The sequence below is a fragment of the Chiloscyllium punctatum genome, chromosome 5, assembly GCF_047496795.1.
Source record: "Chiloscyllium punctatum isolate Juve2018m chromosome 5, sChiPun1.3, whole genome shotgun sequence".
In the NCBI taxonomy this organism is placed as follows: domain Eukaryota; kingdom Metazoa; phylum Chordata; class Chondrichthyes; order Orectolobiformes; family Hemiscylliidae; genus Chiloscyllium; species Chiloscyllium punctatum.
The window spans coordinates 56540566-56826236 of NC_092743.1; the positions used below are offsets into that span (position 1 = coordinate 56540566).

Consider the following 285671-nt stretch of genomic DNA (forward strand, 5'->3'; position numbering starts at 1 on the left):
AAGTAAATTAATTAGGAACTGTCAGCAATGACATCCTTTTAGTATGTCTTTTCTGTCCATTATTACCTGGTCCATAATTTCCTGCTTTTTTAATGTAATCTTCACGTCCGTTTTAATATAGGCTCTTCTATTTTTCATACAAGCTCATGCCAGATTTCTAGGTTTCTTTTATACAATATTTATAAACATGATGATAGGTCTATTTTGCATTAGTTCCAACCTTCAAGCAAAGTTCTATCACCTGCCTACTGATGTCACAGTTACATGATAGCATACCTAATCTACATATTTGTTAAACCCTACCTCTACATTTCCTCCAAGGGCATTCTAAGTTTCCAACATTATTAACCGCAATTATTTCCTTAACATTGTTGCCTGAATTATTTAACTAAACATATTCCCTTTAAATGGAATGCATTTCCTGCTCCATTGTCTCCACCAAAGTCTGTTGATCACAGATTCGTGTACTGTGAGGGCCTCACAGTTCTCTTAGATCTCATGACTGAGAATGATGTTGGAGTGTGAAGACCTACAGGTTCTCAATAATGTACTCTTAGCAGATTTAGATAATAGATTCAGATTAGTAACGTCATCCTGAAATTTATGATACTGAAAGGACTGTTTGACAGTGGGCTTTGACATCAGTATAAAGATCAGTGGGTTCTCATTGAGAAAGTATAATTTCTTCCTGACTGTATGTAGAATCATAGAGTCATAGTGCTGTACAGAATGGAAACAGACCCTTCGGTCCAACACATCCATGCCAAACAAATATCCTAAATTAATCTAGTCCCATTTGCCAGTATTTGGCCCATATCGCTCCAAACCCTTCCTATTTGTGTACCCATCCAGATGCCTTTTAAATGTTGTAATTGTACCAGCCTCCACCACTTCTTCTGGCAGCTCATTCCACACACACATCTTCAGGTCCCTGTTAAATCTTTCCCCTCTCACCTTAAACCAACAACCTTTGGTTTTGGACTCCCCCAACTTGGGGAAAAGATATTGGCTACTCACCTTATCCATCCTCCTCATAAGGTCACCCCTCAGCCTCCGATGCTCCAGGAAAAATAGTCCCAGCCTATTCAGCCTCTCCCTTTGTCTCAAACCCTCCAATGCTGGCAACATCCTTGTAAATCTTTTTTGAACCTTTTCAGGTTTCACAACACCCTTCCTATATGAGGGAGACCAGAATTGAATGTAAAAGTGGCCTAACAAATGTCCTAAGCATCATACTGAATGTTATAATCTGTTTAGTCATCTCAGTCAGGGCAGTTTTGATGGTTATTGTTCCTATAAGGTAGTTCCTTACAAAACTACCTTATTTTTTTGTAGTAAGGTACAAAAAATACTTTACTGGTATTCCCCTTCACCTATGTGGTTACTATTTGATTTACTTTTAAGAGGTGACCTATCACTGCAAAATTGCTAGAAGTGATCACATTTGCCATAACATTGGATGGCCCTTGGTGGATAATCTTGTTGCTTGTATTGCTTTTATTACCATAAGACCGCAGTTCAAAATGAAAATGAAAAAAATACGAACAAAATGAAAAGAAATGAGACTTCAGGAGAGGTTATCAAAGGTTATCAAAGTCTCCAACACACAAAATAGGATAGAGTGTTTGGAAAAGGTTAGGAATCAAAATTTAAACATACTGGATAAATAAATGACAATGAGAAGAGGAAAGGTCAATACAGGAGTAAAGGTGTTGTATCTGAATGCGCGAGTATACAAAATAAGCTAAATGAGCTTGTGACACAGTTTGCAATTGACAGGTATGATGTGGTAAGCACCATGGATATGTGGCTGCAAGGGGATCAGGACTGGAGCTAAATATCCAAGGATATACATCCTATAGAAAAAACAGGCAAGTGGGCAGGGGGTGGGGTTGCCTTGTTAGTAAGAAATGAAATTAAATCAATTGCAATAAATGAAGTAGAGTCAGATGATATAGAATCTGTCTGGGTAGAGTTGAGGGACCATAAAGGTGGAAAAAAAACATAATGGGAGTTATCTACAGGCCTCTAAACAATAGTCAAGATTTGGAGCACAAGATATATCAAGAGGTAGAAGAGGCACAAAAAGAAAGACAAAGTTACAGTGATCATGGGGGATTTCAATATGCAGGTAGACTGGGAAAATCAAGTTGGTAGTGAATCACAGGAAAAGGAATTTGTGGAAAGTCTACGTGATGGCTTTTTGGAGCAGCTTGTGGTGGAGCCCACTCGGGAACAGGCAATACTGGATTTAATATTGTGCAATGAGGCAGACTTGATAAGACAGCACAAGGTGAAGGAACCCTTAGGAGGTAGTGACCATAATATGGTAGAATTTATTCTGCAATTTGAGAGGGAGAAGGTGGAATCAGCTGTAATGGTATGATAGTTGAATAAAGTAAATTACAGAAGCAGGAGGGAGGAGCTGACCAGAATTGAGTGGGAGAGGAGCCTAGCAGGAAAGACAATGGAACAGCAAGGCAGGAGTTTCTGGGAGTAATTCAAGAGATACAGCAAAAATTAATCCCTAGGAAAAAGAAGCATAATAAAAGGAAAATGAGGCAACCATGGCTGACAAGCAAAATCAGGAATAACAAACAAGAAAAAGAAAAAGCATATAATGTGGTGAAGGGCAGTGGGAAGCCAGAGGATTGGGAAGCCTGCAAAGATCATCAAAGGACAATGAAGAAAGAAATAAGGAGGGAAAGCTAGCTAGTAATATTAGAAAAGATTGCTAGAGTTTCTTTAGTTATATAAGGGGCAAAAGAGAGGCAAAAATGGACAGTGGGCCACTGGAAAAATAGTAATGGTGAAAAGAAAAAAAAAGAAATGGCTGAGGAACTGAATAAATACTTGGCATCAGTCTTCATGGTGAAAAAGACGAGTAACATCCTAAAAATTCAAGACAGTCTGGGGGTGGGGATGAACATGGTGGCCAACATCAAGGAGAAGGTGCTAGAAAAACTGAAAGGTCTGGATAAATCACCAGAACGAGATGGGCTATACGCCAGAGTTCTGAAGGAGATACTTGAAGAGTTAATGGAGGCGTTAGTAGTGATCTTTCAGGCATCACAGGAGTCAGGGAGGGTCCCAGAGGACCTCAAAATCACTAATGCAACCCCCTGTTTAAGAAGGAGCAAGGCAAAGGATGGGAAATTATAGGCCTGGCCTCAGTCATTGATATGATTTTGGAGTCCATTGTGAAGGATGAGATTTCTGAATACTTGGAAGTGCATGGTAAAACAGGGCAAAGTCAGCATAGTTCATCAAGGGGAGGTCATGCCTGACAAATCTATCAGAATGTTTGAAGAGATAATGAGCAGGTTAGACCAAGAGGAGCCAATGGATGTTATCTATCTGGACTTCCAGAAGGCCTTTGACAAGGTGTCGCACAGGAGGCTGCTATGTAAGATAAGGGCCCATTGTAATAGAAGCAAGGTGCTAGCATGGATAAAACATTAGCTGTCTGGCAGAAAGCAAAGAGTGGAGTTGAAAGGGTCCTTCTTAGGATGGAAGCTGTTGACTAGTGATGTTCCACAAGAGTCAGTTTTGGCACCACAACTTCTCACTTTATATATTATTGATCTGGATGAAGGAACTGAGGGCATTCTGGCTAAGTTTGCAGATGATACAAAGATTGCTGGAGGGCCAGACCATATTCAGGAGGTGGGGAGGCTGCAGAAAGACTTAGACAGGTTAGGAGAGTGGGCAAAGAAGTGACAGATGAAACACAATATGGGAAAGTGTGAGGTCATGCACTTTGGTAGGAAGAATAGAGGCATGGACTATTTTCTAAATGGGAAGAAAATTCAGAAATCTCAAGCACAAAGGGACCTGGGAGTCTTAGTCCAGGTTTCTCTTCAGTAAACTTGCAGGTTGAGTCAGTAGTTAGGAAGGCAAATGCAATGTTGTCATTCACCTTGAGAGGACTAGAGTAGAAAAGGAGGGATGTACTTCTGAGGCATTATAAGGCTCTGGTCAGACTACTTTTAGACGACTGTGAATAACTTTGGGCCCCATACCTCAGGAAGGATGTATTGGCCCTGGAGCAGGTCCAGAGGAGGTTCATAAGAATGATCGCAGGAATGAAAGGCTTAACATATGAGGAATGTTTGAGGACTCTGGAACCATGTTTGATTAAGTTTAGAAGGATGAGGGGAGATCTAATTAAAACTTACAGAGTACTGAATGGCCGAGACAAAGTGGATGTCGGGAAGATGTTTCCATTGGCAGGAGAAATGAGAACCCAAGGGTACTGCTTTAGGGTAAAGGGAACACCCTCTAGAACAGAGATAAGGAAAACTTTCTTTAGCCAGAGATTGGTGAATCTGTGGAATTCATTACCAAAGAAGGCTGTGGAGGGCATGTCATTGAGTATATTTAAAACAGGGGTGCACGGGTGTCCGGCTAGGGACATGGACAGGAGGGCAGATGGTGTGGTGTTGGACAGAGTTTGGGGGGATGGACGGGGGTGGGCTTGGACAGGATTGGGGAGGTGGATGGGGGCGGGTGTGGGGGTGGATGTGGGGTGGTGTTGGACGGGGTAGGGGGCATGGGAGTGGGAGTGGATAGGATGTGGATGAGGGTGGTGGTGGGGACGGATAGGGCAGGGGCTCGCACACTGTGTGCTGCCGCCTAGTCTCCTGAACAGTGAGTGGACTTAGCAATTGCTCGCTATGTCAATCCCATTGAACTGATGGGGTGGGGTGAGGCGAGAGGTTTCAGCTATGCTGCAGGCCCCTTACACACACGTGTGTGTCTGATCAGAAGCAAATCCCGAGACAGAGGGAGCAAGGCAGGAAAGCGAGAAAAAATGAAACTTCAGAAAACTCCAAGTCCCAGAGGAGAGGCATTGAATCAATTAACTGAATATTCAATCATCCAAAAGAAACAGTGCCCGCCCAACTCGTTCGGATAATTGAGGTTCCTCTGCGGATGTGGATAAAACAGCAGAGCTCTATATATTGAACTGGACTATTTTCAACCCTATCCTCTCACGGCGTGGTGGCTCAACAGTTAGCACTGCTGCCTCACAGCACCAGCGTCCGAGTATCGATTCCAGCCTTGGGTCTGTGTGGAGTTCATGTGTTCTCCCCATGTCTGTGTAGGTTTTCTCTGGTTTCCTCCCACAGCCCAAAGATGTGCAGGTCAGGTGAGTTGGCCATGCTGAATTGCCCATAGTGTTAGGTGCGTTGGTCAGAGAGAAATGGGTCTGGGTGGGTTACTCTTCAGAGGGTCGGTGTGGACTTGTTGAGCTGAAGGGCCTGTTTCCACACTGTAGGTAATCTAATCTAATTTATATATACTGAAGTCACAGCAATATCACAGTATGGCTCATGTTTCCATAATTATTTTAAAATCAAAACATAGAGCAGCCACTGTTAGCTAGATGATTTCCCATGTGATGTACTTTGTTTGTCTTATTTCAGTATGAAATCCAAATTTAAAACTTCTTTCTTCCTAGCTGGATGTGCTTTATCATGAAAGTTCCCTTACATGTCAGAAATTCTTCATATTTTCAACATTTATCGTTACTTTTTCCTAATAATCAAACCATTAACTAATTTTTCTCTCTCTCCACAGATACTGCCAAACCTGCTGAGATTCTCCAAGATTCTCTCTCAGTGTTTGTTTCAGATTTCCGGCATCCAAAGTATTTTGCTGTGATCTATTATGTTCCTACCTCTTTACCTGCCCTATCATAGAGTCATACAGCATGAAAACGGACCCTTCGTCCAATCGTCCATGCTGAACAGAATTTCAAACTAAACCAGTCCCACCTGCCTGCTCCTGCCCCATATCCTTCAAACATTTCTATTTTCATGTACTTATCTAAGTGTCTTTTAAATGTTGTAACTGTGCCCACATCCACCAATTCCTCAGGAAGTTCATTCCACACATGAACCACCCTGTATGCAAAAGAATTTCCCCTCATGTTTTTTTTAAATTTCTCTTCTCTCACCTTAAAAATATGCCCCTAGTTTTGAAATTCCCCACCCGCGGGAAAAGACACCTAGCATTAACACTATCTATACTACTCGTGACTTTATAAACTTCGATAAGGTCACCTGTCAACCTCCTTTGCTGCAGTGAAAAAAGTCCCAGTCTATCCGGCCTTTCTTTATAACTCAAACCTTTTATAACTGGCAACATCCTGGGAAATCTCTTCTGAATCCTCTCTAGCTTAATAATGTCCTTCCTATAACTGGGTAACCAGAACTGGACATGATACTCTGGAAGAAGTCTCACCAATGTCTTACTCAACCTCAACAAGACTTCCCAACTCCAACACTCAAAGCAATGAGCAATGAAGGCTAAATACTATTTTAACCACCCTGTCCAACTATGACTCATAATTCAAAGAATTATGTACCTGAACCCCTAGGTGCCTCTATTCTCCAAACACTACCCAAGGCCCTACCATTAATTGTATAAGTCCTCTCCTGTTTGTTGTACCAAAATGCAATACTTCGCACTTATACAGATTTAACTCTCTCTGCCATTTTCAGTCCATTGATCTTTTGATCAAGATTCTTTTGTAATCTTAGAAAACCTTCTTCACTGTCTAATATGCCACTAATTTTTGTGTCGTCCTCAAACATACTAACCATACCTTCTATATTCTCATCTAAATCATTTATATAAATGACAAACAAAAGTGAACTCAGAACAAGTCCCTGTGGACCACCGCTGTGACAGGCCTCCAGTCCAAAAATAAACCCTCCATCAAATTTACCAAAAATCCACCAAAGATCAACAGACAGCACCTTCTAAACCAATGACAACTTCCACCTCATAGGACAAGGGCAGCAGATATATGGGAACACCACGACCTTTGAGTTCCCCTTCAATCCACTGACCATCCTGACTTGGAAACATATTGCTGTTCTTTCACTGTCACTGGGTCAAAATCCTGGAATTCCCTCCCTAATGGCATTGTGGGTCAACCCACAGCAGGTGGACTGCAGCGGTTCAAGAAGGGAGCTCAACACCACCTTCTCAAGGGCAACTAGAGATGGGCAATAAATGCTGGCCAGCAAGCAATGCCCACATCCCACAAATGAATAAAAAAAATACACTCTGTCTCCTGCCATTCAGCCAATTATACATCCAATTGGCAAGCTCACCCTGAGTCCTATGAGACCTAATTTTACTAATTTATATACCATAGAACCTTGTCAAAGGTTTACTAAATTCCAAGTAAATAACTGTTCTGCGTATCATTCCATAATAAATGGCAACATGAATGTTAAGGCCCCAATCCTGGTTTTAATTGAGCCATGGTGGCTCAGTGGTTAGTATTGCTATCTTATGGTGTTTGGGACATGAGTTCAATTCCAGCCTTGAGTGACTATCTGTGCGGAGTTTGCAATTCTTGCCATGTCTGTATATATTTCCTCCGGGTGCTCCAGTTTCCTCCCACAGTTTAAAGATATGCAAGTTCCATGGATTGGCCATGCTGAAATATCTGGGGATGTAAAGGGTAGGTGGATTAGCCATGGGAAATGCAAGGTTACAGGGATAGAGTAGGGAAGTCGATTTAGGTGGGACGCTCTTTAAGAGTCAATGTAACTTGATGGGCTGAATGGCCTCCTTCCACACTGTAGGTATTTTAAGATTCTATATGTCTGTTAATTCAACTACATCATAATAAAGGCAATAATTTGTACCCAGAGCATAACTTTGACGAAACGCTTACACTCTTGGGCAAAATTCAGTCACTCTGGCACAAGCTTAGCAACTAGTGTAACTTCTATCATTCATGCATAGCCACAACACAAGGTATCTGAAAATTTCCAACTAGAATGGGATTCTATACAATGGGTCCCTGCTGGTAATCAATCATAATTCTGACTAGCCAAACACTTGACTCTGAGTTCTTAAAAATCTCACAACTAAGAAACACATTTCTACGATCTAATCTGTGACATTCTAATGACTCATGAAAGACTGAAATAGTAAAACAAAAGGAATCAGAAATTCTATTGATCTAAATTACAATGGTAAATAGTGTTACAATCTACCCCAGGGTGAGGTTCCCCAATTTCTGATGTTTCCAGACAGGATATTCCAAATCGGTATGCTCCCAGGTAGAACAGATGGACAAGTTCCACTTCTTGATTGATGCGGTTCCTCAGATGGTCGCAACAAGGTTACTTAAAAAGGATTCCTTACCTTTACCCGTTTTCTAATGCAGAGCAGTGTAAGAATTGGCTTTTAATCTTGTTCCTGTATGTTATTGAAAGGAGAATACACAAACATATTTTTCACCCAGACCTCTCTGATTTCTTTCATCATGGTCACAGTCTAAGATGACTCTTAAGAAATTATTTTCCAATTCACTGTGAATTTATCTCTCTCATTTCCTTCTTTTTGAAGCTTCCTTGACATTTGACTGGTGTGGTGTTCCAAGATATTCTTGAGGCTAAAGATAGCCTACACAGGCTTTGAAGACATGCACTGAATTGCGTTGCTCGGAATTTATATTCACAGTCTTTTTTTTGGCTGTAGAAGCAAATTACTGCAGATGCAGGGATCTGTACCGAAAACAAAAATTGTTGAAATCACAGTGGGTCAGGCAGCGTTCATGGACAGAGAGCATGCTAATGTTTCAAGTCTAGATGACTCTTCATTTTTTTTGGTTGTTCATCCTCCTTTTAAAAACACATTTTGTAATTAGGAATTCATTTGGGGTTGGTATCCATTGCCATGACACTACCACCAAGTGCATCTCAGTAGTGGAACTGAGCAATACAATAAAAGAAATGAATAATTTGTAAAGGAAGTGAATGTTTATGGAGATGGTAGGCGGATCAGGATTTAGGTGAGTAGTAAGGAGGATAGTCCATTCAGGAGTGGTAAACATGTTCTTGAGAGGTATGGTCAGATTAGATTGGAGTCAAAATGGCAAGAGAAGAGTCAGACATGTCATGGGCAGTGTCCAGTGAGTATTCAAGAAGGTCTGTTATATTGGTTACTCAGAGTTAGACATGATTTTTAGTTTTATAACAAATCCTGGGTAACTATCAAGGCAATTACTTAGAAGCCCCAAAGTTTTAAACTCTAATTTAGAGTTGGATACTTCATTGGAGGCTTCTGGACTTAGTGTGGTGACCAATTAGTAGATTCTGGACAATTTCAGCGCAGTCACTGCTTCTGGACATTCTGATTTGCATCTTTGAGGTGCATCTAGTATCTGATCATCTGAATCCAGAAGATCTGGGCCAATATTTGCAGTGATAGTTTAACAATAAGCTGTACAGTAAATTAGATTTTGAGGTATAATGGCAACTTCTTGTGCATTCAGCAGTTGGGTGAATAATATTTTTGCTACCCTCTGCACTTATACCCTCTGTTGTACTCCATCTCCCATGGAGTTTAGTTTTTCTTTAAATTCTTCTAGTTAATTTACCAAATTGTTGACACTGTCTGTTATCACTGTATGCCAGAATGTTGAGGCAGATAAAGCTGAAAGCAACAGCCGTGCGCACTACGTCCTTGAATACTCGATTGTGCGCTTCACTTTCCAGCTCTGCCAGCTGCCCGGATATTTCTGTTAGTATTCACCATTTTAATATTTAATCACTTTAATTTCAAGCACTGTATAAAATGTACACCTTGTAATTGATTTATACTACTCAAGCAATAGTATTATAATGGATCAGATTATAGGAGCACTGCACGTATATTAACGTATGTAGTTTGCAGTACACACAAATATGCAACACTGTGAGCGTGACTTACAATCTTAAATTGATGGTCAACATAATTTCTCACATATTCAGGATTATTCAGTTAATGCTGTCCAATTGCAGAATCACATCTAACATTAAGCATCGTCTTGCATGTTTTGGCAAGTGCAGGCTGTTTGGATATGTTAAGTATGTTGCTTGTTGTGATTCTGAATGTGCAAGAAAATATGTTGTCAACAAAGTTAGGATCATCAGTCGAGCTTGCAGCGTGGAATGCCTGTGCTTACTGGGTTCGGGTTAGGGTCTGTCTGCATGATTTAAAATTTAACAAAGTCTGGCTATTAATTTATCGTGCACACCCTCTACCCATCGGAGCCTGCTTGCTGACCAATCAGCACTCTCCTCATGCAATGTAAAAATTATTTTTTCTCTAGAATTTGTATTCTTGCAAAATATTGTGATGATTGCAAGATGAAAAGCTACAATTAAGAAGAACTAGTAACTCAAAGGATGATTCTGCTTACAATGATGGATTTCATTGAACTAGAAATGTGTTTAATGTCTAAATTTACAGTAGATAGGTTAAAAGGAGAGTTAGGTTGAAGTGGCCAAAAGATATATAGACTTTAATATTACAGTGACATGATAGATACAACTGTGAATGTGTATATCAGTTTGTCAGAGGTATAATCTGTGGATTATGAAACTGTTAAAAGAGCAATACTCAATGCTAATGAGCTTGTCCTTGAAGATTATCAGACACAATTTATGACTATAACAATGGAACCTAATCATACATTTGTGAAATTCACAAGAGAAAAAGAAAAACTGTGACACCAGTAATTGTGTGCTGAAGTTAGGAAAAAATGAGAATGTGAAGAAAATCAAGATTGTGGAAGTTTTCCAAAATACAACTCCAGTAACGCTTAATACATATTTTAGATGAGCATCAAGATGCAGCAGTTCTGGCAGACATCTATGATATCTTACACAGATGGTTACATGCAGTGAAATAATTAAATTGGAGCCAACAAGGAAACTGGAGGAATGGAGAATCTATCAATAGAAAATATATTAGTCTTAAGAGTCAGAAGAAAGCCCAGAATTTATTAGCCATGATGTGGAGGTGCCAGTGTTGGACTGCAGTGGACAAGTTAAAAATCACACAACAGCAGGTTATAGTCCAATGGGTTTATTTGAAAGTACTAGCTTTTGGAGCACTGCTCCTTCACCAGGTAGCAACACTCCAAAAGCTAATACTTCCAAATAAACCCATTGAACTATAACCTGGTGTTGTGTGAATTTAACTAGAACATAATAGTTAGCCTAAAAAATGTTTCCGTTGTCATAAAAATGAATGAACTAAGGCTAATGGCTGGATGGTAAATGGGAAACCTACTGCAGTGGTAAGAAAGACTAAGGAATCATCAGAAAATGGGATATGTGGTAAGGAAAAGGGATTAAAACTGCAACAGTGAGAAAGTGGAGTGTGTTCCCTCGGAAAGCAGAGTTGGTTGAGGACAGTCAAGCAAATTCTGACTTGATTGTTAACAAAATTAGAGTTGATAAAGTGTGAAGCTGGAAAAAGCACAGCATCAGAGCAGCAGGGGATTCATCATTTCAGATCGGAACCTTTAATAAACTAAGTGCTGAATAGATTATTTCAAAGGAAGAAGACAAATCAATAATGATATTGAGATGTAATGGAGTACATCAGTCACTGATGTTGGTTGATGATACAATTTGTTTTTCAGAGAGGCTGATATTAAAGTAATATTAATTTGAAGTATACACGGAGTTTTCAAACTGGTCCTATTATAGAGATAAATACTGATGCTGGAGTTTTGAAACAAAAAAACCAGAAATTTCTAGAAAAACTCAACAGATCTGGCAGAGAAAACAGAGAAGTGAAAAAAGAGTTCACATCTTGAGTCTGGTGACTCTTCATCAAAACTTCCAGTGAAGGCAGTTAAATGTATACTCTGTGGTTAGTGTCTGATGCAATGGTTCCCACACCAACTGGAAGATCTGGACCAATATAGGTTCTGAAACTTCAGTAGCTTTTAGGAATTTTATGGAGCCCTGTTAGTCCTTATTTAGTTGCACAGCCAAAGTGAGAAATTACAACAAGATGTGAACTCTGATGAAAGTTCACGTTGAATTATTAATTTTGCTTCTCTTTTCACTGAAGTTGCCTAACCGCTCAATGTTTTCTGTTCTTATTAATGTCATGAGCTGGGTAATCAGTTCAGTTGAGAGGTAATTGGAGGGTGTTGGGGTTGAGGGTAGTAAGGTTGTCAACCCCCACAGAATGCCAAAAAGTCTAGAAGATTCAACGTCAAGAAGAACATAAGAAATGAGTGGAGTACACGATTTAGCCACCTCATGACTACCTTCTAGTTCATAAGATCATGGCTGACTTGCCCCAGAACCCAATTCCTCTTTTTTTTTTACCAGATCCACTGACTTCTCAACTCCAAGACATTTTGAAAATCTGTCTAGTACCTCTTTAAATACTTTCAGTGATCTAGCCTCCAGAACTTTCTGGGATAGAGATTTTTCAGGCATTCACTACCTTCGGAGAAGAAATTCCTTTGCTTCTCAGTTTTAAATAGGTGTACCCTTATTCAGCAATTATGTTCACTAGTTTGAGATTCCTCCCCCATTAATGGAAAGATTTCTCAGTGCCTACATTGTCAAGTCCCCTCAGAATCTTATATATTTCGAGAAGCTCATCCTCATTCTTCTAAACTCAAACAAATAAATGCCAAACCTGTGCAGCCATGCTTGATAAGTCAACCCCTTCAAGCCAGGAAAGAGCGTCCTCAATTTCTTTTGAACTGCTCCCAAAGCCAATATATTCTTTCTTAATCACGGGGACCAGATCTGTATACAGTTCTCCTGGTGCAACATCACTAACATTTTCTACTGTGTAGGAATACTTCCCCATTAGAAAACATCAATGTCCTAGCAACAAAGATAATTCTATTTTTTAAAATTATTCATGTGTGTATTGCTGGATTTAACATTTATTTCCTATCTCTAAATGCCCTTAAAAACATGGTAGCGACCTGCTATCTTGAACCATTGTCGTCCATGTTCTGTCTGTTAATCTTTAATGCCCTTTAATAGGGAGGGAATTTCAGGAGTTTGATCCATCACAATGAAGACATATACTGTATTTCCAAGTTATGATGGTGAGTGGCTTGGAGATGAACTTGCAGGTGATGGTATCCCAATGTATGTGCTGCATTTGTCATTCCAGATAGGAGTTTGGAATATGCTGTTGAAGGAGCTGTGGTGAAATGCTGCAGTGCATTCTAAGGTGGTCACACTGCTGCCATAAGAGAGTGGATGTTTGTGAAGTGATGACAAGCAAGCAGACTGCTTTGTTCGGTGTGGTGTCAAGCTTCTTCAGTGTTGTTGGAACTGCACTCATCCAGGCAAATGAAGACCATGCCATCACCCTCCTGACTTGAGCTTTGTTGAGACTGTGGACAGTAGGCAAGTTACTCACTATTGGATTCCTAGCCTCTGATCTGCTCTTGGAGACACTGTCTTGCAATTTATGGTTAATGGTTATCCCCAGGATGTTAATAGCAGGGGATTCAGTGGTAGTAATGTCATTGAATATCATGGTGTGATGGTTAGTTTCTCTCTTGTTACATATTATTACTGCCTGATATTTGTGTGGCTTGCATGTTACTTGCCACTTATTCATCCAAAGTTGGATATTTTCCAGCTGTTGCTGCATTTGGACATGGACTGCTTCAGTATCCAAGGAATCACAACTAGTGAAGGTTTTGCAATCATCAATGAATACCCAAATTCAGATGTTTTGATGGAAGATGGCTTTGGAAATTACCCTGAGAAACTTCTGCAGAGTTATCCTAGTGCAGAGATGAATGACCTCCAACTATCACAGCCATTTTCCTTTGTGCCATGTTTGACTCCAACAAAGAGAGAGATTTTCCTTTCATTCCCATTGACTCTAGTTTTACTGCAGCTTCTTGATGCCATACCTAGTTGAATGTGGCTTTGGTGGATATATTTTTACCGAAGTATACTCTTGCTGTTTGATTTTTTTTATCATTTCTTGCCAATTTATTTTCATAATCAATTTTCTCTCCTTTTTAACTTTTTGGTCATCTGCTGCTGGTTCCTAAAAAAATCTCAATTCTCTGGCCTACACCTGCTTTTGCTACTTTGTATGCCATAACTTTTGATTTAATACTCATCATTGAGTACCTTTGTTAACTCATTATTCCCATTTAGTGCTTCTTTTTGGCTGGAATAAATTTTTGATGAGTATTATAAAACATTTGCTTAAATATCTACTACTCATCTACCAGCCTTCTCATTAGTCTACTTTCCCCACCGGCTTGAGCCAACTTGTTCTTTGTTCCAAATGTAATTGCCTTTATTTAAATGAGGTCACCAGTTGGAGATCAGAGTTGCTCTCCCTCAAACTGAATTTGAAATTTCACCATAATGTGATTGCTAATGTCTCAGTGATTCTTAATTGAGATCTTTTCTTACTGCTGCCTCACAATGCCAGGGATCTGGGTTTGATTCCAGCCTTGGGTAACTCTGTGGAGTTTGCATATTCTTCCTGTGTCTCTGTGGGTTTCCTCCCACAATCCAAAGATGTGTAGGTTAGGAGAATTGGCCATAGTAAATGGCCAATAGTGTTCAGGGATGTATAGGTTAGGTGCATTAGTTTGGGGTAAATATAGAGTACTAGCATAGGAGCATTGGCCTAAGTGGGTTACTGTTCGGAGGGTCGGTGTGCACTTGGCCAAATGACCTGTTTCCACACTGTAGGGATTCTATATCATTACACATTGCTTGATCTAAAATATCCTGCTTCCAGGTAGGTTGAGAAAGATACAATTTTGATGGATTTTACAAATTTGTCTTCTACCCCCATCAGTCCAGTTAATGTGCAGTTTAAAATCGCCTATGGCAATTGTAGTGTTCTTTTTACATGTCTCTACAATGTCACTATGCTTCGTCCTACACTGAGGCAACTATAGATTACTCTCACCCATGAATTCTTTCCTTTGCTGTTCCTTGTTTCCATTCAAAGTGATTCCACATCCAAATCTTTGTCACTACTCACTACCACACTGAATTTTGTTAACAATTCTATCTTTTCCCTTTTTTATCTGGAACATTGAATAACCTTGAACTCCCAATCCTAATCACCTTGCTACTATGCCTCTATAACAGCTATCACGACATATTTATTTCTGTTTGTGTCCACTACTCATCTACGCTGTTAGAAATACTGTGTGCATTCAGATAGAGTGCCCTAAGCTTTGACTTTTATGGTTATTACTTATTCCAGTTCAAATTTCCAATGCACTCCTTTCTTAGTCTTTCTGCCCCTTTTTCCACCGTCAGAAATCAGTTTATATCTAGAACTCATTGCAAAACAGTGTGATGAACACAGGAACCCGAATGACTTTAAAGAACTATTTAGATGAAAGCTTTCGATCTGGTATTTCAAGTTAAGGCCAAGTGCTCACAATGAGATTAGGACAGATTGATGGGCCAAAAGGCCTATTCCCAAGCAGTTAAAAAAAACTCGACTATTCAAAGTATCCTCCTGTAGCTGGGAGTAGGGGGAGGGTCTTGTCCAGAGGGAATAAAAACTAAAAGTACTGGATAAATTCAACAGCTCTGGCAGAGAGAAAAACAAAGTTGAAGTTTCGAGTTCAACATGAGTGAGGAGTTCCGCAGACGAGTCATATTAGAATCGAAACGTTAGCTCTGTTTCTCTCTCCACATGCGGGCTGAGTCTCTCCAGCAGCTTGTTTTCCTTCAGATTTTCCGGGTTGTTTTTCAGAAGGTGCCAGAAATTGCTCGAAAAGCTCAGCAGGCGGGAATTAAAGTTAACGTTTCGGGTGGAGTGACCCTTCCCCAGAACTACACGCGCAGTTTTTTCGGGACTTAAAATAAAATTATTTCAGAAGATCCCGAGGGAGGGAGGAGTTTAAACTTCCCGGGCAATTCCCAACTGGCGAGAGCTCGCGGCCACAATCCCAGCGCGGGGACTGAGACGATCAACGGCCGATCGGCCACGCTCGTGATCACACGCGGCATCACGCGTGCGTGGCCCGCTCGGGCTCGCGCGTCTGGGGGGGGGGGGCGGAGAAAGAGGAGAGCGGGGTCACGTGCGCCGATAGAGTCGGCAAACGAACAGGAGTCGCCGGCATCCGGCCGGAGATGGCTATCTTCACTTTCACTGCGGAGGAGTGAAGACTTCGGGCTGTGAGCGAGGAGAACGGGGTAGCTGCGGGAGGCAGGGTTCAGCCCCTCGGAGAAGGTTAGAGACAGACCGCCCCCTTCCCCCTCGAGCGCCAGCCGGGCTAACGGTCCTCCCCTCCCCTCCCATTCGCATCCGTTCACCACTTTCGATTTGTCTTTTTTTGGTCGTTCACCTGGACTTGGTTTTCAATTCACTTCAGTGATTATTTTTAGTGAGGTGAAGGTTTCATTTTAAAAATACGTGTTCTGACAGTAGGTTATCTCCGTCTCGGGGTGCCAGCTCAGCTGATCCCGAATCAGTCTCAAGGAGGAACCCAGGGTACACCTACTGCTGGGCACTCCTACAGCTGCCAGTTAGTAGTTTTGTGTCATTAAGGTGGCATCGTCTCAATTTGTTATTCAGAAAATCCAATTTGTTTTATTTAAGTTTGTTCTACTGGTAAACGCGTTTTTTTTGGTAAAAGAAACATTTTCATTGGTGTGTTTGGATGATCGCAGCTGTATAATTAAGCATTATTTAAATGACACAGATCTTGCGGTCGTAGGTTTACCTTGATTTCAGATTTAGCTGATCGCTTCAGTGTCAATCATTGAATATTTTAGGGTTGTGATTCTCACAAACAAGCAGAATCCTTGCCGTGTCACGAGTACATCATTTATAGCATTCTTTCGTTTTGTAATACTTCAATATGGCATAAAACCCTTTACCTTGCTGTCTAAAAAGGGACCTTTTGTTCCTGCTGTAAGTGATTTCAGTTGGAGCTACAGAGGGCCGTGAGAGTTGTTCCTGTGCGTGTGTATCTTGACACAGTGGGATGAAAGCAGCAGGATGCCTAGTATTGATTGTTATTCAGCAGTCCCAGGTGTAATAACTTGATTGCAGAGATACGTAGGGCAGTTTCAGTAAAAGCTCTCAATTAAAAGACTTGCTGCCACGTTAGGAAATACCATTAGTTTGAGGTAACAGAGGCTTGCAGTGGCAATGTGGTGCATTGATGCCTGGGCAGTTCAAGGACTTCTGGCCAAATACTCGTGTTCCTAAATCAGTGACAGAAAATTGAGTCCGAGTCCCACCCATCTTGGAGATTCATCTTAATATATCTGAACAGGTTGATTGAAAATAATTACCTGATTACCTCAGGAAGAGAGGATAAACAAAGATAATCAGAGGAACAAAATGTGTAGACAAGAACTACTTCCATTGTTGAACAAAGCAACCTCTGAGTGCAGGTTCATAGATCCCTGAAAGTGGAGTCGTTGAGTCATAAAGATGTACAGCACGGAAACAGAGCCTTTGGTCCAACTTGTCCATGCTGACCAGATATCCTAATCTAATCTAATCTAGTCCCATTTGCCAGCACTTGGCCTATATCCCTCTAAACCCATCCTACTGATATACCTATCCAGCTGTCTTTTAAATGCTGCAATTGTGCCAGCCGCCACCTTTTCCTCTGGCAGCTCATTCAATACACACACCACATTCTGTGTGGAAAAAGTTGACTCTTATGTCCCTTTTAAATCTTTTCCCTCTTGCCCTAAACCTATACCCTCTAGTTCTGGACTCCAGGGGAAAAAGAATTGTCTATTTATCCTATCCATGCCCCTCATGATTTTATAAACCTCTATAAGGTCACCCCATACCCTCTGACGCTCCCAGGAAAACAGCCCCAGACTATTCAGTGTCTCCGTATAGTTTAACTATTCCAACCCTGGCGACATCCTTGTAACTCCTTTCAAGTTTCACAACATCCTTCCAATAGGAGAGAGTCCAGAATTGCACGCAGTATTCCAAATGTGATTTAACCAATGTCCTGTACAGCCACAATGTGACTTCCCAGCTCCTGTTCTCAATACTCTGACCAATAAAGGAAAGCATACACAATGTCGTCTTCACTATCCTATCCACCTGCAACTCTATTTTCAAGGAGCTATGAAGCTGCACTCCAAGATCTCTTTGTTCAGCAACACTCCCTAGGACCTTACCATTAAGTGTTTGCGCCCTACTCTGATTTGCTTTTCCAAAATGCAGCACCTTGCATTTATCTGAATTAAACTCCATCTGCAGTCCTCAGCCCATTGGTCCATCTGATCAAGATCCCATTGTACTTGGAGAACCTTCTTCGCTGTCCACTACCCCTCCAATTTTGGTGTTATCTGCAAACTTACTAACTATACCTCTTATGCTCACATCCAAATCATTTTTATAAACGATGAAAATTAGTGAACCCAGCACTGCACGGGTCACAGGCCTCCAGTCTGAAAAGCAACCCTCCACCACCACCACCACCCTCTGTTTTCTACCTTCGAGCCAATTCTGTATCCAAATGACTAGTTCTCCCTGTATTCCATGAGATGTAACCTTGCTAACCAGTCTCCCAATGGAAACCTTGTCATACTCCTTACTAAAGTCCATCACTCTGCCCTCATCAATCCTCTGTTACTTCTTCAGAAACTCAATCAAATTCGTGAGACATGATTTCCCTTGCACAGAGCCATGCTGACTATGCCTAATCAGTCGTAGCCTTTCCAAATGCATGTAAATTCTGACTCTCAGGATTCCCTCCAACAACGTGCCCACCACTGATGTAAGGCTTACCAGTCTGTAGTTTCCTGACTTTCCCTTAGCACCTTTCTTAAATAGCGGTACCATACTAGCCAACCTCGAGTCTTCTGGTACCTTATCTATGACTATCGATGATGCAAATAACTCAGCAAAGGGTCCAGCAATCACTCACCTGCTTCCCATGGAGTTCTACTGTACACCTGATCAGGTCCTAGGGATTTATCCACTTTTATGTCTGTAAAGACATCCAGTACCACCACCTCTGCAATGTGGACATTTTTCAAGATGTCACCATTTATTTCCCCACATTCTATATCGTCCATGTACGTCTCCGCAGTAAACACTGATGCAAAATACTCGCTTAGTATTCAACACCCCGCTCCCCCCACCCCTTCTCCTGCAACTCCACATGTCAGCTGCCTTGCTGATCTTTGAGGGGCCCTACTCTCTCCCTAGTTACCCTTTTGTCCTTAATGTATTTATAAAACCCTTTGGATTCTCCTTAATTCTGTTTGCCAAAGCTATCTCATGTCCCTTTTTTGCCGTCCTAATTTCCCTCTTAAATATACTCCTACTGCCTTTATACTCTTCTAAGGATTCATTTGTTCTGTCTGTTGATACCTGACATATACATAGGATATTGGAGAAAGTGTTTGGTATGTTTTCTTTCATTGGTCAGAGCATTGAGTGTAGAGGGTTGAGAAACCGTGTTGTGGCCGTACAGGACATTCATTATTCCACTTCTGGAATATTGTGGTCTCCCTGGTATAGGAAGGATGTTGTGAAACTTGAAAGGGTTCAGGAAAGATTTGCAAGGATGTTGCTAGGGTTGGAATGTTTGAGCTATGAGGGGAAGCTGAAGAGGCTTGGGCTGTTTTTTCTGGAGCGTTGGAGGCTGAGGGGTGACCTTTATAGACATTTATATAACCATGAGGGGTATGGATAGGGTAAATAGACTAATTTCCTTGGGTGGGGGAGTCCAGAACGAGAGGGCATAGGTTTAGGGTGAGAGGGGAAACATTTAAAAGGGACCTATGGGGCAACTTTTCACACAGAAGGTGGTGCATGTAAGGAATGAGCTGCCAAAGGAAAAGGTGAAGGCTAGTACGATTACAATATTTAGAAGACATCTAGATGGTACATGAATAGGAAGGGTTCAGAGGGAAATAGGCCAAGTGCTGATAGATGGGACTAGATTAATTTAGGATATTTGGTCAGTATAGATGAGTTGGACCCAAAGGTCTGTTTTTGTGCTGTACATCTCTATATGTCTAGGAGAAAGTGACAAATGGAGATGGAGATCAGAGTCTAGAGTGGGATGCTGAAAAAGCACAGCGGGTCAGGCAGCATCCGAGGAGCAGGAGAATCGATGTTTCAGGCATCAGGATCTCTATCCGTCACTATGACTCTATATTGTATTAGTCAAAATTATTGTTGGGAGTTTGTAAGCAAAGATAAACAAGCTAGACTTTTGTTTTCTTTGTGAGGGTCTCCCAACACATGCACAATATTGTTTGAATTGTCATCTGATCCATTTTATGACTTTGTTTTAGTATCACCTAAACTTCTGATTGTAGTTGTGATAGCATTTCAATTGTAATTTTGGAGAAGATTTGTAGCTCAGGTAGTGGATCAGGTTGTATGTTTCTTGCTGAGCGGGTAGCTTTGTTCTCAGATGTTTTGTCACCATGCTAAGTAACATCATCAGTGAGCCTCTGATGAAGCTCTGGTATTCTGTCCCACTTGCTATTTATCTGGCTTGATCTGTTGTGGTGATACCACTTCCAGTTCTTTTTCTGAGAGGTTGGTAAATGGGGTCTAAATTGATATATTTGTTAATGGAGTTCCAGTTTGAAGGCCAGGCCTCTAGGAATTCCCACGCGTGTCTTTGTTTGGTTTGTTCCAGAATGGATGTATTGTCTTAGTCGAACTGGTGTCCCCCTTCATCTGTGTGTACGGATACTAGTGATAGTTGGTCCTGTCTTTAGTGGCTAGTTAGTACTCATGTATCTTGGTGGCTAGTTTCCTGCCAGTCCGTCCGATGTAATGTTTGTTGCAGTCCTTGCAGGATATTTTGTATATGACGTTTGTTCTGCTGGCTGTTGGTACGGGGGTCCTTTAAATTCATCAGGAGCTGTTTCAGTGTGGTTTGTCGTTTTGTCATTTTGTTTAGGTCTGTTGTGCAGGCATTGGTGGACTGTGCTTATTGGATACCCGTTGTTCCTGAATACGTTGTACAGGTGTTTTGTGAATTCTATTTGAAATGGTGAGGCTGGGAAAATATTTCTTGCCATTTTGGAACCTGAAATGACAGTAGTTTAGCAATTTGTCTGATTTTTCCTGGTTATTTTGTGTAATTTTTTGTTTGCTTATTACATAGCTAGGAAGTCTACCTTTTTATATTATCCACCACACAATAGCTCTTTCGGTTAAATGTCATGGCATAAGAGCCCTCCTAAATCAAAATCTTAAATTTCCAGAGTTCTGTTTTACAAGTTTTTATGCAACAAAGAAGTATCTGGTTGATTTGTATGCCTTCAATGCTTGCCTCATAGAAGCAGAGTTTTTCTTTTGCCTCAGGTTTGTTTTGTGCTTGTTGGATTTGCACTTTAATTGACCATGAAGTGTAATTTACCATTTGAAAGTTAGAACTCATAATTAATAAACTTTCCCTTAAGGACAGTCATCTTTAATAATTGTCCAATAACTCCTCTCTGCGACTGTAAACTTGGGACTCATTCCTGCATGCAATAAATTCTGTTTGTAGAATCAAAAATCTCCAAGTTTTGTTTGAAGTTCTTTATTTTTCTTTTTCTTTCTTTCAGTCCTTCCTTTACTCCGCTCTCTCCCACTTTCTCCCCTCACCTGAATTCAGCATGTTGTTATTGGCCTAGACTTCAAGTAATACTACAAATTAGATTTGAGCTGAAGAGTGCAAGAAAACTTCTCGTAGTGTACATTACAAAGTGTGTTTCTTGAGCAAGGTAGGATCCACACAATTGGCTTCGCACAATTCTTAAGCTTTTGGTGTTCTGGTTAATGCATTTTTTCTTATTTTTTGAGTTAATCTGTTCAGAGATGTTATTACACACATATCGTCATCAGCTGGGATTGTGCACTTTACTTAAATCCTGTCCTTTAAAATGATTTGAATGCATTGCTTAGAACGTAAGAGATCTGAGTTTGCGGTAGTCATTAAACTTTTAGTGCTTGTACTTCTTTCCCCACCCTTCCTCTTTCCATGATAATGTACATTTAGAAACTCTTCCATGTTATCAACATCAATATTCAGTTGAAAATAGCACCAATCTCAATGGGTATAATCTTGAAACATTTTTAATAAATTGTAAGGGAATTCCTTGCATTACACTTCCCTTTTGAATCTGTAGTATATTTAGGTTAGGTATAACTTTTAAGTTGCTGAAGTGAATGCAGACTATGACTAGTGTGTACAATGATTATTCGAATGTTAACATTCTAATATTGCTAGATCATTGGATTTACTTCCCTGGAATAAGGCATTGCATATATATTTTAGGCAAAAGCTGTAGTGCAGTGCAAGTAGAATACGTGTGGTAGCTTCATGGATGAGTGACAATCGCTTTGTTCCAGGAGTAGTGGGAATTGAGACATTTCTTGTTGCTTGATTGTGATATTGAAAAATAGCTTTCTTGGGAATTCAGAATATTATTCATCTACCTTCATTGAAATAATCTGCGTTTAAACAGAAATGTAACTTTCATTCCTGTTCTGTTGCAGTGCTGTACAGGAATTCACTGTGACTGCCTTTTTAAATCTACTTGGTGTGCTGCAAACACAAAAGGTTTCAGCTTTTGAAAGCTAGATAGTAGGCATGCTGGTGAGGCTGTGAAGAGAGATTGTATTGTAACAAATATTGATGACGATACAAAGAGGTAGGATAAGTAAGCAGTAAGAATTTGATAGATGGAGTATAATGGGAAAATAAAATTGTTCATTTAGTCATGAAGAAAGGAAAATAGAATATTATTTAAATAGATGAAGATTGCTGCAGTGGAGTGATTTGGGTGTCATTGTACATGAATTGCACACATGCCAGTATATGTAGTAAGTAGTTAAGGGAAAGGGAGTATTGGTCGTGATTATAAGTGGGATGGAATATAAAATTGGGCAGGTGTGGATTTAGTTAGCATTGATGAGGCCACCTGGAATACTGTGCACTTTAGGCTCTTTAAGCCAGGGTGTACTCCTTTGTAAACAGTTCGAAGAAAGTTCAGCAAGTTGCTTCCTGGAGTGAAAACGTTGTGTCATGGAAGTTCAAAATATATTACTTCGAAATTAAGGAGAAAGTAATATTAATTTTAGTTTTTCAGTTATGTTAGCTCTGATCATACCTCAGGTCACCTACTCATTTTGAGCATTGAGTTCATTTGCAAGAAGTCATGTGATTTTAGTTAAATGACCACACAGCCACCTGGGGAGATAATTGAGAGGGTATTTATTGAGTTGAGACCACCACCAGAGAGAAGAGAAGCAAAAGATTCATGCAGGAAAGAGTCCCATGTTGGCACAATCAAAGCAAGGCCTGTGGAGAAATCCTGAGATGCTTTAATCTCTGTGCAGAAGCAGAAGGCTGTAGGGGTGTCAGAGGAACATATCTGACAGGACATGAGTTTATGGAAACTTAATGTCCGAATATTTTGACTCTTGAGTGTGAGCTTTTTCTTTTGTCCACACGTGCTGCCAGACTGGAGTTCGTCCAGCACATTTTTTTTTAAACAGTTTAGGGAACTTATATTAAATAATTGTGTGGAGTTAGCAGCTTGTATTAAGGGTCTCTGGAGAGACATTGATTAAAGAAAACATCTTGTGTAGGTGCAGAAGTTAATTGAAATGAAACTGATTATAAGCATGCTAGCTGAACAAGAAGCTTTCATGTGGAGGTAGAAGTGACTCTTCTCTATGGTTTGAGTCTATGTAAGGGTATTGCTGAGATAAAAGAATGAATCTGACTTATGTTTGTAAAGTAATAGTTTTTTTAGTGTTGTAATCTTTGAATATGCTCAGGGACTGATCTCTTTTGTAAACCATAAGAAATAATCTGTCAAGCCTGGTTTTGCTCTTGTGTATGATATTGCTATCAACTGGGGTCATAACAGTTGCCTTAGAATTGTTGCAAGATTGGGTCTATACTGACGATTTAGAAGAATGAGACGTGATCGAAGGGTGTTTGCCTTGCGTGAGGGCAGTGGAAGCTGGGTCTTTGAAGATATTCAGAGCTGGTGAGTCAGATGTTTGAGGGAGTTTAGGATTATAAGGTTCGGGCTAAAATCCGCTGTTACAGTTGCAATTAGATCAGCTTTGAAATGACCTTATTGAATTGTGCGGCAGGTTTGATTGACAGGTTTAAATTGTCATTAAATTTGTTTGGAGAATTTTATGCTGGCAAAATTGGCATGGCCAATAGTACTCGTGATAAATTGAAATTACTGAAAGTTTCCTGTGTAATCTCTTAAATTGAATTTATTCAAAATTTGCATTTTAATTCTTTTGTCAAGGCCTAGTATTGATGCCCCTAAATTATGGCTTATAGTTTGGGAGTAAGAATAATATTAGGAAGGCTGAAACTCAAGACTGCCTGTTTTGTCAGAGAGTTTTCCCAAATTTAAATGGTAAAGAATCATGTTCTTCATAGTTAGCACTGTCTCTCTGGAGTAGATTAGAGGAGGAAAAGAATCTTGTAGATTTGTAACTTAATGGGACCACCAACATTGTTTGTATTGTCTGATATTTAATCCTGTTTATGTAGGGATCACTGGAGAGCAATCAAGAACTGACATCGTCCTTCATTTGCCAAGCGTATCTTTGGGATTAAAAAGAGAGCAAGTTTCGATAGTCAAATCTGTAGATTTCTATTCTGCACTGCTTGGATGGATAAACTGAAGTTTTGGAAGTCCAAATGTATTTAGCTCAAATTTGCTGATCTTCATTTGGAGCAGTGCTGAACAAGATATGTTCAGTGAAGACAAGAAGTATATTTGTCTTTGCTCATTTAGTCTGCCAAAACTTGTAAGCTGGTGTATAATGGTGTAGATGTTAGGAAGGTTACCAGAATTTGACAAGTAAGAAGATACTATGTATTGTTTGTTTCAGTCATAAATTGTAATGACTACATTATCATATTTTGAGTTAATATGTAGTTATTGCTAAGTCCTGGTTGTGAAGCTCTTCTGGAGATCCTGAGTTTGTGAAAGCTTCTATATTCAAACATGTTATTTTATAGTGTACTGTAAAAGCAAAATGTAATGTCATAATTTGCTATCTGACTGGTTTAATGCAGACATTTAATTAGAGGTTTCAGTTTATTTTAAATGGGAAGTATTATACATTTTAGTTTAAAATACACATTCTGGCCATAGTAAGTTTTGTACTTTTTGATTCTTGAGTATACAGGCATATAGTGAATTTCCCGGTTGGATGTTAAAATAATTGTTTAAGCAAGGTGTACTATTCTTTGCATTTGAAAGTACATAATTTTATCATGCTCAAAAATGATGCCAACTGTGCATGATGCCAACGATTGTACCTCAACAATATGTAGCCAAGTTCCCATACATCACAATACTGAGTAATAAGCCATTTTTTTTGTTGCATCTAAAGATCTACACCAGGTTGCATATCTACACACAACATCAGTTTATTCTAGTAAAATATCACTTTTTATAGTTAATGATTTGTATCCTTGGTGACAATTGGTTATTGTTTTCACTTTGTATTAAGTCAGGCAATGGCAATTTAAAGCTTTGCAGTTTAAATTGCTGCTGATGAACATACCATAAACAATGAGTAACTTTTCTTGGTAAGTACCATGGCTAGTAGCATTCAGATTTTGTCAACTATGCACTGTACAACTGGTTACCAATTTTAATTTAACTCAGACTTATTATCAATGGTCAGTTACCTGGCATGGTTGCCAAAATATTACAGTAAAGTACAATTAAAGGAATCAAAATGGGAAACTAAGTCCACCATAATTTTTTTTCTGTTTTTAAATGACTTTTACTAATTGCTAATACTTTTTTGGAGGTTATAGAATATTTAAATTTGGGCAGCAGCCACAACTGAACTCTATTGTATTATCCAATTTTCAGTATGCTTTCATTTTCTGAAAGACCATCATTGGTGAAGGACAGCAAGCAGTTTTGAGAGTCACAGCTAAAGTTAAGTGCAAGTGATTCTGTCTCATAATTTTCATTCTGCTTGATTTATGATTTCACACCATTCCATAGATATAGACTGTCGGGAAATAGATGGTGACACTTTGCAGAATGTCCATATAACAGAGGAGGAAGTGCTGAATGTCTTGAAACGCTGAAGAGTGGATAAATCCCCAGGACCTGATCAGGTGTGCCCTAGAACTCTGTGGGAAGCTAGAGACGTGATTGCTGGGCCTCCTGCTGAGATATTTGTATCATTGATTGTCACAGGTGAGGTGCTGGAAGAATGGAGGTTGGCTAACGCGGTGCCACTGTTTAAGAAGGGTGGTAAGGACAAGGCAGGGAACTATAGACCAGTGGGCAAGTTGTTGGAGGAAATCCTGAGGGTCAGGATGTATGTGTATTTGGAAAGGCAAGGACTGATTCGCGATAGTCAACATGACTTTGTGCATGGGAAATCATGTCTCTCAAACTTGATTGAGTTATTTGAAGAAGTAACGAAGAAGATTGATGAGGGCAGAGCAGTAGATGTGATCTATATGGACTTCAGCGAGGCGTTCGACAAGGTTCCCCTTGGGAGACTGATGAGTAAGGTTAGATCTCATGGAATACAGGGAGAACTAGCCATTTGGATACAGAACTGGCTCAAAGGTAGAAGACAGAAGGTGTTGGTGGAGGGTTGTTTTTCAGACTGGAGGCCTGTGACCAGTGGAGTGCCACAAGGATCGGTGCTGGGTCCTCTACTTTTTGTCATTTACATAAATGATTTGGATGCAAGCATAAGAGGTACAGTTAGTACGTTTGATGATGACATTGAAATTGGAGGTGTAGTGGACAGCGAAGAGGGTTACCTCCGATTACAACAGGATCTTGGCCAGATGGGCCAATGGGCTGAGATGTGGCAGATGGAGTTGAATTCAAATCAATGTGAGGTGCTGCATTTTGGGAAAGCAAATCTCAGCAGGACTTATAAACTTAATGGTAAGGTCCTAGGGAGTGTTGTTGAACAGAGACCTTGGAGTGCAGGTTCATAGCTCCTTGAAAGTGGAGTCGCAGGTAGATAGGATAGTGAGGAAGGTGTTTGGTATGCTTTCGTTTATTGGTCAGAGCATTGAGTACAGGAGTTGGGAGGTCATGTTGCGGCTGTACAGGACATTGGTTAGGCCACTGGTGGAATATTACATGCAATTCTGGTCTCCTTCCTATCGGAAAGAAATTGTGAAACTTGAAAGGGTTCAGAAAAGATTTACAAGAATGTTGCCAGGGTTGGAGGATTTGAGCTATAGGAAGTGGCTGAACAAGCTGGGGCATTTTTCCCTGGAGCGTCGGAGGCTGAGGGGTGACCTTATAGAGGTTTACAAAATTGAGGGGTATGGATAGGATAAATAGACCAAGTCTTTTCCCTGGGGTCAGGGAGTCCAGAACTAGAGGGCATAGGTTTAAGGTGAGAGGGAAAAGATATGAAAGAGACCTATGGGGCAGCGTTTTCATGCAAAGTGTGGTATGTGTATGGAATGAGCTGCCAGAGGAAGTGGTGGAGGCTGGTACGATTGCAACGTTTAAAAGGCATTTGGATGGGTGTATGAATAGGAAGGATTTGGAGGGATATGGGCCGTTTGCTGGCAGGTGGGACTAAATTGGGTTGGGCTATCTGGTCGGCGTGGACGGGTTGGACCGAAGGGTCTGTTTCCATGCTGTACATCTCTTTGACTATGACTCTGACTCTATAGGGATCCCAGTGTTCTAATTTATTTTCCAATATAAGTCTTAAATGCTCTTATATTTTAAAATTGTTATGTGTGAGTTAGTTAACATATTGTAACACTACATGGACTGCAGTAGTTTAAGAAGGCAGCTCATGGCCTCTTTCTTAATTCGAGCTAGGATCAGGCAATTAATGCTGGCCCAGTCAGTGATGCCCATATCGCCATAATAATGAGGAGAGTAGTTGGGATGCCATGTTGCGGCTGTACAGGATGTTGGTTGGGATATTGTTCAATTCTGGTCTCACTCTGCTATGAGAAAGATGTTGTTAAACTTGAAAGGGTGCAGAAAAGATGTACAAGGATGTTGCCAGGGTTTGAATGTTTGAGCTATAGCGAGAGGCCGGATAGGCTGGGGCCATTTTCCCTGGAGCATCGGAGGCTGAGGAGCAACTTCATACAGGTTTATAGATCATAAGGTGAATAGATAAGATCTTTTTCCCTGGGTAGGTGAGTACAAAATGAGAGGGCATTGGTTTAAGAAGAAAGAGGAAGCATTTAAAAGGGACCTGAGGGACAACCTTTTCAAGCAGAGGTGGTGGTGTGTGTAAAGAATGAACTGCGAGAGGATGTTGTGGCGGTTAGCGTGATTAAAACGTTAAAAAGCATCTTGATGGGTACATGATTAGGAAGGATTAAAAGGACAAATCCTGGCAAAAGGGACTAGATTTATTTATGACTTGAATCCGGGATCAGAAAAAAAATAAAGTGCTGGAAAAAAAAACTCAGCTGGTCTGGCAGCACATGTGGAGAGAGAAACAAGTTTAACATTTTGAGCCCAAAGTGACTTTCTCTGGAACTCTTAAGTTCTGTTTGCTGTCTCTGAAGTCCAGCGGTTTCTGTTTTATCAATGTTCATTAGTTTTTGTCTTATAATGGCCCAGGTATTCTGATGGCCAAGAAGTCAAGGAGCTGTACATTGGGACTATGGGGGATTCCTGATACAACTGGGAGACTTGCCTGGGAAATGTAATTTTCTGGTGCAGAATTCCTCTGTATCTGGAATCCTCTGAAAGAGTCCATAAAAGACCTGAGAATTTGGAGGGCTCCAACTCGCTTATGAAGCTCAACACTTAAAAGGAAGACAGTTTAGAAATCTGTTCTAAAATGCTGGGCTGCTATTATACTGAATCCCTCAATCACCACTAACACCACCACCACCAGCAAGTACTGCTACTGGCCCCGCATCCACCCCTACCTCCACCTCTAAGCCCTTCTTGCCAAATTGCAGCCATGACCCAGCTGGAATCTGGTCATGTGTTCACTAATCCTGCATAATGAATGTTACATATTACAAAAGAATTATTATTTAACAGAATTAGACCTTTGTGCTGTTTCTAACATTCATAAAATTGTCATAATTTGACACTCCTGCAGCTTTCTGAAATTAACATTTACAATTCTTCACTGAAAGTAAATAAGAACAGAAAGTTTGTTGTACAATCCGAGTCTGTGCATGCATCTGGATTTTATTTTCTGACATGTGTTGCTCATTAAGTCGCAGTGTGTAGCTTCAATTACTAGATTCTCCTTTTTGTTTTTTGTTTTCTATGTTGTCTTTTTCCCAGTATCTGTTTCTCTTACTTTGTGGATCCTTGTATTCCCCTTTCAGACAGTAGGTAACATAAGCAAAAAGGGTGCAATGACCTAACAGTGGTCACATTTTTGGTGATGGCTGAACTGTAAGCCGACAGGCATTGATTTTGTTTTGAGATCCAGGTTGATGTGAACTAATGGATTGAAGCTCAGGAAAACGTAATTCTGGCAAAGACCACATTTTTCCTAAACACCGTTGCAAAAACTTTAGGAGCTAGACTGCAATCTGAAGGATTTATCAAGAGTTTTTAGTTAGCTCTTTGATACATGTGTTGAATTTATAATTTTTGGAAGAAACAGGAAAAAATGTTGGTGAATATTCAGCTAAGTGGAGCAAAATAAATTCCTAGTTTTCCTAAATAATAAAGTAGTGGCTTATATCTCCCTAGTCAAAGGAACATAGAGTGAACCTGCTGTGGACAATAAAAGAATAGAGAAAGGTTAAGTAAGTTCTTGAAGTTACCAGTAAAAAGTAGTGAAAATGTTAATTTTCTTAAGGAATTCTGTAGCTCTTAGGTTACCTGTGCATCAGTTGAAATGAAGTTGAGGTATGATGGAGGTTAGACCTTATAGCAGCTCCATCTATAATTGCTTTGCTTTCCCCTTTTTTTAAAAAAAGTAGTCTGTATATGAGCAGTGGTTTTTGGTTTATTGTATTTCCCTTGGCCATTTTTAGCCTGTGCTTCCACAATCAACTTCAGAATGACAGCTGTAAGTAATTTATAAAGCCTGTGACTCACAACTTTAACTGTTTCAAATAAGTTTGACATGTTGTTGACCGGATACATTTATTATATATTTTGTGACATCCATTTAGATCAACTTAATCAATGACTTAAATAGTCAATGTTTTGCAGGAAATCTTGCCATCTAATTTCTTCTGCATAACAAATGGATATATGTATTGAAGATGTGCTAAACTTTTTTCAAATGATTCTGCGGACTTTGACTTTCAAAGTTTAGGAGAAGATTTGCAGCTCGGGTGCCCGTTGTTGTGGTTCTGTTTGCCGAGCTGGGAATTTATGTTGCAGACGTTTCTTCCCCTGTCTAGGTGACATCTTCAGTGCTTGGGAGCCTCCTGTGAAGCGCTTCTGTGATGTTTCCATCCACTCATCCACAGATTCAATCAATAAGCACATTGACCTGGACCCAATATACTGGCCACTGCAGCGGATAGCTGGAACTGACAACTGGAAGTGGCAGGTACAAATCACTATAAATGCCGGAGGAAACATCATGGTAGCGCTTCACAGGAGGCTCCCAAGCACTGCAGATGTCACCTAGACAGGGGACGAAACGTCTGCAACACAAATTCCCAGTTTGTAGGCAACTGGATTCTGTTTATTGATTTATGCAAAAAGAACCAGTGGGCTAAACTTTGCATTAATGATGATGGCAGATCTGTGTTTAATGTCATTGTTTAATGTCAATCCAGTTAGTAGGCAACTGGATTCTGTTTATTGATTCATGCAAAAAGAACCAGTGGGCTAAACTTTGCATTAATGATGATGGCAGATCTGTGTTTAATGTCATTGTTTTATGTAAAACAATGACTACGACCAGTGAATGTGATGTTGAGGTTCACAGTATATTATTCCTAAGCAGTCAGTAAATTTGTAAATGCCTTAACTTTAGCACTTAGTCTTGCTGTTTTATAAAAAACCTTTTGATTCACTTGTTGAATGAGGTGTAACTAATTTTTAAGTATATTAAATTACTTCTAAATGCCCTCACTGCCCCTGAAGTTTTATGCTTGTAAGTATTGAATTTTTTCTTGTGATAAATGACTTTAAAGACCTGATTTTAAAAAAAATGGTTTTGGCTTGTGTCTAACTCATTTTAATGGGATATTTTTGTTACATTATCTGAAAATGTGAAGGTGCAGCAATTTAGTTGTTTTGCTTTTTGAATTGCAGTCTGAGAACACACGTGTGTGGCCATTTACCTGCACGGTGACATCACTGTTGGGTGCCTCGAGGTTCTTTTGACTTTGTGTCAAATTTAAACTGCCGTTGAAAAAGGAAATCTACACCCCAGAGCTGGCTAAATCTTTGTGGGCATGTGTCTGAAGTCATTGGTGCATGCTGTCACGTCACCACTGACTATAAAATCCAACCCATCAACTGCACAGATGTAGCAATCCCTCAGTAAAATGTCCATTTAGAATAGCTGCAGAGTTTCAGCTTTCATTTCTGACCATGCGAGCACTCAACTAAATTCAGAAGTAATTCATTCAGTTAAGACTATCCAATCCCAACATTCAGTCGTAATCTTTTCAACAGTGTCAAGGTGATTATGCAACTTGGAGTACAGAATTATGAGTTATTCACTTAGTTTTAAGAATGTTTATGCTAATGCTTTAGACACACTTCGTCTGAAACTTCTGTTTATCTTTTCCTTTATTGGTTTTTGTTTTTCTAATCTCATTGTTCCAATCAAAGAAAACAATGTTTGCAAAGACTTACTAAATTCTTACAGTACACAACAAAGTAGAGTTTCCTAACAGTACGGAAACAAATCATTCAGTCTGGTTCTGAGAGGAACTCCACTACACTTTCAATCCCTCTGCCCTTTACTGTGGTGTTGGATGATTTCATAAGTGTGTTTACATGAGGAAGAAAGCAAACACATTCGAAGTAAACAAGTTCAAAACTTATCAGTAACATCAACAATGGATTTGTTCTTTTGATTTGTGAAAGACATGTGACTTGATCTAATTATTAACGAGTCCTGTGAATTTCCGACATCATCCTATGTTTTTGCTAATGGAGAGATGTTTGTTATCAGTTGAAACTTTGAGCAGCCTTTGACCATATAGCTTTATCTTTCTGATGAGAGGTTGGGGCAGATTTTCAGTTGCTATTGGTTGGTGAATATTTTACTTTTGTTTTGCTTTTCAAGCTGCCAATTAAACAAATGTTTATTAGTAGGTGTACGCTGTAATCGTGTGTTTGCTATACTTGGATTCCTTGAATTCATTCGATCATCCGATGAGCACAAACTATTGAAAAACTTATATGATAAACAAGGATTTTTGAAGTTTAAGAGGGAACTACTTTTTCATAATGTATTTGTATAAAGAGGAATTTGATTGTTCTGGAGAAAGTAGCAGTGAAAGTGAAGATAACATCTTTGGAAGATCCTGGCTCTGGGTGAGTTTGTGAAGCTAATAACTAGAACAAACACACTTCAGTTAGGTTAGGATGTGGAGAAGGATCTGTGAACTTGCTTAACTTTCAAAATCTCTGGAGGTTTTATTGGCATACACTGGAGTGCAGAATGACACTGTATTAATAAACCCTGAGAATTTTAACTTTGTTTTAAAACGTTGTTACATCATTGTGTAACTTTTTATAGCACCAGTAAAAGGTTATTCAGCCCCTCAGGCAAGTTCTACCTTTAAATCAGATCACAGCTGATCAGGAGTTCCACTCCAACTTCTTGCATTTGTTCCATATCCCTTGATGCTCTTTTGCATCAGAAGTCTGAATCTGAGCATTATCAATTTTATTTGACCTAGCATGCACAATCCCTGTGGGGCAAGAGTTTTACATTTTGCTACTATTGGTATTAAAAAAAGTGCTTCCTGATATTATTTCTGAATGGCTTAATTCTAATTTTAGGATTGCGTTCATTTGCTTTGCATTCTGTCATTGGATGAGCTACTTTTTTCTGTATCGTCCTAAATTCCTTATTATTTTAAACACTGCAAATAGCTCACCCCTCAAATTGCGATATTCAGAAGAATTTGCACTAAATGTCTGCAACCCAATCTCAATATTCAGCCCTTTAATCCCTGATCTAATGCTGGTGACACTCTCTGCTCTGCCGATTATATCTGATTTATCTCAACTCTGCATTCCTACCTTCTCCCCATATCCCTTGAATTGAGACCAAAAATCTAACTGATTTGCCTTTGAAAATCATCAACCCTCTTGGGAATTTCAAAGATACTCAAAACTGAGTGGAAAAATATTCTCATCCTATTAGCCCTGCGTAATAATCCCTTTTGTCCTGGTGATCTGCCCCGTGTCTAGATTTCTAGATATTTGACTCGAACTGTGCTTTTTAAACATTTGAACTTTTTCTGTGTGGAAATTTCTCACTATATACATAAACAAAAATTGTTGAAGCTATGGTGTTTAACCCTACATGAAGAGCTACTGTAGTCTACAATGTATGGATTTGCTGTTGCCTCCCATTTTATAATGGTACTGTTTTAATGTAAGTGTCTGTACACCAATGTAAGCTACATTCTGTTATTTCTACAGCAAGGTTGGGCTCCACTATTCTTGCAATGATTTCACAGGCCAACCAGTTGCAATCCAGGTACTAGATGTAGGGTCGGGTACGTTTTGGCGCCGATCATTTGACACTGCCATTTTGGCTCTAAATTGTTTTGGCATCTTTTGTCATACTTTGAATAAGTTGATAAGATTGTAATGAATAGGTTAAAAATAATGAATAAAAATAATTAGATTTATTTCTTACAATGCAATAAAAACTAATTTCTTACAATGTTTCTAAAATAATTCAACAAATAAAATGATTATAAATTAATGCAGCTCTTTCTACTAAAAATTAAAATTCTCTCATCTTCTTGACCGCTATCGCCAATTTAAAAAGTCTTCACATTGACCATTGCTCGGCACATAAAATTTGTACTCGTCACAAATCGCTAACTCTTTTGAACTAATAGGATTTGGAGGAGCAGAATTGATTTGATTTTGTTTTCTTCGTATGATTTTTTTCATAGCATCTGAAGTTGGAAGCGCTGTCTGAGCGGGGTACAAAATGAGCGGGTCGTTAGTCATCCTCTCTTTAACCAAATAAGACTTTTTTAAAAATTCTGAATTGGTGCCAAAACAGCTCCGCGCCAAAGTAATGAGCACCAAAACAGTTTAGAGCCAAAACGGCGGGGCCAAATAGTCCCATTCCGCTAGATGTATAGGGTAATTGTGGGTACCCATCTCTGATGGTTGGGATTGAAGGAACTGCACCATTTATTTATTAAAGCAACTAAAACTTTTTAACCTGTTCTAAGCAAATTTTTATATCTGCAGTATCATTTTTTGTATCCTCTCACTCTTCTCTGCTGCACCTAGTTGCTGATGACAAGTCTAGATGGGCTTGAGTTATGAGAAGGTTTAAAATACACTTAAGGGCGATGTAGACAAGTGAGTGGGGAAGATGCATGGCTGATGCAGTATAATGTAAGTAAGTGTGAAGTTGTCCACTTCAGTAGGAAAAATAGAATGGCAGTGTATTATTTAAATGGTCATGTATTGTGGAATGTTGCTGTTAAAAGGGACGTGGGAGAGAAATCAAACATGCAAATGTATCGACAGGATGCACGTGGTAGGTTGGTCATCCATTACAAAAGGATCAGCAATGATATGTGGAATGCCATAGTAGGCGGAGTGGGCCAAATGGCCTACTCTTGTTCTTCATTTCAGTTTTTGTGATCCTTTTTGACAAGAGCCAAGTGGTCTAAAGTTTTTTTCTAAGATATCTGCATTGCACATTTTTTCACTTTTTTTGTCCCCCCCCCCCCCCCCCCCCGTTCAAACTATGAATTGCATTGTAAGTTTCATCTTTCAAATTCAGTTCTTTTCCAGAGCAAAATTTCTGATTGACCTGTACATCAAGAAATTTCTTTGGACATCTGTACATAGTATCTGTCTTCAAATTGTGGATGAATTTAAAGATTTGGTGTTTTTATTAACTGTCAGTAGCAGGCTTTCCATTATCAGGATCTGAACTCTGAATTCACCAATGTTCGCCTTGACTGTTTGATGTAAAACATCACATGACCGAATAGAGATGTCTCTTATTGGTGCGTAAGCACAACCCTGCTGACCCAAGTAAAGAGAAGGAATGAAATGTACATTAAAGCGAGGTGTAGTTAAAAAGGGCAAGGCAAATAGTGTAGTCAAAATCAGTGACTGCAGCTGGATTTTGTTTTTGGAATATAATTGATTATGATTAATAGCCCTAAGAACTAGAATTTCATTATGGTTTTACTGTATAATCTTGTGGCAATTTAAATTGGATAGCTAGCAGTTTTGGAGGTGAATTTAAATTAAATAGTGTTGACCTACTTTCAAAAATTGATCCAGGCAGTTCAAGTAAAAATTATAGTGTCTAATGATGAGATTGCTGTAGAATAATAGGTTTGGTGTCATGAGCATTAATGAACTTTCATTTTTTGGACAAATTGAGCATTGCAGTAGTCAATTGTGTCTAACAGTGGACTAGATTTTGCTGTAGAAATGAGGCTATTGGCATTTTATTATTGAGTGGTGAAGTGTTAACTCCTGGTGACAGCACGTAAGTCATCACATGACCAAATCAGAATGTTGATGCTTAAGCTGTCTTGCTTTTTCAGAAGCTGTACAACAATGGCATCTTAGACTCTGTATATTGAAACGCGTGAACGGTATGAAGATGCAGTACTTGTGTTAGACACCCACTAAATGGCCAGAAAAAGTTCATTTGTACAAAAGGGCGCAGTTAGATGGGAGAGTGAACTGTGAGGGGAATGGAGAGATGATTGTGTGATTTGAACAAGTTGTGTGAATGGGCAGATACATGACAGACAAAGTATGATCTAAGATTATCCATGTTAGTAGCAAAAACAGGAAGGGAGATTGAGAAAGGGCAAGGTGCAATAAGACCCGGATGTGCTCATACACCAGTCACTGAAAATAAGCATACAAGTGCAACAACAAAGAAGGTAAATGGTATGTCATCCTTCATGACGAGAGGATTCCAATACAGGAGTGGCAACGTCTTGTTTTAATTATACAGGACCTTGGTGAGACCACATCTGGAATTTTGTGTAGTATTGGTCTTAGCTGAGGAAGAATGTTCTGGCTATGAAGGTAGTGCAACAAAGGTTAACCAGACTGAATCCTGGGATGGCAGAACTGATGTGGTGAGGAGAGACTGAATCAGTTAGGACTATATTCACTTGAGTTTAGAAAAATGAAGTGGGGAGGAATCTCATCAAACTTATACAATTCAAACTGGACTAGACTGGGTAAATGCAGAAAGGATGTTAGCAATCAGTGGGAAGTCCGGAGTCAGGTTGAGTCTAAGGATGTGGGGTAGGCTATTTAGAACTGAGATGGGAAGTTTTGTCAACCAGTGAGTCGTGAACCTGTGGAATTCTCTGCTACCGAAAGCAGTTGAGGCCAAAAGCATTGAATGTTTTGAAGAAGGGTTTAAGTATAGTTCTTGGGGCTAAACAATTCAAAGCATTTTGGGGAGCAAGAAGGAACAGGAGAGAGTTGGATGATCAGACATTATCATATTGAATGATGGAGCAGTCTCAAAGGGCTGAATGGCCTACTCCTATTTTCTATGCTTCTACCTATGTTTGCTTTCCCATTACTACTCATCAACCTCTTTGGTACTGAAGGTTTGCTTCTACCAGTATTGTCTCATTCTTTCAGATCATCATTGTTGAGAGAGATTTAGAAATATGAATTATCACTTTCCTATTTTTTTCTCTTGCTTCAGCCTCAATCCCAGATTTGACAATAAGTAAATTTTCCACCAGCTAAGTCCAAGTTTAGACTCTGATTAATTGTTGATAGTTCTTCAATCTGAAGATATGAACATTTTCTTGTTTCTGTTTAAACCGGTTCCAGAGCCCCTACTGAGGGTGCTTCATTGGAAAGGCATTCTAGTCATATTAAGTGCCAATCAAAATCCTGTCAAATTTATGGACAAATGTGATGACCAATTCTAGCTATTTGCTCTCAGTGGAAAGTAAACAAAATCCGTCCTAATTCTACACTGTTTTCAACTTGAATTTAACTTGTGTAGCTTGAAGACAAAAACATAGAATAACATTGCACCATAATTAAACCTAAACTTTTAAAACTAAACTACAAACTTTAGTTGAATCCTTTATAAACTGACTCCCTTTTGTTTTTGGGAAAAAAGCACAATCACTTCATGTTAACACTCCTTTACAGTTGCTGAAATGCATACTTTGGTACTGTAAGGATTGTGAAAATGAAACTAAACACATTGATCAACACTCTTTTTTTATGTTCTCCTTTCTTTGAACTTCATATGGTTTTGCTTCACAATGTCATTTATCCATACTATTCTGTGATATTGCAGAATAAATATTTAAAATGTTAATGGGATCTGTGCATCAGTGGGTTGGCCATGCTTATTGCCATTCCATAACTGATCTTGGAAAAAAGTGGTAGGTGTGATGCTGCCTTGAATCCGTTGAATCCTTTTGAGGTCTATGCACAGTGCTGCTTTGGAGGGATTCCAGGACTTTGACCAAATGACGATGGAGGAATGGTGATATAGTTCCAGTTAAGTTTGGGTAATGAGTTCAAGGTATGCTGTTCTTGAGCATCTGCTCCTTTTGTCTTTTGTAGGCAGCAAATGTGAGAGAGCACCATAATGTGATTGGAGGAGCAACTTCTCACAATTTCCTTCCATTTATCTCTGTATATGTAATGACCTTTCCCCAACAGTCATTTCTGTGACAAAATTTTCCAGGGTAATTTAGGGATTTTAGGGTCAGATCTGTTCAGAACCCCCATGTACTTCAAACATGACTGGAGAGTCTGTAATTCATTTTTGGCGCCTCCACAGCAATCTGTCAGCCAATTAGCATTTTTTTTTGTCTTGTAGTACAAATCGTGATCGTTTTAAATTTGGCATTCTTGTACTTGTCCCGATCTGTGTAAGACGAGTTTCAGCAATATGTCTCTCTTTGGTATTATCTATTTATCTTGTTTAAAATTATGTGCAGAAGTCTGAATCTTTGATTCTCTCTTACAAGATAGTTTCACCTGTTTGTGTGTGCATTTACACATATGTACTTTTGATTTTTCAGAGAAATTGGAATTTAAGCCAACCAGTAGTTTCATTTAACCAGGTTGTTTCTAATAATGCAAGTGTTATAATACAGCAGTGTTCATTCAATTTTGTAAAGAGCTGCAGTGTATTTTTCATGTAATTCAAAAGCTTCTGCTTCTTAAAATTTCTTGGTTATGGTGCTGACATGCCTTTTTAAGAGTCAGTGCTGAATTCTCCTGATGCCATCAGTCTGAATGTGTGCTGCATTTAGTTATGATACGAATTGTCTGATTTTAAAATGCTTGGCTTGTCTTTTTGTGTTGAGCTATGAGTAGAATGGGATGTATGTTGATCAAAAATTACAGGGAATTATACAGCTGAGAATTTGTCTCTGTCTTAAACAGAAGAAAATTGTTTAGGCTATTATGTTGACAACTGGCTCATTACTCCAGATTAGTGAGATGTTAATGATTATTTCCTAGTGCCTTTTATCAATGATTCTTCAGTTCCATTGTTGAATTTGGCTGTTTCTCAAGGAAACATATCTCTATGAAGTTTGCAATGTATCATTATTTCTAAACAATTTGTTTCTATACCTTAGGTATGTGATTATTACACTGAACTGTAACAAAATCTTCATGAAAAGCAAAAGCTAATTTGTTTTCTCATTGCATCTAATTATTTTATTTCCATGCTCTTAGCCAAGCAATGACAGCATTTCTAAATGTTTCTTGACAATTTTTATTGATATCGCAGCTTAAAGAGGAATTTTAATAAAGTAAGTCAAAATTGTGGGTGAGTGTAGTTTTGGGACTGCAAGTCTTATTTAAATTATTATTAATTTTTCTAAAATAGCAATTGTTTTCTTTTGAATATTACAACAAATACAGAACCAAACAATCCAAACTTTTATTAAAAAAACAAACCTGCTAATTACATAAATAACTAAGGCAATAAAACCAAATTAGTAGTAGTAGTAGTAGTAGTAGTAGTAGTAGTAGTAGTAATAATAATAATGATAACCACCATAACACATGAGCAAAACAAAGTCGTTTCCCTGGGATCGGGAGTCCAGAACTAGAAGGCATAGGTTTAGGGTGAGAGGGGAAAGATATAAAAGAGACCTAAGTGGCAACTTTTTCACGCAGAGGGTGGTACATGTATGGAATGAGCTGCCAGAGGATGTGGTGAAGGCTGGTCCAATTGCAACATTTAAGAGGCATTTGGATGGGTATATGAATAGGAAGGGTTTGGAGGGATATGGGCCGGGTGCTGGCAGGTGGGACTAGATTGGGTTGGGATATTTGGGCGGGTTGGACCGAAGGGTCTGTTTCCGTGCTGTACATCTCTGACTCTATTAGCCCTCGATCATCAAGCACATAAGTTCATACATATTCATATGTTCATAGTTCCTCTCCTCTGAATGCCAGATTCATTACATAGAATTGCCATGGCTATATAAAGGCTTTTATTAGTATGGTGGAAAAATCTGTACCCAGGTAGTCCCAAAAGGGCCGCCACATCTTCTAAAAGTTCAGTTTTATGATGCACCATACATGTAAGAAAGTCCAAGGGGATGTGCTCCATGACTAGCTTATGCCAGCCTGGAGGGATTTTCCGCCAGCCACCCTAATAGAATATTCTTTCTAGCACAAAAAGGATACTGAGAAGCCTTTTTTTTGTGTGTGCATCTAATGAAAGTGAATTACCAAAGCCAAGAAGAGCAGATACCAGTCTATGTCCACCTCCTTCCTCAAGGCCTTCTCTATTTCACTGACCAAGGTGCTTCAGTATGACCGCAGTCTATGGCAGGACCAAAGGCAATGAGTAACCGTGCCCATGCTCACTTTACATTAAGACACATTGGAGATGCTGTCCCTTTTAAATTCAGCAAGGTGGTCTGGGACCAGATGGACCCTGTGGAGAATATTCAGTGGCAAGGCATGGGTCCTGTTGCAAATCGAGACCCTCTTGCATTTTCCCAGATATCCTCCCATATTTAAGAAGAGATCCCAGTGTCCAACTCCCTCTCCTACACCTTACGGAGCCGTTATGTCTAGTCCAAAGGACCCTCTCCCAATAGGTGATAAGTATTGCTAACAGATAATGTATCCTCAGCACTCAACACCTTCCTCTTCATGCCAGACCTATAAGGCTCTGTTAGAAGTGTGATCTGTTTTTGTGAAGTTTCTGATTTGAAAGAAACAAGAATTCCCCACTGGTCAATTCATATTTCTGAGCCAACTGGTTAGAGGACATCAATATGCCTGCTTTGAATATATCACACAGGCAACACATGCCGTTAGCTGCTCATAGTTTGAATCCAGAGTCCATTATCCTTGGCTGAAATTATGGGTGTCAAAAATGATCTTTTGGCAAAATTGCCATCATTCTGATGCATTGCCCTCTGCCTTGGCAGTATTGATGACTATTGGGCTATGGCAATATTCCTTAACTGTTCTCATTTTGTCCAGGAACAGCAGGCTAATAAGGGGACATCCTTGGCTGAAATGCTTCGATGTCCAACGAAAGTGAGTGAGGATCCCCCTGGGTCCAATCGTTCACATAAGATGGCAACGAGCTTAACTGATAGTTTTTGATATCTGGGAGGCCCACTCTTCCCAGTCTGTAAGGTAACTGCAATTTAGTCAATTTTAATTAGGGGGCTGCTTGTGATACCAGGTAAAAGAACTAAACCAGCTGTTCAGTGTTCTAAATATTTGCTTAGTGAAAAGCAGAGGAAGCATTCGCATTGAATACAACCGGCAGGGCAGAATCTGACCTAACCAAGAAATCGGAAACATCTCCCATCTATGAAGGTCCTACCGAATAAATGGATAAGATAGGCTTGAAATAGCTAATCAAAAATGGGAGTAATAAATATATTTAAGTGTGAGAAAGCCCTCCTGCGACCATCTAAAAGGAAACCGAGATCCGCCATCAGGATCAGGCACTCCACGAGACCATTCATGGGAATGGACTCTGAATTCACAAAATTGATCTTATAAGCTGAGAAGCCACCAAATAGATTGATGCAATTTATCAGGTGAGACTGTTGGGTTTGTTAAGAAGACAAGAATGTCATCCACATACAGTGCAATCTTGTATGACTTCAACCCCACTTCTGGAGCGGCTATATGGGATCCCTGCATATTGTCTCTGCTAGCGGTTTGGTCACCAATGTGAAAAGCCATGGTGACAAGGGACAGCCCTGTTGACCGCCCCTACAAATATTAAAATTGCTTGATGGAACACCATTGGTGAGGACTGCGGCAAGAGAATCACTATACAAAACCTCCACCCACTTGCTGAAGGTCTCTCCCAGGCCAAACCACTTCAGAGTATGAAAAAGATATGGCCACTCAACCCTGTCAAATTTCTTTTCTGCATCTAAGGAGATCACCAATCCCTGTACCGATCGCTGTCGACATACTTGGAACGTGAAAAGTAATCTGCTGACCTAAAATGTCGCAGATTGATGGATAATGAACCCCGACTGGTCCTCCTCCTTAATGATGGAAGGCGGTACAGGTTCTAACCTTAATGCCAGTGTCTGATTTTTGATGTCAATATGTAATAGTGACATGGGTCTATAGGAAGCACAGTCCCTGGGGCCTTCCCTTTTTTTATGAGAGAGATATTCTCCACTCTTTGAGATGGTGGGTGGAGGCCACAACTGTGAGTCATTAAACATAAAAAACATTGGCCTTGACAATATACTTGAATTCCTTATAGAACTCACTGGGGAGCCCTTCAGGGTTCTGCGTCTTTCTATTCCAGGGTTGCCTCACGGCCTCCTGCATCTCTTGCTCTGACAGTGGGGCATTGAGGAGAGACTTTTGTTCAGACTCGGGTCACTCCTGGAAGATCGAAATTTTTAAGACTCCATCCTAACCCGCCCACTCTCTCAGCTTTCAGATTGGTATAATTCAGAGTAAAATTTCTAGAATGCTGCGTTAATCCTATTAGACTCATAGGTCAAATTTCCATTGTGAAATTTGAAGGGGAAGGGGCATTTTTTTTTTCCCCGAGCAAAATATGCTAAGTACTTGCCCCACTTATCCCCATGCTCAAACAGCCTTTGACTTGCAGATGTAAGCTACCTCTTGGCTGTCCGCATGAGCATGGAGTTCAGCGTAGAGAAGCGCCATGATCCTCTGCAGTTTAACCAGTGACAGCCTGTCAAAATATGTCTTTTCAGTTACTTTCAGATGCAACTTGAGCAAGCATTGCTGATCACCCGTCCGTTGCATCTTACTGGCTGAATAGGAAATAACCAACCCTCTTGCATAGGCTTTAGCTGTTTCCCAAAAGATGGATGGGCTACTGGCTGAGCTTTATATCTAAAAAAGCCTTGAACGCAGCAAAAAAGAATTTAATAAACTTGCTATCCTTGAGGATGAAGTGATCCAGTTACCAGTGCCTCTAGTCAACCACTGTATCCTTACTCTTAATCATTAAACACACTGGGGCATGATCGGAAATAGTGATTTTTGCCAATTGTATATGACGCCACTGAGCCCAGATTAGATTACTTAGTGTGGAAACCGGTCCTTCGGCCCAACAAGTCCACACTGACCTGCCGAAGCGCAACCCACCCAGACCCATTCCCCTACATTTACCCCTTCACCTAACACTACAGGCAATTTAACTTTGCCAATTCACCTAACCTGCACATTTTTGGACTGTGGGAGGAAACCGGAGCACTCTGAGGAAAGCCACGCAGACACTGGGAGAATGTGCAAACTCCACACAGTCAGTCACCTGAGGCGGGAATTGAACCCGGGTCTCTGGCGCTGTGAGGCAGCAGTGCTAACCACTGTGCCACCGTGCCGCCCAGAAGAGCTGTAGGGGTCAGGAAAAGATCAATGCTAGTATAGCATTTATGTGGGTTCAAAAAGAATGTGAAGTTCTTGCCAGTAGGGTGAAGGTGCCTCCAAACATCTACCAACCCCAATTAAGCATTCAGATCCCTTTAATTGTTTAGATTGCAAAGAAGATATCGGCAGGCATTTGGGCAATCTGTCGACTGTGGGGTCTATGAGACAATTGAAATCCCCTCCTACGATGATATATTGAGATGCAAGGTTAACTAGTCTAGAAAGTCTGTCTGACAAGAATATAAGGGGGTGAGCTGGGGGACAATAAACATTGAAGATTGTATATTCTTTCCCCATGTATCAAAGCTTTAAGGATTATAAATCTCCCGTGTGTGTCTTTAATGCACTCTAATAACCTAAATGGGAGATATTTTTTTTCTTACTAAAAATGGCCACCCCTCTACTCCTGTTGAAAGCTGAAAAATAAACCTGGTCATATCCCCCAGCTTCAAATGCTCTATATCATCCACGTGCCTTTTTTTTTGTAAAAAGGCAACATCCACCCCCTCAACCTTTTTTAAAGCCGGAAAGTACCTTCTTTCTCTTGATAGGTGAATGACCCCTCTTAACATTCCAAGTGCATTTTAAATGTATCCTGAACCATAAATCTTCTATAGTACAATTTGGACTCCATAGAGGAAGAACCTGAGCTATATATCACCGAGCTTTAATGCAAAATAATCCACAAAACCCAAAAGCTACATAGACTAAAATAACTAACTACAGCCAACAAATCTGCAAAAGTTGCAAAAACTATGTACAGCAAAAACAGAAAAACAAAAATTGCCAAAGGTACTGATTGGAGGGTAAATTCCTCCATTCAAAGGGAGTACCTACACCCCTACAACCCTGTTAACAATCCCAACTGCCCTCTCAACTCTTACCATCTCGGGTCGCATTATGTACGCTGACCACTTTGTAGAGAAAAAAAAACCCAAAAGCAAAGTTAGTGCTATCAGCAAGTAAGCTAAAAATAAACATGTCACCCATCCTTTAACATAGAGATTAAAGATAAATACTCTATCCAACCTGGACATAGTTTCATGCAAGTTATTACTGGAAAGGAGACTCCTCTAAGTCCTTTCTAAAGTAGAGCAAACTTGAACAGCTTTGTCCTCTTCACCTGTTCGGCCGTTCGACTTTAGTCAACGTGTCCACAAAGTTCTTTTGCTTTCTCTGGCGAGTCGAACAAATGTATGGATCCATTATGATTGATCCAAAGCACCGCTGGATATCTTTAAAGGATACTGGATCCCAAGCGCGCTCAATCTCACGACGCCATCGTAGTACTTCCTTTTCCGGACCACCTGCCATCGCGAAGTCTTTAAAAAAAACATGACCCTGGACCCGCTACATACCAACTCCCTTGAATCCTTCTGCTGGGCTCTAGAGGCTTCCATGACTCTCTGCTTGTCTTTATAATGATGAAACCTCACCAGTGCAGGGCATGGGCGCTGATCCTCACATGACTTTGTGCTGCAATCCAGTGGGCTCTTTCAATTGTTAGCCTTCCATTCTCAACCTTCAAACCAAGGAACCTGGGAACCACTTCTCTAAGAACTGCACTGGTGCTCACCTTTCTTGCCCTCTGGTATGCCAACAATGCACATTCCAACAAATGACAAGAAAGTAAACAATAAACCAATTACAGGAGGGAATTGAACTAGCGTAGCAAGTAGGATATTATTAGTTATAAATCAAAAACAATATCAAGGTCTCCCTAATCCCAATTGCAGCTACTCCTATTCTACTATTGTCTTTTTGCTGAGAGATCCTGTGGTAGCATGTTAATAGGGTAGCTAAGGCAACGTTTGGGACGCTTGTCTTTATTAGTCGAGGCATAAGTTAAAGGGATCAGATGTTACATTGGAACTGTATAATAAGCTGGAGTACTGTGCACACTTTGGTCTCTGCACTGTACAAAGGATGAGATTGTGCCGGGGAGGGGTGTGTCTGTATGCAAACAGAGATTGAGTCAAGGAAGTTGCCTGGGATGGAGCACCTTGTTTACTAAGAGAGGCTAGATCAGCTCAGGTTGTTTTCTATGGAGAGAGAGGTTGAGGACAGACCTGATAGAATGTGTGTAAGATTTTGAGGGGCATGGACAAGCTGAACAGAAAGCAGTGTAGCTGAAGGGTCAATAACAAAGGAGGCATAATATTAAAAAGGTCAAAGACAGGAGGTTTAGATGGGATTTGAGGGTAAACCTTTTCATCCAGAGGGTGGTGGAGATCTGAAATGTAGTTGAGCAAAGTAACCTCTCAACATTTAAAACCAACTTGGATGAGCACTTGAAGTGTCATAATACTCAAGACTATGGGGCTAGGGTTAGTAGGTGGGACTAGTTTAAACTTGGTGTAGCTTTGACAGAACAGACTTGATAAGAGGAAAGACTTTTTCTGTACTGTACGATTCTATGACCCTATGACAAAGAACAACCATTCCCAGTGCTTGGGGGAAATCAAAGAACACCTGCAGAGCACAGTGTTCTTTGGGCGGCACGGTGGCACAGTGGTTAGCACTGCTGCCTCACAGCGCTAGAGACCCGGGTTCAATTCCCGCCTCAGGCGACTGACTGTGTGGAGTTTGCACGTTCTCCCCGTGTCTGCGTGGGTTTCCTCCCACAGTCAGGTGAATTGGCTATGCTAAATTGCCTGTAGTGTTAGGTAAGGGGTAGATGTAGGGGTATGGGTGGGTTGCGCTTCGGCGGGGCGGTGTGGACTTGTTGGGCCGAAGGGCCTGTTTCCACACTGTAAGTAATCTAATCTAAGCATGGACAGCATTTTAAAAAAAAGGATCATCTCCTGTATGAGAAATCATGCAATGAATACAAGATGTAACAAGAAAAAAGATTATAAGAGAATGCAAAAATTAAAACTGTGCATCACCATGTTGACTTTGTATCAGAGAGACATCTTGGTGAAATCTGACATAAAATTGGCTTACTCTTGTAAAATGAAGTCTGTTTTAGCTGAACCCAAATTCAAAGTGACTGCTTAAGCCCCAATGATAGTCCTGCAAATAGGAAAGAAAATACTTAATTACAGTTGCAAGCACTATTAGTAATTACTAATAAATCTTTATTGTCATGGAAAAACCTACATAGTTTTCAGAGACAACAGAGAATATCAATATCAGATGAAAACACTTCTTATCTGTTGACTAACTTCGTGTTGCTGCTATTACATTACCATTTTTTTGAGGACTTTTGTTTAAAAGCTTTTGGACAGTGGTTTATTTGAAGTCCATGCAGAGGGATGGACATTTTTAATTCAAGAGTTTCTGAAAAGTCACTTTTTTTTGATATAACGAATTTTTGATTTTTGAAAAAAAGATACTTCTTAGAAATCTGTTAAGTAGCAGTTAAGGAAATAAATTAACTCAGTAAAGGTTTTCACTTTCTAAAAATTTTCATACCAGGCGTTTGCAGATAGAAATCGGTATTGGTTATTCAAAGCTGAGAAAGTCAGAGATCTCATTTGAGTGTTGAAAAGGTTACATAGGACCTGAACTGAAAGCAGTTAAGACAACCAATGACTTTGTTAAGAAAGGAAAATTTATCTGGATTTTACTTTATAGTTAAAAATGTTGGTATTGGGCATTTTATTTTATATACAATAGTAAATTTTACAGACAGCTTGGTTTGTTTCATTTTAGTTTGCATAATAAATTTCTGCTTTATGGTTAAAGCCAAACCTGTAGACTGGTGTACTTGTTTATTCACTCATGGGACATGGGCATTACTGGATGGCCAGCATTTACTGCCTGCTCCTGGTTGCCATTGAGAAGGCAGTGGTGAGCTGCCTGCAATGAACCATGCAAAGCACTTGCTGTAGTATGACCCGCAGGAAAGGAATTCAATAATTTTGACCCAATAACACTGAAGACATGGTGATTACATTATTTCCAAGTCAGTGTGTTGAGTGGCTTGGAGGGGAACTTACAGGTGGTCTTCCCATTACGTGCTGCCCTTGTTCTTCCAGATTGAGGCAGTTGTGGTTTTGGAAGGTACTGTCCAAGGATTTTTGGTGAATCTCTACAATGTATCTGAACACTCTGCTGTTACCAAGCACAGGTGGGAGGAAGGAGAGGGTGCATGTGGATGTCGTGCCAATCAAGTGAGCTGTTTTGTTCAAGATGGTGTCAAGCCTGAGTATTGTTGGAGCTGCATCCATCCAAACAAAAAAAGGGGAGTATTCCATCACACTTCTGACTTGTGACTTGTAGATGGCAGACAGGTTTTGCCAAGTCAAGAGGTGAGTTACTCGCTGCAGTATTCCTAGCCACTGACTTCTACGTATAGCCAGTCCATTTATGTGGGGAGGTCAGTTGAGTTTCTGGTCAATTGATGTTCATTGTGGATGTCAAGGGACAGTGGTTGGATTGTCTCCTGTTTGAAATGGTCAGAGCTTGGCATTTGTGTGGTGCAATTGCCAGTTGGCAGCCTATACCTGGATACTGTCCAGGTCTTATTGTGTTTGACCATGGACTGCTTCAGTGTCTGAGGAGTCACGAATGGTACTGAACATTATGCAATCATTGACGAAAGTCCTCACTGCCGACCTTGTAATGGAGGGAAGGCCGTCAATTAAGTCGCTGAAGATGGTTGGGCCAAGGTCGCTACCCTGAGGAACTCCCGCAGAGGTGTCCTAGACCCAAGATGACTGACCTCCATCACCCATAACCTGTTCTTATGAGCCAGGTACAATTCTAACTAGCAGAGAATTTGCCCCGGGATACCCCAAGATTCCAGTTTTGCTAGAGCTCCTTGTTGCCACACCCTGGTCAAATGCAACCTTGATGTAAAGGGCTGTCAAATCTCACCTCCCCTCGAGAATTCATCTCTTTTGTTCATGTTTGAACCAAGGCTGTAATGAGGTCAGGAACAGAGCGGCCCTTATGGAACCTAGACTAATTGCTGCTTCATAACGCTGTTGATGAAAGATTGCCATGCTCAATTTAATAAAATATCTGTTAGGCCAGATTTCATTCTGGGATTAAAATTGTGCGATAGCATCATCGCACGGGATCAGAATGACACTGAAATTTAAGATATTCGCACAATTTCAACAAAAACAAAGGTTATGTTTGCACAATCACATCAAAGGTGCAACTTTAACTGAATAGCAGGCAAACTTTCATGAAACAAACAGAATGGCAGCAGAAATTATTCCGCAATATTGCAAAACAAAAGTTCAGTGCAAGCATGATAGATGCAAGCTCCCCTTCTGTACTCTTGCAGTTGTGATCCATGGAAAAAAAAAAAGTGCTTCTTCTGCCACAAGACTTTTACCTCCAATGTCAATGTGTGACTGGAACATGAAGCTGGTGTCGGTTCCACACACACATTTGTGCACAACATCATTCCAGTCAGCCCATTCTCCTGCACACTGCTTTACTCGACAATATACTCTCCCTTATGACCAACGCTAAGTCAGAAGCCTAATCTATTGTTTGATCCCCTTGTCGTTTTACTCAGCAGCCTGTTCACCCTCCTTCAACCCCTTGACTTCGCTCGGCAATCAATTCTCACCTACGGCACCTTGCCACTGCACTTGCCAACTTGCTCCCCACTCGTCTTGCACCATGAACCTTGTATCAGCAAACCGTACTCCCCTTTGACACAGTCTTCGCTATAGTTGGCAACTCTCTCCACCCTTCAACTCCCTCACTGCATCACTTGGCAGCCTGCTCATCATTTTCGATTCGCTGTTCCATGCAATGCTTCGTAATGATCTCTCTTCCCAGGCCAAGTCCCTCAACAACATCATGTGTCTTTGATCTCTCCTTTCTCCCCCTGCCACTTCATTTGGGACACTGCTCAAATTCTTGCTTGCCACCTCCCTAGACTCTTGATCTCAATCCCTTCTAGGGAGACAGAGCAGAAAGACAGCATGGCAGTGACTGGTTGGAAGGGCAGACCAGTGCCTTTACACACCTGGAACTTACAAGAATGAGAGGAAACTTTATTGAAGTATACAATATCCTTTACAGCTTAGATGAGGAGAGGTTGCTTCCTGTAGTGGGGAGAGTCCAGGAGCAGAAGGCATAATCTGAGGATAAGGAGTCACCCATTCATGCCAGATATGGCGATTCTGTGGAATACTTTGCCAGAGAGAATTGTTGAATTGTTAAATATATTCAAGGCTGAGTTAGACTCCTAATCATTAAAGGGAATCAAGTGCAATGTGAAAAAAGGCAGGAAAGTGGAGTTGAGGATTATCAGATTAGCCATCATGTCACTGGCCTACTTCTGCTTTTATAATCTTATAGTCCAATCCAATGATCTCCTATTTCACCCAAACTGACTAAGCAACATGGTATGCCCTCTCAGCCATGCTCAGAGACTGAACAAATTGAAGGCAAGTCAATAAATCCAAGTTGTTCTCAACCCAGTTCAACAAAATCACTTTACACGAGGGCTGATATACTAGTTGACACTTAAACTGAGTAACCTCTCCCTCGTCTCAAGATTTTCGATGCAACTTAGAATGCCTACAAATGGTTAACATTTAATGCAGCCAAAGTTTCTGTGACTTAATGGGATCCCTGGCAATCCGGTCAGGCCAAAAGATTTAAAAGGACAGCACACTGAATCTCAACGTACTGCAGAGTTGTACAGCTTGGATACTAATTGGTGACTTCCAAGTCAGTGACCTCCTCCTTATCCATAATGGCAGAATATGAAACAGTTTAGAACATGATCACAATGAAGGTGAGGAAGGAGAAACTATACACATCACTATTTGATTTTTAAAAAAATGCAAAACATGTACCATGGTTATCCATTCAAATATTCATACACTGAACGCAAATTATTTTAACTATGATTTTTCCAATGACTACAAGAAACCAGCAGCAATACCAATAATTAATCACATATAACTAAAGAAATTTTAGGAAGCATGTCGAAGCAAGGAGAATACCTCCTATGGTCATGCTCTCTGCTTTTATAAGATTTTGGATTTATTTTTGCACGTACAGGTATTTGATTAACTTTGAATGTGGGTTAAAAGCAGAGTATTTTGAGCAAGCAAAACATAATGCCAGCAATAATATATCTGGGAATCTAATGAGTTAGTTTTCATGCTGTTTCCTCATAGTTGAAAGAAGCAAATGGAGTGTTGTCCATTTATGATCAAAAACCTCACACCCATTATGTTGAAGGTTTTGATTTAGTGCACACTGTTAACAATATGGGACAAATCAGACTTATTGACAAGTTCACATTAATAGGGGAAAAATCAAACTTCAGTCAGGTAAACATATGAGCAGAAACCAGTATCTACCTCCTTTGCCTAAAAGAGTTGCATAAAGGTTTTGGATTATTTTACTGCAATTTTACAGATAACAGTCAAGAATATTTGAAGTAAAACATTGTCTCGTTTAACATTTGATACTGATCGATTTTGCAAATGACTATAACAAAACAGCAAACATCAACAATTGGTGGGGGGGTTCCAAGATGGTGGCGTCCTGTTAGGATCGCATGTGCTGGGCTCTGCAGAGAACACCGACCCGAAAGAGCCAGGACCAATCCCAAACACTTTGCTGTGAGTAAAAACACAGTAAAGGAGGTTACTACTTACCTTTTTGTCCCTGCAGCTGGAATGCTGAAAAAAGAAGGAAGCTTGCCCAGGTCTGGGGACATGGCCCAGCCCTCTGAAGCAGCATGCTTACTTACTCACCAGACCCTGGTTGAGGAGCTGGCCAAACCTCAAGGTCTTGGCGAGGCAGATCTAGGAAAAAATAAAGCTGGCTCCTGTATCTGCTATGCTGCAAGACCTAGGAAAAAGGACAGACGAGTTGAAGTGCCAGGCTGCAGGGGTAGTTGCAGAGACTGACTCCTCCAACAGTCGGATTGAACCCCTAGAAACACAGGTCCGTGGTCAGTTAGATCTGGTAGACAACCTTGAAAACAAGGCAGAAGTTATACTGATGAAAAATAAGGACAGAAGATACCTGTTTGATGCATTCTAGATATTTGCATGGGTGGACTTCCAAAGAATACTGCAAAAGAAATTTGCAGTGAGCAAGATGGGCGTTTGGATTAGTTGAAAGCCAACTTAAATGTGTTTGACATTGCAAACAGAATTGTATTGAAACATTGTGCTTCCCAATTAACGAGGAGTAAATTCAGGCTAGACTCACAAAATGTTGCTTTGACTTTTTGTTTTGTTAGGGCCAAGTGATTTAGTTTATGGTTTGAAACTTGAAAGGGTTCAGAAGAGATTTGCTAGGATGATGCCAGGGTTGGAGGATTTAAGGAGAGGCTGAATAGGCTGGAGTTGTTTTCCCTGATGCACGAAAGCTGAGAGGTGACCTGAAAGAGATTTATAAAATCATGAGGGGCATGGATAGGATAAACAGACAAGTTCTTTTCCCTGGGGTGGGCAGTCCGGAAGTAGAAGGCACAGGTTTAGGGTGAGAGGGGAAAGATATAAAAGGGACCTAAGGGGCAACTTTTTCAAAGGTTGGTGTTTGTATGGAATGAGCTGCCAGAGGAAGTGGTGGAGGCTGGTACAATTGCAAAAAGGCATCTGGATGGATATATGCATAGGAAAGCTTTAGACTGATATGGGCCAAGTGCTGACAAATGGGACTAGGTTAGGTTAGCATAACTGGTCAGTATGGACAAGCTGGACCAAAGGATTTGTTTCTGTGCTATACATCTCTGACTCTGATAGAAAAAGTTGAAGTTATCCATTTGGGTATCACTTACTGACTTCATAATGAAAGACTGCTTGTGTTTTGTTTTTAAGATTGCTATTTAAAAAAAACTGTGCAAATTATTTAGTCCATGCTTTCCGTAGAAAGGTTTAAACAGGTAATTTCATGTTTTCAATCGCTTGTAAATGACATGTTTGCTCTCAGGTACTTTGCTTTATCCATTTAATTGGACTGTAAACTGTAATGTCAATCAATGAAATTCCAATCCTCATTGCAAAATTGATCAAATTACAGTTGGATCGATTGTTCATTAATAAAAGTGAATTGGTTGAAGTAAATGCCTTTAATGATCTTACAATATGCTCAAGATTTAATAATAAAATATGTAAACTTCAAATTATTCAAAAATGTTCATTTGACTATAAGAATGTTTGTGCAATGTTATTATTTTTTTTTAATTTTTCCAGTCCCAAACCATGAACTATGTTGGACAGTTACTGGTAACAGTTAAGGAATTGTACAAAGGATTGAATCCTGCAACACTCTCTGGATGCATTGATGTGATTGTCGTCCAACAACAGGATGGCACTTACCAGTGCTCACCATTTCATGTTCGATTTGGAAAGTTGGGGGTACTTCGATCGAAGGAAAATGTGGTAAGCTTCTAATTATAATTCGATTTTAAAAAGATGTTGCTAACAAGGGTTGAATGAACTTGAGTCACCTTGATCTTGTAATATCTTATTTGGTCTACCATAACACTGCAATTCTGTTTAATCTCAGAGTACAATTCTGTTTTAGAATTACAGATCCCATAAGATTTTTATTTTTATATTGCCTGTTTAATAGTTATCTATAATTTTAAAAGCTGAAACTTTCCAAGGCTTATCCTTTGCATTGAAGTTAGAGGTGCTAAAAGAATAATCTTTGAAAATAGTATGCAAAACAAAAGATGAAATATTTGACAATCAAAATCTTCTAGTGTTAAGTAATTTCGCTCCACTCGGCCATGGTAGAAGAGCACTATAACTGGCAAAGGAAGAAAATTGACCGATTGGTCCTACTACTGAGGTCTTTCACTAAGCAGTCAGATACTCTAAACATATAAATGCCATGTTTGATAGAATGAAAGCTAGTATAAAGTGTTTGTGCACAAATCGACTAAAAGTCAAAGATTAACCTGGTAATCTCCCTGCATGCCTTTGGGGTAGGTTTTCCAATCATTGAGAAACTTTTTTTTAACCCTAGAATCACTAGAAAGCAAACACCGAACAAGCATTTTTATTTTTCTGTTTTAAATAATACAGTAAAATTGAAAGAAAATCGGTGAAGAAAATCGGTGAGTTAAAAAGAGAGGCTGGGTAGGCGCTTGGCCTTTTTTTTTTCCCCTGGAGTGTAGCAGATTGCGAGGCGACCTGATAGAAGTTTATAAAATTTGAGGGGTATAAATAGGGTTCATGGGAGGTGACTCTTTCATTGGATGGGGAATTAAGACTAGAGGGCACATTTTTAAGGTGATTTGGGAGAGATTTAAAAAGTATGAGAGCAAATTTTGTGCACATGGTGGTGTGCGTGTGGAATGAACTCTGCATAAGTGATGGATGTGGGCACAACAACAGTGTTTAAAGACATTCTGGTAAGTACATGAGTAGGAAAAATTTGGAGGGATATGGGCCAAGATGAGGCAGGTGGGACTAGTTTCGTTTTGGGATATGTTTGGCACGGGCTAGTTACACCGAAGGGTCTGTTTGTTGCTGTATACCTCTGAATTGATGTAAAAATGAGCAGAAACAAATTGAACTAAAGATTTGGAAATATTCCATTTTAGGATTAAGAATTTGGCATTAACAACTACTGTTATTCTCTTAATTGACAGTTGTAGCTGCCCACATTAGTCCTGATAGCAAACTAATGAACTAATCCAATTAATTCTTAAAAAGAAATTGGAAGAATAAGAATGATTGCTAATTATGCAAAAATTCTTGCATTAAGAACATAGTTTTGCAATTGGATGACACTATTTATTTTTGTTTCGCATATTACGTAAACATTGGCCTGTCCAGATATTTGGTGAAGTTAATATGCAGAGTTTTCCTGAATTGAAATCTATTGTGTTCTGTACTCAAAGAATAGATTAGATTAGATTAGATTACTTACAGTGTGGAAACAGGCCCTTCGGCCCAACAAGTCCACACCGCCCCGCCGAAGCGTAACCCACCCATACCCCTACATCTACATTTACCCCTTACCTAACACTATGGGCAATTTAGCATGGCCAATTCACCTGGCCTGCACATCTTTGGACTGTGGGAGGAAACCGGAGCACCCGGAGGAAACCCACGCAGACACGGGGAGAACGTGCAAACTCCACACAGTCAGTCGCCTGAGGCGGGAATTGAACCCGGGTCTCAGGCGCTGTGAGGCAGCAGTGCTAACCACTGTGCCACCGTGCCGCCCACTGTAAATACTGTAAACTAAATGTGTTATTCATCTTTCAGATTATTAAAACTCAACTTGATCTAGCAAATTAACATGGAGTAACCATGAGTCAATGAATATTGCGTGTTCAGTGTTTGTCGTTGCCAAATGGTTTAATTGGTAACTTTATCTTGTTATTACCAAATACTGATGAGTGAACTTAGAACATAGCACAGAATAGGCCCTTCAGCCCACGATGTTGTGCCGACCATTGATTCTCATGTATGCACCCTCAAATTTCTGTGACCATGTGCTTGTCCAGTCTCTTAACTATCCCCAATGACCTTGCTTCCACAACTGCATTCCATGCTCTCACAACTCTCTGTATAAAGAACCGGCCTCTAACATCCCCTCTATACTTTCCGCCAACCAGCTTAAAACTATAACCCCCATGTTAGCCATTTCTACCCTGGGAAATAGCCTCTGGCTGTCGACTCTATCTATGCCTCTCGTTAACTTGTATACCTCAATTAGGTCCCCTCTCCTCCTCCTTTTCTCCAATGAAAAAAGTCCGAGCTCAGTCAACCTCTCTTCATAAGATAAGCCCTCCAGCCCAGGCAGCATCCTGGTAAACCTCCTCTGAATCCTCTCCAAAGCATCCACATCCTTCCTATAATAGGGCGACCAGAACTGGATGCAGTATTCCAAGTGCGGTCTAACCAAAGATTTATAAAGCTGCAACAAGATCTCGCGACTCTTAAACTCCATCCCCCTGTTAATAAAAGCCAAAACACCATATGCTTTCTTAACAACCCTGTCCACTTGGGTGGCCATTTTAAGGGATCTGTGTACCTGCACACCAAGATCCCTCTGGTCCTCCACACTGCCAAGAATCCTGTCCTTAATTCTGTACTCAGCTTTCAAATTTGACCTTCCAAAATGCATCACCTCGCATTTATCCAGGTTGAACTCCATCTGCCACCTCTCAGCCCATCTCTGCATCCTGTCAATGTCCCGCTGCAGCCTACAACAGCCCTCTATACTGTCAACGACACCTCCAACCTTTGTGTCGTCTGCAAACTTGTTGACCCATCCTTCAATCGCCTCATCCAAGTCATTAATAAAAATTATAAACAGTAGAGGCCCAAGGACAGAGCCCTGTGGAACACCACTCACCACTGACTTCCAGGCAGAATATTTTCCTTCTACTACCACTCGCTGTCTTCTGTTGGCCAGCCAATTCTGTATCCAGACAGCTAAGTTCCCCTGGATCCCATTCCTCCTGACCTTCTGAATGAGCCTACCATGGGGAACCATCTCAAATGCCTTGCTGAAGTCGATATACACCACATCCACAGCTCGACCCTCATCAACGTTTCTAGTCATGTCCTCAAAGAACTCGATAAGGTTTGTGAGGCATGACCTGCCCCTCTCAAAGCCGTGTTGACTGCATTTAATCAAGCCATGCTCTTCCAGATGGTCATAAATCCTATCCCTCAGAATCCTTTCTAACACCTTGCAGACGGCAGACATGAGACTTACTGGTCTGTAATTGATGGGGATTTCCCTATTTCCTTTCTTGAAGAGAGAAATTACATTTGCCTCTCTCCAGCCCTCGGGTACGACTCCAGTGGAGAGCGAGGATGCAAAGATCTTCGCAAGTGGCAAAGCAATTGCATTTCTCATTTCCCAAAGCATCAGAGGACAAATCTGGTCCAGGCCTGGTGACTTGTCAATCTTAATGTTTGACAAAAGTTCCAGCACATCAGCTTCCTCTATCTCTATCCATTCCAGCATGCACACCTGCTCTTCAAAGGTTTCATTCACTACAAAGTTTGTTTCTTAATTGGTAATTTTTGAAAAGTTACCAACATTTAAAGGATTAATTTATGTGCACTAGTTTATCACATTACTTAATATGATACTTTAAGCAGGCAAATGAGTTTTAAATAATTGTAGCTCGAGAGTAGTTGTACTTTACTGTTTTTAAGGCAACACCTAGACAATGAAGTGAACCCAGTAGTAAAGATTGTGCAATATTTTGTTGAAAATAGGAGCAGAAGTAGCCCGTTCACTCTTTTGATACCCCTCCCTTCGGCTGCTTCATCAAAGCTTTCACTCCATTATAAGGTTAGAAGTTCAGCATCTTCAGCACCATTCGTAATTTTTTCTGTTACTGAAACAGTCCATATCCAAATGCAGCCAGACCTGGACAATATCCAGGTTTTGGGCTGACAAGTGAAAAATAACATTAATGTCACAAGGGGAAGGCAATGATCATCTGTAACAAAAAGACAACTTATTACCTCTTGATATTCAATGGCATTGCTATCGCTGAATTTCCCACGATCAATACCCTGGGATTACTGTTAACTGGAAACTGAACTCCATCAGCCACATGAAGACCTGGTCAGAGGCTAGAAATCCTGCAATGAGTAACTCTTTGACTGCTCAAAGCCTCTACCATCTACACGGCACAAGTCAGAAATTTAATATAGTGTTCCCCACTTGTGGGTGAGTGCAACTCCAGCAACTCTAGAACCTTGAGACCATCCAGGGCCAAGCAAATCACCTGACTGGCATCACATGCAGAAGCATGGACTCCATTCACCATTGGTACTCAGTAGCACTACTGTGTGCCATCTATAAAATGTGGTACAGAAATTCACCAGTGCTCCTCAAAGACAACACTGTCCAAAACCACTTCCACAAGAAGGATAAGGACAGTGGGTACAAGAGAACAACATCTCTTAGATCTCCTCCAAACCAGTCACCATCCTGACTTAGAAATATATCACTGTTCTTCTGGTGGTAGTGTATCAAAATGCTGAGGGTCCCTGCCCAACAACATTGTGGGTGTACCTACATCAAGTGGAATGTAGTGGTTCAAGAAGGCAGTTTACCATGTCATCAGGTGAAATTAGAGATAGGAAAGAAATCCTGCTTCAGCCAGTGACAGCCATTTAACAGGAGTGAACAAAAAAATCTGTATCAGTATAAATGAGTTTGTGGATCTTCATGTAATTTGTAATGTGCTATCTGCAATAGAAGTAGCCTATTGGCTCTGATGTTGACTTGAAGCGTTGCAAAATCCAGTTTTATAATTCTCTGCAAAGAACCTTCATGTTTAATTGTGTTCAAAGTTGACAGGTAAAAACTGTTATGAATCTGTTTTGCTTTTATAGGTGTTTCCATGTGAAATTTGTAAAGTTACCTATGTAGAGAAATGGTTTTGACTTTCCAGTAGTGATGTCAGATTTAATTAGTGCTATAATGGAATTTTCAGATTGACATCGAGATTAATGGCGATCCAGTAGATCTGCACATGAAGTTGGGAGATAATGGAGAAGCATTCTTTGTACAGGAAACAGAGGAAGAAAATGTATGTAGTGATTTTTAACTTAATTTGTAAAGATTTAATGCAGAAACATTGCAGTGTACTTGTATCTTTTGTAAACAGTTAAAAAAGGGTTTTGTTTATCTCTCTTAGATTTTAAAATGAGTGGAGACCATCCCACTCATGACTGGGAAAGTTGCATTTACTGTGTACTATTTAAATTCAGTTGCAATGAATTTGGGTGGATAGAAGAATAACTTGCCACATATGCCATTTTATTTGCCAGAATGTTATAAGTAAACAGTGAAGAGAAGAAGTATAATTGAAGCCACCAGTGTAACCAACATTAAAAAGATGAAATAGAAAAATTGAGCAACAGAAATTCGACCGCGGTTTCACATGCACGTGGTTAATAGGTAATGTTTTGGTATGGTGCATGCTTCTGTCTAAATGATAACATTCCAAAATGCAGTTATTTGCTGGTGCCTTTGTGTAATGGTTCTCTCCCACCCCCCCACACAGCACGTGGCAACAGTGAAGAAGGGCATTGGGCATAACAGCTGGGGAAGTCTAATGGACTTTGTAGGAAAAGGTGTCTTTGGGAGCAGGAGGCCTGACATGAAAAGGAACAGACAGACATAAGATTTCCTCAACCAGATATAAACCACTGGTTTACTTCCACATGCATACAATGTATTCCAGTTTAACTTTGTTTTCCCTTGAGTATTACAATGACCCAATGTATGTAAAATAAAATCCTGTTTCATAATCTTCGGACTATCCATGTATTAATTCTCATGTTACATTTCTGGCTTAGTTGGCAGAACTCCAAAACGTTTGCATCGGTCATGACAGCTGAGATTAAAAGGTCAATTTCCAAGATGAGGTGGATTGTGCAAGAGTTGAAACAGGCATTGTTTCTGAGGGAGGCTGAGGCTGCTCATCTTGGAGGCTCATAATGGAGGAAATTAGGCCTTGAAGCCAAACTCAAGCAGAGATGCCCCATGTGTATTTCCTTGGTTTTATGGAAGAAGTAAGCATACCCCTGGCTGGATATTCAACTTGTTGATGAGTAGGAAGCGAGGGAGGTTTGGGCAAGATGGGAAATGCGCAATGATCTGGCAATTGAAGACTAAATTAGGATGTACTGTTGGATATATTGTCTCAGGGCCTCTATATTAAGGAGCAAGTGACATTAATCATGCAATATGTATGCAGGAAAGCTAGTCAGGAAATAATGGGAAGTGATCACAGACAACTACAGTGAGTATTTGAGGTATGATGGTTTTTGGGAACAGCAGTGACCTGCAACAGCTACAGTAGTGCTTCTATATGTACATTCAAGCTGAAGAAGAGGACCTGGTCACTCTGTCTCCTTGAAATTGATCGACTGCATTGTGGATCCCTCCTTCAGATTAGGCAGGGGTAGGCAGGTCATCACTGGTAAGGGGATTGACAACGTTCTTGTACTGATGGAGATCTTCAAGTTCACAGGCCATTTCCATCATGACTAAAAGGCTTTATTTCTATTCATTTGTGGGATGAGAACATCACTAAGCCAGAATTTATTGCCTTGATGGGAATTAGCTGTATTGCTATGGGTCTGTAGTCAAATGTAAGCCAAGCCAATTAGAGATTTTCTTTCACAAAGGGCGCATGCATTTTTCCAAAAATTTGACAGTGATTGCAGTTATTGTTAACATCATTTCATGTGTTTTTATTAAATTCTAATTTCACCATCTGAGATTTCCTAAGAACATTAATCTTGGCTTTCATATTATAGCCTAGTGACATGATTGTTATGCCACTGCCCAAGCCAGAGTATTGATATACTAATTGGTTTGTCTGTTTTGGTATTGCATGTGATCAGGACATAACTTTGAACTAGATCCCACAGGAGCTTTGCAAGGTCTATAGCATTTCCACGAGGCACATCATGCCCTACGTTCAGAGTAATGGACAATATGAATGGGTCAATCCCTCTGCATGACTGCATACTTTATCTCTAGACAGGAAACAAAAATGGCTGAAATATCTTCCGAAACTAGTTTATGCTTATAATAGCAACTGCAACATCAACAAGCTATTCTTCAGACTACCTCTTCTTTGGGTGAGATTGAATCTTTTTGACAAACCATCTCCTTGGGTTTACCATGCTGTCTGGAAGATACCAAATCCATAATTGTGGTGCTATGTATCTCGTTTGGCTTAAGCAAGCTTCAGTTTGGCATCAAAGACAGTTAAGCAGTGAGGAGAAAAATATTGAAATAGTGCAAGACTGATTGAACTTCCAAGTCATGCAAAGGTATTTCTCCAAAATTGAAATACCAAGGGTCAAAATAAGATTAAAGATGTCTGGGATCCTGGATTATGCAGTTGTCAAGTGGCTGGACACAGGTGACCACATCAATTTTGTTGAACCAGTAGGAGGGAATTTTGGAAAATGGCTTATGAAAGGGATTTGCTTGAGGCCAGGAGTCTGCTGGACAATGTGAAGGCAAGCAGCACACTCAGTGACATTGGGGAACCTGAAGTGTCGATGTGTGATGCCTCAGATGAAGTAGAATTGGATAACGAAGAATCCTGGAGTGATTAGTGTTGTGAATCTAAGGGTATGTCCAGTGTGAGGTGGCCTACTGCCACCCTAGAAAGTAGTGCAGGGCTGACCTGCCAGGAGGTGAAAACTGAGTGAGCAAGTGCAGCCAATCATGCAACTCTCTGAGATCTGACTCTGTTTTAGATTGTGTGGATGACCTGTAGAGCCTGGCTTTTTTTAGGAAGCAACCAGTGCAGTGTCCGAGAAGAGGGTGCTGCCACTAATGTAGACAAAAACATTCTAGTTATTGTGGCACAGTTCAATGCTACTCAAACATACTGCGCCTATTTGTTGAACAGTTGCTAAGTGAAAGTCCTGGCACAGTGAGTCTCAAACAGTCCTATATGTAATGGGACCTTTTACCATCAAGTGATGATGGTGGGCGCAGCTTAAATAGTTATGCCAGGATTTCCAAAATCGAAGATGAGGCAAAATACTGGATAGGGCAGTTGGGATATTCAAATGAAGGAAAGGGTGTATTTAGGGACCCACTAGGAAGAATGATCAGACAAATGTCTTAATCTTCATATGTAAATACTAGCTTAATACCATATACATACCATCTTCCATGTTTCACCTTGTATTCTCTTTAATGTTTATAATGACGTGACAACAGCAGTGGAATAGAGAAACCCAGCTTCATTGTCTTTGGATTTTCTGGAAGCTCAAATTGTATGCTATGTTTTCATTTTTATCATTGAGCTGAACAACTACTTAGTTCAACTCATTTATGTAAAAAGGTACCGATGACAAACTTACTGTATTGCCAAAGGGAAGAATTGTTCTTTTTTGGTACATTTATTGACATGAAATTCCTGGACCTCTGCATTACAAAGAGTCGAATTAATGACCATTTCCAGTTATTGATTTTTTTTTTCTGAATCAGGTTAGGCAGACAACATATTTCAAGTGTGTGCATAGCACTTGTAACAGTATCTTTCGCAGAGTCTTGTAGTCAGATTGTGCACCAAGCTAAAAAAAGGCATATAGCTCATTGAAAGCTTAAGACTTAGCTTGCTTATTTTCTGAGAGGTCTGTCCCAGCTGCTTCTCCAACATTTGTTCCAGGCTTCTTCAGGCATTGCATTTTAAAATGCCGGGGTACTTTGCAGACTTTTGTTGCAAGTTGAAGTTCTAAAGTGGAGGAAGGCTAATTTTGAAGATATTAGGCAAGCACTTTTAAAAGCTGATTGGGGGCAGATGTTCGTAGGTAAAGGGACAGTGGTAAAATGGGAAGCCCTCAGAAATGATGTAAGGAATGTCCAGAGACAATATATTTCTGTTAGGGTAAAAGGAAAGGCCTGTAGGTGTAGGGAATGCTGGATAACTAGAGAAATTGGGGTTTTGGTTAAGAAACAGAAGGAAGCATATGTCAGGTATAGACAGGATAGATCGAGTGAATCCTAAGAGTATAAAGGCAGTAGGAATATACTTAAGGGGGAAATGAGGAGGGCATAAAGGAGACATGAGATAGCTTTGGCCAGTAGGGTTAAGGAGAATCCAAAGGGGTTTTTAAAAATATATTAAGGATGAAGGGGTAACTAGAATAGAGAGATCAGCAAGGCAGTCTGCATCTGGAGTCGCAGGAGATGGGGAAAATATTAATAGAGTATTTTGTGTCAGTATTTACTGTGGAGAAGGACATGGATGATATAGAATGTAAGGATGGTGACATCTTTAAAAATGTCCATATTACAGAAGAGGAGGTGCTGGATGTCTAGATAGCCATAAAAGTGGATAAATCCCCAGGACCTGATCAGGTCTACCCTAGAACTCTGGGAAGCTAGGGAAGTGACTGCTGGGTCTCTTGCTGAGATATTTGTATCATCGATAGTCACAGGTGAGGTGCCAGAAGACTGGAGGTTGTCTAGCGTGGTGCCACAATTTAAGAAATGTGGTAAGGAAAAGTCAGAACACTATAGACCGATGAGCCTGATGTCAGTGGAGGGCAAGTTGTTGGAGGGAATCCTGAGGGACAGGATGTACATGTATTTGGAAAGGCAAGGACTGATCAGGGATAGCCAACATGGCTTTGTGCGTGGCAAATCATGTCTGACAAACTTGATTTGAGTTTTTTGAAGAAGTAACAAAGAGGATTGATGAGGGCAGAGTGGTGGATGTGATCGAAGTGGACTTCAGTAAGGCGTTCAACAAGGTTCCCCATGAGAGACTGTTATAACAAGGTTACATCTCACGGAATACAGGGAGAACTAGCCATTTGGGTACAGAATTGGCTCATAGGTAAGACAGAATATGGTGGTGGAGGGTTGCTTTTCAGGTTGGAGGTCTGTGACCAGTGGAATGCCACAAAGATCGGTGCTGGTTCCACTGCTTTTCGTCATTTATGTAAATTATTTGGATGCGAGCATAGGAGTTGTAATTAGTAAATTTGCAGATGGCACCAAAATTGGAGGTGTAGTGGCAGCGAAGAAGGTCACCTTAGATTACAATGGGATCTTGACCAGATGGGCCAATGGGCTGAGGAGTGGCAGGTGGAGTTTAATTTAGATAAATACAAGGTGCTGCATTTTGGAAAGGAAACCTGAGCAGGACTTATACATGTAATGGTAAAATCCTAGGGAGTGTTGCTGAACAAAGAGACCTTGGAGTGCAGGTGCATAGCTCCTTGAAAGTGGAGTCGTAGGTAGATAGGATAATGAAGGAGCTAGTTGGTATGCTTTCCTTTATTGGTCAGAGTATTGAGTATAGGAGTTGGGAGGTCACGTTGAGGCTGTACAGGACATAGGTTAGCACTTTTGGAATAATGTGTGCAATTTTAGTCTGTTTCGTATCAGAAAGATGTTGTGAAACTTGAAAGGGTTCAGAAAAAATTTACAAGGATGCTGTCAGGGTTGGAGGATTTGAGCTATAGGGAGAGGCTGAACAGTTGGGGGCTGTTTTTCCCTGGAATGTTAGAGGCTGAGGGGTGACCTTATAGAGGTATATAAAATCATGAGGGGCATGGATAGGATAAATAGACAAAGTCTCTTCCCTGGGGTGGGGGAGTGTATGACTAGAGGATGTAGGTTTAGGGTGAGAAGGGGATGATAGTAAAGAGACCTGAGGGGCAACGTTTTCACGCAGAGGGAGGTGCATGTATGGAAATGAACTGCCAGAGGAAGTGGTGGGGCTGATTCTAAGACTTGTAGATAGGTATATGAATTGGAAGGGTTTAGAGGGATATGCGCCAAATGCTGGTAAATCGGATAGGGATTAAATTCTGAAATTTCTTCAGTGTGGATGAGTTGGACCAAAGGGTCTGTTTCCATGCTGTACATCTCTATGACTCTGACTTTTTAAAAAGTCAGTAACAAAACCTAGACATCGTGAGATTTAAAATGCATAACCGCAGAAAGCATGTTAAATTAGTGCATTCAAGTCCCAAGTTTTTGATGTGCAAAATAATCAAGCAATGAGAGAATGTGGAATTTTTTTTTCCCAACAAAGGTAAATGGTAGACAAAGCTGACAAGCTACTCCCTTCACAAAAGCTTATGTTTTGATGGTCAATTTCATATTGTGTGTTTGGAAATCAGCTTGTTGCAGGTTAGAGTGGGAATTTATTAGCCTGCTCTTCTGCAATCATCTGTTTTCTGTTTCGCACCCAAAATCAAAAACATTCTTGCTGAATCCACTTTTCCCAAGTATTTTTGCTGTGGTCAAGTTGACTGTTAGAAGGTGTAATAAAGCGAATGAAATTCTTCCCTTCCAAGTTTCATTCCCCAAACTTTTGTTAGTTGGAGAGAGAAGAAGCTGGTATTTTCTTTTAGTGAAAATGCAGATTCCTAGTTTATGGCCATGATTAGGGTTAAATATCCTTTCAAGATACTACCAAGACCAGATGATCACTTTTTTAAAGAAAATATTATGTGTACAATTACTGTTCCAATTTCCAAATAAAATGAATTATGGCTCTGTTAAAAAAAATTTACCTATTCTATTTGAATTACGTATCTTATTTTTAAACAAAAAAGAATGTAGCTGCCATTCAAATCAGTGCTACTCAACCAGGAACATCTTCATCCTTTGGGCTTGGAGCCGGGTGAGTGAAGGCTTTATTGAGTGGATGTCTTCCATCATAAAAATAGTTGAGCCTTTTCTTGCCTTAAGGGACTGGTTTGACTAACACAGCTGTGCTAATTTTGTTCTTTCTATTTAGCAGTCGGGAATTCTTCCAGGAGAAAGATTTGGTTACTTTAAGAATATATGCTTTAAGCAGCAGTCAAGAAGTGGTTTTAATTATAGGTTTTGAATGGTCCTTTTGTAAGAAACTAATCTTACCGTTCTCTTGACTTCAACAGCACATGGTTTCTATGGTTTCCTTCATTTTATTTTAATGGCTTTTCTGATGATATCAGGCTGAATGTGAAAGTTATTTCAGGAAAATGTAAATGGAAGCGAGACTTTTTTGATATCAAACCTACAGCTCAGTGAGCAAACCTACACCCTTATTAATCTATACAGTGTACTTATATGGGAAACAGTTAGCTTTGTTTGTTTCAGGTTTGTGTTTGGAAACCATGCTGGAGATTCCGTATTTGCCTAATTCTCAGAAATTATTAATTTCATTTATATCGGGACATATTTTGTAACTGAGTAAACTATTAATCGTTCACATAAATAAATAACAACATCTGGTCCAAAGCAGCTTCATTATCATGAATAGGATACTCTCCAGTTTCAAATAAGGAATAGACTCTTGTCTATTGGGAAGTCATCCACATATTTCAATTTTTATTCAAATTTGAATGCAGTATTTTTTAGAAAAACCTGACAAATGCAGCAAAGTCGTGCACATGATCTTGGGAACTGTGTGAAGAACCACTGATTGTTACTGAATTCTTAATCTAAGGGTATATCGTAGGATTCATCATAATGGATGTAGTTCCATACTATAAATCAGAATTTGAACGACTACAGCTTTGAGAAGAGTAAATTTCATTTTTGCTTTCAACTATTAATGTAAACCTAAATGAAGCTAGATTCTGAACTGTCATCCTATGTATTAAAGAAATTATGTTTAAGTAAAATTGAAATTTAGTTATTTACAGCTGCAATTTCCCAGCCCCAATGTGCTGTGAAGAAGGGCAAGAAAATTAGGTGGGTGCTGGATCGGGATGCCTTTCCACCACTAGGGATATTTTCCAGCGGCATGCAACAAATAAAGGCATTCAAGACCTCCAATAAATGCCAGTATTACATTCTCATTTTCACTTTTCTGCATGCCCTTCCATTCTCAATGTTGAGGTGTCCTAGAGATTCTCATTTGTTTTTGCAAAAATATATTTTATTCATAAAAAATACTTACACTGTTACTAAAGAAGTTCAGTTCTGTTCAGTCTTTGTATTTGGAAAACAAACAAACAAATATTAGAGTTTGACTTTGCAGTTAAAACAAACCCAAAGGTATCTCTTATGCAAGACACTATTTACATGTATTTGATGTACTGGGAGGGTTCGATAACCGAATAGGCCCCCATTGTACTTTGGCAGAAAGGCCTTAAATGGACTTTCCCCGTTGTGCCTTGTTGGCAGTTGCCCCAAGTTTTAGTGCGTCCTTCTGCATGTAATCCAGGACTTTGGAATATGCCAGACTGCGACACTCTGTCAAGGTCAACTCTTCACACTGAAAGATCAACAAGTTTTGGACAGACCAAAGAGCATCATTGACCAAGTTGATGATCTTCCAGGCAAAGTTGATGTTTGCATCAGTGTATATTCTGGGGAACAGATTGTAGAGCACAGACACCTGTGTCACAGCTGCTTGGGATGAACCTGGCCAAAAACCATTGCATCTCTTCAGACTTCCTTTGCTTACACATGTGACAGTGCTTTTTCTCTCTCTTCTCTCCTCCCCCCCCCACCCCCAAACACAGCTGCTTTGAGGGCAGCCTGGTAGCAGAGAATCTGGGTGGACATGAAGGATCTCACAAGTAGTGTATTTTTCACCACAAGCCAAGCAATGTTTTGGTGCTTGATGGAAACGTTTGGAGATGAGACGGTCTACCAAATGACTTTGAGTATCTGCTCTGGGAACCACCTGACAGAATCAACAATCTCCTCTTTGCTGCAGGGTTTTGAGGATGCTATGTGCTGACCACTGTTTGATGGACTTGTGGCCAAAAGTGTTTTTTTTCTCTCTGTTTTCCTTGAGAGACAGGTGATGTGGAATAGTCCGACTCGTTGGCACATTCCATGGTAATGAGCTCAGGTCTGTCCTTTGTAACACTAGAGATGGAACCAGTGACACTTGATGTTTATATACCTAGGGTCTGCACACAGCTTGATAATCTACATGTGCATCAGCAGAACCCAATGTAGTCCTCTTAGCCAGCAGCAAATAACGTTACTAATGGAGAGGCCTCCTTTATTTAAGAAATGGGAATATTGTATTGGTGGTTAGGTGATCAGCAAGTACTGGCTCAAGGTTTCCAATTGACCCTGACCTTGGAGTCCCATGATTTGCGATAGGATCCAACCCTGAGTATCTGACCAGTCTTTAGAATTCTCTAGTATTTTTATTTAAACATCAGTTCTGTTTAATTGTTCACTGCCTGGATAACTATTCTAAATGTGGACTTTCAATAGCTAGAAAGAAGGAAATCTGCCCTCAATGTTCATGATATACATCCCTTCTCAAACACACCGCCCATCTTCTATACACTACCATATTGTTACAGTTGAAAAAACATTCCAGACAGGCTTCATACCAGATTCCGCTGGCTGTCATTGAAGGTTTCAAATTAAATCCTATAATTGGCCATACAAGCATAAGTCTGAGACAGTACCCTCTGAAGGTCAGGAGTAGTCCTTGTGTTCCAAAAAAATTAACTGGCCGAGCTGGTGGTTCTTAAGAAATCAGCAGTGGTTGCTAAAAAGGTAGCTCAGGAAATCTTAGGGAAGAATTACTTTGGGCTAATGGCAAAAAGGAATGTGAACTTTTTGTCTTTTTATGTTTAGTGGCTTGTGTGGTAGGATTGCTTTCTTTAAACCCCTTCCATCCAGGCCTAAGGTGGATCAGTGCTGGAATTATAGTGATTTCCTGAGTGACAACCACCATAAAGGGCACTTTGTTAGCGTCCAGAACAGGACAGCAGAGCTCCACTAAGCTTTTGGTTGTAGGTTTGGACAGGCAGCATAGCCATTTTGCTCAATTATTCTCAAGAAGTTTGTAAAATTTGTTATGTGTAAGTTGTCCAGGTGAATGAAGAGATTTGTACACATAATTAATCCAGATTCTTGCTGAACTTAATGGTAATAACCTTACTGGTCTGAGTGGACTATATTAAATGCAATTCCATTAAGTCATATGTGGTGAACAGCTCAAGGAATAACCACTTTAAGACATACACTAGTTCTAAGGCTAATGAGCAATTGATATGATAAAGTAATGTTGTACTGGTGCAGGAAAAGGTATTTTTGAAATGCCTCAGTTTTTTTGTTTCGAAGGATTACATGTATTTTTGAAAAGATGATGCAGAACATATAGTCTTCATATTTATAACTGAAATGGTGCAATGTGAGACGAAGAAACATCTTTTGATTTTAAAAAATGTTTGAAAATATGAAAAAGAAAATCACTGCATTTATAATTTTAATTCAAATAATGATTTAGTTGTACAGTCACAGATATGTACAGCACAGAAACAGACTTGTTGGTCCAATTTATCCATGCCAACCAGATATCCCAACCCAGTCTAGTCCCACCTGCCAGCACCCGGCCCATGTCTCTCCAAACCCTTCCTATTCATATACCCGTCCAGATACCTTTTAAATGTTGCAATTGTACTAGCCTCTACCACTTCCTCTGGCAGCTCATTCCATACACTTACCACCCTCTGTGTGAAACAGTTGCCCCTTAGGTCTCTTTTATATCTTTCCCCTCTCACCCTAAACCTATGCCCTATAGTTCTGGACTTCCCCACCTTGGAGAAAAGACTTTGTCTATTTATCTTATCCATGCCCCTCAGAATTTTATAAACCTCTATAGGGTCACCCCTCGGCCTCTGACACTCCAAGGAAAACAGCCTTAGCCTATTCAACCTTTCCCTATAGCTCAAATCCTCTAACCCTGGCAACATCCTTGTAAATCTATTCTGAAAGCTTTCAGGTTTCACAACATCCTTCCAATAGGAAGGAGACCAGAATTGCACGCAATATTCCAACAATGGCCTAACCAGCATTCTGTACAGCCGCAACATGATCTCCAAACTCCTATGCTCAATATTCTGACCAAAAAAGGAAAGCATACCAAATGCCTTGTTCACTATCCAATCTACCTGCGACTCTACTTTCAAGAAGCTATGAACCTGCACTCCAAGATCTCTTTGTTCAGCAACACTCCCTAGGACCTTACCATTAAGTGTATAAGTCCTGCTGAGATTTGCTTTCCCAAAATGCAGCACCTCACATTGATCTGAATTAAACTCCATCTGCCACTTCTCAGCCCTTTGGCCCATCTGATCAAGATTCGGTTGTAATCTGAGATAACTACCTTCGCTATCCACTACACCTCCAATTTTGGTGTCATTTGCAAATTTACTAACTATCGCTCTTATGCTCACATCCAAATCATTTATATAAATGATGGAAAATAGTGGACCCAGCACCGATCCTTATGGCACTCCAGTGGTCACAGGCCTCCAGCCTGAAAACAACCCTCCACCACCACCGTCTGTCTTTCTACCTTTTGAGCCAGTTCTATATCCACATGGCTAGGTCTCCCTGGATTCCATGAGATCTAACCTTGCTAACCAGTCTCCCATGGGGAACCTTGTCAAACACCTTACTGAAGCCCATATAGATCACCTCTACCGCTCTGCCCTCATCAATCCTCTTTGTTACTTCAAAAAACTCAAACATGATTGTGAGACATGATTTCCCCCGCACAAAGCCATGCTGACTATCCCTAATCAGTCCTTGCCTTTCCAAATCCATGTACATCCTGTCCCTCAGGATTCCCTCCAACAACTTGCCCACCGCTGACGTCAGGCTCACTGGTCTATAGTTCCCTGGCTTGTCCTTACCACCCTCAAACAGTGACATCACGTTAGCCAACCTCCAGTCTTCTGGGACCTCACTTGTGACTATTGATGGTACAAATATCTCAGTAAGAGGCCCAGCAATCACTCCCCTAGCTTCCCACAGAGTGCTAGGGTACACCTGATCAGGTCCTGGGGATTTATCCACTTTTATGCCTGTCAAGGCACCCAGCACTTCCTCCTCTGTAATATGGACACTTTGCAAGATGTCACCATCTATTTCCTACCTTCTATATTTTCCACAGTAAATACTGATGCAAAATACTTGTTTAGTATCTTCACCCATCTTCTGTGGCTCCACACAAAGGCTGCCTTGCTGATCTTTGAGGGGCCCTATTCTTTCCCTAGTTACCCTTTTGACCTTTAATGTATTCGTAAAAACCGTTTGGGTTCTCCTTTATTTTCCAAAGCTATCTCATGTCCCCTTTTTGCCCTCTTGATTTCCCCCTTAGATACACTCCTATTGCCTTTATTCTCTTCTATGATTTGGAGATGCCGGTGTTGGACTGTGGTGCACAAAGTCATCAGGTGACTATCACCTGATGAAGGAGCGTCGCTCTGAAAGCTAGTGTGCTTCCAATTAAACCTGTTGGACTATAACCTGGTGTTGGGTGATTTTTATCCTGTCTATGACTGACATATGCTTCATTCTTTTTCTTAACCAAACACTTGATTTCTTTAGTTATCCAGCATTCCATATACCTACCAGCCTTTCCTTTCACCCTAACAGGAATATACTTTCTCTGGACTCTTGTTATCTCATTTCTGAAGGCTTCCTGTTTTCCAGCCACCCCTTTACCAATCAGCTTTTGGAGGGTTTTTGCCTAATACTGTCAAAATTGGCCTTTCTCCAATTTAGAACTTCAGCTTTTAGATCTGGTCTATCCTTTTCCATCACTATATTTTAAATCTAATGGAATTATTGTCGCTGGCCCCAAACTGCTCCCCCACTGACCCCTCAGTCACCTGCCCTGCCTTATTTCCCAAGAGTAGGTCAAGTTTTGTACCTTCTCTAGTAGGTACATCCACATACCGAATCAGGAAATTGTCTTGTGTACACTTAACAAATTCCTGTTTATCTAAGCCCTGAACACTACGGCAGTCCCAGTCTATGTTTGGAAAGTTAAAATTCTGTGCTATAACCCCCATTATTCTGACAAATAACTGAGATCTCCTTATAAATTTGTTTCTTAATTTCCCTGTGTCTCTTTGTCTGTCTGTCTCTCTCTCTCTCTCTCTCTCTGTCGCTCGCTCGCGCTCTGTCTGGCTCTCTGGCGCGCTCTGTGTCTCGCTCTCTCTCTTTGTCTCCCTCCTGCACTGACCTCACCATATGCTTCCTTTGTCTGTTATTCTCACTTTTAAAAGTGCTGTTGTTCTTAATTTTTTCTCAAGTTCCAAAGCAATGTAACAGCATATAAAACAGTAATTGCTGCTCCTGCAATTTGAGGGAATCTCCTCGAACACCTAATATACCTCAAAAATGAGCAGCTGTTACAGCCAGAAATGTTTTCCTGAATTACCCAGAATCCTATTTTGTCTTTCTGTATTTTATGCTGTAAATGCTTTCCTCTCTCTAACTAGGAGAAAGTTCCTCCTCACCTGGCTACATCACCCATCCTTACGGAAGAAGGGCAGTTTTTCAAGGGTATGCAGCTGACATTGGGCAAATCCCCAGCTGACCGAGAGATAAAACATCATGATATGGATAGTACTGGTCAGGTTGCTGCACCAGAGACCTCTGTCTGCATTGGTTCAATAAAGAAGAAAAAGCGAAGGAAGAAGAAATTTAAGCTAGATAGCAAAAAAGAAGACCGTGTGTCATCAACTGGCAGTGAAGACATTTTTGAAATGGACATTAGCTCTGATGATGAAAAACCAACACATTCTCCCAGGTAAAAATAAATCTTTCTCTAAGCTTCTAACTCATAAAATTCCTTTTGACTTTTGGTTATTCTGTACTCATTTCAAAACTGATTGCAATTAGTTATGCAATTTGATTTTTATCTTGCTCCAGTAAATAAAGACCGATTAGTTGTAATGTTAAAGATTATTTTCTCATATTCTCTAGTGTAGACAATCATTTAACTGTCAATATATTCACTGATATCTGTAAGTAAACTTCATCTCCTATGATCTGTCCTTTGTGGAGTTATATAACTTGACAGCTATCAATAGTAATCTACTTAGTGAATGAAAGTCTTGGATTAATCAGTTATTACATTCACTCCAGATTGGTGGTTACTGAAACCAGAGTAATCAGCTTATAGTCACCTCTCCGCATTTTCACTTCAATAGAAAGATCAAGTATGCAACATTCGTTAAAATAGCTGTTGCACAAAACAAACAAAGATTGTAAGGAATTTGCCCTTTTTGTCGTCATAAATTTTGAATGTCTTGTTTCTAAAGACAGAATTACTTGTTACTGAGCAGGAAATTAGAAATTTTTGTGCCATTCTTTGTTTATATTTTTTCTGATCAACCTGCTTAATGATATTATTACATACGTCTGAAATAGGTGGGAATTGATCCTAGGTCTCCTACCCCTGAGGTAGGGTCATGCCTGCACAATTAGAGCCCTCTGTTTGTGCCTTTCTTCAAGTAATGGGCAAGACTTTGGTGACACAGGTAATGTGTTCAAAAAGTTATTTCATAAATTAGCAACTTGAAAAAGCACACACACATCCCACACTCCAGACCATGTCAACACATGGGCTGCTTTCATTGCCAGTCCATTTTCACCCACTGCTGAGAGCCCATAAACCACTTTTCTTTTGCCCCAGCTCACCAATATCCACTCCTTTGTCTGCTCAACTGCTGTTTCTCCCTGTCCCACCTCTTGGCTCAATTCAGCAAAAGTCGCCCACTTATTTGTCATCGCATCCACAAACATTCACTCCCTTCATGGCGGCCAGCAGCAGTGTTTCACCTTCAAGATGTACTTTAGAAATTAACTGTGGCTCCTTTAGATAGCACTTTTTGATTCCATTGCTGCTACCATCAAGAATGACCAGAACGTCAGAAACATCGGAACACCTGCAAATTAACCTCCAAGCCACTCGCCATCCTGACTTGGAAATATGTTGGCATTCTTTCATTGTCGCAGGGCCAAAATCCCAGAACTCATTTTGAATTTACCTACAGCAAATGGACTGCAACAGTTCAGTAAGGTAGCTCACCAGCTCCTTGTAAAGGGCAGTTATGGATAGACAACAAATGCTAGCCCAGCCAGTGACATCCATATCCTGTGAATAAATAAAAATTTCAAACCACATCCAAGCCTGGACCTTGGACAAGAAACCTCTTTTTTTCCTTTGAGACAGAATGCATGAGTCAAATTCCCTGACTAATTGTCCTCACCCTTTAGATTGACCTGATCTCCAGCTGACATTTGGCCAGTGTCTTGCTACCCCTCATTTATCAAAGGGACCTGTACACATGTGCTTAACATGGTGCTCAAAACCTTCATAGTCCTTTTGGGATTAACCTAGCTCCAATTGATTTGTTAAAATCCAATTTTTTAATGTGGAAAGCTTAATTTGATTCAGTCTTTCTACGTGTACATGATTTTTTACACTCCAATGACTTAAAGTAATGTGACATTCACCATATCGTAAAATAAACAGTATCGCAGTCATGACTTTATCTGTTTTCTTGTAAGATCAGAATTAGCTGGAGGCACCTTATCTATTTTGTTCTCGGGTTGTTTGTCAGTGTTGAGATGGAATTAGTTAAGATAGATAAGGAAGTAGAAAATTATTTTCTATTCAATTGTGGAAAGAGTTGAGATACTGTTTCTAATTGAGTATTGATTCCTTGGCTGTTAGTTAAGTTAGTATTTTAACATTTAGTTGTCTCTGTAGCAGTGCAAGTTGGCTTCTTTAGAAATTATGTACTAGTACTGAGATTGGCTGTTTTCCCACATCAGATGAGCAAAATGCTTGCGTTTATAAAAGGTCTCTTAAAAATACCAGGTTACTTGAATATGAAACTAAAATTTAAAACCTATAAGTACTGTATTTGACTGCTTGTGCATAAAACTTGTTTTACAATTCCAATCAAAAAGCATTTCAGAATTAGTTTTGTTCCTTCGTATCTGCTTATTCTTTTGTCAGATAACTGTTTCTAGATTACCAGTTATTTGGCTTCTTTGCTTTCTGCAAGAGAATTCAGTAGAAGACTCTTTAATTGCCACTTGAATGGAACATCATGCTTATTTCCCACCTCAAATTCAACTTAATTTCCTTCAGACTCTTATTGGTGAGAGAAAATAACACTATAGATAATGTCAATGTTGAAAGAACTTCTGAGAAAGGGGCTCACAGTCGACTTTGGTTTGAATTGAAATCTCTGTGCTACTGTTTTTCAAACCTCATTGCATAATCAATATTGTCCCAGGTGTGCAGAGCTTTCTAAAGTTTAAGTATGATTTTTCAGCATCTTGCCTAAATTTTCAGAGCCCTATTTCTGCGAGAGCAATCTTTAGCAAGGCCAGTAATTTAGCAAACCGAACTCTTAATTGTCACTGTGAGCAAAAACCTGTTGTTGAATAATGTAAGGATGAATACAACACATATATCCCTTTTTTTTTTCTGTATAGGGGGTTGTCACACACTTCCTTAAAGGACAACGAATTAAAAGAACCGTCATCCTTTTCCCATGAGATTAACTACCCACATTCTGATGGTGACTGGTCTCCTGCTGAGAGGTACGTAATGCAATCCTAAATCAAAGGGAGTTATAATTTTCTCCCTTTGTCTGACAAATACTTTTTAATTGAACATAAAATTCAGTGATCTAGCAGAGAGCCTGTTAAATTGTGGACAATAGTTCTTGTGATATGTACCCTGTTGCTATGACCAAAACTCATTAAATTGTTATTTCAGTTACACTGTCCAATGTATAAGGCATTAAGTACTTTTGCTTTTGTAAAAATTTGAAATGCTACTTCATCTGCACCAACAGTAGCACAATTTTGTAGTGATTTTATTTTTGATAGAAACTTACGTGAACATTCTGACTTTGAAACAAAAACAGGAGCATAAAACGTCATCTTAATAGCTAGGTGCATCAAAAAACCCTAGTACGACAGAAATTTGGTAATGTCAATATACAATTGGCTATGGATTACTACTTTGTATTCATTAATCTTTTGGATTGTTTACAATTCTTTAGGACACTGTATTCATTAAATGCCCATTCCTGTTGAATCCCTTAAACTTTTTTTAAAACTAGAATTTGTGTTTCAAAATTCAAGTACCAGTTGTTGGAAATTACTGTTTTCCAACTGCAGCAGTTCATTTGTGAAACTGTCCCATCGATTTGCAACAGATGTAAGCATATTGTTATCCTCACTTCCAAGAATGGATTTGCTACTCTTCTGTCAGTGCAACACATTTTGTCATTGTTTAGGAAGGAATTTTGAATAATTTGCAAGATTGCCAAATATTTATGTCAGAATTTCCTTCAGCTCAGGGGGCAGATAGATGTTGCGAAAAGCACTGAGCCAAAAGGTCAGTAGAGTTCCAGGTTTAATTTTTGAACTGTATCAACTGGCAGAACTCATTGAGTAGCTGCAGAGTCCTGTAATTGGTTAGGTTTCCTCTTACCAATTGCTATTTAGGAAGTTCACAAATGGTTAGCAGCAGCATTCTGTATTCAAATGTTGGTTATGGTCCAGAGTTCTAAATGAAACAGTTATTTTGGAGGTGCTACTTCGATCTGATTCCTTGTTTGTGCTTATTTCTGCAAACCATGCTTTTGCCATTTTGCTCAGTCAGAGTGACCTTGTAAGTCTTGCTTCTAATTGCAGTTGCAGTGGTTTGTGGACAGGATAACTTGTGTAGGCTAGGATGTTAAAACAAACCACTTGGGCAGTATTCTAGAAAGTTGACTTTGTCCATCAGATAGGTACCTAAGTATCAGTACCTATCTTTAGTGAGAAAATGAAGGGGAAATTATAAATTTAAGTTAATATGCCATTGCAAGGAACCTTTTAAGTTTATCTTGATAATCATGGTGAAGAAAACACTCTAACTCAGTTTAAAGGTTGCCATTGTAAATGTTTTATATTCTGAGCAAAATACTCAGAACTGTACTGAAAAATATTTTGTTCCAAGATGTGGTGTCTTTCATTTTTTTTTTAAAAGAATGCCTTTTCCTCCATTTTCTCCAATTTAGCGCATCCATTTCTCAGCCGTTTTCTCCCAAAAGTGACTCTGAATTAATGGTGAAACCATCTGATGTGCTGATACCTGAGTCCCACATGCAGTGGTCCTGGGGAGAGTTTCCAGAATCAACAAGGGTAATTAATGAATTCAATTCAAGTCCTTCTTGATTTTAAAATCTTTGAGCTTTGCAATTTAATTTTATGAGACTGAGTATTGTAAACTAAAACTACAGTATTTCCTCATGCTGAGATATTGCCTTTAAAGCCTGAACGCAAGTTCTGACATGAAAAATTTACAAGACGTCATGACAAAGCTTTTCGGGGGGAGGGGTGGGCAGAAAACATCACTTGCCTAGGAAACTAGATGAATTTACCTTTTTTTTTTTGAAGGTTCAAATAAATCTTTTCATGAAGGTTATAATTATTTCAGTGGTTCAAGTCCTTCGGTTCAATTAAATTGAAGATTAATGGAATCTTGATCTGACAATGTTAACCAGACTGGCTGCACAGAAGTCTTCAAAGTCTTACAAAGAAATTGAATGTTAGACTAAAGAGCATGAGTGTACTCAGCCATTTTCAGCGTTATCATATGTGTCACATACTGCAATTATGGTTACATCAACTGCAGAAGGCTCATTTTGAGACCCTACAGTTGTAACACCGTAGATAGCTGCCCTATTAAATAATTTGGGTTATTTCTCAATTGCTGGCCCACTTCAGTTGCTCATCCAATTGCTCACCAACCCCAGTGTGTTGTGTGGGATGGTAAGATGAATCAAGACTATCAGACCGAGAGCCGTCAGCAGTAGAAAGATGAGTAGGGAGCAGTCAGAAATGGGAGGTGGTGGGCAGGGAGGGACATAGAGGCTGGGAACCGGATGGCAAGTGGGACACTAAGTATGAGTGATCTAGTGATTTGTGAGGACACAGGCACTGCGATGTCAGTAGTAGAAGGGAACTGTGCTCAAGTGGGTAGAGGTGGGAACCAAATAATTTTGTTCCAGCTCATTGTCAGGAGATACAGTGAACAAATTGCTGTTTGAGTATAACTGAAAAAAGGAACATTTTTCTCAAGGCAGAGGAATGAACCATAGAATGGCTGACATATACTCTGAAGACTGACAGATCATATCAAACAGCGCTTCCCTTTGTTCACAACAAGCAAGTCACTGACTGTATCCAAGTATCCCATGCTTACAAAACATCCAGATACTGTATCCAACATTTGATGTAGTTCCACTATTGGATATAATGTGCTACATAATCCTCAGTGTACAGAGTTATGCTGACAGCCAATTTAGAATTGTCAGTTACGCTTGCATTATGATGCACAAACATGCATTGATGGCTACATGGTGCTTCATTCTTTGCAGGCAGAAAGAATGTGTGAGTGCACACTGCATATATGACAATAAAGGCTATTGACTCTGCTTTGTCATTCAGTGAGATTATCACAGATAATCCTTGGCTGTACATTCCTGCCATACCCATGTAACTCTTGATTCCCCTGCTGGTTAGAAATCCTGTCTAGCTCAGCTTTGAATATACTTCATGACCCAGCATTGACAGCCCTGTACACTTGTTTCAGTGCAGCAGAATAGGTGACAGTTATTGTCTGGTTAATGTCTCAGGGCAATGTCTTGACTAACTGGGCTTAACCTATCTTGTTTAAATGTAAACCAAGCTTGGCAGTTAACTGTCAGTTAACATTAACTAGTGTATTTTCTACCTCTACCAATCTGAGTCCATTTGCCAACCAAACAGTACTGTCCTCTGACTTTAAATGTTTTTTCTTAACCTTGCTATTCTCTTGAATTGTCCTGATGATAGCAAGACAGAAAGCATTGACAAAATCAGTCTATCTTCAGCAATATTCAAGTTCTGTATAATCAAGCAAGTATTTATAAAAGTACTGCTTATGGGAAGAATTAAACTAATACGTAAGGGGAGATATGACAAACGAGGACTCAGGAAAGACAATGTCATTTTTGTGTGTAGTGATGTGTCTTTTTTAGTAAAACATAATGCCACTAAGAATGCTTAATTTCACTTCAAAGTTGTCATTGGAGAGTGAAATTTTGAGATTTTCTGGAGGTGAATTGCTTCAAGTGGTATGTCAAGACAAGCTATTGTCTTTTCAAGAACTTGTTAATAAACATTTTTAGATTTCTATCCAGTATATTAAAGGTGGCAAGGTAGTGGTTACTTGGTAATGTATTCTAAAACTCTATTTACTTTTCCAGTAGTCTTTCTAAATTGGTTGTAGGTGTTCAGTAACTTTGACATTAATCCTACAAGTTTTTACCTCCCTCAGCATCATTGAATGCAATCTTGCATGGTAGCTCCTCCATAAGTCCAAAAAATGTGCAGGTTAGGTGAATTGGCTATGCTAAATTGCCCATAGTGTTATCTGCAGGGTAAATGTAGGGGAATGGGTGTGGGTGGGTGCGCTTCGGCGGGTCGGTGTGGACTTGTTGGGCCGAAGGGCCTGTTTCCACACTGTAAGTAATCTAATCTAATCTAATCTAATAAGTCTGTTTGCCGAAGACAGACAGTAATTATTCTACATTGCCTCCACTTGTATCTGAATTTCTTTGTGGCATTTAAATTTCATATATTTGCACATCTCTCCAAACTTGTGGTTTTGATTTCCCCACTACCTGACCTGACAATGCCTCCACTTAGATTATTAATGACAAGACTTTGCCATTGATTCATAATTCTACTCATCCTTTCTGTTCAAAGAAGAAGTCTGTATCAGCTTGTGACTGGTTACTTAATGTCTAATTTATGTTTTTTGTAAGTTAGTCAAGCTGTTTAATTTGTATTTTGCAGGTTAATAAAAGAGAGAGGCAGGAACATCCAGAAACTGTCCATATTACACCATCTGAAAACACTCACTTTAGGGTAATCCATCATTCTGATGCCATGGATGTGGATGTCACAGCTTGCAAAATTGTAACACGTGCAGTTCTGAAACCTGAGGCTAGAGCACTTGTGGATATTCACCAAGCAGCTGTTGACAGTGAAGTTGCATCATCTGAGGAAATGTTTAGTAACATGCTTTCTCAAGCCCCAGATTCACGTAGTATCTTAGCAACTGGAGTCTCTGATATGTCTCAGATAGACAGTACCTCTGTAGACATTGAAACACAGCTTTCAACTGTTACAAAATTAGATTCACCATCCAAGAAAAAAGGTAATGTACTTATGTTGCTGCTACTCCATATAAAAAGATATGCAAATGTGATTAATTCACTTGTGTACTACACTTGTTGAGATACTTGTTCTGAATTATTGGTGTTGCCTGTCTCTGGGAGACAACAGTGCATACATAGACCACGATACAATGGAGACACTTTGAGCACTATAAAACCACAATTCATTTATTAAGTACTTAAACAAATAACACTCATTTTTATCTATTAGAGATATCTCAATCAATGTCCTGATTTCTGTAACTAAACCCAAACATTACTACCTGGGAGAGTTCGCAGCTGGCCAGGCTGAAATTCTGTTGATGTCTTCATCACACCTCTTGACTTATGGTACTTCTTGCACATCATGAATCTTTGAAGTGTTGTTGAACAAAGGAATTTCTTCAGACTCTTTAGACAAGACTCAGTGCCAAATATGTCTTATTTGGAATTATGCATGCATGTGATCAATCCTGAATGCTTTGTCCAATATATGCCTTATCTGGAAGAAACAGCAGTTCCTAATTTCCTGTAGTTTTAACTCTTAGCAGACCTGACTGATTCAGTACAATTTCATTCATATAACAGCTCATTGTTAAACTACTTATCAGTTCCTGTTATTTTTAGCCTTATCCAACACTGATGTCAGACTTTAGGAAGGTGATGAAGCCTTGAGAGGGTGAGGAAAAGACTTATTATAATAGTTCCAGGGATAAGGAACTTCAGGTATGGATTGGATAGACTCGAAAAATTGATGCTGTTTTCAGAGAAGTTGAGAAAATATGTAAGATTTGGCCAGAATTAAGGGTTTCAGATAGATATGACCAAAACTGTTCCTACTGACAGGTCAAGAACCAGATGACTGGAATTTGTGTTTGAAAGTCATTGAAGAGTTTAGTGGCAACGTCAAAAGTCGTTATATGATGAGTGGTTTAGGAACAAAAATGCGCTGCCCAAGTGTGATGGAAAGGGGTATGAACATGGGGAATGGGAGAATTTCTATGGGTATGTGGAAAGGATGGGGAAATTAGGGACAGGAGTAGGCCATTGAGCCACTTGAGCTTGTTCTGCCATTGAGTGATATCGAAGTTGGCATGGCCTAACTCTATTGGGGTCTTTAATACCATTGCTTAACAAAAAATTATCTATTTCCAATTTAAAATTAATAAATGATTTGGCATCAACTGCCATTTGTGGAAGAGTTCCAAACCTCTACCACTCTGTGTTGAAGTATTTCTCCTGAATGGTTTGTCCTTAATTAGTCATCGGGTCATAAAGATAGAAAGCACAGAAACAGACCCTTTGGTCCAACTTGTCCATGCTGACCAGATAACCTAGGTTAACCTAGTCCCATACCATCTTCTTAGTACCCTGATCTATCCTTATTCAGTCCATTTTTAGCTTCACCTTTGCCTGCATTGATATCCATCTGCACAACTTTCCCCATTCATGTAGTGTGTCAATATTCCTTTGTAATTTTTAACCAATATCTACACTCGCTACAACGCTCCTCACGACTTTCTGTACTGTTATCCAAGTCCTTATTGAATAACTTGAATAATGAAGGCCGTGATAGAGATTTTTGTGGAACATTCTGCCAATTTGAGTATCTACCCATTGTCCCTACTTTGTTACCTGCTACTCAACCAGTTTCCCAACCATGTCAACACTTTGCCCTGAAATTTCTGGGCTTCTACCTTAGTTAACAGTTATATGAATGAAAATAGATTGCTGATGCACAGAGCCTAACTGGACACAAAAAGATGAATGGCCTCTTATTGTAATCATTCTGAGATTTTGTTTTGTTTACTATGAGGTGGTGCAGTGTGGACATCCTCTCCCTTTGCAGGGTTTTGGGTTTTTACCTAATTTAAGTGTGGAAAGATGTTGGATCTAGCAGCTTTGTAGTTTCTAATATGCAGTATAATTCTGTATATTTTGGTAGGTCTGCAGAAACGAAGTCAGCATCAGGGACCTGATGACATTTATTTGGACGATCTGACTGTTTTGGCACCTGAGGATGCTGCTCGCTATTTTCCTAAAAGGTACCATATTGCCTTCAATTGTATGTAAGGATTCCCTTGACTGGGTGGTTTGGGAATGCTAAGATGAAGTGGCCTAAATAAAGATATATGGTCTTTGGGCTTTAACAGCTTCCACAGAGAATGCTTGTTAATAATCCATTTTTTCAATTAAAAGAATTGCTGGGATTTGATTACTCCTTGATTAGGATGATTAAATATTTGAGACTGGTAATAAAGGAATGCAAAACATATTCCCAGTTTTATTATATTTACCTAGATAGGTGTCTAATCTAAAACCTTTGTTTAGATGTTATATTTTATGAATCTAATGTCAGTGTTCCTCGTTTTTGACTTATGACACCCATTTTTCTGATTGGTGGTGGTTTAACATTCCAGCAATTAGAGAGTAGTGTGCTTCTGTTGGTCTGATTGTTTGTTTCTCAATGTCTGCAATCAAATTTTACAGTCCTATGATGTCAAATTTCCTTCTTAATGCTCTAATCAAAAATGGTTAGAGAAGCTACCAATAAAACATTATAATTTATACATGCAAAATTTCTTCTGGAAGGAAGAAATAACAAACTGAACCAATAAAGTAATATAATCTGTGTAAAAAAAAAAATAAATTTTTTTTGCATCTTGAATTCTCCATTAAGAGAAGAACTTAGTACTCTCAGAATTGAATAACGTAGCGCTCATAAGTGAAAATTTTATAAAGAAATCAAACCTGTCCACACAATTTGTACAACTAAAATGTAGAAGTAAAATTGATGTTGCATGAATTTGGACAGGATAGATATATGAAGAGATTAGATGAGACATGTCGTGGCCTTCATTCTGATGCCAGTGTTAGAAGTTTTTGGTTTTCTCTGAAGACTAAGATGTGATTTTCTGGCTTATGTGCTTGTTGTACTTCACAACACAAGATTTTCTTGTTTGCACTGTAAAAATAACAATGAAGAAGCAAAGAGCTAATACAAAATACAAATGATCATTGTTGAACCAAGAGTTAATTGCTAGTGGGATAGGTGAAGACATCACATAAGTACAAAGCATCTGAAAAGAGAAGCGAAAGATGACATGAGTGGATGGTGGGAAGGAAAGCAAGCAGAAGACCCAAGATCAATTCAATTGACCGCAATTAGCAAGGTGATGATTAATGTGTCATTTTTATAGGTCAACAACCAAAACATACAAAAGAAAAGTGATGTAGCATGAATTAGAGACCAGTATGGCAAGAGATTAGATGTTCCATTACTTAGCCTTTTATTCCAAATGCCATGTAAGCAGACAGGTGGCATTTTTTTGCATTTTATTAATATTATAATATCTGTCAGCTCACAAGTGTCAATTTTCATTGGATTAAGAATCATTATAGCATTCAACAAAAATCTCTCATTCAATTTGAAATTTTCCAGCCCGTGGGGAATCTCTCCAGTTCTTCATCTTTTCAAAGATTGTTGAAATGCCATCTACAAGGTGTCTGCTAGTAATGCATATTTTGCAGTGCTTAAAGCTGGAAAGTATGAACATAGAAATTTGGAGCAAAAGTAGGGCATTTGGCACTTTAATTCTATAGCATGCAATAAGATTATAGCTGATTTTATTTTGTATTCCCATCCCTGATAACCTTTGATCCTTTTGCCTAATAAAACTTTATCAACCTCTGTTTTAAAAATACTCAATGATCCTTCCAGCACTGCTTTCTGAAGCAAAGATTTCCAAAGTTGCACAACCTTTTGAGAGAAAAAAAAACTTGCTGCAAAAAAACCCGCTAATTTTAAAATAGTTTTCATCCGTTCTGGATTAATCCACACGAGTATACATCCTTTTGATATCCTCCTCTTTCAAGATTATTCAGGATCATACAAACTTCAATCAATTCACTCCTCACTTGTGAAACAAGCCCAGCATATCCAAGCTGTTCTCCTAAGACAATCTAATCATTTCCGTATCAATTTAGTAAACTACCTTTTAAATGCACTAGAGGTGTTTCAGTTCTTAAATGAGAGTAAACCTGTGCACAGTATTTCAGGATGTGGTCTCGGTGTGCTGTATAACTGAAGTATAACTTATTTACTCTTGCAATAAAGGATCTTAACCCTAGAATTTCTCATATGCTGTATCTCCATGCTAACCAGGCACTCAGCATCTTGTATCTGCCCTAGACCTCTTCAGTGCGGACAGGCGACATGACATTGGCTGCCTCAATTTCTCCTCTCCTCTCGCCCACTCCAACCTCGCTCTCTCTGAACGTGCAGTGCTCCACTATCTCTGCATCAACCTTCTGGTTCACAGTCAAACCCACTGACAAAGGCAGGGCAGTGGTAGTTTGGAAAATGGACCTCTGTCATAGAGGCCTAATGCCAACTTTCCGACACCACATCCTACCTCCCCTTTGTCCATGCCACCACCATGACCCATCATGCCAAAATGGCCAGTACTGTCTCTGCCCTCATTGCCTCCGGTAATCTCCCCTCCACTGCCTCCAAACTCATAGTTCTCAGTCCCGCACTGCCTGGTTCTACCTGCTCCCCAAGATCCATTAGCACAACTACCCCGACCGACCCATTTGTCTTCACGTGCTCCTGCCCCACCAACCTCATCTTGTCCTACCTCGAGTCCATCCTCTCCTCCTTGATACAGGCACTTCACACCTATATCTGCAACACCAACCATGTCTTCCATCTCTTTAGTAACTTCCAGTTCCCTGGCCCCTAGCGCTTTATCTTCACTATGGATGTGCAGTCCTTGTACATGTCCATACCCTACAAGGATGGTCTCCAGGCCATCAGCTTCTTCCTCTCCAACAGACTATCCAGTGCCCCAACACCAATACCCTCCTTCACCTTGCCAAGCTGGTCCGCACCCTTATTAACTTTTCCTTTAACTTCTCCCATTTCCTCCAAATCCAGGGGGTGACCATGGGCACTTAGATGGGCCCCAGCTATGCCTGCCTCTTTATCGGCTCTGTCAAACAGTCCCTCTTTAGTACCGAAGATAGGTGGAGTTGTGGACAGTGAGGAGGGCATTTGTCGTTTGCAAAGGGACTTAGATATGATGCAGAGCTGGGCTGAGGAGTGGCAGATGGAGTTCAACCCTGCCAAGTGTGAGGTGGTCCATTTTGGAAGAACAAATAAGAATGCGGAATACAGGGTTAATGATAGGGTTCTTAGTCAGGTGGAGGAACAGAGGGATCTTGGGGTCTATGTACATAGATCTTTGAAAGTTGCCACTCAGGTGGATAGAGTTTGTAAGAAGGCCTATGGAGTATTATCGTTCATTAGCAGAGGGATTGAATTCAAGAGTCGTGAAGTGATGTTGCAGCTGTACAGGACTTTGGTTAGGCCACAGTTGGAGTACTGTGTGCAGTTCTGGTCGCCTCACTTTAGGAAAGATGTGGAAGCTTTGGAGAGGGTGCAGAGAAGATTTACCAGGATGTTGCCTGGAATTGAGAATAGGTCGTACGAGGATAGGTTGAGAGTTCTCGGCCTTTTCTCGTTGGAACGGCGAAGGATGAGGGGTGACTTGATAGAGGTTTATAAGATGATCAGAGGAATAGATAGAGTAGACAGTCAGAAACTTTTTCCCCGGGTACAACAGAGTGTTACAAGGGGACATAAATTTAAGGTGAAGGGTGGAAGGTATAGGGGAGATGTCAGGGGTGGGTTCTTTACCCAGAGAGTGGTGGGGGCATGGAATGCGCTGCCCGTGGGAGTGGTAGAGTCAGAATCATTGGCGACCTTTAAGCGGCATTTGGATAGGTACATGGATGGGTGCTTAATCTAGGTTAGAAGTTCGGCACAACATCGTGTTCTGTGCTGTATTGTTCTATGTTCTATGTTCTATGTACCTACGCAGGCACTGTGCCCCAACTCTTCTGCCGTTACATCAATGACTGCATTGGCACAGCGCCGTGCACCCAGGCTAAACTGGAGCAGTTCATTGACTTCGCACACACCTTCCATGCTGCCCTCAAATTCACTCGGTCCATCTTGGAAACCTCCCTCCCTTTTCTTAACTTATCCATTTCCATCTCCAGCGACAGTTTCCAGATGGACGTTTACCACAAACCCACAGACTCTCATAACTACCTGGATTACACCATCTCCCATCCATATCTTGCAAGAACACCATCCTGCTCTCCCAATTCCTCAGCCTCCACTGCATCTGTTCGGACAAGGAGAGATTCCACTCCCAAGCATCCCAAATGTCCACCTATTTCGAACAATGTGCTTTCCCCCGCTCTGTCATCCAAACAGCCCTCCATTGCACCACCTCCATTCCCTGTTCCACTGCTCTAAACCTTCCCCTTCCAAATACAATAGAGATCGAGTCCTTCTTGTGCTCACCTACCACCCCCCCAGTCTCAACATTCAAAGCATCCTTAAACACTTCCACCAATTCTAACTAGTCCCCACCATCAAGAACATCTTTCCCTCCCCACCCCTCTCTGCCTTCCACAAAGACCGTTCCCTTCGGTCCTTGGTTTGTGCCACTTTCCCCACCTTACCCTACAACTGAAAAGATGCAAAACCTGCCAGTACACCACACCCCTGACCTCCATCCAGGGCCCCAAACAGTCCTTCCAGAAGAAAGCGGTGGTGCTGCCAATGTGGTCTTCTCTACATCAGGGAGACCAAATGTAAATTTGGGGGACGGTTCACTGAGCATCTAAGCTGGACCCGTGGGGCTGACCGGACCTCCCAGTCATTGCCCATTTTAATTCCCCTTCCCACTCCTTTTCCGATATGACCATCCTTGGCATCTCCATTGCCACGATGAACCAAACCGCAAATTGGAGGAACAATACCTTTAGCTTCTGCCTGGGCAGCCTACAGCCTGGAGGACTCAATGTTGAGTTCTCCAATTTCAAATCACCTCCCTTCTCAGCCCCTCCCAGGCACTTACTGGGTTTATTGCTCCCTTTGATTAACTAGGTCATACCCTGTGCCTGTCTTCACCTATCACCCTGCCTCCGCCACCTCCTTTATCTGCAGCTCCTTTTACATTCACGCCCAGTCGTGAAGAAGGGTTACACCTGAAACATCGACTTCACCTTCTGATGCTTACCTAGCTTGCTATGTTCTTCCAGCCTCCTGTTTGCCTTCCTTGGATTTCAGCATCTGCAGTTTCCTTTTTGTCTCTAACTCAGAATTTCCAGTACTACAACAACTAAGTCCCTGTATGTTTTGGTAGTTTGCAGTCATTCTCTATTTAAGTAATACCCTATTTTCATTCTTCCTGTCCAAGTGAGCAACTTCACATTTTCCTATATTTTCCATCTGCCAGGTCTTTGCTTATTAATGTAACCCATATATGTATTGATCTGCATTCTTGTTATGTCATCTTCACAACACACTTTTATAATGTTATGACCTTTTAATGTTCAATTCTAGCAGCTTTCCAATAAAGAATTCCAGCAGATGTCTGGCTAACTAATCCAATGCAACCGGTCTGGCAATATCTGAAAGCAGAAATCAGAGTTAACGTTTTGGGTCCGGTGTCACTTCCTCAGAACCAATGGTAGCTACCATCCGTTCTGAGGACAGGTCACCAGATGTAAATGTGAACTCTTATTTCTCTTCATGGATGCTGCCAGACCTGCTGAGGTTTTCCAGCAATTTCTGTTTTTATTTTGATTTATAGCATCTGCACTTCTTTCGGTTTTTAACTAATCTAGTTTCTTGTTGTCTGCCTTACCTTTTTGAATTGAGCGAACCTTTCCAGAATTTAACAAAATTTGGAAAGTTAACACCGATGCACATACTACCTCACTAGGCACTTATTTTAAGACTGTATGATGAGGTTAGGAGCCAGTGATTTATCAGTCTGCGGCTCCATCGGTTTGCTCTGTACCACTTCTTTTGCAATTACAGTTTCACTAAGTTTCTTTCCTCGTCTAAACATACAGATTTGCAGGTATGCAGGGATATTTGTTGTATCCTCTATAGAGAAGACGAGCAAAGTATTTATTCACCATACTCGCTATTTCTTTATTATTTACTATGAACTCTCCATTCTTTCCTGTAGTGGGTCAGCACTCAATTAAATTTGTTAAATACCTCTGGAAACTCTTAGTATCATTTTTTATATTTCTCACTAGCTTTCTCTTATGTTCTAATTTATTAGCTCTTGATTAACCTTACAGTCATTCTCTGTTCTTTGACCAACCATCTTCCCTACCGCTTTGCTCAATTATATGTTTCTTTCTGATGTTTGACTCTCTCCTTAGCTACTTCAGTTAACCTTCCCTTGAAATCCTCCTTTATAGTAGGAATATGCTTATTCTGAATATTCTTAAATATCCTGTTAAACGTCTGCCACTGGTTCTCTCCTGATTGATCATCAAGCCTAATATCTTGGCTCACTTTAGCCAGCTCAATGTTCATGCCCATATATTTGCCATTTCCCAAGTTTAGAATATTCATCTTAGACCCACTCTTCTCCCTTTCAAACTAAATAAAAAATTCTGTCATATTGCATGCTGTCATCTTGAGATACCTTTACTCTAATGTGATTAATAACTCTTGCTGCATTGCCCTGTATCCAAGTCTTGTATAACCTGCTCGCTGGTAGGTCCCAGAGCATGCTGCTGTAAGAAACTTTCAGAAAAGCATTCTTAGCTCCTCATCCAAGATATTATTACTAATCTGATTATTAATATGCAGATTAAAATCACTCCTCATTATTGCTGTCTGTCCACGTCAAACACCCAATGTTAGTTCTAGTATATTTCATCTTGCGTCATGATTACTGTTCTGGGTCTGAAGACCACTCCCACAAGTGATGAAATTCCTCTACTCTTCTTTATCTCCACCCAAACAGATTTGTTGATTATCTCCTGAACCTAGGCAATCTTAGACTACTGCAGTAATTGATTGTGAAAGCTACCATTCCACCTTAGTGAGTTACCTATTCTTCTTTAATATCATATGCTCCATAACATTCAGGTCCCAAACTACTTCATCCTCTAGCCAAGTTAATGGTGATCAGATTATATTTATTCACATTATTCTGCATTATCAATTCATGAAGTTTGTTACGAATGCTGTACAGCTTCTGGATATTCTTCATCGTTGTAGTCTTGACAACTGGTATGCTTTTTTTCTCTTTCCTCCCCTGCCCTAGTGTCCCTTCCTGCCCTTCTCTGGTCTTATCTTTCCACTGATGTTCTGCTCTCAACTGTATCCCTTGACTTGTTATTGGTTTGAAAATAGGTATTCTATGTCTCTTACCATTATCATCACCACCACCACCAGAGAGACATGCACACATCATTCACTGATCTAATATTATTCACCCCTTCTCACTGTATGTTATTCTCCAACATAGTACAAACATCCCCAACCATGGCAATGGACAAGGTAGGCCATGCAATTATCAGCGCTGTTTGGGCTATTTGGTACAATGAACAGTATCAGTCTCCCTCACTGTACTGAGTCTTATTACCATCATATTCCTTTCTGTTCCCCTTCTCTTCCCCCAACATGATTGGCATCCTGTACTGGGGTGCATGGACATTTAGCTCATCCACACTGGAAGATGGCAATCATAATGGTAATCATAATTGCAATTCTGATACCAGCAATATACTACAGGAAATTGTTATTTTAACATGGATGGTACTAGCAAGGCCACATTGAACAATCATATTTGCCCTGTAAAGGTGATGAGTCTCTTTAAGCTTCTGGTGATCTATTACTACCATGTGTTAAGTGTGGAAATCCTGGATATTAATCTTGCCAAGATGCGTACTTGTGTCATAGATGCAGACGTGAACATTAATTACTGCAACACTGGCTGTGAAAATTTTAGATCTTCTTTTTCTTCTTGCAGTGAGTTTGACAGCAGTTCTAAACGGTGGACTGAATCAGAGACGTGTTCTGGTTCTCAGTCACCACAGTCGGTAGGAAGTGCAGCAATGGATAGTGGCACTGAATGCCTTTCTGATTCAGCAGCTGACCTGCAAGATCTCGACTTCTCACTTTGTGGAGGTCTCAGCGAAAATACTGAGATATCGAAAGGTAAGATAAAAGTTAGCAATTCCAAGTTAAGAAAAATTATCAAGACTTACATTTTTAAATTACATTTTGTATTTTCACTTACTGCTAAAATTTCAGAGAGGAAGGTGTTTTCATGACCTTTGTTATCATGATTAATTGTATGTTTACAGCACTGAAATAAACTGTTGGCTCCATTGGTCACCAGTGTTTTTGCTCCACATGTCTGAATTAATGCTTGAAATTTATACTCTTGTAGTTTTAGTTTCTTGTTTTTTTTTCTGTTGCATTTTTGAGTAGATTTAATTTATTTTTTTCTATCAGAAAAAGTAAGCTAAATGGAGTTTAATTTTCTAGACTTGTCCCTTTCTAAATATAGAAATTCCCATTAATGCTCTACCAGTTCTCTGGCACTGTTTTTATTTTTGTAATCCATGTGTACTAAGGGTCTAATCTCGTCTGATTTTGTTTATAAATTATGCCTCTTGGTTATAGAGTTCTTCATTGTTTTTGTTCTTGTCCTGTGATTTCCTTGAACATGAAGGTAATAGTATTCCAATATACCTGTTACTCTTGCCCTTCAAGGTGTTAGAGGTTGCAGGCTTGAAAGGAGCCTTGTTGACATCCATAGCAAACAATCGTGAAAGTAAAATTCAGTATTTGTTACTTTACTGTTATTGCCTCTTAAGTTATGTTGTGCACACTTAGTAGCCCTATTCAGAGCATGATTCTTTTATTTCTATCTGTGGAATTGTTTTCATTCCTTGATTTCTTTATCAATTGTTTCATGTACATTTTCTATAACTTCTCCAATTTATTTTGTCAACTTCTCCTTCAACTGTGGACCTTGGTTTGAATTTGAATTCAATAAGAAATGTCTGGAATCAAGAACATACTGATGATCTTGATACCATTGTCGGAAAACCCCATCTGACTTACTGATGTCCTTCAAGGAAGGAAATCAGCCATCCTCACCTGGTCTGTCCTGTATGTGACTCCAGACCTACCCCAATATGGATGACTCTCCACTGCCTTCTGAAATGGCCTAACCAACTTCTCAGTTGCAATAATTGCTATGAGGTCTTAACCTAAAAATGAAACCAGATGGACTACTTGGCATCTACCTAGGCATCAGAAAAGGCAACCAGAATAGCCTTGTCAACCCTTCAAAGTCCTCCTTACTAATGCTTGGGGGCTAGTGCCAAAATAGGTATTACTTGTCTCAGACACTAGTCAAACAACAGCATGATGTAGTGAAACTCATGTAATTATAACTGACAATGTCCCAGAATCAATACCCTGGGTATGTTCTGTCCCACCAGTAAGGCAGGCACAGCAGATGTGGCAGCACAGTGGTGTACATTTAGGAGGGAGTTGCCCTGAGAGTCCTCAACATTGGCTCGTGATCTCACGAAGTGTCACGACTTCAAGTTAAACATGGGCAAACAAAAAGCCCTCGTTCAGCTAATAAGTCAGTACTCTACCATATTGAACAACATTCAGAGAAGTACTGAGTGTGGCAAGGGAGCAAAATGTTCTCTGGGTGGGGAATTTCAATGTGTCTCACCAAGAGTAGCTTGGCAACAGCATTGCTGATTGAGCTGGTTGGATCCTGAAGAAAATAGCTGTCTGGGTCTGTGGTAGATGGTGGGGGAACCAGTGAGGGGAAAAAACATACTTGGCCTCATCCTTACTAATCTGCTGGCTGTAGATGCATCCGTCCACTATAAGAGTGACTTACCGTAAAGACCTTGTGGAGATGAACTCCCATCTTCACGTTGAGAATAATTTGCAACTTCATGGACTGGCATATGCCCACTCACCCATTACCATCACAAGCAGGGATCAACCTGATTTCTGTGACTGTGGGTCTGTTCACCAGACTGGGAAGTTGATTTGCAGCACTGAAGATGTCACCTAGACAGGGGTCAAAATGTCTGCATATCAACTTCTCAGCTCAGCGAGCATAGCCACAACTACGGCAGTTGGCACATGGCATTTGGTATGCTTTCTTTTATTGGTCAGAGTATCGCGTACAGGAGTTGGGAGGTCATGTTGCGGCTGTACAGGACATTGGTTAGGCCACCGTTGGAATATTGCGTGCAATTCTGGTCTCCTTCCTATTGGATGTTGTGAAATTTGAAAGAGTTGAGAAAAGATTTACAAGGATGTTGCCAGGGTTGGAGGATTTGAGCTATAAAGAGAGGTTGAACAGGGTGGGGCTGTTTTCTCTGGAGCGTCGGAGGCTGAGGGGTCACCTTATAGAGGTTTATAAAATTGAGGAGCATGGATCGGGTAAATAGACAAAGTCTTTTCCATGGGGTGGGGGAGTCCAGAACTAGAGGGCATAGGTTAAGGGTGAGAGGGGAAAGATATAAAAGATACCTAAGGAACAACCTTTTTCACGGAGAGGGTGGTGCGTGCATGGAATGAGCTGCCAGAGGAAATGGTGGAGGCTGGTACAATTACAACATTTTAAGAGGCATTTGGATGGGTGTATGAATAGGAAGGGTTTGGAGGGATATGGGGCGGGTGCTCCAGGCAGGACTAAATTAGGTTGGGATAACTGGTCGGCATGGGCGGGTTGGACCTTAGGGTCTGTTTCCGGGCTGTATATCTCTATGACTCTATGAGCTCCCAACCTTTACACAAACTTGATCAACCTGATTTCAATGGGGAGTGAGGGAAGGCATGCTAGGAGCAGCACCAGGCACACCCAAAAATGAGGTGTCTGCCCGGTGAAACTAATAAGCAGGGCTACTTGCATGTCAAACAGCAGAAGTAGCAAGTAATAGACAGAGCTTAAGCACCCTTAGAACCAACAGGTCAGATGTAGGCTCTATAGTCTTGCCACATCTAGTCGTGAATGGTAGTGGACAATTAAACAACTTGCTGCAAGGGGAGGCTTCACAAATATCCCTGTCCTCAATGATGGAAGAGCTCAACTCATCAATGCAGAAGATTAAAGCTGAGGCATGTTGAGTCAATGATCCATTTCTGTGTCCTCCAGTGGTCACTGACACTCTGCCAGTCTTAAGTCCATTTGATACACTCCAAGTTTTAAAAAAAACAGTTGGGGGTGCTGGATACTACAAAGATTATGGGCCTTTACAGGTGGTCAGATTTATTTTTTTTGCACCCCTAACCAGGCTCTTCCAGTACAGTTACAATGCTGGCATCTAACTAACTATGGAAAATTTCCCTTTTACGTCCTGTACTTAAAAAGCAGTACAGATTCAACTCTGCCAATTACGACCCCATCCATCTACACTCAATCATCAATAAAGTGATTGAGGATGTCATCATTCATTTTATGAAGCAGCACTTGCAAAGCAGCAACCTGCTGATTGATGTCTTGTTAGAGTACTACCAGGACCCTGCAGCTCCTGACCTCATTACAACTTTGGTTTAAACATGGACAAGAGAGCTGAATTCCAGAGGTGAGATGAATGTGAACTGGAATCAACATTTATTGTGGGCTAACTCTTTGCTGGTTGGAGTCATATCTGGCACATAGGTTGTGGTTTGTACAGGTCAGTCATCTCAGCTCCAGGGTGTCTCTACAGGGCTTCCTCAGGATAGTGTCCAAGGCCCAGCCATCATCAAATGCTTGGTCAAAGATCTTCCCTCCATTTGTAAGGTCAGAAGTGGGGACATTTGATGATTGCATAATGTTCAACAGCATTCCGAACTCCTCAGATACTGAAGCAATCCATATACAAGTGCAACAAGACCTGCACAATATGCAGGCTTGAGCTAAAAAGTAACAAGTAAAGTTGTCACCACAAATGATAGGCAATGACCATCTCCAAAAAAAGTTTCAGTCCCTTGACATTCAATGGTGTTGGCATCACTACCTCCCACTGTCAACATCCTGGGGTACTACAGTTGACCAGAAACTCAGCTGGACTTGCCAGATAAACACAAGAGCAGGTCAGAGGCTTGGAATTCTGTGGAATTCTCCTGAATCCTAAAGCCATCTAAAGCGCAAGTCAGGAGAGAGAGTGGGATATTCCTGATTTGCCTGGAAGCATGCAGCTCCAACAACACTGTAGAACCTTAACACAATCAGGCAAAGCTGCCCATTTGATTGGCACCGCATCCACTCCTCTTCCTCCAGTGCTCTGCTGCAGCAGTGTGTACTGTTGACATGATGCACTGCAGAAGTCCACCAAAGATCCTTAGACCGCACCTTCCAAACCTACAATCACTTCCATTTGATTAGATTAGATTACTTAGATTAGATTACTTACAGTGTGGAAACAGGCCCGTCGGCCCAACAAGACCACACTGACCCACTGAAGCATAACCCACCCAGGCCCCTTCCCCTACATTTACCCCTCCACCTAACACTACGGGCAATTTAGAATGGCCAATTCACCTAGTCTGCACATTTTTTGGATTGTGGGAGGAAACCGGAGCACCCGGAGGAAACCCACGCAGACACGGGGAGAATGTGCAAACTCCACACAGTCAGTCACCTGAGGTGGGAATTGAACCCAGGTCTCTGGCGCTGTGAGACAGCAGTGCTAACCACTATGATGTACAAGGGCATCAGATACATGGGAAAATCACCACCAACAAGTTCCCCTCCAAGCCATCATCATTTGACTTGAAATATGCCCACCATTACTTCACCGTTGCTGGGTCAATATCCTGGAATCCCCTCAAGAGCATTGTGAGTCAACCTATAGCACGTGGACTGTAGTGGTTTTGATTGGCAGTTCACCACCACCTCCTCAAAGGTAACTAGGACCAGGCAATAAATGCTGCCCAGCCAGTGACATAAAGTCCTATGAGTGAATAAGAAGCACTGTCCTGAAACAATACCTTATTTTTCAGTTTCAATATTGTTCTTGTATTTTTATGCACCATTACTGCTTTATTATTGGCTATTTTTCTTTACTTTTTGTGGAAAGTTTATTTCTCCTGAACAGTTGAATTACTGTTTTAAACCTTTCCTACTCCTCTTTTGCCCAAAATTACCATTTGTAGTTGGTGTTTTATTCCCCTAATTAGTTTCTTTTTTTCTGTCTTTCTTGCTTTCTTGCTTGCTTTCTTTCTTTGCGTTCTTGCTTGCTTTCCTCCCTCCCTCCCTTCATTTCACTTTGACTTCTTGCTGGTATGATTGCGGGCAGTCACTCTTATCAAACTTGGAACTCAGATATTTTGAATTCCAGAGGTGAGGTGAAAGTGAACTGGAATCCACACTTATTGTGGGCTAACTCTTTGCTGTTTGGAGTCACACCTGGCAGATAGGATGATAGTTGTGGTTTGTCAGTCACCTCAGCTAGTGTTTGGACCAAAGCTGTTCTAATTGTCAGGAGCTGAGCTGTCCTGGAACCTAGACTAAGTATTGGGCTGGTTATTACTGCAGAACTGTTTCTTGATAACATTGTCAATGGCACTCTGCACCACTTTAACAATTGAGAATCGACTGGGTTGGTAATTGGACAGATCAGATTTCATGTGTTTATAAGCATGGCATACTTTGTTAATTTATTATGTTGTTTTGTGATTTTATTTTAAAATTTTTTTCCCATTCAGGATTGCTTAGTAGACCTGCCACTGGTAGAGTTAGTACTATGGCCGGACAACTCATAAGTCCATCTTGGGACCACTAAGTCTCATTTGATATTTGAGACTTATTGCATTTGGATACATCCAGACCCTTGTCTTGAAATGTTTCCTACACTAGTGAGTCACTGCATTCTGTTTCATAAGATGGTGGTCAACTCTGTTAAACATCATCTGATGTGCTTCAAGACCTCAACTCTGGCATGGCAGCCTCTGCAATATTTGCTGCAGAGGAAGACCATGGACTGAGAGTGTACAGAACTTGCTGGCCTTTTTCTCTAGGCCCCCTTCTTTGCAGCTGAACTTTTAGCTTCTACTTGTCTCTTACAATGCCTCTCCAAACAGTTAGCCTGTAGAGATCACCAGCTATCAGCGATTCAACTACCAACTACCAACTTCAGCTTCATATGTTGCTTGCCGGTGTCCTTGTGGCAGAGCTACCGACATGGAAAATGCCGTGTCCAGGGACTTACTCAGCATACAGAAGGACTTTGGGTGATTGGCTATTCATTGGTTGACTGATAGGCCAATGCTGACATCATTGATGTAGCAATATGCTTTTGGTGATGGAATTGACACAGAGTTGCCAACCTTGCCCTGCTAAGAAATGTGGAAACTGTTAGGCTTTTTAATCCTGCCTAGATTAGTAGCACGTCCTAGGTAATGTGGATACTAAGGACTCTGGCTTTGTCAGCTCACATTTTGATTTGCTGTTGTCCTATGGTCAGCTTGGACATAACATTTGCAACTTTTGTGTGTGTGTTGATTTTTAGCGTCAAATGATTGCTCATGATTATGAAGCTATGTGAAGCAATCAATAATATCCATCTGTTTTAACTGATGCAGGTGTCAAACCAAGCTTCTTTTAAACAGCTACCTTAGTAATTGAATAATTATGATTTGATATTTTTTCCTTTATTACATGAATCATAAGTCAAAGTCTAATTTAACTAAAATTTAAAACCAAAAAGAAATTAAATTTAGTGAAATTGAAGAAATGTACATTGGGCAATGTAATAGGATTTCCCAGGGTAACAGAACAGTTAGATTACAGAATGGCTTCTTCCTGTAGTGAAACTATTCAGCCTTCTGCCTCTGGCTCTCCAAAGGATCCATTCACCAAGATAGCCCACCTTTACTTCATAGCCCTGCATGTTTTTCTTTCTCAGATATTCCAATTCCCTATTGAATGCTCCGACTAATCCTGCCACTACCCCGACTCAGGCAGGGCCTTGCAGGTCTTAATGACTTGCTTTGTAACAACATTTTTCTTCATGCTGCCATGGCTTCTTTGTCCACCATCTTAATTCTGTGCCCTCTTGTTGTCGAACCTATTCTCATTTGGGTAGTCTTTTCCTATCTCCTTTGTCCATATTTTTCAAATTTGTATTGAGAAGTACTTTTCCAATTTCAGCCATTTTGATGTGGGGAAGCACTTGGTGTAGTCTGGGTACTCCTTCCATTGAGGGAGAAAGCCAGAAACAACATTAAAAGGAAAAATTAAATCAAATCTTTTTGAACAGCTTATAAAGATCAGCTGAAGTATTGGATCATGTTTTGTGGTCCAGACAAATGTGAACTTGCAAGTGACTAGATAAGAGTAGCATTATTCAACTTCTCTTGACAAAGGAGAGCAGAAAGTAGCAAATCATTTGTTTTTCTGTAATGTACTCAAAATCGGCTATACTTTATTGATTGGCTATGTCAAAAGGGACAAGGATCATTTAAGATCAAAACACTTAAGTGGTATTTTGTATTCTTTTGCAGACAAATTCTTACAACATCTTGTTACCTATCAGCAATTTGCAGAAAATCCTGGGATTATAGATGATCCTAATCTTGTTCTAAGAATTCATAACAGGTATAGTATCCAATAATCTAATCACTGTCTCCTTATTGAGTGTGTGAAGGGAAGTATGTATTTTCACTGAGACATTAGATTTTAAAGCATATTTGATTGATTGTGCGTTGCTGTCTCTGTTAATGTAGCAAAGGGAAATAAAGTAAACAATGAAACATCGGATAACCTTTCCCTTAGCATTTAATAACTTCGTCATAGAGGTCTACAGCATGGAAACAGGCCCTTTGGCCTAACTTGCCCATGCCCACCAGTTTTCACAATTAAACTAGTCCCACTTGTGTTTGGTCCATACCTATCCCATCCATGTTCTGTATAAATGTTTCTTAAATGAAGAAATTGTACTCTTTTCCACCACTACCTCTAACAGGCTGTTCCAGACGCACTCCACCCTCTGTATGAAAAATATGTCCCTCTGGATCCTTTCTATCTCTTCCTTCTCACCTTGAATGTATGCCCTCTAGATTTAGATACCCCTCCCCAACCCCAATCATGGGGAAAAAGTGCTGTTGGCTATCTACCATATCTATGCCTCCTATGATTTTATAGACCTCAATATGGTCACCCCTCCGTCTCCTGCACATCCCCTTATAACTGAAATCTTCTAGCACAGGTGGCATCCTAGTAAATCTTGTGTGCACTCTTTCTGGTTTAATAATATCCTTTCTATAGTAGAGCAGCCAGACCTGCATGCAATTCTCCAAATGTGGCCTCACCAACATCTTGTACAGCTGCAACAAGATGTCCCAACTCCTATACTCAGTGCTCTGACCAATGAAAGCAAGCAAGCAAGCCAAAAGCCTTTTTCGTTACCTGTGTCTACCTGTGATTCCAATTTTGAGGAGCTATGAACCTGTATCCCTAAATCTTTGTTCTGTAATACTCCCCAGGACCCTACCATCAACTGTGTAAGTTCTGCTCTGGTTGGACCCACCACCAAAATGCAATACCTTGTATTTATCTAAACTTTGTCTGCTATTCCTGTACCCACAGGCCTAATTGATCAGGATCTCACTGCATTCCCAGATGAGCTTTGCTGTCCATTATATACCACCAATCTTTGTGTCATCTGCAAACTTAACATGCTTTTTAAATTCTCATCAAACTAGTCATATAAATGACAAAAAACAGTGGATCCAGCACTGATCCCGGTGGCACACAGCTGTCACCGACCTCCAGTCTGAAAAACAACCTTCTACCACCACCATCTTCTACCATCAAAGCAATTTTGTATCTAGTTGGCTAGATCTCCCTAGACCCCATGAGATTTAACCTTACTCAACAACCTACCGTGTGTTACTTTGTCAAAGTCTTGCTGAAGTCCATGTAGAATGATGTCCACTGCACTATCCTATCTACTTTCTTGGTCACTCCTTCAAAAAGATCAACTAAATCAGTGAGACATGATTTCCCATGCACAAAGCCATGTGCCAGAACCAAATGAATCCTTGCGCCTCCAATTGCTTGTAGACCCTGCGTCTCAGAATCTCCTCTAACACAACTTACCCACTTCAGACATCCGTTTTGCTGGTCTAGTTCCCAGGCATTTCCCTGCAGCCTTTCTTAAATAATAGTGCACCATTAGTCACCCTCCAATCTTTAGGCACTTCACTCATGGCTGTCAATGATACAAATATCTCCTCTAGGGGCCCCGCAATTTCCTTCCTAGCCTCCCACAAAGCCCTGGGATACACCATTACTTCCTGGGGATTTAACTACCCTAATGTGTTTGAAGACTCCCAGCAGCACCTCTTCTGTAATTTGGACTGCCTTCAAGACATCCCTATTTACTTTCTTAAGTTCCCTAGCACCCATGCTTTTCTCCATGGTAAATACTGATGAGAAATTCATTTAGGGATCTCGTGCATCTCTTGTGGCTCTTCATATGGATGATTTTGTTGATCTTTAAAAGACCCTATTCCCTCCCTAATTACTCTTTTTGCCCTTCACGTACTTGGGGAATCTCTTCAGTTCTCCTTTTACTTTATCTGTCAAAGCTATCTTGTATCCCCTTTTAGCTCTCCTGATTTCTCAAGAGTGTATTGTGACACCCTCTGTACTTCTCAGGGAATTCAGTTGATCCTAGCTGCCGATATATGTATTATGCCTCCTTTTTCTTGACCATGGCTTCAATAACTCTAGTCATCCAGGGTTCCCTACCCTTCACTCAAACATGAACAGGCTGGCCCTCTACCTCACCTTTTGACAGCCTCCCACTTACCAGATGTCTTTTTGCCTGCAAACAGCTTCCCCCAAAACTTTTTGCAAGTTCCTGTCTAACACCATTGAAATTGGCCTTGTCTCAATTTGGACCTTTCACTGTGGACGAGACCTATCCTTTTCTATAGCTGTTTTAAAACCAATAGAATTATGATCAAAGTGCTCCCCCTCTAACACTTGTCACTTGACCTTCTCTTGGGAAATAAGACAGGGGAAATTTGGCCCCTTTTGTAGTGGGACCATATTCCTGCTTCATGCGCAACTCTTCCTGAATGCACTCAATTTTATTTTTATCCAAGCCCTTAACACTGTAGTAGTCCTAGTCAAGGAAAGTTGAAATCGCCTACTATTACAACCCTATTATTCTTGCAGCTATCTGCAATCCCTTTGCATATTTGTTCCTCAATCTCCGGTTGGCCTCTTCTCCCCTCTTTTTTCCCCCCCCCCCCCCTCCCCCCACTTTTGTTTTCAGTTCTTCCCATAGTTCTGCAGTCTCTGTAGATTAGAATAGTATACAGCACATTTCTTTATTCTTCATAGTGTCATAATGTCATACAGCATGGAAACAGACCCTTCAGTCCAACATTTCCATTCTGACTAGATTTCCAAACGAAATTAGACCCACTTGCTTGCATTTAGCCCAAATTCCCCTCAACCATTCTTATTTGTGTATCTATCCATATGTCTTTTGAATATTGTAACTTTACCGGCATCTACCATTCCTTCTGGCTGTTCATTCCATGTGCGCACCAGCCTCTGTTGAAAAAGTTGTTCCCCAGGTCCCTTTTAAATCTATCCCCTCTCACCTTTGGGCGGCACGGTGGCACAGTGGTTAGCACTGCTGCCTCACAGCGCCAGAAACCCGGATTCAATTCCCGCCTCAGGAGTTTGTACATTCTCCCCGTGTCTGCGTGGGTTTCCTCCAGGTGCTCCGGTTTCCTCGCACAGTCCAAAAATGTGTAGGTTAGGTGAATTGGCCATGCTAAATTGCCCCTGGTGTTAGGTGAAGGGGTAAATGTAGGGGAATGGGTCTGGGTGGGTTGTGCTTCGGTGGGTTGGTGTGGACTTGTTGGGCCGAAGGGCCTGTTTCCACACTGTAATCTAATCTAATCTAATCTAGTCTAATCTAATCTAACCTTAAACCTAAGCCCTCTAGTTTTGAATTTCCCTACCCTAGGGAAAAGACCTTTTGCCATTCACCTTATCTATGCCCCTCATGGTTTTATAAACCTCCATAAGGTCACCCTCAACCTTTTATGGTCCAAGGAAAACAATCCCAACCTATCCAGCTTCTTTATAACTGAAACTCTCAATTCCCAGTAGCATCCTTGTAGATTTTATCTACTTTCAGAAATTTCAAATTTAATAATATCCTTCCTGTAGCAAGGTGGTCAGAACTGCAGTTAGCACTCTAAAAGTGACCTCACTGATGTCCCATACAGCACTTCCAAACTCCTATACTCAATACTCTGATCAATGAAGGCAAGTGTGCCAATTGTGATCTTCACTACTGTCAACATGTGATGTCACTTTCAAAAAAAATTACATACCTGCACCCCTATATTTCTTTGTTCAACCACCTTTCCCTGGACCCTACCATGAACTGTATGAGTCATGCTCTGGTTTTGATTACCAAATTGCAGCACATCGCATTTATCTTAAATAAACTCCATTTACCACTCCTCAGCCCATTGGCCTAGCTGATCAAGATCCTGTTTTACTCTTGAAATAACTTTTTACTGTCCACTGTCCCACCGATTTTAGTGTCATCTGCATGCTTCCTATATTCTAATCCAAATTGTTTATCTAAGTGATAAACAACAGTGGATTTAGCACCAATTCCTATGGAGCACTGCCGGTCACTGGCCTCCAGCCTGAAAAACAACCCTTTACCACCAACCTGTCCCTCCTACCATTAAGCCAATTTTGTACCCAGTTGGCTAGCTGACCCTGGATTCACTGTTGTTTAATCCATTGCCATCAGGTAATTCGAAGAATGTAAAAATATAACAGGAAAGAATATCTAGAGTAAGATTTATTTCTGCTATTAATTTATTCTTTATGACCACAAACATTTTATAATCACCTTTGGAGTGGGTCATGAATTCTATTGCAGGACATTGCTGATGAGGATTATTCCGGTTAGAAAGTTGGAAGACCTTGAAAGTGTTGAAGAATTTGTTTCTCTGTTTTGAATGTGTATGTCTCAATTCTGAAAACTGGTTTGTACTGCTGAGTTGCAGCTTGTTTCTTTTACATAATGTTTTGATTAACAAAATACTCCTTTGGCTTTGTTTCTAGGGATTTTGCTGTAAACAAAATTGTGACAGTATTTTCCACCCTGTATGTCTTTTTTGTGTTGCAGGAACACAGTTTGAGTTATCTTCTTTTCTCTGGAAATTACTTAAGCAAAGTATTTAATTTTACAGGTACTATAATTGGGCATTAGCTGCTCCCATGATTCTCAGCATGCAGGCTTTCCAAAAGTGTCTACCAAAGGTAAAAGAAACATTCAATCTCTTAAGATTACTGAATTAATGTTCCAGTTTGTGGAAATGGAGCAAGTGTCTAATTAGAATTGACAATACAATGTTTGATTGGTCAACTGCCTGCATTATGAATGGAAGTCTTATCTTTTTAAAATCCATTGTATTGATTGATTCACTACAATCTTCTGCTCTCCCTCTCCCATGAAAGAAAGAATAGTGGTACTATCTGAACTGCATATTCAAATTGATCAGCATGAATCTGTTGGGCAAAGTGGCTGCCTCCTGTGCTGTTACCGTTCTAAATAGCAGGTGTAAATTTTAGGAATGTAAAACATTTCACTGCAAATCAAGTAGACAAGCTCTGGATCTAAAGAAGTATGAAAATATGGTAAATGTTGCTTGAATTTGAATGGGGAGCATTGTTTTTGTATAACTGTATTGTGAGTGTAATATATCAATGTTTTTTTGCAAAACATACATTCTGTAACCTATAGGCAACAATTGATGACTGGGTGAAAGAGAAGATGCCAAAGAAGTCTGGCAGATGGTGGTTCTGGCGTAAGAAAGACAATGCTGTCAAACAGGTATTATTGCCAATATGTACCATGCAGGATGGAATAGGATAAATTTGAGTCTGTAAAGGATTTTATTAAATTGTTTTACCTCTAATTCTTTAAATTAACAATCAGCATTTTGAATATTAGTTTCCAGATATTTAAATATTTTTCACTCTTGACCAAGCATGAACATCTACCCATTGAATTTTTTCCTGAATTTTCAACGTTTAGTGTGAAAATTTGCTTTAAAAACTTTTATTTTTAACTTGTAATAGGAATATTATGTAAGGAATATATTAGACTTTGGTAACTGTACTTCAGGTAGTTATTTGTGTGAAGCCTTAAACGAGAAGACACCTGTTTTATCAGGATATCACTCTCCTTGCCCTGTCAGGCCTGCTGCTCACACTTTCATGCCTGTAAAATGCAAACCGTAATGGTCAGCTACTAGTGAATATTTCTGTTGACCACTAACCAGGCTACCATGTAGAAATTGACAGTAGGTCGCTCAGATGTGATCAAGAAAGGAAAGAGAACATTTTGTTGCAAAATCAGAGTGGGTTAATTATTGGTTGGATTGTGCCTACTGTGTGAATGGTTAGAAGTAATCAGTTTTTATTTTCCCATTTTCTGTCTTTTGTTATTATCTCTATATAAAATTTCTGTGTATTGACAGCCTGAAGCAAAACAAGATAAATTAGATGAAAGCAGCAAACCTGATCCAAGCCAAAACTCTGCCACCAGCAGGTAAATCTTTATACTTTAGCACAATGTACAACCATTATTTTAGTTATTCTGCACTGAAGAGCCTTCAGTTAGGAATTTTTTGGTTTTAATTGAATTAGTATTTTTTTCTTTCTTGACGTTATGAAGGCGAGAACTCTTCTTTATATTCCCTGTACCTCAAAGGTTTAACTCATCACTTTAAATTGGAAGTAAACCTTGCATGAACTTAGCAAGAACTCAAGTATTGTTGTGAGGGTACAAGAGGAAGGAAGGTACTGACTGTGGAACAGACAGTGTTCTGTGTAGTCCTTTCTATTTTTATCTTGCTTTTGTGACATGATTCACTAGAATAGCATGTAGAAAATCAAGTCCTGCTCTTCCCGGAGTCATCACAAAAGTGAAAATTTTTGAAAGAAATATGCAAAATCTACTGGCTACCTGATTTTCAGGTTGATAGAAAGCACAGGCCAGTTTTCTGTCCTTGACAAGAAATTACTATTTCATACAGATTATTAGTCTCTAGCTATAAGTAAACCATTAATCTAAATTACAAAATCGGCTTGAAGAGGGTTGTGTTGGAAGGTTGTTTTATAGATTAGAGGCCTGTGACCAGTAGTGTGCTGCAAGGATTGTTGCTGGATCAACTGCTTTTTTATAATTTTTATATAAATGGTTTGGTTGTGAATATAGAATAAATGCTTAGTAAGTTTGCAGATGACACCAGAATTGGTGGAACAGTGGGCAATGAAGAAAGTTATCTTAAGGATACAATAGGCCCTTGATTAGATGGGCAAATGGACTGGAATGGGAGATGGGATTTAAGATAAATGGGAGATGTATTTTGGTAAGGCACTTCAGGGCAGGAATTACTCGTAATGGTAAGTTCCTGGGAATGTTGCTAAACAAAGAGACTTTGGGGTGCAGGTTCACAGTTCCTAGAAGGTAGAGTCACATACAGGATAGTGAAGGAGGAGCTTGGTACAATTGCCTTTATTAGTTAGTGCATTGAGTATAGCCCCTCCAGCCTGCTCTGCCATCTAATAAGGTTGTGGCTGATTTTTGTTTGTGTTTGAATTCCACATTCCTAACTCTTCCCAATAACTATTGATTCCCTTGCCTAGAGAGAATCTATCTAATTCCACCTTAGAAATATTCAATGACCCCAATTATCACCACTCCACTGAATAAGAGTTCCAAAGCTTCTCAGCCCTCTGAAGAGGGGGGAGAAAAATCACATTTCTGTTCTAAAAAGGCTACCCATTAATTTTGAACACTATTCCCAAATTCTGAACTCCTCAGCAAGAGGATATAACCTTTCAATGTCAAAATTGTCAAGGTCATTTGGATCTTGTATGCTATCAAGTCACTTCTCCTGAACAAGCTCAACTTATTCAACCTTGCCCCATAAGACAACTTATGCATTCCAGGGTCAATCTAGTAAGCCTTCTCTGAACACTCCCCAGTTTATTTACATTTTTCTTTAAGTAAGAAGACCAAACTCCACAGAATATTCAAGATGTTGTTTCAACAATGTTTTGTATAACTGCAGCGTATCATTCCCCCTTACTTTTCAGATCAGTTCCTTTCACAATGAAGGAATCATTTCCATTAGCCACATGAGTTAATTGCTGTACATATTCATATTTTGTAACTCGTGCATAAGGAAACTTTTATCCTTCTGCATTTCAGAATTGTGCTCTCCATGTCTGTTTAAGTAATGCTTTGCTTTCTGCTGTATGGTATCACTTCACACTTGTCCACATTATACTCTATCCTCCAGACTTTTGTCCATTCAACTTATCAATATTAGTCTTCAACCTCTTTGCATCCTCTTCATAATATGCTTACTTATCTCTTTTTGTCTGCCCAGCACAGATGCCTGCAAGATTCCACTTGTCACATTCAGAAAAGAGTAATTTATGATACAGGAGTACTATGCACAATTTTGTTCTGCATCCAATGTAGCCAGGTTTAAAAATTGATTTGTGGGATGCCTATTTGGTTTATACTGAGTTTGATTAAATTAGGCCTTTGATTCTAGAGTTCAGACAAATGAGACTTAATGTAATTCGAAACTCAGTAGATTCAAAAGAGACTTGACTGGATAGACAGAGGTTGTTTCTGCTTTCTAAAGAACCTAAAATACAGGCCACAGCCTCTGTGTAAGGGGTGGTGAGAACAAGAGCAGCCAACCTGTGGTGGTGCCGGGAGCAGAAGCAGGCTGCAAGGCAGAGTATTTAGGCACTGGATTAGTGGTGCTGGAAGAGCACAGCAGTTCAGGCAGCATCCAACGAGCATTGCTGCCTGAACTGCTGTGCTCGTCCAGCACCACTAATCCAGTATTTGGTTTTCAGCATCTGCAGTCATTGTTTTTACCAGGGTATTTAGGTAGCCTGAGGCAGGGGAGGTCGAACTCGTGAGGAGTAAGCCCAGCATGGCTATGGACTGTGGTGTTGAACTGTTAACTGTGTTTATTTTGTTTTTTTTTTCTATGTTTTACTAAGAAGGACTACAGTGTTTAAATTCTTTGTTTTCTTTATTTTTCTGCTTTGTACCAAAAATCTAGCTCCTTTTGTATCTAAAATGGCACCAAAAGTGGTGAATTGTAAACTTTTCACTGTACTCTTGTGAGGACATGTGAGAAGAAACCTAATTCAATCATTCAGGATGGAGATAAGGAAAAACTACTTCATTCAAAGGTTGCAAATCTTTGCCGTTCTCTAGGCCAGGAAATTGTGAATGTTCCAGTATTGAGTATACTTTAAGCCGTTTTTGGTGTCTCAGGGAATCGAAATGTATGGGGAATATGCAGGAAGTAGAATTGAGACTGCAGATCAGCCATATTGAGAGCAGGCATGAGTGTCTACTCCTGCTCTCATTCCTTATGTTCTCAACCTGGTTAATGATATACTTTTGTATTTAGTTCACGCAGTCCCTGGTGAAGGGATGCACTATTATTTTCTATTTCTAATGACCATATATTCGGGTGGAAAAACCTACAAAAAATCTGTGCCAGAGCAGTGCGTGTTTGAGTCACAATGATGTCTGACTACCAGTTATATTTGATTTTTTTCAAATTGCGTAGCTTTAGGGATTAAATTTATCATTTGTTTACATCAGGAAATAATTAATATTCATGAGATTTGTGATTTTACTGCAAACTAGTTGTGGAACCATTCCTAAATATGAATTTTTTTTCTACAGTTTATAAATTCATGCATGGTTTTTGCTACGATTTAGTCAGTGTTTTGTTTTTCCTTTTTATAACTGTGTTTGATGAGATCCAAAGAAGGAGACTCCTCTAGTGATGAAGACTCCACTAACGTAAATGAACCAAAAGCAAGTGACACAAAATTATCAGAGAACTCAAATCAGGGATGTTCTGTCTCATACAAGAAGTCACTGAGATTATCCTCAGAACAAATTGTAAGTATTTTTCTCATCATTTGATTTACCCATTTTAGTAATTAGAAATATATAAAGATAAAGTTTTGCTACATCTAGACATTCCAATGTTGGGAAATTGAACTTTTTATTAATTATGTACAGACTACCTAACTTCAGAAGTGGATGAATTAATTAATTGGCTGTTAGTGTTATGAAAGAGCACAAACATCTTTGACTGAGTTGCAATCATAAGTGCCATGTATGCTAAAGTTATTTAAATATACTTTTGTAAATATGGTAACTTTTTCTAAAATATAAACATACAAAGGAATTGATTTGTATATCAGTTATAAGATGAAAGACTTTCTTTGTAATAGACCAACAACTAAACATCTAAATTAAAGTTTAATTTCTAAGGACTTTTAAAGCAAGGCTCATGTGAAAATGGGAGTTTTGGTTGGAGTTACAGTAAGCACTCCCTTATACTTACCATCATTTTCATTTTCTTTCAGTGCAGGCCTGATGTCATTTAGATATCTGTGATGTACAGTTTGTTTTTTTTAAGGGCAAACTGAGTAATTGCAAGCATAACTTCATTTGTAGGCAAAATACTAGGAAAAGAATTTCTGAAAGGAAGTATTAGAGCATGGGTTGATTGAGGAAAGTGGGCACTGATTTGTTGAGGGAATGTTGCCTGAATAACACTTTTTTTTTGAGGAGGTTAAAAAGGAAAGTTGATAAGAATAACACATTTTATGTTGTCGTTTGGAAAGATCCCAAATGACAGACTGTTTGGAAAAGTAGACACTTATGAGTCTCAAAAAGGAGGAGCCATGTCAGGTATAGACAACTGTGATGAAGTGAATTTCTTTAAGAATGCCCATACGCCCTTTATTATCTTAAGAGGAAAATCGGAAGACCATAATGTGGATATGAGATAGCATTGGCAGATAGGTTAAAGATAATCCACAGAGATTGTACAAGTTCTTTAAGAGCAAAACAGCAACAAGATTAGGAGATCAAGGAGGCCTTCTGTGTGTAGAACCACAGGAGATGGGAGAGACATGAAATGATTATTTTGCTAGTATTTACTGTGGAGAAAGAAATGGAGACTAGGGTACTTGGCAGGGAGAGGAGAATGAGGAGACTAATATTGATGGCTTGAAAATAGTCTAGGTTGCAGAAGAGGAGGTGCTGGAGGCCTTGAAAAAACAAAGGTGGGTAAATCTCCAGGACCTGATCAGGGACTTTGCAGGGAGCTAGGAAAGAAATTCCACTGCCCCTAGCAGAGATATTTGTATCATCTACAACCATGGGTAAGATGCTGAGGGACTGGAGGGTGACTAAAGTTGTGTTTTTATTTAAGAGGGGCTGTAAGGAGAAGCCTGAAAAGTATAGACTGGTGAGTGACTTTTTGAGGGGGGGTTCTGAGAGTTGGGATTTACTTGTATTTGGAGATGCAGAGACTGATCAGAGATGGTGCAGAAGCCATCATTAGACATGGCTTTGTGTGTGGGAAATCATGTCTGACAAACATGAGGGTTTTTTGAGGATGTGACTGGAGGGATTTCAAAGAGGAATCTGAGTCCTCTGTTCAGCATGTGACGAAGCTACTCTTTTAACAAGGTTATACTGTCCTTGGCTTTTTTCTCGCCCAGAGAAGTTGTAAATGAGACAGACTCCGAAACGTCTGGGGTTGAAGGGTTTTAGGGTCAATGTGATAATAGCCAACAGATACTGCCTCACGCAGAAGGCTTTCAGGTTTTAAAAATAACACTTGTACAATGAAAGGAGAGTGGCAGTTCTCCCAGCTCAGTTTTTTTTCTAGTTTGGTTTGGTTTTTAGCAGTAGTGTGAAAAAACCTGCTAGACCCAAAGGAACGTTTATAGGCTGGTACGCTGTCTCTGACTCCTATCCAGTAAGAACCTGTTCAGTTTATCCTCTTGTGTCAAGGGGTGTTTACGGATATTGTTGTAAGTATTTGGCTCAGCATCACTAATTTTGGATGATCAGTTGGTTTTTCGGGGAGGTTAAGTTATTTGGTACTCTGCTTTCTGTTGTTCGTGTTTCATTCAGTAATCTTGTAAATAAATTCTGTTTTGTTTTAAATGGAGGGGTTTGACCAGCGGCGTTTCTCCTGAAATATCCACTTTCCACCTGCTTAAAACAACAAGCAAAGTTAGGGTCTGGGCTACTTTCTTGAAATGTTTTGAGGGGTCTGGCCTGGTCCATAACAGATTGGGGCTCTTTGCGGGGTTTGTTTTGTAGTTCTAGATCGGGACTGAGGTTGTTGGACTCGAATACAGCGAGTGGTGGATGTTCAGTTTGGTTGGTTTAAAAAGTGTTTGGCATAGCAATGGCTCTTTGTCACCAGGTGGTTTCTGAAGGTGGAAGAAGTGACCATAGGAGTTTTACAAAAGGTGAATAAGGCCAAGCTACTGGAATTAGCAGACAAGTTGGGGTTGGAGTTCCCTCCTTCCATGAGGAAGGAAGAGATAATTACAGCAATAGCTCAGCATTTCCAGCAAATTTAAATACTATCAGAATCGTTAGAGGTTATTAAAATTCAATTGAAGATGTAGCAGCTTGAGTTAGAGACAAAAGACAAGGAAAAAGGAACCAAAATGAAACCGTTTGAATTATGATTAAAAGCAGAGCAAAGGCAAAAAGAGAAGAGAAGGAAGGAAGTGAGGGGGAGCTGGTACTTCAAAAACTGGCACTTAGACAGGAGTTCAAAAATTCACTTTCTGAAGTAGTGAGAACCCATGTGGGAGAGTAAACAGTTAAATGGCAAGATTAGCTGAAATGGCTGATGATTGATTGAAATCAGTGAGGTTTACTGGCCAAAAGAGAAATCCTCATGTGGAAAAGGAAAGGTAGATTTCTGAAGATCATAAGGGTAACTTACCACAGAATGAAAAGGAAACCCTTTAAAGGGGAAGGAGAAGTTATAAAGCTCTGGTATTTTCACTGCAATAAAGTAGGTCACACGAAATAAATGTTGGTGGGTTAGGAAGAGCACTGAACAGCCAGATGTAGGAAAACAGGAAAAGCCAGGGAATTTTGTTGAAGTGTTAACTAAAAGTACAATGGAGGATAGAACGCTGCACCAGAATGTACAACCTGGTTGGAGGTTTGTTGAGGAAGAAGTGGCAGATCATCTTAAACCATGTACCTGAGTAGGTAAAGTTTATTTGCATAGGCCAGGAGCAGGCGGTAAAGAGGTTGCAATATTAAGAGACACCAGATCCTCTCCATCTGTGTTGTTCAAAGGTGAGGCGATATGTACCTTAAGATCTATTGCCAGAAAAAGTGCTAGTAATAGGAATTCAAGCTGAGACAAGATACGCTGAATTATGTAAAGTGAGGTTAGTGTCCAGTGAAGAGGGAGAAGTTGTGGTAGGAGTACTGGACAAACCCTTAGCTCCAGCAATACAATTTGACCTTGCTAATGATATAGCTGGTTCACAGGTAGGAATGCTGCCTACTTGTGGTTTGAAAAGCCAGTGGAAACGCACGCAACTGAACTACTGTAGGACACATCCTGGGATTTTTCCTGACTGTGTGGTAATGAGGTCACAAAGTCACCAGTTGAAACAGGAGAGATCAAAGATAAGAAAATCAAAGTGGAATTAGCAGAAATCCTGTTTGATTAGTTGGTGAGACAAGCCAGGAGCAGCTAGATGACAAAGCAGACATCTTTAGCTCTGATAAGTTAACGGAGTTACAGTAGAAGGATGAAAATATAAAGCAACTATATCCAAAGGAATACACAAAATGAATCTGATAGTATCACTGAATGTTGTTGTTTTAAAAAATTGTCTTAATGAGGGCTATCATGTATTCAGGCAGATGAAATATAGGCAGAAGTTCATCAAATCATATTGCCAATGGGTTATAGAAAGGAGCTGTTGCGACTGGCACACGAGCTACCTTTTAGGGGATCATTTATGAGTCAGAGAAACTCAAGCTAAAATACTAAAATACTTTTACCAGCCTGGAATGTACAAGGGTGTAGTTGAATTTTGCCACACATGTCAGGTAATTGGAAAACCACAGGCAGAAATAAAACCTGCACTTTTAATACTTATTTGTGATTTGAGGAGCCTTTTACAAAAGTCTTAATTGATTGTGTATATCCCTACCTAAAGCAAAAAGTGGGCATTGGTATTTGTTAACAATATGGATTGTCGACTAGATTTCCAGAGGCTGTTCTATTACACAATATCACAGCTAAAAGGATTGTTGAGGAATTATTCAAATTTTTCACTAGATACAGACTACCCACAGAGAGAGTCTAATTTAAGGGTCAAACTTCACATCACAACTATCCATAACTACCTGGGATAATTTAGAAATAAAACAATTCAGAACTACTGTTTACCATTCAGAATGCAGGGACTGCTAGAAAGGTGGCATCAGACAGTAAAGACCATGTTGATAGCTTGTAGTCAAAACTTAGATACCCCAAATAAATGAACCAAATTCAGTCCACTTGAATTAGTTTTTAGGCATGAAGTGAGAGGATCATTAAAATTGATAAAGAAATTCAGAATTCAGAGACCGCTTATGTGGACTATGGATCAAATTTTAGGGACTGATTAAATAGAGCAGGGGAGTTGGCTAGACAACATTTAAAAGTATCACAGCAAAATATGAAACAGGAAGCAGACAAGAAATCAAAAATTCGCAAAATTGCTGTCAGGGATAAGGTATTAGTGTTCCAGTGATAGGTGAACCTTTTTAAAAGCAAGGTTTAGTCGAAAAGAAATTGAGTAAGGTGAACTACTTTATAGGAACTCTAGAGAAAAAGAAATGTGTGTCATGTGAATATGCTCAAAAGGTATTTTGACAGGGAAGTAAAGCAAGAGGAGAATGTTATTGACTACAACACAGAGGGAAGATCCAAGTTCGGAGGATTCTGAATTGGACATTCCTCAAATTAAATTGGACAATGAGGAATTTTTTAAAAATTAGAATAAATTGAGTTATCTTAGAAGAAAATCAAAATGGCCTGAAAGTTATTACTATTACATGGGGAAGTATGTGGAATTAAGCTGGGAAGTACTAACCTAATTATACATGGTACAGATATAGGAGCTGCTGTTCTGATTAAGCAACGTCCTTATAGGCATAAGCCTCTAAAGTTGGCACAGGTTCAAAAGGAGATTAAATGCTTGCTCTCGAAGTGAGTTAGTGACTGGAGTCAGCCATAGTAAAGGTGCCAAAACCAGATGGTACCAATGGTTATGTGTGGACTATCGCAAAGTCAATACAGTTACAAAGACTGATGCATATACGGGCGGAACGGTGGGCTCAGTGCTTAGCACTGCTGCCTCACAGCACCAGAGTCACCGGTTCAAATCCAACCTTGGGCAACTGTCTGTGTGGAGTTTGCACATTCTCCACATGTCTGTGTGGGTTTCCTCTGGGTGCTCTGGTTTTCTCCCACAGTCCAAATGTGCAGGTCAGGTGAATTGGCCATGCTCAATTACCCATAGTGCTAGGTGCATTAGTCAGAGGAAAATGGGTCTGCGTGGGTTACTCTTCGGAGGGTCAGTGTGGACTGGTTGGGCTGAATGGCTTGTTTCTGTACTGTAATCTAATCATATCTGATTGTTGAAAAGCTGGGACAAACAACTTCTATGTCTAAGTTGGACTTGTTCAGAGGATGCTGATAGATACCTTTGTCAGAAAGAGCAAAGGCAATTCGGCTTTCATAACGCCGAATGGACTGTATCAGTTTAAAGTCATGCCGTTTGGCATGAAAAATACCCCGGCCACATTTCAGAGACTAACCAATAAAGTAATTGTCGGACTACCCAATTGTATCATATATTGATGACCTGGTGATTTTTAGTCATACGCGAAGGAACATTTATCAGACTTGTTGGATCAATTTAGGAAGACGGGCTTGGTGATAAACCTGGCTAAAATGAATTTGCCAAAGCCCAAGTACCTTCCTGTGCCATGTTATTGGGTGTGGACAAAATCTATCGGATGCAAAAACAAAGAATTGGGGATTTTCCTAATCCATTGACAAAAAAAGCAGTACTGCAGTTCGTTGGATTGATTGGATTTTATTAAAAATTAATACCAACTTTTAGCAGTGTGGCTGCTCCACTCACTGAATTGCTAAAGAAAGGCAAGAAATTTCAGTGGACAGCAAACTGTCTGAAGGCATTTGACAGATTGAAAGCTGCGTTGACCACTGCTTCAGTATTAGCCACACCTAATTACGCCAAGCTCTTCAAGGTGACTATTTATTCAAGTGATGTGGTTGACGGTGTTGTGCTGTTACGAGAAGATGATGAAAAGACCTATCAGCTATTTCTTCAGGAAATTGAACATTCTTCAGTAGAAATATTCAACAGTTGAGAAAGAGACTTTGAGCTTGGTTTTGGCATTACAGTGCTTTGTTGCCAGTAAAGAATCTGAGGCAATCATATACACTGATCATAACCATTCGAAGTTTGTGGAGAAACCTAAAGACAAAACTGCCAGACTGTTTAGATGGAGCTTGTTGTTATAGTCATTCAATTTGAAAATTGGGCAGGACGAGAAAACATGATTGACGCAATGTTGAGACTTGAATGAGAAATGGAGGTGTTCGGTGGTAGAAATAACAGACTGAAACAGAATGCAGTTGTGCAAGTTTGCATATTTATAGACAATGTAATGTATATCTGTGTTTTAGAGTACTAAGGGGTTTTAAAATGAAGCCATAAGGGGGAGACATGTGACGAAGTTGCTCCTTTAATAAGGTTATGCTGTCTTTGGCTTTTTTTTCTCAGAGAGATCATAAATGACACCGACTCCAAAAAGTCTGTGGGTTGAAGGGTTTTGGGGCCAGTCTGATAATAGCTAACAGATATTGCCTCAGGCAGAAGGGTTACAAGTTTTTTTTAAATAAAAGAACTTGTACAATGGAAGGGGAGTGGATGGTTCTCCCAGCTCAGTTTTTCTGGTTTGGTTTTTAGCAATAGTGTGGAAGACGCTGCTGGACCCAAAGAAGCAGGACCAGGCTGGTACACTCTCTGTCTGACATCTGTCCTGTTTGATGTTTCCTTTTGTGCCAAGGGGTACTTATGGGTATTGTAGCAAGTATTTGGGACAGTATCATTAGGATGATCTTTTGGCTTTACGGAGAAGTTGTTATTTAGTATTCTGTTTTCTGTTATTTGTATTTCATTCAGTAATCTTGTAAATAAATTCTGCTTTGTTTAAAACTAAGTGGTTTGACCAGCGGTGTTTCTCTTGGAATATCTACTTTACATCTTCTTAAAACAACTAGCAAAGTTAGGGTCTGGGCTACCTCCTTGAATGTTTTGAGGGGCCTGGCCTGGTCCATAACAAGTAGCACAAATTGATCTTTACGTGGAGCTCCTTTACCACACAGAGGCCAGAGATTGTTCTGAATCTGGCTTTGATGTGGAGCCCAGTTGCCCTCTTAATTACAGCTCAGGTTGGAGGTCAGTAACACTCTACCTTTCCCAATAAACCTACAAGATATTTGTACATGGTGTTACAATGGTTGCATGCAACATTGACATGAGTGCTTGCCACATCCCCTCTGACCTTGCACATCCAGTCCTGTGAATACATGATCAGTGATGGACAGCATCCCACCTTTTAGGTCCTCCCACCATCTTGTAATGTTTGCCAGACTCTTTATCATCTGTCCTTGAACTCTTTTGAATATTAACCACATTTCAATACTGATTGTTACATTCCTTCCTACACATTTGCCAGCCAAATTATGTAGTTGTAATATTTCAAATTCAGCACTTCATATCCCTTGCTGATCTTGGTACAGATTAAAAAGAATGTTGATTTCTACCAATTGTTATATACTTGTAGTATTATCACTAATGTAAAGTTTTAAATAGTTAAAACTAATTCTGTAATTCTGTGACAAAGCCAACAAGCTTGGGTACAGCTGCCCTCTTATTTGATTTGCAAAAAAGTTGTTTATTCTCTCAGTCATAGTAACACTGCTTCAAAATTGTTTCTGGCCCACCTTTTTGTTATTTGTTTCTTGGTACACTTACAAGGTTATCTTGTTAAACTTTTGTTAACTTTTTGTTCTAATCTTGCAGGCAAAAAAAGTTTATTCAAAGGTGTTTATTGAAACTAGTCTCTGCATCCAAGGCTAACTGCCTTTAGAAGTTTAAGAATAGAATAGAATACCTACAGAGTGGAAACAGGCCATAAGCCCAACAGGTCCACACCAACCCTCTGAAGAGTAACCCACCCACATCCATCCCCCTGTATTTCCCAAGGTTAATACACGTAATGTAAACATCTCTGCACACTATGGACAATTTATCATAGCTAATCCATCTGACATGCATAACTTTGGACTGAGCCACCATATCACCCAAAGTCCCCAATAACTAATTAAATTTAAACTTTTCTTGTACAAACATGTCTACTCTAGTATGTAATTATAATTATCTAAAAAGCCTCATCTTGGGTAGGTCAAGCTTTCCCTTTCTGTTTCAAATAAAAATTTTGAAATCTAAAATCACATGGTTTTCATCTGAGCTACCTTATCAGAGTCTTACTCCATTATTTCTAGTCCCATCTTAGTAAAACTCTGTCTGTGAAGGCTATGATTTGAGCTATGTGAAATACTACATCAACTAAAATTTTCTTCAGTTTGTTTTTTGTCAGTGAAAAAGAAACCATAAAAGTCATTTTGTCAAATTCAAGCATGGGCGACTACAACAGTGATCAGAAAGATAGATGAGGGTAGAGTGGTAGACATGGTTTACATGGACTTCAGTAAAGCCTTTGCTAAAGTTCCAGGTGGTAAACTGGTTAGTAAAGTTAGATCATATAGGATTCAGGAGACTTTTGCCAATTGGACATAAAATTGACTTGACGGTAGGAGACAAAGGGCAATGGTGGAGAATTGTTAATCAGGCTGGAGGCCTGTGACTACCAGTGTTCCACAGAGTTAGGTGGGTGGGACAACTGTTATTTGTCATTTATATAAATAAATTGGATGAAAATTTGCGAAGTATAGTTAGTAAGTTTACAGATCACGCCAGAATTGGTAGTATAGTGGACAATGAAAACTGTTAACTAGGATTACAAAGGGAACTTGATCAGCTTAATGAGCCAAGGAGTGGCAGATGGAGTCAAGTTCAGATAAATGCAAGGTTCTGCATTTTGGTAAGATGAACAAGAGCAGGACTTGTACAGTTCAGGTACATATCCCTTTATCCGAGCAGCTAAAAACCGAAAAGCTCTGTAATCCAAAGGTTTTCATGGAGCGTGCAGCATCAGTCGTGTCTGCGTAACATACGGGGTTTTCTTGGTGGGCGAAGGCCGCACCCACTCGACCCATGTGGTAGTGTGGCCCAGTCCTCTGACGTGTCAGTTGTGTATTGTTTTTACTGTGCTAAATTTGTTTAATTTTAGAGTGAAAATCTCAAAAAGAGGTGCAGGTCATCAATGGCTAACAATAATATAAGGAAAAAGAAGTGTCAGTCATTATCAATAATGCAGAAAATAAAGTTATTGCAGAAGCTTTGTCATGGTGTGGCTGTGTGGCATCTTATGGAAGAATATGGTGTCAGAACTACCACTGTCTATGATTTGAAGAAACAGAAAGATAAGTTACTAAAGTTTTATGATGGTGATTACCATCAATTAATGAAAAATAGGAAAACACTGCATAGGGCAAAAAATGAAGATCTTAACCGTGTGTTGATGGAGTGGATTAGACAATGAAGAAGTGAACGTATGCCACTGACTGGTTTGGTCATGAAACAAGCTAGAAAATATCATAAAAGAACTGAACATTAAAGGCAAATGTCAATATTCAGAACGTTGGCTGCAGAAATTCAAGAAGTGTAATGGTGTGAAATATCTGAAAATCTGTGTCGAAAAGGCTTCTGCTGACCATGAAGCAGCTGAAAATTATGTTGGTGAATTTGTCAAGCTGATATCTGATGAAAGCCTTAGTCCTGAACAAATTTACAATGCTGATAAAACAGCTCTCTACTGGCACTATATCCCAAGAAAAACATTAGCAACAGCTAATGAGAGATCACCAACCGGTTTTAAGGAAACTAAGGACAGATTAACAATTCTTGGGTGTGTCAATTCTGCAGGTGCACACAAGATGAAATTGGCAGTGATTGGAAAAGCAAACATCCAAGATGTCTTAAAGGTGTTCGCAATTTGCCTGTGCATTGTTATGCAAACAAGAAAGCATGGGTAACCCGAGAATTTTTTTCCGACTGGTTCAGTAACCACTATGTACCAGCGGCACAAGCTCATTGCTGACAAAGGTGGACTGGAAGAAAAGAGTAAAATTTTATTGTTCCTAGACAACTGCTCCTCACATCTCCCTGCTGAACAGCTTGTGATAAATAATGTTTTTGGAATTTACTTGCCCCCTAATGTGACATTCGTATTTCAGCCTTGTGACCAAGAAATTTTATACTCCAAGAAGAGCAAGTATAAAGACTAGTTTTTAAACAGTATGCTTTCTGCAGTCAACAGAGAGTAGGAATTCAAGACTTCCTGAAAAGGTTTAGTTTTAAGGATGCCGTTTACACCATTGCTAATGCTTGGAATGATGTTGATAAAGCAACATTAACAAATGGTTGGCACAGATTCTGGCCTACAATGATGATTCTTGTAAATGAACCTGCAGATGAAGAGTTTGAAGGATTTCATTCACTGAAGAGAAAAAGATGATAGCAAGCCTTGTTACTTACGCACAAAATTTATCGGATGAAAGTGTAAATAAATTGCATCAAGCTGACATTGAAGAAATGCTGAACATTGACAATGATGTTCCTGTCATGCGTTCCTTTCGCAATAGGAACTTTGCTGGAATGGTTTTAAATACGGGTTCCTGGACAACTAAGTGTGAGCACAGTAGTGGTGGTGGTGATGATGAGTTAGTGAACACAGTTGAGAAAGTCGCCATTGACGATATGGTGAAAATGTGTGATCAGTTAATTGCTGGCCTTGAACAACATTCATTTATCAGTGAGCAAGAGATTATGGCAATTGACTCAGGTTTCTGTCTAAGCAATCTATGTTAATGAGACAGATGACACTTGAAGAAGCCTTTAAAACCACCGCCTGCCATAGTGCTGAAGCTGTGTATGTTTAAGTCTTACCGAATGTTTTTATTGGAATGTTTTTTATGGAAATAAAATGTTGAATATTTGTAATTGATGTATTTCATGAGTTTGTATATATTACTCTATAAGTAGGCTTTGTATATTTTAGTTTTCCCAAATGTTTTTTATGGAAATAAAATGTTGAATGTTTATAGTCAATATATTTCATTTATCAGTACACTACTCTATAAGTAAAGTGTGGTAGTATTTCTAGTCTTTACTCACTAAGTAGTATAAATATTCCTCTGTTTTTGCTGCAGTACAGTATTTGTTTGATTATGGATTGCTACATTCGTTCCTTTGAAAATTGTATCACAGACAGGGTAGTAAAGGAGAAGTTTGGTACATTTGCCTTCATTGCTTAGAGCATTGAGTATAGGAGTTGGGATTTCATGTTGTGATTATACAGGAATTGGTGAGGCCACTTTTGAAGTACTCTGTACACTTCTGGTCTGCCTGCTATAGAAAAGATATTATTAAATTGGAGAGAGTGCAGAAAGGTTTGATAAGGGCATTACCAAAACTTGAGGATTTGAGTTATAAGGAGAGGTTGGATAAGCTGGGACACTTTTTTTTTCACAGGAGCTTAGGAAGCTAAGACATGACCTTATACAGTTTTATAAAATCATGAGGGGCATAGATAAGATGAATAACACTTTTCCTGAGTGGAGGGGAATTCAAAATTAGAGCGCATAGGTTTAGGGTGAGAGGGGAAAGATTTAAAATGGACCTGAAGGGCAACTTTTTAAACTCTGGGTGGTTCATATGTGAAATGACGTGTCAGGTAGATGCAGGTAAAGTGACAACATTTAAAAGACAGTTAGATAGGCACATCAATTGGAAAGGGAGGGATATGGATCAAACACAAGCTAATTGGATGTTATGACATAGAGGTGAACCTCTGTTAATTAAACCAAATACCCAGAAAAGCTACCTTCACCTCATAATCTGTAAAAGTGAGTGACACAGAACTCCCAAATTCCACTATTTAAAGAAAATAACATCAATTTATTTTCTAACTCTAAAAGTGAACATTAAACATTGACTATTCACAACTTTAAGCCCCCTTTCTCTTAACTGCTTATTACCTACCTTCAACTCTATAATAATATGTTGTTTCAATAAGACAATTATTAAAATTACATCAACTTAATTTCAAAGCTACATAACTGCTATCATCTTCTGTGGCTTCACTCTTCCAGCTACTGAATTCTCTTTCTTTTTACTGCAAGTATGTTCATATGAAAAGGTATCTTTTGATAGAAAGTGTTTCTGAATTTCTTGGATTGGTCTTGATGGCAGTTGCATTTTCTCCAGTTTTCGAAATGTCCGTATTTTTATGTCCCTAATATCAGATTGTCTCATTGGTTCGGTGTTGATAAAACAATAAATTCAAACTTGATTGGATTTTAGTATTCTGGGCATAATTTAACCTGGTTAAATTTGAATTGCTGTCAAAACAGCAACCAAAACTCTGGTATCCATTTCACAGCCAAATGTTATATTTTCAATTTTTCAGTACACTCTGGGACTGCAATCTAGACATATATCTCAGTTCAGAACAGCATTCAGTCTCTTAAGGGTACAGTGCATGCCTTCAACTTCATGATGGGGGCTAGTTTAGTTTAGGAAACTTGGTTGGCATGGACACGTTTAACTGAACTGCAAGACTGACTATGACCACAGTTGAATCTAAAGTTAGCTCATGGCAGAGAGCAAACGGTTATAGTGATTTTTTTTTAAATACATAAATAACCAGAAGACTGTTGGTGTGGTTGGCAGTAGGTTTTTTTTGTTTGTATCAGTGGTTTACGCAGTTAGATGTAGAGAGCATAAGTAATCTGTACTTGCTGCAAAAGTTGGCTGAAGGAATATTAAAGTGCACAAAGTTATCGCTGCACTGGGCAAGTCAGCAAAAAAGTGGCAAGTAGAGTCCATTGCTTTGAAATTGAAGGTAATGCGAAGAGCAAACAAGAGAGGGAATATACAATAAGTAATAGAATATTGACGTCTAGTGAAACAGATGGACCTTTTGGAGTTTGAGCTTACAGATCTCTGAAGGTAGCAAGGTAAGTGTAGTGGTTACAACAGCATATGAGGGAAAAGTTGCCTTTTTTTGCCAGGACCCACTATACAAGAGCAGGATGATGATGCAAGGACTGCATAAAGTCTTTTTCATATAATAGTTAGAGGACTATGTAAAACCCTGATCAGCACTTAGCATGAAGAATGTGATTAGTAGAGGGGCTGCGGCAAAGATTTATTGGGATGTTTCTGGTACTGGAGACTGTTAGCTTTGAAGAATCTTATTTGGAGCAGAGGAAACTGAGCAGAAACTTTGAGGTGCATGAAATTACAAGGGCCTAGATAGAACCTACTTAGGTCAATAAAATAATTATGATGTGGTCATGCAGAACTTTAATATTGCTTAAAAATAGACATTTTAACAAAGCTTTTCATATTGCCATTCTCGGGACAGTTTGTGAGAAATAACAGCCTAAAGGTAAAATCCTCCTGGGCTGTAATTATATAAAATGCCAGTCTGTTTACTACCTAGTGTTGAACTAACCAATGTAGAGTAGAAATACTACATATTTGATGTTCAATCTGAGATTGTTATAGAACGCCTCATCCTTCAGGACAAGAGATGAATTTTTAAAAAATCATCTTGGAATAGTGAACCCCATAGTGTTGTTCTTGCGGGTATGGATATTGCTCATGGGCACCTTTTGAGCCTCTTAATAATAAATAGCATGTTGGCAATTTCCATTCAGGCTAAATCTTGAAGAATGGTCATTTGGTCAGACTGCTGAAGTATGAAACTTAGGACACTGAATTTTAAAATAAACTAATTGGAGGGCAGTCGTTATGTAGAACTGTCTTTTTTAATTTTAAATTTCCTTGTGCATTTTTACATTGTAGGCAAGCCTTAAACTAAAAGAGGGGCCAAATGATGTGGTATTTAGTATAACAACTCAGTACCAAGGTACCTGTCGCTGTGAAGGGACCATATACCTTTGGAACTGGGATGACAAAGTCGTCATATCGGATATTGATGGAACCATAACCAAGTAGGTTTTGTATTTGGAACTACCTGTCTTTTAAAAATGAGTTTGAGATTTTTGTATTTGTACACTCTACTTAGGATAATAAATTACTTTAAAAAACTACTAAATAGAAAATTTTGCATGAATCTATGTAATTTTATTTAGAGTTAGCCACCTGTTATGTATGACATTTAGTTCATAATATAGTATGCTATATAGTATAGTATAATGACTTCAGAAAAATATATCTAGTTACTAATCCAGAATTTTGTCTTGTAAACCTCCAGAAGCTAAATTTACATATACATATCCCCTTTCTTGCCAGAATATGCATGTTTTTCAGTTAACTGTCTCCTTAGTCATAAATTAATTTATGTATCAATTGACCACTTAAGCATATGCAGCAGGCTCCACGACATTGAGAAATTTGTCTGGTTTTTGCACTTCTTGCTAATTTGCTTATTGAACTACCTTCTCTCTCTTTATAGCCTTACTGTGCTTTGTAGTGTTCATTTAATTCCACCCTTTGAACTTTGTATGATCCAGTTTTTCTTCTGTTCTGCCTCATTGTGTCTTTTTTCAGTATCCATAACCCTGAGTCATTCTATAACGACACACTGAACAGCTTCTCACAGTGAAGTTTTTAAGTTTCCACTCAACAGAACCAGGATTTTCAAAAGGTCATCTGCTTTATAGCTCTGTTCTCTTCTCCATTACTGCTTGTATCTGTTCTGAAATTTTTGTGTTTGTGTGTGCAGTGTTTTGAATTTTCCTTTTGTGTTCCCCTTAGCCATTGTAGGGCCATAAATTCTTGGGCCTTCAAATTCATGCAAGTACTAGGATGTTTTTCCTCCACTGATCTACAAGTCCATCAGGGTCAGGGGAAGGTTCCCTAATTTTTATCATGGTATCTACCGTGGCTATATTGCTAGTATCTTGATACATCAGCAGAGGTGGAATAATTATCACTAAGTGTCACTGCACTCTTGTCAACAAACTGCCTGGCTCATTGTGCAAAATATCTTTGATAGTAAACAGGGCTAGAGTCATAGAAATTTTAAAAGGCATGGAAAGAGGTTCTTTGGCCCAACACATCCACACTAGTCATCAAACATCCATCCGTTCTAATCCCATTTCCAAAACTTTAACCAGAGCCTTTTTATTTCACTTGCTCATCTAACTATCAAGGCATCCAGTAGCCAGTATTGCTCTGCACATTTAATGTACTGTCTTGGTGAATCACAAACGAAGGCTTGGGAGCCTTGTAATATGGATGTTACCTCCGCAATTACATCTTCACTATAAAGGTGATCTATTCCTGATTTTAACTATGACAGACTGCAGTAATTGTTAAAGGATGTAGAACCTGCTAGTAGTGCCCTTACTCTCCAGTACTTTGTATCTTTCTAAATCTTAAAAATGTGTCGCTGGAAAAGCGCAGCAGGTCAGACAGCATCAAAGGAGCAGGAGAATCGACGTTTCGGGCATAAGCCCTTCTTCAGGAATGAGGAGGGTGTGCCAAGCAGGCTAAGATGAGAGCTTCAGGGCAGGTCATCTCATCTGCCCTGAAGCTCTTATCTTAGCCTGCTTTGCACACCCTCCTCATTCCTGAAGGGCTTATGCCCGAAACGTCGATTCTCCTGCTCCTTTGATGCTGCCTGACCTGCTGCGCTTTTCCAGCAACACATTTTTAAGCTCTAATCCCCAGCATCTGCAGTCCTCACTTTCTCCTAGTTCTTTCTAAATCTTCAATGATCTGCTGAAGAAAGCACCCTATCTCATAACTAATACACTGCCCTGTAAGTCAACTGTTTAGAATAACAGTCCTAATCTCTGTCAGCAAGGCACAAAGTGGCACCAATAAGAATACTTAAGTAGTTTTTAGGTAGTTAATTACTCAAATTTTATGTTTATCAATATCAGCATTGATGTCAAAACTATATTGTTTCCAAAAGAAATGAAAGAGATTGTGCAGTTAAGACTGCACAGATAAATATTTAAATTTTCCAGGGCTTGGGGAGAGTGTGGTATGATGAGGTGTTTTGGCCGGTGGTGGGGGGGGGGGGGAGCGGTGGGGTGGTTTAGAAACATGTACACAACAACATTTTTTTCACTCCTGTAACATTCCGTCCTCCTGCAATTCAAATCTTGGTCACACTTCAGTTTAAATGATAGTTTACTAAATGGCAATCTGCTCTCTTCAGCTACAAGGACATCTTTTTGGCAAAAAAAACATTTTTGCTGAAAAGCAAGTAAATCAAACCATTCCTCCTCTATCTCAAATTGTGCAGGAGTTATATTGATTTCTTTTTCTTTGGCTTACTTGGTGAATCAGTCTTCACCAAGCAGCCAGATATTTCTAACTGTTTCCCCAAAGGTAATGTTTTAGTGCAAGGGTTACTGTTTAGTTTAATTGATTAATTTACAGCTGTTCCACTGTTCTGTCCATCTGCATCTTCACCTTTTTGTGAAGTAGTTGTGATATATATAATGTGAGGGGACTGCCCATTCCATTTCAAGATCCAGTAACTTGAAAACTCAGAAAGCTATGTTCACCAGAATGTGTTCCAGACATTTGCCCCAAGTCATTTGCTCTTTGTTTATGCAGTGGGTGGCATGATGGGAGGATCTGAACAAAGAACAAAACAGCACAGGAACAGGCCCTTTGGTCCACTAAGCCTGCAATGATTCCTATTCCTTATTTAGATCTGCTGCTTATTGTCCATACTGAATTTCTATACCTCCATTCGCCTCCCATTTGTGTGTCTATCAAGATATGTTTTAAACATTGCTGACATGTCTACTTCCACCATCTCCACTGTCAGTGCATTCTCGGCACCCACCACCCTCTGTGTGAAAATCTTTTCCCATACTTCTCCCCTAAACTTTCCCCCTCTAACCTTGAACCTGTGCCCTCTTGTAGTTGACCTTTCTGCCTATCATTTATCAAGTCCATTCGCTTCCAAATGTGAATAAATCCTGTGCCTCAGTATCTTCTCCAGTGACTCTCCTCCTCAAACAAAGGAACAACATTGGCCATTCTTCAGTCCTCTGGGACCTTCCCTGAGGCTAAAGATGTGAAGATATCTGTTAAGGGCCCAGGTGTTTCCACCCTTACCTCCCATAGTATCCTGGGAAATATCCCATGTGGCCCTGGGAACTTGTCTACCTTAATGCATTTCAAGACACCCAACATTTCCTCCTCCATTATGTTGACCTGCCCAAGAGTATTCACACACCTTTTTCCTAAACCCAACATCCATCATGTCTGTCTCTCTGGTGAATACCATTGTAAAGCACTCATTAAGTGTCTTACCCATTTTCTTTGGATCCAAATACAGCCTCTCTTTTATACTTGAGTGGGCCTACTATTTCCCTAGCTCCCCTCTTGCTCCTAATGTCTGGATAAAACCTTTGGATTCTCTTTAATCCAGCTGGCAAAGGTTATTTCACGGCCCCTTTTTAGCCCTTCTGACTCCCTGTTTGATCTCCTTCCTACTTTCTCTGTCCTTCAAGGACTTTTTTTTTAAGTTGCCTTGACCACCTCAAGGACTTTTATGGACTCTGCTGACAGTTTCCCTGTCATCCAAGGTTCCCAAATCCTGCTATTCCTGCCCTTAATTTTCATAGAAACATGCCTGTCCTGCAGTTTAATCAACTTGTATTTAAAAGACTCCCACATTGTTGATCTGGATTTTCCCTCAAAAGCTACTCCCAACCAGCATTCTCCAATTCTTGCTTAATTTGGTTATAGTTTGCTTTCCCCCAATTTAGCAACCTTCATCTGAAGTCCTCTCTTATCCTTATCCATAAGTATCTGAAAACTCACGGAATCATGGTCACTTTTTGTAAAATGCTCCCCCACTGATCTTTGATCACCTGGTAGGGCTCATTTCCCAATACCAGGACCTGTATGGCCCCTTCCCTCTTTGGTATGTCCACATGCTGTTTGAAAAAACCCTCTTGCGCACACCTCATAATTTGCTCCCCATCCAAACTCACGGCACTGAGAGTGCCAGTCAGTTTCGGGGAGCTTAAAATCATCCGCCACAACAATCTTGTTTTCACAACTTTCCAGAATCTGACTAAATATTTCTTCTATCCCCCACTGGCAGCTAGGAGGTCAAATGTCCCCTTGTTCAAGAAGGGGAGTAGAGACAACCAGAATAATTATATGCCAGTGAGCCTTATTTCGGTTATTGCTAGAGTGTTGGAAAAGGTTATAAGAGATAGGATTTATAATCATCTAGAAAGGAATAAGTTGATTAGGCACAGTCAACACAGTTTTGTGAAGGTTAGATCGTGCCTCACAAACATTGAGTTCTTTGAGATGGTGACCAAACAGGTGGATGAGGGTAAAGCGATTGATGTGGTGTATATGGATTTCAGTAAGGCATTTGATAAGGTGCCCCACTGTAGGTTATTGCACTAAATATATGGAGATATGGGATTGAGGCTGATTTTAGTGATCAGAAATTGGCTAGTTGAAAGAAGACAGGGGGTAGTGGTTGATGGGAAATGTTCATCCTGGAGTTCAGTTACTAGTGGTGTATCGCAAGGATCTGTTTTGGGGCCACTCTTGTTTGTCATTTTTATAAATGACCTGGATGAGGGCATAGAAGGATAGATTAGTAAATTTGCAGATGACACTAAGGTCAGTGGAGTTGTGGACAGTGTTGAAGAATGTTACAGGTTAGAGAGGGACATAGGTAAGCTGCAGAGCTGGGCTGAGAGGTGGTAAATGGTGTTTAATATGGAAAAGTGAGGTTTTTCACTTTGGAAGGAGTGACAGGAATGCAGAATACTGGGCTAATTCTAGGATTCTTGGTAGTGCAGAGAGATCTGTGTCCATTTACATAGATCCCATTTACATAGATCCTTGAAAGTCTCCACCCATGCTGATAGCGTTGTTAAGAAGGCAATACAATGTGTTAGCTTTTATTGGTAGAGGGATTGAGTTTGAGCCATGAGGTCATGTTGTAGCTGTACAAAACTGCAACACAGTGTGGCTGCACTTGGAGTTTTTGGTACAGTTCTGGTCACTGCATTATAGGAAGGAAGTGGAAGCTTTAGAAAGGGTTCAGGCGATTTACTAGGATGTTGCCTGGTATGGAGGGAAGGTCTTATGAGGAAAGGCTGAGGGACTTTAGGCTGTTCTCGTTAGAGAGAACAAGGTTGAGAGGTGACTTGATTGAGACATATAAGATAATCATAGGGTTAGATAAGGTGGAAAGTGAGAGCCTTTTTCCTTTTATGGTGATGGCTAGCATGAAGGAACATAACTTTAAATTGAGTGGTGATAGATATAGGACAGACTTCAGAGTTAGTTTCTTTACTCAGTAGTAGGGACGTGGAACACCTTGCCTGCAACAGTCGTACATTTGCCAACTTTAAGGGATGAAAATGGAATAGTGTAGGCTAGATAGGCTTCCGATTAGTTCCACAGGTTGGTGCAACAGCGGGGTCCGAAAGGCTTGTACTGTGCTGTAATGTTCTACATCTGTAGAAGATTCCCAGTACTGTGATTGCACCCTTCCTGTTTCTGGGCTCTGTCCATAATGTCTTGCTGCAAGACCCCTCTAGGGAATCCTCCCTCAAAGCAGGTGTTGTATGCTTCCTAAACAGTTATACAACTGCTTATCTCTTTTGCTTCCTCCTCTGTCTTGTTTAAAGCATATATATCCTGCAACCTTAAGCTGCCAATCCTGTATCTCTTTCAACTATGTCTGTGCAACCACATCATTGCATGCATTAATCTAGGCTTTAAATTAATCCATTTTACTTGTTATACAACTTGCATTGAAGCAAATTCAATCCATACCTTCAGTTCTGCTGAGGTCAGCAACCTGTCCCTGATTGCTTCACTGCTTAGCTATATTTGTCTTAGTCTCAAGCTTTTCCCCAGTCTTTCTACTTAATAACCTACTGCTCTGGTTCCCACCCTCCTAACCCACTAACATTAAACCCTCCCGAGTAGCACTATCGAACCTCCCTGCCAAGATATTGGTACACTTCCAGTTAGATGCAGCACATGTTCCCAGCTTCCTTTCTGTTTTCTCATTACCAATGTTTTATTAGGAATTTTGGCAGTTCGAATTTAGGTTGACTCCTCCAACACCCTGATCAGCCTGTGCTCAATTTCTGCAACAGATTCTTCTTTCTCCCTACAAATCATATTCAGTCAGGTCTTGAATCTTCTGTGTGATCCAGAGAAAGTGCTTCCTTGGGCCCCCTCAAGTTAGTTGCAAAGCGTGTTTCAATGTATGCATCACTCAACCACTGATATTGATGAATTGCTTACTTTCCTGTTTTATTTTTGGTATCTTAACTGTACAGTGTCTTACTACTCTTAACAGTTTACATCTTACCTCTTCTAATAAAAATGGTGTAATATTAATGATAAATCTATTTAAAACTGTATACTGTAGTACAATAATCTGTTTCCAACTTTAGATCTTAAGCTTGGTTGTCATAGATGCATCATGGTAATGTTCTTGTGTATACTTCTTTGTAGATCTGATGCCTTAGGGCAGATTCTTCCTCAGCTGGGCAAAGACTGGACGCACCCAGGGATTGCCAGACTTTATCATAAGATTCATGAGTATGTGTGGCAATGACTTCTAAGAAAAAATAATGCTGCTAAGCAGTTCTGAAATGGAGGTGATCTTGAATCTGTCTTCTTTCCTCCTTCCCCTTCCCCCTCCCACTCACCCACCCAACCTACACTGCCCCAAGGCAATATCTACTTTGTGAAATATGGTTCCATGGCACTGATTGCCTCCCAACACTCTGTCCATTGGGCCTTTATTCATTTGAGTGCTTGATCAAATTGAAAGTCACAATTGAGTTTGATTTCACCTGGCAGATAGAAATGTATTCTTCCAGCAGTTGTGTTGAATAGTGATCAACATAAAATGCCTGTTAAATTTAACTCTTACATTAAAAATGCCTGAATAAATTGTGGCATTGATCCTCAGTTGATTTTCTGGTATGTATGACTCCATAATACATTGGTTATATATGAAATCACTGGATAATATTAGTAGCCCTTCATACCCCTTGGCAGTATGCAGGTGCAAATATATTCTGATTACAGGAGTAAAAGCCACAAAACAGACAGCCTGCTTTAGCAAATTTTGATGTTACTCCCCAGACAATGTGCAGGTGGATTTGTCCAGCATTTGGTTGAGATTCTGCAAACAGTGTATTAACTTGATTTTGCTGAAGCATTGAAGATTATTTCAGTTTTTTCCATGTGATGCTTAAAAGCTTTTGAGCATTGCCTCTGGCAGCAGGCATAGCAACATTAAACTTTGGGAAGAAAGTGTGGCTTATTCATGACCAGTTATTGGAAAAGCAATCTGACAGCATCTAGCAATAAAGGTGTAGAGAGTGTAACACAGTGGTATTGTCAGCATACTTGTGAAAGATTTACCCTTTATCTGTGGATTGTGGCTCCAGGAGGTAGCAGGTAGAAAAGAGAGCTGAGGGTATGTTGAAAAGAGAGAGCATTGCTGGAGACTGGTTGGTTGTCATCAGCTAGGAATGAGTTGTTTAACCAAGTGTAAACAGTCCTTGGATTTAACCTCGTCTCTCCCTCGTCTCTCCCTCGTCTCTCCCTCGTCTCTCCCTCGTCTCTCCCTCGTCTCTCCCTCGTCTCTCCCTCGTCTCTCCCTCGTCTCTCCCTCGTCTCTCCCTCGTCTCTCCCTCGTCTCTCCCTCGTCTCTCCCTCGTCTCTCCCTCGTCTCTCCCTCGTCTCTCCCTCGTCTCTCCCTCGTCTCTCCCTCGTCTCTCCCTCGTCTCTCCCTCGTCTCTCCCTCGTCTCTCCCTCGTCTCTCCCTCGTCTCTCCCTCGTCTCTCCCTCGTCTCTCCCTCGTCTCTCCCTCTTTTTGTAGTTTCCTCAATTCATAAAGATCTGTGCTGCTTCAATTCAATTGATAAAACGATTCACAAATTTAATTTCTTCACCATTGGCCTTCAGCTGCCAAGGTTCTAAATTCTCGAATTTCTTCCATCAGCACCCCTCCTACCTCTTCCTAGGACACTCCTTTCAAACTTAACGTCAGTAGTTGTTTTGCCTGAATATTTCCTCAAGTGGCTCAAGGTCAAACTTTATGTAGTAATTCACTGTGGAATATCCCAGGATGTCTCACTATGTTAAAAGAATTATGAAAATTATGATTTCAGTAGTTCCAAGGACTACTTACTTTACCCTCAATGGTGTCCATTTTAAAAAAAAAGACCCTAACATTTTGTCACTTGACTACAAACACTTGTCTCTAGACTACTTGCAAGTCTATGTCTTGATTGAACTATATGTAGAAAGTTTTCAAAGTAGAATACGTTTGCATGACTGTTTTTCATTTTTTAAATAGTAATAGTTGTCTACAATGACATTTGTTTGTGTGCATTTCTAAGAATAAACTCAATATAGTAAAACTGAGATATGGAATTCTAAGAATGTTTCAACATTATATCGGTTCACCAAAAGGTAGTTACATCAGTGATATTGCGTGGAGCAGAGTCAAATGATGTACATCATAAAATAGGACAAAATATATTTAATATTTTAATTACTTCCAACAAAACTGATATTTGTCATATTTGCAGATTATAGACATTATGGTTTTTCCTAGAGATAAGTTCTTGACTTTTCTGAAGGCAGGAAAAATAATTTCCAAAATGTTATTGCCTAACTCCTCATAATTAAGTCCAGCTTAAGCCCATGAGGAAATCATCTAGCCATCCTCTTAACTAGAAGACGGGATGAATGCAAGATGTGACTTTTATTATTCCATAAATCCCCATTCCCTGTCCATATTTTTGGATTTTTTTGTTCTTTTCAGATGATGCTAAGATCCTTAGCTGCAGTAAGGCACACACACACTCTTGTGTGACTATGAAGGTAGATAGAAAAAGCCACAATTCCAATTTCACCCAGATATAAGTTGGGAGCTACATAGGCAAACCACAAAATAAATGCTGATATTAATCCACTTTAACAATAGTAATTATGATGTGAAATAATTACCTTTGCACATGAACTAATTGAAGTTGTGGTGATTTTAAATGTAATCTAGTTTATTAATTATAATAGTGAAGCTTACTGTTCTGTCTGTTTTGAAGGAATGGTTATAAATTTCTGTACTGTTCTGCACGTGCCATTGGGATGGCAAACATGACAAGAGGATATTTGCACTGGGTGAATGACAAAGGAACAATACTTCCTAGAGGGCCCTTACTGCTTGCTCCTAGCAGTCTTTTTTCAGCATTTCATAGGTATGTGATAGGATTTTGAATAAATAAACATCTTTTTGCATTGCGTGACAAAATATTGTTTCGGTGTTTAAAAAGAGTCTGTTGGTGTCCATTTGAAAGTTGCCACTGATATATTGAGCTAAATTTTGCCAGCAGGTGTAGAGGGAAGGTTATGTTCCCAATTCAGGGGAAGGTGGGATTCTGGCATATTACTATTGGTGTCCAATTAATAGAGATTGCCACCAAAGCTGTGATATCCTATTAAAAATAGTATATTACTCCAAGTTGTCAGTTGTGCAATATGGTAGAGGAGAACTTCAACTAGCATGGGTTTATTAGCGCCTGCGCTTTGTTCGTAAGATATTGTAAAGCTGTAAGCTTAAGAATTTTACTTGAAGCAACAACACGTTGAGACAATGCATATTTCATTTCCAAACTGACCTGTACGTTATTGGATATTTGAAGAAATCCATTTCAAAAAAAATCTCCAGTCTTGTCGAGCCATGGATAATGATGGACAATTAAACAGCTCACTGGAGGAGAAGATTCTACAAATACTCCCCCCCCTCAATGATGGAAGAACTCAGCACATCAGTGCCAGAGATAAGGCTGAAGTATTTGCAGCAATCTTCAGTTGATGTCCCGAGTAGATGATCCATCTCCGCCTCCAGTGGTCCCCAGCATCATTTGCCAGTCTCTAGACGAGTGTGCTGAACAATTTAAAAATATAAGATTTGGTTGAAACAAATAGCTGGGGTTGCATTCCCATGGAACAGAAACAAATTCAAATTCGGCCACTCGGTTTAAATTATGCCCCAGATACCAAAATCCAATCAAATTTGAATTTTACTGTTTGGGATGACATCAAACCAATGAAATGATCTGATGTTTTGGGGTATAAAAATAGATGTTATGGGGTATAAAACCGGACATTTTGAACAGTTAGGGAGAGAACAGCCAAGAACACCAACTGGTATAGACTGCTAGCTAAATAGCTCTCTAAAAGGTGCATATCCATAAGATATTTGTGCAGCAGAGGACCAAAGCCAACCTAGAGAAATCTACAGAGAATGTTTGACATCCAAAGACGACAACTGGGTTTGAAATTGATTTGCTGTAAGTTTGCGGGAATTTATCGGACCAGTATTATAGAATGGGAGGTAAAAGATAGGTTTAAGAGAAAGGAGTTATGAATAGTTGTGGTTTTTAATGTTCTCTGTTGGACTTTAAGAATAAAATTGTTAATGTTTACTTCTGGGATTGTTCTTTGCCACTCAAAATTTAATAGATTACGGAGTGAGGTCAGCAGAGAGGTTTATCCTGTGTTGTAACAACTGTACGTGGTATCAAGAAAACATTGTCACAGCCTTTGCAATATCCAGTTCCTTCAATGTTCCAGCAATAGTACTGAAGCGTTGTGCTCCAGAATGTAGTGCTCTCCTCGCCAAATTGTTCCAGTACAGCTACAATACTGGCATCTACCTGACAATGTGGAAAATTTACTCTGGTATATCCTGCACAGAAAAAGCAGGACAAATTCAAACAGATCAATTACTGCCCCATCAGTCTACTCTTGATCATCAGTAATGTGTCATCAGCAGTGCTATCAAGCAGCACTTGCTCAGCAATAACTTACTCACAGGTATGCAGTTTGGGTTCTGCCAGGGCCACTTAGCTCCTGACCTCATTACAGTCTTGGTCCAAACATGGACAAAAGAGCTGAATTTCAAGGTGAGGTGAGAGTGACACCCTTGACATCAAGGCCACATTTGATAGTGTGGTTTCAAGGAGCCCTAGCAACATTGGAAATTGGAGCAGGTTCTCTGATTGGGGTCATACCTGACATAGGAAGATAGTTGCGGTTGTTGGAAGTCGGTCGTTCTCAGTTTCAGGACATCTCTGCAGGAGTTCCTTCGGGCAGTTTCTGAGGCCCAACACCTTCAGCTGCTTCATCAATGACCTTCCCTCTATTATAACATCATAAGTGATGATGTTCATTGATTGGTGCTGAACATTGCACATTCATGAGTCCTCAGAAACTGAAGCAGTCCATGTTCAAATGCAACAAGATGTGGACAATATACAGGCTTGGGCTGACAAGTGGCAAGTAATATTGCACCGTACAAACACCATGTAATGACAATATCCAATAAGAGAGATGCTAACTATCTCCCCTTGATATCCCTAGAGTTACTATTGCTGAATTCCCCATTATTAGTGCACTTGGTGTTGCCGTTGACCAGAAATTCAACTGAACACTCAGTATAATTAGTGGCTACAAGAGCAAGCCAAGGACAAAGAATACTATGGCAAGTAACTCTCCACCTGTCTCCCCAAAGTCTGTCCACCATCTACAAAGAACAAATCAGGAGTGTGGTAAAATATTCTCCACTTGTCTGGATGGATGCAGTTCCAATGACACAAGAAGCTTGGCACTATACAGGACAAAGCAGCCTGCTTGATTGGGACCACATTCACACTATCCACTGCCAATGCTTGGTTGCAGCAATATGTACTATTTACAAGATGCATTGCAGAAATTCACCAAAGATCTTCAGACAGCACCTTCCAAAGGACCAAGGCAGCAAATGCAATTAAGCTGTTTGTATGCAGGTTTCCCTTGAACCTGCTAGCCATTCTGACTTGGAAATACATTGCTGTTCCTTCAATGTCATTGGGTCAAAATCCTTGAATTACCTTTTAAGGACATTGTGGGTCTACCTACAGCATGTGGACTGCAGTAGTTCAAGAAGTCAGCCCAACACCCTTCGGAAGCGCAACTCTAAGACCAGCTAGCATTCAACACTTCCCACAAGTGAATAAGTAAATAATTCACAACCTTTTTTGAAGTAGAATTGGTGTTGCATGTAAGGGCTATGAATTAACATTACAATTTTTAAATAAACCTTCAGTCATTTGTCAGGAACAGTTTAACCCTGCTAAAGGTAGTTTCCAGATAGTAACATTGGCTACACTTGAGCTGGTTTTCCTTGTAGGTACTGCTTGTTTGTTTATGCTGCTAGTAGTTGCATGACAAAAATGAGGAGGTGCTCCATTCAAAGTCAGGAAAAAAAGACTTTGTGAAAATTGAACACTGGGAAATACTTTAGCAACATGTGCAAAAAACCTTTCCTGAATAGGCAGTGGTTCAGTTCAATCACTGCATTATGTGCTCATGATCTTTGTTTGATATTATACATTATACTTGTCTGATTTCAGGGAGGTAATAGAGAAGAAACCAGAAAAGTTTAAGATTGAATGTTTGAATGACATCAAAAGTTTATTTACTGTTTACAACCAGCCTTTCTATGCTGCTTTTGGAAACCGACCAAATGTAAGTAATTGGTAGTACTGAGTACTTAATGCATTTTACCCTATATTTTGAGTCTGTAGAGACTAGATACAAATAGTACATTTTAATGTTTTTTTAAACAAATGCAACATTTTAAAGTTTCAAGTACAAATAAGGCTTTTTGCCCTCAGTTTTGTAATGAACAGTGCTTAGTATTTCTAGACCTCAGGGTACCAAAACAATGTAAATTTAATATTTGCTTTTTCTGTCATAATTTCTTTTAAGGATGTTTGTGCCTACAAGAAAGTAGGAGTTCCAGACTACAGAATTTTTACAGTAAATCCAAAAGGTGAACTGATACAGGAGCAAACTAAGGGCAATAAATCTTCGTGAGTATTCTGGTTAATGGAATTTCTGAAGCACTCAAAGTGCAGAAAAATTGTTTATTTAATAAAATGACTGAAACATGATTGTAAAGTCTTGAAAAACAATATACCAATTTTTAAAAATTGTTTAGAATCATCCAAACTGTAGAATTAAAACAGTAATTGTGACTAACTTGGGCTAACGAAATACTTTTATAGGGAAGAGTAAGTGAGTATACTATTTGCTCCTTGCAGCCATAACTGCTATGTATTTTGCTTGTCATCTGGCATGCTGTCCCCTCCTTCCATCCATGACTCTCAGCAGTACATATTTTAATTAATATTAAATTTGTCTGAGCTGAATATGCTGACACTCGACATATCCCAGCAATTATATTTATGAAATGCTTTTTTGCAATGGGATTTACAAATTTCTTGTTGGTATGCTGCTGCTGCTTCGGTATGCTTCTGTGATGTGCTTCAAATCTTACTGCTTTCCAGCTTGGTACTTCGCTGCAGTTTCAGCAATACCTGTTCCAGTATCTTTGATTCACACCTGCATTTTCACAAATGTTGTTAACTGGGAGATATTATGACTAGATCTTGTGTCCTCAATTGATTACGGTTCCAGAATGGATACTTTAAACTGTTCAGTTCCAGAGTGAAGAGAGATGAATTGACTCCTTTATTCACCTATCCTTTTGTTTATAGGTTCATTTAGAAAGGATACCTTGTGGATACATTTCTCCCAGACCCAAGTTAGTAGGTTTTAAATAGAGCTGAAAATGTGTTGCTGGAAAAGCACAGTAGGTCAGGCAGCATCCAAGGAATAGGAGAATTGACGTTTCGGGCATCAGCCCTTTTTCAGGAATGAAGGGCTGATGCCCGAAATGTCGATTCTCCTGTTCCTTGGATGCTGCGCTTTTCCAGCAACACATTTTCAGCTCAGATCTCCAGCATCTGCAGTCCTCACTTTCTCCTCGAAGGTTTTAAATAGAGCCAATTTAAAAAGAGATTATTCATTTCTATATGTGAAAAATTATAACTCAACACAAATACCTCTTATTTCTAAACTTAAGAGCTCAAAGGACAAAAAGAGTTTGGAACTAAGATCAGAAAATGTCCACAGTCCTTCAGAGTTCTGACCCATGGTTATGACAGAGGTTGCCAGTATCCAATATGGGTGTGTGAAAATGTTCAGGTCAAAAGGAAGACTTAGCTTTATATAGCATTTTCAATGACCAGACAATCCAAAGCACTTCACTGTAATTCTCTACATTACAATGACTGAGAAACCATTTGCCAGAGTTTGCTGTGTACAGAGTGTTAATGACTGGTTAACTTTGTTTTTTTGTCGTGGTGATTAAGGGATAAATGTTGGTCAGATTAATAGTGCCATGCAATCTTTTACATTCACCTGAAAGTGCAGGTGGGGCTTAGGTTAGTGTCTCATTAATAACACTGCTTCATATTGCTTTAGAGTGCTAGGCTAGATTGTTCTCAAGTCCTGGAGTGGACTTTGAATCCACAAAGGTTCGAATAGGGCAGGCTGTGGCATAGTGCTATTGTTGCTAGACTAGTAATCCAGAGATGTAGGGAAGATCAGCAACCTGGATTCTAATCCCACTATAGCATATGGTGGAATTTTGAGCCCAATCAAATCTGTAGATCAAAGGTCTAATGGTGGCCGTGAGCTGTCATGATGTTGCTAATGTCGTTACCTGATCAACATGTGACACAGAGCAATCTGGTTGACTCTTAACTAGCTTCTTTGGCCAAGCCAGCCATTCACTTTGACTCCAAAGAAGTGAATTAGACCAGACTCAAACATAATCTACAACCTAAGGCTTTCACTCTACAGTTAGCATCAAGCTAGGAGATCAGCCCTGGTTGAATGTGGGGAAGCATGTCAGGAGCAGCATACTTGAAACTGAAGTGTCAACCTGGTGGCGCGACAGCATAGAATGACTTGGGTATTAAATAGCATAAACAGCAAATAATAGGGCTAAACAAGTCCATAGGCAATGGATCAAATTCAAGCTCCACCATCCATCTAAACACATCCTCAATGTGTTTGAGAATCCACCACATCCCACAAGATGAGGCTGAAGCATTTGCAACAATCTTTTGACCAGAAGTACTGAGTGGAGGATCCATCTTGGCTTCCTCTGATGTCGCCAGTGTCATAGATGCCAGGTACAAAGAAGTAACAGCACTATATGGACACACTTGAAATTCTTCTAGATTTGGTATGAACTCGTTCATTATGTACTTAACATATGTTAGGATTTGTAGTCTTGAGAGGTATCCTTTAGCAGAATGTAGAATATTACAACAAGATACAACATTGCTTTACATGTGAAACAGTCCTCTTCTCACATCTTGAATGCAGCACCACAGAAATACTGAATGTATTCCTGACAAGTACACAGTACATTTCTGAAGTAATGTTTTGCTTCATATATACAGATGGAATTGACAAGACCTATTTGCATTCTGGATTCCACAAAATGTATTAGGAATGCACATTAGATAAATTGTAGGATTAAGCTTCAAACTTGTCACTGACTCACTGAAATTAATTTCATGCCTACGCTAGGAAATTAAATTGAGACAAAGGTACATTAAATCAAAGGCATTTTCTCGAGCTGCTTTCAGAAGGATATTGGCAGAATTGAGATGAATGAAGTGACAGTGATTGTCTGTCTTTCAATTGAAGAGACAGTTGGAAGGAAAATTCCCATGATGTCACGTGGATAAGTATATTGCAAATTGTGCTACTGAATAAAACAAACCAAAGTCCTATTGAGTGTTTTATACTGAGGGAGTTCAGCTGATCTGAGTTTAGTGAGTTTGACATGTGCCTTTGGGCTAGAAAAATTAAATGGTTAAATATGAATAATGCTGATAATGATTATCCTATGACACATGATGGACGATATCTGTTTGTGTCGAAGTAGTGTTCTGGTTGCATCCCCCTTCTCTCTTTCACCCCTGCCTATCCTGAGAGTTTGTTGAAAAAAGCTCTACGTTCCAGATTTACAGAATATGCTTTTTATTTATTTGGGGTTTAATTGAATTCTTATTTATCTTCATTATCTGATTTGCATCCATGTGACAATGTTGTTTTCCAAATAATTGCAGCAGCATTAATGGATATTTTCTTTTTCAGTAAAATAAAACCAAGAAGTGCAGATGCTGGAGATTTGAAAAACAGACAAAAAAAGTTAACATTTCAAGTCCAGTGACCCTCCTTCAGAATGCAAAATTCTGAAGAAGGATCCACTGGACTTTTAAATGTTCAGTCTGTTATTCATAGATGCTGCCAAATCTGCTGAGTTTCTCCAAAAATTTTGGTTGTTTCATGTGTTTTTCAGGTTTTGTAAAGCTGCTTATAAAAGCTCCTCTAATTTTAGTTACCATATTTTTCCATTTTTAGGTACATTAGGCTGAGTGAGCTCGTGGAACATGTCTTCCCTTTGCTTTGTCAAGAACAATGCTCAGCTTTTGTTTATCCAGAGTATAGCCACTTCAACTACTGGCGAGACCCACTGCCAAATATCAATACAGAAGATCTGAATTAAGTGTTGCTAATGGTAGAACTGTCAGAAATATTGCCAATATGTTTATACTTTTTTAAACCGTCTGATTCAGGTATGGATTAATTAAGATTATCATTTGTGTTTATGTACTAGTTCTGTTGCTGTAGAAGCTTACACAAGTGGACACCATTAATACCAGCAGAATTATCTCAGGAATGTAGCCTTAGTGTTCATTTTACATATTGGTTGTACCAGAAGGAAAATCAATGAATTTGAACATGAATTGTGTCTTTACTTAAGACCATTGCACATAATGTTAGCCCTCTACACTCTTCCTTACAGTTGCTACTTATAGTAACTTTTTAAGAAAACAAATAGCTTGGTTTGAATTAAAGTGTGAACTCAATTACCAGATATACTGGGCTTTTTATAATACTATGAAAATGGATGCCAAATATGTTGAATATAATGGAGCCTAGAAGTACTCGAAAGTCCACTCACATGCTGCAGAAATGACCCAGTTTGTACTGCAGTATCTCTCACCATTTAATGCTGCTTCACCAATGGTGGGAACGTATACCAATATAGAATCTGATTTCAGTTGTTTGAAAAGTAAATATCAATCCAATGCCACTTTCAACCTATAAATTGGATATATGGTATTAAAAGCCATCAGTATGGAACAAAGTCCCATTTGTAATCCACCATTTTATTACAGGTTGTTGGCTATTGTGTAGTCAGGCTATTCAATACATTTTTGTTATTTAATAACCTGTTGCCATATTTATATTGTGTACTTTCTTGTGTATGCCTTCAATTGATAAAATGTAATTCAGTGTGGTCACACCATTACAAAAGAAGTAAATGAAGGGTTTTGCATTTGAGCATTTGCACATTATTACAGCAAGTTCATTCTTTCCATGAAAGAGTTGAATAATGTGTTATGAGAACACAATTATTAAAGTTAGTTGCGTATATGTTCTTGAAACTTAAAATGGATGTACTATACTGGTGAATGGGAAATAATCATGATTTCTTATACCAATTGTTAATCACTTCAACCTATTTGTGCTTGAAATATTTTTGAAGGAAGAGAAGTTGTGAACTTGTGTACTGTTTTAATCACCCATGCCAATATGTGGGATATTTGAACATCCTAAAAGTTCTAAGGGGCCTCTTTACAGAAACTAGTTTTAAATCCCATTAAGGACTTGCAGAATGTTCTCAAACTCCTGTGGATATTTTTGATGAGGTTAGTTAATTAAATGCATTTTCCACAGGGTAGTTGTTTTAACTTTAAGAAATTACTTGGTTGGTGATTTTTTTTTTCTCTCTGCTGATCATTTTGTATTGCTTTTTTCTGACCATGGATGTGATTTGCCCACCAGAGAAGAACTAACGTATTAAAATTCAATTTATAGTTCTTGTGTTGTCATTTAGGATAACCACAGCACAATTGCTTTGTCCAGCTTGGATTAGTGATTAAAAATTAACAGCAATATATCAGTATTATATGTCAGATTGCGAATCAATCACATCCTGTATTTAATTTGGTAGTAAACATAATGTTTGAGTTTGTATGTATGCATGCATAAGCTTTTTTTTTGCTGTGATACATCTCATCACATAATCATGGAATAAATCGTGACATCAGAAACCTACATAGTATTTTTTGTAGTCTGCAGTGTTAGAATGCTGTCAACAAACAATATTTGTGTGTAGCAGAATAGATTTGAAACTACAAATGTCTGATTATTCTTCAATGTTGTCCATATGTTGAGAGGATGCTGATCACACCTGTAATTTTCCAGTGTATTTTTGTTTTTGGGTCATGGTTCGACAATGAGTAAACTCATGCAAAGTTTAAAAATCACGCAACACCAGGTTATAGTCCAACAGGTTTAATTGGAAGCACACTAGCTTTCGGAGCGTCGCTCCTTCATCAGGTGGTAGTAGAGGGCTCAATCCTAACACACAGAATTTATTGCAAAAATTTACAGTGTGATGTAACTGAAATTATACATTTAAAAAATTTGATTGTCTGTTGAGCCTTTCAGCTGTTAGAATACCATGATAGTTTCACTTCTTTCATGTGTAAATCACAAAACCTTTTTTCAAAAAAGTTGCATTCTCGGGTTAGGTGTTAACAATGGTGATAGCTAGACAATATATTGAAGGTGTTGGCCCCCTGTGTTCTCTGTCTATGCCATGATGTTTAGATTGATTCTAATCTAAAAAGTGAGATCTTTCCGTTATCTCACTTTTTAGATTAGAATCAATATAAACATCATGGCATAGAGAGAGAACACAGGGGGCCAACACCTTCAACATATTGTCTAGCTATCACCACTGTTAACAGCTAACCCGAGAATGCAACTTTTTAAAAAAAAGGTTTTGTGATTTACACATGAAAGAAGGGAAACTACCATGGTATTCTCACAGTTGAAAGGCTTAACAGACAATTTTTCAATGTATAATTTTAGTTACATCACACTGTAAATTTTTGCTATAAATTCTGTGTGTTAGGATTGAGCCCTCCTCCTCTACCACTTGATGAAGGAGTAACGCTCCGAAAGCTAGCGTGCTTCCAATTAAACCTGTTGGACTATAACCTGGTGTTGTGATTTTTAACTTTGTATACCCCAGTCCAACACTGCCATTTCCAAATCATAAACTCATGCAGTAAGAGAAGTGCTAAGGTCACATACTGTAAAAGATGCAAGTTTCACTAATCCTTAATCCAATGGTCATTTTTCAAAAACACCAGCTGAATAATTTTATTAAATAGTACAATACCAAGTCATCTTACACCATATAAGCCAAATTAGCAAAATATAGTCCTGTAAAAGACTGCGTTTTAGCCTGGGGTAGTAAGCTGGAAATTGAGCCCTAGTATTCCTGGAGTCATTTCAAATGTTAGAAGTTAATGAAACAACCAAAAATCACATTTTGCCCTTGACAGCTATCCTATACAAAACCAAACCAGGTCTTCGGTATCAATTTTAAAAAAAACTATTTATTGTCACAATCTTAACTTTAACAAGAATAGTAAAAGAAAAAAAAATTCTAATTTGTATTTTAAACTTCATGCCTTTTTAAAACTCCGCCCCACCAACACATGCGTGTGCGCACACAAGAAAAAAAACTGAGTGGCAGGAAACAAAAGTCAGAACAGAGTTCTGTATTAACAGTCCAAATCTCACAACTGGATTGGTTGGTTTCACAATCCTTTTGATTCTCCAATTATGCTTCATTGTTAGTTGACAGCCATGATCATTATTCAGGTATCTCTCCACGCTTCAGGTTCCTGCTTTTATTCCTGATGAAGGGCTTTTGCCCGAAACGTCGATTTCGCTGCTCCTTGGATGCTGCCTGAACTGCTGTGCTCTTCCAGCACCACTAATCCAGTATGATTAGTAATCAGTTCATTGGTTGCTTGGTTGGACCTGGGTTTTTTTGGTTGTATTTGGGTTTTGGGCTTCATCCTTTGTTTCTAAAGGTGGCTTTTCTACTCTTCAAGAAAGCTTACAGTGCAACTTTTACACAAAGGGGAGAAAGAAATATTGATACAGCAGTTTTTAGAAGTTTTTGATTCTCTTTGTTTCACTCCCCTGTTGAACTGCAGCTTGACTGTGCAGAACTCTCCTGATCCCATAGTAAATGGTGCCAGTTTGTCTGAACTCCATTTTCCTAATAAGTAACATTTTTCATATGCATCACTTAGCTTCACTTTTCCAAGCTGCAAACAACTCCTTTTACAATCTAACCTGTTTGAAATCATTATCCATTTTTCTAATCTTCGGTCTGTAGTCCAAAAATAAAAAAGGTGCACATATTAAATACTCAACTCTTAGGAACAGAACATTGTTTTAGCTCTGGGCACTTGGAGTAAGAGACTAAATCAAAATACAATTAATGTAGGTTAAACTCTTATCTGTGTCCACACCTTTTCTTGGAATGCAAAAATCAAATTCATTTGATTCCACAATAAATTCTTGTGCATCAGCATCTAAAATGACATTGGATTAGATCTTGCAGCCCAGTTAACTGAAAGGAATCAAATCATCAGATTGTTCCTGCATTTCTAACTGAAATACCTCCAGCATTCTTTCTTCTTTCAAGTCATCCTCAAACTGAACTAGAAACATTTTCCTGCGTACCTGCTTTCAGATCTGTTTCCCCATTTTTCAGTTGCAATTGCTTCACGAATGTTCACTTCCTCAGATTAGAAGAGAAACCAGATTGATTCAAGTATTTGTTAAACAACATTACTACTTTCAGTTGAGCATTTATTGTTTTGAACTACCACAGACTCAAATTATTTTAAGGTTTGATATCTGCCTGTTATTCCGAGCTACATGTGTCCATTTTGTTTGCAGCAGCATCTAAACTTGCTGAATGTTTTATTTCATCCAAAATCTTTCTGCTCATTGAACTAAATATTAGAGTGAGGGATTTGAATCTATTGCTTTAGGTTCCAGTTCTAAGTTTGATTCTAATTGAATTTGAAGTGCAAAAATCAATTACTTGTCCTACTTTAATGATCTGAGTTTGGGCCTTGTTACTTTACATCGGAGCAATGAGGGAATTTCTCTATTTTAAAGCCTACATCCAGCATTTTGGGAAATATTGATATGACTGACTGACTATAGTTTGACAAATCTATATTTGGATTCTAAAGAAGACCAAGAGATAAAACTGCTATATCTTATAATCAATCTATCATTCACAGGTGCCTCTATTCATTACAGTATAGGTAGGATTATCATATAATCATTGTGGAAGTGAAGTCCCATGATTGTATAGAGAATACCTTCCATTGTGTATGGAGTCGATTCAGAACAATTGTAGCATCTTAAAATTGGTCATTCATAAGGTGCTGTGGATCATCACAATAATATTAAACTTCAATCTGATCCTGATGTCCTGGTGTATTCCTTAAATCTCCCATTACCATCAAATTACAGGATTAACCCTGGTTCAAAGAATAGTTCAGGAAAACATGCCAGGAGTGCACCAGGCATAATCCTAAAAAATGAGGTGGCAATCAGGTAAAGCTACAACATAGGACTATGTGCTTGCCAAATAGTAAAGGCAAATCAAAATGCTGCAGTGTGCTACATCCCGTGGTGAATGTTTAAATGCCTATCAAAAACAACTAACAGGAAGCAGTGTCTCCACAAAACTCTATCCTCAAAAACAGGAAAAACTGTCACAGTGAGTAAAGACAGAACTGAAGGATTTGCAAGCAAGCACTGCCATAAGGATAATCTAATCCATCTCTCGCTCGCACACCAGCTTCCACCGCTCTGCCCCTCTCAAATGTCCCCAGTGTCACATGAAATGCCAGTCTTCAGTCAATCTGATTCGCTCCACTTGATACAAAGAAATGGTTGCAGGCTCTGGATGCAGCTGTGTTGAGTGCCGTGGTTTGGGTTTTGTCTGGGCTATCAGCTTCTGGACTCAACACTGGTCCAATCATAGGCAAAAGAATGGAGTGACTGTCCTAGAGTTTGAAACAGTGTATCATCAGAGATATAAAACTGAAATCAGTGGTAATCTGGGTGAGGAAAACTCTCCCCTGGGTGGACTTGTACTTGGCACCATGGAAAATGATTGTGTTATTGAAAGCTAATCATCTTCGTCCCAGGATATTGCTGCCGTTGTCTCTCAGTGATGTCTTAGCAGCTGAACATTTTGAGCCTTTGTCACTGGCCCTTCCTTAATTTAGCAGTGGGCATGCCCACCATTCATGGTTTAACAGAGATTAAAGCAGTATGTCAATATGTATCCATACTTGGACATCATTCAAGTTTAGGCTGGTAAGTAACCAGTAATATTTGTATTACACAAGTACCAGATGAATCATCACATCTAACAAGAAAACCTACTTTGAACGTCAACAGGAGATAGTTATTATCATTACGGATTCCCTTACTATCCACATAAGCGAAGCCTTTAGGAGAGGTGGAAGTGTAAAGTGATTGGTCTAGTAATTCACAACCCCAGGTTAATGTTCTGGGGCCTTGTATACTAATTCCACCACTGTAAAAGGGAGATTAATTAGGTAGTAATACAATGCTCTGTTCGCATCAGCTATCAGGCAAGATGGAAATATAACTCAGCACATGGTAAGCATCTCCTTATTTTGTTTCATGATGCAAAATTTTGTCAAAGTTGATGCCATAAAAGTAATATTTTAAGACTTAAATAGTTCATTATCTTGAATGGGTACACTGCTCTTTAGCAAACTCTTGATATCACTTCCCTTATTTCTATCATGAGTATTGGAAGCAAAAGGATTGTTTATAATGCTCTTAAGCATGTAATTACCGGGCAGGGGTGTATAATTCAGAAAATGAAAAACCTATTTGTTGCAATGTTAACATCCCATATGTCAATTAGCTCAAAAATCTAACTAACATGCTTGATGTGAGTCAACTTGACAAACCATCAGCCAACCACTCCAACTTGCCCATCACCGACATCAGAGTCACTGTTCTATAGTTCCTTTACTTGTCCTTACCACCTTCCTTAAACAGCAGTCTTCCGGCACCTCATCTGCGACTATCGATGATACAAATATCTCCGTAAGATGCCCAGCAATAACTTCTCTAGCTTCCCACGGAGTTTTAGGTTAGACCTTATCAGGTCTTAGGGATTTATCCACTTTTATGCATTTTAAGACATCCAGCAGTTCCTCCTCTATAATATGGACATTTTTCAAGATGTCACCATCTATTTCCCTACATTCTAAATCTTCCATGTCCTTTTCCACAATAAATACTGATGCAAAGTACTCATTTAGTACCTCCTTCCTCTCCTGTGGCTCTGCACAAAGGCCGCCTTTCTGATCTTTGAGGGACCCTATTCTCCCCCACAGTACCCTTTTGCCCTCCTGATTTCTCTCAAGTATACTCCTCCTGCCTTTATACTCTAAGGATTCACTCATTCTATCCTGTTTATACCTGACTTTTGCTTCCTTCTTTTTCTTAACCAAACGCTCAATTTCTTTTGTCATCCAGCATTCCCTATACCTACCAGCCTTTCCTTTCACCCCAACAGGAATATACTTTCTCTAGACTCTTGTTATCTCATTTCTGAAGGCTTTCCATTTACCAGCTTTTATTTGCAAACTTCTACCTCCAATTAGCTTTAGAAAGTTCTTGCCTAATACCCGTCAACATTGGCCTTCCTCCAATTTAGAACTTTAACTTTTAGATCTGGTCTATCTATTTCCATCAGTTTTAAAAATAATAGAATTGTGGGTTGCTGGCCCAAAAGTGCTCCCCCACTGACACCTCTGTCATCTGCCCTGCCTTATTTCCCGAGAGTAGGTCAAGTTTTGCACCTTCTCTAGTAGGTACATCCACATTCTGAATCAGAAACTTTTCTTGTACACACTTAACAAATTCCTCTCCATCTATAACACTGGCAGTCCCAGTCTATGTTTGGAAAGTTAAAACCCCCTACCATAACCACTATTATTCTTACAGATAACTGAGAATCTCCTTACAAATTTGTTTCTCAATTACCCTCTGACTATTAGGGGGTCTATAATACAACCCCAATAAGGTTATCGTCCTCTTCTTATTTCTCATTTCCACTCCAATAACTTCCTTGGATGTATTTCCAGGAATATCCTTACTCAGAACAGCTGTAATGCTATCCCTTGTCAAAAATGCCACTCCCCCTGCTCTCTTGCCTCTTTTACTGTCCTTCCTGTAGCATTTGTATCCTGGAACATTAAGCTGCCTGTCCTGTCCATACCTGAGCCAGGTTTCTGTATTTGCTATGATATCCCAGTCCCATATTCCTAACCATGCCCTGAGTTCTTCTCCCTTCCTTGTTAGGCGTCTTGTATTGAAATAAATGCAGATTAATTTATCAGTCCTATCTTGTTCTCTGCTTTGTCCCTACTTGCCCTGTTTGACTTGCCTTTGTTCTCAACTGTACCAGTCTCAGATTGATCTCTTTCCTCATTATCTCGCTTCTCCCTCCCTCCCTCCCCCCACCTTTCTAGTTTAAATCCTCCTGAGCTGCTCTAGCAAATCTCCCTACCAGTATATTAGTCCCCTTCCAATTTAGGTACAATCCGTCCTTGTGCAGGTCACATCTACCCCAAAAGAGCTTCCAATGATCCAAAAATGTGAATCCTTCTCCCATACACCAGGTCCTCAGCCTTGCATTCATTTGTCTATCCTCCTATTTCTGCCCTCACTAGCTCGTAGCACCGAGGGTAATCCAGATATTACTACTCTCGAGGACGTCCTTTTTTAAATTCCTGCCTCTCTGTAATCGCCCTTCAAAATCTCAACTTTTTGCCTTCCAATGTAGTTTGTTCCAATGTGTACGATGACCACCTGCTGGCCCCCCTTCCCCCTTGGGAATATTCTGCATCCTCTCTGAGACGTCCTTGATCCTGGCACCAAGGAAGCAGCACACCATTCTGATTTTTCGCTGCTGGCCACAGAAACATCTGTCTGTACCTCTGACTAGGCAGTCCCCTAACACAATTGATCTCTTGGAACCGACATACCCCTCATTGCATTAGAGCCAGACTCAATACCACAAACTTGGCTGTTTATGCTATGTTCCCCTAAGAAACCATCACCCCGTACATTTTCCAAAACAGCATACTTGTTTCAAATGGGGATAGCCACAGAAGACTCCGGCACTAACTGCCTACCTGTCTTACCTTTCCAAGAGTTAACCCATCTATGTAACTGTATCTGCAACTTTTCCTCCTTCCTATAACTACCATCCATCACATCCCCTTGCTCTTGTAAATTCCTCGTTGCCCCTAACTTTCTTTCCAACCAATCCATTCAATCAATGGCATTTATTGCAGATATAATCCTCACTAACTCAAACTCTCCCAGAACTCCCACATCCAACGAGAAGAGCATATCACTCTACTAAAGGCCATTTTTGCTTCTTTCAATTTACAGACCCAGAAAATAGCACTGTCTTATTCCTCTACAAAACACTACTCCAGGTTAAATTAATATTTATGGCTTATTTTAAGTTTAATCAAGAGACATATCTCAATAAACTTATAATCAAGAAAGAACCCACTCTACTCACTACTGCAGACTTACCCTTAGGCCACGCTTAAAGTATACACTTATCTGTTTCTGTGCTGTGACCTCTCCCAAACAGGTTCCTCCAAGATTAGTTGTGAATTTCACTGTTTGTTAATTTTCCCAGATGCACTCCGATGTCCAGCGATGCATGAATTCAAACAACAAAGGCAGTAACTGTGCAGGTTCACTGCTGTGTCAGTTAGCAATGTGGATTTCTTTTTTTCTCTCCCTCTCTCTCCCTCTCTCTCTCTCTCTCTCTCTCCTCTCTTTCCCCTGCACAGACCTCACCATGTGCTTCCTTTGTTTGTTCTGTTCCCTTTTAAAGTGCTGATGTTTTGACTTTGTTTTAGAACTTTGGAGAAAAAAAATGCAACAGCAAATAAAACAGTAATTGTTCCTCCTGGAATTCGAGGAAATCACCTCCAACACCTAAAATATCTCAAAAAAGGAGCAACTGTTACAGCAAGAAATTTTTCCCATCCTCCATCTTGGATTACATGTTTTGGATTGATTTGTCAATTGCTTAGATTCATCATTCAAGGCCATAACATTTGCATCTGCAGTTAGTAGTATATTGATAGAGACTGAAGTAATTCCAATTATTTTATTAATGACAAATGGCACATATATGGTAGTTAGAAAATCTGTAACAACACAAAGTATGTATGTGTAGATAATGAATATTAGATTTGCCCACTTGTTTTGCATAGCAGAATAAATATTTATTTGAATGTCTTACCCAAGCCTCTATAATCTAACCTGAAAAGAATTTTCTTGGCCAGAACAGAGATTTTTGATAAAAGAGAATCTAAAATATCTTAGGTTTGGAATTCCAAATATTGTTAAATACTTTTAGGTGAACATTCGTTCAGCTGGGAAAAAAAGTCCAACTTCTTAAAATTTTCTTTAGAACACTTACTTTATAAAATCTGTATTATCTGCTGATACATAGGTGACAGATTTAAAAAATATATTTAATGTTAATAAAATGGGGTGTTCCTTAAATAGTTAAAAAATTCACTTAATGTACAAGATGACATGTGCTTGTTGCTTTCTGTGGGTCCAATGTTTAATCTGTGAATTGGATGTGTTGGTTGTGATTACTGGTATACTGTCTTTGAAAACTGAACTTAAAACAATTGGTATTCCAAATCACTTCCAGTCAAATATTTGTAGTTTAGAGTGTTATCTTCAAATAAATTATACTCTTGAATTAACCAAAAATCAAAATTCATAGGTTTGGAAATTTGAAACCAAGATGGTGATCAGTCATCATCTGTGGTGAGAACAGATGGATGACATTTAAAAATTGCTGTCCTAACAAGAAGGTGCACCTTAACATTTAATTCAACGGTGTCCTGTCTTAAAAGAAGAAGCCCTGCTGAACTTCGTCTGATGGTTAGTATTGAAGCACTAAAAGAAATAAAAAGATCATTGAGTGAACAAACAAAATAAGTTTTTCAAATTCTAACCTGGAGGATTGTCTGAAAGTAGAACCTTTCTTACTTGTAATTATCTTAGAATGGTGTACATGAATTTTTCATTCACTTCTTCTGTAAACAGTACAGTAGCTTTGAGCTATGATGAACACATTGTCCTGGCTACTAATTAAATTTTAAAAATTGTTTTATGTTCCATTGAGAGCTTTCCTGATGATTTATATTGAAACTTTTGCAGGTGAGTTGACTTAAATTATGTCTAGTTAGATATTTAACTTTTTCATGATACTTGTTCTTATTGAAAATGAGCAATCTAGAACTACATTAATAATTTCTAAAACTGGTAATACAATAGATAGTCACTTTACATTCATTGAGAAGTATTCATTATTTCACTTGAGGATGGCTGTGGAATACATAAAATAAATGTCATGGTAACCCAGTCCTGAGTTAGTTACTATGTGATCGATTAATCAGACTATTTTCCAGCTTCTAGGATTTCCCGTATCACAAATCATAGCTGATTTTGCTTATTCCGATGCTTATACAAAACAGAAAATGTAATTATTCCAATATTATGTTGACCTCTTCCTGTCATCAGCAAATTTAGCAGTTCATAGGAATCACTCGCCGATTGTATACATTTCATACTTCATATTTTCTACATCTATTAATAATAAATCTTCTCTGCATCTTGTACTTAAGCTATTAGAAAAATTAATATAGTGTGAATCACTACCCCACAATACTATGTTTGCAGGAGGCCATGAGAGATTTACTCTGTGCTGTGTTTTTTTTAAAGAGTTCTCTTGTAACTTTGACAATTACATAAAGGAGATAATATGTGATACTTGTAATGAGTCAGTCAAAGAGGGATTAAGGTTGCTACTTACACTCTCCGATCCCATGCACCTAAATGCAAAGTCATGGATCTAACAGAAGGAAATGAAGTACAGGAGGTCTAAACATATTAAATTATTGCTTCTAATTCTTTCTCCTACCTCTAGAATTATTTTGGAGTTTTATTTCAAAACAAATTTATTTGATATCTTTCTGATCTATCTAGTGCCAAAAAGCTATCATTTATAAAATCCTGAGTAATGGATCAATGGTGTAAATAAAATAAAGACTGCAACAAAATACAGATATAGTTCAAGGTAGACACTTCTGAAATCTCAACTGTAATATGGTTAATAATTAAACATTTCTCATTGTTCATTTAAGTGGGGGTGGTGGTGGCATTTTGAATAACTGGTCAGTGACAAATGTGAAAAACAATTCTATTTACCAAATTATAAACATTTCATCCATCACAAGTATAAAAAGCTAGCCAGTTGAATAAAGTAATTAAAAAAATTAAACTACTGTTGTTTTCATTGTACATATAAACTGTTTTGCCGTTGTTAAGATTAGGGATATCACAATTACCCTTCAGTCTTTTATTGGAGATACCTGTGTATTAGTGTATTGTACTAACAATCTATTGGTAAATGTTGAAATAATTGGAAAAGCAACAATTAAAACAGTAAACGTAAATATTTTAGGTTTTATAAATCCAGTGCTAGGAATTAATAGAACTTTGTGGTCACAGTCCACTAAAAAGGATTAACTTTATTTGTCTTATTGGAAATATATCTCTTTTTAAAAGAACAATGTATGCTATTACTAGTTTTGGTCTAAATAAGTCACATTGAGGTTTATCCATAATTGTAGCTTGTTGAATTGGTATTTTATAAAATAGAAGTACTTTCTTTGACCATGAATCCCAGAAATTCAGGAAAATCTACATCCTCTTCAGATTTTCCTTTGCCCCAAACAGTGTATTTCAATCTCCTATTTGTTCAACATTCTTCTACTTGGCTAGCTCTGAGAAGATGTTTCATACAGAAGAGTCCCACTGAAAGTTGAGTACATCTCATCTGTGTCAACCAGTTTACCATCAATCACTACGACACTGACTTCATCTTCAGCTTTTAGATTCAGGATCAGATTGAAGATTCCAACACCTCCACAAGTCTGTCTTCCCATAAGGGGTCTCTGAGATTCCAGCAGTTCTATTCGATAGCCAGAAGTATCCATCTGCATGATACTTTGATTAGAGACTGACAGGATTGCTTCAATATGCTCATTTCTTTGAGGAGCAAGGACTGCAGTGATGAGATACTGTCCTTCAAAAGGAGCTGTAAATACACCTAAGAAAAAGTCAACAAAGAAAGATTATGACAAGATATTCCTTGATCAAAAACTGGTTCATGTTTCTATGAATCTATCATCTTTTAACATGTATACTGTTAAAATCATGAACCACTGTTAAACCGTGATTATTTTTCCTGATCACAAAATCAAGATGTATTTAAGTGATATGGAAAAATTGGAGTTGGTAATTTTAAATCTCTCGTGAATCATATGATACAGATGAGGCCCCCTTGGCCCATCGACTCTACACCAACAAAAAATAATTACTCTAAACCCTCTATTAGTCCCACTTTCCAACGCTTTGTCCATTCTCTTGAATGTTATGACATTTCAAGTGTTGGCTAGCCAGGCCCTAGGGTATAACGTGCTGTGGGCCTTGAGGTTAACTATGCTAGCGAGTTTTGAGAAGATTTGTAGTTCAGGTTGAGGTTCTAGATGTAGGTTTGCTCTCTTCATTCAAAGGCTCACTGAAGATGTTACCTAGTAGGGTGATGAAACATCTGAAAACGAACCTTCCAGCTCAGCGAGCAAACCAACGTCCCGTAAACTGTGCTCTGGATTTACATTCCTAACTCTACTACTATCTCAGGCAGTGCATTCCAGATTTCCCACTCTCTGGATGCTACTTTCCTCTCAAATCTCATCAAAACCTGCTGTCTTTTATTTTAAAATGATGCCCCTTGGTTATTTACCCTTTAATTAAGGGGAACAGCTGCTTCACATCCACACTGTCCATGTCCTTTGTATTCTAATACACCTCAATGAGGTCCCCTTTCAACCTTCTCAGCTTCAAAGAAAACAACCCAAGCTTATTCAGCCTCTCTTCATAGCTAAACTGCTCCATCCAGGTAACATTCTAGTGAATCTCCTCTGAATCTCCTTCAGCACAATCACGTTCTTCCTTCAGTGCGGTGACCAGAATTGGACATAGTACTCCAGCTGTGGCTGAACCAAAATTCTGTACAATTCCAACATGATGTCCTTATAATCTATGCCACTGATAAAAACAACTGACCCACATGTCTTCTTAACCACCCTATTAACCTGCCCTGCTGTCTTCAGGGATCTGTGGGCAAGCACCCCAAAATACCTCTATTCATCTGAGCTTCCTAGTGACACATGGAGTGCAGCATAGGCAAGTGTGAGGTCATGCACTTTGGTAGGAAGAATAGTGGCGTGGACTGTTTTCTAAATCGGGAGAAAGTTCAGAAATCTGAAGAGACTTGGGAGTTCCAGTCTAGGATTCTCTCAAGGTAAACTTGTAGGTTGAGTCAGTAGTTACGAAGATAAATGCAATGATGGCATTTATTTTGACAGGACTTGAATATAAAAGCAGGGATATACTTTGGAGAGTCTATAAGGCTCTGGTCAGAACACACTTGGAGTATTGTGTGCAGTTTTGGGCCCCATACCACAGGAAGGATGTACTGGCCCTGGAGTGTGTTCAAAGGAGGTTCACGAGAATGGTCCCAGGAATGAAAAGCTTAACATACGAGGAACATTTGAGGACTCTTCGTCTACACGCAAGAGTTTATAAGGATGAGGGGGGATCTAATTGAAATATACTGAATAGCCTAGACAGAGTAAATGTTGGGAAGATGTTTCCATTGGTAGGACAGACTCTGACCTGAGGGTACTGCCTTTGAGTAATGGGAAGACCTTTTACAATGGAGATAAGGAAAACCTCTTCATCCAGAGAGTGGTGAATCTATGGAACTCATTGCCACAGAAGGCCGTGGAGGCCAGGTCATTGAGTATATTTAAGACAGAGATGGATAGGTTCTTGAGTATCAAGGGTTATGGGGAGAAAGCATTTGAGAAACTTATCTGCCATGATTGAACAGATTCAATGAGCTGAATGGCCTAATTTCTGCTCCTATGTCTTATGGTACCTTCTTTATTAGTCTCCCATATGGGACTTTGTCCATGTCTTTGCTAAAATTCATATTGACTACAATTCATCTGCACACCTGGTCACCTCCTCAAAAATTCAATTCAATTCAATTTATTTGGCATGACCTCCCTGTGACAAAGCCATACTAACTATCCCTGATCAAACCTGGCCTCTCACAGTGGAGATTAATTCTTTATTTCCAAATTTTCTCCAATAGTTTCCCTACCACTAATGTGAGGCCCAATGTTTTGGAATTCCCTGGTTTATTATTATCACCCTTCTTGAAAGGTGAAACTATATTAGATGTCCTCCAGTCCTCTGGTACCTTCCCTGTGGCTAGAAAGAAAATAAAGATTTGGGTCAGAGCCCCTGTAACTTCCTCCCTTCACCTACCACAGCTGCTTGGGATACAACTCATCGGGAACTCGGTATTTGTCCATTCTCTTGTACAACTCTTGGGTGAAGGCCATCAGTTTATCATATGCTTTAAGTACGTTATCAAATCACAACCCCTAGTTGCTAGTAGCAAATGTGATTTCTTTCAAGGAAAGAAGAATCAAGAAACATGTAAAACAGGATGTCAACACTATTGGCTGCTTTACACAAAAACAAAAGACAAGATATTGCAATTGCTAGAAATTCAAAATAAAAATGCAAGCCATCAGAGCTAACCATCCCTGTTCTCTTCATCCACTCCTTTTTTTGCCTCATGGCTCAATTAAAAACTATTTCTAACTTGTAGTATGACAGGGTTCCTGACCTGAAATATTAACTCTCTTCCCACAAAACCTGCAATAATCTGCTAAATCTTTTAAGCATTTCATACTTTTACACATGTCTCCAAGACAAGGTCTGTTTCAATATATCTTCCATTTGCATCAGCCTGAAATTGTGTTTTTGTTAATGCAATTGCAAGCTGATTTTGTATTTACTGAATATTTTTGTGCACTGTCATAGTCATTAATTTGTTTGTCACTGCAAGGGAGTTTGTCATTATTCATCTATGATCCACAACAGACATAAGAAGGTCCAATTTCTACTGATAAGTAATGTTGCTAGGGGTTGTGATTTGATAACGTATTTACAGCATATGATAAACTGATGGCCTTCACCCAAGAGTTGTACAAGAGAATGGACAAATACCGAGTTCCCGATGAGTTGTATCCCAAGCAGCTGTGGTAGGTGAAGGGAGGAAGTTACAGGGGCTCTGACCCAAATCTTTATTTCTTTCTAGCCACAGGGAAGGTACCAGAGGACTGGAGGACATCTAATATGGTTTCACCTTTCAAGAAGGGTGGTAATAATAAACCAGGGAATTCCAAAACATTGAGCCTCACATTAGTAGTAGGGAAACTATTGGAGAAAAGAATTAATCTCCACTGTGAGAGGCCAGGTTTGATCAGGGATAGTTAGTATGGCTTTGTCACAGGGAGGTCATGCCAAATAAATTGAATTGAATTTTTTGAGGAGGTGACCAGGTGTGTAGATGAATTGTAGTGATTATTGGATAATTAGAAAATAATTGTCTGATTGGGTAGTGTCAACATGGATTTAGGAAAGGAAAATCATGTTTGATAAACTTGATATACTTTTTTGAGGATGTTACTAGCAGAGTAAATAAGGAGAAACCAGTGGCTGGCATGTAACTGGATTTTCAGAAGGACTTTGATAAAGCCTTACAGAGGAAGTCAGTAAACAATATTAAAATCTATCATTGGATTGGGAGTAACATACTGGCATGAATTCGCCTGGAGGCCCACTGAAGATGTTACCTAGTAGGGTGACGAAACGTCTGTGAATGAACCTTCCAGCTCAGCAAGCAAACCTATATCGATGAATTGAGGATTAGTTTTTCATAGTCCTAAGTTTGCAAATTGAGAGTTGTGAGGATGATGTAAACAGGCTCCAAGGGGATTTAGAGTCTGAATGAATGGGCAACAGCATTACAGAATGGAATATAATGTGGATAACTGTGAAGTAATCCACTTTGGTTGGAGGAAGAAAAGTGCAGGGTATTTCTTCAATGATGAGATATTGGAATTTGTTGGGGTCCAAAGGGACCAAGAATCCTTGTTCATGAGTATGTAGGTTCTTCAAGCAATTTGTAAGGTAGACTGTTTGTTAGCCTTTATTATAATAGCATTTGACTGCAGGAGCAAAGAACTCTTGCTTTAATTACATACAGTGATGAAGACCACAAATGGTTCTGGTCCCTATACCCAAGGAAGAATACACTTGCAACTGAAGGACTGCAGCAGAGGTTCATCTGACTGGTTCTGGGATAGTGCGACTGTCATATGAGAAAAGTTGAGTTAACAGAGTTTGCATTCTATGGAATTTAGAAGGAAGAGAGGCAATCTCAGAAATTTAGCAAATTCTGAGAAAGATAGAAAGAGTAGGTATGGAATGAATGTTTTCCTTAGCTGTCAAGTTTTGAATTAAGCGATAGGGTCTCGAAAGTAAAGCTATTGGGGACTGAGGGGAAGAAGGCTTTCTTCATTCAGAGGATTATAAATTTTTGGAATTCTCTACAGCAAAGGCCTGTGGAAGCTCAGTCGTTAAGTAAGTTCAAGACAGAGATTGATTGATTTCCATTAACTAACGACATCAACAGATATGGGGTAGTGCAGGGTTTTGATGTTGAGGTATAGGATTGGCCATGATCCAAAATGGTGGAGCAGTCTTGAGGGACTGAATGACTGACTCTTGCTCCCGTGGCCCATGCACTTACCATGTGAAGTAAGACTCACTGCCCAAATGCAATTTCATTCTTAAAAACAAAAGTAGGAGTGAAAATACTTTTCTTTTCCATTTCTCTAGTTAGTAAGCCATTGTTTAAAAAGTATACAGTTCAAAGACTATCTTCAAAATTCTGCTATGGTGCTGTATGAAATCTTTCCCAAAAATTTTTCCTCATTATATTAAATGTTCAGACTGCTGCTGATGTGGAATAGCATCATCAGATATGACGCAAAGGAGGCTTCAAAAATGTTAGAAAACTTGAGCTTCATGAGCGAAATTAATTCCAGCAAGGTTTGCCTTGCTCCTTGTTGCAGAGTTCAAACTTTTGTGGGGAACTAAATGAGGCCATAATACTCAAGTAATGGTTGTCAGACATGTTTGCCCTCTGAAAATGATTCCTAACCAGGCTTCTTTTTCTGTCTCTGTGCACTTGACCCAGTAAAGAAGTATTCCCAGCTCGGTGAACCCATGCTTTAAACAACCACGTCTCCCCATTTCCAGAACAGAATGAGAGACAGCTGGATTGGAAATTAGACCAAGCAACCCAGGGAAAACTGTTGAGTTCTGAGGTGACCTGGATTGAATGCCTGTCTCTCGGCTCCAGCACTGTGCCCAAAATCAAAAAGGTTAAAACAAAAGTATTCCTACTCAGCTGCCTTACTCTCACCATTCACGCAGACACCATACTTATCATGCTAACCCATAATGTCCTGAACCATGCCCTATAGTCCCACACACCACCCTCTACCCATTTTCATTGTCCCCAAACCCTATTACCAACTGATTGCTACCCATACTTTCACTGACCTCCCTCCCTGCTTCACCGACCATGTTGGCTCACCTGTTGTTCACTAGCACCTATACATATGAGAAAATATAATATTGTATAACTTAAAGTTCTGTATAACCAATTTACTGTATTGAGAAAAGCACTTCCATTATATTGTTAGCACTCCTGAAGGATTCCTGATTTAGCAACCATCAGCTTTGCCCCCCCCCCCCCCCCTCCCCCCACTTAAGCTCTCCAAAGAGAGAAACATTCAAGAGAAATGCACTGAGAATGAACCTGTTCTTCAGCTGACACTCTGGGTTCTACACAGTGCAGTTACCAAATGGCCTGCAAGTGGAGACAGCCAGCCACTTAACTGAGGAGCTGTCTCCAGGAACTAGCCACACATGAAGCCTGGGCTGTCACAGAAACAACCCCTGAAATTTGAAATTGACATGATGGAACATATAATTCTCAGGTACTTTCAACATTTTGAAAGGACAGAGGGGATATCTCTCTCAGTCATGGAGAGTATCTGGGCCCCATAGCCAAAGTATGAAAGGACCCAGTAAAAGAACACAAACACAAAAAAAATCTGAAAGACCTGTTACCTGTATTTGTGTTGTAGTGGTGCCCATCATTAACTAAAACTTTGTTGAATCGGATTATCCCTGCATTACCAATGAAAGGTTTTCTGGTTAGACCCACTGAAAAGGAGACATGCTTTCGAGCAGCTTTATTTTCTGTAAGAGAATGGCCTTGTCAGATAGTAGCATAAACACTGGCAAAATAGTTTGAAAATAATGCTTAACAAATACCATACAAATGAAATACCAGAATTCTACTGTAGAGGGAAAAGTGCACCAGACATCTCAGCATTCTAAAAAAACACTGCATCCAGTTGTGCAGCTAATGTTTGCCCTGTCAATCTTCCTTGCATTTTGAATTTCTCATTCTATACTTTTTTTAATGATTCTGCCACTAGAACAAATCTGTGTCGACATTAATACAAAGAGCCAGAGCAGAATCATTGTTCTCTCATGATCCAAAACATTTATAATCAATTTAGAAGCACCATAACTGAGATCCTAATATGATATTAAAGTTAAGTTCCTTTCAAATTCAGAGTAAAGTCACAGACTGTTAAAGCGTTGCCAATGAGATTCTCAGCGAAAATGTAACAGGAATAAAAAGTGATTATGTTTTTCAGTGAGTTCCTGACTGAAGTCCATATGCTGTACAATTAGTTATTACATATCCGTACCTGAGATTCCTGGAGGTCCAAAAGTTACGAAATGCCCTGGGGAGAAATAATTAGTTGTGTTTAATTATTTAAATAATTCTTTCATTTGTAAACTGGAAGTGACACACTTAAAGTACAATGACATTTAATGTATCATTTTGTTATAAGGAGCCAAATAACATGCAGTTATGCAATTCCAGAAATCTGGCCCACTAGGAATTGTTATTATTAACTATTAATAGTAACTGCATTAGTCCCAACAGATTATCCAGGATTCTGTTGTGGGGGTACAGGCTTCCTGAAGTCAAGTGTCTGTATTTCTTTGGATATCCTGTGTAGCTTATGAAAGACATCATGCCGCCTCAACTTCTCCCCCTTCCCTGCCCCCAAAACACCTAGCCACCAGACCCCCACCACAAAAGAGGCTTTGAGCAGTCCAGATATCTATTAATTTAATAGACACAAAATCATGAAACATGCCCTCATTATTACCTATTATGGTCTGGTCGTGAGCATTCTCTTTGGAGATACAGTAGGATGACAGCATTGGTGTGAACCTTTGCAGTAACACTTATATATAAATACAACTTTAGTTTTTATTCAAATCTGTAGTATTTGTTCAGAGCCTAAATCAGAAAAATCTGACTACATAAGGAGTTAAAGAATGTCCATATCTTTTTAAAACCTGATCTTCAATGCACTTCAGACAAATCTAAACAATCTCTATTATCTCACCATCACTTTTTTATCTGGATTGTTCCATTCTAAAATTACTTTGTCATTTCACTCCCTTACTGTTTGGAGTTTAGTTAGTTTTAGTCTCACTTTAACAGTCCATTTCTATTAAGTTACAATGGAATACATTTTCAGCACTTCCTCCCAGTGGCTTCATATAGCAGATCAGGATTTTAATGGATAGGCAAATGCAGGTTTGCAGCTAAAAGTTCTGAATTTGTATTCCTGTTAATCTCCGACTGAGAAAATCACAAGCAAGTATTCACAAGACCCAACCCTCAATATGTTTGCTTAGCAAAATAAACTAATTATATATTATTGAACACAAATCTGTATACTTTAAAACAAACTACTCAGGCCAGGCAACAGACCCTGCAAGTTACCTGTCCCCACTGTAAAGCAACTCATCAAAATTAACAGCAACTAATAATAATTCATGCTTTGTTAATTTTGTTATTAAACATTGTAAGCAAATTATTAATTCGTACCTGAAACAAAAGTATAGATATTTTCATATTATAAAGATTAAAACTACTTTTAATTGAAATATCCTAATGATATAAAAAGTTCACTACAAGAAAACAATAATTATCTTACGTCCATTTTTCACAAAATTGAAATAACATAAATCTTGCTTATATTCATTATTGCTAGTACTTACAATGCTGCATGGATGAACAAATATATTGGTAGGAGAGAGAATCTTGTGACAATTTAGCCTTTCCCAATCACAGCTACACATGAACAGGAGCTGATCTGGTTGTGTGGCATCACGAATGATGGTGACGAGGATTTCAGCCAGATTTAGGCCTCAGCTGCGTCATTGTGCACCAGTGTCTTTGCATTTTGGACCAGATGACAGATCACCAGGACTTCCACAAATAGGATTGCAAACTGAAGTTTTGGAATCATGAGTTCCAAGGTTAATGACAGATGTAGAGCTTTGGCTGAGTTATGACATCTGTGCTTTCACAGGCCACCCACGTCTTCTCACTCTCATGAGCCTCCTCCCTTTAGTCACCAACTCACAGGATTCTTAACGGGATGTGACAACTCATAATTCTCAAACTGGAGTCACAGAGAGAAAACACTTTGAAGCAATGATCAAAAAAGACCCTCACAGACCCTCTACAGGCCTCAATGAATGAAACAGATGGATAGGGGACTCAGATAGACAACAGGAACTTCACAATCTGTTTGGACATTGGCCAGACTTCCCAATGGCCAGATTGGAGCAGCACAGACTGCAGGTACATGTCAGGACCCTGTGGAATCTCTTAAAAACAAACTGCTTAGTGTCAGAGTGTTCTACTCCTGTTTACATGATTAAAAACTTACTCTAACTCATGGATGACTGTTACAATGAACCCTCCACACACCTCCTAGCTATGCATGCCCCACCCTCCCACAGACTTGAGCTCCCCATAGCTTGCCTCAATATCCACGTCACCACCACAACTCCCTCACCTGTTGGTCTGAAATTGCTCCCTCTCTCCCACCAGCCCTACCACATGACTGCCAACTCCCTGCATTTTCCACACTGCTGTTGGCCACAGTACACCCACAACATATGGAAGTGCATTAAGCATTCCATCATCTTCCTGACGCACTACCCAGCTGGCATTGCAACTCCCTGGCACCCTAAACACTCCCAGATATTTTCTCATCTGCCTGTACAGAGATGTTATTCCACACCTCTGGAGCAGGTGGGACTAGAACCGGGCCTCCTGGTCCAGAGGTAACTACTCCTTCAGGTGTTTGGCTGAGCTGCTAGATATTTAAGTGACAGAATACTACACACTGACTGCTGTAAAAACAGGCATCCTTCCAACTATTTGTCATTACAAAAGCATTGTCCTCATTTGAGCTACGCTCCACGTTTCTGAAGGAGCCGAGATTGAAATCCCTGGCTAGAAATGCAGAGCCCAATACTAATGTACTACAAAATGATTAAAATGACATTAGACTATGCTTGCTACCTCTTTGAATATCTAGGCCTTATTAATACCCATTGCTCACCATGACATGCTGAATAGATTGCAGTAATTCTTACTCTGGCCACTAGGAGGTATATTTCAGCACAAAGAAGAGCTCTGGACAAGAGCTGCAACATCAACCGTATGCGGTGAAGCTGACATCCTGTCTAAATACTGCAGAACAGCACCGAAACATTGATCTGAAATCTACAACTCAGACTAAACATTCAAAATATGGAATTTACCAACCTCTACTCCAGGTCTAAATTGTTTCCCATCAAAGCATTTTATAAGATGTTGCAGGGGCATTGCACCTGAATATCTAATATTTGTGCCCAGACAATGGCTCCCAACTGTGAACCCACGCATCTTTACCAACATTTTCATTGTTCAACTCCAGTTTGCAACATGGCATACCTTCTCTTCCACCCACTTCTCCTAGAGATAGGGCTATGCATAAAATATATATTTGAATGTCTTGTGAACTGACCCTGCTTTTGTTGCTTTCATATGTATTTGTACATATGATATGTCTTTGATAATCTGATATGTCTTAATATTTCTGTTTGTTATTTTACTTACAAGTTAAGGAGAATTTTAGTTTAAGTTGGAAGTGTAAAAGTCTGATTGTGCAATATATGCTACTTATTTGCAATAGACTGAAGACCTTTAGCACATGCCTTTTTTTCTGGTAGAACATACTAAAGTCAAGGAATAAGTACCAGCCTTACGGACAGTGAAACCAATCATGATGTGCCAAATAAGTGTAGGGTTCAGTATACAGATCAATCTGCTGTGGTGACTACCATTTTGCCTTGAATGTAACAAATCCAAAATCACTTGACATCAACATTTTCTCTGTGCAAAGCTACTTAAGGGCTGTAGGTGTATCATCACAACAGGTGAGCTACAACTTTCTCTGTGGCATAAATATTCCTTGGGAGGAAAGTTACATAAAGCTTTAGAAGATTACAACAATAATATTCTGCAAAACGCCTCATTATAGATCTATACGAATTCATGTCATTTATTTTAAGATTCCCAGAATGCACCTAAGAATTCCAGTTTGTGGGCTCCAGCTGCCTCCTCTTCACCACAGACATGCAATCCCTTTACATGTCCATCCCCCATCAGGATGACCTCTGGGCTCTCTGCTTCTTCTGGAACCGTTCACCACTATCCTCTGCCTGACTGAGCTTGTCCTCACTTTTAACAACTTCATCTCTCACTTTCTTCAGGTCAGAGGTGTGACCATGGGTACTTGCGTAGGCCCCCGTTCTGCCGGTCGCTTTGTGGGCAACATGGAACATTCCTTGTTCCAGTCCTACTCCAGACCCCTACCCGCAACTCTTTCTCCATTCCATCGATGGCATATTGGTGTTGCCTCTCTCTTGTCTGGAATTGCAAAATTTTATCTATTTCGCTTCCAATTTCCACGCTGCTCTCACCTTCACTGGTCCATCTCTGACTCCTCCCTTCCATTTGTTGACATCTGTTTCCATTTCTGGGGATAGGCTAGATACTGATATATTTTCCAAACTCACCAACTCTCACAATTATGTCAACTGCACATCCTCACACATTGTTTCCTGCAAGGACTTCATTCCATTCTCCCAGTTCCTCTGTCTGCACCGCAACTGTTCCAATGATGGCAGCTTCAACAAAGGGAATCCTTGAAATGTTCACCTTCTTCCTCAACCAAGGATTCCCCAGCACTGTTGTTGACAGGACTCTTAGCTGGGTTCTACCCATCTCTCACACTTCTGCCCTCACCCCCTGTCTTCCCACCTGTAACAGTGATAGAGTCCCCTTGTCCCACCATCTCAACAGCACCCACGTCCAGAGGATCATTAGCCACCATTTCTGCCATCTGCAGCACGATGCCACCACCAGACACTCCTCTCCTTGAGCTGGGTCCAACCCATCTCCAAAACCTTGGTCCTTAGAACAGAATATCATTTTATTGTCACGTGCATTCAATATATAAAATACAGTGAAAAGTGTGTACCGTCACTCGAACACAAGCGCCATTCACAGAAACTTAAATAGAGTCCACTTTTTTCTTCTCCGCTGCCAAAGTGTCCCTCTCCAGGCTTCCCAGTCCATGCCATGCTGCAGAGAGGGGCCTACTCCAGGCTTCACATGCCAATCGACTGTCTCTATAGTCATGCTACCTCTGAAAATGCCACTGCCGCTCTGGAGCCCATCAAAGCCACCTCTCTCCCCAGCAACAGCAATAGGGTCCCCCTTGTACTCACCTACCATCCCACCAGCATCCACATCCAGAGAATCATTAGGTATCATTTCCTGCCACCTCCAGGCATGCAGTCCCCTCCCTCCCCTTATCAGCATTCCACAGGATCATTCCATCCAAGTTACCCCGATCCACTCCTCCTCCATTCCCAATACTCCCCCCACAATCCCACGCCACCTTTCCCTGCAACCATAGAAGGTGTAACATCTACATGTTTATTCTTCCCTCCTCAGTATCCAAGGGTCCAAACTCACTTTGCAGATGAAGCAGTGCTCTACCTACACTTTACTCAATCTAATGTACCCCATTCGCTGCTCACAATGTGGTCTCCTCTACAGTGGGGAAACGAAGCACAGGCCGGGTGACCGCTTTGCAGAACATCTATGTTCTGTCTGCAAAAATGACCCTGAGATTCTAGTTGCCTGCCACTTCAACACATACCCTGTTCCCTAGCCAATATCTCCGTCTCAAGCTTGCTGCAATGCTCCTGCAAAGCTCAGCACAAACTGGAAGAACAGCAACTCATTTCCTGCTTGGGAACCCTCTAGCCTTCAAGATTCAATATCAAGTTCAATATTTTTATGGCTTGAGCATCTTCTCCCATGTCCTTACACTATCCCCGTGCATTCCAGGCATTGTCACCACATGGACTACCATAACCATCCCATTTTCAGCCAGTAATGGTTGATATTAGCAGGTCTTGATTCTCTCAGGCTGACCTTTCTCCATTCCTATGTCTGCCTAACTGTTTTTCTCTCTCTCTCTGGTCTCCATCTCCACCTAGCATTTACACCTCCCCACTCCCCCACCCCATCTTCAGGTTCTATAAACATTTCCTCACTAGAATCAGTTCAGAAAAATGGTCACTGGACCAGAAATGTTACCTCTGCTTTCTCTCCATGAATGTTGCCAGACCTGCTGAATTCTTCCAGCAATCTCTATTTTTGTTACTCTATAAATGTAGTTCAACATAAATGTAGTTCATCCTTTTCTTTATCTAAACAACTTTTAAAAACAACAGTGCCAGCTTCAGCTCAGCGGGCAGCATTTTTTCTTCTGAGTTCAAAGGTCGTGAGTACAAGAGATTTGAACATAAAAATCAAAGTTAATACTCCAGTGAAGTACTGAGGGAGCACTGCGGAGATGTATCTTTTGGGTAAGATGTTAACCCAAGGCCATACCTGTGCTTTCAAATAGACACTAAATCTCATGTGACACGGCATCTCAAAGAGACCCAGGTCATTTGGTCTTTTTCTGTGGGACTTTGCCAAATGTAAATGGACTGACGTGTTTCTCACAATACAATAATGACAGCAATTCAGAAGAACTTCATTGGCTATAAAGCACTTAGAAACACTCTTCAATGATGAAAAGTACTGTGCAAATGCAAATGCTTATTTTTACAAACTAATCAGATTTTTGTATTTATAGGAAACATTAGAATACACTTAGAATATATTATTGTAAAAATAAACTGCTTTCACAGTTAATGATAATTCTTAAATGATCTTGAGGATATTTAAGTCAAAGAGATTGAATATAGCATTCATTCCTTTGGGAGCCATAACTTTTTACTGCCTTGATCAATACTCCTAGAACTGTTTGCAGTTATCCTGAAACCAGAGGCTGGGTTTCCGAGAGAACAAGTCAAAGCAAGCAATCTTTGTGGTGCTTGTTTCCTCTGAATGCTGTGGGGCTTTTACATACCAGATGTGTACTACAAGCATGCTGCCAGACACAGTCAGGCAGGAGGTTGGAAGAACACAACAAGCCAGGCAGCATCAGGAGGTGCAGAATTCGGCATTTCGGTGTAACCCTTCTTCAGGACTGGGGGTGTGTGTGGGAGGAACTGCAGATTAAGGGGGAGGCAGGGCAGGGTGGTGAAATGGGGATAGGTGAAGGCAGGTAAAGGATACGAACTGATTAGTCAATGGGAGGAATGAATCCGAACGGTGGCTGAGAGCAATGGAAGGGAGGGGGATAGCTGGGAAAGGAATCGGGAGATGGGGAGGGAGGTTATTTGAAATTAGAGAATTGAACATTGAGTCGTCCAGGCTGTAGGCTGCCCAGGGGGAAGATGAGGTGTTGATCCTCCAATAGGAGCTGTGGTTTGTTTTGCCAATGGACGAGGCCAAGGATGGTCATGTTAGAAAGGGAGTGCTTCAGGGAATTAATATGGGTAGGGACTGGGAGGTCTGGTCAGCCTCTGTGGGCCTGCCTCCAATGATCGGCGAACCGTTCCCGAAGTTTGCATTTGGTCTCCCCGATGTAGAGAAGACCACATCGGAAGCACTGATGCAGTAAAGGCAGGTGAAATCTTTCACCTGAAAGGACTGTTTGGGGCCCTGGATGGGGGTGAGGGGGGTGGTGTACCAGCAGGTTTTACATCTTTTCCTGTTGCAGGAGAAGGTACCTGGGGGTTTGGTGGGGAGAGTGGCGCAAATCAAGTCGAAGAGAACAGTCCTGCATAAGGCAGAGAGGGGTGGGTAGAGAAGATGTTCTTGGTGGGGTCTAGTTAGAGTTGGCGTAAGTGTTTGAGGATGATGCGTTGGATGCGGAGACTAGTGGGGTGATGGGTGAGGTCAAGGGGGATTCTGTCTTTATTGTGTTGGGGGGGGTTAGAATGGCAGAGCAGGGAATGGAGCTGGTGTGGTGGAGGGCGGATGACAGAAGAAGGAAAAGCACATTGATCAAAGTCGGTGGACATTAGGGATGCTCACAAGTGGAATGTCTCCTTGTCTGAGCAGATTCAGCGAAGCAGAGGAATTGGGGGAATGGGATGGAGTTCTTGCAGGAAACAGGGTGGAGGTGATGTAATCCAGATAGTTGTGAGAGTCTGTGGGTTTGTAGTATACGTTCGTCTGGAGGCTGTTGCCAGAGATGGAAATGGACAGGTCAAGAAAGGCAAGGGAAACATCCGAGGTGGACCAAGTGAATTTGAGGGTGGGGTGGAAGTTGTGGGCGAGGTCGATGAACTGCTCTAATTCAGCCTGTGTGCAGGATGCTGCACCAATGCAGTCATCGATGTAATGGCAGAAGAGTTAGGGCACAGTGCCTGTGTAGGTACTGAAGAGGGACTGTTCGATATAGTCAACAAAGAGACAGGCGTAGCTGGGCCCATCGAGGTGCCCGTGGCTACCCCAAACTGCCTCCGCCAGACACAGTCAGACATACAGCATATAAGTGCATAGGGTTACATGTCAGAGTGTAGATGAGTGTTATTCTTTTGTAAGAACAAACATACATATAGGCAGAATGCCTGTTTGCCTGTAACTCTATATAACCGAATGTAATGTTTATTTTGTTTGTAAAGGGATAGGGACATGTGTTGTTATGTGGATCTATATTCAGTATCCAAGATGTTGTATCACTCACTGTTGCACTACAATCCATGGATCAAACTAATAATGTATTATTTTTCCTTGCATTCCACAAGGTGAGATCTGAGATTCATCTGCAGCTCTTAGCACTTTTGTTTAAAAGTGAGATTACTTTGTTTGGGAAGCTCAAGACATAACATAATGGATGTGGGTGTCCATGACTGTAAAGCATGTGAAGTGAAATTGAAGCAGATATAGATTAAAAGAAGAATCAACCTGTATTATGGAGAGAACAAAGGTGAATTATGTGAAATGAAACTGACTGTCCCCACGAATGAATGCACTGCTCCAGTCCGCAATGAATTGAGAGACTGCAAGCATCGTAGAAATGTTTGAAAAGTTTAAACAAAAATGTTGGTTGATGTTCAGTAATTCTCTAAAAGGCATTAACAAAGAGGAAAGGATCAGCTACATCATTTTGTGGTTAGAAGAGAAACAGCTGGGAGCTAAGTGACGACAACATTACTTTCGAGAAGTGTAGGACGAGTTTCCATACAAAGTCAAACTAACAAACCCACCGAAATGAAGGAACCAAGGGAGCCTGTCATTAATTTCTTAATGAGGTTGAGAAATGTAGCTACAAGCCAAAATTCAGAGAAACAGAGATCTACCAGACATCTAGACCTCTAACATTAAGGCACTGCAAACCCTGATGTACAAAAATGTCGATAGGAAGGCATAAGCTCATTACAGCACAGACTGTGGCAAAGCACATTAGACAGACAAAGCTGCTGCCCATCTAAATGGCTAGTCTTCAGCTGAAAGGAAAGGAACAGGGTTGATACAGTGAAACAGCAATAAAAGAATGCAAACCAAACACAAAAATGTGCATGAGCTGTTGAAAACCACTTGAGTAATAAGCAGAACCATGCATGGATCAAAGTGCAGAGCTTGCAGAATGCCTAAAAAGTGGTGTAAGAGTTACCAAAGGCATAGGAACAGGGTGATTGAGAAACAAAAGAAGCCAAAATATCTAGATCCTTGAAGCTGACAATGAGCTTGAGGACACAATAGGCACAGGAATTAAATTATTTTCTTTGAACTTGTCACATCTAATTGTATAAATTCATACAGCAATTCAGATCAGGGAGAAGTTGAGAAATAATCCTGCAACCAGAAATCTGAAGTGGCAGCTTGATGTCAGGGCAGAGGTAACATCATCCTTCTTAGACAATACAAGAAATTGTCTGAGCATTTGAAAGAAACTGGTTACACAAAGAAAGATGTTCAGAAACTAAGCAATGTCAAACTTGTGGATTTCAATGGAACTGAGTTTCAATTGCGAGAGAGGTCCCAAATCAGAGAGACATGCAAAAGACTATATTAACCACATATTCTACATCACTGATACAGACAGTCCTGCTATCCTGGATGTTAAGGTGAGCTGCAGCTGATCTCAGTAAACCATGAGGTAAAAGATGTATTCCTAATGATCGAAGATAACTTTCCCATTGAAAAGCAACCTCTGCTCAGAGGCAAGAAAGATCTGGTCCTAATGTATCTCATTATTTTCATGTCATGACTGATCCAAGGAAGAAACCATCCCCAAGTACCAACTAAATGATTAACAAGAGTTCCAATACTTGAAAGAAAATAAAATAATTGCCTGAGTCACAAAGTTATTTGGTGTGTGTATAATGTTTATGGACAAATAGGAAGCTATTCTCACTCATACATTGCAAACAGAGGTTGCAGATAATAACATATCCTACCGCTTATGAAAGACAGAATAGTGAAAGTAATAGAATTAATTATACAGTGTGTGAACTAATATACTGAGGTCTGTTTGAGTTAATGTTTTCTTTTTTGAAAACATAGTCTGTTAACATTACATTTAAAAAAAACTGAGAGATAAAAAGTTGACTTTGCAGAAAATAAAGAATAAGATGAACATGAAACTGCAGATTGGCAGAAGGGTATACATGTGAGATAAAAGGGGTCCATGAACTATGAATGAACTGAAATTTATCAAATAATATTAGACACCTCAAATTTTAAAATAAAACATTTCTAATCAAGTTGACCAGCGATGTTATTACACACCACTGGAGCAGGTGGGACTTGAACCCAAGCCTCCTGGCTCAGAGGTAGAACACTACCACTGCATTACAAGAATCCTGCATAGGGTGGCGCAGCAGGAACAAGCTGGCACTGTAATCCAGAGATTGATGGATTGAAAATCGACACCTCAAATAATCAGCAAATATGGTATGGCATGCGCTTCCAGATTAAGATAAAAGACTGGAGCTACAAGAAATCACTGGCTCAAATCCTGAGGAAAAAGACACATGATGCTCATCAAAACATAGGAAGAAAAGAATGAGTTGGAGGTGCCAGTTAAAAGCAAATTACTGCAGATGCTGGAATCTGAAACCAAAAGAGAAAATGCTGGAAAATCTCAGCAAGTCTGGCAGCATCTGTAAGGAGAGAAAAGAGCTGACGTTTCGAGTCTAACTGAGAAGTGCCGGTGTTGGACTGGGATGTATAAAGTTAAAAATCACATAACACCAGGTTATAGTTCAACAGGTTTAATTGGAAGCACTACCTTATGGAGCGCTGCTCCTTCATCAGGTGGTTGTGGAGTACACGATTGTAAGACACAGAATTTATAGCAAAAACAAGAAAAGGAAAGGAAAGAAGATTGTGTATAGAGAATTTGAAAGCAGGAAATGTCAGATCTGGGTCTCGTTGTATATCAACTGCCATTTTTTTGTTCATTTCCTGGATGTAGGTGTCAATTGCTTGGCTAGCCTCCCTAACTGCCCTTTTGCTGGTGGTGAGCTCCCTTCTTGAAACAACGCAGTGCACTTGGGATAAACCCATTGTGCTTTTAGTAATGGAGTTCCACAATTTAGACCCAGCACGTGAAAGAACAGCAATATAGTTCCATGTCAGGAAGGTGGGTTGGCTTGGAGAGACACTTGCTGATGGTGATGGTATTTCCATGTGTCTCCTACCCTTGTCCTTCATAGGGTTTGGAAGGAGCTGTCTAAGGAGCCTTGGTGAGTTGCTGCATGTACATCTTCTGCATGGTTACACTGCCATGACTATGCAGCAGTGATGAATGGAGTGAATGTCAATGGGGTGTCAATTGGTGGGATGTTTTCTCCTGGATAGTATCAAGCTTCTTGAGTGCTGTTGGAAATCCACTCATGATCACGTGGGGAATATTACATCACACTCCTGATTTGTGCCTTGTAGATGGTACACGTCTGTGATGTACTTAGTAAACTCTGAAAACTGATGAAAGAATGTAAGTCTGTACCTTACAGGTCAGAATTTGCCAACAGCCCTCTATGTGATAGATTGGGATAAACTCTGTATCACATATTTGAACCCATTCTGGCTTTTTCCCCTTTGATTATCTTAGTGTCAGCTCATTACTTACCATCAAATCCAAAAACGGAGACATCCATTACCCACCAATGTTTTTGACTAATGTTTTAGAAAACAAGTTATAAATGACTTCTGAGATTTCAATTTAATTACAAAATAACCTTTTCTTCAGATATATTTTTGATGGGTAATGAAAGCAATAGTAATATTCTTTCTTTTTAAAGAAAGAGAGATATTACATTGTTCAATTGGCTTAAAAAGAATTAAGAATTATATTGCAATGCACATGTATATGTAAGTTTTCAGGAAACCACATCATTCACTACAGCAGTGCAGTCAATGTACTGATCTAACAATGTATCTCTCACTCGCCAGCTAGAAATACACTCAATGTCAACTCCAGCACGTGGGGCCCAGAGAGGAATTAGTTCCATTGGTGAGAATTAGAAAATACAACTTGACTTAATTCCAAATCGGTTCCATTACAGCTTAACATAAGGGCTTAGACGTCAAGGCTAATGTCAGAAATGGTTCTATACACAAAAGATAGTGGAAGTTTGGAAGTCACTCCCAAAAATAGGAATTTGAAACACAGCCCTGCTCCAGAAAAGTGGCCAACCCATGGTAACTCTTGGGCCACATAGACAAGACGTTATCAGCAGACTAATGGGATTGGTTTCATGTGGTGATTGGGGTGGGGTTCTCGCAAATGAATGATAGGGAGTGTGTCCACATCAATGGAGAGTTCAGCTTTCAGTGTGGGTTCCAATGGAGTAATCCTCTTCCTGGCACTCAGGAAAAGTAAAGGGAATGCACAATGTTTTAGATTAGATTACTTACAGTGTGGAAACAGGCCCTTCGGCCCAACAAGTCCACACCGCCCGCCGAAGCGCAACCCACCCACACCCCTTACCTAACACTACGGGCAATTTAGCATGGCCAATTCACCTGACCTGCACATCTTTGGACTGTGGGAGGAAACCGGAGCACCCGGAGGAAACCCACGCAGACACGGGGAGAACATGCAAACTCCACACAGTCAGTCGCCTGAGGCAGGAATTGAACCCGGGTCTCTGGCGCTGTGAGGCAGCAGTGCTAACCACTGTGCCACCGTGCCGCCGTTTTGTGGTCCTTTTCTGTCCCGACTTGCTACACTGTAGGAATAGCCTAGCAGGAAAATTTGGGCACACTGATCAAGGCACACTGGCCTTGAAACATTAACTCTACTTTCTCTGCACAGATACTGCCAGACCTGCTGAGTTTCTCCAGTAATTTCTGTTATCATTTGAGATCTCCCGCATCTGCAGTTCTTTGTTTTATTTGAGAAACATGATTTCCATTCAGGCCAAAATGTTAGAATTGCATTCCTACCCCAATGAAGAATTTGGACGATTATCTTCATTGCCTGCTCAAGAAGTGAAAGATTGCTGTCAGTCAACTCCTGAGGTTCATGCATGAGCAAGTTGCCAATTTTCATTTCCCCATCCACCTGGTTTCCAATTGAACGTGCTCCCACATTATTATTGGGCATAGACAGATACAAAAGTAGATTTAAAGCAACCTATTCAGATCACGGTCTTTTGATACAAATAAATATTTGACATAAATTTGGCTACATTGATTAAGTGATCAGTCAAAAAAGTACAATGGGAATTGGAAAAATTAAACATTCATGTACAGAGATTCACCTTTTACCTCGTAACCAAGCACATTGTTTTAACTGTAATTTATATTTTATATTGGTAATTCTTTCCAGTGATTCATAGTTCAAATCCGGTTGATAAGATCACGATAAATCAGTTATGATGCCAAAATTCAGGCATATCTGTTGTAGTAAGCCAAGTTCCATGTGAAGCCTGTTTTGACGTGTTTAGTAAATGTTAGTAATGTTAAAGGCATTGCTGTATAGTAAATGTTTATGGTCTCAATTACCCTTGACAAAATATTCATTGTAAGTAAAGATTTTCATTCTGTTATTATTTAAGAGAAGGATTGGAACAGGGGTAGGTTATTCAGACTCTTGACTCTGTTCTGCCTTCCAATTAGACCACAGTAATTTGGATATTAACTCCATCTGGTCATTTTGGTTTGTTCATCTTTCATACTCGTACGTAAAAAAAAATCTCAGTTTGAAAATTTTCATCTCGCCTTGTTGCATCAGGTTTACGGAAGTGAGTTTCAAGCTTCCACTTCCTTTTATATATTGATTCATTTCTGACATTAGTCCTGAGAGGTGTCGCCCTTATATTAAGGTGCAATCACCTTTGTTCTGCACTCTCCCACCAGAGGGACATCATTTTTCCAGCCTATCACGCCCTTTAATCATCTGAAATATCTCAAATGTTCGATTAATCTCTATACTCAAGAATAAAAGCCTAATCTGTGCAAACAACTCATATTTTCTAATATTGTTTATATTAATAATCACTGTTGGTGCTGATTATTTTTGTACATGTCCACTAACATTTAGTGATTTCTGTACTTAGACTCCCAAGTCTTTTCTCCTCTCTTCCTACCTTCTCACTTTTCTCTACCTTTCTCATGTTTAAATCTCCCACTTTCTCATTTGAACTCTACCTGCCACAGTTTTGTTCATTAATTTAATCCACCAATCTCTCTTTGCAACTTCCTTCTCTAATCTAAAGAAGACCATATGATATAGGAGCAGAATTAGGCCACTCAGCCCATTGAGTCTGCACTGCCATTCGATCACGGCCGATATGTTTCTCAACCCCATTCTCCTGCCTTCTCCCCATAACCTTTGATCCCTTTATCAATCAAGGACCTATCTATCTCCGTCATAAATATACTCAATAATCTGGCCTCCACAGCCTTCTGCAGCAATGAGTTCCACAGATTCACCATCTTTTGGCTGAAGGAATTCCTCCTCATTTCGGTTCTAAAGGGTCATTCCTTCACTCTGAAGCTGTGCCCTTGGCTCCTAGTCTCTCCTACTAATGGAACCATCTTCTCCATGTCCACTTCATCCAGGCCTCTTATTATTCTGTAAGATTCAATCAATTTCCTGTCATCTGTCTAAACTTCACTAAATACAGACTGAGAGTTCTTAACTGCTCCTTATATGACAAGCCCTTCATTGCTGGGATCATTGTTATGAATCTCCTCTTCATACCCTCCAAGTCAGCACATCCTTCCTTAGATATGGGGCCCAAAACTGCACATAATATTCCAAATGGGTCTGACCGGAACTTTATACAGCCTCAGCACCACATACCTGCTCTTGTATTCTGGAAATGAATGCTAACATTGCATTTGCCTTCCTAACTGGTAACTGAACCTACATGTTAGCGTTAAGAGAATCCTGAACTACGTCATCAAAGTGATTTTGTACTTCACATTTCCAGACCTTTTCCTTGTTTAGAAAATACTCTATGCCTTTATTCTTCCTACTAAAGTCCTTTCCTACATTGTATTCCATCTGCCACTTCTTTGCCCACTGTCCTAGCCTATCCAAGTCTGCCTGCAGCCTCCCCACCTCAACACTACCTGTCCCTCCTCCTTTTTTATGTCATCTCCAAATCTATTTTCAGTGCCCTCAACTTCTTCGTCCAGATTGTCAATGTATAATGTGAATAGCTGTGGTTCCAACGCTGACTCCTGTGGAACTCCACTGTCACCGGCTGCCATCCTGAAAAAGACTCCTTTATCCCTACTCTTCAGCTTCTGCCAGTCAGCCTATCCTGTATCCATGCCAGTATCTTCCCCGTAACACCATGGGTTCTTATCTTATTTAGCAGCATCCTATGTGCTACCTTGTCAGAGGTCTTCTGGAAATCCAAACAGATCATATCCACCGGCTTTCCTTTGTCTAAATTGCTTGTTGCCTCCTCAAAGGATTCTAACAGATCTTACAGGCATGACCTCCCTTGATAAAGCCATGCTAACGCAGCCCTATTTCACCATGCACTCCCAAATACTTCACAATCTCATCCTTAGTAATCTTAGGAAACTGTAGATCCATTAACCTGACCTTGGTCTTTGTTTTTGATTGCCTCCCTCCCTTCTTAAACAGGGGTGTTACATCAGCCATTTTCCAGTCCATTGGGTCCCTCCCCTGACTCCAGTGATTCCTGAAAGATCACCACCAAAACCTCCACTAAATTTCAGCTATCTCCTTCAGAACTCTGGGGTGGAGTCCATCCAGTGTGGGTGATTTATCCACTTTCAGACCTTGCAGCTTCCCCAGCACCTTTTCCTTAGTGATGGCAACTACACTCACCTCTGCCCTGACTCTCCTTAAGTTTTGGTGTGTTCCGCTGTGAAAACCAATGCAAAGTACCTATTCAGCTCTCCCACTATTTCTTTGTGCCCTGTTAATACTTCTCGAGCCTCAATTTCCAGTGATCCAATGTTCACTCTTGACTCTCTCTTGCTGTTTATATTTCTTTTTGTTTGTAGATATTTTTGTTAAAAATTTAACATATTTTTATAAGCTTACAAATACAAAAAAACCCCAAGTATAAACATTGATATACAATTAAATCTTAAATAAATAATAACCAAAATCTATCAAACAGAAAAATGAGAAACCGAGAAAAAAAAACTCAACTAACAACTAATCTAACCTACAACTAACCAGAGTGTATAATTAAATCTCTTACATTATTCAGGAAAAAAGAAACAACGGATAATACAGAAATTGAGTAGTGAGATACATGCTTGGAACGTGTTAGCATCAAATCATAACAAAATCCGTATTCGTGTAGGATTCCTCTCCCAAGGGTCCCTGGACCAGTCAGGTTCACCATCTCAATTAAATAAAAGCCCTTGTTAGGATGGCCGAAATATCTGTATTTGTGTAATTCAAGAAGGGCTGCCATAGTTTATGGAATAATTTGGTCTTTTGGTGCACCATATTTGTAAGGAAGTCAAGGGGAATATATTCCATGATTAATCTGTGCCAATTCGAAGGTCCAGGAGGGCCCTCAGCCACCCAGTTTACCAAAATATTTTTCCTTGCACAGAAAGAGAGAATAGAAAATAATCTCTTCCCGTGTATATCCAGGGAGGGCAAGTTCGAAAAGCCCAAAAGGAGAGATACAGGGTCCACTCTAATTTCCGTTCCTAAGATTTCTGTCAGAGCACTTGCTACTTTAGTCCAATATCTACGGTCCATAAGCAATGTATAAGAGTGCCCACCTTTATTTTACATTTGGGGCATATTGGAGATGCTCCTGCCTTAAATTTTGCCAATCGGTCCGGTGCTATATGGACCCTGTGAAGTATCTTCAACTGAATGGCCTGAGTTCTATTGCAGATGGAGATTTTTCTGGCATTTTCCCAAATGTCATTCCACATTTCTATAGAGACTTCCAGTCCCAAATCCTGATCCCATGTTTTAAGCAGATTGCTCATATCTCCTGATACTTCATCATGCAATAAATGATAAATAGTGCTGACCGAAGGTCCACCTAGTGGCCATAACACTCTACGTTCTCTGTCTGACTTATAAAGACTATCTAATAGCGTAGTCTTCTTCTGTATGTAATCTCGAATTTGGAAGTATCGAAAGAGATCACCATTAGGTAATCCAAATTTCTGATGCAGCTGTTCAAAACACATCAGGATCCTTTCCTTAAACAGATCCCCTAAACAGGAGATACCCCTGGATCTCCAGAGTTTGAAAGTGGCATCTGTAAGCCCCGGTTGAAACCCCCATACCCCCACTATCGGAGTATAAGGGGATGTTTCATGTAAATTGCCCTCATTTTGCTGCATTATAATCCAAGCTTTACTTGTGTTTAGTATTCTAGGGTTTTTACAGTGATCCGTAATGATTTTCCTCTTGTCTGAAAACAAGAGGTTAATAAGTGAGCATTTTACTTGAGAAGCCTCGATGTCCAGCCAGATTGATTGCGGGTCAGACAAGACCCAATCAGCTATGTAACGTAATAGGGAACTTAACTGATATTTCCTAAAATCTGGGAAGTCCAATCCTCCCCTTGCCTGTGGAAGCTGTAGTTTCTTCAGCTTAATGAGGGGCCGTCTATGATTCCAGATGAAGGAACCCAACCAGCCATATAATTTACGTAGTGCCAGGCTCGGCAGCATCACCAGAAGCATTCTCATGGTGTATAGGAGATGTGGCAGGACATTCATTTTAATTAATGCTATTCTGCCTAACCAGGAAATTGGAAGGTATCCCCATCGCTGGAGGTCCTGCCTTATCCTCTCCAGTAAATGCACAAAGCTAGCCTTGTATAACTGATCAAATACTGGGGTAATAAAAATACCTAAATATAAAAAACCCTCCAGGGACCACTGAAAAGGAAAGTGGGATCCATCCGATAGGTGAGATATACTAGCCAGGCCACCCATTGGCATAGCCTCCGATTTTGAGAAATTAATTTTATAGCCTGAAAATATATTAATAACTTGGATTAAGTGAGGCACGGACATCAAGGGATTACTGAGAAATAGATGAACATCATCTGCATAAAGGGTAATGTTATGTACCAATCCTCGGGGCCGTTATTTTAAGATCAGCCCATATAGCTTCTGCTAGTGGCTCAATTATTAGCGTAAATAGCAATGACGAAAGAGGATATCCCTGACGGCAGCCCCTATCCACACTGAAGCTATCCAAGCCTAATTCATTGATAATCATGACTGCTTTGGGATCATTATACAGTGTTGAGACCCGTTTCTTAAACACCTTTCCAATGGCAAACCTTTCCAATGTGTAAAACAAATATGACCATTCAACCCTGTCGAATGCCTTTTCTGCGTCTAATGAAACTACTACTCCTGGTATCATTCCCTGATGGCAGGCTTGAATCACATTCAAAACTCTTCTAACATTATTGGATGATCTACGGCCCTTAATAAACCCCGTCTGATCCTCCTTTATGATATGTGGCAATACCCTTTCTAGCCTCAATGCTAACGTTTTAGAGAAGATTTTAAAAATCTACATTTAGCAAGGATATTGGTCTGTATGACACGTAATCTTCTGGGTCCTTTCATTTTTTGAGAATAAGAGATATATTTGCCTCTTTCAGTGAAGGCGGAAGACAACCCTGACTGTATGAATAGTTATACATGTCCTTAAGTGGACCAGCCAATATTCCTGTAAATTCTTTATAGAATTCAGCTTGAAAGCCATCTGGGCCCGGTGCCTTACCGCTCTGAAGTGCCTGATTGCATCAAGTATTTCTTGGATTGTTAGGGGAACATTCAGGACCGATACCTGTTCCGGAGTTAGGTCCGGAAAGGTCAGGTTTTTAAAAAATGACTGCATCCTCCTAGTCCTGTCTTCGCAATCCTGCAATTTATATAACTCAGAATAAAATTTTCTAAAGATTGCGTTAATCCTTTTATGATCATGAATCAGAATACCCGCACTTTCCTTGAAAGACGTGATAGTTTGAGGGGCCTTTTTTTACTTTGCGAGAAATGCTAAGTATCTACCAGGTTTATCGCCAAATTCATATAACCTTTGTTTTGCAAATATTTCCCTCTTAGCCATTTGGGTAAGCGTGGTGTTTAGAGCTGTCCTAAGGGCCGTAATCCTTTGCAATTTAATAATAGAAGGTCTGTCAGTGTATGCTATTTCAGCCGCTTTTAAGCAAGCTTCAAGCAGACGCTGTTGTTCTCCCTTTAATTTTTTCTGGGTCTCTGAGTATGAAATGATCAAACCTCGCGTGTAAGCTTTGATGGTCTCCCACATCATTGATGGGTTGCTAGCCGTACCTGAATTAATTTCTAAAAAAGTTTTAAATTCTTGAGAGAAATACTTTACAAATTTACTATCTTTCATCAGGAAGGGGTCCATACGCCAATGTCAGGGGGGATGTCTCATTGTTCCTCGCCTTGATTTCCATATATACAGCTGCGTGATCAGAATTTGTTATACTACCTATTTTACAGGATGATATGGAATTTTAAAAAATCAAGGGGGAAAAAACATATCGATTCTGGTGTGACATTTATGTGGATTGGAGTAAAAAGAAAAATCTCTGCCCTGTGGATGAAGACATCTCCATACATCTACTAGTCCTAATTCTTTGTTCAAATCCACCAATTGTCTGGATCTGGGAGATACTCCTGCTCTCTTGGGAATCCTACCTATTTCCGGATCCATAATACAATTAAAATCTCCCCCTATAATTGTATGACAAGCACCGAGAGCCATCAATTTTGAGAAGGCTTCCGTTATAAATTTAAAAGGATGTGCCGGGGAACAATACAGATTTAAGATCCCATATTCCTCTCCATTTATAAGGGCTTTAATCAGAATATATTGTCCAGATTCGTCTTTTATCTGATTTAGGATTTTGAAAGGGAAATTCTTCTGAATAAGAATAATAACTCCCCTATTTTTTGAGCTGAAGGAAGAAAAGAAGGCCTGATCAAATCCACCCTGTCATAATTTCAAGTGTTCTTTATCCAATAAGTGTGTCTCCTATAGGAGAGCTATATCAACCCTTTCTTTCTTGAGGTTTGATAATATTTTCTTCCTTTTGACTGGTGAATTACTCCCCTTGACATTCCAGGTGCACCATTTAACCGACTGATCAACCATAATCTTCCGGGCAAGTCCGAGACCCCTCGGGAGGGGAACCTTATCCAGAACATCCCGAGCATAGAGAGCATATAAAATTCACAAAACTAAAGGCTCTTTAATACACTCATATCAATATAATTAAAAACTATTTCTAAATAAAACCAAACATATTTAAATGGAGATTTTCCCCCTTTTTCCCAGAGGGCATAATTTCCTTTCCAAAAGCCCATCATATCCTCTCCCAATCAGTGCCCCACCCTTGACCTAGGCACCCCAAGATAGAATAAAGAAACTTCAAATATACTACAGAGCTACAGTTAACAGTGAGCACCCTACCTCTCCACCCCACTACCCACACCAACACCTGGATATATTTGGCAATGTTAATACCATGTATAAACATATATAACTATAAAATTACAGTCTCAACAAGTAATAATTAAATATAGTAATACAAAATAACAGGGGAAAACAACCCTGCACCTAAAGACAGAGATAAAATAGGATAAGGTAACCACCTCCCCCCACCTACATTAACTAGACCTCCCGGCCTATATATATAAAATAAAGAGGGGGGGAGAAAATTGCTAAGTAGAGAACAAATAAATAAACCCCTCTCCCCACCCCCCGAAGATAATATTAAACAGTAAGGTAATTAAAGGGATTCATTTAAAAAAAGGAGGGTGTAAAGCAGGGTGGGGGGAGGGCAAAACAACATCACTTAGCTCTTACAATTTATCTAAGAGAATCCAAAAATTCCTTGGCCTTCTCTGGCGATCCATAGTTGTACACGAACCCTTCATGGTTAAAGTGTAGCGTCGCTGGATAGTGCAAGGAGTACTGAATATTTAAGTCCCTTAAACGCTTCTTCACTTCGTCAAACACCTTCCTCTTTCAGACCAGAGCTGGGGAAAAGTCCTGGAATAACATAATCTTGGATCCTTTATAAATCATGGCTTGGGGATCTTTCCCAAGATTTCTGGAAGCTGCCTCTCCTTGTAGCTCTGCAGCCGGAACAGGACAGGGTGGGGGCGCTGGTTCGAGCCGGGCCCGCGCATTGCGACCCGGTAGGTCCATTCCACCCTTATCTGACCTGATCCAGCTTCCAGATTTAAAAGCTGTGGAAGCCACTGCTCGTGGAACACTGTAAGCTGGCCTTCCTCTTCCCGTTCAGGAAGGCCCAGCAAACAAATATTTTTTCGACAACCTCGATTGTCGAGGTAGTCAATGTGATTCTCTAAGGTCCGGACTCGCTGTTCGAGAGTCCGGACCCGATCCACGGCCATGCTATAGTCTCGGAGGTTGCGGCCTTTAGCTCCGCCCCTCCGACTCGGCGCTCGATTTCCTTGATGTCTTGTGTAGCGCGGCCGAGAGTGAATTGCATCTGCTCCGGGACTCTTCAATGAAGGCGTCGATCTTTGCATCAAGTTTGGAAATTATTTCCACGAGGCTCGCCACCGTAGGTAAGTCCCCCGGGGCAGCTGCAGCTGAGGCGGGTGGGGGAGGGGTTCCTGCCTGCTGAGAACTGCGGGCTCCCTTCCCTTTTAGTCATTTTTACAGGAGATTAAATTGTTTAAATTCAGTACTGAGCAACTAATTACATTAAGTAAAAACTATTTTAAATGATTTGGTGAGTGTGGTGGGGGTGGGTGGCCCACTTTGTCCAAGTCTTGGGAGGAGCACTATAGACTCAGACTTGCTGGGCCGCTGCCATCTTGGATCCCCCACTGTTTGTATTTCAAAAAAAACTATTACAATTTTTTATGTTATTAGCTAGCTTACCCTCATATTTCATCTTCTTCCTCCTATTTCTTTTTTTAGTTATCCTCTGCTGGTTTTTAACGGTTTCACAATCCTCTGGCTTCCCATTAATCTTCACTACACTGTATGCCTTTTATTTGCTTTTACACTGTCCCTCACTTCCCTTGTAAGGAATTGGTTGCCTTCTAGCCCTTAGTATGTTTCTTCTTTCTTGGGATGAATTTCTGCTTTGCCTCCCAAATTATCTCCAGGAATTCCTGCTCCATCATCTTTCCTGCTACCCACCCCCCTTCCAATCAATTCTGGCCACGTCCTCTCTGATGTCTTTGTAGTTGCCTTTACTTAATTGTAAGACCATTATATCTGATTCCAGCTTCTTCCTCTCAAACTGCGGGGCGAATTCTATCATGTTGTGGCCACTGCCCAAGGGGTTCCTTCAACTTAAGCTGCCTAATCAAGCCTGCCTCATTACACATCACCAAATCCAGTGCCTGCTCTTTGATCAGCTCTACCACACTAACATGCCATCCATTTAATGCAAATACAAGCTTAGATATTCTTCATCAAATGGGTTATATAGTGAAAAGCCCCAGTACAACTCTTTGAAGAAAATCACAAGTAAAACATATCAATTCCCTACTCTCAATCTTGTACCTCCAAACAAAGCCCTATCTAAGTCAATAGGGTTGTTACTAATTCTACATGCTCTCATTGTTTAAAAGGTATTAGATCAGATGAGATTAGATTATATTCCTTACATTGTGGAAACAGGCCCTTCGGCCCAACCAGTCCACACCGATCCTCCGAAGAGTAACCCACCCAGACCCATTTCCCTTTGACTAATGCATCTCACACTGTGGGCAATTTAGCATAGCCAATTCACCTGACCTGCACATCTTTGGACTGTGGGAGGAAACCCACACAGACACGGGGAGAATGTGCAAACTCCACACAGACAGTCACCTGAGGCTGGAATCAAAACCGGGACCCTGTTGCTGTGAGGCAGCACTGCTAACCACTGAGCCACCATTTTAATATGTGAAATCTGGCTGAATGTCTTCTGAAAGTCCACAGAAATAATCTCCGCCAATACACCACTTTTTGTTTTATTTACCTTCTCAAATAATTCAACTAAGTTCAACAGACGCAACATAATCATTTCAAAGGGATATTAGCTTACGCTGATCAGCTCATAATTGTCCAAATACTCCAGTGACTCTATCACTATTGACAGATTCTAGCAACTTCTCACATTAGACTAATATGTCTGTAATTTTTGAGTTTATCACTTTTGCCCTTCTTTAATAGTGATGCCATTAGCGGTTTTCCAATCTTCGGGGACAATTCCTGAGTAGCGTATGTGTTTTGGAAGATCTTCACAGTTGTATCAAAAGTTTCCTCAACTACTTTATTTAAATCAGGAAGCCATCAAGACCTGGAGATATCTCAATATTTAATAATGCTAGTTTGTCCATCACCCTGATTTTCTAATTCAAATCTAGTTAATTCCACCCTTTGATCTGATTTTAATTTTCTTTGTCTCTGTTATTTTATCTTTATTCTCAGTTGCGAAGGTCGATGCCAAATATACTGTAAATTTGTCAATCTCTGAATCCCATCAACATGTCAATGCTGCCTGTCACTGAGAAATTATGTTTCTCTCGCTGCTCTTTTTCTCAATATCTGTGTAATATCCTTGTGTTTTCCTTTTTGAAAACACTTGCAAATCTTTTTACATTCACTTTCTAGAGATCTTAGCACTTTCTTTGCATTTCTTTGTTGTTCTTCAGATTTTTCCCAGTCTGTGGGATCATTTCTGTTCTTTACCTTCATATCAGCCCTTTCTCGTCTTTATGGGCCTACGTTCTCATTGCCAATGGTAACTGACTTTAATCACACAAGTCCGTTAGGAGTGTATCAGGTCTTGTGGTCTATCAAATACATTGTTGCAATTGAACCTACTCCACCGTATCCATTAATAATCTAGTCCAATAAAAAGTCCCCACTGTCTTACCAGACCAGAGGGCTGCTCTCTCGTAAGAGAGAGATGACTGGTGGTGCTTTAATCTGAGGGTCATCATGTCTCAGGTGAGGGGAGGGATTGAGAAGAAGAGTCCTTCATGGTAACCTTAGCATATGCAGGAATTGAACCCATGCTGTTGGTATCACAAACCAGCCATCCAGTCAACTGAGCTAACCAATGCCCCATAGGTCAGATTCTGTCTCTTACCTAATTTAGAACCTTGTTTTCTGACTCACCCTTCTCACTTTCAAACTTAAAGTTGGATTTTTGTCATTTTACAGCCACTGGATGGTTCCTTTATGGTTGGGTTAACTTGTTTAGGCTCATTACCAATGTCAGCCATTTGTTCACAGCAAGTGGTCCATAAAACAGATGTTGTTGAATTTTATGTTAACATATATATTTATTTCTTGATTGCATGAAAAATGACAAGGGGGTTCAGTTTCTTCACAAACTGTATGTTTCCTGGACCATTGCATGAAACTTTTATCATGCTGGCTTTCATGTCGTTAACAGGAAGGCAAGAGTTCCAGCAGATGGAGCTCTTGCAGTAAGTGAATAGAGATACTTGTAGTTTAGATGAAGAAAAGATACAGGATTAGAAAGGAACAACAAACTCACATCGATTTAGTGTTGTCAAATGTCATGAGTGCATCATAGCAAATTAAGTACATTCAAAATCAAATTACATTGTAATGAAGGGAACCACAAGCAGTCAAGTTAGACTCAGCAAACTTACATAAATAACAGTGTTGCTTGTGGGAGTAATATTGGCTAAAATACGCAGAGAATCTGCTTTTTATCAAATAGTGCCTGGAACCTTTTAGATCCAGCTGAGATGGGAAACAGAGCATTAGTGTCATAGTCATACAGCATGGAAACAGATCCTTTAGTCCAATTTACCCATGGCAACCAAGTTTCTCAAACTGAACTAGTCCCATTTGCTTGCATTTGGCCCATATCCATCTAAACCTTTCCTATTTGTGTATGTGTCCAAATGTTTTTCAATTGTTGTATCACATCCTCTAGTAATTCATTCCACATATGAACCACCGTCTCCCTGGAAGTTTAACCTCACATTTGAAAACCTCTGACACTGCAGCATTTCCTCAGAATTGCATTGAAAAGTCAGCCTAGATGCTGTATTTAAGTTTCAGGAGTGCAGCCTTGAGACTAGGACTTCTTAATTCAGGGGTGAGTTCCACCATTGGTATCATTACAATGTTCGGTAGAGATAAGAAAAATCAACAAAGTAACAAAGAATTTTCATTATTATTACATTATTATGACTGTCTAAAATGACAAGTGATAGCCCCATCACATTATTTAACAACTTATCAAACAGTTTCAGAAATTCCACTTTCACTTTTGGTAAAATTAATTTGTGGTTAGCACAGCTGCCTCATAGTGCCAGGGATCTGGGTTCAATTCCGCTTTCAGATGACTGTCTGTGTGGAGTTTGCATGTTCTCCCTGTGTCTGTGTGGGTTTCCTCTGGGTGCTCTGTTTTCCTCCCTCAATCCAAAGATGTGCAGGTTAGGTACCCATGTCAAATTGCCCTTAGTGTCCAGGGATGTGCTGGATAGGTGGATAGGCCATGGGAAATGCAGAGTTATGGGGATGGCGTGGGATTCTCTTCAGAGGGTCAGTGTGGACTCAATGGGCTGAATGACCTTCTACCACACTGTAGGGGTAATATACTTCTAAGTTCAGATAGGAAGTTTATATTATACAGATCCACCTCAAATAGTGATGTGTGTGTATGTATCGGTTCCCAGTATCAATGGAATGTAATCATTTATAATTCAAAACATTAACAGCACCACAAAAAGTATGTTTAAATATGGAACTTGCTATGAATTTTCTGGTTGCAATCATTTCGAGATGTTGTGGGAAGATCAGCTGCTGATGCAGTATGTTTCATTAAACCATTTTCTTAAGTGACACTCCGTACAATCAGAATCACTAGAAACATTGCTTATCTACATCTGGGCAAACTTACATCTGGCATATGGGAGGCTTTTAAAAACCAGTTGATTAAAGTGCAGGACTTGCATTCTCCTGCAAAACTGAAGGGTAGGAACGGCAGAATTCGGGAAACATGGATGACAAGGGAAATTGTAAGCTTAGTCAAAAGGAAACATACGAAAGGTCGAGACGGCTGAGAAAGCCCTTGAGGAGTCTAGGGAAATTAGGAAGGAACTTAAACACGCAATTAGGAAGGCTAATGTCTTTAGTAAACCGGGTCAAGGAAAATGCTAAGGTTTTTTTATTCATATATTAGAAGTGAGAGGGTAGCAAGGGAAAGAGTAGATCCACTCAAGGACAAAGGAGGGAAGTTACGTGTGGAGCCACAGGAAGTAGGAGAGATCCTTAATGAGTACTTTATATCGGTGTTCACCATGGAAAAGGAGGTCAGGGATGAGTGTGTGAATAATCAATGTCAAGGAGGAAGTTTTGGGTATCCTAAATTGCATTAAGGTAGACAAGTACCCAGGGCCAGATGGGATCTATCCCAGGTTACTGTGAGAGACAAGGGAAGAAATAGTTGGGGCAATAGTAGATACCTTCAAATTCTCTATAACCACAGGTGAGGTTCCAGAGGAAAAGGCATCTGGATGGGTATATGAATAAGAAGGGTTTAGAGGGATATGGGCCAGGTGCTTGTAGGTGGGACGAGATTGGGTTGGGATATCTGGTCGGCATGGACCAGTTGGACCATAGGGTCTGTTTCCATGCTGTACATGTCTATGACTCTATGACTGGAGATTAGCCAACGATGGTCCCTTGTTTAAGAAAAAGAAGCAGGGATAATCCAGGAAATTATAGACCATTGAGTCTTTCATCTGTGGTGGAGAAGCTTTTGGAGAACATACTGAGGATCAAGATATATGCACATTTGGAAGAAAATAGAGTAGTTAGTGACAGGCAGCATGGTTTTGTACAGGGAAGGTCATATCTTATGAACCTGATTGAATCCCTTGAAGAGGTGACAAAGATTATTGTTGAGGGAAGAGCTGTGGATGTAGTTTATATGGACTTTAGAGACACATTTGATAAAGTCCCACATGACAGATTGGTATAAATATTAAAATCACATGGGATTCAAAGTTGGCCAGCTAGATGAATACAAAACTGGCTTGGTCACAGAAGTCAGAGGGTAGCAGTGGAAGGATGATTTTCAAAATAGAGATCGGTAACTAGTGGCGTTCCACAGGGATCAGTCTTAGGTCCTCTGTTGTTTGTAGTATATATAAATGATCTAGAGGAAAAGTGGGTGGTCTGATGAGTAACTTTGCAAATGACACGAAGGTTGGTAGAGTTGCTGATAGTGCTGACAATTGTGAAAGGATATGACAGGATATAGAAAGATTGGCAACTTAGGTACAGAAATGGCAGATGGAGTTTAATCCAGACAAATGCAATGTGATGCATTTTGGAGGATCAAATTTAGGTGTGAATTATACTGTAAAAGGCAGAATCCTTAGAAACATTAACATACAGACAGATCTGGGCATGCAGGTCCACAGTTCCTGACAAGTGGCAATACTGGTAGCCAAGGTGATTAAGAAAGCATATGGCGTGCTTGCCTTCATCGACCAGGATATGGAGTACAAGAGTTGGCAAACAATGCTGCAGCTGTATAAAAAAAAAACCTTCTTTGGCCGCATTTGGAGTATCAGGTGTAGTTTTGGTCACCCCACTACCAGAAGGATGTGAAAGCTTTGGAGACAATGCAGAGAAGGCTCACCAGGATGTTGTCTGGTCACAAGGACATAGGCTATGAGCAAAGGTTAAAACAACTAGGATTGTTTTCACTGGAATGGCGGTGGCTGAGAGGAGACGTGAAAGAGGTTCTGCAAAATTATGAGAGGCATAGATAGGGTGAATAGTCAACGACTTTTTCCCAGGGTTTAAATTTCAATTACAAGGGAACACAGATTCAGGTGAGAGGATTAAAGTTTAAGGGAGACGTGTGAAGGAAGTTTTGCATGCACAGAGTAGTAGGATCCTGGAACGCACTGCTAGAATTGGAGGTGGAAGCAGGCACATTTAAGAGGTATTCGGATGGTTACATGAATAGGGACGGAATAGAGAGATACAGACTGAATAGGGTAGAAGGGTTTGTTTTTAGTTCATTTAGACCGTGATGATCAGCACAGGCTTGGAGGGCCGAAGGGTCTGTTGCTGTGCTGTACTTCTCTTTTGTTCTTTTTGTTTAACTTCTGTATTACACTGAAGTCAAAGTCCTTCCAAGTGACAGTGCTGTAGTATGAAGGCACCATTATAAAACACAAAATGTAAATAGTTCAACTTTATACTTTTGAACAAACAGCTTGTTGTATTCAAAACTTTAAGACTAACAGTATATCTTACAATTAAAATAAAGGTGATGAAGAAAGATCATAATCCATAACTATAACATTGTATTTATGACCTGAATGTTATAAAAACTGTACTCACCCGATAGTTCATGGTCTCTACCCGGAGCTGGTGTAATTTGCTGTTTTGTTTCGTGAGAACCATTAACATCTGATGTATCCATTGATCCTGGGGGGCCTGCATAACCTACCTCCCCAATGACACCATAGTTTGTTCCTGTGACGGGGGGATGTCTTGGCTTGGGTGGGCCTGGAGGTCCTGCTTGGCCTCTTTCCACTAAAGTAAAATAAAAACAGAATCTCTAGTTATTATAGGCACATTAACATGCTAATCACTCACACTGCTTGTACTGGAAACATTTACTTCCCAATAGGAAAATTCACTGTGTAATGTGAAAATGTATCATGAAGCTGAGGAAGGTACATGTTACAATTCCTGCTGTGTCCGGAGTAGACAATCTTATTTCAGGGCTGGCACAGAAATAGTTATGATGACTACTACAGCCAAATAGTCCTGTTGACAAATTGGAAATGTGCATAGCTAAGAGGTTCAAGAACCAATACTCAGAGTCTCTGAATTTCCTAAGTGAGGAACTAAAGGGCAGTCAGGACTGTAGAACTTGCAGGATGTTTTAAATCAATCAATGCAGCTTAGTCCATGAAGAATCATACCATTAAGCTTAATTGTGTAGAACGGTTTAATATTTAATTACTCCCATTGAGAATAGTAATCCAACTCTAAGAGATCTGATGGTGGGAAATTCATGTGTGTTGGCTCAATCCTAAAATAGAAAATATTTCATACATATTCAGTGTGTTTCATCAGGCCAAGAAGGGAAAAGAATATGGAACTCTTACAACAATGTGGGGGGATATACCACTTTAACTAAAACAGTTCCAAATACTCCATTTAATATTTATTCAATGATTCTACCTGAGGTAGTGAATGAGTTTTGGAATACAAGTTACAACTACTGCTGATGCCACAACTCCAGTCCTCCTTTAGGGAACTGTGTATTTTCTTTTCTTTTGGGGTATGTCAGCATTACTGGTAAGGCCAGCATTTATTGCCCATTTTAAATTGCTCTGATGAAGGTAGTGTTGAGGCTACTTCACCCTGCTGTTAGGGAGCTCCAGGTCTTTGATCTAATAGCAGTGAAGGAATGGTGATGTATTTTCAAGGCAAGATGGCACATGGCTTGAAGAAGAACTAGCAGGGCCATGTTCATCATCTTCCCTTGTCATTCTAGATGACGGAGGTTGCAGATTTGGAAAAAGTTAACAAAGGAAACAAGTTGCTGTAATGCATCTTGTAAATGGCACACACTATTGCTGTTGCTGTGTGTTGGTGGTTGAAGGAGTGGATGTTAAAGGGGTGAATGAGGTATCAATCAAATGGGCTACTTTATGATATTAAGCTTCTTGAATGTTGCTGGAGCTACACTCCTCCAGAAGTTGAAAGCATTCCATAACAGTCCAAACTTATGCCTTTTCAAGTCGTAGAGTCATATAGCATGGAAATAGATCCTTCAGTCTAACTCCCCTCCATGCCAGCCAAGTTTCCAAAACTAAACTAGTCCTACCTGACTGTGCTTGGTTCGTATCCCTTCAAACATTTCTTATTCACAAACTTATCCAATTGACTTTTAAACGTTGTAACTGTAGCCACATCTACCACTTCCCCTGGAAGTTCATTCCACACACAAGCCACTCTCTGTGTATAAAAAAACTGCCCCCAATGTCTTTTTAAAAATCTTTCTCCCTCTCACCTTAAAAATTTGCCCTGGTCTTGAAATTCCCCACCCTAGGGAAAAGACACCTGCCATTCACCTTATTTATACCCCTCATTATTTTATAAACCTCCGTAAGGTCCTACACTCCAGTAGAAAAAGTCCCAGCCTACCCAGCCTCTCCTTTTAATGCAAACCTCCATTCCCAGCAACATTCTGGTAAAGTGTTTCTGACATTCTCCAGTTTAATAATATCCTTCCTGGAACAGGGAGACCAGAACTGGACTCAATACTCCAGAAGAGGTCCCACCAATGCCCTGGACAACCTCGACAAATGTACCTGAACTGCTAGATCTCTCTGTTTGACAACACTACTCCAGGCTCTATCTTTTGTTGTATAGGCCCTAGCTGAAAATGTGTTGCTGGAAAAGCGCAGCAGGTCAGGCAGCATCCAAGGAACAGGAGAATCGACGTAAAGGGCTTATGCCCGAAACGTCGATTCTCCTGTTCCTTGGATGCTGCCTGACCTGCTGCGCTTTTCCAGCAACACATTTTCAGCTCTGATGTCCAGCATCTGCAGTCCTCACTTTCTCCTTGTATAGGTCCTAGCCTTGCTTGTTTTACCAAAATGCAATATCTCATATTTATCCAGATTAAATTCCATCTACCACTCCACAGCCCATTGACCTAATTGATCAAGATCGCTTTGTAATCTTAGATAACCATCTTTACTTGTCCACTACATCACCGATTTTGGTGTCATCTGCAAACTTATAACTATACCTTCTTTATTCTCACCGAAACCATTTTTATAAATTGATGGATAGGCTTGGGTGGAGGGTGAGAGCTAGGTTATGAGTTACCTGCCACAGAATCTGCAGTCACTCACCCCATCTTGTAGCCAAAATATTTACATGGATGATCCAGGTGAGTTTCTGCTCAACAGTAACCCCGGGATGTTAATAGTAGGCAAATCAGTGGTCGTAATGTCATTGAATGTTAAAGGGAACTGATTAAACTGTCTCTTCTTGGAGATGGGTATTTCCTGGCACTTGTGACGCAAATGGTACGTGTTACTTATTAGTCCAAGGTTGAACGTTTTCCAGTTGTTGTGGCATACGGACACAGTCTCCTTCAGTATCTGTGGAGTTGTAAATGGTATTTCACATGCATTCCCACAGATCCTCGCAGATGTTAGCAGATGAAGAAAGGTCACTCAACTCAAAGCATTAACTCTGTTTCTCTCTCCACAGATGTGACCAGCTCTGTTGAGTTTCTCAAACAATTTTGATTTTTGTTGTAGCTGGTGAAGTATTGTATTCACAAAGAGATTTTAGATGCCTGGCCCTCTAATCACTTGCAGGTGCTATACAGGTACAAGAAATCATTAGCAAGACAAAAGGAATGTTGATGTTTATTTTAAGAAGAATGGAATATAAAAGTCAGAAAATTTTGCTTGGTGGGACCACATCTGGTATATGAAGAGTTATCATTTTAATTACAGGTTTTTGCCAGGGTGTGTTTTGAGTAGAGTCATAGAGATGTACAGCATGGAAACAGACCCTTCGATCCAACTCATTCATTCCGATCAGCTAACCTATATAAATCTAATTTCATTTGCCCGCAGTTGGCCCATATCCCTCTAAACCCCTCCTATTCATATACCTATCCAGGTGCATTTTAAATCTTGCAATCATACCTGTCTCCACCAATTCCTCTGGCAGCTCATTCCATGCACACACCACACTCTGCATAAACAAGTTGCCCCTTATATCTTTCTCCTCTCACCTTAAACCTATGCCCTTGAGTTTTGGACTCCCCCATCCCAGGAAAATGTCATTGCCTATTTACCCTATCCATGCCCCTCATGATTTTATAAATCTCTGTAAGGTCATCCCTCAGCCTCCGACACTCCAGGGAAAACAGTCCCAGCATATTCAGCCTTTCCCTACAACTCAAACCCTCCAACCCTGTCAAGATCCTCAAAAGGATTCAGAAAAGATTTCACAACATCCTTCTTATAGGAGGGAGACCAGAATTGCATACAATATTCCAAAAGTGTCCAAACCAATATCCTGTACAGAATCAACATGATCTTCTACTCCTATACTCAAAGCACTGACCAATAAAGGTAAGTATACCATACACCTTCTTCATGGTCCTGTCTACCTGCGACTTCACTTTCAAGGACACTCCAAAATCTCTTTGTTCAGCAACTCTCCTCAGGACCTTACCGTTAAGTGTATAAATCCTGCCCTGATTTGCCTTTCAAAATGCAGCATCTTACGTTTATCTAAATTAAACTCCATCTGCCACTCCTCAGCTCATTGGCTCATCTGAACAAGATCCTGTTGTACTCTGAGGTAACCTTCTTCGCTGTCCACTATACCTCCAATTTTAGTGTCATCTGCAAACTTATGGTCCCTATTTAAAATGCAGGCTATTTGTCCCAGAACCAGAAAGGCGAAAGCTTTTCAGAAACTAAACTAAAACCAACTCCCCCCAAGAGAGACATCTGTCACCTAACTGGCAGCTCCAAACTGACTTGGGAGACAATAGTGTCTTTTTTAAAAAATTAATTTGCAGGACGTGGGCATTGCTGGCTGGGCCAGCATTGATTTCCTACTGCTAGTTGCCCTTGAGAAGGCAGTGGTGAGCTGTCTTCTTGAACCTTTGCAGGGTCAACAGTGCTGTTTCTGCCACTGTTGCATCTGGTGCCAATGTCAATGCCAGCTAGTCCTTCCTGGTTTCATTTCTTCACTGCGATCAATCATAGTGATTGATACAACTGAGAGGTGTGCTGGGTAATTTCAGGAGTCAACCACATTGCTGAGGATCTTGAGTCATATTTAGGCCAGACCAGGTGAGGATGGCAGATTTCCTTCCCTGTCACTCGTGAGCCAGATGGGTTTTTCTGACAATCGATAATTGTTTCACACTGATCAGTAATTTCTTAATTCCAGATTTTTAAAAAAATTGAGCTAAAATTCCACCATCAGCATTGGTGGGATTTGAACCCATGTGCCAAGAACATTTCGCTGAGTTTCTGGATTATTAGTCTGATAAGTACCACTAGGCATTCACCTCCCATTTGCGACATTGTGAAAATCAAAGAGATGACAGAATCCATTGGAAGGCAGTCCGCACATTATATAATATTCAAGATCAGAGTTCTCATTGTCTCCCAATACCAGCTGGATAGGGAATCAGAAAACAAAACAAAGGGGACCAATCATTTTTGTTTGTTTTCACTGCCTTGAGTAGATCAGTCAGAAAACAGGATAGCTGGGGACCATCATAAAGGGTTAAACAGTGGGTAAATGAAGAATGAAACATAAGCAATACAGCTCTGAAAAATTACTACACCACAGCAGCATCGCTCTCTCTCTCTCTCTCTATCTCCAACCAAGATCAAAGGAAGCTGCATACCCCAAGAAAAACGTATAGCCCTTGAACTTTAACTCAGAGAAGACATGATAGGGTGAATGCTTCATCCATAGTCTGCAGAATACTCAAACAAACACCATGTGCAGAGATGCCTCATATCTTGGGACTAAACCTTCAGTAACTTTGGGGATGTAATAACTATGAGGAAGTGAACCTGGAGGGGCTTAATTCAATGAAGTTCAGGGAGAAGTAATCAGTTTAGAATTGGTTGTGCCATGTCAAGATTTACTGTACATATATGTACATTGACGCTTAATTTTCAAAACCTGAAACGTGTGCTAATTTTATGATTCATCATCTTTCAGTGTAGTTCATAAAGGTAAGTCCAGACCTTTGACCACAAATAGGTGAGTTTGGAAGTTACCTACGAGACCCTCACATGATCAGAAACATCGACACATACTGCAGTTCAGAGAAGATTCACTCAAAAAATTCCTTTTAGTTTAGGAGGAAAGGCAGGATAGGTTGAGTCTGTGTCCAGGCATCAATGTGGACTTCAACAGCTTCCTCATTTCCCCTTCCCCCACCTCATCCTAGTTTCAAACTTGCAGCTCAGTTACTAACTCCTTGACTTGTCCGACCTGCCTATCTTCTTTTCCACCTATTCACTCCACCCTCTCCTCCTTGACCTATCACCTTCATCTCCTCCCCCACTCACCCATTGTACTCTGTGCTACTCTCTCCCCACCCCCACCCTCCTCTAGCTTATCTCTCCATGCTTCAGGCTCACTGCCTTTATTCCTGATGAAGGGCTTTTGCCCGAAACGTTGATTTCGCTGCTCGTTGGATGCTGCCTGAACTGCTGTGCTCTTCCAGCACCACTAATCCAGTGTTTGATTTTCAGCATCTGCAGTCATTGTTTTTGCCTTGTAGAAGACCAAGAGATGATCCTGAGAGGACTTGACAGGGATGATGCCAAAAGGATATTTCCCCTCATGTGAGAAACTAGATCTAGCAAACATAATTTAAAAGTAAAACTGCTTCCACTTAATGTAGGGATTAGATATTTGTAACTCTCATAAATTCATTAGCTGTGGATCTCTCTTTCCCAGAGAACAATGGAGGCTGATTCATTGAATATTTTAAGGCTGATTTACATATTAACAAGATTTACATTCTTGTAGAAAGTGAGGACTGCAAATACTAGAGATCAGAGTCAAGAGTGCAGTGCTGGAAAAGCACAGCAGGTCAGGCAGCATCTGAGGGGCAGGAGAATCAACGTTTTGGGCATAAGCAGTTCCTAATGAAGGGCTTATGCCCGAAATGTCAATTCTTCTGCTCCTTGAAGATTTACATTCTTGTCTGACAAGGCGGTCAAATGGTTTTAAAATAGGCAGGAAAGCAGTGATGTTACGGTGACGATACTCTGGCTTTAAGAGGTTATTTTTTCAGGATTTATTTGAAGAGAGGTTTCAAGACAGAGGTGAACGAGCAGTCTACCAGAATCGCTAGCGTAAACAGTTTTGTGAGGCCTTGGTGGTTTTTTCTTCACAATGCTGGAACAACAGAAGCAGCCTGATTGGGTGCGGTCAAACTCCCACAGAACTAGGATCTTTACTTTAGCTTTCAGCAATTGCTGTTGAGGCCTTGAAGAAGTGAAAGCTATTCTTTCCCTTTCTCAGTTACAGCCAAAAACAGGGGATTCTCTACCTAGTACAGGAGTTACATGTGAGACAAATGTGCTCTGAATTTGCTTTTTGCCAAGGGTGTGTGTATGGGATGCTACAATATTGGAACAGTTAATTAGTAATACTTACTGGATCTGAACAGAATAATTCCTGTTAAGCTTTCCAACAGAGTTAAGTTATTCTAAATGCCTTCTTTATTTTGTTGTATTTTAAGTGTCATGGATGAATATAGTGTGATGTGCTTTAAATCCGGTAGTTTGACCAATCGAATTGCATCTGGAATGCAACACCTTACATTTACCTTTAAAATAAGAAAACGTTAGGGTTGCGACCATCTTCTGAATATTTTGAGAGGGTTTGATCTGGCCCATAACAATTACCAAATAGTAGGGTAGCCTCAAGAAACTGAATGAGTCACTCCTGCTTTTAATTTGTATGTTATTGGATAGACTGTATGTGTATCGCACATGAACCAAATCAGCAGGAGCGTTAACGATAGACTACAGTACAAGCTGCAGTGAATTAGAATGTTATGGATACATGATGAAGGATGAAAAATGGATAATAAAGGTGAATAATGAATTAATGGTGATTTACTTGGGAATACAAATTGAGAGGAAATGGGCAAGAAGTATGGTATTTTCTGTTTCAGGAGACACAGTCCAACATGACACAAGTTTCCAAGCGTGGGAAAATCACAGCTTCAAGCTGGGGGATTCAAAGTGGGGGAGGGTGCTCTCAAACCAAATGAGGGCAATTTAAAGTAACTAGCCTTGGGTCAAAAACTAATAAACATTGTCATTGGATCAAACTAGTCATAACCCAGCCTATATCAACAACCACAGCTGCACTGCCAAATGTATTGTTAGCTCCCAGTGAGTGAATCACTTCAAAGAAACCATATACTTAATACTGGAGTTAAGTTTAGAAGCCAGTTAGTGATGCAAAGCTCCTGGAGCCAGAATCTGCAGACAGACTGTGCCCCTTAACCTCAATTTAGCACCGATTTCTAAATCACTTTCTTGTTCAGATGCAGTATTTTGAGTATGAATACAGAGTTCCCAATGAACCTCCAAAAACTGCTTAGGTTTTAAATTTTGGATCAATAGAATAACCTAATACTGTATATTGAGTTTTTCCAAACTCTCAGCAAAGTCCGAATACATTTTTGGTATTATTGCTTTGTATTGATCACTTATTTATATTCCAACAATAGAAAATTTGAGTGTAATGTTTCACCAAGTTGCATGACCAAAGTCTCGGATCATAGTTATTAGAACAGGTTTTTTTTGTTTGGCTGTGGGAAGTGGGGATGGAAACTCGAGCAGAGACAACCACAGACATTTACATCAAGGTGGGTGACACCATATGCTAAAAGCTGACACCACAGACAATTATAGATGCTGCACATTTGTCAACTGATGAACCTGAGGGTGTCGATGACACTGAACAGTCTGATGAATGATCACCTATTCACCACCCACTACCCTGGCTGAAACTGTAAAGGGGTACTTAGGTATTTTTCACTGCAGGAGAATAACATTGAAAACATTTTGGACAGCATAATGGACTGTATTGCACTTATCCAAAGGCAGAAATAGATTCGCAGGAGTTAATTTCCAATTCAACATCTTTACTACACAAGGTCAGGACAATGTGAAGTATGGACATTTTGAAAAATAAAGTCATTTTCAAATATTTACTGTGCAATTGTGCTTTGTCTTTTTTGACAGAACGCATTTGCTGTGAAAACAGCATTCCATAGGGACCTCCTTGGCTGTCCTTAAGCTCCACTGAACATACATTTGTGGACAGGCTTTCTGTCACTCTGTCTAGTGCAGATTATGTAACAGTCTTGCATTGTAGCTTAAAAATGTGTTGCTGGAAAAGCGCAGCAGGTCAGGCAGCATCAAAGGGGCAGGGGAATCGACGTTTCGGGCATAAGCCCTTTTTCCTGAATATTTCAGCTCTGATCTCCAGCATCTGCAGTCCTTCCTTTCTCCTTCTATTGTAGTTTCACCAGGTTGAAACCTCATTTTTCTTTCTGAAGAAAGGTCACTGGACCCAAAACGTTGACTGTGCTTTCTCTCCATAGATGCTACGTGTCAGGACCTGCTGCGTTTTTCCAGCAATTTCTGATTTTGTACTTCATTTTTATGTCATATTGTGAGGTTTCGGAGTGTAGTTGAATAATTTGCTGCTGCTAATGGTCCACTGTAACTCTCAAGTGCCCAGTCTTGATTTGCTTGAACATATTCTAGCCCCAAATAAGAACCTTAAAATTACAATATCAATCACATCGGTTTAAAACTACAATTAAAGGTATTGTGATCAATCAACAGTGGGAACCATTTAAATTCAAAATCTTCACCATAATTCCACAGTAAAACAAAAATCAACACAAATATCCATCTGTAGTTCACTGAGAAAGTTACAGGTAATATTAAGCTAAAGGAAGATGCCTACAATGTAAGTCTGAGATTAAGGAGCATTATTAAAAATGAGCAAAAATGCACTAAATAGTTGCAGAAAGGGGAAAAGAAAATAAGAGAGCTAAGAATATAAAAACCAATTACAAAAACTTTTTTTAAAAGTATGTAAAATGTAGGAATGTAGCTAATGGAAATGTCGATCTTTTGATAGGATAGACTGGAGCCTTTATTATGGGGAATGAGAAAATGGCAGAGACATGGATCAATCAATAAAAGTCCTTCTACTAACAGATAAATGGAGAGTTGGTGGTCAGGGATACAATACATCCTTTCAGGGACAAAGAGGATAAAATGTGCTTAGAGACACCCGGCAAGCTGAGATATTTTAGGAGTAAAACAAAAACAGAAATTGCTGGAGAAACTTAGGTATGGCAGCATCTATGAAGAGTAAACAAGTTAACATTTCAGGTCCAGTGAACCTTCTTCAGAACTTTAGGAGTACTTTGTCGTGGCACTTAGGAGAAAGAAACGGACAAAATACCAGTAGAAGTGAAGAATGTAGAGGTAATGAATAGAGTGAACATTGGTCAGAATGCTAAATTGACAATACTGGCTATGCATGGGTGGGGGGGTCGCTTGGCCCAGAAGGCTTTCATCCTGCATATCTGAAAGACTTGACTGAGTTTTTCAAAGAAGTAATGAAGAGGATTGATAGGGGCAGAGCAGTGGACATGATCTCTATTGACTTCAGTAAGGTGTTCGACAAGGTTCCTCATGGGAGACTGGTTAGCAAGGTTAGATCATCTGGAATACAGGAAGAACTAGCCATTTACATATAGAATTGGCTTGAAGGTAGAATACAGAGGGTGGTGGTTGAAGATTGCTTTTCAAACTGGAGGCCTGTGACCAGCGGTGTGCAACAAGAATCAGTGCTGGGTCCACTGCTTTTTGTCATTTATATAAATGATTTGGATGTGAACATAGGAGGTAAGTTTGCAGATTATAGCAAAATTGGAGATGTAGTGGACAGCAGAGAATGTTACTTCAGAGTACAACAGGAGCTTGATCAGATGGGTCAATGAGCTGAGGAGTGGCAAACGGAGTTTAATTTAGCATTATTTCTTGTCCATTGTTCCATTGTCATTGAACTACTCTTTTCTTTTAGAAGTGAACTATCAGAACGAAATGGGTAGTTATAAAGGTGTGTACATAGTGGTCTTGCTTAAGGCAGTCAGCCACTGTTTACTGTTTCTCAAATTTCACATGGCCAAGATTCCAGGGAGGGGTAACAAAGGCATTTTAAAGACAGCCTGTAACTTTCCTTGAACATAATAGCATTTACATTAATGATAGTGGAGCTTCCTGTCCATCTTTCAAAATGAGGACAACTTGTCTATCAAATTGAATCATACTTTGAGTTGCAGCATCTCCATAATGAGGTAGAGTGGTGGCAGAGAAAGAAAGAATAGGAAACAAATCCCAATGACTCACGGCAGAAACCTGCGATCTGATTACAGGTAATCCTTGAGTCGAGGGACAGCTGACAACTCTCGATAAAGTTTTACACTTATAGGTTCATGGAATACTGCCAGAAAATTGTATCCGAAAAGACCATATATTCATCCAATGTCTCTTTCTGCAATTCTAAAAAAATTGTAACTGATGAAATGATTCTCTGAACAATGTGTCCAATTTTGAAGAGATCTAAACCGAATGTCCTTTCAATCTCAAAATATACCGAAGAATTATGAATGAAATTATGAATGAAGTGTTTTGCTTGAACCAGCTTATACTTTTTTCTACATGTAGCAGTTCAGGTTCTTCCAACTGTCCTTAATCAAAACAAGTTTTACTAAATTTTGTATTTCAATATCATTATGAAGGTGTTTGGGTGGGTGTGTAAGCTGTGAGGAGGATGCAGGGATGCTTTAAATGTGATTTAGATAAACTGAGTTGGTAACTGCAGGGCAGATGCATTATAGTTTGGATTTATGATATTATCCATTTTGATAAGAAAAATAGGAAAGTAGATTATTATTTGAATGGCTTTAAATTAAAGGAGGGGGGTATGCAACAAGGCCTGGGTGTGTTTGTACACCAGTCAGTGAAGGTAAATGTGCAGGTACAGCAGACTGTCAAGAAGGCAAAACATATGTTGGCCTTCATAGTGAGAGAATTCATGAAAAGGAGTGAAGATGTCTTGCTGCTATTATACAGTGCCCAAGTGAGACTACATTAGTTTTGGTCTCCTCCTCGAGGAAGATTATTCTTGTTTCAAAGAGAGTGCAGTGAAGGTTTACCAGATTGATTTGTGGGATGAGAATCAAAATGTGTGGTGCTGGAAAAGCACAGTCAGTCAGGCAGCATCCGAGGAGCAGGCGGGTCAACGTTTTGAGCAGAAGCTCTTCATCAGGACTGCATCTGCAGTCCTCACTTTCTCCTGATTCCTGGGATGGCAGGACTGAAGGTGTAAGGAGGTTAAATCAGTTGGGATTATATTTGCTGGAGGACAGCAGAATGAGGAGGCATCTCATAGAAATGTCCTAACAAGCTAAATGCAGCAAGCGTGTTCCCAATGCTGCTGGAAATCCAGAGCCAGGGGTCACTGTCTAAGGATACAAGATAAATCACTTAAGGCCAATGGACTGAGAAGTGGCAGATGGAGTTTAATTTAGATAAATGCCAGGTGCTGCATTTTGGGAAAGCAAATCTTAGCAGGACTTATATACTTAATGGTAAGGTGTTGCTGAACAAAGAGACCTTGGAATGCAGGTTCATAGCTCCTTGAAAGTGAAGTCGCAGGTAGATAGGATAGTGAAGAAGGCATTTGGTTGGCTTTCCTTTATTGGTCAGAGTATTGAGTACAGGAGTTGGGAGGTCATGTTGCGGCTGTGCAGGATATTGGTTAGGCCGCTTTTGGAATATTATGTGCAATTCTGGTCTTCCTCCCATCGGAAGGATGTTGTGAAACTTGAAAGGGTTCAGAAAAGATTTACAAGGATGTTCCCAGCTCTGGAGGATTTGAGCTATAGGGAGAGGCTGAATAGGCTGGGGCTGTTTTCCCTGTTGCGTTGGAGGCTGAGGGGTGACCTTATAGAGATTTATAAAATTATGAGGGGCATGGATAGGATAAACAGACTAGGTCTTTTATCTGGGGTGGGGGCATCAAGAACCAGAGGACATAGATTTAGGGTGAGAGGGGAAAGATATAAAAGAGACCTAAGGGGCAACATTTTCATGTACAGGGTGGTGCGTGTGTGGGATGGGCTCCCAGAGGAATTGGTGGAGGCTGGTACAATTGCAACATTTAAAAAGCATCTGTTTGGGTACATGGACAGGAAGGATTTGGAAGGATATGGGCTGGATGCTGGCAGTTGGGACTAGATTGGGGTGGGATATCTGGTTGGTATAGACAAGTTGGACTGAAGTGTCTGTTTCCATGCTGTACATCTCTATGACTCTATAGTTAAATTTGAGGTGCTGCATTATGGAATCAATTAGGGCAGGATTTATACACTTAATGGTAAGGCCCTGGGGAGTGTTGTTGAACAAAGAGTGCAGGTTCATAGTTTCTTTAAGGTGGAGTCAGAGAGACAAAGGATAATGAAGAAGGTGTTTAGTATGCGTGCCTTCATTGGTGTATAGGAGTTGGGAGGTCACATTGCGCCTCTACAGGACTTTAGTTAGGTTGGGTTGATTGGTGCGGGTGACCCAGAGGTGTTCTCTGAAACGTTCCGCAAGTAGGCGGCCAACGAACCCAACCGCCCCGTGGCTGAACACTTCAACTCCCCCTCCTACTCCGCCAAGGACATGCAGGTCCTGGGCTTCCTCCATTGCCAGACCATGGCAACACGACGCCTGGAGGAAGAGCGCCTCATCTTCCGCCTAGGAACCCTCCAACCACAAGGGATGAATGCAGATTTCTCCAGCTTCCTCATTTCCCCTCCCCCCACCTTATCTCAGTCCCAACCCTCGGACTCAGCACCGCCTTCTGGACCGGCAATCTTCTTCCTGACCTCTCCGCCCCCACCCCCTCTCCGGCCTATCACCCTCACCTTAACCTCCTTCCATCTATCGCATTCCCAACGCCCCTCCCCCAAGTCCCTCCTCCCTACCTTTTATCTTAGCCTGCTTGGCACACCTTCCTTATTCCTGAAGAAGGGCTTATGCCCAAAACGTCGATTCTCCTGCTCCTTGGATGCTGCCTGACCTGCTGCACTTTTCCAGCAACACATTTTTCATTCCTCATTCCAGTCGTACATTGGTCCCCACCCACATGTTTCTCTGAGACATCAATGATGTCATTGGTGCTGCTTCCAGCTTGCATCCAGAAACAGAAAAATCCTTCAGTTTTGCTTCTGATTTCTGTCTTTTTTTCACCTTTACCTCATCCATCTATGACTCTTCACTTCTTTGACTTCACTGTTTCCAATTCTGAGGATGGGCTGTCCACTAATAGCCATTCCAAGCTCATTAAATCCCAGTCATCTCGAATACACCCTGTTTCCTGTGAGGATTCCATCCCATTCTCCCAGTTTCTCTGTCTTTGTAACATCTGTTCTCATGACACCACCTTCCACTGACTTGACCTAGTTTTCCTCAACCAAATATGCCCCCATGTTGTGATTGACAGGACCTTCATCCATGTCCAACCCATCTCTGCCCTCACCCCTTCTCCTCCTTCCCAGAATAACAAAAGGGTTCCCTTGTCCTTATTTGCCATCCACTAATCTCCACATTCAAGGATCATCCCCTGCCATTTCCACCACCTTCACATCTTCACTCTCCTCTGCTGTCAGAATTCTGGAGGAACTGTTCCATCCATAACACCTTGGTCTGCTCCATCGTCACTCCAAACACTTCCTCAATTGCAGAAAGAGTAACACTTGTGCATTCATATCCTCTCTCCTCACTAATCAAGCCTAGCTAAAGGAGTGATTTACTTGTATTTCTTTCAATCTAATCTAAGGCATTCACTGCTCACAATGCTGTTTCCTTTATATTGGCAAGACCAAACACAAATAGAACGTGAGGACTGCAGATGCTGGAGATCAGAGTCGAAAGTGTGGTGCTGGAGAAACACAGCATCTGAGGAACAGGAGAATCGATGTTTCAGGCCTAAGCCCTTCATCAGGATTCCTGACGTTTAGACATCTTACAGCTTTGAGGTCTCAGCATTGAATTCTATAACTTAAGAAGCTGACCACACTCTGCCCTCCATTTTTCTTACACTCTTTCTTTGCACTCCTACTACCCTGTAGACTTGTCTTGTTTGTGTCTTGTTTATTTTGCTCTTAGTAAAGAGGACCCATTCTCTCCCTTTCACACCTTGATTTTCACCCATTTTACATCTCTTTTTCTCTTTCACCACCATGAACAAGTTGCATTGGGCTTCTACACTATCTGCCTTCTTTGGTCCTCCTCCAACTTTGTCAGAAGTGTACAAATAAAACAATTTCCAACACCTTGCCATCCAAAGCAGAATCATACTGAACTTGAAACATGAACTCAGTTTCTCTCTTCACAGACGCTATCAGATTTGCAGTTTCTCCAACATTCTCCATGTGTTTTGAGCTAATTAAAAATAGTCAAAACACCTACATAAACAATCATTTTTGTTCATCTAATTGAATTGTTTGACAAAGTAACAAAGCAAGTTGATCAAGGAATATAACAGATATTGATCTTATGGATTTTAAAAAAGTATTAAATACATACCACATAATGGCTGATCAACAAAAGTGTGGTTGTGAAATAGGTGGGGGTAGCGTAAACTTGGATTAAAGAAAATGACTTAAGGACCAAAAATAATGAGGAAGGGTAAATTGTTATTTTCCCAAACTGGAAGTTAGTCTACAGGTTAATTCTCCAAAGGTCAGGATAATTTTTCCCTAAGATATATAAATGAATTGGATATTGGAAAACAGAGTAAAATTCCACAATCTTCTGATGATTTCAAACTTGTACGAGTGATAAACAGTGAAGATAAAATCAACTGAGCCAAAGCAGACCAATTTAAGGCTAGCAGAAGGGACAGATTTTTTTTTAATAATATATTTTTATTAAGAAAAAATAGATTTTTAAATATTACAACAAATACAAAACAATGCAATTCAAAACAGTACAAAAATAGTACAAAACTAAACCCAAATAATAAAAAAATTCCCCAACCCACCCTCCTACACGAATGTATAAACATATATAGAGAAGTATAAATTAAAAAGAAACCTAAACTGTTTAACTAAATAAATAAATACGTAATAACAAACAAATAAATAGTAATAACTCAGCCCAGTCAAACAATACACTCATACATTCATAGTTCCTCCTCCCTGGATATTGGACTCATGAAACACAATCGTTACAGCTATATAAAAGCCCTTGTTAGTGTGGCAGATAAATCTGTGTCAAGGTATTTCAAAAAGGTTTGTCATGTCTTGTAAAACTGCTCAGTTTTGTGGTGTACCGTATTTGTGAGAAAATCCAGGGGAATATGCTCCATAACAATCTTCCGCCAACCCGACAGGCCTGAGGGGTTTTCAGATATCCAACCTAGCAAGATATTCTTCCTTGCACAGAATGTAAGAATATTGAAAAGTTTATTCTTATGCGCGTCTGCAGGGAATATAATGGGTAGGCCCAAAAGGAGAGAAATAGGGTCCTTCTCCATTGCACTTAAAATCCTCTCCATTGCACCCACCACAGTGCTCCAATATGTTTGAAGCCTGTCACAAGACCAAAGACAATGGGTAAATGCCAATGCAGACCTTGAACTTGGGACATGCTGAAGATACCACGGTTTAAATTTTGACAAACGGTCTGGGGCTAAATGGACCCTGTGGAGAATCTTCAACTGTATAGCATGGGTCCTATTGCAAATTGATATCTTCCTTGCATTCTCCCAAATATCCTCCCATACCTCTGAAGAAACTTCAACACCTAGCTCTCTCTCCCACATCTTGCAGAGTCAATCAGACTCATCTGAGGTGGCACCCCCCAGTTGGTGATATAAAGTACTGACAGAGAGTGTACTTTTAGCCCTTAGTACCCCTTTTTCTATGTCAGATTTGTAGGGATCGGTCAAAAGTGTGGTATTTTTTTGAATAAAATCCCTAACTTGAAAAAAACCGCAAGAGGTCTCTATTAGGTAACTTGTACTTCCGTACTAACTGAGCAAAGGACATCATTACATCTCCCTCAAATAAATCACCCATGCAAGATATACCTCTAGCTGCCCAACGTTTAAATCCTGAATCTATCATACCCGGTTGAAAGCCCGGCATACCCACTAAGGTGTAAACAAAGATGTTTTGCCAATATTACCTTCCCTCTGCCGAATTGCCCTCCTTGCTTTAACAGTATTGATGACTATTGGGTTATGGCAATATTCCCTTACTGTCCTCACCTTGTCCAAAAACAGCAAACTGATAAGGGGGCACCTTGCCTGGGAGACTTCGATATCTAGCCATATTGAAAGGGGGTCCCCACAAACCCAATCACTCACGTAGGTCAAAAGTGAGCTTAATTGGTCATTTTTAATGTCTGGAAGGTTTAACTCCCCCCCCCCTCCCAATTTGTGAGGCAACTGCAGTTTGGCTAATTTAATGAGGGGCTGTTTATGGTGCCAGGTAAAGGAGCTGAACCAGCTGTTCAGTTTCCTGAGTGCTAAAATCAGGGGGACCATCTATATAGGGTATAGCAAACGAGGGATAATATTCATCTTAATAAGCACTATCCGACCCAACCACGAGACTGGAAGTGCCTCCCATCTTTGGAGACTCTGTTTCATTTTTTCAAATATTTGAGTAAAATTGGCTTTGAACAGCCAATCCAGAACTGGAGTGATGAATATGCCCAAATACACAAACCCCCCCTGTGACCACCTAAATGGGAATCTATAGTCACTCTCAAGAGCCAACTCTTTCGTAAGACCACCCATAAGCATAGCCTCTGATTTAGCAAAATTAATCTTATACCCTGAAAAAGCGCCAAACGCGTGAATGCATTGTATCAGGCAAGGCACTGAAACTGCTGGATTTGTCAAGAAAATTAGAACATCGTCTGTATACAGTGAGATCTTATGTAATTTTGACCCCACTTCTGGAGCTGATATATTGAGATCCCCACAAATGGCCTCTGTCAACGGTTCAATCACCAACGTAAAAAGTAATGGTGAAAGGGGACAGCCCTGCCGGCAGCCCCTAGAAATATTAAAATTACTTGATCGTACTCCATTGGTAATGACCGCAGCGAGAGGTACACTGTAGAGAACCTTTACCCATCTTATGAAAACTTCGCCCAGACCAAACTGGTCGCGAGTATAGAAAAGGTACGGCCACTCAACTCGGTCAAATGACTTCTCTGCATCTAAAGAAATCACCAATCCATGTATTGACTGCTTTTGGCATGCTTGAATTACGTTAAGCAGCCTCCTAACGTTATTGGAGGATCTGCGACCCTTTATGAAGCCCGTCTGATCCTCTTTAATAATAGAGGGTAACACAGTCTCCAGCCTTAACGCGAGAGCCTTAGAGAGGATCTTAAAGTCCACATTTAAGAGCGAGATGGGCCTGTATGAAGCACAGTCTTCCGGATCCTTCCCTTTTTTAAGGATAAGTGAAATATTGGCCTCTCTCAGAGATGGTGGGAGACAATCATGACTGTATGAATCATTAAACATATTCAGCATCGGGCCTGACAGTATACTTATAAATTCCTTATAAAATTCACTGGCAAGTACGTCAGGACCGGGTACCTTTCCACTCTGAAGCTGCCTCACAGCTCCCTGCACTTCTTGCTCTCATAATGGGGCATTGAGAAAGGACTGTTGTTCGGGAGTCACACCCGGGATCTTCAGATCTCTAAAAAAGGATTCCATTGTGGCCTGCCCCTCCTCACAATTCTCAGACTAATATAACTTTGAGTAGAATCTCTGGAACACCACATTAATCTTTTTAGAATCACATGTTAGGTTCCCAGACCCTTCCCTAATCGCTGTAATGGTTTGTGAGGCACTTCTCTTTCTGGCAAGGTATGCTAAGTATTTGCCTGGCTTGTCACCATGCTCGTATAACCTTTGCTTTGCAAAAGCCAACTCCTTCTTTGCCATCTGCGTAAGCATGGAATTTAGAGTAGACTGCAGTGCCGTAAACCTCTGTAGTTTGACCAATGAGGATCTGTCAAAATAGACCTTCTCGGCTGCCTTCAACCGTGCATCAAGGAGACGTTCCTGCTCACCCTTCTGCCGCTTCCTACTGGTGGAATATGAAATAACTAACCCCCGGCATAAGCTTTGGCAGTTTCCCAGAGAACAGATGAGCTATCAACCGAGCCTATGTTGATGTCTCGGAATGCCCGAAATTCCCTAGAGAAATACTCCACAAACTTTTTGTCCATGAGAATAAAGGGGTCCATTCGCCAGTACCTTGAATCCACTGTAACATCCTTAATCTTAACCATGAGGTACACTGGAGCATGATCAGAGATGGCAATATTACCAATCGTACAGGATGCCACCAGATCCAGGGTTACCGCAGGGGTCAGAAAAACATCAATCCTCATGTGACATCTATGCGGATTGGAGAAAAACGTGAAATCCCTACCTGTAGGGTGGAGACACCTCCAGACATCCACCAACCCTAATTCCCCACACAAACCCAATAACTGTTTAGTTTGTGCAGAAGGTATCCAGGGACCTTTAGGCAATCAGTCTACTATGGGGTCCATGAGGCAGTTAAAATCTCCCCCTATAATGATGTGCCGAGACTTGACACTTATCAGTTTAGAAAAAGCATCTACCAAGAATTTAAGAGGATGAGCTGGGGGACAATAAACATTTAAAATACCATATTCTTCCCCATTTAACAAGGCTTTAAGAATTACAGACCTCCCGTATGTGTCTTTAACACATTCCAACAACTTAAATGAGAGATTTTTCCTAACCAATATAGCCACTCCCCTACTTCTGGTATTAAATGATGAAAAATAAACTTGATCAAAGCCATTCTGCTGTAATTTCAGATGCTCCTTGTCATCCAAATGTATCTCCTGCAACAAAGCAATATCCACCTTCTCCTTTCTAAGACTCAAGAGTACCTACTTCCTCTTAATTGGTAAGTGACTTCCTTTGATATTCCAGGTACACCATTTAATCAAATCATTAGCCATAATCTTCTGCAATTACATTTAAATTCCAGAGAGGAGGAACCCGAACCACAAATTGCTCAGCCTTAGTGTCGGCGTGGTCCACCAAACATAAAAACTACATAAACTAAAACCACTACATTTAACAAACATACAAAATTATTAAAAATAAAAAACAACAAAAACCAGAAAACAAACCAACATATAAAGCGCCAATAGCACTGAGTAGGGGAACTCACCCCCTGCCCGGAGGGGGCAACTACCCCTCCTGAACTGCCCATAAATAGGCATCTAACCATCTCAACCACTTTCACTTCTCCCAGCTAGAGCCGCATTGCAAGCACAAGCTAAAAAGAATAAACACCTCATAGAATATCAATATGAATAAAAAAACATTCTTTTATAAAAAAAAGGAATAAATATCCCACCCATCCTTTGGTATGTCCTAACTTAGAAATTTAAAATGTATATCTTAACCACCGCCAGACATAGTTTGAACCAAATTATTATCAATAGAGGAAAAAAAGGGGGGGAGAAATAAAACTCCAACCGGATTTCCTCCAGTTCTTTTGCAGAATGATAAATGCATACCCAAGCAACAATATTTATACATACTACAATTGTTTAACTTAGGCTAGTTTGTCCACAAAGTCTCTTGCCTTCTCCGATGTGTCAAAGAGATGCATGGATCCATCTAAGGTGATCCGAAGCACCGCTGGATATCTTAGGGAGTAATGAATCCCAAGCTCCTTCAATCTTCTCTTGACACCATCATACGATTTTTGTTTCTGGATCACCGCCGCTGAAAAGTCCTGAAAAAACATGATCTGGGACCCCTCGTAAATTAGGGCCTTTGGATCCTTCCCCTGGAGTCTGGAAGCCTCCATGACTCTCTCCTTATCCCGGTAATGATGGACCCGCATCAGGAAAGGACGAGGACGTTGATCCAGACCCGATTTCCACGCTGTGACCCCGTGAGCCCTCTCTATCTTCAATCCTCTCATGCCAATCTCCAAGTCAAGGAATTTCGAAAGCCAATCTTCAACAAATTCCGCAGGCCGCTCACCTTCCTTACCCTCAGGCAGACCGATGATCCAAATGTTTTTCTCCTGCCCCTGTTTTCAAGATCATCCATTTGGTCACGCAAATTATGAACCGGCATCTTCAGGGCTTGGATCGCATCCTTGAATGAACTCGCATCAGCTTCCACCACTGTGACCCTGTGCTTCACCTCATCTGTCCTCTTCTCCAGGTCTCCCAGCTGCTGCTCATGCTTCTGCAGCATGAGAGAGACTGGAGCCAGCTTCTCTTCAATCCGTTTCCCCAACATCTCACGAGATTTCGAGAGCTGGTTCACCAGGTCCTGGAGAGTAATCGGCTCCGAGGCTGCTGCAGGCTGAGCTGCAGGCCCGGCCTTGGATGCTCCTCCTCCCTTTTTAGGCATTTCTGGACCGCTGAAAATACAGGTAAGTCAATTTAAAAATGTTTCTTGGGGCTCCACAATCTTTCCAACGCCCCAAGAAATCCTGATGACCTGGGTTAGGCAGGTTAAAGGACCGTCCTGCTCCTGCGGTGATGTGAAGCTCTGCAGTGTGATCTTCTCAGATCGCCGCCATCTTAGATCACCCCAGAAGGGACAGATTTAATACAGAGGAATGTGAGGCAATTTTTTTTCACAGAGTTTTTAGGCAATATAGATTTAATACACTAAAGAGTGTGCAGGAACAGAGGAAGGTGTGGGCATATAGACTTTTGAACGTGACCGGACATATTGGTTAGCAAAGCCTATAGTATGGCGAAAGTGAGGACTGCAGATGCTGGAGATCAGAGTCTAGTTAGTGTGGTGCTGGAAAAACACAGCAGGTCAGGCAGTATCCGAGGAGCAGGAAAATCAACGTTTCGGGCAAAAGCCCTTCATCAGGGAAAGCCTACAGTCTCTTCAGTTTCGTATATAGAAGCATTGAATACAAAAGCACTGAAGCAACGCTGAGTCTTTACAGCATTCTAATTATTTGGGTGACTAGGAAACTGGGACTTGCTCGGTTTCTCTACAAAGAGCTAGCATGAACTTGATAAACTCCTTACGTGCCAGAAATGATTCTACTACTCTGACTGTATATCTATTTCAAGGAATACCGATGCAGTTACAGCCAGTAACCTGGCTAGTATTTATTCTGTAAGCAACAGTTTTTTTTAAAAAATCACTTTGTCATTCTTACATTGCTGTTTTTTGGGAGGTCACTGTCTGCATTTTGGCTGCAGAGCTTTGTACATTACAGCAGTAATTACACTTCAAAATGTATTTCATTGGCTTTAAAAGTGCTCCAAAACATTTGGTGGTTGGGAATTGAAGCCTCTCCTTTGTTTGACCCAGTTCCTATCATCTGAGAACCAGCAGCAAACATAGATCCCAGTTCCATATAAGTCACAAGTAAATTTTGAGCCAAATACTGAAGCCAAACAGGCTAGAAACGTGCAGAAGGTCAACCTGTATAGAAAACAACAAGTTCATGTTTTGGATAAGGACCTCTTTAAAACTGAAATATTAAGCATATTATTATTATATTCCCCATTCCCTTTTCCTGACTGTCTTCCAGTACTGTTCGCTATACCAAAAACAGATTAGAACAGAGTCATAGAGATGTACTGCATGGAAACAGACCCTTCGATCCAACTCATCCATGCTGACCATATATCCTAAATTAATTCAGTGCCAATTACCAACATTTGGCCCATATCCCTCTAAACCTTCCTATTCCTGTACCCATCCAAATGCCTTTTATAAGTTGGTATTGCACCTCTGGCAGTTCATTTCTGATGAAGGACTATTGTCTGAAACGTCGATTCTCCTGCTCCTTGGATGCTGCCTGACCTGCTGTACTTTTCCAGCACCACACTCTCAGCTCATTCCGTATGAGTAGCATCCTCTGCGTGAAAAAGTTGGCCCTTTCTCCTCTCACCTTAAACCTATGTCCTCTAGTTTTGGACTTTCCTACACTGCGAAAACGATCTTGACTATTCAACCTATCCATGTCTCTCATAACTTTATAAACGTCTCTAAGGTCACCCCTCAGCCTCCGACTCTCCATGGAAGAAAGTTCCAGTCTATTCAACCTCTCCCTATAGCCCAAACCATCCAACCCTGGCAATACCCTTGAAAATCGTCTCTACACCCTTTCAGGTGTAACAACATCTTTCCTATTGTTGAGAGACTGGAATTGAACACGGTATTCCAGAAGTGGCCTAATCAATGACCTGTACAGCCCAATTCCTATACTCAACGCACTGACCAATAAAGGCAAGCATACCAAACGCCTTCTTCACTATCTTGCCTACCTCTACCTCTTCAAGGAACAATGAACCTGCATCCCAAGGTTTCTTTGCTCAGTAACACACCCCACGACCATACCATCAAGTGTACAAGTCCTGTCCTGATTTGCTTTTCAAAAATGCATGACCTCACATTTATCTAAATTAAATTCCATTTGCCTCTCCTCGATCCATTGGCCCATGTGATCATGGTCCTGTTGTACTCTGAGGTAACCCTCTTCACTCTCCACTACACTACCAATTTTGGTGTTGTCTGCAAACTCACTAACTATTCCTTCTCTATTCACATCCAAATCATTCATTATATATGACAAAAAGCAGTGGATCCAGCACTGACCCCAATGACACACCACTGGTCATAGTCTTCCAAGCTGTAAAAGAAACCTGCATGACTAACCTTTGTCTTCTACCTTAGAGCCAATTTGAATCCAAATGGCTAGTCTCCCTGAATTCCACGTGATCTAACCTTGCTAATCAGTCGACTATGCGGAACCTTGTCGATCGCCTTGCTGAAGAGAATGACCATCTCACTGCTTTCATCAGTCTTCTTTGTTAGTTATTCAAAAAACACAATCAAGTTAGTGAGACATGATTTCCCATGCACAAAGCCATGTTGACTATCCCTTGTCTTTCCAAATACATGTAAATCCTGTCCCTCAGAATTCCTTCCAACAACTTATCCACCACTGACATCAGGCTCACCAGGCTTTTCCTTACCACCTTCCTTAAATAATGGCCAAGGTTAGCAAAGCTCCAGCGTTCCGGCACCTCATCGGTGGAAATTAATGATACAAATATTTCCTTAAGGGGCCCAGCAATCTCTTCCCTCACTTCCCACAAACTATAGGGTACACCTGATTAGGTTCTGGGGATTTATCTACCTTTATGTGTTTGAAAACGTCCAGCCCCTAGTCCTCTGAAATATGGACACTTTTCAAGATCTCTTATTGCTTCAAGTTCTCTAGCTTCCATATCCTTTTCTAAAGGATACACTGACACAAAACATTCATTTATATCTACTCATCTCCTCCAGTTCCCCACATGATGGTCCTGTTGATCTTTAAGGAGAGCTACTCTATCCCTCATTACTCTTTTGTCCTTAATGTATTTATAGAATCGCTGTGGATTCTCCTTAACCCTATTTACCAAAGCTATCTCATGTCCCCTTTTTGCCCTCCTAATATCCCTCTTGAATATAATCCTACACTCCCTAACCTCTTCTAGGGATTCACTCAATCCCAGCTGTCTGTACCTACCACATTCCTTCTCCTATTTTTTTGGACAGAACCTCAATTTCTCTCGTCATCCAGTATCCATAAACCTCACATGTTGCATGGTGTCTCAGTGGTTAGCACTGCTACCTCACAGCACCAGCCACTTGGGTTTGATTCCAGCCTTGGGTGACTGTCTGTGTGGAATTTGCTCATTCTCCCCGTGTCTGCGTAGGTTTTCTCTGGGTGTGCAGTTTCCTCCTACAGTCCAAAGTTGTGCAGATTAGGTGGATTGGCCATGCTAACTTTCCCAAAGTGTCCATGTATGTGTAGGTTAGGTGCATTAGCCATGGCAAATGCAGGGTTTCAGGGACATGGTAGGGGGTGAGTCTGGGTGTGATGCTCTTTGAAAATGGTGTGGACTTGATGGGCCAAATGGCCTGCTTCCACAGTATAGGGATCCAATGATATCTATGATGTTAATACTAACCTTGCCCTCATACTAACATACTGCCACTGGACTCTTGCTATCTCACTTTAGAAGGCCTCCCACTTTCCAAACACCCTTTTACCTGCGAATAGCCTCTCCTAATCAACTTTGGAAAGTTGTTGCCTAAAGTGGCCTTACTCCAAGTTAGAACTTTAATTTTTAGATCAGGGCTATCTTTTTCCATAGCTTTTTAAAACTAACAGAATTATGATCACTGGCCCCAAATTGCTCCCCCATTGACTCCTCAGTCACCTGCCCTGTCTTATTTCACAAGAGAAGGTCAGGTACCTACTCTTTCTCTAGTAGGTACATACCAAATCAGAAAACTTTTGTGTACACACTTAAATTTCTCTCCATCCAGACCCTGAACACTATGGTAGTCCCAGTCTATGTTTAGAAAGTTAAAAATCCACTACCATTACAACTGTATCTTGCAGATATCTGAGATCTCCTCACAAATTTACTTCTCAATTTCCCGCTGGTTATTTAGGGGTCTATAGTACAGTCCCAATAAGGTGATCATCCCTTTCTTATTTCTCAGTTCCACCCAAATAACTTCACAGTACATAGACTCAGGAATATTCTGCTTGAGTACAGCCAAAATGCCACCCCCAACCAGAAATGCAACTCTACCTCCCCCCTCTCCCCGCCCCCCCCCACCTCACACTCCTCTTGCCACCCTTGCTAACTTTCCTACAGCAGCTATATCCTGGGACACTAAGCTGCCAGTCCTGCCCTTCACTGAGCCAATTTCTATTAAACCTATGATATCCCAGTCCCATGTTCACAACCGTGCCCTGAGTTCATCTGCACTACCTGTCAGCCTCTTGCATTGAAATAAATGTTGTTTAATTTATCCGTCTTATCTCGTTCTTTGTCTTGCTCTTGCCTGCCTTCACTATTTGACTTGCTCCTCTACTCAACTGTACCAGCCTCAGCCTTCTCTTTTCTTATTGTTTATTATATTGTGTATGAATGTTTTTGTTCTCTTTGCACTTTTGTGTTTCCTATATTTCATCATTTGAACACTTTCTGTTTTATATGACAATATAAAAGCTGTTATGGGACAATTTTAAGCTGAACCTTCTTTATGTTGTGATGCAAATACTGAAGCAAGGACTCAAACATTGAAACCCATTATTACTATCTTAAGCAGCTGTTGCAAATTAGATCTGGCTTGTTATAACATGTGTATGTTGTACAGCAACGTTTTGTGCACTGTCGAGTTAGCACTAAACATTGCCTTTCTCGGCAGTATGCATTATTCAGACAGCTGTGGCTCAGATCTTGTTAAAAGAAAGCTAATCTTAAGGAACTTGTAAGAAGTATAACAAGAGATTCTGAGGTAATTAGTATCAGATGTTTGACAGAACATGCCCCTGGTTAATGGTATCATAAGATACAGACATATATAAAATACTGGTGTCAATATTGGAATTGAATATTAGCCATAGCACTGCACACATAACAAGATTGTTTAAGGGACTATGAACAGAATTCTTATGCATTTGCTAATAAAGTTTATAAAATGCATTTTGGTACTTCACGCTTTCTACTTTTTATTTCGTTTTCTTCTCCATTTCAGGGACAAGTCAAAATTATTCGAAGTGTTAAAGTTTGAGCTAAGTGTACTCATGCAGAATTAGATCATTATATTACTGGCTAAATGTAGGCCTTACATCATGGGGTGTTCACTTGTAACCTAAAAAGATCTGGAAAAAAACTTGTTCCACATTATCCGAGCACCATTGAGACATTATCCAACAACCATCTGGTTGGGAAGCAAGCTTTGTACTGCAGCAGGCTACAAAATGGTCACGATTTATTCATTCCAACAGATGTTTGGATGATGTAAGTAATGAACTCCATGCAGTATAATCGCATGAATTCTGTACCTCACCACTCCCAAAGTTCCCATTGACTTTAGTGCCAGGTTTTACAACAGCACCTGCTATCAACCTCCGAATCGATTTCTTCACGGGTTTGCTGTCCTGACTTTTCATGCAATTGTTGTCATAAGATGATTACATTGACAAGCACCGCCCTGTATTTTGAACTTTAGACATGACAAAGGGTCAGAGATAACTAAGGAAAATATTTTTAGCAATGTGGGCTTGAAATTGGAAAGCTCGCCTGATTGCGATTACAAATTCAATTGCTGTAAAAGTTAATATGATAAATATTGGTTAAGAAAAGAATATAGAGAAATAGTGAAGAAGTGTTTGATTACTCCTAAAAGAATCAGCACAGACTTGATAGGCCAAATGTCCTCCTTCTGTGCCGTACCATGTTACAATTCCATGAGGTGGTTTAGACACTTGGTCAAGGAACATATGTCTGTGCATTTCATGTTCGGGTCAATCCACCCTTACACTGATAGGTTTCCAAACAGCAATTTAGTTTTTCAAACTTTTGGTCACTTATATTGTCTTCATCTCTTTGCAGACTCTTAATACATTTTTTATTGACTCGTGAGATGTGTGTGGCGTTGGCTTGTCAGCATTTATTGCCATATTTATGTCAAAAATCAGTACTCCTGCAGATTTCATCACCTAAACTTTTTTTTTTGTTTTCATCTGCTCCATGGAGTCAAACAGCTTTTCAAACTTGTCCAAAAGTCCAATTATTCCAAAGCCTCAGATCAGGCATATTAACTTTCCCAGTGTTAACCATGTTGACTGTTTTAGCCAGAATTTACTTTTGAAATCATAATAATACTCTTAAAATTGACATGGTGTTAACATTAGGTGGACAATGGCAGATGAATTGGTGCCTCCAGTGCCAAAGGAACAATTTTGAGCACTCAGGAAGAGAGAGGAACTTGGAGCAAAGGCCTAAACTTCATTGTGGAACTTGAATAAGGCACTCCATGGCTCCACAATGAAAATTAAAATCGTAAAATCACTTCCTTTTTTGGGCCTCTTCTAACTTTGAGTTTTCTTCCTGGAAGTAGATTTTCCAGAGATTCACAATCCATTCCCTACTTAAACCCAGAGTTAAAATAGTTGGCGGGCCTTAATCAGAACAAATCTGCAAATTTAAAAGGGGACCCCTGCTAACCTTCTGAAGTTGTTCCTGTTGCCTCTTCACACCAGCAAGTTATAATCATAAGCTAAAGGGACTGTGCGGTGTAATGGTAGCACTCCATCTGAGCCATGAGGCGGCCCAGGTTCAAGTCCCATTTGCTCCAGACGTGTTTAATAACGTCTCTGAACAGGTTGATTAGAAAATGCCGACAATCATAAGTGGTAGAATCGGTGCAACACTTTGGCTGCTAAAATTTATAGCTGATTTTAACTAGCTGGTTCCCAATGAGCAGCAGAATTATAATTGTACTTCACATCTTTGATACAGGAAGCTACCCCAAAACATTGCCAAGGGAAAAAAGCTCAAGTGTTTACATTCTTTTTCAGAAGTAACTAACTACTGTCAGTCTTGGACATGACTCGTATATTTAAAAGTTTTCATTAAAAAAATTAAGAGTTGGCTAAGATACATTTCTTCCTTGAACATCACTGTAAAACATCACTGGGAAAGCAGTGATGAGTACTTCTATAAATAAATGTAGATTGAAGCTACTGTCAGGGCTAGATCTCAGTGGGACTATGAATATTTCTGCTTGACTGTGTAAAAGCATTATAATAAAAGATTTTAACTTTCCTAATTTGGGTTGGACATTAACACAATGTAGTTTTTTAAAATCAATACTAATGTTAGAAACTAGTACATGCACATTTTGTGGTTCCTGATAGGAATAATGATAGATGGTCATACATCAATTATAGCATAAAAGTTTAAAGCATATTACTCATAGTACAGTGTTTCTCATAGTTTATTAATATCAAACCATATTAATGATCAATATTTCAACTGGATATATGGTAGGTGAGTATATGGAAGAACATCTAATGCAACTCAATACCTCATATATACTTCACAAAGGACAAAATACTGGGAAATTCAAGCAATGTGATGAGAAATAGTATATAGTCAAGTAAATGATTCTTACCTGGAACAGGCTGAACAGGAAGCAAAACGTCTGTCTTCTGAACAATTTTTGGATCTTGGTTTGAAAATCGGTGAATGGCACTTTTCAACAAATCAATTTCATTGGAATGTGATTTCACAGTTTCATTCATCTGATGGGCACAGTTCCAGAGACTGCTGACATGTTTGTTCAGACCATCTTTAATTCTCTGTAGACTGGTGGAAATGTTGTCTAGTTTACTGCAAACATTTTCAATGTGGGCCACTCTGCTGTCAACATAGTGGACTTCTTTCTGGATTCCCTGAGCATGATCTTTACATTTATCAATGTCGTGAGTAACCTGCCTTGTTAATTGGTCCAGTTGTTTCTTCATTTCATTTAACTGACTGCTATTGTTTTTCTGGAGTTGGGATTTTAGACTTTTATCTGTTTCATGGAGTTTGTAAATCATATCCAGAAGTTCTTCCTGTTTCTTTGTTAAGGTGGACTCGACTGTTAAGAGTGTTTCATTATTCCTTGTCAGACCTTCCCACTGTGCTTGAACAGATTCTCCAATAGCATTTACATTGACTTTTAATGAGATGATTTCTCCTTGTATCATCTCTAAGTCTTCATTTTCTTCCATCATCTTGAGACCTTCACGAACTGTATCATTCAGAGCATTAAGGATAATTAAGTTTTGTTCTGTTTTTTGCAATAATTGTTTGTTGTCATGTTTGCATGTTTCTAAATCCACTTTGATGTCCTTCATCTCTTTTGTTACAGAGGCACAACCAGTACGGCATAAATATTCTAAATCATGCAACCTAACCTCAACATAATCCATCACATTATTGATGTGATCTGTACTGAAATTCAGATCACTTCGCTGTATTGATTCCTGTTCACTGTCTCTTGCACCAGTTAAAGTTATGTTGCTAATTAATGCAAAATCATTGTTATGTTTTGTTTCTAAGAATTGTACTCTCTCTTTTACAAGTTCTTTGACACCATCAACTTCATTTTCAATGAGTTCTCTAAGAGTATATTCGATATAAAAGCAATGCTCTTCAGCATTTTTCTCTGTAACATTTATTCTAGATTCAATTTCCTCTAACCTCTCACTAAAAATATCTTCCAGATTAAGAGTAGTGAAACGTTCTAATTCATTATCCAATCTGGCATTCAAAAGCCTGTTAGCATCAGCAATTCTGTACACCTTTCGATCCATGTTGTTGAGTTGCTGTCTTAAAGTGGCTATGTGAGAACAGCAGTTGAAGTACCCAGGTGATTGTAGAAGATGATTTCGGAGATTACTGATCTCCTCTCTCAGTCCAGCTTCTTTTTCATGGAGCAATTCTTCTACATGTTCATAGTTTGATTCATTTTCTTCACATTGCTCTTTTAGTGACATTAACTTATACTCACAGGAATTTTTCAGATCTGCAAATTTCTCATCAATACCTATCATTAATTCTTTCTTGAGAGTTTCAATTTTACTATCAATGTAAGACTGATAAAAGTCTCCATTGGAAAATGGAGAATAAGTAGAAACAGGTGCTTGGACAGCTTCCATGAGCTTCTTCAACTGTCCATTATGTCCAGTAACCATTCCGTGTAGCTCATCTAGCATATCACCCTTGGCCTTCAATGTATCCTTCACCTCTGTGAGTTCAGACATCACCTCACCCATTGCTGATTGATAGAGTGTGTCTCCATTCTCGTGGACGACCGGAATGTGGGAAGTTTCAAAGCCAACAGCACTGCTCGGCAGTCTCAGGTTGCTCAATAATGTTGCAACCATTTTACTGGTATCTTCCTGGACACTATGCCTCAGATTGTCACTCAACCCTGTTACTGAGGTCTGCATTTTTTCCAGAACCTGGTTAAGGCGCTGTACCTCATATTCCAACTGTTGAATTTTTTGGCCCTGGGCATCAGTCGACGGCAGTTTATGAACTTGGCTATCTGTAGATTTGGGGACTTAAAAAAGCAACATTAGTTAACATTATGCTATCTACTGTACTCTTATCTGTACAGACACAAAAATAGTCAAAGAAAATATTTTCAAATTTGATTTTTAAATATATAAAATCATAAATAATACATAATAAATCTCATTTTTAGTCTGCTAATTACAATTGTAGCAGAATTATAATGTGACCTCTCTTACGACCAATACCAAATAGCCATCCAAAAAAATCTTGTCCACAATAAGAACACCATGAAAGTGTTTCAACTTCCAAATACAATCATCAAATACAATTAAATGTCAATGCTGCAATTTTACATTTAATCACGATTCAATTTCTTCTCACTTCTCCAGTTTCTAGAGTGAATCTTAAACATTTGATTGTCTACAATTCCCATGTATACCCTTGATCAATATTGCCAATATTCAAGTGATTACAATGATTCCTTTATCTGACAATCTAGTCTTGGTAGTTCAGAAATGTTAAGAAGGTTGAAAGAGTATTGTTAAGAGAAATTTGATTAAATTGGACTAATGTATTAAAATATATCTACAAGAAATATACATTGTACAATGTCCTTTTCACAAGCTGTCCCAAAAAATGGGGTTTCACAAGTGACCTGTAAAAAATAGCATTACATTTTATATCTCTATATAGAATGATAACAGGACATTTGGTCTATCGACAGTACTGGATCTCTGAAACAGCGACTCGACTAGCCCCCTCCCCTCAACTCCTATCTCCTTTCCCATAGCTCTGCAATTATTTTCTGTTCAAATCCTTATCCTTTTGAAAGCCCTGATTCTGACTACCTCCACCATACTTCCAGGTAAATGCAGTCAGGTCCTAACAACTTATTGTACTAAAAGATTTTTCATTGTTAATCCAGTTCGACCTCACTTTTCATATCCCTCAATTTCATGAATTATTTGGATGGTGAAGAGTATGCTCAAACGTAATGTTAGTGCATCTTTCTGGAAAAGATGCAACAAACCAATTTTACCCACAGTGTATTAAAAGAATAAGTGGGAAAAGCAGGAAGAGGTTATTGAGTTGAATGATCAGCCACAAACGTAATGAATACCGCAGCAGACTTGGAAGGACCAAATTGCCTATTCCTTTGTTTCTATGTATTGGTGACAATTCACTAGAGTTTCAAAGGAATGAGAGGGAATCTGACTGAAATGTCTAACATTCTGACAAGGCTGGACAAATTAGATGCAGGGAAAAGTCTAGACAAGTCAAGAAACGGGGTCACAGTCTCGGGATACAGCATAGGCCATTTACGATTGGGATGGGGAAAAAATATTCTTTACTCAAACAGTACTGAACCTGAGGAATTCTTGACAACAGAAGACTGTGGAGGCCAGGTCACTGAATATACTCAAGAAAGAAATAAAGTTTAGATTTTAAGGACATCAAGTATTATGGGGAGGAAGTAGGAATATAGCATTAAGATAGGGGACCAGCCATGACCATTAGGAATGGTGCAGCAGGCTAGAAGGGCCGAGTAGTCTTCTCCTGCTCCTTGTTTCTATAATTATGCAGCAGAATGGTGATGTCCAAATAAGACATGTGCAATACTTAACAAATCATTAATACTGATTTGATCTTGTGTTGCTAATAGCAATGTTGTTATCTGTGTTTGTAATTGTCCACTTGTCCACAGGCCTAATGCCACTTTATCCCTAGCTATGTGTTTATTAATTTAAGGTAGGACAATGTGATTGACTTTTGTTTGGGTAATTTGATTTAGATTTAATCGGTACATTTTCAGCAAGCTAAGGAGCCTCAGACATTCCTTGAATAGAAGAACACAAGAACCAGGAGCAGGAACGGGCAATTCAGCCCTTTGAGCCTGCTCAGCCAAAACAAACCTGTTTTCACTTCAGCCTCAACTCCAGTTTCCTGCCCACTCCTTTCCTGGTGATGATAGTTTTCCTATTGTAACCTATTCATTGTGTGCAGTTGATAAATTCTCTGACAGAGAGGAAGAGGTCACCAGGAAAGAGCTGAGGAAAGATCATTTACCACAGTTATAGAATACTCTAAAGTTGTCTATTGGGCCAAGATATCCATTTTCCAAGATACCTCTTTAATCTAGGCATGACCCCTCTTTCAGCCATGAGTACTGCATCCTGCTGTGAAACCACAATCATCACTGCTACCCTGTAATATTTGGTACATATAAGGAAAATGATACTTCATTCAAGTAGCAGTAACTGTGCATTATGCAAAGCTTATAATTTCAAGCAAGTTTATGCTCAGACATGATAAATAGCTGTCTTCTGAATTGAAGAAGTCTCCCTTCTCTTTACATTTGATGTCTGAAATTGGTGTTGGATTTATTTGAAGATATTCCAATGTGTTAGAAGCAACTCTGTGAAGCATTATGCTTTAGTAGGGTTTGATTTTGTTGTTCCCTTTGAGAATATGAGTTTATTTACTTCTTTAGTTATCAGGCTGGAGTCCGCAGACCTCCATTGTTTATAAAGACTTTCCGGGGGTCAGTGAAATAATATAAATGCATCCAATTGCTGTGATGACATAGGTAGAACGCCTGTTACATTTTGTTGACCATCACAATTAATAGTGATGACCCAATGGCAGAAAAGTCTCAGTGTATGCAGTGTGTCTGCAATATTCTAATTCAGAAAGGATGGCCAACTGCAATGGATAAAGAGAAGTCTGAAACACTCAGAATTGTGCAGTAAATGAGAAGTGACAGGTTACAAATGAAACAGTGTTAGTGTACCCTACAGGCACTTTCAAGCTGCTTCCCACTCCTGGAAGATATGGGGTGTCATTAGTATTATCTGGGAATTTTATTGCAGGTTTCAGCAAGAGAGGGGTATAAATTTTTCACATCATCAATTATATCAACGTACGTGAATCAGATATCCCCAGGAGAATTTCACACAGTTCATTTAATAGGACTCTGGTGGCTTTCATGTTCCAAAACATAAATCTGCAAGATATCTATTGCACTATAACTTCAATCGAAAATCTGTGACTAATACATTTAGAAAGGGATCCTTAATCAAAAAATGCTTGAGAACCAATAATCTAGTGTGTGAAATACAAGAAAGGAAACAATTATCAATGTGGTTGAAACACATGGGATAATTAATATAGTCAATATCAATAAGTAAAATCCAATAATGATTTCTACAATACAGAAATTTTGAATATGAAAGGTTAGGCCATCATGCCTGTACCAATACTAGTTTGATGTCAGCGCTTCAACATTAATCATGTTAAGACCACAGGATGTAGGAGTAGAAGCAGGCTATTCAGCCCATCATGTCTGCTCTCTATTCAAGGAGATCGAGGCTGATCTGATAATCATCAACTCTACTTTCCTGCATTATCTGTATTACTCTTGATTTCCTTACTGATGATAAATCTGTCTACCTCAGCTCTGAATGTACTTAACGTCCCTTAACAGCCCTTAGTGGTAAAGGAATCCAGATTCACTACCCTCTGAGAAAGAAAATTTCCCCTCACCTCTGTTGAACATGCCATGCCTCATCCTGAAATTATGCTCTCCAATCTTAGACTGCCCCATAAGGGGAAACAACCTTTCCGAACCTAGCCGTCAGGTCCCGCAACAGTCCTGCATGTTTCAATATGGTCACCCTCTCATTCTTCTAATCTCCAAGGAGTACATGCCCAACCTACTCAACCTCCCCTCATAAGACAGTCCCTCCAGACCTGGTATCAGCCTCAAGTATCTTCCTTGGACTGCTCCCAATTCCAGTATACTTTTCCTTAGATATGAGGCCCAAAACTCTTCAAAGTATTCCAGCTATGGTCTGACTAGTATCTTGTATAACTTTAGCAAAATCTCCCTAACGTTTATAATCCAATCCCTTTGAAATAAAGGCCAACATTCCATTTGCCTTCTCTATTACCTGCTGAACTTGGAAGCTTTTTGTCCTTCATGGTCGAGGACTCCTAAATTTCTCTGTTCTATTGCTTTCTGCAGTCTTTCTCCATTTAAATAATATTCTTCTGGTAATCTATTCTTCTTGCCAAAGTGCATAACCTCACGCCGCCCCACATTATATTCCATCTGCCAAGTTTTTGCTCACTTGCTCAATCCATCTATATCTCTCTGCAGACTCTTTGTAACATCCTCAGCACTTGCCTTCCCACCTTTTGTTATTGTCATTCACAAACTTGACTTCAGTACATTCACTTTCCTCATTCAAGCAATTAATATATATTGTAAATAACTAAGGCCCCAGCACTGATCCTTGTGGTACTCCACTAGTTACAGGTTGCCATCCTGACATGCTGCCTTTACCCAAACACTCTGTCTTCTCTGTCAATCCTCTATCCATGCTAATACACTAGCTCCAAGACCATAGGCTCTTTCTTATTAAGTAGCCTAATCTGTGGTACCTTATCAGACGCCTTGTACCCAAGGCAGTCAGCACAGTGGACAATTTCCTCTGCAAAACCCAAAGCTAAACAGCACAGAATGATAAACAAAGCTGGTCTTAAAATCAAACTTGGTCTCAACCCTAACTTCCAGGCGCAACCTTTCTCCTCAATCTCCTAGCATCCCCCAATCCCACTCTAAAACCAAGGAAATTTTTCTGCAGACCCCCATGATGTTTTTGCCTGATCTGATAGTGTGCCCTTTCACTCTAATCATATTCTGAGGCAACTCTCAGGGGCTAGACAGTATGGAAAATAAAGAGCATGAAAGCATGGGAAGGGTTAAAGCATGAAGACCACTGGCGATCTGTTGCAAGGGGTCTGTGGAATGTTACACTAGTTAAAAGGTCACTGTGGCAGGATGGGATAAGAATAGTGGAATGCTCCTTCACCAATTAGCAGAGTAAGGTTGGGGCTGAAAGGTCACTATGGCAGGCTGAGCCAACAACAGTTAGTAAAGTCAGCCTCACCTGCTAAATATCATCATGGCAGGTTGGGACAGGTTGTGACAATAAATATTTAGGACATGACATTAAATATTTAATTAATAGTTAGTACAGTCAGCCTGCTTGAGACCCTAGACAATAAATATCTAATCAGTAGTTAGTAGAGTCAGTCTGCTTGAGACCCTTGACAGTAAAATATCTAATCATGACATTAAAATAATATTAAGTAGGGTCTAGGATGGAACACCATTGTTGCAGAGGTGACAGTAAAATGTCTAATCGTGACATTAGAATAATATTAAGTAGAATGTAGGAAAACACATAGTGGCAGAACTATAGAGATAATGGGAACTAACATCATTGGTTTATTATATAGTTGGAGTGAGGTAATTCTGATTAACACAGTTGGACATGCTGATAAGCTAACAAAAACATGATAAAACAGGTACAAAGAGCCACGGATCTTGAGGTTGGGGGCATTCACGAATTTGCTTTCTGAGTGTCACGGCTTTTGTTTGCAAATAAAAGACCTATTCCTGAAGAACTCTCTGTGTCTCCTGATGATTCTCTACATTTTCTCAACGACAACCAGCGTGCATAAAATTATTGTCAACAGCATGACTTGGGTGGATTTGAAACCTGCTTCCTTACCCCAGCTATGTTAAGGGGTTAGCGAGCTATCGGTAAGAAACTGCCTTCGAGCAGAGATTTCAAGAAGAAACAACCCTGACTATATGATAACTCTTCATTAAGCAATTGGGAGGAAGAAAACTGTCTTGTAGATTATAACAAACAGGATTGATGAGGGCAGAGCGGTAGATGTGATCTATATGGACTTCAGTAAGGCGTTCAACAAGGTTCCCCATGGGAGATTGATTAGCAAGGTTAACTGTCACAGAATACAGGGAGAACTAGCCATTTGGATACAGAACTGGTTCAAAGGTAGAGGAGACAGTCATGGTGGAGGGTTCTTTTTTCAGACTGGAGGCCTGTGACCAGTGGATTGCCACAAAGATCGGTGCTTGATCCACTATTTTTTGTCATTTATATAAACGATTTGGATGTGAGTATAAGAAGTATAGTTAGTAAGTTTGCAGATGACGCCAAAATTGGAGATGTAGTGGATGGCGAAGAATGTTACCTCAGATTGCAACAGGATCTTGACCAGATGGGCCAATGGGCTAAGAAGTGGCAGACAGAGTTTAATCCAGATAAATGTGAGGTGCTGCATTTTGAGAAAGCAAATCTTAGCAGGACTTATACACGTAATGGTAAGGTCCTAGGGAGTGTTGCTGAACAAAGAGACCTTGGAGTGCAGGTTCATAGCTCCTTGAAAGTAGATTTGCAGGTAGATAGAATAGTGAAAGTGGTGTTTGGTATGCTTTCCTTTATTGGTCAGAGTATTGAGTACAGGAGTTGGGAGGTCATGTTGTGGCTGTACAAGACATTGGTTAGACCACTATTGGAATATTGTGTGCAATTCTAGTCTCCTTCCTATCGGAAAGATGTTGTAAAACTTGAAAGGGTTCAGAAAAGATTTACAAGAATGTTGCCAGGGTTGGAGGATTTGAGCTATAGGGAGAGGCTGAACAGGCCGGGGCTGTTTTCCCTGGAGCGTCGGAGGCTGAGTGGTGACCTTATAGAAGTTTACAAAATTATGAGGGGCATGGATAGGATAAATAGACAAAGTCCAAAGTAGGAGAGTCCAGAACTAGAGGGCATAGGTTTAGGGTGAGAGGGGAAAGATATAAAAGAGACCTAAGGGGCAACTTTGTCACACAGAGGGTCGTACATGTATGGAATCAGCTGCCAGAGAAAGTGGTGGAGGCTAGTTTAATTTAAAAGGCATTTGGATAGGTATATGAATAAGAAGGGCTTAGAAGGATATGGGCCAGGAGCTGGCAGGTGGGACTAGACTGGGTTGGGATATCTGGTCGGCATGAACGGGTTGGACCAAAGGGTCTGTTTCCATGCTGTACATCTCTATGACTCTATGACTCTATATGGGAAAGTTTAACCTGTCTACAAAATGTTCAAATTCAATGTCAAGTTTTGCCCAATATTGTTGCTTACACTGAACATTAATCACTTTTATCATGAAGCAGAAAACATGCAGCCAGAACAAAGTGCACATGCAGTCATTTATCTCCAGTGCTGAAGAACTAAAGGAGTGGTTGAAATTGGAGCTTTCAGTTAAATATTGGCAGATTGTCAGAAATGAGTTAAATTCTTTCAACTGTGTAAAGCTTCCTCTGTGCAAACACTAATTGTTCTGAATTTTATGTTAGCTTTGGTATTCTGAGAGGACTTTAGTTCAAATGATGGACATGTGTTCTTTGGCGAGTTACCACATCAAACAAAACCAATAAATAAACTAAGCAAGCCAATGACTAGACTTAACTTACAGCACCATATACAAGGTAGTTTATTCATTTTTAAGCACTTAATTATTTATGTAAATTCCACTCCAGTAACCAAGGAATGACTCAAATAGATAAAGCAGATGCCAATTCCAGACCGCAGTGAAAACCCTCTATCTCGGTGTATAATGATGATTATGATACATTGGTGATCTAGATAAGCAACAAGGAAGGATTTATAAGGAACAACTTACCAGTAATTAATCTACAATTTTGCAAAATTGTCCCTAATTTAGTATTATCTTCTTTTGTAATCATTTAAAATAATAATCAGGTACAAATCATAATCTTACTAAGATTCCTTTGTCTTGGGGCAGAAGATGGCAGTGGAAAATTTGCAGTCTGTTGTGACCGGCCATTCTTGCAATCTTCACCCTTATATCCAGGGCAACACCTCCACTCTAGCTGAGTCACCACCTTGTATGCAACCTTATATAGAGGACGGAAATGTGTGCGATATCTAATTCAAAAAACATATGAAGAAAATTGTTCACATGGAAATGTATATAGCAACTTTAACATCTTTTACTTACTCCAATATGTTCGATTAAGAAAACACTGATTGTTCAGACCCTTTTTTCAGAATTAGGACATCCAATTCCTCTATATGGTGGAGTGATAGTGTCTGAGTCATAGCTTTTGCATCCCACTTCAGACTGAAAGTGCATGCACAATATGGTCAAACAGGCTGAGCATCAATCTCTAAATCACTCCAATATTCACCACTAGCAAGGAGTAAGACTGAAAAAGACTGCTGGTCACTCACATAATGGAAAGAAAATTGAAGCCTCTGCCATCACTGTTCTTAGCTCTGGACTACTTTACATACATAAAGCTGTATGTTTCCGCAGCAATTTGGTCACATTGGATTAGCTGGGGTTCAATCCATGCTTTGACTGAGGAGGACTGGGGCCTATCTCTTTTCCCTACACTTGGTGAGATTGTGGTATTGTGGGTCAGACCTGAAGTAAAAGATTTACGATAAGGTTTTAATGAATCTTCATTAATTCCTTTCTATGGTTTCACCATGTTTTAAAATCAAAATTGTATGTTTTATTCTTCAGTCGTCCAGCCAATTTACAGGTTTAGCATATTTCCATTGCTTACTTTTAATGGATTATGTATAAATTGCAAAGTAGTTTTCTTTTTCCTTTTTTTAAACTACCATCCTTTCCTTTAAAGTTTCCTCAGCTACTTTGTTCCTTCATTCTATTTAGTACCTTATCACTTAAAGTATGGCCCAGAGTGTACAGCTCCAACGATGGTAGAATTGTCAGTGTTCCCCAATCATGATTGACAGCAACTTTTGCCAAAATATGCACAGTTGAATGTGAAAATCTACAAGTTTTTGTCAGTGATTCCATACTTCTCCACAGAATGCCCAGTTGAAGTCTCCACTGACTGCAATCAATTAGAAATCATAAAACTGATGAGAACTTCCATTTTCTCATTATTAGTCTGGCTGCAAAAAACTCCAAGAAAGTTGTATCTTGTTAAATGAAGTGTAATTGGGATTTTAACAGCATACTAAGTTCATAATTATTGCTGAACAATTTGTCTAACATTGCAGAAATGAATTCTATGTTCATGTAATATCAAATTTCTCTTATGTTGGATAAAATTTGACTTTTCAATAAAACAATCAATACTTTTAAGTTGATTGACATTCCGGTTTCCAGTAATCCTATCTGTGTTCTAGTTTTTATTTCAATATGTCTAAAACAATATTAAAAAGAGACAGAGAAAGTGTTTTTAACTTTCAGCATTTGCTGCCTGTGAGAGTTTTTCAATGTAACATGGCTGCTTGGCATACACCTCCTAGCCCTGATCCAGAGGATGGAAAGCAATGGCAAACCACCACTGACAAAACTGCCAAGCAAACAGCTCAGAATGAAGCAACATCAGCAGACCTTAATTCAAGGATCTGCCTCTGAGCGGAGCAGACATGATATGATTTAGCTGCTTAACCTAGTTGATGACATCTTTGCTCCTAGACTCCTGGGACTCACCTTGACTTGATGCCAGATAAATATACATCAAGAAAGATAAAATCCTTGTGCCAGACATCACTAAATTGTTATGGGTCTTTTTTTGTAGATTAGTGGCAATTGTTATTGCTTTGATTGGAGTGCAAAATTCAAGCATCATTGTACGCCTCTTTTTCCAAAAATGTAGCACCAAATATTTCTATGTATGAACTGTATTTGCCACCGACAATACTCATTTAACTAAACATCTACATGCTCCTGCAATTTTGCTCAAATCTACCATGCCTCCAAATATAGTATCAGCAAACTTTAATAACATTTCTTATTTCTGTGCTTAAATAATTAATCCAACTGGAAAGCAAAAGTTAATCCCAGTCAATATTATCTATGCTTAAACGTATTCCATTAGGACACACTGTGATTATCTGAGGAGCAAGTGCATGGGTTAAATGTAATTCAAACAAGCATTAATGTTGCTGATAAACATAATTTCATTCAACAAGAGAAGGCACAAGTCTCTATTTAATCATAGGAAATTAAGACTGGATGAAGTTGCAGCGGGTGACTATTCTGGAGATAGTGATCATAATACAGTAAGATTTTGCATCATTATTGAAAAGGACAAAGATAAAGCAGGAGAAAAAGTTCTAAACTGGGGGAAGGCAAATGTGAGAAATTTGACAGATGTTCTGGCAAAAGAGGACTAATCACATCTACTTGAAAGAAAGTCAGTGGCAAATCAGTGCGAGGTATTCAAAACCACAGTTGCCAAACAAAAAAACAGAATGGTACTACCAAATCTGGAGTCCCTTGATTATTCAAAAGCATACAGGCAGGATAAAGTAGACATACAGAATGCATGACAATATTTTGAAACCTAAAATTTCAGGCAGCTCAGAGCAGTATAGGAAGTATAGGATAAAGTGAAGAAGGAAATTAGGAAATCAAAGAGGATATAAAGAAAACTGACCAATAAAATTCAGAAAAATCCAAAGTTGTGTGACAAGTACATTAAGTACCAGATGATGACTAAGGAACTGGTAGGGACCATCAGAGATGCACACGATAGCTTCTACATGGATGTGGGCAGGGTTCTAAATGAGTATTTTGTCTCAGTCTTCACAAAGTAATGAGGCAAATGTTTTATTTAAAAAGGAAGAATGTGAAATATTTTTTAAAATTAGCATAATGAGAAGGAAAGTACTGGAGGGACAGACCTAATTGAAAGCAGCTAAATTTCCAGGACTGGAGGAATTGTATTCCAGGCTGCTAATGGAAGCTGGTGAGGAAAGATCAGACAACTTGAGGATCATTTTCCAATTGTCGCTAGGTATTGGTGAGATACCATAGGATTGGAGGCCTGCAAGTATTGTACTATCATTTAAAAAGGATGCAAGAGATAATTATAGGCTGGTAAATCTGACCTCAGTGGTGGGCAAGTTACTGGAGTCAATACAGAGTGACAGAATTAACTGTTAGTTGAAGGGATCCACAGATTAATCAGCCTGTTTTTTGAGGGGAGGTTATGATTTATTTTTTGCGACTTAATTTAATCTGTTGAGGAAGTAACAATGATTGGTGAGAGTGGATACTGTCGCCATGGATTTTCATAAGGTCCCACATGGCAGACTGTCAAGAAAAATTAAAGCCTGTGTGGTGAGCTCGATCCAAAACTGCCTCAGTTACAGAAACAAAAAAGGGTATTGGGGTAATCAGCAATGGCTGTCTTCTACCTCTGAATGAAAAGCAATTTCCAGTAGTGTTCCATAGTGCTCAGTGTTGGTTCCCTTGCTGTTTGTGGTATATATTGATTATTTAGACTTAAATGGTATGATTGGGAAATTTACAGATGACACAAAAATTAGCTGGATAGTTGCTAGTGAAGAGGATGGCTCATGACTCCAGGAAGATATCAATGGTTTGTTTAAATGGATAGAAAAGCAGCCACTGAAATTCAATCCAGAGAAGTGTGAGTTTATGCATTTGGGGCAGCAAAATAAAGCAAGAGAATACACAATAAATGAAAGGATGTTGAGAGGGATAGAGGAAGTGGGAGACCTTGAGGTGCATGTCCACAAGCTCCTGAAGGTGATAGGACAGATAGCTAAGGTGGCAAAGAAGACATATGAAACACTTTGCTTCAATGGATGAGGTATTAAATACAAAAGCAGGAACATGATGTTTGAATTATTTAAGACACAAGTTAGGCCACAGCTGGGGTTTTGTGTATGGTTTTGATCACCAGAGATTTACAAGAATGTTGCCAGGACTTGGAAATTGCTAGTATGAGGAAAGACTGGATACCCTAAGGTTATTTTTCTTCAAACAGAGGATGTTGAGAGATGACTTGATTGAGATGTAAAAATAATTAGGGGTTTGGATAGAGCAGACAGTGAAGACCTGCTTCTCCTCATGATTAATTACCAGGGGGCACAGATTTAAGGTGATTGGTAAAAGAATTCAAGGAAACATGGGGGAAAACCTTTTCACCAGAGAATGCTGGGTATTTGGACTTCATTGCCCAGTTTAGTGTTTGAGGTGTAAACCTTCAATTCATTTAAGAGGAACCTATATCTGCATCCAAAATGCTGCAATAGACCACGTACTGGTAAATGGGATTGTAATGGGCAGGTAGTTTATTTAGCCAGTATAGTCTCTTTATGTGCTGTAACTTTTCTGTTGTTCTATCTTCAATATGTATTTATAATATATTATTTTCTCTTTTGTTCCATTTTATCGTCATGTATTTTATACAGATATACATACAAACATTATACTTTAATCAATCTTGTTAATATTTGTTTTGTACTGAACACAGTTTAACTTTCAAACATGATGGCAATTGGAAATGCAACCTCAGCAACACATTGAGGTAACCTCTAACATGGTACATTTGTTGCTGAATTATTTACCTTTCTCACACTTTTACCATGTTTCATAGAAACAAATGCATGCAGGATCAACACATTAATGAAGATCATTACTGAGTAACCATGAATAAATAGGAAAGGCATGAAACAAATTCCAGCCTGTTTACTATGCCTTTTGATTATTGCACTGCATTGCTTAGACATAGTTGCTTTGATTGAATGTCTATACTCTTCAGGATATACAAGATACACTCAAACAAAATAATGCAATGTTGCAAATTGTATTATGTGAACACCTCTGAAATACCGTTAGTCTGTACAGTGAAGTTGTGCAAGGTTTATATGTCTTCTTTCTCATTGTACTGTAGCAGTAATTTATATCTTATAAAATTAATATAATTGATCTAAATAATTGTTGTCTATAATCAAAAGTCTCTGAAACATAATAGTAGGTAAATCTATCTACCAAGTTGAGCTGTTTCAAGAACTTAAATTTCTAACTACCAAGCGGAGCTGCTTCACTTAAATTTCAGCACTTGAGTGGTTAACCATGCCTAATCTGCAAGTATTTATGTATAACGTTTTAATTATTTCCCTGCAGCTGATGTTTCTTGTAATTAGCTGAAGGGTATGGGGCCACAAATGATTAAAAGGTATTTCAATTTATAGCAATTCCTTCAGCTGCCCGTTCCAACTGGCTTCTTATCAGTTTTAATTACAGGGTTAAACCACAGAAATGCTCTGGAGAATTTGAAAGGATTTCCCTTGGAAAGTCTCCCTATCTGATCAAATCTTTTCCATTCATGGAGGAACGTTTATATCAACACGGACATGGAAATTTTGCACTCAAGAGATACCAAGCAGAAGGGGATTATTTTAAAACAGCATAGCTCCTTTTGAAACTGACTTTACAGTTTTTGATTTTTAAAAAAATTTCAGATCTCAAATGTGATTCAAATGTTATAGTGATTCACAATCGTACTCCTCTAGTGCTCTATTCCTGAAGGCAAGCCAGAAATAAAAGATGTGGCTTTTATCTGCCCATTGTCACACAGGGATGGGGTCAAGATGCAGGTGGATAGAAACAGACAGCTGTACTCAACCCATCCTGTTCCTAACTTACATAGAGGCCTGAATAAGGTAACACTTGTGTTGCATGTTTTTGTTAGCAATTGAATGACAATGTCAGAGTTTATAGTGCCAACACTAATAACATTCATGGGCTCACAGCCTCCCAAGGTACTTCACAGCCAAGGAGGTACTTTTGAAGTTACATGCAAATTAATTAGAAAGGAAAAACTTTGTCATTTTTATGATTTTAAAAAAATATGGAAGGTTTCAGCAACACCACAATGTTTCAGTGTTGCGATGTTATTGCAACATGGAGGAAATTATTAAGTTTTACGATGATAAAGTTTCTCTGGCAACTTTACAGAGGAGGCAGCCATTTTTAAACCACACCATCCTCTGAAGCATTTTAACTGAATAAATTCTCATACTATTACTTCAAAGAAACGTCGTGGGTTTCAGAACAAATTACTAAAGTCTACATTTTCTTTCCAATTTTTACCCATTTTTTCCTGAAGAAACTGGCTTCTAGAGAGGCTGTACACACTTACAAAACATCTGCTCATCTGTCGATAATTCACGTGAGTCTAGTCAATGAATGTTAGCATGCGACAACAGTTGTGAACATCTCAGCTAGTGTGATCCTTACTTAACCTTCACACACTTGCGTTTTCCTGGCGACTGTCTGAATAGCAATCAGGAGTGGAAACGCTGAATAATTTTCCATTCCTAAGTGAAGGTTGCTGAGACTAACTGTTAAGGCACCTAACTCTGTCCTGTATGTGTAAGGAAAGATGGTCTCAATATTAAGAAGGAATATTTAAAGAATAATAGGTGATGGGCTTTCCCCTCCTCCAAGGCGAGAGTTGTTAAGGGATGTCAGCAGCACAGGAGGCATTTGCATTGATTGACAGGTGGCAAGGTTTCTGTTCCTCACTTTGGAGAAGTTCTTTTTCAGAGAGCTCCCAATAGATCAGATGGCAGCGCCAATGTAGTCACAGCTATGCCAACAGGAGTAGTGGCCACTTAGTGTGAATGCAGGCAATCTGCCTGACCTAAGCCAAGATAGAGGTAACATTGAAGATAGAAGATTAGAGCAGGAGGAGGCCATTCAGATTGTCGCAGAGGAGACAAGAGAGGTTTTGGGGATAGAAAGAATGATCTGGGGGTCTTGATGGAGAAGGCAAGGGTTAAAGACATCCCAAGAACGCACAATGGCTCAGTGGTTAGCACTGCTACCTCACAGCCCCAGGGACCCAGGTTCAATTCTAACCTTGGGTGACTATCTGTGTAGAGTTTGCACGTTCTCCCTGTGTCTGTGTGGCTTTCCTCTTGGTGCTCTGGTTTCCTCCCACACTCCAAAGACGTGCAGGTTAGGTGGATTGGCCATACTAAATTGCCTTGTAGTGTCCAGGGATGTGCAGGCTGGTGGATTAGCTGTGGTAAATGTGATGTTATGAGGATGTGGGTCTGCTTGGGATGCTCTTCAGAGGGTCACTGAAGACTTGATAGGCCAAATGACCTCTGCCTGTAATATAGAGATTCTGTAACTCTACAAGATTAAGTTAGGTAACACTTAGGATAGACCTTGATCAGGAAATAGGGCCAGTAATGGAATTTCTCCACTCTCTATTTGTCCCCCAACCAGAGTCCAAATAGGGAAATCTGCACAGATATTAACCCCCCCCTCCCCAAACCCACTACCACAGCACCCCACCCTCCCCTGCTCATTGAGGCTGGATGTCCAATGTCTATAAGGGCAGCTAGTAGGGTATGGAAGATGGACCTAGGTTTCTCATGCACACCTCCACCCCTGTAAATGGCTGACAGGAGTAGAGTGGGATCAGGGCGATGTTGGGAATTTTATGGCCCCTACCACAAACTCTTATAAGCAAATCCACCAGCAGCGGCCCATAGTATTCTGCCCTATGATTTAATTATCTCCAGAACCAAGAGCAATCTTATTGGAAAGTTTTGACTTGCAACTCCAAATCTTGAATGTGGCACCAAATCCACACAGATTCTCAGGCCAGATTAATAATCTGTGTGATCAGCTAGTGATAATGGACCACAAAAAGTGTTGATGATCTGGATTACAGACACACACTGGCCCCAAGAAATAACTGAGCTCTGTCCTTAAAGTACCAAACTGTGAGTCATTTATCTGACAACATAAACAGTGTTCTGTATCCGCAGTCACTAATCTGTGTTGTAGCCTCAATTCACGATGCCCACAAAAATTAATGACTGACAAGAGTCTGATCTTAGGTAAACAGATTCTTGCTATTAAACAGAATTTGGTGAATGGGATTGAGCATAGTGAACCACCCATATGGATATTCTGGTTTCCTCTGTAACTTAATACTTCAATATATGCTAATGTGGACTACACATAGAAGATCAGAGATAAGCACAACTGAGAAGATGTCCTGTCACTATTTAAGGAGTAGAAGACATAGGTGCAGAAATAGGCCATCCAGCCTATCGATTCTGCTCGGCCATTCAGTGACATCAATGAGACTAATCAGATAATCATCAACTCCACTTTCCTGCATTTTTGCCATAATCCTTGATTTCCTTAATGCTTAGAAATTTATCTATCTTAGCACTTAATGACTCAGTCTCGTCAGCCCCTCTGTGGTAGAGAATTCCACAGATCAACAATTCTCAGAGAAGAAATTCCTCCTCCTTTTTGTCGTAAGAGGGTGACCCTTCACATTGGGTTTATACCCTCTGGTCCTTGACTTTCCCATAAGGGAAACAATTTTTCCACAATTACCCTGTCAAGCCCTCTAAGAATCTTATTTTTTATAAGACCACCATTCATTCGTCAAACTCCAAAGGTTACAAGCCCAACCTAACAAATCCCTCTTGTTACATAATCCCTTCATTCCCAGGACAAGTGAACCTTCTCTGGCCTGCCTCCAATACTAGTTCATATATTTCAATAAGGCTGCCTTTTGATCTTCTAATGTGGACTACACATAGAAGATCAGAGATAAGCACAACTGAGTGAATATGTTTAATGCTCTAAAATGTCTATGGCACATAATCCTTTGAAGGTGTTTCATATCTAAAGTTTCAATAGTTCAGCTTGTGGAAGGGTTATACTCATGCATGTTTATATTGGTAAAACTTTTCTCATGTCAGTAGCATTTCTGCGGGTCTCCCTGGGATAAGAAGGGCAGTGTTAGCAATCTGATAAACTTGGAATGACACATCCCTAAACTGACCTAAAAGTAGTTAATAGGCTGAAAGGGGATGATACCTTTGCTTGAAGGCATTTAACACTCCCCGACCAATCTGCATTTGACACTGGCGCCAAAGGCCTTTGCAGTCAGGCAGGGTGGAGTGGGTTATGTTTGGAAGGGCGTGCTGGGGGCCTACGGAGCGAATCGAAATGTTTTCATGAGCACTGAAACGGAGATGATATCTGCATTTAGAGGAAGAGAAAGCCTCTCCAATTCTGCTGGCATTTACACTGAGCTAAACGGGCTGCAGGCGGCAGTGGACGAATTCAATTTATGGGTTAATACCGCCACTCGGATATCAGAATTTCACAGCAGGACCACACACCGTGGATCTGGGTGTTAACAGAGCCAAACCAAGAGCAATCTGTAATCGTATTTAATTTGACAAAAACAGCATTGTTTACGATTTTTCCTCTCGGTGCTTGGGGTTTGAAATAGAGAAGATACAGCGACAAATGGGTTTGCAATCCTATGTTTACAGTAGTGGAGCCAAGAAAACTTAGTCCAGATGTTTAGCTATAAACATATCGGGTTATAATAACGATTTATCAAGTGGGATGGTACATCGTTTTATTGTTGGATTTCAGTCGCTGTTGGTGACTCGGTGAATTAAGGAACGTATTAAAAAGGAGAGTATAGTCTGGGTGTGATGCATGTTATATTTTGAGGAGAGACTGAATTTGCCCTGTGACCTGTAATGTGCGCTATTCCAGGCCAAATCTTCGTGTTCCCTCCTTCAGCCTCCATCAACCGGAGCGGGTCGCTTCCTACTTACCGCACAGTAGGAGGGCAATTGAGCTGACCCCAGGGGCAGGGCTGGTATTCCGGCTTGATGTAACTTGCTGCACTGTCCAGCACCGAACATGTCACGTTCTTCTTCACTATGTAAGCACACCAGTTTCTGCAGGAGCGAGGAGACAACACACACAGACACATGAGAGCCAGAATGGACTGTAGATAACAGAGGCGCGGGTAAAGCTAGTGGCGCGACAGTAAGCCAGCTCCCCACACAGCGGACACTCATTGTGAGGGAACGACTGGGAGTGTGTGTGTGTGTGTCTGAGATACACTTTGAAACTGGCTCCACTCGCCAGTCAACCTTGGGCCAAGGGAACAAAGGTGAGGCAGAAGTTAAATATTCCACTCAGCATCAATTTAAATCAAATTGCTCCCCATTTTAAAGTAAATATTTATATAAATAAATCTCACGGTTTATTTTGCCAGAAAGATTAGATTAAATCAGAAGATGTTGAAATGAAGAGGAGTGAACACTCTTTGTGATCGTTGGTTTAAAAAAGTCACACCCTCCAGAGTGGTCTGGCCAAAGTGCTGGACTTATTTCCACCGCCTGAGCTCTTTCTGCCAAATATAATGGGAGACAAGAGTATTGGAGCCTCCCGGTGCCTCAAATGTATGTATAGTCTTATGAGTAAGAAATGTTAGATCTCCATATGTGGAGACTGGACAGAATCGAATTGCTCTAGTGACTACGTACCTGTACCAAAGTGTTTCTTTAATGAATAAGGTACATTTTTGACATTTAAAAAGAAACTGGACTTACTTGTTGCGTCCTGTGAGTCTGTTGGCAGCTTGCCGGGGTGGGGACCTGGCCGAGTACAGATGGTATCTGGAAGATGGAGGTGTAGCTTGTACATGGGACAGTAAAAAACTGATCAGAATCACAGAGCAGCTCAGCCAAACCGCCTCCCTCTCAACTCGTCTTCCGGTCATTGTAACGGGACAGTTTTCCAACATCCACTCTCTTCGGTAGAATTAGCGATCGCTTTAAGCAGAGACCCACCGCCGAAGCTGCTGTGGGGAACTGCTGAAGGGAGCAGGCTCTGGCGGTCAGACTGGGAGTGGACTTGCCCTGTTTGAGGGGACGCCTCCGGCGTGGAGAAATGCGGGTTTTTCCTGTAGCCCTGAGCGGATTTTTTTTTAGACAATGACGTTAATCTTTCTACACTGGAGCTTCAGACACACCACTAGGAACTCTGCTCGTTTTTTTTTAAAAACAAAAAAAAACTTGGCTTAAGCCCCATCCCAAACTCTTGATGAGAGGCTGCCTGGTAACCTCACTACATCGGCATAGACAATGTCTGCTCTCGAAATCTGGAACAGGGAAACGAGGTATAAAGAGACACAAGCCGTCAGGTGGAGGGAATGTGGATGGGATGCCAGTTCACTTTCTCCTGTGTTTCACGTCGCACCACGTCCGTTATGAAAGTAACTTTCCTATAAACCCAGAACGAGTTGCCAAGAAACTTTCAGTTTGGAACCAGCTCGCTGTAAATTGCAGATCAAAAATAGCACATTTGGAATCTTGGCAGAACAGCTCATTTATTTGGTAATTGTACTTAAATATGATATTTGACATGATATTGAACCTTCCAAGGCTAACATCATATGGCATTTATCGAGATTTAACGGATGCTAATCAATAAAAAAAAAGCAAAATGACTTTGGGCAGCAAAGCTCTGCTGATATCAAGAATAGTCAGGAACTCTATATAAGGAAATATGGTTCAACAGGGATCTGCCAGTTATGTATCTGTGCAAGCAACTTTACACAATAGGAAAAGCATGATGTGCAAAATCAAAATGCTGAAGACGCTGGAAATCTGAAACAAATACTGCTGTCCCGTGGCAGTCAATTAGCTCGACATTTATGTCCTTTTAAAAACTGCAGCCTATTCAATTCAGTTTAAATGAATGATACCCTTGTACTGACTCCCCTCATTTTGCTAAAATCGTGAAGAGGCCGAATGGGATGTCACCATTCTAAATGAACCCACTATTCATGCAAAAACTTTTAAGGCAAGAGATCACTTCCAGAAGTGGTTTGTACCCCACAGCAGTTTAGTATAAGTGCCGTCAAGTGTAAGGAATGTTTTCTTTTTGAAAGACCACCTTGAAATTTTCAAAAAGTAATATTGAATATTTTTACTATGACACTCCCATTGTCTTTCTCTTAACAGCAACATTTTAAGTGGCATTCAAAAGTTTAAAATAAACTTCTTACACATTAGTATGTTATCAGCAGTCAGAGTGGGACAGAACCTTACATGACAGCGAAGGAAACTTTCTATTCTTAATTATCCAACGACCACCAGAGAAACTTCTGAAATTACTTTCTTCCCGCCTCTTACCATTACTGCTAGAGTCTTTCCCCTACTGATGATCTATACTTGCCCACTCCTTTTCATGTAGTGAGGCAGGTTCAATTGTCGAATTCAAGGCAATATTGGATGATTATTTGGATGGAAATAATGCACAAGGGTATTAGGAAAAAGGAGATTGGCAGTACGCTCAGTTAAAGACCCAGCACAGACTCGAAGGGCCAAATGACCTCCTTCTGTGCCATCACAATTCTGTGCTCTATGATTTTCATCCACCTGCTGCCGCATGGTGACATTACTTGGAAACACAATGCCAGGTAACACTTGGATGCTGATGACATCCAGTTCTACCCAGGTCTATGTTGGTCAACTCCTTGGCCAATGTTCAGCCCCGAATGAGATTAAATTTCTTCAAATTCAACCTTGGCAAGACTGAAGCATGTCTTTGTCACCCCACAATCTCCCTTTCTTGCTCATTGTTTTCATGTATGTCCCTAGCCATGTATTTAGGTTGAATCGGGCTGTTCACAATCCTCTGACCATATGGGATTAATGTGGACTTCACCAGTTTCCTCATTTCCCCTCCCCCATCTTTTCCCAGATTCAACCTTCCAGCTCAGCACCGCCTTCATGACCTGTCCTACCTGTCCATCTTCCTTCCCACCTATCCGCTCCACCTTTCTCTCTGACCTATCACCATTATTCACCCCTTCAGCTACCTATCATGCTTTCAGCTACCTCCCCCAGCCCTACCCCCCCTCCAATTTATCTCTACCCCCTTGGCTCACAAGCCTCATTCCTGGTGAAGGGCTTATGCCTGAAACATTGATTCTTCTGCCCCTCGGATGCTGCCTGACCTGCTGTGGTCTTCCAGCACTACTCTCGTGACTCTGATCTCCAGCATCTGCAGTCCTCACTTTCTTCCTGTTCACAATCTTTTCTACCTTTGATGTTATTCATTTAGAGGATATGGGCTTCAATGGTAGGATCAACATTTGCTGCCCATCACTAATTGCTCTCAAGAAGATGGTGGTAACCTGCCATTTGGAACCACTGCAAACCATTTGGTGTAGGCACACTCATAATGCTGTTGGACAGTGAGTTCCAGGATGTTGAGCCAGCAATACAGAAGCCAGGATGACATCCAATTTGACTCTGAGCTAAACATCTGATACTTTTTCCTCTTCATCACAAAGAATATGAGCTCAATAATATTTATGATCCTTGTCCCTACCTTTAAACCCATCTCCCCCAAGAACCTCATCCATACCCTTGTCACTATCGGAATTGACTGTTCAAAAGCTCTTCATACTGGTCTCCTACTTTCCACTCTCCATCCACAAACACCCATCCAAATTTTTCTTGTCTATTTTATTACTGACACTCAGTCCCCATGCTCACAAACCTACATTGACTATTATTGATATGGAATTTTCAATGGCATTTGATAAAGTTCATCAATAAGTCAAAACTCATAGAATTGGTGGCTAAGAAGTTAGCTGAGTAGCAGGAGACAGTAGGGATAATCAGCTGTTACTCAAGTTGGCAGGATAAAACAAATGGTATCTCATAAAGATCAAAATGTTCACTGTACTTATTAGTGACTTGGATTAAAAAAAATCACACCAAAGTATAAATTTGCCAAGACAAAGGCAGGGTGATACTATAAGCAATATTGACAGGACTGTAAAATTACAGGGAGATATTGCTAGATTAAATGAATGAGAAAAAAAACTTTGGCAAAATAATTCACTGTTGGAAATTATGAGCTCATGCACTTTGGAGCTGAAAACGACAGAAACATGGGACAGATCATTAAGTTTGATGAACAGGTCCAGAAAAGCTTAGGAATACAGATCATTATATCCAGAGGAACAAAATGCAAACTTCTAAGCACTGCAAACAGTTCTGGACCCCACCCCTTTGGCAGGATATTTTGACCCTGTTGGGATTGATCGATGCGTTGTCTCCAAGGGTAAAACTGCAGGAGATTAAACAACAGGTTTGTTGTCTGAAATTTAGAAGGTTTATGGGTGACTTTTTGAAGCTTTCAAAATGCAATATTAAGGGGACAGATTGGGAGAACAGATCTAGAGCTGGGATACTGTTTAAGATTTAAAGTTCGACCTTTCAGGAGTGAAATGAGGAAACATTTCTTCACACAAAGGTATTGGAAGTTTGGAATTCACTTCCACAACCACCAGCTGATGGTAGGTGAATTGTTAATTTTGAAACTGAGATGGATAGATTTTTGTTAGCGACAGGTATTAAAAAATATAGAAAAAGACTGGGATTGGGTCACAGATCAGCATGAGCTCACTGATTGGTAAAATAATTTTGAGAGACTAAATGTCCAACTGCTGCTGCTAAGATCCTATAACTGAACCTCATGATTCTACAATGGGGTATAATTTTAGCAGAATATTTAAGATCGTGTATTACTGTCACTGGATTCGCTTAAGCGCACCAAAGCCGAGAAGAAGAATGAACTTTAAGAATATACCAACTCAAACCTGAACTCCGGCTGACTGAGGTGTCAGTGGGGGACCACTTTGGGGCCAGCGACCATAATTCTATTAGATTTAAAATAATGATGGAAGAGGATAGACCAGACCTAAAAGTTGAAGTTTTAAATTGGAGAAAGGCCAATTTTTTCGGTATTAGGCAAGAACTTTCGAAAGCTGATTGGGGACAGATGTTCGCAGGTAAAGGGACGGCTGGAAAATGGGAAGACTTCAGAAATGAGATAACGAGAATCCAGAGAAAGTATATTCCTGTCAGGGTGAAAGGAAAGGCTGGTAGGTATAGGGAATGCTGGATGACGAAAGAAATTGAGGGTTTGGTTAAGAAAAAGAAGGAAGCACAAGTAAGGTATAGACAGGATAGATCGAGTGAATCCTTAGAAGAGAATAAAGGAAGTAGCAGGATACTTAAGAGGGAAATCAGGAGGGCAAAAAGGGGACATGAGATAGCTTTGGCAAATAGAATTAAGGAGAATCCAAAGAATGTTTACAAATACATTAAGGACAAAAGGATAACTGGGGGGGAGAATAGGGCCCCTCAAAGATCAGCAAGGCGATCTTTGTGTGGAGCTGCAGAAAATGGGGGAGATACTATATGAGTATTTTGCATCAGTATTTACTGTGGAAAAGGATATGGAAGATATAGACTGTAGGGAAATAGATGGTGACATCTTGAAAAATATCTATATTACAGAGGAGGAAGTGCTGGATGTCTTGACAGGCATAAAAGTGGATAAATCCCCAGAACCTGATCAGGTGTACCCTAGAACTCTGTGGGAAGCTAGAGAAGTGATTGCTGGGTCTCTTGCTGAGATATTTGTATCATCGATAGTCACAGGTGAGGTGCTGGAAGACTGGAGGTTGGCTAACGTGGTGCCACTGTTTAAGAAGGGTGGTAAGGACAAGCTAGGGAACTATAGACGAGTGAGCCTGACATCGGTGGTGGGTAAGTTGTTGGAGGGTATCCTGAGGGACAGGATGTACATGTATTTGGAAAGGCAAAGACTGATTAAGGATAGTCAACATGGTTTTGTGCATGGGAACTCATGTCTCACAAACTTGATTAAGTTTTTTGAGGAAGTAACAAAGAGCACTGATGTGGGCAGAGTGGTAGATGTGATCTATGTGGACTTCAGTAAGGCATTCGACAAGGTTCCCCATGGGAGACTGATTAGCAAGGTTAGATCTCACGGAATACAGGGAGAACTAGCCATTTGTATACAGAACTGGCTCAAAGGTAAAAGACAGAGGGTGGTGGTGGAGGGTTGTTTTTCAGACTGGAGGCCTGTGACCAGTGGAGTGCCACAAGGATTTGTCAGTTACATAAATGATTTGGATGCGAGCATAAGAGGTACAGTTAGTAAGTTTGCAGATGACGCCAAAATTGGAGGTGTAGTGGACAGGGAAGAGGGTTACCTTAGATTACAACAGGATCTTGACCAGGTGGGTCAATGGGCTGAGAAGTGGCAGATGGAGTTTAATTCAGATAAATGCGAGGTGCTGCATTTTGGGAAAGCAAATCTTAGCAGAACTTATAAACTTAATGGTAAGGTCCTAGGGAGTGTTGCTGAACAAAGAGACCTTGGAGTGCAGGTTCATAGCTTCTTGAAAGTGGAGTCGCAGGTAGTTAGTGAAGAAGGTGTTTGGTATGCTTTCCTTTATTGCTCAGAGTATTGAGTACAGGAGTTGGGAGGTCATGTTGTGGCTGTACAGGACATTGGTTAGGCCACTGTTGGAATATTGTGTGCAATTCTGGTCTCCTTCCTATCAGAAAGATGGTGTGAAACTTGAAAGGGTTCAGAAAAGATTTACAAGGATGTTGCCAGGGTTGGAGGATTTGATCTGTCGGGAGAGGCTGAACAGGCTGGGGCTGTTTTTCCTGGAGCGTCGGAGGCTGAGGGGTGACCTTATAGAGGTTTACAAAATTATGAGGGGCATAGATAGGATAAATAGGCGAAGTCTTTTCCCCGGGGTTGGTGAGTTCAGAACTAGAGGGCATAGGTTTAGGGTGAGAGGGGAAAGATATAAAAGAGACCTAAGGGGCAACCTTATCATGCAGAGGGTGGTACGTGTATGGAATGAGCTGCCAGAGGAAGTGGTGGAGGTTGGTACAATTGCAACATTTAAGAGGCATTTGGATGGGTATATGAATAGGAAGGGTTTGGAGGGATATGGGCCAGGTGCTGGCAGGTGGGACTAGATTGGGTTGGGATATCTGTTCGGCATGGACGGGTTGGACTGAAGGGTCTGTTTCCCTGCTGTACATCTCTATGACTCTGTGATGAGCAAAAAGTAAAATAACTTTCTGGCAGGAAGGTGGACATGGCCACATGGAAGGAATGCACTCCACAGACTACTCCAGTCTTGAGATTACATTCCCAGGTAACAACCCAGCATAAAAGGGTTAAATAAAAAACCATACAGCCAAGACACTTGCTTTAAGGAAAGCCTTACCAACCTGCTGAAGGCATAAATACAGATGACCTCTACGGCATCTCTGTCAAAGTAGGCAAGTCGTTTAGTGTAATGATCTAAAAGACACCAAATGATATATGGCCTGATATTATAAAATAATCTGTAGCACACTGCAAACATCTACTCTGGTGACTTCCACAGCTAGCTGATCATGTGGGGATACCTGAACAACATCATCAGCTGGAAGAACAACTGCTAGATGGGACCTCTGTGAACCACCCTAAAATTTGTATACAATGCAAAGCAACAAGTCACATTTCTTCCACTGAAAGAGGGAAGGATTAACAGATCATTCCTTCTTGGTCCACTGCAGCAATGGCTGAACTCTGATGAGCTCCTGAAAAGGGCTCCCATCTTCCTTCACTACTATCCATAAACTCAAAGCCGAAACCTTGCCGGAATCTATGGCAGGTCAACCAGCAGATACTTAAGAACCACCATGAACCAGATCTTACCGTTGCAATTACATTACTCAAGTTGGCAGGCCAAAGGCTTCGGAAAAAACTTTCAACCCTTGCCGATCCCACAAAGTATTCTTCAGGGAGAATACAGGGAAAATAAAGATTTTGATACAGGAACAATGATGAAGGTCGATGAAGGTCACTATGTAACATGTTAAGAAGCAGGGGTGCAGTTTAAAAGGCTTGGCAACTCCTACACCACCTGGAGGCAACTGAGTAACAGTCACAGCAGGAACCCAGAATTAACACTGACGTTGACAGTTCTTGGCTCATAATAAATTCAAAGGTATGGGCTAACAGGGAAGGTAAGCTAATGGTAAAAACAATTCTGATACAGTCTTTCAAAGCAGACAGATGTCTTATGTCTTTACACTCAAGACATTTTAGACAATGTTCCAACACAACCAAGTCAGACAAAGCAGCATAAGTGATTGGGGTTTTTCCAGAATTTAAAATATAGGATAACATGGAAGGAACTGACTGGCAAAACAGTTTACCACAGAATAAGTACATTCCAAACACCAAGAAAGGGAAATCACTTGACAGTCCATGTAGTTAACACCCCTTCACCCTACTCTCAATATTGTATTAGCATGCCTCCCCCTGGAAGCAGCGATGTCTCCCAAACCAGGCAGGTTCTCACACAGGCCACATCTACTCCAAGCAGGACCTGACACTTATCTCACACAATGAGGCTAGTTTCTGAGAAGACCTGACAACAGAAACTATCTTTGTTTACTTATCATGCAGTGTAGCACACAGGCGTGTGGTGAAACTCTCCAAAATCATCTACTTTGTGAAAACACTGCAAATAATGAACTTCATGAACAGCAACATGAAAATTCCTTATGCACTTTGGAGATCAAATCAGCTGCCCATGCTAACCACATCCAACATGGGAATCCTACAAGGATCTATCCTTGCACTAGTTCTCTTCAAAGTACATACCTGTGACCTCTGTACCTTAAAGTCATGGTTCTTCATACTTGCTGATGCCTTGACCCTAGCTTTCCAGGCAAAGTTACTCCAGGTAATTGAGAAAGCACTCACCAAACATCTATGGAACCCTACTTCAGAAAATGGAGATTTCAACCTTTCAGTACCAAAGCTGTCTCTTCAGATGTGAATAATTTGAAGGTCAGTTCATGTCTGGTTCTATGGTTGACCACTCACCCATGACCCAATGCTAATATACCTTGACATTATTCTTGAAAGCACATAATAGCAGAGCTCCAGGACACTGGAGCCAAAGTCAAAGGAAGATTGATTCTTATGAGGAAATTGACAGGTACGACTGGGCAGCAGAGCCAAAACACTGTGCACTGTTGCACTTATTCTGGCCATCCAACAGCAGAGGACTACATTTAACCTGACCCAGGAACCATGACTTAAACATGGTAAATATCCATTTCCAGGAAGTGGATTTCTCAAAGTTATTTCTGGAACATTGTGATTCACACAATTTACATGATTTCCTATGATAATACACATTATACCTTCTGATGTTCACAAGGAAAACATCCTCCTTAAAGACCATCACAGGCTAACAGCTAACAAAATGCTTCCATTAGCACCTCAAATTAGCCCACATACTCATCTAAACTCCTAAAATGTCCCTAATTGGAACACACTATACAAAACAATGAAAGAGCTATCTCTCAATGGTGCATTTTCTTGTTGGTGGCAAATACCATTGACCACAAACAGGTATCCGAATTAATTGTGAAGTTCTAGCTTTTATCCTCTAATGGAAAACACTTAACTACTTAAGGACAGGCCAAATAAGGTTGGGGCTGGCTCCACCAGTGGATCATGGAGAAAAACTCAAATTGTGGTTATGGCCATACTAATCAGATCATTATATACTAATGGAACTTCTTCCCATTCCTGGTGCATCACGACCACTCACACTGCATCAGCAGAAAACTACGGAATGGATTACTAAACTTGACATCACACTATAACTGCTGCTCCCCAGTCTTATAAACAAAAGAAAAACAAGGATTTGCTGTGAAAATCTGTAGTCCTGACACTAAGCTATATGTTGCTGAAACATGTATCAGATATTAGTTTTAATGTATGGAAATCCTGTGGGAATACACTGACCTCCACATTAACATGTTCACAATGTTCTCCCAGTGCACACATTGTGTCGACAGAATAAATTCCTAAATCTTTGCAATGCACAAGCTGTTTCTATGAAGCATAATCTCAGTATGCTCATAGCTTGACTATTATTTGCAAGATTTTATAGTCATATAATCATAGAGCATAGAAACAGGCCCACCATGACCATGCCAATGTATAAACCCTCAACTACACTAATTGCATTTATCTAATATCTATATTGACCAGGACTGTATGCAAGGATGCTTTTGATTTATTTTCAAGAGTATTCTTTTGAAAACAGCACCTTTGAAAGTTGAACTATTACCATGGAAGAACAGTTGGTACACTTCTATTTGAGCATATTTGGTGACAGTGATGTTGGGAGACAAGAGTCCAGTGAGCCTTGCATCATTTAAATGACAATATGAGTGAATAAAGCATACATTTATATTATTGTCATTACATCAATCCAAAAGTAAAAAATATGCAATGCTTATACTATAGCTGGTAGATTTACATTAGTTGATGCAATCCTTCTTTGCCACATTATCTTTTGTGTATATTACAGAAATTTAATTTATTTAATTTTTATGTTCTAAAAGGCCTATGAGGGAGACTAACTTGGAACAAAGTCAATGTATTAGCTTTATAAGTGTATTTTAATTATGTTCTGCCAATAATAAGTTATATTTCATTTTTGTTTTTTTTGCTGGATACCTTTAAAATCTGCAATGACTCAGGGTAATTGTGGGCGGCATGGTGGCTCAATGGTTAGCATTGCTGCCTCATAGTCCCAGGTTCAATTCCAGCCTCGGGCGACTGTCAGTGTGGAGTTTGCACATTCACCCCGTGTCTGTGTGGGTTTTCTCCGGGCACTCCGGTTTCCTCCCACAGTCCAAAGATGTGCAGGTCGGGTGAATTGGCCATGCTAAATTACCCATAGTGTTAGGTGCGTTGGTCGGTGGGAGATGGGTCTGGGTGGGTTGCTCTTCGGAGGGCCGGTGTGGACTGGTTGGGCCGAAGGGCCTGTTTCCACCCTGTAGGGAATCTAATCTAATCTAAAAAAAATCCCTTAGTTTAAAAGTCAAAGTATTAAGTTCCTGAAGCACTATAAGTTATTGACAAACTTCAGCACAATGAAATATTTGTATCTTTTCGAATAATTGGATATAAAATAATAAGTGCATTTCAAAAATAGGCTGTTAATATGACTTTATTTGATAGGCCCTTTATAATTATTACTTGATTAAAACAAGAAACAGGCTCTGAAACAAGAAGAAATTCTCATTTGGTTTTGATGAGAAAATGAACCAGTAATTTATACAAGAATGTGAGTGGGTTGACTCGGCAATGGTCATAAGGTTACATTTGTTTCTGATTAAATTGTACACACTGATTTGGGCAAAATTCCAAGATTTGTTAAGCCTCTATCTAACAAATTTATCCCATATCACTCAGAACCATGGTGTAGTCAAAGTTACCCAGACTTTCCCATTCCTCATGCATCACATATTACAGATAGGAACATCTGCACACATGATCACAAGTTACTGAGAAATGAGGAAGACAGTTCCCAAAGTACTTGGATTGCAATCAATCACTGGATCACTGACATATCAGTTCCTAAATAGAAAGTCCACAATTTAATATTTTTCACAGCAATTAATCAACAATCTAGGGAATAAAATAAAACTTAATAGACAATAGATTCTGAAACATGTTGCTTCTACACTTTTTGGAATCCTGTTTCAGAAATATCTTAGCTGACTTTTGTAATTCAATCTAATGTTATCAGAAAACTAAAACTTCTCTACCATATAAATTGCAACACCCACTACAATAAAGGTTGTCTAAACTTTGTTCATGATCTTTTCATATTAACGTTTACCAGAATTTGAAGAGTCCACCTTCAATCATGTTTCAAAGACTTCAAAATATATTTTCTGCATTTAGAAATTGAAGTGTCAATCAAAATTAAAATGAACAAAAAAAACAGAAAATTGAACACTTGTTTTGAGTTGAAGTTTATTTGTTGAATTTTTTTAGGCTCATGGGCAGAGAGATGGTCAGCAATGATTTACACACAATAATGGTAAATTCACATCATCCATATCACTTAAAGGTAATAAAACAAAGCTATGCATTCTAGCATCCAATTAATTACCAGGAAGCATTTGCTGATTTTGAAATACGAATTTGGGAATACATCATGTGGGAATGAAAGATTTGCTCTTGTTACATAGCAAAAGGCTGAAATTTGAAATAAAAAAAATCAAGTTCTAAAAATCATGTACTCCATCTGCTTGTATCATCAAGGCTTTAGAACAGTTTGCTGATTCAATTGTAAGTCATCGTAGTGTAGGAAATCATTCAAAATCCCAGATAATATTTGTGGTGACTAGTGTTTAGTCTCGAGTAAATCCTATCAACACTAATACTGAATACACTCATATAACAAAGATTAGCTAAACTGGAACTGAAGCCAAAATGCATGGCCTCTCCAAACTTGACCATACTCCAATGAGTAGGTTCGCTAGTGTGTCAAGTAATTTATTTTTTCAAACTGGGAGACTGTCATATCTTTTCCTTCATATTCATTAACAAAACCTTAAGCAACATGAGACTTGCAAAATCATCTTGCCAGAAATTTCACTTCCCCTTTCCAGAGTCTAGTTATTTGTTGCTCAATCTGATTTGATCGCATGAAGTATCATTGAACAACTCCCAATGTAAGAGCACTGAGAGTGCAATTAGGCCACAGTGACTGCAGCAGTTTTAAAAGATGGCTCAACAGCACCTTCAAATACGTTTAGATATGGGCAGCAAGGCTGGGAGAATAAAAGAATAAAATAAATTTACTCAGTCTAAGCCCTGCAATGATGCAGGGACATTTTGAAATGGCGTGGACAATATCAGACATCTTTTAGTGCCAATGTCAAATGGTATATTGAATACATGTCCCCTACACTGCCATTCAAAAATCCAGGTTTGAGGGGTATTTCTTCATCACCAAGGGTGATGTCATACTCACACAGCTGCCTGTGTTTTAGTAGTTGAATCTACTAAATTTCAACTTCCCTGAGTCAAGCAGTGGCTTAACTCGTATTGCCTCATTTATACAACTGTCAAATTTAGATTTGTTCTCAACTTTGGATGTCCCTGAAGATTCACTTCCTCCTCTCTCTCTACATTTTCCTGTAAGCCTAAATTACTCATTGACGACTCCATTCCTCTAACTCTTCTGACCTCAGCCATTTCCAATCCTTTCAATCACAAAGTTTACAACCATTTTTGACTTTCTGCCTCCAAAAACCTTTTCAAAAGCCTTCTTTCCAAAAAAGCTTTTCAATACGATTTCATAATCTCTCTCTTTCTGATGTATATTTCTGTCAAGAGACTTGACTGCTGAAATAGGAAACAAACTCAAATGATTGAGACATAGTAAGATGGAATTAGGACTAAGAGTAGGCCTTCAGCCCTTAAAGATTTTGCCACTCAACTGGATCACAGCTGAACTTCAACACCATTTATCTGCATGATCCCCATATTCCTTGATGTCTTTAATATCTAGAAATCTATCAATCTCTTGTCTTAACATACTCAGTGATTCAAAATTCTATGGATTCATAACTTCTGAGTGAAGACATGCCTCTCCATCTTAGTTCCCAAATGGTCTGTGCTTTATTCTGACTGTTCTAGTTCTAGACCTCCCTCCCCCATCCTTTTCCTTCCCCCATACCCCCCAACTAGGAAACACCCTTCTTACATTGACCTTGTTGAATGGTTAGAATTTTATATATTTCAATGAGATCATCTCTCATTCCTCTGAACTCCAGAGAATACAGTCTCAGAAAACCTAATTATGAGCATAAGCATCTGTAAAAGGATAAGACAGATTAACATTTGGCAGTCACATTCTGCCTTTCCTCTTTCCTGATGCTGAGATAGCTGTTATTTGAGAAACTATTTATCTGTTCTTAAAAATATATTTACTACGTTTAGAATAAGTGAAAATATCAAAATATAAAAGTGGTCAACACTCCTTTAAACCACCAGCATAAAAATGAGTAATTGGTCATTCATCATTGTTTATGGCATTCTGAACTGTATCAATGACTGACATGTTTGCCTACATAACAACACCATTGAAGTAAATAATTGTTTATGTAACACAGATTACTATAAGGAAAGAGAGGACAAAAAAGACAAGGGAATATATGATGAACATTAGGTTCCTAGGAAGCCCCAGAGATCAGAGTGACCTTAGTGTATATGTACACTGGTCCCTCAAGGTATCAATATAGGTGGATAAAATGGTTAAATAGGCATTGTTATGAAGATGTCGAGGTGTACTGTACCTTTAAGAGAGGTGAAAAGCTAGCAAGGACTGGCAAAGCACAGAGAGTCCTGAACAAAATAAGAATGTAATATTTGGGCAACAAATAGCTGCAGATGAGTTACCATGAAATAAAAACAGTTTAAATTATGCCCCATGATACCAAAATCCAATCAAATTTGAATTTAGTATTTTGATAATATTCAAACCAACGGAACAATCTAATGTTTTGGGGTATAAAACTGGACATTTTGAACAGTTAGAAGAAGAACTACCAAGCACCAACAAGTATGGACTGCTCACTGAATAGCTGTCTGAAGGGTACCCATTCATATAAAAGACCTTTAAAGCAGAATACTGAAGGAAAGATAACAGAAGAAAATCTGCAGACGAGGATACAAAGAGAAGATTTGACAGCTCACTGGTTTTAAAAGTTGAATTTTTTTGTAAATCTTAATCAGGATCTTTATCAGGCCAGTATTGTAGAGTGGGAGGTAAAAGATAGGTTTAAGAGAAAGGAGTTGTAAATCATTGTTGGTTTCAATATTCTCTGTTGGACTTAAAGAATAAAAGTTTTAATTAAATAGTGACCTCTAGGATAGTTCTTTGCCTCTCGAAGTTTAATAGATTCCAGCATGAGGTGAACTTTTCTGTTTGGCTGGTTTAAATTAGTAGAGGGGTTCACCCCGTGTCTTAACAGTATAAACCTTAAGAAAGTATCATTGCTTTTATTAGCTGAGGCATAGGGCTTAAGAGCTGGCAAGTTATGCTGGAACTGTATAAGACCCCCTGGGGAAGATAGGACCTGTCCAAGAAGTGCCTGAACTGGACAGGCACCAATATCCTGGGCAGGAAGTTTGCTAGAGCTCTTCGGGAGGATCTAAACTAGCTTGGCAGGGAGGAGGGAACCTGAGCTACGGATCAGATGATGGAGTAGGTAGTGAACAGCCAGGTACACTGTGCAGAGCATCTTGAGGAGGGCTAGGCATTTGATTGGGCAGGGTGCAGTCTATGTGATAGGTTGAAGTATGTCTGCTTTAATGCAAGAAGTATCAGGGTGACAAACTCAAAGCATGAATCAGTACTTGGAACTATGATATTGTGGCCATTACGGAGACTAGGATATCACAGGGGCTGGAATGTTTATTGGATGTTCCAGAGTTTAGATATTTCAAAAGGAATAGGGGGAAAGGTAAAAGAGGTGGCAGAGTGGTATTGCTAATCAGGGATAGTATCACAACTGCAGAAAGGGAGGTCATTGAGGAGGGTTTGTCTACAGAGTCAATATGGATGGAAGTCAGAAACAGGAAAGGAGCAGTCACTTTGTTGGGAGTTTTCTGCAGGCCCCCCAATAGCAACAGAAACACGGAGATGCAGATTGGGATGCAGATTTTGGAAATGTGCAGAAGTACCAGAGTTGTTGTCATGGGTGACTTTAACTTCCCTAATATTAATTGGAATCTACTTAGTTCAAATAATTTGGATGGAACAGTTTTTATTAGGTGTGTCCAGGAAGAGTTCCTGCCGCAATATGTAGATAGGCCGACTAGAGGGGAAGCCATATTGGATTTGCTGCTTAGCAATGACCAGGCCAGGTGTCAGATCTCTCAGTGGGAAAGCATTTCGGTGATAATGATCACATGCCCTTCATGACCTTCACTATACTCAGGAAGAGGGATTGGAGCACTTGGTATGCAAAGTTATTTAATTGAGGGAGAGGGAATTACAATGCTGTAAGACAGGAACTGTGGCACAGTTTGGGAACAGATGTTCACAGGGAAATGCACAACAGAAATGTGGAGATTGTTTAGGAAGCACCTGCTGATAGTGCTGGACAGGATTGTCCCAATGAGGCAACGAAGGGATGGTAGGTTGAAAGAACCCTGGGTGATAGGAGATGTGGAACATCTAGTCAAGAGAAAGAAGGAAGCTTACTTAAGGTTGAGGAGACAAGAATCAGACAGGGCTTTAGAGGGTTACAAGGTGGCCAGAAAGGAACTGAAGAATGTACTTAGGAGAGCTTGAAGGGGGCAAGAAAAAGCTTTAGTGGGTAGGATTAAGGAAAACCTTAAGGCATTCTACACTTATATGAGGAGCAAGAGAATGGCCAGAGTGAAGGTACAGCCGATCAGGGTAGTGGAGGGAACTTGTGTCTGGAGTCAGAGGTCCTTAATGAATACTTTGCTTCAGTATTCGTTACTGAGAGGGACCTTAACGTTTCTGAGGTCAGTGTGAAACAAACTGACATGCTAGAACAGATTGATGTTAGGAAGGAGGATGTGATGAAAATTTTGAAAAATGTAAGGATAGATAAATCCCTTGGGTTAAATGGGATATAGAGTCAAGAATGTGGTGCTGGAAAAGCACAGCAGGTCAGGCAGCATCTGAGGAGTAGGAGAATCACAGCAGGAGTTTTAAGACAAATCTCAGGCCAACCCAGATGGGACTTAAACCCACAATCCCTGGCTTAGGGGGCACTGGCTTATCCAATAGGCCAATGGGGCCCCCAGTGCTGTCTGACCTGCTGTGCTTTTGCAGCAACACATTCTCAACTCCGTTCTCCAGCATCTGCAGTCCTCACTTTCTCCCAGATGTAATATACCCGAGGTTACCACAGGAAGCAAGGGAACAGATTGCTGTGCCTTTGGCGATGATCTTTCCATCGTCACTGTCGACTGGAGTACTAAAGCTGACTGGAGTTTGGCTAATGATATTCCCTTGATGAAGAAAGGGAATAGGGATAATCCTAGGAATTATAGACCAGTCAGTCTTAAGTCAGTGGTGGGCAAAATATTGGAGAGAATTCTGAGAGACTGGATTTATGATTACTTGGAAAACCACTGTTTAATTGGAGATAGTCAGCATGGCTTTGTGAAGGGCAAGTCATGCCTCACAAACGTTATTGAATTCTTTGAGGATGTAACAAAGCACACTGATGAAGATAGAGCAATGGATATGGTGGATATGGATTTTAGCAAGGCATTTGATAAGGTTCCCATGGTAGGCTCATTCAGAAAGTAAAGAGGCATGGGATACAGGGAAATCTTCATGTCTGGATACAGAATTGGCTGGCCCATAGAAGACAGAAGGTGGTAGTAGATGGAAAGAATTCAGTCTGGAACTCGGTGACCAGTGGTGTTCCACAGGGATCGGTTGTGGGACCTCTGGTCTTTGTGATTTTTATAAATGAATTGGAAGAGGAAGTGGAAGGGTGGGTAAATAAGTTTGCCAATGACTCGAAGGTTGGTGGAGTTGTGGTTAATGTGGAGGGGTTTTGTAGGTTGCAACAGGGCATTGACAGGATGCAGAATTGGGCTGGTAAGTGGCAGATGGATTTCAACCTGGAAAAATGTGAAGTCATTCACTTTGGAAGGTCAAATTTGAATGCAGAATAAAGGGTTAAAGGCAAGATTCTTGACAGTGTGGAGGAACAGAGGGATCTTGGGATCCATGTCGACAGATCCCTCAAAGTTGCCACCCAAGTTGAGAGGGTTCTTAAGAAGGCATATGACATTTTGGCTTTTATTAGCAGGGGCATTGAGTTTAAGAGCCATGAGGTTATGCTGCAGCTCTATAGAGTCCTGGTTAGACCACACTTGGAATTTTGTGTTCAGTTCTGGTTGCCTCATTATAGCAAGGATGAGGAAGCTTTAGAGAGGATGCAGAGGAAAGTTACCAGGATGCTGCCTGGACTGGAGGGTATGTCTTAGGAAGCAAGGTTGAGGGAGCTAGGGCTTTTCTCATTGGAGCGAAGAAGAATGAGAGGTGACTTGATAAAGGTGTCCAAGATATTGAGAGGCATAGATAGAATGGAAAGCCAGTGACCTTTTCCCATGGCAAAAATGTCTATCATGAGGGGGCATAATGTGAAGGTAATTGGAGGAAGGTTTAGGGGAGATGTCAGAGGTAGGTTCTTTACATAGAGAGGGGTAGGTGCATGGAATACACAGAATCAGATAGATGAGGAACTTTTAAGTGACTCTTAGATAGGCACATGGAGGTTAGTACAATGAAGGGAATGTAGGTTAGTCTGATCTTAGAGTAGGATAAAAGGCTGGCACAACATCAAAGCGCCTGGATTGTGCTGTACTGTTCTATGTTCTATATTCTAGGATGTTGGTCAGTTTACATCTAGAGAATTGTGTGCAGTTCTGGAATCCACATTTTAGGAGGAAGTGTGATGGCACTGGAGAGGATGCAGTGCAGATTTACCAGGATGTAGTGTGGGCCAGAGAGTTTCAGTTATGAAAGGAGATCAGACAGACTAGGGTTATTTTCATTGGAGCAGAGTAGACTGACGGAGGACATGCTTGATATGTATAAAAATATAAGGTGCATAGAGAGGATCAGCAGAAAGGAACTTTTCCCTTTGGTGCAAGGATCAATGACCAGGGCCATGGATTGAAGAGAAGGGGCAGAAGGTCTAGAGGAGATGTGAAGAAAATCTTTTTCACCCAGAGGGTGGTTGGAATCTGTAGCTCTCTGCCTGTAAGGGTGGCAGAGACAGAAACTAATAATATTTAAGAGTTGTTGAGATGTACACTTAGAATGCCAGGGCATACAAGGATATGTGTCAAGTGCTGGCAAATGGATTAGAATAGTTATGTGATTGTTTCTGACCAGCATGGACGCAATGAACTTTTTTTCTGTGCTGTACATGTTTATGACTCTGAGTCTGTGCAATACTATTTGGAGAGAAATATTTTAGAAAAAATGTAACTGTGGGAAACGCATTTTAAATCTCTGCTAAAATCTGTGTGGTTACACAAGTTAAAAAGAGTGTCTTTGAGAGATGGTGGAGAAAACAAAACCTTTGAAACCATAAATATATTTTGGGTTAAACTTGATTAAAAAATGTTCTTTTACAATGTGGTTTACTATTCACCAGGGTGCTTGAAAAAGTTTTAACATATTAACAAAGGACAGGGCATATGATTGTTACAACCTTATTTTTAATGACAAATCCACAATGTCATGGGTAAGTGAAGGAGACCAGAGAACTAGACTATTTCCAATCAAGATGTAAGCCGTTGTGGATAATTGTAGTATTGGCTCTGGTACTGAATAAGAAAGTTTATCAGTTCCAGTTAGCTGATTTCAGCTTATGAGATATTAGGGCACTACAATCCCCTCCAACCTCCTTTTAACTGAGGTTCCTACTGCTGCGTGTTACCCTGCCAGAAATAGTGGGATATTGGAAACTGTAGATGTCAGAGGAAGACAGGCTTTACATGCAACTTGGTTGGGCCTTATGACTGAATAACCTGCTAGTAATTATTATCAAAAATCACGTGAAGAATTAATCACTTTGATAAGACGCAGTAAGGGATGAAAACATTTGTATGACAGTTCTTCAGCAAGAGCTAGCACCTTCAGGCAAGGAGGATTCAAATCCGAGTGGATGTGGTTACGGGAGGTGCAATGAGCACGTTAGAAAGATTGATATCAATACTTAGCAGTTTGAATTACTGTGCCAAATAATTCTGGAAAAGGTGAGTGTAAAATCTAAATGGACTTGGCACAATAAAATTGCCTTTTTTAGTAATCCTCTGTTCATGGCCCTATCAGAATACAGGACAATGAGTGAAAGGTTGCTCATTACATTCCTAAAATTAGTCACACACTTCTACTTGTTTTACAAATGAGCTCTTGTCATGCAATCATAGTGCCTTACCTCTGAGCCATAACTTCTGGGTTCAATTCTCACGTCAAGGCTTATTGGTCACAAAAGAAGCACTCATGATAACGCTTCAATAACCTGCCTAGAATTATTTCACCACCTTCCAAATATTGCCTCTTTGGAACAAAAGTTATAAGGATGTCCTGAAAACATTGTTTTATAAAGATACAGAATATAACTCGGAATAATGCAGCAATAGTTAAGATCGCCTTAAGGTTTAAAAAAAGTCATTCAGTTTAAGTTATATTATTTAGACTAACAGCTTTCCTTTTGTTTTGAAAATAAATTATATCCTCAGATGGATTCTTTCAGACTTAGCTTAAGGGTATGTTTCTAACTGTTAAGTTTCATGAAATCCAAATCCAGTCTGTGTTGAGCCTTAGAGCTCCTTGAATAAATGTTTCCAGCTCTTAATCCCACTTCCAGACCTGATGCCAACATGAGTCAGAAACCAGGGCATGACTTCACATTGAATTCTTAGAGGCAACTATCCTCTGGAATGAGACACTAACTCAGCACTGCAAACACACACTTTATTAGGCCCGCTTTCTATCTATCCAATGTCATATTTTTGTAAAAAAGTTGCGTATTCTAAGCCTGTCCAGCAGACTGATATTTAGGTACAGTTGCACATTCAGCTAAATTATGGTCCATTTAAAGTCAAAGCACCAATGAGTACAACTACCGTATGCTACACTCTGACTCCTTGTAAGGGACATAAACAGAATGAAGAAACCACTCAGCCAGCTAAAGACCAGATTAGTTCATTCTGGTGATGTGCAGAGAATGGCAGTGGTGGGTTTGGTAAATACAAATAGAATCTTATAATTTTGTTCACATTTCAGCAGCTTTGTTATTCATCTGATGTTAAAGTGAATATGTTTTGACTTTAATAAAACATGCCGATTCAAATTAAACTGGAATGTTTGTTATTACAGTTGTTCTTTGCAATGTAAAGGGGCAGTGCTTAGTTTCCTGCTCCATATAGCTCAGTATTACAGTGTGGTGTGATATGGAGCTGGGCAAGTCTAAAGGTTCTTGGGCTAAGCTCAGTGAAGTGCATTCGCTTGACTTCAGCTCCCTAGGTCAAAATCCTTTAATAGTATCCAACAGTGATGCAACTAGTGACAAAACAGTCTTTTATATGGAAGACATGTTGGTGTGAGTTACTAGAAATGCTCGTAATCAATCATCATTTCCATCCACTTATAAATGGGAAAATGTATATTTCTGTTTTAGGTCAAAGGGCACGTTTTATTTTACTATTCTATATGAAAAGTATGTATACATATATGTTATAAAGTCCATTCATGGTTTTACACAATGTTTATCTCAAAGTAAAACAATATCTTGTGAAACTGTTAGGCGGATGGGGGAGGGGGGTGGTGGGTGGGTGGTCAGAATAATTTATGATGGTGCCTGCCATTTGACTGACTGAAGATCATTAACAGGCTTATTCGGGGCTTTGACTTTTCTGGCACACTAGAATATGTTTGTTTGCAGCCTCACTTTAACTTTCTTGAGAGTGTGGTCTGGTTTCTATAGACCATTTTGGTTTCCAGAATAGATTCCAGATTTGCATTTACTGCCTTCTGGGTAACAAGCCTTGATAACCCTTTATGACTGGCACATGTACCACAATGTTTTTTGTTGTGGGTGGTGCATAGTCATTCAGCTGGCATTGAATCTTATCCTGCAATATTATGGTTTTCTTATAGGTAGGCTTACAGACCAATTCCAGATCTACATGAATTCTGAGACCTCCCACCATCACCATGAGTATCTGGAGCATTGCCAAATTGCTGTAGTTCTCTGTTTTTATTCCTTTATTCAGTCAGTGCACTTTAAGGCCTCTCCAACATCCATTCCTCAGGGAGTGATGGTATTGCAGATCAGATATTGAATGTAGTAAGTTTGATGTATGCTTGAAAGCTTGATCCTGAGCTAACTCTTGTACATGTTGCTGGGGTGGCCTCTTTTACCACAATTTTCTTCATTCTTTCTCGTTGGAAAGGAAGAATGAGAATTATATGAACAGAAATACCTTCAGTCATTAAATGGCTCAGGTATCACTCTCAGGCTTTCTGTGTTGTGGTTTTTGTTGAAACAAACATGGTAGAGGTTTAGAGAGATATATGCAGAAATCTATCAAGCATTGAAGGTACTGTACCATTGGAAATCGATCACAATTAAGCAGAACCTCATCCTGGGATTAAAACTGCTGTTAATAGCATGCAAGGAGCTCACTGGCTGGTTCTGTGTCAGAACAATTCCAAAATTAATCCCACTTTCTCACTATGATCTGATAATTCCCTTCAAGTAATTATCCATTCTTTCCTGAAAAAATACAAGGAATCTCTGCCTCAACACATTCCATGCTCTAACAATTCTCTATGGAAAGAAATTACTCATCCTTAAAGTGAGGACCTTCAAACTAATAACCTTTTCAGAAGTTGCTCCTGTAACAGGAAAGAAAAGAGATTTTCCTACTGTCAAAATCTGTTATCGTTTGGAAACTTATCAAACTATCTCTTGACCTTCTTTGCTTCTTTATATTATCCAATCATTCTTCATAATTATAGTTTCCCACCTCTTATATTATCCAAATGAATTTGTGTTGTACATGAGTTTAATGTTGCTTCTACAATGACCAACAGATTGCACACAGTTAAAAATCACACAATACTAAGTTATAGTCCAACAGGTTTAATTGGAAGCACTAGCTTTCGGACCGCCGCTCCTGATGAAGGAGTGGCGCTGCGAAAGCTAGTGCTTCCAATTTTGTTGGACTATAACCTGGTGTTGTGTGATTTTTAACTTTGTACACCCCAGTCCAACACCGGCATCTCCAAATCAGAATTGCACACTGTATTCTAAATGTGGTTCGCCAATTAAGACAAATTTTCTGACTGAACCTTTCATTAATCATTGTACTCTCTGCCCCTTTTTTGAAATCCAAAGCACTTTGACCTTTATGTGGTCTTATTTACCTGCATTGCCATGAATTGAATCCCTATTCATTTTTTTGTTTATCACATGTTTCTCATTGACTGAACATGCCCATTCCTGAATCTACCTCCAAAAATGGATCTATTTATACCATCTATAGTCAGTTGCTTTGGCTGCTATTTGGCCAACTTTCCTGAAGTTTATTTTAAAATCTTATTCCTCACTGTCAAACCATCTGCTTTTATGACATTAGTAAAATGTTTAAACTGTGCACCCCATGCCCAAGCCTAAATCATTAACATATAATAAAATCTCACCAATGTATGAGGTTTCTATAATATAAGCAATAATTATTTTTTCGAACATAACCGCCTAATAACCAAATCTTTGTCTGCAACATTGTCTCTTGCATCTTTTGCCAAAACTGCATTATCAAACACCTCCTGAAAATTCAGTTCCTTTGTATCAATTTCATTCTTGTTATTCAGTCACTTACCAAGATTGTACAGCCTCTGTCCTGTTACGTTGAAGAAAAGAACATTCAAGACTAATGCATTTTGTTTAAAAAAAAACTAATCTGACATTAGCCAAAAGAAAAATGGTTCCATAAATCCTCTAACTGTACAGCTGGATGTTCTCAGTGGATTGTGGACAGTCATACCCAGATACGTAAAGACTCTCAAGATGCTAGGAACTTGCAAAGAGACAAAAGAGGTGTGAAATCTCCAACATCATAGAGAAAGTGTAGCTTGAGAAGAACAAGTTCAAAAGGACACAGCATCATTGACTTAATTCCTTTGTGGAATCTTTTTCTCTCTAAAGTAACAGACTACCATTTTGAGTTTTTAAATGATATAAGAATCCTGGCTAAGAACAGCCAGTGTGCAAAACATTAGTCAGGGGCAGCACGGTGGCTCAGTGGTTAGCACTGCTGCCTCACAGCGCCAGGGACAGGGTTCAATTCCAGCCACGGGTGACTGTCTGTGTGGAGTTTGCACATGCTCCCTGTGTCTGCATGGGTTTCCTCTGGGCCCTCCCATTTCCTCCCACAATCCAAAGATCTCCATGTTAGGTGAACTGGCCATGCTAAATTGCCCATAGTGTTCATGGATGTGCAGGTTAGGTGCATTAGTCAGGGGTAAATATAGGGTAGGGGAATGGGTCTGGGTGGGTTACTCTTCGGAGGGTCTGTGTGGACTTGTTGGGGCCAAAGGACCTGTTTCCATTCTGTAGGGATTCTAATTCTAAAACTCCAATTCAAATCCCTGGAGGTGGGGCATTGACCAAAGAACATGAAAACAGCCTACATAACTGTCAAGCAGAAGAAAGCAAGACAAAGCAAAGGGGACAGTCATCACAAAGCAACTAGCAGCTTGCTTAAAGGAACTGAGCGTCTAAAGGTCTCATACAGAACCAAAAGTCAAAAACCTTCCCTATCTCTGAAAAATTGTTCTAATATGTGAAGATCTGACTTTGGCAAGAAATTATCACTCAATTCTGAACACAGAACCATTGCTGCTGTAGTTTTCTCCACCACTCAATAAGATCATGGCTGATCTCTTCTATTAAGCTCCTCCTCTTTTCCAGCCAAGGTACATAACCTCACATTTTCCCAACTTATATTCCATCTGCCATGTTTTTGCTCACTCGGTTAACCTATCTATAGCCCTCTGCAGATTCTTTGTGATGACCTCATCACTTGCCCTTCCACCTACTTTTGTGTCAGCTGCAATCTTCGCTATAGTACTTTGATTTGCCTTATTAAGTCATTAACAGATATTGTGAATAGAATATAGAATATTACAGTGCAGTACAGGCCCTTTGGCCCTCAATGTTGTGCCGACCTGCAGAACCAATCTGAAGCCTATCTATCATAGACAATTCCATTTTCATCCATGACCATTTAAATGCCCTTAAAGTTGGTGAGTTTACCACTGTTGCAGGCAGTGCATTCCATGCCCCTATTACTCTCTGAGTAAAGAAGCTACCTCTGACATCTTTCCTACATCTAATGCCCTTAAATTTAAAGCTATGTTCCCTCGTGCTAGCCATCACCATAATCTTAACTTCAGCACCGATCCTTGTAACCTTCTACTAGTTATGGTTTCCATCCTGAAAATGGTGTCTTATCTCAACTCTGTCTTCTATTAGTCAACAAATACACTATCTGTGCTAATATACTACCTCTAACATCTTGGCTCTTATCAAGTAGTCTAACGTGTGGTACGTTACCAAATGTCTTCTGGAAATTCAAATATGTTACATTTACCACTTCTCCTTTATCTATCCTGCTTGTTACTTTCTCATATCACTAAATCCAAAATAGCCTGATCCCTGGTTGGATTTACAACATATTGTTGTAAGAAAGTGTTCTGAATCCATTCTATGAATTCTTCCTGTACACCCAATAGCAGCAGGGAGATTGAAGAAAGCATAGGTCAGCAGATTTTGGAAAAGTGTGGACATAGTAGGGTTGTTGTAATGGGCGACTTTAACTTTCCCAATATTGATGGGAACCTCCTTCGAGCAGAAGATTTGAATGGAGCTGTTTTTGTAAGGTGTATTCAGGAGGGTTTCCTAACTCAGTACATTGTCAGGCCAACAAGGGGAGAGGCCATTCTAGACTTGGTGCTCGGAAATGAGCCAGGGTAGTTATCAGATCTTGTGGTGGGAGAGCATTTTGGTGATAGTGACCACAACTGCCTCACATTCTACATAGCTATGGAGAAGGAGAGGATTAGGCAAAATGGGAGGATATCTAATTAGGGAAGAGGAAGCTATGATGCGACTAGACATGAGTTAGGAAGCATGGACTGGGAGCAATTGTTCTATGGTAAAGGCACTATAGACATGTGGAGACTGTTTAAGGAACAGTCGTTGCAAGTGATGAATAAATATGTCCCTCTGAGACAGGCAATAAGGGGTAAGATAAAGGAACCTTGGATGACGAGAGCGGTGGAGCTTCTCGTCAAAAGGAAGAAGGTAGCTTACGTAAGGTGGAGGAAGCTAGGGTCAAGCTCAGCTCTAGAGGATTCCTCAGGCAGGCGAGGAAGGAGCTCAAAAATGGTCTGAGGAGAGCCAGGAGGGGGCACAAGAAAGGCTTGGCAGAACGGATTAGGGAGAACACAAAGGCATTTTACACTTATGTGAGGAATAAGAGAATGGTCAAAGAAAGAGTAGGGCCGATCAGGGATAGCATAGGGAACTTGTGTGTGGAGTCTGAGGAGGTAGGGGAAGCCCTAAATGAGTTTTTTGCTTCTGTCTTTACGAAAGCAACAAACTTTGTAGTGAATGAAACCTTTGAAGAGCAGGTGTGCATGCTGGAATGGATAGAGATAGAGGAAGCTAATGTGCTGAAAACTTTGTCAAACATTATGATTGACAAGTCGCCAGGCCCGAACCAAATTTGTCCTCGGATGCTTTGGGAAACGAGAAATGCAATTGCTTCACCACTTGCGAAGATCTTTGCATTCTCGCTCTCCACTGGAGTCGTACCTGAGGACTGGAGAGAGGCAAATGTAATTCCTCTCTTCAAGAAAGGAAATAGGGAAATCCCAGGCAATTACAGACCAGTAAGTCTCACGTCTGTCGTCTGCAAGGTGTTAGAAAGGATTCTGAGGGATAGGATTTATGACCATCTGGAAGAGCATGGCTTGATTAAATGCAGTCAACACGGCTTTGTGAGGGGCAGGTCATGCCTCACAAACCTTATCGAGTTCTCTGAGGACGTGACTAGAAAAGTTGATGAGGGTTGAGCTGTGGATGTGGTGTATATGGACTTCAGCAAGGCATTTGATAAGGATCCCCATGTTAGGCTCATTCAGAAGGTCAGGAGGAATGGGATACAGGGGAACTTAGCTGTCTGGATACAGAATTGGCTGGCCAACAGAAGACAGCGAGTGGTAGTAGAAGGAAAATATTCTGCTTGGAAGTCAGTGGTGAGTGGTGTTCTACAGGCCTCTGTCCTTGGGCCTCTACTGTTTGTAATCTTTATTAATGACTTGGATGAGGGGATTGAAGGATGGGTCAGCAAGTTTGCAGACGACACAAAGGTTGGAGGTGTCTTTGACAGTATAGAGGGCTGTTGTAGGCTGCAGCGGGACATTGGTAGGATGCAGAGATGGGCTGAGAGGTGGCAGATGGAGTTCAACCTGGATAAATGCGAGGTGATGCATTTTGGAAGGTCAAATTTGAAAGCTGAGTACAGAATTAAGGATAGGATTCTTGGCAGTGTGGAGGAACAGAGGGATCTTGGTGTGCAGGTACATGGCCACCCAAGTGGACAGGGTTGTTAAGAAAGCATATGGTGTTTTGGCTTTCATTAACAGGGGGATTGAGTTTAAGAGTCGTGAGATCTTGTTGCAGCTCTATAAAACTTTGGTTAGACCGCACTTGGAATACTGCGTCCAGTTCTGGTCGCCCTGTTATAGGAAAGATGTGGATGCTTTGGAGGGGGTTCAGAGGAGGTTTACCAGGATGCTGTCTGGACTGGAGGACTTATCTTATGAACCAAGGTTGACTGAGCTCGGACTTTTTTCATTGGAGAAAAGGAGGAGGAGAGGGGACCTAATTGAGGTGTACAAGATAATGAGAGGCATAGATAGAGTCGATAGCCAGAGACTATTTCCAAGGGCAGAAATGGCTAACACGAGGGGTCATAGTTTTAAGTTGGTTGGAGGAAAGTATAGAGGGGACGTCAGAGGCGGGTTCTTTACACAGAGAGTTGTGCGAGCATGGAATGTGTTGCCAGCAGCAGTTGTGGAAGCAAGGTCAAAGGGGCCATTTAAGAGACTGCTGAACATGCATATGGTCACAGAAATTTGAGGGTGCATACATGGGAATCAATGGTCGGCACAACATTGTGGGCTGAAGGGTTTGTTCTGTGCTCTGCTGGACTGTTCTATGTTCTATCTGCCAATCCTTCCTGTCAGTCCTTCTGAAAAGTTATGTACCCCTCAATGTTCACTTACCAGCTTTGATCTCCTTATATCCATTATAGAGAAACACATTTACAAGATTATACCTATTAACATGTATTCGTGCTGTTGCTCCATTTATTTTTTTCCAAATACTATGAGCATTCATGTAAAGATTGTAAATGTTGTCTTTTTGCCACTTTTTACCCCTTTGACCCAATTTCCTGCTGTTTTCCTATGTTTGTATACTCTGTTTTTTCCTGTCTCACTCTGGGTATGGTTGTCAAATAGTTGCTTTTTAATGTGGCCATTTCCCGCTGCACTGTAATCCTACATTCCCACCTGCCCAATTTATTTTAAAAACCCCCTCTGCAGCCTTACTTGTTTGATTCACCAGGACATGAAGCACCATGGGTTCAAGTGAAACCTATTCCATCAGAAGAGGTCTCTTCTACCCCAATACTGATGCTAATGTTTCACAACCTAAAACCCAACCCTTTGAGCTTTACATTTAGCTCCTTGACTTTATTTACCCTTTGCCCTGGTTCAGGTCATATTATGTTACCTTGGTGGTTCTGCTTTGTAATTTAGTTCCTAACTATTCAAAATCTTTCAGCAGAACCACCTTTCCAGTCCTACCAATGTTGTTGGATAATATCTGGGTCGCATCCCTCCTGCTCCAAGTTCTCCTCCAGCCTTGAGATGATGTCCTTAACTGTGATACTAGACAGACAACACAGCCTTTGGGACTCTCACTCACGGCTATGGCAAATTGTAGCTATACCCCTAATTATACTGTCCCTTCCCAAATATACATTCCTCCTTGCTAACCCTGCTTGAGCAGCTCTCCATACCAAGGTGCTGTGCTCAGTTTGCACATCCTTCCTGTTGTCCCCATTATTGTCGCACTTCCTGCACAAACCTCATAATTGTTGAACAGTTACAGTGGCAAAGGCTCCTCAATTGCAACTCCCTGGCCTCAATGCAATCACACCTATCATCTCCTGAGTACAGGTCAACTTTGAGTTACTTTGTCTAAGAGGAACAACCACCCCCTGGTTTAAGGTTTCCAGATAATTTACCCCTTCCTTGGTGTAGTGCAATGTCTGCAGCCCGGATTCTAGCTCCTGAATTAGAACCCTGAGTTCCTCAAGCTACAAAGCCTCACTACAGATGTGTTTGCTTTGGATCACGTTGGTATTGTGCAGCTTCCTAATGTTGCAGCAGCAATAGAATTGAACTGGATACAATCTGCAAACCTCATGGTCCAGCCCTGTTGCAATGCAAGGAAGAGTGCAGGACAGCATGCCATGAACAGCATCCGATATAGCTAAAACTGAGGAGTTAACTGGGTGAAATTACAACACAGGTGTACTTGCATGCTAAACAGGTTAACCTAGACATGAGTTACTCACTTCCTGACTCTATTGCCTGTCCATCAATTACAATGCACAAGTGAGGAGTGTGATGGAATTCCTGCCACTTGCCTGCAGTGATTCCAGTTCCAACAACACTGAAATTTGACACCATCCAGGACAAAGCAGTCACTTGATTGTCACCACATCCACAAATGTTCACTCCCTTTACCACTAACACACAATAGCAGCAGTGTGTACTATCTACAAGAGGCACTGCAGAAATTCACCAGCGTCCTCAGACAGCACCCTCCAAACTGATGACTACTGCCATCCAGGAGGGCAATGGCTTCAGAAACATGGGAGCACCACCAGCTATTGGTTTCCCTTCAAATCATGAACCATTCTGACTTGGAAATATATAACCATTCTATCAGCATCACTGGATCAAAATCCTGGAATTCCCTCCTAAACAGCATTCTTCAATCTTTGCAGATCATGGGGGTATTCAAAGTCAACTCATAGACTCTTACAGCACAGAGACAGGCCCTTTGGCCCAAACTGGTCCATGCTGACCAAAATGTCCATCAACGCTAACCCCATTTCCCTGCACTTGGCACATATCCTCCTAAACATTTCTTATCCATGTATTTATCCAAACATATCTTTTAAATGTTGTTAATGTATCCACCTCAACTATTTCTGCTGGTAGCTCATTATATATGCGTACCACCTTCTGAGTAAAAAAAACATTGCCCCTCAGGTTCCCTTTTATTCTTTCCCCTCTAACCTTAAATTGATGGCTTCTAGTTCTCGATTCCCCAACCCTCGGAAAAAGACTGAGTGCATTCATTCTATCCATGCCTCTCATGATCTTATACACTTCTGTTAGATCCCTCCTCAGTCTCTCCTATGCTCTAAAAAAAAGTCTTAGCCTGTCCAACCACACCATATAACTCAGACTGTTGAGTCCTGGCAACATTCTTGTAAATTTCTTCCTTTTTTTTCCAGTTTAATAACATTCTTCCAAAAGCAAGGTGACCAAAACTGAAGACAATAGTCCAGTGCGGCCTCACCAACGTCCTGTACAACTGCAACATAACTCCCCAACTTCTATACTCAATGCCCTGACTGATGCCAGTGTGCCAAAAGCCTTCTTCATTGCCCTGTCTACCTGTGACTTCACTTTCAGAGAACTATGCACCTAAACTCCTAGGTCCCTCTGTTCCACGACACTCCTTAAGACCCTACAATTTATTGTGGAACTCTTACCTTGATTTGACTTTCCAAAATGGAAGACTTCACACTTATCTATATTAAACTCCATTTGCTGTTTCTCGACCCACTTCCCCGGCTGAACAAGGTCCTGCTGTAATTTCTGTTAACTTTCTTCACTCTCCATGATACCTCCTATTTTAGTGTCATTTGCAACTTACTAATCATGACTTGTACCTTCTCATCCAAATTATTGATGTAGATAACAAACAGCAATGGGCCCAGCATCGACCCCTGAAGCACTCCACTAGTCACAGGCCTCCACTCCGATAAGCATCCTTTCACTATTACCTTCTGTTTCTACCAATAAGCTAATTGTGTATTCAATTTGCCAGCTCCTCCTTGATTCCATGCAGTCTAACCTTCCTGAACAGTGTACCATATGGAACCTCATCAAAGGTCTTACTGAAATCCATATAGACTATGTTTACTACGATGCCCTCGTCAACCTTCCTAGTCACTTCATCAAAGAGCTCTCACAAATTTGTGAGGCATGATTTCCCATGCACAAAGCCATGCTGACTATTCCTAATCAAACATGTCTTTCTAAATGCATGTAAATCTTACTTCAGAATCTTCTCAAGTAACTTACCTACCACAGATGTTAGGCTTACTGGTTGATGGTTCCATTCACAGGTTTTTCTTTACAGCCCTTCTTCAATAAGGACACAACTCAAGAAGGATTATGAAGAAGGCTCACTACATTAAAGCATTAACTGTATTTTCTTCCACAGATGCTGCCAAACCTGCTGAGTTTCTCCAGCAATTTCTATTGTTTCTTTCAGATCTAGAGCATCCATAGTTCTTTGTTTAATTTGGATGAAAGTGGGGCTGTTCTCTTCAGAGAAAGAAATATTTACTGGGGATGGTCAGTATAAGCAGTGGTTCAATTGGTAACACTCTTAATTCTAATTCACAAGATCTGGGTCCAGGCTCAAGTACAAAAATCAATCTATACTTTGGATAAAATGCTTAGAAGCAAAGCTTCTATTGGCCTGTAAAAGATTCAATGGCACTATGTTAAACAGCAGAGGAGTTAGCCTTGGTGTCCCAGCAATTATTTCAGCAACAAGGGGTGATCAGCTCATTATCACGTTACTGTATGCAAATTGGTTGATGTTTTTCTTACAACAGGAACCACAATTCAAACTTATTTCATTATCTGCTCTGTGCCTCAAGATTTCCAGAAGTTATGAAAAGCCCCACGCAAATGCACAGTTTTTTTTATTTGAGAGAGATTTTGAAAACCACTTTGGGTCTTGACAGATTAGGTAGGGAAAAACACAGGTAAAAGGTTCAAGAACCAGAAGTCATGGATTTAAGGTAATTCGCAAAAGAACCAGATGTGTTATGAGGAGAAATGTTTTTATACAGTGATTGCAGATCCTGTCTGAGAAGTTGGTGGAGGCAGATTCAAGAGGAAATTGGATAATTATTTGAAGTGGAAATAAGAAATGCAGTGATATGTGGAAAGTCAGGGGAATCCAATGGAAATAATGGTTTGAATGGCTTCTTTCTCTGCTGCAGCATTGTTGTGACTGTATGATTCTATTTTTTATGGCTGGGAACAATAGATTTTGGACTCTAAGGGAATCATGAGAGACAGGGATCAGGTGGAATCATGAGCAATGGGCACAAGGTGAGAAAGTGGAATTATGGATAAAGATCAGCCATAATCATGTTGACTGGCAGAGCAGTCTCAAAGGGCCTACTCTGCTCCTACTTCTTATTAATTACTCCCTGTTCTCTTGGCACAATTTGCATATCTAACAGAGATTGACCATTGGCCTATTTTTTGAAATAGAATAGGTTATGTTGAGAGAGATATAATTTGGATCGGCATGATATTTTAAGGAGCTAATTTTGATAGTTAAACTTTCAACTCAACTTTCAATTTGTGGTGGAAGAAAATGAGGAATGCAGATGCTGGAGATCAGAGTGGAAATGTGTGCTGCTGGAAAAACACAGCCGGTCAGGCAGCATCCGAGGAGCAGGAGAATCGAGTTTCGGGCATAAGCCCTTCATCAGGAATGAGAGGAGGGGGCCCAAGGAGGCTGAGAGATGAATGGGAGGAGGGTGGGGCTGGAGAGAAGGTAGCTGAAAATGCGATAGGTAGATGAAGGTGGGGGTGAAGGTGATAGGTCGGATGGAGGGTAGGTGGGAATGGGAGATGGGCAGGTAAGACAATTCAAGAGGGCGGTGTCGAGTAGGAGGGTTGAATCTAGGATAAGGTGGGTGGGGGGGGGAGAGGAAATGACAAAACTGGTGAAATCAACATTGATCCCATGGGGTTGAAGGGTCCCAAGGTGGAGGATGAGGCATTCTTTCTCCAGGCATTGGGTAGCTAGAGTTTGACAGAGTAGGAGGAGTTGAAGTGTTCAACCACAGGGCAGTGGGGTTGATTGGTGCATGTGTCCCAGAGTTGTTCTCTGAAATGTTCCTCAAGTTGGCGTCCTGTCCAGTAAGAGAGTTGGAGGTGCAGGTCCTTGGCCTCCTCTACCGTCAAACTCTAGCCATCTGACACCTGGTGGAAGAACGCCTCATCTTCCATTTGGGACCCTCCAACCACACGAGATCAATGTTGATTCCACCAGTTTCCTCATTTCCCTTGCTCCCACCTTATCCCAAATCCAACCCTCTAACTCAGCACCATCTTCTTGAACTGCCCTACCTGTCCATCTCCCATCCCACCTATCCACTCCACCCTCCTCTCTGACCTATCACCATTACTGCCCACCTTCATCTACCTATCCATTCCCAGCTAGCTTCCCCCCCAGTCCCAACTCCCCCCCACCCCCTCCTATTTATCTCTTAGCTCCCTTGGGCTCCCCCCCATATTCATGATGAAGAGCTTATGCTTGAAATGTCGACTCTCCTGCTCCTCGGATGCTGCCTGACTGGTCTCCAAGGTGTAGCTTGGACACTTAAGATTCCAGGCCATTATTCCCATGAATGGGTTTCTGTTTGACTCTGGCCTCCCTCCACTCAGGTATCCACTCCTGCTGCGGAAGAGCAGAAATAACTCTCATCAAATTCACAAATCCTATATTACTGAAATAAAGCTAATTTATGTGGTTCCGTTCGCCGAGCTGGGAATTTGTGTTGCAGACGTTTCGTCCCTTGTCTAGGTGACATCCTCAGTGATTTATTTCTCTTACTCATTCCCTACCTTTGACACAGTCGATCAACATCTCTCTATCACCAGAGTTGGGTAGTTCTGAATTCTATTGGTTTTATTCTTAAAGCATCCAATAATTGCTTGATAATCGTCTGTAACAACAATTTTTCCTAAAGCTGCATTGTCACTTTTATTGTCAACATGTCTAATCTTGTACCCTTAACATCTTATTCATGCTGCCAAAGGAATGTAGTTTCCACACCCAGTTCTCCATCATCACCCAAGTTCTGAAGAAGGCCTACTGGAGCCGAAACATTAATTCTGATTTTTCTCCAGAGATGCTGCCAGAACTGCTGAGGTTTTCCAGCAACTTCTGTTTTTGTTTTTGATTTCCAGTATCCGTAGTTTTCCAGGTTTTAAAAAAAAATCTTTTTAAATCAAGTTGAAGCTGTTGATGAATGAGATGAGATTAACTAAATAAATTATCCTATTTAATATGATCAAATATGTGTGTAGGTTTATGTAAATTCATGCAGTTCTGGTCCTTTAAATTATTAAGAATAAATATGAATTAAAGGTGTCAGAAAATCTTTATTATTGAAAATGTTGAATAGCCAAGTCTCAAATTTCCTGACTGTCACTTGTACTGATGCTTCCCGGTATTTCCTATAGAAAGAATAACAGACAAATGTATGCAAATTGTGTAAGGACAAGCTCTGCCTTTTCTGAGCTACCTCCTGCAGTGGAATAGTTTACTGACATTGCCTTTTGGAGTCATGCATTAGTCCTGGATATCTGGATGAGGCATTGAAGAATTGTTGATATCCACAGCCCCATATGTCTACAAGATTCAACAGCTTAAAAAAATAAAAATTGAAGCAGTAAGTTATCATGAAAATTCCCACCATGGTATCATCCTCTGTGTCTCTGTAGGCTGCCCTGGGAGTTATCTATACTCTCATTCTGATCTTAGTATTCTTGATTTTAATCATTCCACCATTAGTGACCTTGCTTTCTGTTGCTAAGGTAACAAAGCTTTAGAATATCCTCTCCTCTGTTCTACCTCATGTTTCTCCTTTAAGATATTTTTTAAAACCTACCTTTCTCGGAGACAGTAGCTTTCTTATTCTTGTGATTATTTCAGGAGCCCACTGTAAAAGCATGTATTTAATACGAATTGCCATCATGTTGGATATCTGTCATAAGCTGAAAATATGTATTTTTAATAACAGAGTTGAAATGAAATAAATACACCATTTACTTCAATCAAGACAAAATGATTAAACCTGTAACCGTAATTTATCTACATGGAATACAACAGCCAATTCAGTCAGACCACACCTCAAAATCTTCTCTGTACCCCTTCAATCTCCCACTAATATGGATTTATTCTTTTATGCTGGATTGGGGTCCCATATCTAAAATTGGTTGTGCTGTGGGATCATTTAGTATAACATATGGCCTTCAGGACCTCAAGGACAGGGAGAGGATTTTCATTCCAGTTGAAAACCACACATAGTACATCAAATGAGGGCAGAGTCAGGCTTGACTCTAACTTGATGATCCTGTCTGTGCTGGCTCAGGAATGAATGGCTTTTCAGAACAGAATCAGCAGAAATGCAGCCTGCAGTAAACCAGTGCCTCAAGTCTGAGTTATTTCACTCTCTCCCTTGCTTTCCTCCTATCTGTGAGCTTGAGTTCTCACAATTTCCTTATGAGTCTTATTCCACCCTCGTTAAAGTTGAGATCATCCAAAATTCCCCTGTTCTTTTCTGGCAACAAGTCTGTTCCCCTATCACCCCTGTGGTTGCTGGGCTACATTATTTGATGAAGAGTCATTGTCCTGATTTAAGATTCTCATCCTTGTTTGAAATCCACCGCGATATCATCCTCTCTATCTCTATATGGAAGTTAATTGTACTCTAATTCTAACTGTAGTGTCCTCAATTTTAATCACTCTAACATTAGCGACCTTCCTTTTAGTTGTTAAGGTATTAAAGCTTTAAAATACTCTCTCCGCTGTTCTATGTCACATTTCTCTTTAAGATACTCTTTAAAAAACGGCATGGTGGCTCAGTGGTTAGCACTGCTGCCTCACAGCACCAAGGTCCCAAGTTCAATTCCAGTCTCGGGCAACTGTCTGTGTGGAGTTTGCATGTTCTCCCCGTGTCTGTGTGGGCTTCCTCCCACAGTCCAAAAACGTGCAGGTTAAGTGAACTGGCTGTGCTAAATTGCGCCTGGTGTTAGGTGCATTAGTCAGAGGGAAGTAGGACTAGGTGGCACAGTGGTTAGCACTGCTGCCTCACAGCGCCTGAGACCCGGGTTCAATTCCCGCCTCAGGTGACTGACTGTGTGGAGTTTGCACATTCTCCCCGTTTCTGCGTGGGTTTCCTCCAGGTGGTCCGGTTTCCTCCCACTGTCCAAAGATGTGCAGGTCAGGTGAATTGGCCATGTTAAATTGCCCGTACTGTTAGGTAAGGGGTAAATGTAGGGGTATGGATGGGTTGCGCTTCGGCGGGTCAGTGTGGACTTGTTGGGCTGAAGGGCCTATTTCCACACTGTAATGTGATCTAATCTAGGTGAGTTACTCTTCAGAGGGTCGGTGTGGACTTGTTGGGCCTAAGGGCCTGTTTCCACACTGTAGGGAATCTAATCTAATTCTTGTTTGGTCATCTGACCTAATGACACCACGTGAGAATCAGTGTCATACTGTCATTATATACTCCTGCAAAGTGTCTTAGAACTTTCATTATATAAAAAAGTGCTTTACAAATATTAGCTATTTGTAGCAGTTGAAGCAATGCTTTCTGTGCCACTCACTTTCTGTGGATATAGGGTAAGAGAGATGTTTTGCCTCTCAGATTTCCTCCTGGGTGAGGTTGCTGGAATCTGTTATGATACTGTTGAGGGATTAGCATGCAGTGCATATGGCCACTTTGTAAGGATGAGTACATTGAGACCATAAAGATAGTGAGAATAGGCTTGGGACATTAGAGATCAAGGATAATTGTATATAAGGAACAAAGCTGGTATGATCATATACCTTAGGAGATGTATCTCTTGCATGCCCCCAGCTGTATTGTCTATCACTTACCCCATGAACAATCTCCTCAGAGCGATTTCATGGAATTGGATTTTACCTCCCTCAGTTCTGTTGACTCCTGAAATGTGCTTTATCTTGGCAGAGAAGAAAAGAGTGGGGATTGTCAATGATACTCTCGACAGGCACATTTATATGTACTTGAGCTGATGTGCAATGTGACTGAGGTGGGGAATGCTTATGAAGAATGTACTCCTGGGAACTTTGTGACTACCAGCGTAAACTTAGTATGAACGTAAGAAATGGGAGCAGAGGGAGGCCATCTGGCCCGCCAAGCATGCTCTGCCATTCAATAAGATCATGGCTGACCTTTTTGTGACTCAGCTCCATTACCCGCCCGTTTACCAAACCCTTAATTCCTTTACTATCTTCATCTTAAAAACCTTCAACGAGGTCGCCTCAATTGCTTCACTGGGCAGGGAATTCCACAGATCCACAACTGTTTGGGAAAAGAAGTTCTTTCTCAATTCAGTCCTAAACCTGCTCCCATTTATTTTGAGATTATGCCCCCTTGTTCTACTTTCACCCTTCAGTAGAAACTAACTCGCTGCTTCTATCTTATCTATGTGCTTCATAATTTTATATGGTTCTATAAGATTCCCTCTCAGTTTTCTAAATTCCAATGAGTCCCAGTCTATTCAATCTCTCCTCATAAGCCAACCTTCTCAATTCTGGAAGCAATCTAGTGAACCTCCTCCAGTGACAGGACATTTTTCTCAAGTAAGGAGACCAAAATTGTACACAGTACTCCAGGTATGGCCTCACCAGCACTCTGTATAGCTGCAGCATGACCTCCCTATTTTTAAAACTCCATCCTCTCATGATGAAAGATAATATTCCATTTGCCTTCATTACCTGCTGCACCTGCAAACCAACTTTTTGTGATTCATGTTAGATGGTGGATGAAGTTGAAGTTGTGATGGCAGTTGATGGTTTTGAGGTGGTAATGTAGTTATTGAGAAGTTTGAGATGTGTCAAATGCCTTAATCAATAATGGTATTCTACTTCTATCATGAAAACAATACTCCTGGCTGTGGTCTCCTCATTAATTTCCTTCTACATCAACAGTATTAATGTTTTTGTAGCATTCTTCATCTGAATACAGGGCAATTCACATCAATTATATTCTCCTCTACACTGAGGGAGTGCTATCAGAGAACCTGTAAACCCTATATCCTGGTCTCTGAGCCACCCTGATGTAAGTTGGGTGCAACACACCTTCAGTAAAAATGGGTGCACTGAGGCTACACACATTTCTTTTTAAAAAAAACACTGCTAATCTGCACTGATTGCTAAACTCAGAGGTAGCTCAGTTAGTGAATTATACATATAAAGATATCAAATAGAGCAGAAGTAGACCATTCAACCTTTCAAGCCTGCTCTGCTACTCAATAAGATCATGGCTAGTGTGTGTATGTTTTGGATTCCAAATGCTCAAGTACTGCCAATAACCTTTGATTTCCTTGCCTAACAATAATTTATCTGCCTCTGTCTCTACTGTCTTCTGAAGCAGTGTGTTCCAAAGTTGCACAACATTCAGAGAAACAAATTCTCCTCTCTGCCCTAAAAGAGAAGCTCCTAATTTTAAAGTAATTCTCCTGAGGTTTGTCCTACAATAGAGTGAGTCAGACAGCACAAAAATAGACCCTTCAGCCCAATTCGTCCAATCCGACCAAGTTTCCCAAACTAAACTAGTCCCACTTGCCTGCGTTTGGCCCATATCGCTCTAAATGTTTCCTATTCACATACCTGTCCAAATGTCTTTTAAATGTTGTAACTAACTGCATCGACCACATCCTCTGGCAGTTCATTCAATACACGCACAACTCTCTATGAAAAAGTTGCCCTTCAAGTACCTTTTGAACCTTTCTCATCTCACCATAAAAATATGCCATCTAGTTTTGAACTCCCCCATCCTATGGAATAAACCTCAGCTATTAAGCTTATCTATACTCTTCATGGTTTTATAAACCTTCATAAGGTCATCGCAACCTCCTCAGCTCTTGAGAAAAATGTCCCAGCCTATCCAACCCATTTTTGTAACTCAAACCCTCCAGTCCCAGTAAGATCCTTGTAAATCTTTTCTGAACCCTCTCCAGTTTAGTAATATCCTTCCTATCACAGGGTGACCAGAAATGTACACAGTACTCCAAAAGTGGCCTCACCAACATCCTATACAACTGTAACATGACATTTCAACTCCAATACTCAATAGTCTGAGCAATAAAGATGAGTACGCTAAATGCCTTATACACCCAACTGTGACAACTTTCAAAGAACTACATACCTGAACCCCAAGGTGTGTCTCTGCCCAGGGCTCTACCATTAATTGGAGATATCCTACCTTTGTTTGTCTTACCAAAATACAATATGTCACATTTATCCAAACAAAGGCTCAAAGGTAGAAGACGGAGGGGGTTGGTGGAGGGTTGCTTTTCAGACTGGAGGTCTGTGACCAGTGGAGTGCCACAAGGATCAGTGGTGGGTTCACATATAAATGATTTGGATACGAGCATAAGAGGTATGGTTAGGAAGTTTGCAGATGATACCAAAATTGGAGGTGTAGTGGAGGGACAGCGAAGAAGGCTACCTCAGATTACAACGGGATCTTGATCAGATGGGCCAAAAGGTGAGGAGTGGCAGATGGAGTTTAATTCAAATAAATGTGAGGTGCTGCATTTTGGAAAAGTAAATCTTAGCAGGACTTATACACTTAATGGTAGTGTGGCTGAACAAAGAGACCTTGGAGTGCAGGTTCATAGCTCCTTGAAAATAGAGTCACAGGTAAATAGGATAGTGAAGAAGGCATATGGTATGCTTTCCTTTATTGGTCAGAGCATTAAGTATAGGAGTTGGGAGGTCATATTGTGGCTTTACAGGAAATTGTTTAGAGCACTTTTAGAATATTGTGTGCAATTCTGATTTTATTACTACTGGAAGGATGTTGCAAAACTTGAATGGGCTCAGAAAAAAATTACAAGATGTTGCTAGGGTTGAAGGATTTGAGCTACAGGGAGAGATTGAATAGGCTGGGGCTATTTTCCCTGGAGCGTTGGAGGCTGAGGGGTCACCTTATAGAGGTTTATAAAATCATGAGGGGCAAGGATAAAGTAAATCGGCAAAGTCTTTTCCTTGGGGTGGGAGAGTCCAGAACTAGAAGGCATAGATTTAGGGTGAGAGGGGAAAGATATAGAGGGATCTAAGGGGCAACATTTTCACACAGAGAGTGGTGCATGTATGGAATGAGCTGCCAGATGAAGTGGTAGTGGCTGGTACAATTACAGCATTTAAAAGGCATCTGGATGGGTATATGAATAGGAAGGGTTTAGAGGGATATTTCAAAAATATACTTTATTCATAAAATTATTTTGATATGTATGGCATCACCAATTGTATAGATATGTATACATTCCATTTCTTTACATAGAGATTGGAATTAATCAATCGTGTGCACAAATCTGTACATTGACCATCCAGATATTTAGCTGAGGTGTCAGCTGGCCCCCTTTTCTTCTTAGGCAGGCAGATCCTACATAGTGATCTTTCCCCACCGTGCCTTGGCGGCAGCTGCCCCAAACTTCAGTGTGTCCCTCAGCACGTAGTCCTGGACCTTGGAATGTGCCGGTCTCCAACACTCAGTCGGGTTCAGCTCCTTCAGCTGGAAGATCAACAGGTTTCGGACCGCCCAGAGAGTGTCTTTTACCGAGTTGATGATCCTCCAGGCACAGTTGATTTTCGTCTCTGTGCGTGTCCCAGGGAACAGACCGCGTAGAGCGTGGAGTCCCGCGTCATGGAGCTGCTCGGGACGAACCTCGACAAACGCCACTGAATTCCTCTCCAGACTTCCTTTGCATAGGCAAATTCTAGAAGGAGGTGTGTGACAGTCTCGTCCCCACCACAGCCACTTCGAGGGCAGCGTGCGGTGGGGCAGAGAGTCCGGGCGTACATAAAGGATCTCACAGGCAGAGCCCTTCTCACCACCAGCCAAGCCATGTCTTTGTGCTTGTTTGAAAGTTCTGCCGATGAGGCATTCTGCCAAATGACTTTGACAGTCTGCTCAGGGAACCGCTCGACAGAATCCACCCTCTCCTTTTCCCAAAGGGTCTTAAGGACACTACGTGCTGACCACTTCCTGATGGACTTGTGGTCAAAGATGTTTATATTCATAAATTTTCCCACGAAGGACAGGTGATAGGGAACAGTCCAACTACTTGGAGCGTTCCATGGCAGCGAGGCCAGGCCCATCCTTCGCAACACCCAGGACAGGTAGAACCTCAGTACATAGTGACACTTGGTGTTTGCGTACCGGGGATCCACGCACAGCTTGATGAAGCCACACACAAAGGTGGCCATCAGGGTGAGGGTGGCATTGGGTGTGTTTTTTCCCCCCGTTGCCCAGATCTTTATACATGGTGTCCTTTTGAACCCGGTCCATCTTTGATCGCCACATGAAGTGGAAGATGGCCTGGGTGACTGCAGCAGCAGGTTCTGGGAATAGGCCAGACCTGTGCCACATATAACAACAATGGGAGTACCTCACACCTGATGACCATATTTTTTCCCACAATGGAGAGCGACCGTTGCTCCCATCTGCCTAGTTTCTGCCTCAGTTTACTGATACGCTCCTCCTGAGACTTGGCGCACGCCCCAGCCTCTCTGAACCAAATACCCGGCACCTTCAGGTGGTCAGTCCTGATGGTGAAGGGGATGGAGGATTGGTCGGCCTAGTTCCCGAAGAGCATGGCCTCGCTCTCGCCTCGGTTTACCTTGGCCACTGAGGCCCGTTCGAACTGGTCACATATGAACATGAGTCTGTGCACGGACGGCGGATCCGAGCAGAACACAGCGACGTCATCCATGTACAGGGAGACCTTAACCTGTAGGCCCCCTCTCAGGCTTGTATGCTTCATGATGGACTAGGCAAATGGCTCTATGCAGCACACAAACAAGGCAGGAGAGAGAGGGCATCCCTGCCTGACTCCAGATCTGACTGGGAAGCTGTCTAATTCCCACCCATTGATTGAGACTGCACTGACAATATTGGTGTAGAGCAGTCGGATCCAATTGCAGATTCCCTCCCCAAAGCCCATTTTGGAGAGAACATATCATATATATGAATGTGATATCCTGTCAAAGGCTTTCTCCTGGTCCAGGCTGATGAGACAGGTGTCCAACCCTCTGTCCTCCACATAAGCGATCGTATCCCTGAGGTGTGCGAGACTCTCAGCGATCTTCCTACCCGGTACAGCACAGGTCTGGTCAGGGTGATTCACTGATCCCAGAGCAGACCTGACCCAGTTGCCGATGACCTTTGACAAGGTTTTGTAATCTACGTTTAATAGTGAGATTGGTCTCCAATTTCTAATTTCCTCCCTCTCACTCTTCTGCTTTTAGATGAGGGTGTTGATGCCTTTCCTCATGGATTCACTCATGGTACCTGCCTGAAGCATACTGACATACACCTCCAGCAGGTCCTGGCCAATCAAGTCCCAAAGACCAGAATAGAGCTCACCGGTAAACTGTCGCTTCCGGGAGTTTTATTCTTTTCAAAGGACTCAATGGCCTTGGTCAGCTCATCCAGAGATAGCAGCTGGTCCAGCCTCTCCTGTGTTCTGTCATCTAAGACCTCAGTGATAGAGGACAAGAACAACTGGGAGGCCGTGCTATCAGTTGGCTTCGAGTCATACAGACTGGCACAGAAGGATTTGCTTATCCTCATGATGTCAGCCTGAGATGACGTTACCGAGCCATCTTCTTCCTTCAGGCTGCTGAGCACAGAGCTCTCTTTGTGCGCCTTCTGGAAGAAGGAACGTGAGCACGTCTTGTCCTGCTCCATGGAGTGGACCCCGGACCGGAAGATTATCTTGGAGGCCTCTGAGGCAAAGAGTGAGGCTTGCTGGCCCTTCACCTCCTTGAGCTTCTCCGTGACATCGACCCCCATTGTCTGCAGCAGGAGCAGGTTCTGCATACTTTTCTGGAGTTGGGACAGTTTTCCCTGCCTCTCTCTCACTGCCTGAACACCTTGACGTTCCCTTTTACTGTTTCCCACCAGTCCGCTGGAGACTCTAAGGAGGGCTTCACGGTTCTCCAACCTGCATAATCCCTCGGGCTCCTCAATGTTTCCTGGGGTCAACAGCTTTGTATTCATCTTCCACATAGGCGACAGTCAGCCAGCAGGAGGCAGGGGTCAGAGAAGAACACTGGCTTGACGTCAGAGGATCTGACCGAGAACATTCAGGACACAAACAGGTAATCTACCCTTGAGCGGATAGACCCATCTGCCCATGACCAGGTGTACCTATGCTGCGCTCTGTCTGCAGGGGTGCTGAAGATGGCGTGCAGCTTGGCATCTTTGACCGTTTCCATCAGGACTCTGGACGTAGCGTCCAGTTTACTGTACCCCCTGCCAAATCGTACATCTGTATCAATGATTCATTTGAAGTCTCTGGCCAGAATGACTACCCTGGACATAGCCAGCAAAGTGGAAGCGGCTGCAGGACGGCCAACCATTTACTCTTATCCACTGGGGTGTACACATTAATTAGTCTCAGGGGAGCGTTTCTGTACATGACGTCAGTGGTGAGGAGGCGCCCGCCCACCAACTCCTTAACCTCGGAGATGGTGAAATTGCCTCCTCACAGCAGGATATCCAGGCTTGAGGAGTTATCATTGCCCCCGACCAAACTGATGGCCCATGGGCCCACAAGCTCGACCATCTCCTGTAACTGCTGAGGTGTGGTATCCCACACTCCTGCAGAAACAGGACGTCGGCTTTAATGTTGGTGAGGAAGGCCAACGTAGAACCATATCACATAGCGGATTTAATGCTACACACATTAATACTCATGATTTTTATCACCATTTTAATAGTTTATGAGGTTACCAGTGTCCATTTACCACTGGTCCTGCCTCTCTGGATCCCTGTGGTGAATGCAAACTGCTGGACTCTCGCAGGGCTGAGGTAGCTGTCCGGCTCCATGCTGCAGTCATTTCTGGTGTTATCGGGCCGGGACCAGGGTCCGCACAGTCCAGTTCTATGTCTGACAGCGGAGCTATCAGAGAATCGCTGCTCCCAGTTACCTGGGTTTAGAGGGATATGGGTCAGGTGCTGGCAAATGAGATCAGATCAGGTTACAACATGGATGAGTTGGACTGAAGGGTCTGTTTCCATGCTGTACATCTCTATGATTATGACTGCAAAACTCCATCTGCTGCTACTCAGCCCATTGGCCCAATTGGTCAAGATCCCTTTATAATCTAAGATAACCTTCATCTCTGTCCACTATCCCACCAAATTTTGTGTCATCTGCAGAATTACTAACCATGCTTCTTATTTTCTTATCCAAAGCATTTATATAAATGACAACAAGTGAACCCAGCACTGATGTCTGCAGCACACCACTGGTCACAGGCCTCCAGAGCGAAAAATAACCCTCCACCACCACCCTCTTTTTCCCGCCATCAAGCCAATCTATCTAATTAGCAAGGTCTTCCAGAATCCCATGTGATCTAACTTTATGAACCAGTCTACTGTTTGGAACCTTGTCAAAGGCTTTACTAAAGGCCATGTAGGCAATGTCTACTGCTTTGCCCTCATCTATCTTTTTGGTCATGTCTTCAAAAAACTCAATCAAGTTGGTGAGACAATTTCCCACGCACATAGCTATGCTGATCCTTAATCAGTCCTTGACTCTCTAAATGCATGTAAATCTTATCTCTCAGAATCCCTTCCATCAACTTACCCACCACCGATTTTAGACTCACCAGTCTATAGTTTTAAGAAAGACTTCAAGGAAAAGCCTTAAGTAGAAGAACAAAATTAGCCATCCTTCAGTCCTTTGGTACCTCGCTTGTAGCTGTAAATGATATACGTATCTTTTGTTGTGGTCCTGCAATTTCTTTTCTGGCTTCCACAATGCTCTGGGATACACTTGATTTGGTTCCAGATTTATGCTTTTTAGGACTTCAGCACCTCCTCTTTTGTAATGTCATCTGTTTTCAAGACATCAATATTTATTTCTAAGAGGTCCCTGTCTTTCTCCCCAGTAAATACTAACATGAACTATTCATTTAGTATCTTTCCCATCTCCTGTAGTTCTGCACATGGATGACCTTGTAGATCTTTAAAGGGCTCTATTCTCTCCCTAGTTGCTCTTTTGCTTTTGTACTTGTAGAATTTCTTGGATTATCCTTAATTTTATCTGCCAAGGCTATCTTGTAACCCCTTTTTGCCTCCTGATTGCCCACTTAAGAATGCCTCTACACCCTTTATACTCTTCAAGAGACTTACTTGATTCCAGTTGTCCATATCTAACATATGCATCCTTCTTATTCTTGACCACAGCCTCAACATCTTTTCACTGATTGTTCCCTACTCCTTCCCACCTTGCCCTTCACTCTAACATGAACATACTGCTTCTGAACTCTCGTTATCTCAATTTTGAAAGCTTCCCGCTTTCCAGTCATCTCTTACCTGCGGTCTATTCCAATAAACTTTTGAAAGTTCCTTTCTCATACTGTTAAAATTGGCCTTATTCCAATTAAGAATTTTAACTTTAATACAAGGCCTATCCTTTTCCATTACAATTTAAAAACTAATAGAATTATGGTCACTGGTCCCAAAGGGCTCCTCCACTAATACTTCAGTCAATTGGCTTGCCTTATTTCACAAAAAGACGATAAGGTTATCCTTCTCTAGTAGGTACATCGATATATTGATAAAGAAAGTTTTCTTGAACACATTGAACAAATTCCTCCCCATGCAAGCCCTTAACCCTGTGGCAATCTCAGTCTATGTTAAAAGTTAAAATCATCTACCATTACAACCCTATTATTTGTACAACATAACTGAGATCTCTCTGCATATTTGCTCCCCGGTTTCTCGTTGACTACTGGGGGGGGCCTATATTACAATCAAGGTTATCATCCTCTTTTTATTTCTGAGTTCCACCCATTCCACTTAGGAATATCCTAAGTACAGCAGTAATGTTTTCCCTAATCAAAACTGGTATCCTCCGCTCTTGCCTCGCTTTCTAATCCTTCCTATAACATCTAAATCCCAGAACATTAAGTTGCCAGTCCTGACCCTCTCTGCCTGATGAAGGGCTTATGCCAGAAATGTCGACTCTCCTGCTCCTTGGATGCTGCCTGACTGGCTGTGTTTTTCCAGCACCACACTCTTTGACTCTGATCTCCAGCATCTGCAGTGCCCACTTTGTCCTGTCCCCCTCTCAGCCATGTTTCTATAATAGCTATGATGTTCCAGTTCCATGTTCCCATACGTTTATCCACCTAACCTGGTGTTTATCCACCTAACCTGGCAAACCCCTTCCATTGAAATAAATTTGAGGTAATGCTGAAGAATTAAACTGAAAAAGATGCAGTTTAATTCTTCAGAGTTAACTCATTCTCTGACATGCTCTGGTCTAATTAACTTGCTCTCTTTCACTTCCAAACCATCCTCATCTGTCTAACCTTACTACTACTTAGATACCCCCATCCCTTTCTCCCTCCCTACTAATTTAATGGCTTCTAAATAGCCCTAGCTATTTGTGACCCTTTCCAGTTCATGTGAAACCTTCCTCTTTTGAATAGGTTTTTTTCTGCCCCAGAAGAGACCCAATGATCCAAAAATTTGAATCCTTGCCCTCATTAGCATGTGGCATCAGGAATAATCCAGAGATGACTAACTTTCAAGTTCTATGTTTTAACCTCCTATGTAACTTCCTAGATTCACTCTGAAACGGTTCAACATTTTTCTCTAACTATGTCATTCTTACCAACGTGTACAACTTCAGGCTTCTCTCTCTCCCCTTTGACAACATGCTGCAGCTGCTTTGAAACATCCTTGGCACCAGGAAAGAGAAAACATTCTTTCCTCATCCACTTGGTCAACACCTCAATTAAATTACATCTCTCTCTTCGATCTTCAATGGAAATAACAAAATGTGGCTGTTGGGGATCTGATACAAAAACAGAAATTGCTGGTGAAACTCAGTAGGTCTGGCAGCATCTAGGAAGAGAAAACAGTGTTAACATTTAGAGTTTGGTGACTCTTCATCAATCACAAAGCTGTCTTACAGGTTAGGAAATGTCTTTTTTGAAAAAAAAACAAACCAAGCACTAAGAAAATTTGAGATGAAAAGTAGGGAAGTTATGCTTCTTCTGTGTCAAGCTTGGTTATTACGGTTGGAATATAGCACGCAATTCTGGACTCAAAACATTAACTATGTTTTCTTCCCATAGATGCCACCAGACCTGCTATGTTTCTGCAGCATTTTCTGTTTTTATTTCAGTGGAAACAAGCTTAGTTTCTCCAACCTATCCTACAATCATCAACAATTAATCCCAAAATGATAAGGTAATGCATGATTTCTAAATATTTTTTAGTACAACACCCACTTAGCAGATTTAACTCCTGCCCCTAGAATTTGGTTCACTAACGTCCTTTAGGAGGGAAATATGCCATTGTTACTCAGTCTGGCCTACATGTGACTCCAGACCCACAACAATGTGATTAACAACTGTCCTCTGGGCAATTAGGGATTGGCTTTAAATGCTGGCCTAGCAAGAGGTGCCCATATCCTATGAATGAATAAAAATGGGCAAACCATGGAAGGCTTTCTAATTAGTCTGCCTTGGCACGCAGCCACTATACCTAATAAATTTTAAATTATGGTGACAAGAACTGCATACCATACTAAATAGAGTCATAGAGTTATAGAGATGTACAGCACGGAAACAGACCCTTCGGTCCAACTCGTCCATACCAACAAGATATCTGAACCTAATCTAGTCCCACTTGGCACATATTCCTCTCAACCCTTCCTATTCATATACCCATCCAGATGCCTTTTAAATGCTGTAACTATACAAGCCTCCGTCACTTTCTCGGACAGCTCATTCCATACACGTACCACCCTCTGTATGAAAATGTTGTCCTTTAGGTCCCTTTTATATCTTTCCCCTATTGCCCTAAACCTATGTCCTCTAGTTCTGGACTCCCCCACCCCAGGGAAAAGACTTTGTCTATTTATTCTATCCATGCCCCTCACGAATTTATAAACTTGTATAAAGGTCATCTCTCAGCCTCCAACACTCCAGGGAAAACAGCCCCAGCCTATTCAGCCTCTCCCTATAACTCAAACCCTACAACCCTGGCAACATTCCTGTAATTCTTTTCTGAACCCTTTCAAGTTTCGCGACATCCTTCCTATAGGAGAGGGACCAGAATTGCATACAATATTCCAAAAGTGGCCTAATTAATGTCATGTACAGCCACAACATGTCCTCCCAACTCCTATACTCAATACTCTGACCAATAAAGGAAAGCATACCAACCGCCTTCTTCACTGTCCTATCTACTTGTGACTCCACTGTCAAGCAAACCTAAGATTGATACAGAACAAGCATAACCTCTCTACTTTTCAACTCTAACCTTCTAAAATTAAAACCTAGTACTTGAAAGGACTTCACTGACCTGTAGGACATCTTATGGCGATTGATACATTTGAACATAAAGTCTCCTTTGTTCTTCTCATCTAAACTTGCACCTGCAAGATGATCTTCTACCAAAATGTATTGCCTCATTTTTCTGCACTGAAGGTCATTTGCCAATTATTTGCACATTCTGCAAACTTATTCATGTCCTCATATAATTTGGTACAGTTCACTTCAGTGTTGATTATCCCAAATCAGTATTATCCTCAAATTTAGAGATCATGCTTTCACTCCAAAGTCATTAACTGCAAGATGCTGCAATCCCAGCACCAGTACTTGTAAACACACCACTTCTCACCTTCTTCCACTCTGAATAACTACCCTTTACTTCCACTCATGGATTTTTTGCCATGGTTAACTCACAGAAGTGGGTACTGCAGATGCTGGAGATTAGAGTCAAGATTATAGTGGTGTTGGAAAAGCACAGCAGGTCAGGCAGCATCCGAGGAGCAGGAAACATCAACGTTTCAGGCAAAAGCCCTTCATCAGGAATCCCAAAACATACATTTTTCCTACTCCTTTGATGCTGCCTGACCCTCTGTGCTTTTCCTGCACTACATTCTCAACTCGGATCTCCAGCATCTGCAGTCCTCACTTTCTCCTCTCAGTTCAGGGTTAGGGATAAACCACTGCACCACAAAAGAGGCACCCCCCAGAGGTAGATGCATTTTACCACATTTGATTGGGAACAGGTCTTCCATATTGAAGAATTTAATAGCTTCAATGACCTCCTAATAATCCTGCTCAGAGCTGGTGTGGATGGTGGGTAGAGGAGGACAAATTCCCTTGTGCTCTCCAACAGTGGCCTCAACTGTTGGACATGGGTACTGCTGCTGTTGGAGATAACACCAAGCCAGCCTCAGGGCCTAAATATTATCCTTCAGTTTTTGTAGTTTATTCCATAGATCCCATTGATCATCTCATACTTCCATTTGGCACATTTTGAACTTTTTTTTTCCCAAACCATTAAACAATCCTTCATTTGATGTTAATAAATATTCTCTATATTTGTTTTTGTTAGATTTGTCACCATTCACAATACACAGCATTGTTTAAATTTAGCACATGGAATTAATATACTTGATTGAATCACTGGAAGGTAAATTTAAGCTGTGGTTTGGGCAGATGCTCTATGGAATTCAATTTTATGTCTGATATAGAGCCAACTGGTTGAAATCTATCAAGTGAAGAGGTGGCAACAGGAGGTTGTAGACTGGATAGCTGGTGGTTTCCAGGACAGCTCTGTGTCAATGGATTTGTTAAGGAGAAGGAAGAGGCACATAATCCAGATTTTTGGGCTAAGCACATCCAACAGATCAAATTTCTGCCAGGAGGGAGGTAACATGAAGGAAACCCAATGTCAGCAACATCATTTGAACTCTGTACTGAGTTCAAAAAGACCACAGACATTTTTAAGAATGCAAGTGCTCATGAAGGGCAAATAAGGTCTGGTTAACTGTCACAATCTGGAGTTATTTAAATTCCCAGCCCTTTAGAAAATGGGACAAATAAATCCAGACTTAGTCAGTGTTATTCAGTGTTAGTAAGGGCTTTAAAAAAAAGCTTTCTGTAGTACTTTGACAGCCAGGCCAATTTCTATTGTATCTGTTTGTTGACATTTTCCTGAGGATTCTCTTATGAATGTTTGACTTATTGCCAAAGCAGATATTCTACTGGAGGGGATGATAGGAGGGAAGAATTCTGAATTCTGCTGAGTGCTTTATTGACAGGGAAAAGAACATATGGAAGGAATGTCTGTCTTTTAATGTGGAGGATGAACAGAAATGTTTTTGTCAGAAATTGAACACTGAAAACAAAAGTTGATTATATATCAGATCTATAGAGTAAGAAGCTTAGACATTTAGGGCTGCTTTAATTTCATTTCAATTCCACGTGACTCCCAATGTCTACATAGGGCATATACTGGGTGAGTTGATAGGAACTGTCACAGGGATATAGGGGTGTAACAATTAGGTATAAAGGACTTGGCAGGTTGGTGACGGATATCAGTTGACAGGGGGGAGGGAAGAACACAAACTGAGCAGGAGTTTGCATGCACACGTAAAGGCCCAAGGGTTTTATTTTGGCAGGGGTGGGGGAGTTGTTGAGGAATCCAACAATACAACTGAAACCAAGAAGAATGCATTCAAGAAAGTTCTCTTCCAAACTCTTGCTGAATTAATGCCTCCAGTCAATGAAGTCTCCATCCTTACTGTATTGCCTTTGTTAGAATTGCCTTATTGCTTGGTTGATTCTGTGTACATCACTTTTTCAAATAAGTAGCTAAAGTGGAAGGGGAAATTGGTGGTGCATTTGTGTGGTTGGTGTGGTTGGGAAGGGGGTGGCACAAGGCTACATTCCTTATGAAATATAAGTTGTGAATATTTGAAAAATACAATTTAAATAACTAAAACAGTCAATTGAGGGGAACTAAAATATTCAAGAGCATGAACAATGAACAATACAGCATGGGAACATGCCCTTCAGATCTCCAACTCTACACCGACACATTTTGCCCTTCCATATTAAAACTGTCTTCACTTACAGGATCCATGTCTCTTTATTCCCTTCCTATTTATTTATTTGTTCAGGTGTTTCTGAAATGTTGCTAGTGTCTGCTTCCACCACCACCTCTGGCAGCATGTTTCAGGCACTCACGACCCTGTGTGAGAAAAACATGCAGAGCGCATCTCTTTTAAACTTCCCCCCCCCTTGCACCTTGAACCTGTGTCCCTTGGTATTGCCCCCTCCCAGCTTGGGAAAAAGCCTTATACTTTACATTCTATGCCATTCACAATCTTATAAACTTCTATCAGGTTGCCCCTCAACTTTCTGCATTCCAGTAAAAACAAACACAGTCTGTCCAAACTTTCTTTATAGTTAAAATCTCCCATATCAGGCAACATCCTGGTAAACCTTTTCTGTACCCTCTTCAAAGCAACCACATCCTTCTGGTAGTGTGACGATCAGAACTTATGCAATACTCCTGGCCTAACTAAAGTTCTGTAGAGATGCAACATAACTTGTCTATCTTTATATTCAAAACCCTTCCAATGAAGGCAAGCATGCATAAGCTCTTTCTTAAATAACCTTATTACCTGCACCGCCACCTTCAGTGGTCTGTGGGTATTAAATAAATGATTTGGATATGAGCATAAGAGGGATAGACAGGAAGTTTGCAGATAACACTAAAATTGGAGGTGTAGTGGACAGCAAAGATTCACTCTGACTACAATGGGATCTTGATCAGATGAGGAGTGGCAGATAAAGTTTAATTTAGATAAATGCAAGGTGCTGCATTTTGAGAAAGCGAGCCTTAGCAGGACTGATACACTTAATGGTAACGTCCTAGAGAGTGTTGCTGAACAGAGATCTTGGAAGTACAGTTGCAAGTAGATGGGATAGTGAAGGCGGCGTATGCTTTCCTTTATTGGCCAGAGTATTGAGTACTGAAGAAGGGCTGATGCCCGAAACGTCGATTCTCCTGTTCCTTGGATGCTGCCTGACCTGCTGCGCTTTTCCAGCAACACATTTTCAGTACAGGAGTTGGGAGGTCAGGTTGCGGCTGTACAGGACATTGGTTAGGTCACTTTTAGAATATTGCAATTTTGATCTTCTTGCTATTGGAAGGGTGTTGTGAAACTTGAAAGGGTTCAGAAAAGATTTACAAGGATGTTACCAGGGTTGGAGGATTTGAGCTACAGGAAGAGGTTGAATAGGCTAGGGCTGTTTTCCTTGGGTGGGGGTGTCCAGAACTAGAGGGCATAGGTTTACAGAGAGACGAAAAAGATATAAAAGAGACCCAAGGGGCAATGTTTTCATGCAGAGGATGGTGCTTGTATGGAATGGGCTGTCAGAGGAAGTGGTGGAGGCTAGTACAATTGCAATATTTAAATGGCATCTGGATGGGTATATGAATAGGAAGGGTTTGGAGGAATATGGGCTTGGTGCTGGCAGGTGGGACTAGATTGTGTTGGGATATCTGGTCGGCATGGACAGGTTGGACCGAAGGGTCTGTTTCTGTGCTGTATATTTATATGACTATGTCCTGCACACCTAGATCCCTCTACATACCAATGCTCCTAACGAGTTCTGCCTTTCTAATTTTTACCTGGACTTGACCTTCCAAAATGCATCACCTCCCATCTGTCCACAAGACAACTATAGACAACAAGTTGTGTGTAGAATGTTTAAGAATGAATAAGTTGTAAAAGGGACAACAGAGGATCATGATATGGTAGACATCTCAAAAGAATAGTTAACAAATCCTGGATCTGGTCATTAATCCCAAATCTTACAAACTTGATTGAGTTTTTTTGAAGAAGTAACAAAGTGGATTGATAAGGGCAGAGCGGTAGATGTGATCTATGTGGACTTCAGTTAAGTCATTCGACAAGGTTCCCCATGGGAGACTAATTAGCAAGGTTAGATCTCATGGAATACAGGGAGAACTAGCCATTTGGATGCAGAAATGTCTCAAAGGTAGAAGACAGAGGGTGGTGGTGGAGGGCTGTTTTTCAGACTGGAGGCCTGTGACCAGTGGAGTGCCACAAGGATCGGTGCTGGGTCCTCTACTTTTTGTCATTTACATGAATGATTTAGATACGAGCATAAGAGCTACAGTTAGTAGGTTTGCAGATGACACCAAAATTGGAGATATAGTGGACAGCGAAGAGGGTTACCTCAGATTACAACAGGATCTGGACTAGATGGGCCAATGGGCTGAGAAGTGGCAGATAGAGTTTAATTCAGATAAATGCGAGGTGCTGCGTTTTGGGAAAGTAAATCTTAGCAGGACTTTTACACTTAATGGTAAGGTCCTCGGGAGTGTTCTGAACAAAGAGACCTTCGAGTGCAGTTTCATAGTTCCTTGAAAGTGAAGTCGCAGGTGGATAGGATAGTGAAGGCGGCGTTTGGTATGCTTTCCTTTATTGGTCAGAGTATTGAGTCCAGGAGTTGGAAGATCATGTTGCTGCTGTACAGGACATTGGTTAGGCCAATGTTGGAATACTGCGTGCAATTCTGGTCTCCTTCCTATCGGAAAGATGTTGTGAAACTTGAAAGGGTTCAGAAAAGATTTACAAAGATGTTGCCAGTGTTGGAGGATTTGAGCTATAGGGAGAGGCTGAACAGGCTCGGGCTGTTTTCCCTGGAGCAACAGAGGTTGAGGGGTGATCTTATCGAGGTTTACAAAATTATGAGGGTCATGGAGAGGGTAAGTAGGCAAAGTCTTTTCCCTGGGGTCGGGGAGTCCAGAACTAGAGGGACATAGGTTTAGGGAGAGAGGGGAAAGATATTAATGAGACCTACAGGGCAACTTTTTCTCACAGAGGGTGGTACAGGTATGGAATGAGCTGCCAGAGGAAGTGGAGGAGGGTGGTATAATTGCAACATTTAAGAGGCATTTAGATGGGTATACGCATAGGAAGGGTTTGGAGGAATATGGACAAGGTGCTGGCAGGTGGGACGAGATTGGGTTGGGATATCTGGTTGGCATGGACGGGTTGGGACCAAAGGGTCTGTTTCCATGCTGTACATCTCTATGACTCTAACTGGGTTAATGTCAAGAAACTGGAATGCAAGATTACAAATTATTTTAGAATTTACAAGTATTAAGGCATTGCAGACTGTTTTGAGACTGAGTATCTTACAACTAACCATTGTTCTGAATATTTGTGTTACACATTCAGTTACAAGGTATCAGGCAGTTGTTCAACCAACTAGACATAATAACAAATGCTGACAACAGGGGGGAAAAAATCATTATCTCTACAAGTGGCCCCCTACCACCACCTCAAGTGTGGTCAGAGATGATAACATATGCATGTTTTGTCAGTAATGCTCTCATACCATAAACAAATGATGAATATGGGAAATAATTGAGCAGAGTTGACAAAAACAGGCAAGTGTTTCCCCATTAGTAAGGCCTGATTCTTGAACCATAATATGATCTTGATTCCAGAGAGGGTACATCTTGTAGCTTTCAATCTTAAAAGACATTTATGCCAACAATCCATGCAAGGGCAGAAATATGTTACAACAGATAAGCATGACCTCTAAGCTGATAAAATCAAGATGAAAACCAAAGGAACATGATTTGGACAAAATTAACAATCAATCCAGGACAACAATCAGTACACAGTTACAAAAATGAGGACAAAAACGATAAATACATATTTCGGCAGTCAGTTGGTCAATCCAAGGTTGATGGGATGTTGCATGCTTTCTTCTTGCTCTCACATACATTGCCATTGACATTCTTTGGTTGTTCATTCATGGGGTGAGGGCATCACTGGCTAGGCCAGAATTTATTGCCCATACCCAATTGTCCAGAGGGCAGTTAAGAATTAAGCATATTGCTGTGGGTCTGGAGTCACATGAAGGCCAGACCAGGTAAGGATGGCAGATTCCTTCCCTAAAACTACATTAGTGAATCAAATGGGTTTTCCCAAAAATCGTCA

General features: G+C 40.3%; 2 protein-coding genes across 5 annotated transcripts; one reads left to right on the forward strand and one right to left on the reverse strand.

Moving 5' to 3' along the window:
* Positions 1-15856: 15856 nt before the first annotated feature.
* On the forward strand, positions 15857-137372 carry lpin2 (lipin 2). 3 transcript variants are annotated; one of them, XM_072570378.1, is made up of 20 exons: positions 15857-16023; positions 51935-52123; positions 57172-57267; positions 70439-70749; positions 73455-73562; positions 75035-75158; positions 77859-78222; positions 80166-80265; positions 88084-88271; positions 95592-95685; positions 100332-100401; positions 100886-100975; positions 101625-101695; positions 104956-105100; positions 119134-119282; positions 125773-125859; positions 128385-128537; positions 131736-131850; positions 132094-132197; positions 135613-137372. In XM_072570378.1, the coding sequence occupies exons 2-20, from the start codon at positions 51944-51946 to the stop codon at positions 135755-135757; spliced, it is 2694 nt and encodes an 897-aa protein (XP_072426479.1). In that variant the 5' UTR covers positions 15857-16023; positions 51935-51943; the 3' UTR covers positions 135758-137372. The 3 variants fall into 3 exon arrangements, with proteins under 3 accessions (XP_072426479.1, XP_072426478.1, XP_072426480.1); XM_072570377.1 differs by lacking the exon at positions 15857-16023 and adding an exon at positions 32068-32234; XM_072570379.1 differs by lacking the exons at positions 15857-16023; positions 51935-52123; positions 57172-57267 and adding an exon at positions 57620-57638.
* An 8019-nt stretch (positions 137373-145391) lies between these two features.
* LOC140477100 (EMILIN-2-like) lies at positions 145392-232478 on the reverse strand. Of its 2 annotated transcripts, XM_072570380.1 has the most exons (8): positions 231859-232476; positions 231073-231198; positions 221414-221580; positions 211878-213818; positions 183540-183734; positions 155106-155141; positions 154453-154584; positions 145392-148432 (listed from the first exon to the last, which is right to left on the reverse strand). In XM_072570380.1, the coding sequence occupies exons 1-8, from the start codon at positions 232050-232052 to the stop codon at positions 148101-148103; spliced, it is 3123 nt and encodes a 1040-aa protein (XP_072426481.1). In that variant the 5' UTR covers positions 232053-232476; the 3' UTR covers positions 145392-148100. The 2 variants fall into 2 exon arrangements, with proteins under 2 accessions (XP_072426481.1, XP_072426482.1); XM_072570381.1 differs by lacking the exon at positions 155106-155141 and having other exon boundaries at positions 231859-232478.
* Positions 232479-285671: the final 53193 nt, after the last annotated feature.

What these genes read in the sequence shown, in the direction of transcription:
- lpin2 (XM_072570377.1), top strand. Translation starts at nt 32,148, where the DNA reads ATGTATTTGTATAAAGAGGAATTTGATTGTTCTGGAGAAAGTAGCAGT. An exon ending in TTCGATCGAAGGAAAATGTG is followed by an intron (nt 52,124 to 57,171) that starts GTAAGCTTCTAA and finishes TGGAATTTTCAG; the next exon opens with ATTGACATCGAGATTAATGG. An exon ending in GACTGGTCTCCTGCTGAGAG is followed by an intron (nt 73,563 to 75,034) that starts GTACGTAATGCA and finishes TCTCCAATTTAG; the next exon opens with CGCATCCATTTCTCAGCCGT.
- LOC140477100 (XM_072570380.1), bottom strand. Translation starts at nt 232,052, where the DNA reads ATGTTGGAAAACTGTCCCGTTACAATGACCGGAAGACGAGTTGAGAGG. An exon ending in AGACTCACAGGACGCAACAA is followed by an intron (nt 231,199 to 231,858) that starts GTAAGTCCAGTT and finishes TCGCTCCTGCAG; the next exon opens with AAACTGGTGTGCTTACATAG. An exon ending in TGGACCTCCAGGAATCTCAG is followed by an intron (nt 154,585 to 155,105) that starts GTACGGATATGT and finishes ATTCTCTTACAG; the next exon opens with AAAATAAAGCTGCTCGAAAG.